Raw genomic sequence first — 261,822 nt, forward strand, 5'->3', positions numbered from 1 at the left:
CCAACCTCCAGTAAAAGGTGGGGGCATAGCAATGACCAGTTGGGGGATCTCAACTGAAAGCGCAGATCTCCTCCCTGCATTCCCAGGCCCCTAAAACACCACCTGGAAATAAATGTAGATACCTCCAGGTTGCAGTTGACTGTGTAATCTTGCATTTGCATGCGTTCATTTTCTGAACATGCATACTGCAAAGTTGAAAACCAACTCAAAGACACAATAAAAATCTTCCCAGCAAGGAAGATTCTACCAGTTTTCTCCCCCAGTCTCTGCATCGGAACACATGATACCTACTCTTATTTCTGTTCCGAAATCATTTCTTCTCACCTCCTTCTCTACTTTCCGGCTGATGTTACACAGCGGAGAGAGACTGAGACAGATTTTCATTTTTAATAACTGAAGGTTCAGGTTCCAGAGTGAGAAGGAACACAAACGTGTCACCCCCAACAGAGTTTACTTATTAAACAGGCAGGAGAGATCTACTTACAAATCTCCAAATGAGACAACTCCAAAAATCCTGCTTGAAAAAGGTAAATGATTGGACGGGGCTGCACATACATCAAAAGATTCAACAGGAGAGAAGTGTACTTTAACAAGTAAAGTAATCCTTCAGCGTGGAAGTGTCAAAATGAAATACAGTTTTTGGCATTGGCCCAGCAAAAGCTAACACTCACTCCAGAAAGGCTTATATTATATCTTTAAAAAGAAAAACGAACTCTTTATCCTGCTAGTGCTAACAGTACATTTGAGGATAGCAAGCTGAATGAAAGATACTTTAATAATTAAAAAATAAATATGTCCCCACCCAGGGTTGGACTGGCCCACAGAGGTACAGGGGAAACCACCGGTGGGCCCTACTGCCTTGGTGGCAGACCCCCTCCTCTAGGGATCAGGTTCCAGACTGTGCTGTTACTAATCTAGTACATTATCTTGCATTATCTACAGTATTTATTGTATATATTTGTCTAGAGGACCAACTCTTGCAAAATGGTTAGGCAAACCAATGTGGTGGCTGGGCATATCCCCTCTATAGACTGGCCACACCCCTAAACATGGGCCCCTACCACTGCATACCCCTGGTGGGCCCTACATGCCCCAGTCCGACACTGTCCCCACCAATACAAATTTGGAGAAGAAAATTAGAAATATTAAGATGATGGGGCAGATTTGCATAACCTTCTTAAAAGGGAAAGGGCAAGCAACCAATCATTTTCTAGCTACCATTTCTCAATTATATTCTAGATAATGATAGCTACAATTTGAGTGGTTGCTATGGGCAACAATTGCACTTTTTCTTTTTAGAAGTTATATTAAATCTACTCGGATATCTTCTTATTTTAAAGGTAGTTCAATGGTCAGTGGTTTTTGATACTCTCAGGTTATTATCTTTAAGGATGTTTGGTCCATTTTGCTAAGTTAATAAACACATTCAGCAAAGGCGGCAGAGGTTTAATGGAAAGTATTGCTTGGATCTGTGATAAAGGCCTGCTTATTTAAACAGTATACTGTGGTATATAGGCAGTGTTGGATTTTACTTAGGACCCCCAGTAAAATGTGCCACTTGCAGGGACAGCCCTAGTTGTGGCTGTGACTTCCATTGGAAGCACTCACTGTTAATCACAGCCAGACTGGCAGTCCCAGAGGGAGGTGTGCTATCCCCCTGGGACTGCCAGTCTGGACTGAGATAGCAGAGAGAGCGATTCCCATGGAATGCCACTCTCCTGATAATAAGGGAGCCATATCTGTTTTTTAGGGGCTGCAGCCAATGTAGTCAGGCCCGGTGACGGGGGGACAAAGGGGACTCTTGTGCAGGGCCCCGAGGTTTAGGGGGTCCCCAAGGACTCAAATAACAGGGCTACAGTGCTTTTTAAAGTGTATGCTCCAACTGCTCAATTTAAGTAGGAAAACAATTAACAGGTCACCTAAACCCTCCCCCCTCCTTTTACCCCATCACTTTGTGCAGTCCCTGTGGCATGTCCATGCTGTATTGCCATCGGTATGCATGTCGCAGTGCCGGCGCTTTCTGTATTTTCCTGCCCATGCCACGGAAGAGCCAGGAAGCCCAGCAGGAAAACCACCTGCCGGGCTCACTGTCACTGACAGTCTGAGTCAAAGGCTCCATTTTTTTTGAAAGATCTACTCTGCCAAGTTAAGGGGGGTTGAAGGGGCCCCAGTGATATCAGTGTGCTGGGTCCCAAGATTTCTGTTGCTGGCCCTGACCCTAACCCAGACCCTTAAACTAAGCCTAATGCCTGCAGTAAAATTCTATGTTTCTATGTATATACAAGGTGTTATGTTCAACGTACTTGGAACCCAAAAGATTGGGTGGCAATAGAAGAGTTCCGAGTACAGAAACGTGAAGCTGCGGTAGAACTGAGATATGCAGCTACCCCTATCAAAAATCCCTGACTCCGTTGCCCTTCCCTAGTGGTCGATTAACGCCTGCAAGACTATGGTTTCTTGTGCCCACGGCAGCCACGTTTGAACGGGCGAATTAGGTCCGCCCGGACTCCGATGCCCCCCGGTCTTAATAGGTGACAAGACATTAACCGAGACAGAGAGAACTAGGGGGAAACTAACTAAGACAGACACGACAATGAAGGAGAAGACTACAGAAAATAAATAACTAGTTTATGTGCGGCGCGGCCTCCAAGAAAAATAGAAAACCAAAGTAACGCTGCCCAAGTATATAGCCGAATATGTACCCATCGTAGTACGGCAAGGGCAACAGTTGCAGAACCTCTGCAGAAAACACAATGACACGAGAATAAGGAGAATACGGCTACAGCCGTAAGGTGCGGCAGAGCCACTACTCACGACACTGGGAAAGGTGCACGCAGGAAACAACCGGGACCCCAAGGCTCAAGATTCAGGATCACTCGGCTGGAAGGCAGGAATAGATCCCCAGTACCAGACTCAGGAAAAACAGGACACAGGATGCTGGAACGTACAGGCTGAAAGCAGGAGTTTATAAAGTCCCACTCCGCCAAGTAAAGGGGGATTGTGGTGGCCCCAGAGATATCAGTGTACTGGGCCAAAAGATTTCTGTTGCTGGCCCTGACCCTAACCCAGACCCCTAAACTAACCCTAATGCCTTAACCCTAAAGGTTATGACGAGGTGATGACCTCAGAATGCTGAAGCAGGAATATACTGTTTTGTCATTTGAGCTGCAGTACTGTGATGTATGAAGGTGGTCACACATCATCCAAACCTGATATATATACACTATCTTTTTAAAACCCCTCTCTGACAAGTCATAGGGGGTTGTACGGGCCCCAGAGATATCGGTATACCAGACCCCAAGACTTCTGTTGCCGGCCCTTGGATGTAGTCTCTTGAAACCAGTCTGTTTGCAAATTAAGGCCCGGATTTATCAAGCCTTGGAGAGTGATACCAACCAACCAGCTCCTAACTGTCATTTTCTCATTTTTTGAGTTTAGGAGGGGCCGGGGAAGCCTAGTAAGCCCCTCTGCACACACATACGTTCACATGTCACACTCATACATGTCATATACACACAGATCACACTCATACACACGACACACTCATACTCTTAAAGCATATTCAGATTAATGGCCAACATACATAAACATAAAATCCACTGATAAGCGCCGTTTGGCACCATTTAACCATCATGCACCACCACTCAGGAATGAACAGTAGTGTGAGATACACTTTCAGTTTGCGTTCCATCAGCAGTGGAGTGTACGTTCCATCGGCCATCTTTATTTTCTAATAAGGTGTGCTCAGCCACTAGGGGGAAAACAGTAACACTGATTCCACCTCCTGTTTGCGATTCAGCTGTGAGTCCAAGCATTCCTGCATTACAGATCCTGCCTAGCCGATAGAGGACAAACAGTACCTTAAAATTAGGCTTCTGTTTATGGTTCTGCGGCAAATGCATGTTTGAGATCGGGTTGAGATCGGTGATTAGAGATCGGTGATTAGAGCCACCTGGATTGAAGCAAGTTTAATGCCTTCTCCTTGCGTTCCACTCATATAGTAGATGCGTTCCAACTACATACATAATAGCGTATCTAACTACTACAATAGTTACATCTTCTGTTACAATTTCAGTATACCCAATTCTGCCATTACAGTCCACATTTTAAGCATATCCATGCTTGAGACAAGTGAATTAATATGTACATCAGTAACTTTTATCTAACCATCTGACTCAAGTATGGATATCTTTAAAACCTGGATTGTAATGGCGGACTTTGGGGGACTCTGCCTGAGTACACTATAACTCATAGAGATGAAGTTACAGATGTTTTGTTATTCACAGACACAAAATTGTGAAGTAACAACATGCATATGTTAATTTGCCATTTGGAGACATAGCAGGCGAAGCGGGAAAAAACTGGCGAGTATTTGTGCCGCTGCTCTGTTGCTTAGTTTAGTCAGCCTTTGTTCTATGTTGATGAACAATATTGTGAGTTGTAAGGTGGTCAAAACTGACTGGAAATTACTGGAAATTAATGTTTATTGAGGTTAATAATTCTGTAGGAACAAAAAAAGGCCCAAATTATGTGATTTTAATGGTTTTTATAAAAAATAAAAATTTGTCATTTTGAGGGTTGAATTTATTTGTTGAAACTAGCTTAAGAGACGAATAATGAAAATAAAATATATTTACTCATTTATGGCATCAAACATGCTCCATCTGTTATGAAACAAACATTTGCTGGGTTAGAATAAAAAAAAAAAGTAATAATAGAGATGTGCACCGGACATTTTTCGGGTTTTGTGTTTTGGTTTTGGATTTGGTTCCGTGGCCGTGTTTGGATTCGGACGCGTTTTGGCAAAACCTCCCTGAAATTTTTTTGTCGGATTCAGGTGTGTTTTGGATTCGGGTGTTTTTTTCAAAACCCCCTCAAAAACAGCTTAAATCTACGAACTTGTGGGTCATTTTGATCCCATAGTATTATTAACCTCAATAACCATAATGTCCACTCATGTCCAGTCTATTCTGAACACCTCACAATATTATTTTTAGTCCTACAATTTGCACCGAGGTCGCTGGATGACTAAGCTAAGCGACCCAAGTGGCCGGCACAAACACCTGGCCCATCTAGGAGTGGCACTGCAGTGTCAGACAGGATGGCACTTAAAAATGGCATTTCATCGTCTCGGCCATGACTAGTGGCAGCAGCTTCAGCACGAGGTGGAAGTGGATCTTGATCTTTTCCTATTTTACATTCCACATTTTTGTTCTCCATTTTTGTTAATGTGTGGAATTATATGCCAGTAATATATCCAGGGGTTAAAGTGGGGGGGAACGAGGTGGAACTGAGTTCCACCACCTGTAATGGTAGGGGGAACTAGTTCCACCATCTCCATTGCCCTGCACAGTAATTCCAACAGAAAAGCCAGCCCCATCATCTGCGTTAATCGATGATACAGGCGGCACTAAAGTTGCTGATGAGCTGCAGCCACCTACTCCTTCCTCAGGTCCTGCTGCCTCCATGGTCCTCCTCCATAAGTTCCACCACCTCACCAGGACCACTTTAAGCCCTGAATATATCAATAGCAATGGCCTACTGTACCGTACTGCTATATATATATATATATATATATATATATATTGTGACAAGAACACTGGGATAGTGTTTGAGGGCAGGTATATTTGTCCCAGGTTCTTGTCTTACATGTTTTAGAAAATGTTAACTTCTAGGAAAAATGCTTTTTGTTTTGTCTGAACCTTTTCAGTTTGCTGTAAAAGCTGGGAAAAGGCTCTGAGAGAGAGATAAGGCGAGTTCTAGACATTGGGCCCAGTTCGGGTCTTTGGCCTCACAGAGGGCTAATCAGGGTTTCAGCTGTGTAAGAGTGATATAGTGCTTCTAACCTGATTAGTATGGGCAGACTGCCTGGGAAGGCTGCAGGATCTGTGTGTGAGAGACACGCTTTCTGATGCAAGTAAGCTATACAGTATGTACTGAAGAACTCTGTGTTTTGTTTAGTGACAGTTAGGAACATCTTATGTTTAGTTAGTGCCGGACAGGCAAGGTATTTTTATTTTGGGGTTTGTTTTATTTTCTGTTTCAATAAAACTGGCCGGGGTCAGTTGTACCAGAAACTGGACTTGTGTTGTTCCTCAGCTGCTGCGGGCTGCCATATTCCCCAGGAAAAGGCACCTTGCACCCCTACAGTGTTACAACTTGGTGGAGAATGCGAGCAGGCCGTTCTGCGCATAAGTGAAAGCAGCAGCTTTGTGAGGCCTGCAGAAAACGGTGGTTTATGCAGATACAGCCCAGTGTGAAGTTACTGAGACTCACCCCTGAGGGTTTGATATATGTCCTGGGTGAAAGCAGCTGCAAAGCCGCCTGAAAAATCTGTTGACATGGAGGATCTGCTTAAAGCCTTGCTGCAAGCTACAGCGGCTCAGCAGGAGGCCAACCGACAGCAGCAGGTGGCAATGGAGGAAAATTGGAGACTACAGCAGGTGGCAATGGAGGAAAATAAGAGACAACAGCAGGCAGTTGTTGATGAACTTTACAGGCAACAGCGTCAGGATAGAGAGGCCTTAGCAGAAGTGGTGCAGAGACTTGCAGCTCGGGTTGGAGATGTGGCCGTCAGTGCTCCAACCAGCTCTAGTTCTATACGAGCCAGTCACTTCCTGCAGAAAATGACAGAGGCTGATGATGTGGAGGCCTATCTGACCACGTTTGAAAGGACTGCCGAGCGTGAGAACTGGCCGAAAGCACAGTGGGCCAGTCTGCTGGCACCTTTCCTGTCAGGTGAGCCCCAAAAAGCTTACTTTGATTTAAGCCCTGCTGAGGCTCGGGACTATGATAAACTAAAGACTGAGATCCTGACCCGCCTGGGAGTCACGCTGTCAGTACGAGCACAACGGGTGCACCGTTGGCTGTACGCCATGGAGAAGCCTCCGCGCTCCCAGATGCACGACCTTATTCAGCTAACAAAAAAATGGCTACAGCCAGAGACATTAACTGGTTCCCAGATGGTGGAAAGAGTCGTCATGGACCGCTACTTGAGATCTTTGCCCATGGTCCTGCGCAAGTGGGTGAGCCATGGAAACCCGGGTACTGCTGACCAATTAGTGGACATGGTAGAGAGGTATTTGGCAGCAGAGGAACTACTGATGACCACCCAGCAACCCATAGATCCTCGACAGCGCCCTTCAGTAAAGACTGGTAAGACTGTTCCGTGGGAAAACGTTGCTGGGCGGTTAAGAGAACGCAAGGCTGGAGAGACTGTAAACACTGGCCCTGGAAACAGGCCAATGGGGCTAGAACGGTCTATGCTGCCCAAATGGGTTGATAATCGTGTGGTTAAATGTTTTAGGTGTGGTATGCCAGGTCATGTTATTGCCAATTGCCCAGTCACGCAAGAACCCATGCAATGTGATGCTGCCTTTGAATGTCGCAGAATGTCTTTCTTTGCTAGGTTAGCCTGTACTGTGGTACCTTCACCTGAGCTGGAAAAACAAATGTGTGATGTGTTCTTAGAAGGTAACCGGGTAGAGGCCTTGCTAGATTCAGGAAGTTTAGTTACCCTCGTGAAAGCTGGGTTAGTGAACCCCTTAAAGGTCCAGCAAATACCTATTGGGGTAACTTGCATACATGGGGATACCCAACATTATGCCACTGCTGAGGTGAATATAGAAACTTGTTGTGGGTCAGCAATGGTTAAAGTGGGACTGGTCCCTACCTTGGTGCATGAGGCCATAATAGGGAGGGATTTTCCTCATTTTTGGAAACTGTGGGAATCACGGTTATCAACAGATGTGAGAAGTAAAAAGCCAGTTGATAATACCGGTGATTTTATGGATGTACGTGGGTCTTCGGAACTTTCTGGCCCTTTGCCTTTTGCTAGTTTGGCTGGGGAAGTGACAGATGGGGAGTCCAGTGAGGACCCTCTTGCCGGGAACAGAGACATAGTAGTTAGAACTGAAAGCGTGCCTGACCTGGAGGTAAAGAAGGATCTGTTTGCGTCTGAACAGTTAAAGGATCCTACCTTAATAAAGGCTAGAGAGAATGTTAAGATTGTTAATGGGGAACCTGTGGTACCAGGTGACAGGGTTACGTATCCCCACATGGCCATCTGTAATGAGCTCTTGTACCACATTGTCAAAAGGGGTGAGGATGTGGTGGAACAGCTGGTAGTTCCCTGCCTTATCGGAGAACGGTACTAGATTTAGCTCATAGTCACGTTACCGCAGGACATTTAGGGGCAGAAAAAACCACTGAAAGAGTTTTACAAAGGTTCTTTTGGCCAGGGGTTTATAAAGAAGTGTCTGAATATTGTTCTTCCTGTCCTGAATGCCAGTATCATGCCCCTAGACCCCATTTCAGGAGCCCACTAGTTCCCATGCCTATTATAGAGGTCCCGTTTGACAGAATAGCCATGGATCTCGTGGGGCCCTTGTTAAAGTCTGCTCGGGGCCATCAGTATATCCTGGTAATTATGGACTATGCCACTCGATATCCTGAGGCTGTCCCTTTACGCACTATCACAACCAAGGCGATAGCTAGGGAGCTGGTGCAGGTATTTAGTAGAGTGGGAATACCAAAAGAAATTTTGACTGACCAAGGTACTCCATTTATGTCAAGGATCATGAAAGAATTGTGCAAGTTATTTAAGGTCACTCACCTCAGGACGTCCATCTACCATCCCCAAACTGACGGGTTGGTGGAAAGGTTTAATAAAACATTAAAAAGTATGTTAAAAAAGGTTGTTGAGAGAGATGGGAAAAACTGGGATTGTTTGTTGCCCTACTTGTTAATGGCCATCAGAGAAGTTCCTCAGTCCTCTACGGGGTTTTCTCCATTTGATTTGTTGTATGGTAGACACCCCAGAGGGCTGTTGGATGTTGCCAAAGAGACGTGGGAAGGACAGCCCACTCCTTATAGAAGCGTTATTGAGCATGTAACACAAATGCAGGATAGGATTGCAGCCGTGGTACCTGTTGTCAGAGAGCACATGGAACAGGCCCAAAGTGCTCAACAGAGGGTCTATAACCGGAGTGCCAAGATACGGGAATTTGCTCCTGGAGATAGAGTTCTTGTTTTGGTACCCACTGTGGAAAGCAAATTCCTAGCTAAATGGCAGGGTCCATTTGAGATTAGGGAAAAAATGAATGAGGTTAATTACAAAGTATACCAGCCGGGAAAGAGAAAACCCGAACAGATCTACCATGTTAACTTAATCAAACCCTGGAAAGATAGGTTGTCTCTGTCAGCGGAGCCTTGCCCTTCGGTGTCTTCACCCCGGTTGCTTCCCGCAGTGAAGGTGTCAGAGACATTATCAGCTGATCAGAACAATCAGGTTAAAGAATTTCTCATCCAAAATAGGAAGGTATTTTCAGAGCTGCCTGGCCGAACGACCATAATAAAACATGACATTGTCACAGAACCAGGGGTCAGGGTTCATTTAAAGCCATATAGGATTCCTGAAGCTCAGCGAGAAGCTATTTCTAAGGAAGTTAAAACCATGTTAGAACTTGGAGTCATAGAGGAGTCTAACAGTGAGTGGTCCAGTCCCATAGTGCTCATCCCGAAGCCCGACGGTAGCATACGCTTCTGTAATGACTTTCGTAAGTTAAATGAGGTGTCCAAGTTTGACGCATACCCCATGCCCCGTGTGGATGAGCTTGTAGAAAGGCTGGGAACATCCAGGTTTCTCACCACATTGGACCTGACCAAAGGTTACTGGCAAATACCTTTATCTGATAGCGCCAAAGAAAAAACAGCCTTTTCGGTTCCGGAGGGGCTGTACCAGTATAAGATGTTACCCTTTGGGTTGCATGGGGCTCCAGCAACCTTTCAACGGGCGATGGATAAAATTTTGAGGCCCCATAGAAAATATGCAGCTGCCTATTTGGATGATGTGGTAATTCACAGTACAGACTGGGGGTCACATTTGGTTAAAGTACAAGCAGTACTGGACTCAATCAGAGAGGCAGGGTTAACTGCTAACCCAAAGAAGTGCTGCCTCGCAATGGAGGAGGTCAAATACTTGGGCTTCACCATAGGCAGAGGTCTGATTAGGCCCCAATTGAATAAAGTTGATGCTATTCAAAACTGGCCTCGTCCAGTGAATAAAAAACAGGTAAGGGCTTTTTTGGGAATTGCTGGGTACTATAGACGGTTTATTCCTAATTTTGCGACCACAGCGGTGCCGTTGTCAGACCTTACCAAAGGGAAGCAGTCAAATGTGGTGAAATGGAACCCTGATGCAGAAAAGGCGTTCCAAGCATTAAAAGTGGCTTTGTGTTCACAACCGGTGTTGATAACACCAGATTTTTCAAAAGAATTTGTGGTACAGACAGATGCCTCAGAGGTAGGGATAGGTGCTGTGCTGTCCCAAACCAGAGATGGGGACGAACACCCTATCATTTATTTGAGTAGGAAACTCAATGAGCATGAAAAAAGGTATGCCATTGTGGAAAAGGAGGCTTTGGCCATTAAGTGGGCACTAGATACCTTGAGATATTACCTCTTGGGTAGACAATTCAGACTAGTGACAGACCATGCCCCTTTAAAATGGATGTATGTAAATAGAGGCAAGAATGCTCGTGTAACTAGATGGTTTCTAGCGTTGCAGGACTTTAAGTTTACTGTCGAACATAGACCGGGAACACAATTGGCCAACGCAGATGCATTGTCTCGCATCTTCTGTTTGGGGGCTACAAGTGTTCCGGCCCCTAGGTCGAAACAGGGGAGGGGGATATGTGACAAGAACACTGGGATAGTGTTTGAGGGCAGGTATATTTGTCCCAGGTTCTTGTCTTACATGTTTTAGAAAATGTTAACTTCTAGGAAAAATGCTTTTTGTTTTGTCTGAACCTTTTCAGTTTGCTGTAAAAGCTGGGAAAAGGCTCTGAGAGAGAGATAAGGCGAGTTCTAGACATTGGGCCCAGTTCGGGTCTTTGGCCTCACAGAGGGCTAATCAGGGTTTCAGCTGTGTAAGAGTGATATAGTGCTTCTAACCTGATTAGTATGGGCAGACTGCCTGGGAAGGCTGCAGGATCTGTGTGTGAGAGACACGCTTTCTGATGCAAGTAAGCTATACAGTATGTACTGAAGAACTCTGTGTTTTGTTTAGTGACAGTTAGGAACATCTTATGTTTAGTTAGTGCCGGACAGGCAAGGTATTTTTATTTTGGGGTTTGTTTTATTTTCTGTTTCAATAAAACTGGCCGGGGTCAGTTGTACCAGAAACTGGACTTGTGTTGTTCCTCAGCTGCTGCGGGCTGCCATATTCCCCAGGAAAAGGCACCTTGCACCCCTACAGTGTTACAACATATATATATATATATATATATATACTGGTGGTCAGCAAAATTCTGCACTGTCCTCCTACTATATACTGCGCACAACTACAATGCAGCACAGATATGGATAGTATACTTGACGACACAGAGGTAGAGCAATGGACTACTGTACCGTACTGCTATATATATATACTGGTGGTCAGCAAAATTCTGTACTGTCCTCCTACTATATACTGCGCACAACTACAATGCAGCACAGATATGGATAGTATACTTGACGACACAGAGGTAGAGCAATGGACTACTGTACCGTACTGCTATATATATACTGTTGGTCAGCAAAATTCTGCACTGTCCTTCTACTATATACTGCGCACAACTACAATGCAGCACAGATATGGATAGTATACTTGACGACACAGAGGTAGAGCAATGGACTACTGTACCATACTGCTATATATATACTGGTGGTCAGCAAAATTCTGCACTGTCCTCCTACTATATACTGCGCACAACTACAATGCAGCACAGATATGGAGCGTTTTCAGGCAGAGAACGTAGATATTTGCAGCACACTGAGCACAGATATTTGCAGCACACAGAACACAGAAACTGAGAGAACGCAGCCACGTCCTCTCGCTATCATCTCCAATGGACGAGTGAAAATGGCGGTGATGCGCGGCTCTTTATATGCAATACGAATCTCGCGAGAATACGACAGCAGGATGATGACGTTTGGGCGTGTTCGTGTTAACTGAGCAAGGCGGGGAGATCTGAGGCTGCCTCGGAACCGTGTAAAATAGGTGAAGTTCGGGGGGGTTCGGATCTCGAGGAACCGAAACCGCTCATCTCTAATAATAATTGACCTTGCAAAGCTGATGCAGTGTCCACCAATGACGTCACGTGTCCACCTCCGGAGTGGCAGATTTAGCAGTGAGAGATGTAGATGAGGATTAGTGGACAGGGAGGACTGCGGCCATCCACAAAGCTTTTTGATCTCTGCAAACACATAAAGTGCTTGAAGACCTTTTGCGTCTTCCTGACGTTCATTATATATAAAAGTCCTTTTTAAAGATACTTCCACTAATGTAAATATACAACCATTGAAATGTACAATAGTGAAACATAATAAAAAATACAGTCCTAACATCTCATTCTCATGATTTATTTTATTTATACCAAAGTAAACAGTATGTTAAAGAAAAGTATAAAATTAGTGAAAGGGGATTGGGAGGGGGGGGGGGGGGGTCATTCCAGTGGGGTTGCACTTGAGACCATTGGTGCAAAAGTGCAGATTTTTGGTACTTTGCGGATGCGAAAGTGTGATGGGGTCCTGCTGCATAGGACGCAGGATAACATCAGACTGTCATTAAGGGGGCAGCAACTGGTTCCGTTTGGAAAAACAGAGGCGTGTCGCTGGCATTTAGGGGGTAGGAAGAGGGCAGGAATCTCCGTCATAGGATGGAGATTTCCTGGCCTCTGCGACGGGTGGCTTGTGCAGCACCACAGGCGCCGTAAGCCGCTTGATGGTGGGAGGTTTAATCCAAATGCTGCGTCCTAGGACACAGGTCGGACTTCAGCAGTAATAGCACCTGAATGACCCCCCATATGTCTTTCCAGACCTATAAAGGTAGGTGCTAATATCTATTTATCGGGCAGTTGTAAAAACCAGACTGTGTATGCAGAGCCGGCCCTAACCAATATGATGCCTTAGGCAAGATTTTGGCTGGTGCCCCCTAGCATCACCGCTGGTTTCGCCTCTGACCTTGCACCTCTTTCCCAGCACCATCACCCCTCACCTATAGCAGTCATTATTTTGGTATTTGTACCCCCAATATTTTAAATAGGAACAGTTCGCACATTTGGCACACAACCCAAAAAGGGGTGTGTTTTTGCTGGCAAGGGGCATGGCCACACAATAGTACCCCCAATTCCAATTACGCCACACAGTACTGCAATTTTATTCACATTTGATCATACGATAGTGTTCATAATTTATAATAAATCACACAGTAGTATCACTTTACCTTATAAACGTTACTCCTCACAGTAGAGCCCCTTATTCACATTACATCACACTGAATTGCTCCTTATTCACATTACACCACACCATATTGCTATTTATTCACATTAGACCACACAGTAGTGACCTTTCTATACGCAATGCCACATAGTAGAGCACCTTATACACATAATGCCATGCCACACATTAGTAATGCATTTATACACATAATTCCACACAGTAATGCCCCTTACACATTATGACCTTTATTAATGCCCTTTTACACATAATGTCCCTTACACATATGCTGCACATTATTAATGCCCTTATACACATAATAACACACATAGTGCCCCCTACACATTTGGTGCACATTAGTAGTGCCCCTATACACATAATGACACACATACAGTAGTACCCTGTTACACATATGCCGCACATTATTAATGCCCTTATACACATAATGACACACATAGTGCCCCTTACACATATGTTGCACATTATTAATACATTTTTACATGACACACATAATGCTCCTTACACATATTCCGAACACTACTGCACAACCAACCCACTCACATGCACACAGCACTCACACTGCCATGAACACTGTGACCTCTGCTTGGATACAGATGTGTCCTCATAAATCTTGCCTCAATGCTAACATCGGGCACCTTTTTTTTTAATGAAAATGCATCTTATTTGCATTGCTATGTGGCTAGGATGCACAAGCAGCTTCTGCTGATTAAAATGATATGCAGCATGCCTATATACTGTGTGAGACTGTGGCTGTATCTGCATACAAAATGCTACACACAGAATATAGGCATGCTGCATATCATTTTAATCAGCAGAAGCTGCTGCTGCCCCTAGGCATACCAAATGCCCTAGGCAATTGCCTAGTTTGCCTATGCCTATGGCCGGCTCTGTGTGTATGTCGCCTTTCTACAGCTTGGACAAAAAGTCACCTTTGTGCAAAATGAAAACACAAATGTCAAGTGTGCTTCATATTTGTATTATATTACCCTCTAGTGTTGGAGGAAATAACTACAGCCACATTTAAGCGCACAATAAAGGGTATCCGTTTGGCAGGTCAACCCTACTTAAGTCAACAGTCACTAGGTTGACAATGACATGGCCGACATGGACAAATGGTCGACACATGAAAATGTCGACATAGCTTTTTTTTTTTTTTTACAGATTTTTAACTTTTCCATACTTTACCATCCACGTGGACTACGATTGGGAATAGTAACCTGCCCGCATGCAAGGGGACGCGGTACACTAATTGGGGTTCCTGGTCATGTTACGAAAAAAAATACACAAAAAAAACCAGTTTAAAAATCCACGTCTGCCTTTTCATGTGTCGGCCTGTCTCGTGTCGACCATTTTCACGTGTCGAATATGTGTCCATGTCGACCATGTCAATGTCGACCAATAGTGGTCGACCTAATGGCTATCGACCTTCACATGGTCGACTATTCATACCAGAACCACAATAAAGTACCATACATCATTATAACAGCAATTCATCGTGTTCTTTTTCTCACTGTTTCCAGACTGGGGATTACTATTTTATTTACTCATTATTTAGTTGGGAGCAAAGCAAAAATAGACAGTAACCACCTGGACAAACCATCAGGCACTGCAAGGGGTGCAAATAGTTAAATTTTTCTCATGCAGCCTACAGGTGCAGGACAGCTTTATTTTTACACTACAATTCTGATTTGCGTTGCGGAATAAAAATGTGGAGAGAAGGGAGTGGTCCAGGCGCTGTCAATGAATGTTCTTCCAGTAATGTGCTGAAATAACAGAAAATATGTGGATGTGCAACGTACAGTAGATGTCCTTAACCTGAGGAAGCAGACGTTGGTTCTGTGACTTGTCGCTGCTACAGTTTCTTACTGGTATTACCTACCCATTAATTTCTAGGAGATACTTTCTTTGTTTTCAATTGTTTTTCTTTTTTTTCTTTGTATCTACTGTATTTGTTTTTTGTGTTTTTTTTTTACATTGCCATATATCAATAAATTAGCTTTGTGGAATTTTGCATTTTGGCATTGGATCTTTTTGGCCTATTGGGTCCCTCTACACATAATACCAATGGACATACTAACATAGCAACATAGTTATTGAGGTTGAAAAGAGGCAAAATGCCCATCGGGTTCAACCTGTATTCTGTATTAAGCCAAGTTCATTACAATTTTCCCTGTTGAAATAATGTTTTATGTCTAGTTAACCACTGTAAATCATGTTCCTTCCAGATTATCAATGTCCATATTTTAAATGCTATAACCTTGGATATCTTTTTCAGTCAGAAATTTATCCAATCCATTTTTAAATGCATATACAGAGTCTGCCATTACCACCTTCTCTGGCAGGGAATTCCAAATCCTTATTACCCTTACAGTGAAGAACCCTTTCCTACGTTGTGTATGGAATTTTCTCTCCTCTAACCTCAGCGAGTGACCTCGTGTCCTATACAGAGTTCTTTTAATAAACAATTCCTCTGATAATTCTTTGTAATGTCCCTTTACATATTTGAAGATATTAATAACATCTCCTCTTAGACGCCTCTTTTCCAGTGTATACATATTCAACCGAGTAAGCCTTTTCTCGTACTCCAGTCTATCTAGCCCTTTAATCATTTTAGTAGCACGTCTTTGAACCCTTTCGAGTTCACAGATATCTTTTTTATAATGTGGTGCCCAAAATTGAACACATTATTCCAGGTACGGACGTACCAATGATTTGTACAGCGGCAGGGTTACACTCTCGTCCCTTGTCTCAATTCCCCGTTTTATGCACCCTAGCACCTTACTTTCCTTCTTTGCTGCACTTTGACATTGTATACGGTTATTAAGCCTATTATCAATGAGTACCCCCAAATCTTTTTCCAATACTGTTACCCCTAGATTTTCCCTATTTAATATGTAGGTTGCAAATTTGTTTTTAGTCCCGAAATGCATAACTTTGCATTTTTCTATATTGAACCTCATTCTCCATTTAGACGCCCAGATTTCAAGTTTAGATAAGTAATTCTGTAGAGACTCCACATCCATTTCCAAATTAATTACCCTACACAGCTTAGTATCATCTGCAAAGATTGACACTGTGCTTTCCAGGCCTATTTCTAGGTCATTGATAAATATGTTGAACAGTAGTGGCCCGAGTACGGACCCTTGTGGTATTCTGCTGACTACTGGTGCCCAGCTGGAGGACATCCCATTGACCACTACTCGCTGTACCCTGTTATCCAGCCAGTTACTTATCCATGTACAAATAGTTTTTCCTAGGCCAAGCTCCTTTACTTTGATGATAAGTCTCCTGTGAGGCACTGTATCGAAGGCTTTTGCAAAATCTAAGTAGACCACATCCACTGCTTTTCCCTGGTCAAGATTGTCGGTCACTTCCTCATAGAAGCTAACTAAGTAACTTTGACATGATCTGTCTCTCACAAATCCATGCTGGTTCTTGCTAATAATCTTAGTGGTATGCAGATGCTCCTGTATGCTATCCCTTAAAATTCCATCCAATATTTTCCCCACTATAGATGTCAAACTAACTGGTCTGTAGTTACCTGGATGATTTTTAGATCCCTTTTTAAATAATGGCACTACCTTGGCTATACGCCAATCCATCTGTACCATTCCTGATCTAATTGAACTTTTGAAAATCAAGTATAGGGGTCCTGCTTGTTGTGACCTAAGCTGCATAAGAACCCTCGGGTGAAATCCATCTGGGCCAGGTGATTTATTAATCTTAATTTTGCTTAGTCTTTCCCGGACTATCACTTCACTTAAACACGTATCTAGCCATGAATCATTGCTGTCACTATCGTTATGCACTACTCCCACCGTCGGTTCTTCTCTGGTGAACACAAATTAAAAAAATTTGTTCAGTATTACCGCTTTTGTTTCGTCATCATTTATCAATACTCGAAATTCATCTTTTATTGGACCTGCGTTCTTCTTTTTTATCCTTTTACTGTTTATGTATTTAAAAAAACTTTTTATAATTGGTTTTGCTCTCCATAGTGATTTGCTTTTTGTTATTAATTTTAGCTGCTCTTATTGCTTTTTTGTGTCTTTTATTGCATTCCTTGTAGTACTGGAATGACTCCTCCTTTCCATTAGATTTAAATGCTTTGAAAGCATGCTTCTTTTTGTCCATTTTTTCCTAGACTTTCTTATTAAGCCACATCGGTTTGAGTTTGGTACTTCTGCGTTTGCTGCCCATGGGAACGAATTTGTGAATATTGCTGTATCTAGCAACCCCAAGCATCCCACATTTCCGTATTTTTCTTGCCATGAAACAAAACTTCCCAGTCAATGTCATTTAGTGCACTTCTCAGCATACTGAAGTTAGCCTTTCTAAAGTTAAATGTTTTGGTTGATCCCTTATAGCTATGTTTCTTGAAACTGATGTCGAACATGATCATATAGTGATCACTGTTACCCAAAGTCTCCCGAACTTTAGTGTTTGATATAATGTCCACATTATTAGTAATTACTAGATCCAGAGTAGTTTTCCCTCTAGTTGGGTCCTCGACTAGTTGAGACAAGTAGTGATCCTTTAAGAAATTTAAGAACCTGTTGCCCCTAGCCTTAACACATGAATCGTTACTCCAGTTTATATCGGATAATTAAAATCCCCAATTACTATGATGTCCCCGAATCCCGCATGTCACGATCCGGGTATCTGGACGCCATTTCTTACCTATCAGATGCCTTCTAAGGCTGGCTCAGCGCTCCAGGACCGGATCCCATCTGTCATCCTGATGTGCACATTCCCGCATCCTCTCCTGTCTCTCTGGACGCAGTCACAGTAACGCCTTATACATCTGGCATGGCGTCTCCCGCGGCCTCCGCCGCCGTCCCTGAGCTTCTGCATTCAGAGTGGCGATTACGTCAGCCGCGGCCTCCGCTGTGTCCGCGTGGTCGGATGTGCATCTGTCAGCCTGACGTCTCCTGTCTCCGGTGGCCGGCGCCGCCATTACTGTTTTCCAGACCACATGGATTACAATCCAAACTTCCCTCCAAGTGTCTGCATGGGCGCAGCCATCTTGGATTCTGTCAGATGATCTTTCCTACCAATCCGTTGTCAGTATTATTAATTTGCATAATTGCCTAGCCAATGCCTTCCTTGCTGCAGGTATAAATAGGTTGTGCCTGAGCAAGGAAGGCGTCAGTGCTTTGGTTGTCAAACCTAGTTCCAGTTTGTCTCTTTACTGTGATTGTCTTCCAGGTTCCAGCTCCTGTCTCCAGACTTCTGCTATAGAGACCAGCACCAGCATTCCATCTGCGGTGTAGCCTGACTCTCCGATCCATTCTGGACTCGCCTGTTTCCAGCTACAACATCACCTGCTTCCAGCTCAGCTTCAAGCAGTGTACAGCTTCTCTTAAAGGGCCGGTGTCCTTTCTGCAGTTTACCACTCTCCACCGGTATTATTATTTCTCCGCTCTCAAATTCTACATTTCATCTATATTGCATCGCTCTCAAGCTTTATTTATTATTTAACTGCTTCCAGCCAGTATCCACTCCGTGCCAACACCTGTCTGGTTCTAACCAGTACCTACAGCAGTCCAGCTTTCCCTGGAACACCAGCTGGTACGACCCTGGGCTTTCCTCATTGCTACAGTTGAGCCTGGTAAGGACTTTCCAACTTGCAGATAATAAGAACTGTCTCATACCACCAGAGCTCTGTGGCCCCTGCCACCCTGTAGTACCCAGGAACTGTATTATTATTTCTCTGCTGATTTTTATGTTACTTTTTACTGCTACTGTGATGCATGGAGTTTGTCATAAATAAATATCATTGACTTTTACTCAAGTTGTCGTGGTCACGCCTTTGGGCGGTTTCTCTTCATGTTACTTACATGTCCAGGGGTCTGATACAACCTCCCAGGTTCCGGTACATCTCAGCCCCTACAACTGAGGCTGCCTTCCGTCAGCTCAGGCCCTCAGTTGTGACAGTAAGCACTGACCTAATGAATCCAGCCGGAGACCAGGATCAAGCGGCCAGGCCGATGCAAGAACTGGCAGCCCGACTAGAACATCAGGAGGCTGCACAGGGCCACATCATCCGCTGTCTCCAGGATCTCTCTATTCGGCTGGATGGGATTCAGACAACTCTCCGTGGATCAGGCGCATCTGGGGCGTCAACCACAGTGACTCCAACTATAACCCCACCCACCTTACCCGTTTCTGCTCCACGTCTTCATCTTCCAACGCCAGCAAAATTTGACGGATCTCCAAGATTCTGCAGGGGATTTCTCAACCAGTGTGAGATTCAGTTTGAGCTACAACCTGGCAATTTTCCCAGTGACCGTACAAAAATTGCCTACATCATCTAACTTCTCAATGGCTCAGCCCTTGACTGGGCATCACCGTTATGGGAGAGGTCCGACACCCTGCTATCTTCTTACACTGCATTCGTGTCAACATTCAGGCGCATCTTCGACGAGCCAGGCCGGGTAACTTCAGCTTCGTCTGAGATTCTCCGTTTACGCCAGGGATCACATACTGTAGGACAATATCTTATACAGTTCCAGATCCTGGCATCTGAACTGGCATGGAACGACGAGGCCCTGTATGCTGCATTCTGGCATGGCTTATCTGAGCGTATTAAAGATGAGTTAGCTACCAGAGACTTACCCTCCAAGTTAGATGAGCTAATCTCACTTTGTACAAAAGTTGACTTACGTTTCAGAGAGAGAGCAACTGAGCGTGGAAGATCATCTGCTCCAAAATCTTCTGCTCCTCCTCCTCGCCAACTGTCACCAACTAAAGATGAACCCATGCAAATTGGCCGTTCCCGTTTAACTCCTGCTGAGCGCCGAAGACGTCTCTCTGAGTCTCTCTGTCTGTATTGTGCAGCTCCGTCTCACACTATTAATGCCTGTCCCAAACGTCCGGGAAAACTCCAAATCCTAGCTCGCCAAGGAGAGGGCCGGCTAGGAGTAATGATCTCCTCTCCATCTCCTCAAGATTGTAATCTCCCAGTCTCGCTTCAAGTTGCTCAACGTTATCAGAACGTCATTGCCCTCCTGGATTCCGGAGCAGCTGGGAACTTTATTACCGAAGCCTATGTTAAACGGTGGTCCCTACCCACCGAGAGACTTCCTTCCTCCTTTTCCTTAACTGCCGTGGATGGCAGTAAAATTTTTGATACAGTTATTGCTCTAAGGACTCTACCAGTTCGTCTGAGAGTGGGAGTTCTTCATTCCGAACTTATTTCACTTTTAGTGATTCCAAGAGCCACACATCCTGTGGTCCTGGGCCTTCCATGGCTCCGTCTTCACAATCCTACAATTGATTGGACGACTACGCAAATTCTGGCATGGGGTCCCTCCTGTGCTGAGACATGTTTGTTTAAAGTGTTGCCTGTCTGTTCTTCCTCCCCCAGGTCGTCTGATGTTCCACCTCCTCCATATCAAGATTTCACGGATGTGTTCAGTAAAGCTTCTGCTGATATCCTTCCTCCTCATAGAAAATGGGACTGCCCGATTGATCTCGTTCCAGGGAAGGTTCCACCTCGAGGCCGAACTTATCCGTTGTCTCTGCCTGAGACGCATTCTATGGAGGAATACATTAAAGAGAACCTAGCAAAGGGGTTCATTCGACCTTCTTCTTCTCCAGCCGGCGCAGGCTTCTTTTTTGTAAAAAAGAAAGATGGTGGTCTGCGGCCGTGCATCGACTACAGAGGTTTGAACGACATTACCATCAAGAACCGCTATCCTTTACCCCTGATTACTGAGCTCTTTGACAGAGTTAGCGGAGCTACCATCTTTACAAAGCTGGACCTGAGAGGTGCATACAATCTCATCCGGATCCGTGAGGGTGACGAGTGGAAGACCGCATTTAACACCCGTGACGGACATTATGAGTACCTCGTCATGCCCTTCGGATTGAGCAATGCTCCAGCTGTCTTCCAGCATTTCGTCAATGAGATTTTCAGAGACATTCTATACCGTCATGTCGTGGTCTATCTAGATGATATCCTCATTTTTGCCAACGATTTAGAGGAACATCGTTTTTGGGTAAAGGAGGTTCTGTCCCGTCTCCGTGTCAATCATCTCTATTGCAAATTAGAGAAATGCGTCTTTGAAGTCAAGTCCATTCCGTTTCTAGGGTACATTGTGTCCGGTTCCGGACTAGAGATGGATCCTGAGAAACTACAAGCAATCCAGAATTGGCCGGTACCCTTAACCCTCAAAGGGGTCCAGAGGTTCTTAGGGTTCACCAATTATTACCGAAAGTTTATACGAGACTTTTCCACCATTGTTGCCCCCTTTTACTGCTTTCACCAAGAAGGGTGCTAACCCGTCCAAGTGGTCTGAAGAAGCCATGCAAGCTTTTCATCTTTTAAAACAGAGGTTCATCTCTGCGCCTGTCCTGAAACAGCCTGACATCGACTCTCCTTTCATCCTAGAGGTGGATGCCTCCTCCGTTGGAGTAGGAGCAGTGTTATCTCAGAGGGCTAAAGATGGCCATTTACATCCTTGCAGTTTCTTCTCACGGAAGTTCTCCCCAGCGGAGCGCAACTATGCCATTGGCGACCAGGAGTTGCTAGCCATCAAGCTCGCTCTAGAGGAGTGGAGATATCTGTTGGAGGGAGCTTCTCATTCAATCACCATCCTTACAGACCACAAGAACCTTCTATATCTGAAAGGCGCACAATGTCTCAACCCTCGTCAGGCCAGATGGGCACTTTTCTTTTCCAGGTTCGACTTTAAACTCCAGTTCTGTCCGGGCTCTCAGAATCGCAAGGCCGATGCCCTTTCCCGCTCATGGGAGCAAGAAAATGAGTCAGAGTCTTCAGACAAGCATCCTATTATAAATCCGTTGGCATTCTCCACGGTAGGGATGGACTCTACGCCCCCATCAGGGAAAAGTTTTGTGAAGCCGACACTAAGGAAGAAGCTCATGCATTGGGCCCATGCTTCCCGCTTTGCCGGACATACAGGTATCCAAAAAACCCTGGAGTTTATCTCTAGGTCCTATTGGTGGCCAACTCTGAAAAAGGACGTTTTGGAGTTTATTGCATCTTGCCCAAAGTGTGCTCAACATAAAGTATCCCGCCAGTCGCCTGCGGGGCAACTGGTTCCACTATCTGTTCCCCGTCGACCATGGACCCATTTGTCGATGGATTTTATTACAGATTTGCCCATGTGCAACAAGTTTAATACCATCTGGGTGGTAGTTGACCGGTTCACCAAGATGGCACACTTCATTCCTCTCACCGGTCTTCCGTCAGCTTCCAAGTTGGCTCAAATATTCATACAAGAGATCTTCCGACTCCACGGTCTTCCTGAAGAAATCATCTCAGATCGAGGAGTTCAATTCACAGCCAAATTCTGGCGAAGTTTATGTCAAGTCCTCCAAGTCAAGCTAAAGTTTTCCACGGCTTACCATCCTCAGACCAATAGTCAAACTGAGAGGGTGAATGAGGACTTGGAGGCCTTCCTCCGCATCTATATGTCCTCCTCTCAAGATGACTGGGTTCAATTACTTCCCTGGGCCGAGTTCTGTCATAACAACCAGTATCATTCTTCATCTTCTTCAACACCATTCTTCACCAACTTTGGATTCCACCCTAAAGTCCCTGAGTTCCAACCGCTTCCAGCAACTTCTGTTCCCGCAGTGGATATCACCTTGCATCAGTTTGCCAATATCTGGAAGAGCGTACGATCAGCTCTGCTCAAGGCATCGTTCAGGTACAAGAAGTTTGCGGATAAGAAGCGTCGAGCAGTTCCTGCTCTCAAGGTGAGTGATCGGGTATGGTTATCCACGAAGAATTTGAGGTTAAGAGTTCCCAGTATGAAGTTTGCACCTCGCTACATCGGTCCTTTTAAAATTGATCAAGTCATCAATCCTGTTGCTTACAGACTCCAGTTGCCTCCCTTCTTAAAAATACCCAGGACATTCCATGTTTCCCTGTTGAAACCGCTAATCTTGAATCGGTTTCATTCCTCACTTCCTCCAACTCCGAAAGTCCAAACTCAACGAGGCGTTGAGTATGAAGTAGCCAAGATCCTGGACTCACGTCACCGTTACGGTCAACTTCAGTATCTTATTGACTGGAAGGGTTATGGCCCTGAGGAACGTTCTTGGACCAATGCTTCTGATGTCCATGCTCCTGCCTTGGTCCGGAGATTCCATTCCAAGTTTCCTCAAAAGCCAAAGAAGTGTCCTGGGGCCACTCCTAAAGGGGGGGGTGCTGTCACGATCCGGGTATCTGGACGCCATTTCTTACCTATCAGATGCCTTCTAAGGCTGGCTCAGCGCTCCAGGACCGGATCCCATCTGTCATCCTGATGTGCACATTCCCGCATCCTCTCCTGTCTCTCTGGACGCAGTCACAGTAACGCCTTATACATCTGGCATGGCGTCTCCCGCGGCCTCCGCCGCCGTCCCTGAGCTTCTGCATTCAGAGTGGCGATTACGTCAGCCGCGGCCTCCGCTGTGTCCGCGTGGTCGGATGTGCATCTGTCAGCCTGACGTCTCCTGTCTCCGGTGGCCGGCGCCGCCATTACTGTTTTCCAGACCACATGGATTACAATCCAAACTTCCCTCCAAGTGTCTGCATGGGCGCAGCCATCTTGGATTCTGTCAGCTGATCTTTCCTACCAATCCGTTGTCAGTATTATTAATTTGCATAATTGCCTAGCCAATGCCTTCCTTGCTGCAGGTATAAATAGGTTGTGCCTGAGCAAGGAAGGCGTCAGTGCTTTGGTTGTCAAACCTAGTTCCAGTTTGTCTCTTTACTGTGATTGTCTTCCAGGTTCCAGCTCCTGTCTCCAGACTTCTGCTATAGAGACCAGCACCAGCATTCAATCTGCGGTGTAACCTGACTCTCCGATCCATTCTGGACTCACCTGTTTCCAGCTACAACATCACCTGCTTCCAGCTCAGCTTCCAGCAGTGTACAGCTTCTCTTAAAGGGCCGGTGTCCTTTCTGCAGTTTACCACTCTCCACCGGTATTATTATTTCTCCGCTCTCAAATTCTACATTTCATCTATATTGCATCGCTCTCAAGCTTTATTTATTATTTAACTGGTTCCAGCCAGTATCCACTCCGTGCCAACACCTGTCTGGTTCTAACCAGTACCTACAGCAGTCCAGCTTTCCCTGGAACACCAGCTGGTACGACCCTGGGCTTTCCTCATTGCTACAGTTGAGCCTGGTAAGGACTTTCCAACTTGCAGATAATAAGAACTGTCTCATACCACCAGAGCTCTGTGGCCCCTGCCACCCTGTAGTACCCAGGAACTGTATTATTATTTCTCTGCTGATTTTTATGTTACTTTTTACTGCTACTGTGATGCATGGAGTTTGTCATAAATAAATATCATTGACTTTTACTCAAGTTGTCGTGGTCACGCCTTCGGGCGGTTTCTCTTCATGTTACTTACATGTCCAGGGGTCTGATACAACCTCCCAGGTTCCGGTACATCTCAGCCCCTACAACTGAGGCTGCCTTCCGTCAGCTCAGGCCCTCAGTTGTGACACCGCAGCCTTTTCAATTTGCTGTAAGAGTTGTTCTTCCTTATGTATGCTAATATCCGGCTGTTTGTAGCACGTGCCTATGACTAGTTTTTTTGCATCAATACCGCCACTTGATATTTCTACCCATATTGACTCCACATTATCTCCAGTCCCCTCTTAAATAACCTCCTTTAAGTATGGTTTAAGAGATGGCTTAACATAAAGACATACACCTCCTCCTCTTTTGTTAGCCCTGTCTCTCCTGAAATGAGAATACCCCTCCAAGTTTGCAACCCAGTCGTGAGAGTCGTCCCACCATCGTTCCGTAATACCTATAATATCATACTGAGCCTTTGATACTATCAATTCCAATTCCCCAATTTTACCTGCTAGGCTTCTTGCGTTCGCAAGCATACATTTTAGCTTAGTGTTTCCCTTGTCTGTTTTTTTAAGGGTATCCTATCATTGTTTACAAGTGCCTCCCAAGAGTTACTCTTACTGACAGTTCTTCTCCTCCCTCCCTCTTTACCCCATTATTCTTACTATTCTCCTTGAAAAAGCTGCTAGTTGACAGCAGCGAAACGCGTCAGTTGCACGGGGACCCAAGCCAGGAACTTACTGCTGAAAGACCGAACCACCCCCATCCAAAGCCAGATCACTATTTGCCTACGGAGGACTCAAATAGCAAGCTGAACCGATGACATCTTTCCACCATAATGCATGAGGAGCTCACCATTTATAACTCTGGAGCATCATAACCTCTAACAGTAATTTGCTAATACATCGGACATTGCTTATCTCCTAAATCTGCTGGTACTGGACACTATCATTGGGGGACTACTTAGGCACGGACTTTCCATTCTTCAACCCTCTTCAATTCCTGACAACTTGGGTAACCCTATTAACGCATAGTTCATCAAACTGTATGCTTTTTAATTTTATCATGTTGCATGTATATGGTGTAATCACCACACTATTTTAGATTAATACTCTTTATTAAAAATTGTTATTATTACATTTAGATCATTGTTGTTATATTTTTAAAATCCAGCGCAGCCTCTACTTTTGTTTTTTGTTTATCTTTGTGGGGGTGACTTCCCCGTTTTTGAGGCCGCAGCTTGTTGGAGCATCACATACTTAAGGCGCCTGAGTACCCAGGGTAACCTAGTTTCACGTATGCTAATATCCGGCTGTTTGTAGCACGTGCCTATAACTAGTTTTTTTGCATCAATACCGCCACTTGATATTTCTACCCATATTGACTCCACATTATCTCCAGTCCCCTCGTAAATAACCTCCTTTAAGTATGGTTTAAGAGATGGCTTAACATAAAGACATACACCTCATCCTCTTTTGTTAGCCCTGTCTCTCCTGAAATGAGAATACCCCTCCAAGTTTGCAACCCAGTCGTGAGAGTCGTCCCACCATCGTTCCGTAATACCTATAATATCATACTGAGCCTTTGATGCTATCAATTCCAATTCCCCAATTTTACCTGCTAGGCTTCTTGCGTTCACAAGCATACATTTTAGCTTAGTGTTTCCCTTGTCTGTTTTTTTAAGGGTATCCTATCATTGTTTACAAGTTCCTCCCAAGAGTAACTCTTACTGACAGTTCTTCTCCTCCCTCCCTTTACCCCCATCATTCTTACTATTCTCCTTGATCAACTCATTTAGTCCTTCTAAATTCTCCGCCCCAACATAAGTATTTTCCCTTATGCTACTTACATCATTTGCTATATGCTGTAATGAAGACCCACAATTGTTGTTAGTTAAAGGTTTTGGCAATACCTTTGGTAATACTCTTTTTAGTACCCATGTAAGTACTCTTGCCAGCTGCTCTTTCCCTCCCCCCTTCTCCACCCCCATTTAGTTCACTACCACCATCCTTACTATTCTCACTGCATGACCCGTAGTTTCTAACTAAACCCCCCCCTAGGCTCCTAGTTTAGAAGCTCCTCCAACCTTCTAACCATCCTGCCCCCCAGCACAGCAGCCCCCTCCTCATTCAGGTGCAATCCATCGTGACAAAAAAGATGGCGCCTGACTGAGAAGTCCGCCCAGTGTTCCAGGAACACAAACCCCTCCTTCCTACACTAGTCTCTAAGCCACACATTTACCTCCCTGATCTCCCTCTGCCTCCCTGGGCTAGCGCGTGGCAAAGTTAGTATTTCAGAGAATATTACCTTAGATGTCCTTTCCTTAAGTTTCTGGCCTAAGTCCCTATAATCTTTACTAAGGACATCCCACCTACCACTAACTTTGTCGTTGGTGCCAGCGCGCACCAAGACCGCCGGGTCATTCCCAGCCCCTCCCAACAATCTATCTACTTGGTCCACGATGTGCCGTACCAGAGCACCTAGGAGACAACAGGCCGTATGGCGATCATGATCCCGGTAGCAGATTGCCCTATCTGTCTTCCTAATGATAGAGTCCCTTACCACCACAATCTGCCTGGGTACCTCTCTCACTTTCATCCCATCTGTGCTGGAGGGACCACTCCTCCAGTTGCTAGAGGGAACAGTCTCCTCCGGCTCCGTCATTTCCTCACTATCATCCACCGAATCTTCATCCAATCAGGCGAATTTGTTCAGGTTTGACAATTCAGAGATGTCGTGCCGCCCCCTCTTTTTCTTCCTTCTAACAGTGACCCAGCTAGCTACCTGATTATCCTCGTCTACCGGTGTCCCCCTGCTGCAACTCCTCCACCGTTCTATCTAAACTTTGCTTGAGATTGTGAATACCCCTCAGATGCGTAACGGTTTGCTCTAGATCAGTTACCTGGGCTTCCACAGCAACCATTCGCACACATCTCGGCAGATGTATTCACACTGGGTCGGCTGCTCCAGGTGTGCATACCTCTTGCACAACACGCACTGAGTGAGATTCTCAATCAGGGCTCCCGCCATTGCTTGACAACTCAACTCCCTATTACCTTCCGAAGAACAATGCAAAACAATACAAACTATGCAAAACAATACAAACTATGCAAAACAATACAAACTATGCAATACGATATTGACTATGACCTAGCTGTGAACAGAATCAATATTCACTACACAACAGAATAGCTAATTCAATCACATACACAATGAAGTAGGTAATCAATACTTATCTGATTGGGGCCTCTCCTGCGTCACGAGTACTCCTCCTTGCAGTTGCGCCAGCTCTCTGCACCTCCTTTTTACTTGCTGCCGTGCACCCGGCTTCCGGCACCTACTTTGTCCACAGTTTGCAGTCCCTTCTCACGCAGGCTGTGGCTGCAGCAGCAGCAGCACATTCTCACTCACCCAGCAGCAGCAGCCCTCACACACTTTCTCTCCCCCAGCAGCGCACACACACTCACCCAGCAGCAGCAGCCCTCACACACTCTCTCCCCCAGAAGCGCATACACACTCACCCAGCAGCAGCAGCAGCCCTCACACCCTTTCTCTCCCCCAGCAGCGCACACACACTCACCCAGCAGCAGCCCTCACACCCTTTCTCTCCCCCAGCAGCGCACACACACTCACCCAGCAGCAGCAGCCCTCACACACTTTCTCTCCCCCAGCAGCGCACACACACTCACCCAGCAGCAGCAGCCCTCACACACTTTCTTTCCCCCAGCAGCGCACACACACTCACCCAGCAGCAGCAGCAGCCCTCACACCCTTTCTCTCCACCAGCAGCGCACACACACTCACCCAGCAGCAGCCCTCACACACTTTCTCTCCCCCAGCAGCGCACACACACTCACCCAGCAGCAGCAGCCCTCACACACTTTCTCTCCCCCAGCAGCGCACACACACTCACCCAGCAGCAGCAGCCCTCACACACTTTCTCTCCCCCAGCAGCGCACACACACTCACCCAGCAGCAGCAGCAGCCCTCACACCCTTTCTCTCCCCCAGCAGCGCACACACACTCACCCAGCAGCAGCAGCAGCCCTCACACCCTTTCTCTCCCCCAGCAGCGCACACACACTCACCCAGCAGCAGCAGCCCTCACACACTTTCTTTCCCCCAGCAGCGCACACACACTCACCCAGCAGCAGCAGCCCTCACACACTTTCTTTCCCCCAGCAGCGCACACACACTCACCCAGCAGCAGCAGCCCTCACACCCTTTCTCTCCACCAGCAGCGCACACACACTCACCCAGCAGCAGCCCTCACACACTTTCTCTCCCCCAGCAGCGCACACACACTCACCCAGCAGCAGCAGCCCTCACACACTTTCTCTCCCCCAGCAGCGCACACACACTCACCCAGCAGCAGCAGCCCTCACACCCTTTCTCTCCTCCAGCAGCGCACACACACTCACCCAGCAGCAGCAGCCCTCACACCCTTTCTCTCCACCAGCAGCGCACACACACTCACCTAGCAGCAGCCCTCACACACTTTCTCTCCCCCAGCAGCGCACACACACTCACCCAGCAGCAGCAGCCCTCACACACTTTCTCTCCCCCAGCAGCGCACACACACTCACCCAGCAGCAGCAGCCCTCACACACTTTCTCTCCCCCAGCAGCGCACACACACTCACCCAGCAGCAGCAGCCCTCACACCCTTTCTCTCCCCCAGCAGCGCACACACACTCACCCAGCAGCAGCCCTCACACACTTTCTCTCCCCCAGCAGCGCACACACACTCACCCAGCAGCAGCAGCCCTCACACACTTTCTCTCCCCCAGCAGCGCACACACACTCACCCAGCAGCAGCAGCAGCCCTCACACCCTTTCTCTCCCCCAGCAGCGCACACACACTCACCCAGCAGCAGCAGCCCTCACACACTTTCTCTCCCCCAGCAGCGCACACACACTCACCCAGCAGCAGCCCTCACACCCTTTCTCTCCCCCAGCAGCGCACACACACTCACCCAGCAGCAGCAGCCCTCACACACTTTCTTTCCCCCAGCAGCGCACACACACTCACCCAGCAGCAGCAGCCCTCACACACTTTCTTTCCCCCAGCAGCGCACACACACTCACCCAGCAGCAGCAGCCCTCACACACTTTCTCTCCACCAGCAGCGCACACACACTCACCCAGCAGCAGCCCTCACACACTTTCTCTCCTCCAGCAGCGCACACACACTCACCCAGCAGCAGCCCTCACACACTTTCTTTCCCCCAGCAGCGCACACACACTCACCCAGCAGCAGCAGCCCTCACACCCTTTCTCTCCACCAGCAGCGCACACACACTCACCCAGCAGCAGCCCTCACACACTTTCTCTCCCCCAGCAGCGCACACACACTCACCCAGCAGCAGCAGCCCTCACACACTTTCTCTCCCCCAGCAGCGCACACACACTCACCCAGCAGCAGCAGCCCTCACACACTTTCTCTCCCCCAGCAGCGCACACACACTCACCCAGCAGCAGCAGCCCTCACACACTTTCTCTCCTCCAGCAGCGCACACACACTCACCCAGCAGCAGCAGCCCTCACACACTTTCTCTCCCCCAGCAGCGCACACACACTCACCCAGCAGCAGCCCTCACACCCTTTCTCTCCCCCAGCAGCGCACACACACTCACCCAGCAGCAGCAGCAGCCCTCACACACTTTCTTTCCCCCAGCAGCGCACACACACTCACCCAGCAGCAGCAGCCCTCACACACTTTCTCTCCCCCAGCAGCGCACACACACTCACCCAGCAGCAGCAGCCCTCACACACTTTCTCTCCCCCAGCAGCGCACACACACTCACCCAGCAGCAGCAGCAGCCCTCACACACTTTCTTTCCCCCAGCAGCGCACACACACTCACCCAGCAGCAGCAGCCCTCACACACTTTCTCTCCCCCAGCAGCGCACACACACTCACCCAGCAGCAGCAGCCCTCACACACTTTCTCTCCCCCAGCAGCGCACACACACTCACCCAGCAGCAGCAGCAGCCCTCACACCCTTTCTCTCCCCCAGCAGCGCACACACACTCACCCAGCAGCAGCAGCAGCCCTCCCACACTTTCTCTCCCCCAGCAGCGCACACACACTCACCCAGCAGCAGCAGCCCTCACACACTTTCTCTCCCCCAGCAGCGCACACACACTCACCCAGCAGCAGCAGCCCTCACACACTTTCTTTCCCCCAGCAGCGCACACACACTCACCCAGCAGCAGCAGCCCTCACACACTTTCTTTCCCCCAGCAGCGCACACACACTCACCCAGCAGCAGCAGCCCTCACACCCTTTCTCTCCACCAGCAGCGCACACACACTCACCCAGCAGCAGCCCTCACACACTTTCTCTCCCCCAGCAGCGCACACACACTCACCCAGCAGCAGCAGCCCTCACACACTTTCTCTCCCCCAGCAGCGCACACACACTCACCCAGCAGCAGCAGCCCTCACACCCTTTCTCTCCTCCAGCAGCGCACACACACTCACCCAGCAGCAGCAGCCCTCACACCCTTTCTCTCCACCAGCAGCGCACACACACTCACCTAGCAGCAGCCCTCACACACTTTCTCTCCCCCAGCAGCGCACACACACTCACCCAGCAGCAGCAGCCCTCACACACTTTCTCTCCCCCAGCAGCGCACACACACTCACCCAGCAGCAGCAGCCCTCACACACTTTCTCTCCCCCAGCAGCGCACACACACTCACCCAGCAGCAGCCCTCACACCCTTTCTCTCCCCCAGCAGCGCACACACACTCACCCAGCAGCAGCAGCCCTCACACACTTTCTCTCCCCCAGCAGCGCACACACACTCACCCAGCAGCAGCAGCAGCCCTCACACCCTTTCTCTCCCCCAGCAGCGCACACACACTCACCCAGCAGCAGCAGCCCTCACACACTTTCTCTCCCCCAGCAGCGCACACACACTCACCCAGCAGCAGCCCTCACACCCTTTCTCTCCCCCAGCAGCGCACACACACTCACCCAGCAGCAGCAGCCCTCACACACTTTCTTTCCCCCAGCAGCGCACACACACTCACCCAGCAGCAGCAGCCCTCACACACTTTCTTTCCCCCAGCAGCGCACACACACTCACCCAGCAGCAGCAGCCCTCACACACTTTCTCTCCACCAGCAGCGCACACACACTCACCCAGCAGCAGCCCTCACACACTTTCTCTCCTCCAGCAGCGCACACACACTCACCCAGCAGCAGCCCTCACACACTTTCTTTCCCCCAGCAGCGCACACACACTCACCCAGCAGCAGCAGCCCTCACACACTTTCTCTCCCCCAGCATACTCTCTCTCTCTCCCAGCAGGCAGAGGTGTTCACAGGTCCCCGCAGAAAATGTGTGCGCATGTGCAGAACGGGCCCTGCGCATGCACCCGCGCCCGCATCCTTTTAGTAAATTTTGCCTATAGCGATCCAACCTGAATCAGGTCCAATGCTGGAAGAATGAGTTAGAAGGATTTAAAACACTCCTTGATCAAAGACATCTCCGGAACCACTTCCTTCTCTCCATATACTACTCCTGAGGGGGCCCTGTGTAAAGGCTCCTGCTGTTCCTGGCTGCATATCTTTGTCCTCCCCCCCTTCCCCCTCGCAGCCTAATCCTAATCCACTGGGGCCGTAGCCTAACCCTAACCCTTCCCCCGCAGCCTAAACCTAACTTAATGCACCCAACCCCTCTCACGGCTTACCTCTCTGGCAGAGCGGTGGATGCTCATTCGGGATCCCGGTGGTCGAGATTCCGGCACCAGGTTGGTGACTGTCGGTATTCTGACTGCAGGGATCCCGACCACTGGGGTTCTGACCGGATTTCCCCTGTATGGCTTCCCCACCTGAGCACGGGGCACAGTGAGTGCAGTGTTGCACAGGGAATTCTGAGGACGCTCCGTTTGGCTGCACAGAATGCAGTGTGCCAGCTTTAGCATTCACACGACACACTGGCAGTGCTGTAGCAGTGATCTTGGCTGCAGGTGCCATTCTAGGTACCCTACTATCCAAAAGAAAGTGCCATATAAAGCACATAATAATAATAATAATAATAATAATAATAATAATAATAATAATAATACTATTTAATGCCAATCTTCTTCCCCCACCCCAGAGTGAAAGGTTTGCTTCTACAATCAATTAGTCTACTAGGGATTGGGTGAATGTAACAAAGTCAGTGCCTCTTTGTTGTATTTAGGACTGCTGTGGTTTTCAGCTAATGTGTAAATGAGAAAGCTATACTCTTCCAATTGGTCATGGCTGAGTGTGTACACTGATGATCCATTACATCAGGGCTTTCTACCATGACATTAAATTTTCATCCCTCTTGAGTTCTATTGTTCTACTCAAGCCACTGCTGACCAGAAAGATGGAAATTGTGTACAGGAGAGGAAACAGACAAGGCTTATGGTTAGTGTTTCTCTGCTTGACACTCCTCTTGTAAGCTGCCAATCACAAACCAGAATTAAACTTTTATCTTGGTGGCTTGAGAGGCTGGCTGGGGCACAAGTATTTTATGAGCTTAAGGACAAAGTCACAAAAGAACAATGTTTTGTATACTTGTATTTGTTCTACTTACATAGGGTAGATGTGCTTATTGTAGACTTGCTGGCAAATTGGACCTGTCAACTCAATGTTGATTAAACAATCTTTCCTAAAACCATGTCATTTTGGACGTTGGAGAATTGAAGAGCAACAATTAAATAATTCCCTGGTTATTGCCGGGTCGACCCAGCGACTGGGTGTGAATGGGTCCTGAAAAATAACTCGGGTCCAGTGACCCAGGAATCCAATCGGTGTTGCACCTGGGCAACAGGGCAGTGTAGACGGGAGACCCAGGTCATAGGACCTGGCTCCCGTTTGCAGCATATGGAAAGCTGGATCCCCGGAACTTGGAGATGATGTCAGAACAGTTAACACTGCACCCGACCCGTGTGTTGTTTAACAGGGCCAACCTAGGAATAACCCGGGTTGGAGTCGCTATGTAAACAGAGTCTGTCCTGGGTAAGAAAAAACATTTAGCTATCCCTAATGCACACTGAGTGAAAAATAACACTACATAATAATCAGATAATACAGATCTTGGTTGCATATATCTGCAGATATAGGGGTATATTTACTAAAATTCGTATTTTCCCGTCTGAGGTCAAAGTTCAATCACGAATGACATCGAAAGTGTAAAGTTGCAACTTTTTGAATTTATTACGACTAATTTACTAAGCTGTCGTATTCTGCATTTTCGTATTTACCGTTGTCGATGTCATTCGTTTTTTTTTGCAGTGTTTTACGTGAGTGACTTGTAAAACACTGCCGACTTTAATACAATGAATCTCGGCCGGATCTGAGAGATCCGTGCTGGGCTTCATTGTGCACCTTTTTTAAAATAGAAATCAGTGTTAAAATCCCCAAAAAAATTGCGTGGGGTCCCCCCTCCTAAGCAAAACCAGCCTCGGGCTCTTTGAGCCGGTCCTGGTTGAAAAAATATGGGGGAAAAAATGATAGGGGTTCCCCCATATTTGAGCAACCAGCACCGGGCTCTGCGCCTGGTCCTGGTTCCAAAAATACGGGGGGAAAAAGCGTAGGGGTCCCCCGTATTTTTGAAACCAGCACCGGGCTCCACTAGCCAGATACATAATGCCACAGCCGGGGGACACTTTTATCTAGGTCCCTGCGGCCCTGGCATTACATAACCAACTAGTCACCCCTGGCCGGGGTACCCTGGAGGAGTGGGGACCCCTTCAATCAAGGGGTCCCCCCCCTCCAGCCACCCAAGGGCCAGGGGTGAAGCCCGAGGCTGTCCCCCCCATCCAAGGGCTGCGGATGGGAGGCTGATAGCCTTTTTGACAAAAAATGAATATTGTTTTTAGTAGCAGTACTACAAGTCCCAGCAAGCCTCCCCCGCAAGCTGGTACTTGGAGAACCACAAGTACCAGCATGCGGTGGAAAACCGGGCCCGCTGGTACCTGTAGTACTACTACTAAAAAAATACCCCAATAAAAACAGAAGACACACACCTTGAAAGTAAAACTTTAATACATACATCCACACCTCCATATACACATACTTACCTATGTTCACACGAGGGTCGGTCCTCTTCTCCATGTAAAATCCATGGTGTACCTGTTGAAAAAATTATACTCACATAATCCAGTGTAGATGGCTCCTCTTCTTTCCGATTTGTAATCCTGGTACTTTGCAAAATAACAAAACGAACACCCGACCTCGCACTGAAAGGGGACCCATGTTTTCACATGGGACCCCTTTCCCCGAATGCCAGGAACCCCCCCTAACTTTTGTCTAAGAGGGTTCCATCAGCCAATCAGGGAACGCCACGTTGTGGCACCCTCCTGATTGGCTGTGTGCTCCTGTAGTGTTTGACAGGCAGCACCCGGCAGTGTTACAATGTAGCGCCTATGCGCTACATTGTAACCAATGGTGGGAACTTTGTGGTCAGCGGTTGACCGAAAGTAACCTCACCGCTAACCACAAAGTTCTCACCATTGGTTACAATGAAGCGCATAGGCGCTACATTGTAACACTGCCGGGTGCTGCCTGTCATACAGTACAGGAGCACACAGCCAATCAGGAGGGTGCCACAACGTGGCGTTCCCTGATTGGCTGATGGAACCCTCTTAGACAAAAGTTAGGGGGGGTTCCTAGCATTCGGGTAAAGGGGTCCCATGTGAAAACATGGGTCCCCTTTCAGTGCGAGGTCGGGTGTCCGTTTTGTTATTTTGCAAAGTACCAGGATTACAAATGGATTAAAAGAGGAGCCATCTACACTGGATTTTGTGAGTATAATTTTTTCAACAGGTACACCATGGATTCTACATGGAGAAGAGGACCGACCCTCGTGTGAACATAGGTAAGTATGTGTATATGGAGGTGTGGATGTATGCATTAAAGTTTTACTTTCAAGGTGTGTGTGTCCTGTTTTTATTGGGGTATTTTTTTAGTAGTAGTACTACAGGTACCAGCGGGCCCGGTTTTCCACCGCATGCTGGTACTTGTGGTTCTCCAAGTACCAGCTTGCGGGGAGGCTTGCTGGGACTTGTAGTACTGCTACTAAAAACAATATTCATTTTTTGTCAAAAAGGCTATCAGCCTCCCATCCGCTGCCCTTGGATGGGGGGGACAGCCTCGGGCTTCACCCCTGGTCCTTGGGTGGCTGGAGGAGGGGGACCCCTTGATTGAAGGGGTCCCCACTCCTCCAGGGTACCCCGGCCAGGGGTGACTAGTTGGTTATGTAATGCCAGGGCCGCAGGGACCTAGATAAAAGTGTCCCCCGGCTGTGGCATTATGTATCTGGCTAGTGGAGCCCGGTGCTGGTTTCAAAAATACGGGGGACCCCTACGCTTTTTGTCCCCCGTATTTTTGGAACCAGGACAAGGCGCAGAGCCCGGTGCTGGTTGTTTAAATATGGGGGAACCCCTATCATTTTTTTCCCCATATTTTGTCAACCAGGGCCGGCTCAAAGAGCCCGAGGCTGGTTTTGCTTAGGAGGGGGGACCCCACGCATTTTTTTTTTTTAAATAACACTTTCCCACTGAAAAAAATGCACGGATCTCATGGATCCGTGCATGACTATCCGAACACGGTAAAAAAAAGCAGGTCTGGTTTTTTTTAGCACTTTTTCACGATTTGTATTTCAGCACGGCAGTGTTTAGCTATTGTCGGCAGTGTTTGTGATTTGCACTTTTTAGTAAATTACCGATTTCTACCAAATTGCAGGCGTATTTGACCGATGGTGTATTGATTCGTAATTTTTTCCTAGGACTTCCAAAATAATACGAATGCCCTCTTCACTGCCGTGATTTGAGTTTAGTAAATTCCCGAGATGACACTTTGAAGAAAAAACATCATCTCAGTCAAAATCGGGACCTTAGTAAATATACCCCATAGGGTTAAGCCCCCAGGCCGAACGGCAAGGCGTCTCTGTCACTGGGGGTCCCTAACACTAGGTATAGATCCGGGGTGCGGGGCCCCATCATGTCGGCACAGGCTGGCCACCCCAGGACAGCACACAGGTGAAAATTAGTAGGGGTTAATAAGAAGCACATAAGTGCTATGTAAGTGAGAAGTGTGATTCAAATAATACAAATCATATACAATGTGATAGGGAAAAACATAAGTGTTAATAAAGTTTTAGGGTGTGCCAACCTGAAGCAGTCCAGCCACACCAGCACAGGGGGTACCGCACCCCAAACCCACCCTATAAATAATTACAAATATGTCAGGGTCTAATAGCCCAGTGAAAGGCTACATGATAATGGCTGCTACAGCATCTGAGAGCCAGCTTACCTGGAGACACCCCTAGCTTCTCCAATGGCACTCTGGAGTCAGCAATCCCTTCTAATGCTGACCCATCCATGCCTCTCTAACTACAATGCACATTTATTGTCAAGCTGCTCAATCAGATTGTGATGTCACTCAGGTGCTAAAAGGGAAGGGTATTTTTCACTCAGTGTGCATTAGGGATAGCAAAATTTATTTTCTTACTCAGAATTACCCCTCCCTTTTAGCACCTGAGTGACATCACAATCTAATTGAGCAGCTTACCAATAAATGTGCATTAGAGTCTGTCCTGGGTCTGACCCAGGTTGGAACCATGTTCAAAAACCCAGGTTGGACCTGTGATTTGGGTGTGAAAGGAATACTATGTACTTTCAATCTCTGTGTTAGAGAAATCTATTCCTTAGCATGAAAGTTATAATGGGTATTGATGTTCCACGACCTGTGTCATTGATGACTGGAATAATAATGAGATCTCAAGTCTTTGTGGTCTTCTGTGCTAAAAATTAAAGAAATAGTAATATAGTTGCTATTCCAACTCTATTTTTTGTCAAATGTTATATGATAAAGGCTGTTGCATATAGCGTTGCTACTCGTAATGTTTAATAATTAGATACAGACAATGGGTATAATTTATGTTCTAAGCTAAAATCTGTGTATGCTTAATTGTAAGCAGTTGTGTCTATTCATCCTATAGGTGTACAAGGTTCAGTATGATTTCTTGGTGAACCAGAAGCCAGCAGCAGAATACCGACGCCTGCATCCCAATAGTTGAAATCCCGGGGGAGGTTAGACTGTTTTCCCCTCTTCTCTACCCCTAACCCTCTCTTCCTGCAGCCTAACCCTAACCTCCCCCCTTAGTGCCTAACTCTAACCTCTCCCTGTTGGTTCCTAAACTTAACCCCACTGACCTGGAGCCTAAACCTTCCCCCTTAGTGCCTAAACCTAACCTCCACCTGGTGGTGCCTACCCCCCCTTCCTTTCCGCAGCATAACCCTAAGATCACCCCCCCCCCACCCCCCCCCACCCCTTCCCACAACCCTTACTGTAGAGAGGGGAGAGTTACAGTGAGTAGGGGGTGAGACAGTATCCCAGCAAGCAGACCCATGCCCATGTGTGCCTCTGCAGGCATTCAGCTCAGCGCACATCACTGATTTGCGGGGACAGGCCTTGAAAGTGAAAGGGATATTGTGCGGGGACAGGCCTGGCGGGTGGCGGGGTGAGTGTGTGGGGACAGGTCTGGTAAGTGATAGGGAGAGTGTGCATGGAACAGGCCTGGTAGGTGACAGGGAGAGTGTGCGGGGACAGGCCTTGTGGGTAACAGGTTGAGTGAGCAGGGTGAGGACTGGTAGCTGACAGGGAGAGTGTGCGGGGACAGGCCTTGTGGGTAACAGGTTGAGTGTGCAGGGTGAGGACTGGTAGGGGACAAGGTGAGGTGTGGTAGAGCACAAGGTTAGTGCGCAGGATCTTGCCTGGTAGGCGACAGGATGAGTGTGTTGGGACAGGTCTGGTAGGTGACAGGGTGAGTGCGGGGACAGGACTGGTAGGTGACATGGTGAGTGTGATATTATTATTATTATTATTATCATCCTTTATTTATATGGAGCCACATGGGATCCCCAGCGCCCAATTACAGAGTAAACAAATAAGCAAAACATGGAGACTGTGCCTTACAATTCAATACAATACAAGACAAGTACAGGGTATATAAACATAGCTGGGTCAGTAAGCAGCACTGAAATAAGGAGACCATGGGTGCCGAGGGGAAGATGGCGCCGGAGCGGCTTGAGCGGAAGGGGCAGCAGGCGGCCCGTGGGCCAGCTGCGGGAAGGAGAAGGGCGAGCAGGTATGCCCGTCCTCTCTTTCACACCTGGGGCACCTGGTCAGCCAGTCAGGGGCTGGGGGAGCCGGCCGGATAGGAGGGAGTTTAAATAGGAGCTGGGGGAGAGGCAGGAGTCTGAGTAGGGAGAGTAGCTCTGCACATGTTCACACAGCAGCGCTGCTATTAACAAAGGAACGCAACTGTAAGGCAGCATGGAGGACGCAGCAGGGAGGGCAGTTAGGAGGAGAAGCATAGCTCACAGGTTCCGTGAGGAGGCTGGGGACATTGCAGGCAGCCAGGTCAGCTCTGCATAGAAGGACAGGGAATGGCAGCAGAAGCATGGGGCTAGCTATGAAGCGGGAGCTCCCACTGGCTGCAGGAAAGCAGCAGGATGGCTGCAGGAACAGAAGAGGAAGAAAGGCAGCTCCAATTTTGCAGCTGGGGCTGCTAAGAAGAAGAGGCGGCCAGCAGCAGCGCCCAGCAAGGAACAACTACACAGGTTGAGTGACCTGCCTGCCATCAATGAGGATATCCCCGCGGCAACAGAATCGGATGGCTCCGACTCCGGGGAGAAGGGGCGGAAGGCACGCGAGAAAGGCCAGACCCCCGGCAACCCCATCTCACTCACCACTCAACTTCAAACCCCAGCCCTCACACGGGAGAAAGGCAATGCAGGGTACGAGAGGGGCCCATCGCCAGACGACCGGGACTCTTGGGTGCACCAGGCTTCTACCCACCTGTTTAGGGAATTGTCGCAGCTTCTGGCATTTGTGCAGCTAAGCAGGGGGCGGCAAAGTTCCGTACGTCGGGACAGCATGGAGAGACATTACAGGGAACAAGCGAGCAGGGAGTCATCCTATAGTCGGCAGTTCCTGCATTACTGCTCGCCACCCCCCAGCACCCGACATCAGAACGTCCATCACTCTACAGCACGTTGGCATCACCCACTAGAAGTGCCGGCCGCATCACCGCCAACGGTCTATGTCACACAATGGCAGGGCTGCTAAGGGTGCAGCTGAAGCAGGCAAGAGGAAAAGCAAGAACAGCGTTATCAGCCCCCAGGAGGAGATCATTGATCCTCACACCGCAGCAGCCATCACGGCACCCCAGTGAGACAGTGCACCGGTGCTGCAACGCACAAGGAGTTTCGCCATGATGCGGCAGAGTTCATCACGCCAGCCAGAGCGCACCGGGCAAGAGGCGCCGAACCTCAGCGAGGACAGAGCGTCACAGGCTAAGCTCCGGCCAGCAATGCCCCAGCAGTCAACACAGTCCAAGTGACTACCAGGGACACACCCAAGGCAGCGTCCTGCGCAATGCCCAGCGCAGAAGATCCAGCAGCAGCAACCAGTCCCAGCGTAGCTGGAGAGAACTCTTCGCAGCTTGTACAATGTCAATGTGACCACAGATATCCCACAAAATGTTAGCAATGTTATGGTTACGTTTACGGGGGTGGTTGGCAATAGCAAGGCCACAAGGCAGAGTATGGAGCAGGGAGATAGCTCAGCAGACTCAGACGGGGACGAATCGTGTAGCGTGTTGAGGGAACAGCTAAAGATGACTAGAGCTAATTGTAAGAAAAATAAAGGTCGTACCCCTGGGACAGACAGTTAGGGAGCAAATGGGACAGGTACAGCAGGACATGGCAGGAAAGTTTATGCAGAGAGAAATCTCAGTGGGTAGCAATATCGGTTCAGTGGCAGGCCACCTGCCAAAGCAAACCAGAAAAGAGATTGAGAAAGGGGCTTTAGTAGATATATGCTCATTGACAGATAAAGAGCTGAGGGACAAGGAAAGGGCAAAGCCAAAATGGGGTGTACAGTCGGATAGCTACAAGACAATCAAGAACTGACTAAGCGGAATGTTCACCTACTCCGGCTGTTACATGGAGGCGTATCCGGAGGTAGCCAGGGCCGGCAAGAGAAATCTTGGGGCCCGGTACACCAATTTCTCCGGGGCCCACCACCCTGCCTTGACTCCCCCCCCCCCTTATAAAGCACAAAGTGGCTGTAAAAAAATTATATATATATATATATATATATATATATATATACACATACATATATATACACACACATATACTGTATATATATATATATATATATATATATATATATATAAAATATACAGTATATATATATTATAATTTATACATATATATATATATGGTCCTTGTACGGGCGGCATATACACAGATGCAGATCTGAGGGGAGGGCATCGGGGTAAGGTGAACGTAAGTCCGGAGTGCCAGGTACATTTTTTGCATATATATATATATATATATATATATATATATATATATATATATACACACACACACACACACACACACACACACACATAGAACTCACCATACACACATTTATATAGAAAAATATGGCAGTACCTTGCCATAGTATACAGTATGACAGGCTGTGAGGGTGCCATCCAGGCATGTAGGTAGCAGGGTTGGACAGAGGTAGTGCTGCGGGCAGCTGCTATAAGAAGCCCTGACTCACACAGTCAGTGTAGCCTGTGTTTGCTGCTCTGCTGCCCAGCTCTTCAGCGGCAACAGATCGTCAGACAGGGACGGGGCGGCAGAGAGGCATGCTGCAAGCATAATGAAGGCAACAAAGCGGAGACCAACCGGACCAAGCAAGTGATGGGGCCCCCCTGAAGCTCGGGGCCCGGGAGGGATGTCCCCTTTGACCCCCCCCCTGTCGCCGGGCCTGGAGGTAGCAATGAGCATGTTAAAGTATTCAGATTTTATATACTGTGTACAAGGAACACGGGGGATCAGTGCGATTGAGATAGGACGAGTGGTTCAGAACGAAGGTGAGGGTGGTAAACCCATTGACTTCGGAATTAGGGATTTGGATGCTTGGCTCAAGGCACAGGCTAGCGGTTTGGAGATTTTGGCTGGTGCCCCCTAGCACCGCCGCTAATTCTGCAAGAGATGCCTGGCATGAGTCAGCTGGCAGCTCTGCTAACGTCAAGCGCCTTTTGTTTATGAAAATGCATCTTATTTGCTTTACTATGCGGCTAGGATACAAAAGCAGCTTCTGCTGATTAAAATTATATTCAGCATGCCTATATACTGTGTGAAAATGCGGCTGTATCTGTGTACGAAATGCAACATTACAGTGATTTCCAGGAATACACACAGAATATAGGCATGCCGCATATCGGCCCTCATTCCGAGTTGTTCGCTCGCAAGGCGATTTTAGCAGTATTGCACACGCTAAGCCGCCGCCTACTGGGAGTGAATCTTAGCTTCTTAAAATTGCGAACGAAAGATTCGCAATATTGCGATTACACATCTCGTAGCAGTTTCAGAGTAGCTTCAGGCTTACTCGGCATCTGCGATCAGTTCAGTGCTTATCGTTCCTGGTTTGACGTCACAAACACACCCAGCGTTCGCCCAGACACTCCTCCGTTTCTCCAGCCACTCCCGCGTTTTTTCCGGAAACGGTAGCGTTTTTTCCCACACGCCCATAAAACGGCCTGTTTCCGCCCAGTAACACCCATTTCCTGTCAATCACACTACGATCGCCTGAGCGAAGAAAAAGCGGTGAGTAAAAATCCAAACTTCATAGCAAATTTACTTGGCGCAGTCGCAGTGCGGACATTGCGCATGCGCACTAAGCGGAAAAACGCTGCGATGCGAAGAAATTTTCCGAGCGAACGACTCGGAATGACCTCCATCATTTTAATCAGCAGCTGCTGGTGCCCCTAAGCATACCAAATGCCCTAGGCAATTGCCTAGTTTGCCTATGCCTAAGGCCGGCTCTGAGTCCTATGTTGTCTTCTTGGGCGCTGCGGATCCCTTGTGGCTCCATATATATAAACGTTATTAATAATAATAATAATAATAATAATAACACAGGTCAGCGATGAAAAAGCTTTTTTTTACAAATTTATGTGATACTTATGGATTTTTGGCTTCTGAACACGAAAATTACTCCCAATTTTGCATATCACATCACGTTTTTCTACAAAACGGGCATTTATGAATGTAATTTTTTTCTTCATATTCATTGAAGTAATAAATGTATTCTGCCTACATTTATTATAAAACATTGGCCCTCATTCCGAGTTGATCGCTAGCTGCTGTTGTTCGCAGCGCAGCGATCAGGCTAAAAATCTGCATTTCTGCGCATGCGTATGCGGCTCAATACGCACCGCGTACTTTCACAAAAGCCGATGCAGTTTTACACAAGCTCTAGCGACGCTTTTCTGTCGCACTGCTGGCTGCAGAGTGATTGACTGGAAGTGGGTGTTTCTGGGAGGTAACTGACCGTTTTCGGGGAGTGTGTGGAAAAACGCAGGCGTGTCAGATAAAAACGCAGGAATGGCTGGGGAAATGTAGGCGTGGCTGGCCGAACGCTGGGCGTGTTCGTGACGTCAAAACAGGAACTAAATAGTCTGAAGTGATCGCTAGCTAGGAGTAAGTCTCGAGCTACTCAGAAACGGCACCATCTTTTTTAGTAGCAGCACTGCGATCCTTTTGTTCGCACGTCTGCTAAGCTAAGATACACTCCCAGAGGGAGGCGGCATAGCGTTTGCACGGCTGCAAAAAACTGCTAGCGAGCGATCAACTCGGAATGACCACCAAAGTACAGTATGCAGATATAAACCAAACAGCAGATTCTCCAATGGGCAGGAGATAGAATTTTTTGGAATGTATTGTGTAGATATTTTTTTGTTATCGGATTAAATTGTTATGTTTAGCTTATTTTAACAGGTGGAAGTACCCCGTGAATCTGTCTGAGGTGCACATAGCAAAGAGTCTACAGTGATATAAATACTTGCTGGCAGCCGACCATATCCAGGGGCTTCTCAATGGCAGGATAAGGTGACACTGCCTGTAATTAGCACTGTCTCCTATGACCAGTTGACATTAATAAATGAAAGGGACAGAGAAATCAGTCCCTAGAGCTTCGCCACCTGAAGGGCATCCATGCATAGCAAGGGGAATAACGTTAGCCTGATGATGCAGGAACAAATGTGCAATTAATTAAACAAATGTCCAATTAGGAAAGGTAATGGTGCAACTGTCTCAGGGCTGGGAAACAGATCAGGATCCAGTGATGGGCAGGGATAATGCTACACACAGGGCATGACTGACAAGTGCTGACATATAAGTATCAGACTTAAGTAACCCTTGCTCTGCCTCTTTAATGTAACTTATTGTAAAATCATTGTCATTGTTACTTAAAGATATAAAGGGATTATATACATGATCCAAATGTTTCATATTCCTTCCATACTGAGTATACTGAGTATGACTCTCCTAATTTTAAATTAACACACCACCTACCCAAACTAGGAGAACAATGGTGGTCCCAAGATTGGTGCTCCAGGGTCTAGAACAGAGGTTCTCAAACTCGGTCCTCGGGGGCCCACACAGTGCATGTTTTGCAGGTAACCCAGCAGGTGTACAGGTGTATTAATTACTCACTGACACATTTTAAAAGGTCCACAGGTGGAGCTAATTATTTCACTTGTGATTCTGTGAGGAGACCTGCAAAACATGCACTGTGTGGGGTCCTGAGGACCGAGTTTGAGAACCTCTGGTCTAGAAGAACCCTTCTTCACTATTCCTATTATGCCTTTTGCCTCCTGTTTAACTGGTGCAACAAAGGGCCTTGCAAATAACAGTGTGTTGTAACACTCTTTTCTGTCAGTACATTGGTTAGAAGCACTACACTTTGGAATTGGATTTTCTTGGATCGTCGATGCTGGGGCATTAGCTCATACTTGCCTACCTGACCCTCTCCATGAGGGAGAAAATGCTCTGTTCCTGGACTTTCCTGGTAATGTATGATTGCCATCACCTGTGCTGAGTTAGTTAATTGATAATAAAGGTGTTTCACCACAGGTGATGGCAATCATACATTACCAGGAAAGTCCAGGAACAGAGCGTTTTCTCCCTCATGGAGAGGGTCAGGTAGGCAAGTATGCATTAGCTGTTATAGCAACGGCAGGTGAGATCTCCAGACCTTGAAGTCTCTGATGGCTGAAGAATGACATTATTGCTTAAGGTGGCCAGACCTGGTAAATAAACCATACAAATAGAACTATTAGAGGTAGCTGCAATAATAAGAAAGAGAATTTTACAAATAATCTATCATGGCATGGGTCAACAGAATGATTGTCTTATATTGCAGAAAATTAGATTTATGGTAAGACTTACCATTGTTAAATCTCTTTCTGTGAGGTACACTGGGTTCCACAGGGAATAACATCGGGGTGTAGAGTTGGATCTTGATCCAAGGCACCAACAGGCTAAAGCTTTGACTGTTTCCAGGATGCACTGCACCGCCTCCTCTATATCCCCACCTCCAGGCACTGGAGCTCAGTTTTGTTAAACAGTCCAATGCAGTAGCAGGTAAAAGACGACAGTAGTTAGTAGCCACAGACAACCACATTCTCATGACAGGAGACGGTACCAGAGAACCCCAAAGAAGCTAAGTGCGTCAGAGTGTGCCCCCTTTGGAATCCAGTGTACCTTGCAGAAAGAGATTTAACAATGGTAAGTCTTACCATAAATCTCGTTTTCTGCTGCGGGGTACACTGGGCTCCACAGGGAATGACATTGGGGATGTCCTAAAGCAGTTCCTTATGGGAGGGGACGCACCGCAGTGGGCACAAGAACCCGGCGTCCAAAGGAAGCATCCTGGGAGGCGGAAGTATCGAAGGCATAAAACCTTATGAACGTGTTCACTGAGGACCACGTAGCCGCCTTGCACAATTGTTCAAGGGTCGCACCACGGCGGGCCGCCCAAGAAGGTCCAACCGACCAAGTAGAATGGGCCTTTATGGTAGCAGGAGCTGGAAGGCCAGCCTGTAGATAAGCATGTGCAATCACCATTCTAATCCATCTGGCTAGGGTCTGCTTGTGAGCAGGCAGCCACGTTTCTGAAAACCAAACAGAACAAAGAGAGAATCCGACTTCCTAATGGAGGCAGTTCTCTTCACGTAGATACGGAGAGCCCGTACTACATCCAAAGACCGCTCTTTGGAAGACAATTCAGGAGAGGCAAAGGCTGGAACCACAATCTTCTGATTAAGGTGGAAAGAAGACACCACCTTAGGTAAATACCCGGGACGTGTTCTAAGAACCGCCCGATCACGGTGAAAATCAGATATGGTGACCTACAATATAAGGCACCCAAATCCGACACCCGTCTAGTAGAGTCAATAGCCAGCAGACACAACACCTTAAGAGAAAGCCACTTAAGGTTTGCCGATTCAAGGGGCTCAAACAGAGACTCTTGCATCACCTCTAGAACCACCAAGTCTCAAGGAACCACAGGCTGGACATAAGGAGGTTGAATCCGCAACACCTCCCTGAGTGAACGTATGAACATCAGGTAAAGTTGCAATTTTCCTCTGGAACCAAACTGTCAAGGCAGAAATATGAACCTTGATGGAGGCCAGACGAAGGCCCAAGTCCAGGCCTGTTGCAGAAAGGCCAAAAGTTTGGCCGTACTAATCTTGTAAGTGTCATGATTGTTAGATGCGCACCAAGCAAAGTAAGAATTCCAGACCCTATGGTAAATCCGAGCAGAAGCCGGTTTCCGGGCTCTCAACATAGTTTGAATGACCGCCTCAGAAAATCCTTTGGCCCTTAAGACGGAAGCTTCAAGAGCCACACTGTCAAAGCCAACTGGGCTAAATCCTGATATACACAGGGGCCCTGAATGAGGAGATCTGGGCGCTGCGGAAGTAGAAGGGGACGCTCTATCGAGAGACCCTGAAGGTCTGAAAACCAATGCCATCTGGGCCACGCGGGAACGATCAGAAGTAGGATTCCTCCTTCTTGCTTGAATTTCCTTATTACTCTGGGCAGGAGTGACACCAGAGGGAACACGTATGGCAGCTGAAAGTTCCATGGAATTTCTAGTGCATCCACGAATGCTGCAAGAGGATCCCTTGTCCTTGCTCCGAAGACCGGAACCTTGTGATTGTGTCGAGACGCCATCAGGTCCACATCTGGAAGGCCACACCTGTCCACAAGGAGTTGAAACCCTTCTGGGTGGAGGCTCCCCTCTCCGGCATGTACGCCCTGATGACTGAGAAAGTCCGCTTCCCAGCTTAGGACCCCCGGAATGAATACTGCCGATATGGCTGGCAGATGGCGTTCCGCCCACTGAAGAATCCTTGATACTTTCCTCATTGCCATGCGGCTTCGAGTGCTGCCTTGATGATTGATGTACGCCGACCGTGGTGGCGTTGTCCGACTGTACTTGAACAGGTCTGTTCTGTATTAAATGCTGGGCCAAGTTCAGAGCATTGAACACCGCCCGCTCCGGAACGTTTATCGGGAGGAGAGACTCCTCCTTGGTCCACCGACCCTGAAGGGAGTGTTGCTCCAACACCGCGTCCCAACCTCCCAGACTGGCATCCGTTGTCAGAAGGACCCAGTTGGAGATCCAGAAGGGATGACCCCTGCTCAATCGTTGGTCCTGAAGCCACCAGCTCAGTGACAGATGGACCTACGGAGACAAGGAGATCATTTGATACCTGATCCGGTGAGGCAGGCCGTCCCACTTGGCAAGAATCAGCTTCTGCAGAGGGCGGGAGTGGAATTGAGCGTACTCCACCATGTCGAAAGCCGACACCATGTGACCTAGCACTTGCATTGCTGAATGTATCGACACTTGCGGACAAGATAGGAAGCAACACCATGCAATGTGGGATCAGCCCCAGTACCGTTGCTCTTTGTAGCTGACATAATCAAAAGCTCAACGCAAGGCAACACAGTACAATGGGGGTAATTCCAAGTTGATTGCAGCAGGAATTTTGTTAGCAGTTGGGCAAAACCATGGCCCTCATTCCGAGTTGTTCGCTCGCAAGCTGCTTTTAGCAGCTTTGCACACGCTAAGCCGCCGCCTACTGGGAGTGAATCTTAGCTTCTTAAAATTGCGAACAAAAGATTCTCAAAATTGCAATTACACACCTCTCAGCAGTTTCTGAGTAGCTCCAGACTTACTCGGCATCTGCGATCAGTTCAGTGCTTGTCGTTCCTGGTTTGACGTCACAAACACACCCAGCGTTCGCCCAGACACTACTCCATTTCTCCAGCCACTCCCGCGTTTTTCCCAGAAACGGTAGCGTTTTTTCCCACACTCCCATAAAACGGCCAGTTTCCGCCCAGAAACACCCACTTCCTGTCAATCACATTACGATCGCCTGAACGAAGAAAAAGCCGTGAGTAAAATACCTAACTGCATAGCAAATTTACTTGGCGCAGTCGCAGTGCTAACATTGCGCATGCGCACTAAGCGGAAAATCGCTGCGATGCGAAAAAATTTAATGAGCGAACAACTCGGAATGACCACCCATGTGCACTTCAGGGGAGGCAGATATAACATTTGCAGAGAGAGTTAGATTTGGGTGGGTTATTTTATTTCTGTGCAGGGTAAATACTGGCTGCTTTATGTTTACACTGCAAATTAGATTGCAGATTGAACACACCCCACCCAAATCTAACTCTCTCTGCACATATTATATCTGCCTCCCCTGCAGTGCACATGGTTTTGCCCAGTTGCTATCAAAATTCCTGCTGCGATCAACTTGGAATTACCCCCATGGTTTTGCCCAACTGCTAAAAAATTTCCTGCTGCAATCAACTTGGAATTACCCCCAAAGTTCCTGCTGCGATCAACTCAGAATTACCACCATGGTTTTGCCCAACTGCTAACAAAATTCCTGCTGCGATCAACTTGGAATTACCCCCAATATCAGCAGCACAATACCTGACAAGTACCCCCTATGCAGTGTATATCAGCATAAACAGAGAATTCTAAAGGTACATGGTGACTAGAAATCACAGAGAAAAATACACACCGAGTATATCCTGTGAACTACCTATATTAATGATAAACCTGACGCACTTAGCCCCCTCAGGTTATAAAATATAGGGATAGCAATCTGAGTGAGATACACAAAATAGAGGTCACACAGCACCTATATGCACACACACAGAGTCACGGTTTGTACAATGCAGAAATTATATCATGCAATAAAACTGCACTGGACTAGCAATACATAGTAGTACTAAGTATAGCCCTGGGCCGTAACTAGGGCGGGGAGGGCTAAGGGGGCATGAGCCCCGGGTGCAGGATTTGAGTGGGTGCCAAGGAGTTACAGAGGAGCAGGTTGTTGTTTTTATTACCAGCAGAGCTGTGCTGCTCCCGTGAACCAGCAGATGGCTCCCGGGGTAGTGTCTCTGACCCTCCTGTCTGCCCACAGCTGGCTCCAACACTGGGGGTCATTCTGACCTGATCACATGCTGCAGTTTATCGCAGCGGTGTGATCGAGTCAGAACTGCGCCTGACGGCCGAAGGGCGCTACAAACGCCTCTGCCTGATTGGAACGGCAGCGTTTGCCCGCCGTTTCCTGGGCGCGGTCTGGCCAAAGCAGGCGTGGCCGGACCGAACGGGAAGTGGGCCGCAGTGGCTGCGTGACATCACACGCAGCTGCTGCAAGCCGGGGAGCGATGAGTAGCTCCCGGCCAGCACGCTAAAGCTGCGTGGGCAGGAGCTACTCTTGAAGTGCAAAGGTATCGCTGCTGTGCAATGCCCTTGGACATCTGTGTGTGTGTGTGTGGGGGGGGGCGGCACTGACATGCGGGACGGGATAGGTGGGCGTCCCCCCACATGTCAATGTGAATGATCCTAGCTGTGCTAAATTTAGCACAGCTAGGATCATCTCGGAATGACCCCCACTGTTCGGGTGAGTTCCAGTACCTGGGATCTCTCTTTTACCAGCTACTGTCTTAAACTCTCTTCTTTGCCATTCAGTGCTGCGACTAGCGTGCAGTGCACCGTACAAGCTATAGAGGTGAGCTGTTGGTGTTGTGTTTTTAAGCAGGCTATGATCCCGGCTGCCTGCCCAGCACGAACCGATAACAAGCTGCCGCCTGCACACTATAGTGTACACAATATAGTGTAGTGATGTAGTTCAGCGTGTAGGTGTGAGGTGGGCGGCTGGCCCAGCACCAACCGATAACAAGCTGCCGCCTACACACTATAGTGTACACACTATAGTGTAGTAATGTAGTTCAGCGTGTAGGTGTGAGGCGGGCGGCAGACTGCGGGACAGCAACAGGGCCTGAATGTGGAGGAACTGGAATCCGAAAGGATCCGGGTTCCTCCAATCAGCGCCCTAGGATTTGAACTGGGCGCCGGTCGCGAGCCAATCACGGCTCGTGGCTTGGCGTCAAATGGGGAGCCGCCACGACGGGCCAATCCGTGCTCATTGAGGCAGACCAATGAGAGTCCGCCGCATCATTGCTCCGCCACCTCCCAGTGTCTTATATCAGGCGCTGGGCGGTGGCGGAGTTCAGTTGCGCGCCGGAGCCGGAGCAGAGAAGAGCTCCAGAAGATGTCGGAAGAAGACCTGCAGCGGCAGAAGGTGCGGTGGCGGAGAAGAAGGAAGAACCGGCGGAGAGAAGAGAAGATAGAAGAGGCGGAACAAGGAAGACAGAAGAGGCGGAGCCCGGAGTCCAGCGGCAGAGGACGGCCGGAGAGTGCTGCAGAGTGAGGGATACAAAAGAGCTGACGAAGCTCCCCTCTGCAGCCTCTCCCAGCGATCCGGGTAAGAGGCTTTGGGCCTGTACCACCCTTCTTTAATCATCCTCCCTAGACCACCGGGACTGTCAGGCATTAGGCCTGTGGCCACAAGCAGGCACTAGGCCTGAACAGCAGTTAGGAGGTGAGGGCCGCCGCATCCCCCAGTAGTCTTGGCAGTAGGCCAAGACTACTGTCCCCTTGGTAAGGCAAGCATTAGGCCTGTGGCCACCAGCAGGCACTAGGCCTGAACAGTAGCTAGGAGAAAAGGGCCATCATAAGTGTTCGTGATCTTGGCGTTAGGCCAAGGTTACTGCCCCCTCTGTAGGCAGGCGCTAGGCCTGACCCACCATTCAGGCATTAGGCCTGTGCCATAGATAGGACCAAAAAGTTGTATAAATAATCTTGGTATTAGGCCAAGATTATATCTCCACCGGTAGGCAGGCACTAGGCCTGTGGGCGTTGGCGGGCATTTGGGCCCGGGCGCAAGTTAGTCGCACATAGTGAGATCTGCGGTTGGAATCCTTGCACTAGGCCAGGATTTCACTCCCATTGTTAGAGGTGCACCAGGACTGGGCTCAGTCCAGGGTAGGGATGGAACTTCTTCACTAGGGCATAGTAGCATCCACGCAGTTTGGAACGCAGAGTGCAGGACCCTTCCGGTTCGGTTCCAGTAGCGGGTGGGCTGTGCGGTAGCTTGCCTGGACCGTGGTTGATTGGGTGTGTGGGGCTGGCTGGCCTGCACGTTCCGTACTCCATTCGGGATACTAGAGGTTGTGAAGAGCCGTTCCCGCCTCAACGTACCTCACCATCCCGTATTACTGTAGTTGACGGCTGTTCACTACAGGCTGCCCAATACACGTGTGCGCCTGGGGAAGAAGTACAGGCATCTGTTGGTCAGTCCGTCGTACCGGACCTGTCAACACCAGTGTAACGGTAACTCATTGTTATTTCATTACTGCGTTTTCTTGAGTGTGTTTTGTTTTGCTAGCTGAGGACATTTATAGCTGTTCTTTCTCATCAGTTTTGTTCAAAGGTTCATAGCAGTGTAGGCCAGTTTAGTTGTTTAGCCTATCTGTTAGTTGGTAGGAAGGCTGCTGTTCATCTCTCCTCAGGAGCAGCGATCCTCGTACGGAAAGTTGACAAGTGTGACAACGTGAGTATTCTCCTCTGTGTGTTGTCTTGTTCCGTGTTTGGCGCCGATTCGCGAGTCTTCACTAGGCCTAGTGAAGCTCGTTTCACCTGGTGCGCAAGTGCCAAATAGGTGATAGTTGGGTGGCTGAGGCCTTAGGGCCAGTGATGACATTCACCTAATCGGTGAAAGTCGCGGCCACCGCTGTGTATCCTGTCCCTCCTCCTCTTGGGGAAGAGTTGATCCTCTGTGTGATCAGTGCTTCTTTTCCCCCCAGCATCTGACATCGGACTGGATCTTCGTGTCCTGGTTACTGGAGTACTTCCTGGTCCGAAGAGGTTCCGTGGGTAGAAAGTGAAGGAGACTTGCGGTAAGAAGCGAATCACACCTGCACGGCAGCAGGCATAACACCGCAGTTCGCATTCTTACATTGGGGATGTAGTATAGTGATGTAGTTCAGCGTGTAGGGGATGTAGTATAGTGATGTAGTGCAGTGGATATGGGAATGTAGTATAATGATGAAGTGCAGTTATATAGTGCAATGTATGGGGACATACAGGATGGCATGTAGTGGAACATGCTGCTGGGGGGGGGGGGGGGGGCATGTGACGCTTACGGCATTTGGGGCACATAGGGCTATATTGTCCAATAGTGTTTTCTTTTTTTTTCTTAAAATTTTTTGATAATATGATTATTTTAGTCTGACAGTGTTTGCAAATTATCGCCTTGCCCCGGGTGACGAAAATCCTAGTTTCGGCCTGTATAGCTAAACACTTAATAGATATAACAATGCACAGTAAAGACTGGATGTATATCACAGGGTACTTGTACTATATAACACTGACTAAAAGCACTTTTTCTTAACTAACACTGTCAGCAGACATGTAGAATACTTAAGTGTCCTGTAAAATGCACAGCGCTGACATGCAGGCGGCTTTACAGAGGAGGATTTGCCCAAACAGTCCCAGGATCAGCTCAGCTTGTCCTAATGGCGCCCAAACGCTGACAGGGAGTGAGGGAGAGAGATATGCAGCTCCAGGGCGGGAACATTTACTCTAAATGGCGCCCTGGGGCTGGGGGAGAGGCTACAGGTGAAAGCCTTATCCCCCTGCTGGACTTCACCACCAGGTACTGTGGGCTTAAATGAACGGTTTTATGAGACAAAACTGACCTGTGCCCATGCCCTCGTGGTCTAGTGGGGTCCCTGTATTGCCAAAGTATCCACGCCAGCGCGAGTGGCCCGCCTCCCATCGGGCGCGTGGGATCGTGATTTACAGCGGGTCCCGCCGGGGGGACCCATTTACCTCCTCCCTGAGTGCGGCCATGCGATCCAGGAGAGCAGCGGTCGTGTGTGTGTCTAATAGGAAGAAAACCGGAGGCTCCGCTGTAGGTACCCGGCAACCAGGGAGGTGATGGAGCTGCAGCAGGAGATGTCTGACTGACATCCAGCACTTACAGTGCCTCTGCTGCAGCCCTTGAAGTCTTCACTTTTCCTTTAAAAAGCGTTTTCCTAGGGCTGCTGGAGCAGCCCCCCTGTTGTATGCCTGCTTACTGCATGGCACCAAGTACAAAAACTGTGCTCCTGTGCACGGAGGCGGGGTTATAGAGGAGGCGGCGCTGTGCATTCTGGGAAGAAGGTCAAAGCTTTGAGCCTGTTGGTGCCTCGGATCAAGATCCTACTCTACACCCCAATGTCATTCCCTGTGGAGCCCAGTGTACCCCGCAGCAGAAAGACCCATTGGGTTTCTGCACCAGAAAATAGTATTTTAATTACCTACCTGTAAATACTTTTCTCGTAGTCCGTAGAGGATGGTGGAGTCCATATTAGTACCATGGGTATAGACGCATCCCTTGGGAGCCATTGGCACTTTAAGAGTTTAATAGTGTGGGCTAGTTCCTCCCTCTATGCCCCTCCTACCAGACTCAGTCTAGAAACTGTGCCCGAGGAGACGAACATACTTCGAGAGAAGGAAATACACAGATAGTGGTGAGATTCACACCAGCTCACACAGAACAAGGCAAATCAAGCTAATCAGCTTGAACAAGTCAGCAACAGCTGAACAACAGTACTTAACTAAGTAACAATGCAGTACCTAACCAATTAACAAGGCAGTACCGAACCAAACAACTGCAGGATAACAAAGTACTGGGCGGGCGCCCAGCATCCTCTACTGACTACAAGAAAAGGATTTACCGGTAGGTTATTAAAATCCTATTTTCTCTTACGTCCTAGAAGATGCTGGGGTCTATATTAGTAACATGGGGATGTACCAAAGCTCCCAGTACGGGAGGGAGAGCGCGAAGGCTCCTGCAGAACCGATTGACCAAACTTTGGGTTCTCAGAGGCCAAAGTATCGAACTTATAGAACTTAGCAAACGTGTTTGACCCTGACCAAGTAGCCACTCGGCAAAGCTGTAAAGCTGAGACACCCCGGGCAGCCACCCAGGAAGAACCCACCTTACGAGTAGAATGGGCCTTAACAGATTTTGGACACAGCAAGCCTGCCGTAGAATAAGCCTGCTGAATAGTAAACCTGATTCAGCGAGAAATCGTCTGCTTAGAAGCAGTATACTCAACCTTGTTGAGATCATAAAGGACAAACAATACCGACTTCCTGTGACGCACAGTCCTCTTCACATATATCTTCAAAGCCCTCACAACATCCAAGGACTTAGAGGGAATTGAGGAGTCAGTAGCTACTGGCACCACAATAGGTTGGTTGATATGAAAAGCTGACACAACCTTTGGAAGAAAATGGTGACGCGTCCTGAGCTCAGCTCTATCCTCATGAAAAATGAAGTAGGGGCTTTTACAGGACAAAGCCCCCAATTCTGACACACGTCTAGCAGATGCTAACGCCAACAAAGTGACAGCCTTCCAAGTGTGAAACTTGACCTCCACCTCCTGTAAAGGCTCGAACCAATCCGATTGCAGGAACTGCAACACCACGTTAAGATCCCAAGGTGCAGTAGGAGGCACAAAGGGAGGCTGGATGTGCAGAACCCCTTTCAAGAAAGTCTGAACCTCAGGGAGGGCAGCCAATTGTTTCTGGAAAAAAATGGATAAACCGAAATTTGGACCTTTATGGATCCCAAACGCAGGCCCACATCCACACCTGCTTTCAGAAAGAGTATAAACGTCCAAATTTAAACTCCACCTTAGGAAACTTCTTGCATTCACCAAGACACATACATTTTCCAAATCCAATTGTAATGTTTAGACGTTACTCCCTTCCTAGCCTGTATCAGAGTAGGAATACCTTTGTTCGGAATGCCCTTCCGAGCTAAGATCTGGTGCTCAACCTCCATGCCGTCAAACATAGCCACGGTAAGTCTTGATAAGCGAATGGCCCTTGTTGCAGAAGGTCCTCTCGCAGAGGAAGAGGCCTCGGGTCCTCCAGCAGTAACTCCAGAAGATCCACATACCAAGCTCTTCTTGGCCAGTCCAGAGCGATGAGGATCGCCTGAACTCTTGCTTTCTTTATGAGTTTTAGAATTCTTGGGATGAGTGGCAGTGGAGGAAACACATACACTGACTTGAACACCCACGAAGTTACCAGAGCGTCCACTGCCGCTGCCTGTGGATCCCGCAACCTGGAACGGTACCTCTGAAGCTACTTGTTGAGGCGGGAGGCCATCATGTGTATTTGAGGTACACCCCAAAGATTTGTTACCTCCATGAACACCTCTGGATGGAAGCCTGTGGATCCCGCAACCTGGAACGGTACCTCTGAAGCTACTTGTTGAGGCGGGAGGCCATCATGTCTATTTGAGGTACACCCCAAAGATTTGTTACCTCCATGAACACCTCTGGATGGAAGCCCCACACTCCCTGATGGAGATTGTGTCTGCTGAGGAAGTCTGCTTCCCAGTTGTCCACTCTCGGAATGAAGATTGCTGACAGCGCCACCGCGTGCTTTTCTACCCAAAGCAGGATCCTTGTTACCTCCGACATCGCCACCCTGCTCTTCATTCCGCCCTGTCGGTTTATGTAAGCCACTGTCGTTACATTGTCCGACTGCACCTGAATGGCCCGATCTTGTAGAAGATGCGCCGCTTGTAGAAGACCGTTGTACACGGCCCTTAGTTCCGGAACATTTATTGGAAGAATGGATTCCAGACTTGACCACCTTCCCTGGAAGGTTTCCCCTTGGGTGACAGCGCCCCAACCTCTGAAACTTGCATCCGTGGTTAGAAGGATCCAGTTCTGAATCCCGAACCTGCGGCCCTCGAGAAGGTGAGGCATTTGTATCCACCACAGGAGCGAAATCCTGGTTTTCGGCGACAGCCGTATTCTCTGATGCATGTGTAGGTGAGATCCCGAACACTTGTCCAGGAGGTCCTGTTGGAAGGGCCGAGAATGAAATCTTCCATACTGCAGAGCCTCGTAGGAGGCAACCATCTTCCACAGAAGGCGAATGCACTGATGAATCGATACCCGGGCAGGCTTCAAGGCAATCCCGGTCCATTGTCTGTATCACCAATGCCTTCTCCATCGGGAGAAACACCCTCTGCACTTCCGTGTCGAGGATTACCCCCAGGAAAGACAATCTCCTTGTCGGCTCCAAATGTGACTTTGGAAGATTCAGGATCCAGTCGAGTCGTGATAGCAATGGACTGATACAATCTCTCCGTGGATGACGCCTTTATCAGCAGATCGTCTAGATATGGAATAATGTTCACTCCCCGTCTGCGGAGTAGCACCATCATCTCTGCCATCACCTTGGTGAACACCCTCGGTGCTGTGGAGAGGCCGAATGGCAATGCCTGGAACTGATAATGACAGTCCAGCAGTGCAAATCTTAGATAAGCCTGATGAGGCGGCCAGATTGGAATGTGGAGGTACGCATTCTTCATATCCATGGATACCAGGAATTCCCCCTCCTTCAGACCTGAGATCACTGCTCTCAGAGACTCCATTTGAACTTGAATTCCCTCAAATATGGGTTTAGCGACTTCAGGTTCAAAATTGGTCTGACCGATCCATCCGGCTTTGGTACCACAAATAGGTTTGAATAGTAACCCTTGCTTTCCAAATGAGGTGGAACCGGAACAATGACATTTGCCCTTTCCAAGTTTTTAATGGCTTCCTGTAGGATAGCCCTTTCTGTCAGCAAAGCTGGTAAGCCTGATTTGAAGAATCTGTGAGGTGGGAGCTCTTGAAATTACAGCCTGTACCCCTGGGACACTATATCCTGTACCCACGGATTCAGGCCAGATGATACCCAGATGTGACTGAAAAGTCTGAGTCTCACTCCCACCTGCCCGCTCTCCAGGTTGAGAGGTCCACTGTCATGCTGAGGATTTTGCGGAAGCAGAGCCAGGCTTCTGTTCCTGAGAACCTGCACGTGCAGGTCTTCTGGATTTTCCCCGCCCACCTCTGAAGAAAGTGGTAGGGGTTTTGGATTTCTTAACCTTAGTGGTCCGAAAGGACTGCATTGTAGATAAAGAAAAAGATTTATTCGGTGTCTGAGTGGCTGAAGGAAGAAAGGTTGACTTACCCGCGGTTGCCGTGGAGTTCCACGCATCCAAAGCTTCCCCAAATAGAGCCTGACCTGTGAAGGGTAGGTTCTCCACAATTCTCTTGGATTCCGCGTCTGCAGACCATTGGTGTATCCAGAATCCTCTGCTTGCGGAGACCGCCATGGAAGACGTCCTTGCAGTCAGACGACCCAGGTACTTCATGGCCTCCACCATAAAACCAACCGAATCCTGTATGTGACGTAAAAACATTTCAATGTCACTTCTATCCATAGAATCTAAGTCATTTAGTAATGTGCCTGACCACTTTACTATGGCTTTAGTAATCCATGCACAGGCAATAGTGGGCCTTAACACCACGCCTGAAGCAGTGTATATGGATGTGAGCGTAGTCTCGATCTTGCGGTCTGCCGCTTCTTTCAATGCGGTAGACCCAGGGACTGGTGAAACCAACTTTTTAGACAGTCTAGATACAGAAGCACCTACTATAGGTGGGTTTTCCCACTTTTTCCTATCCTCCTTAGGAAAGGGACAAGCCACAAGAACCCTCTTTGAGATCTGGAATTTCTTCTCCGGGTTTTCCCAGGATTTTTTTAATAATGCGTTTAACTCCTTAGACGCCGGGAAAGTCAGGGAGGCTTTCTTATTGTCTGTAAAGTAAGCCTCCTCGACCTACTCAGGTGTTTTGACAGTAAAGTGCAACACATGGCCTCAATCATGAGCTGCACCCCGTTAAAGGGATCCCTCACCCCTCCCCCCCCCCGCATATCCCCATCACCATCTCCCATATCAGAGTCGGTATCCATGTCGACTTGCATAACTTGGGCAAGAGCACGCTTCTTTCAGCATATACCAGGGGAGTTTGAGGAGGCTGTGGGAACAGAACCAGACAAAGGCCCTCATTCCGAGTTGATCGCTCGTTGGCTAGTTTTAGCAGCTGTGCAAATGCTCTGCCACCGCCCACTGGGGAGTGTATTTTAGCTTAGCAGAAGTGAGAACGCACGTGCAGCCGAGCTCTGCAAAAACAGTTTGTGCAGTTTCTGAGTAGCTCTGAACCTACTCAGCGCTTGCGATCACTTCAGCCTATTCGTGTCCGGATTTGACGTCATACACCCGCCCAGCAAACGCCCAGCCATGCCTGAGTTTTTTCAGACACGCCTGCGTTTTTGCAAACACTCCCTGAAAACGGTCAGTGAACACCCAGAAACGCCCCCTTCCTGTCAATCTTCTTGCGCCCGTCAGTGCGACTGAAAACTTTGTTAGAACCTGTCACAACCACAACGGGCTTTGTACCCGTATGTCGCACGTGCGCATTGCGGGGCATACGCATGTGCAGAAATGCCGATTTTTAGCCTGATCGCTGCAAACAACTGCAGCTTGCGATCAACTCGGAATGACCCCCAAAACCTCTTCAGATTTTTTTCAAAACCTGCGTTTCAGTCTCATTATGAGCTATCCTAGATGAAATCTGGGATATCATCCCCTTAAGTGAATCCACCCACAACGGTTCGGATTCAGAAGGCTGAGACATGACATTACATTCCTGAGACAATAGAATGGATTCCTCTGGGGAAGATACATACTCTGCAGCACAAGACACGGTGGGGTCATTCCAAGTTGTTCGCTCGCTAGTAGTTTTTAGCAGCCGTGCAAACGCTATGCCGCCGCCCACTGGGGAGTGTATTTTAGCTTAGCAGAAGTGTGAACGCATGTGCGGCCGAGCTCTGCAAAAACAGTTTGTGCAGTTTCTCTGAACCTACTCAGCGCTTGCGATCACTTCAGCCTATTCGTGTCCATGTTTGACGTCATACACCCGCCCAGCGAACGCCCAGCCACGCCTGTGTTTTTTCGGCCACACCTGCAATTTTGCAAACACTCCCTGAGAACAGGTCAGTTGACACCCAGTAACGCCCCCTTCCTGTCAATCTTCTAGCGGCCGCCAGTGCAAAGACAAACTTCGCTAGAACCTGAGCACAACCACACAGGGCTTTGTACACGTACGTTGCGCGTGCGCATTGTGGGGCATACGCATGCGCAGAAATGACGTTTTTTTACCTGATCGCTACGCTGCAAAAATCGTCAGCAAGCGATCAACTCGGAATGACCCCCAGAGTCCTTGGACATGGTAATGTGAGAAATATACACACACACACACACACACACACACACGAAAATGTCAGACACAGTCGCCTCCATGTTCCTTTAAAAGAGACACAGATAATGGAGCTAGCACCCACACAGCGCCCCAGTAGGCCGTTACATCATAAAAGCCTGGTGCTGACTGTGCAACCTTAATAAGCTACACAGTGCCAAAATAGTGACCAACGCTCTCTCCCCCTCTTCTATAACCCCCTGGTACCGCACAGGATAGCTGGAATTATGTGGAGGGTCAGCGCTTCCTGTCAGTGTCTCTGTGTGTGAATCTGCAGGGAGAAAATGGTGCTGGTGAGCTGCTGGATCCGCTCTGAGGAGAAGCTCCGCCCCCTGTAATAACGTGTCTTCCCACACTTTGAAAGATTATACTGGCCTGAGGAATTTCATAGCTGGCAGCAGACAAAGTCCCTGATAGCCCAAGTAACCAGTGTGTAGGGTTTTGCGCTGGCCCAGTGCGCCCTTCACAGCGCCGCACCGTCTGCCTCTGAGTCCTCCAGAGTGCAGCGGCAGCGATCCCACCCTGAAACCACCATACACCCCGGTTCCCCGCTGGTCGGGTTGCCGGCAGTCTACTCACCACCGACGTCTTCTGGCTATGTTAGGGGGTGACAGCATGCTGAGCGGTCGCCTCGGGGGCTTGCGATCATCACCCTCAGGAGCTCAGTGTCCTGTCAGCGGAGATAGTGGCCATTAACCTCAGAGGGTTGGATACTACTCTCCCCCCTAAGTCCCACGAAGCAGGGAGGCTGTAGCCAGCAGCCTCCCTGTGTCTAACTCTTATTAAAAATAATAAAACTAAAGAAACTCTTATGGAGCTCCCCTAGCTGTGACCGGCTCCACCGTGCACATTTTCTAAACTGGGTCGGGTAGGAGGTACATAGAGGGAGGAGCCAGCACACACTATTAAACCATTCTTGCCTACCTGACCCTCTCCATGAGGGAGAAAATGCTCTGTTCCTGGACTTTCCTGGTAATGTATGATTGCCATCACCTGTGGTGTCCTAGTTAATTGATAAGAAAGGTGTTTCACCACAGGTGATGGCAATCATACATTACCAGGAAAGTCCAGTAACAGAGCATTTTCTCCCTCATGGAGGGGGTCAGGTAGGCAAGTATGTATTAAACTCTTAAAGTGCCCATGGCTCCCAAGGGACCCGTCTATACGTATGGTACTAATACGGACCCCAGCATCCTCTAGGACGTAAGAGAAACAGGGTCGAATAATAGCGTCTGCCATGCTGGGACTGAGGTACCGGCACAACCACTCCAGTTTAATCGCACACCCCTCCCCCAGACTGCCCAGTAAAGACAGCTGCGTTGGGAGGTTGCTGGGCAATGCGAGGGGATGCGGCAGACAGCGTCCGACAGGGAGTGTTTTATTTCCAGAAAGAATAAATCCTGCGAGTCCAGATGTGCCATAAATGCGACATTATAGCTGTACTTACTTTCACAGCAAGGGGACTCAGCGCTAATTGAATTGATCCCTAGCAGTCCACATTTTAAGGATAGCCATGCTTGCGCGGTTGGGAAACACTTTTGGAACGTGGGACCGCTGGGCAATCAGTTTCGCTATCCACGTGGACATCTAATGGGAATAGTAACCCGGGCGAGTGAAGCGGAGCGAGCCACCGCGCCCAAAGCAATCCAGCAAGTGTACACTTGCTAATGTTCTGAATAGTGTAATGGTGCTCTGAAATGAAGCAGTTTAGTTATGCTAACCCGCCGGGCTCTCACGTTCTGAACTTGAACCAACACTTTCTTTTTATTTTTTTACCAAGCTTTATTAACATATCGTCTGTTAAAATCAAGATGCACAGATTTTGTACCGTCAATAATCTGTGCAGCGCGATTTTAACAGACGATATGTTAATAAAGCTTGGTAAAAAAAGAAAAAGAAAAAGAAAGCTAAAACTACATCTCTCGTGAGCCTTCCGGCCCCTGGTCATGTGATATGTGTGAGCGAATGGGTGCCAGGCTGAGGCAGATAGGCTAGCGGCATTGGGCACTGGGTGCACACGTGACAGGACACGCAGTGGACCAATCGGGAGACCGCGGTTTTAGTTTGAACACGGTTCTTCTGTGTGGTATCCCGGGACTCGGGAGTCGGTGACCGCCGGGAGCAGGTAAGAGTAGGCTATGCTGGCTAAGCTCATCACACTCGCAGGGTGGGGAAGCTGGGTCAGTGCAGTGGGCAGATCATGTGGCAGCAGTTGCAGATCCATGGCGCTGCCCGTCACCGCGTTGGTACACCCAGTGGCTGTAGAGGGGTTGCTGATACCTGTAGTTCCGAAACAGCTGGTAAAACAGGGGGTGCCTCACTGCTGCTGTTCGCCCACTGTCAGGGTGCGGGGAGGAGGCTGTCACTGGCCTGGCGTATGGCAGGAGGCATTTACCATCTCATACAGTAGCTGTTAGTGCAGGTGACTGCTGTACACTCAGCTCCTGAGGAGTCAACCTATGAAAATATTAATTAAAATAAAATGTTCGTCCCTTGTAGATAAAAACCTGTCTCCCTTCTGTTCTGTCATCAACATGTCTGCACGGTGATCCCATTTCCCCTTCGCTTTAAGGACCTGGTCGTTACTGTGAGTGAGGGCAGAAGTGCGGTGATGCCCTTTGATCACTGTTATTTTTCCCCAGATCTTGTGTGTCCCTTTCCCTGTTATTTAACCTCTAACAGTACAAGCTTGGGCCTTCGCAGGCTCGCTCCACGCTTCGGGCATGGTGGCCCGAGCCTCCGCTCACCAATACATGATGAAGTTGCCCAGAGGTGATCTAGTCGCTACTTGACGCACTGCCCCTCCCACAGCTAGGGTGACAGCACAGACACTAGCCAGAGAGCACCTCATGTGAACAGGTTAGGTAAGTATAGTCACAGGGTTCTGAATGAAACAGCAGGTGGGGAAGGGGATAGAACAGTGGACAGAGCTAAGGATGGGGGATCGGTATGATATACCAACGGTCAGGATGCCGGCTATCAGTATACCGCCAACGGTATACTGGCCAGCAGCAGGGCGAGCACAGAGTCCCCTTGTAGGCTTGCTGTGCTCGCCACATGTTCTATTCCCACTCCATGGGTGTTATGGACACCCACAAGTGGAAATAGCCCCTGTTAGCTGGGATTCCGGCGTCTGTATCCTGACTACCTGCAAATTAAAGGCCCTTACACACGGCCATTTTGAGCTGAAAGCCACTCACTTTTGGTGTTTTGTGCTCAAAACCGCCCAGTGTGGATGCCTCGGCGATGAGCAGTGATCACTGATGCGCACACCCACTTCATCGATGGTATTACCAGCAGATGGACGTCTTTCCATAGTGTCCTGCTATGGAAAGCCGTTCACCCCTCTACTGACATTGCTGGGCAGTGGGAAAATCGCGTTGTGCGTGTGCACTAAGCATTTTCAGCTCGGCGATGTCCGTGATCATTGTTTTTATATATTGTTGTTATATGTCCTTAGCTAACTCGCTACTTCACTACCCTGTCACTATAGGGTAACAGCAGACGGGGTGACATCTGAGAATTGTTATTTCTGCACATGTTTTTATTTTTTCTGTTATACAATTTACCTTGTTGTTGTTGTTATCCTTTATTTATATGGTGCCACAAGGGTTCCGCAGCGCCCAATTACAGAGTACATAAACAAATAAACAGGAAAACAGCAGCTTACAGTTGATGACAGTATAGGACAAGCACAGGGTAAATGAACAGAGTTACATCAGCAGATGACACTGGAATAATTATCAGGTGACAGAAGACTGCTGGATTTGGTGCAGATGAATATTATTAAAGTAAGAAAAGGATAAGCACATGAGGGAAGAGGGTCCTGCTCGTGAGAGCTTACATTCTAAAGGGGAAACCTACTGCAGTTTGTTCATTATCCTGATTTATCCACTGCCACAGAAGTGTCCTCATACGCCTAGCGGTATTTTTTCTTGTACCATATGCCGTGAGATGCCTGGTACGAGTCCCATGCGGTACACTACTGCAATTGTTAATCCCTTATTTCTGTCTGTGTCCAGCAGGTAGTCAGTAAGCCATGGCAGAGGCTGCAGATGAATGGGAACTGAGCAAGGAAAATGTCCAGCCTCTCCGGCAAGGAAGGGATATGTCTACTCTTCAGGAGGTCCTCTCCCAACAAGAAAGCACAATTCACAATGCTGTACAGCAAAAGAAGCAGTAAGTGTGACACTGATGTGACTGGCTGAGTCAGCCTGTTATTTTATTTATATAGTTCTCACTCCAATAAAACTAATGGGCCCTACACACAGCGCGATCCGCCACTGAGCTGCCCGATGACGGATACGGCCGGCGGTCGACCCGGTGACGGGGGGGGGGGGGAGTTTCTTCACTCCCCCCTCCCCTCCCTGTCACCCGGCTCCATAGCAGTGCAGGCAAATATGGACGAGATCGTCCATATTGGCCTGCATGCACAAGCGACGGGGCACCAGCAATGAAAGAGCGCGGGGCTGCACATCGCTGGTGCTGCCACACTGAAAGATATGAACGAGATCGTTAATATCTTTCAGTATTATCGCACAGTGTGTAGGGCCCATTAAGGCTGACCATTGTGTGTTGGTTAGGCTGCAAGTGGTGCTTAAACCTGACACGCGTGAGCTTGCGTCGATGCAGTGACACGTTTACAGCATTGCTGGCATTTGGGGATAAGTCAGAAGGGTGCCATTGCATGGTGGCAGCATTATGAATGTAGCCTTTGCATGGTTTACCCGCCAATGGGTTGTTAGTGTGAATGTGGAGTGGGCATCTGAAGTTTTCTCCTTCCTGATGTCAGCCATAAGCATGTGATGGTGGTGACCATCGTAGTCCTGACATGGAATAGAGAGAGCCTCTTTATCGGTTTGGGAACATTGTTGCTTGCCCACTATTAGTTTCCAATGATCATCCCTACTGCAGTTTGTTCATGATCCTGATTTATCTACTGCCACAGAAGTATCCTCATACGCCTAGCGGTTTTTTGTTTTCTTGTACCATATGCCGCGACATGCCTGGCACGACTCCCATGCTGTGCACTACTGCAATTTTGTGTCTTGGTTCCCAATTAGCTTATTATGTAATTTAAAAAATGTTTCTCTTATGTCCCAGAGGATGCTGGGGTCCACATTAGTACCATGGGGTATAGACAAGTCCACCAGGAGCCATTGGCACTTTAAGAGTTTGAGAGTGTGGGCTGGCTCCTCCCTCTATGCCCCTCCTACCAGACTCAGTTTAAAAAATGTGCCTAGAGGAGCCGGTCACGCTGAAGGAAGCTCCTGAAGAGTTTTCTGCATTTATTTTCTATGTTTGTTATGTTCAGGCAGGGCTAGTTGGCACCTGCCTCATGGGACTTAGGGGGGAAACGGCCCAACCTCTTGAAGGGTTAATGGTCCCGTTCCCCGCTGACAGGACACTGAGCTCCTGAGGGAATTATTCTCAAGCCCCAGCACGGCGAGCGTACAGTCCCGCAGCATGCCACCACCCCTAACAGAACCAGAAGAATGAAGACTGGTGAGTACTGAGCCTGCGTCCCAGCTAGTGGGGTGCTGGCCATTATGGCTGCATGGGGGTATGGAGATGTACGGTTTCAACACGGGGCGGAATGCGTCTCCAGACACAGTACACAACTGCGTCCCCGTACACAGTACTCGTACTGGCACAACAGCCTTAAAACGTTTTTTTTCTATTTTAAGCACCAGATTCCTCAACCAGTATAAAAAATAAAAAAAAAGCTGGAAGACTGCGTGCCATTAAAGGGTCGGGGCTTCACTATGAGAGGATCCAGCAGCTCACCAGTGCCATTTTTCCTCTGCAGTGGACACAGATACAGATGCTGAGAGGACAGGGATGCGCAGCTCCTACAGTGTGACTCCGGATTACCTCAGTGGTACCAGGGGGTCCTAGCAAGGGGGGAGCGACTACAGGTATTAGTGTACCAAGTCCCCTATCGGGGTACTTAGTCTGCAACCCGGCTAAGCTTGGCATTAGCGATAAGGGCGCAGTGGGTGCTGGCTCCAAACGACTGTGTGTCCCTGAAAGGCTCTATGTGGGTTAATTGTGCTTAACCTTTCGTGTGTGTGTGTGCTGTCACATTTGTCAGGCAAAGAGTGTCTCTTGTACCGTAGAGTGTTCCTCTTCACCTGGGGGCTCACTACTGGGTACTCAGGGTTCACAGACTAGCGGGGCTGAACCGGTATGGGTTAATTCTCTTAAGGGCATGATCTCTACTCTTTCTACAAAATTGTCCCGCATTGAGAAATAGATGCAATACTTAAAACAGACTGCGGATGAGTTTATGAACAGAGACTCCATCCCCAAAACAACGTCTCAATACCCTCCCATTTGTCCGCAAAAATGATCTCTGGCCCAAATCCTGCAGTCTGACAGGTCAGACATGGGGGAGGTGGACTCAGAGGGGGTGGGGATGCAGCTCTGTCACAAGGAGTAGAGGCTCTTATAAAGGCTATCAGAAATGTTCTGCATATTCCTGATAAGGTGTCAGAGGAGTGTGGGAAATCTTATTTTAATGTAAAGAAGAAGTCCTCAGTTACTTTTCCTGTGTCAAAAGAATTGAATACCCTGTTTGAAGAACCATGGGTTAATTTTCATAAGAAGTTTCAGATCCCTACAAAGTTGCTCTCATCTTTTCCTTTTCCTCTGCAGGATAGCAAAAAATGGGAAAATCCACTGATAGTGGACGCATCAGTCTCTAGGCTGTCACGTAAAATTGTATTGCCTGTTGCTGGTGCAGCCTTCCTGAAAGACACGGCTGATCATAAAATTGAGACTACATTCAAATCATTGTACACAGCTGCTGGGGTGGCCCAAAGACCCACTATTGCATGTGCGTGGATCACTAAAGCCATTGCTAAATGGTCAGGTAACCTAATTGAGGGGTTAGATTCCTTATCTATGGGGGATGTTGTCTTACTCCTGCAGCATATACTGGACTCTGCAAACTTTATGGTGGAAACCAGAAAGGAAATAGGCGTTCTTAACGCATGCACCACTGCTATGGCAGTGTCGGCACGTATGGGCTTGTGACTACACCAGTGGACTGCTGACGCAAACTCCAGGAAATGCGTGGAAGGCCTACCGTTTATAGGAGAGGCCTTTTTTGGAGATGAATTAGACAAATGGATCTCCACAGCTACTGCGGGTAAGTCTACGTATATTCCTTCCGCATCCCCCCTACCAAGAAGACTTATTCAGCTTCTAAGTTACAGTCCTATCGGACGGCCAAGTTCAAGGGCAAATCCAGAGGTGCTTCTACGTCCTCCAGCGGCGCAAGAGCTAAACCACACAAACCAGCAACAGGCGGTGCTCGGGAACAGAGCTCAGGCACGGCTTTCTCAATGACTTCTGCATGACGGGGGACTGCAATACCTGGAAGGCTGTCAGGTGGGAGCCCGACTACAATTCTTCAGTCAGATCTGGTCAATTTCATGCCAGGATCCCTAGATCTTATTTCCCAGGGATACAGACTGGCGTTCCAAAAGCTCCCACCTCACAGATTCTTCAAATCAGGCTTGCCAGTTTCACAAGAGGCAAATATAACTTTACAGCATGCAATCCAAAAACTGGTACAGACTCGGGTCATTGTTCCAGTTCCACCTCATCTACTAAGCAAGGGGTACTATTCTAATTTGTTTGTAGTACCGAAGCCGGACGGTTCGGTATGACCAATTCTGAACCCTTACGTTTTTGAACCCGTACTTCCGGGTTTTCAAATTCAAGATGGAGTCTCTGAGAGTGGTGATCTCCGGTCTGGAGGAGGGGTAATTCCTGGTGTCTCTTGATATCAGGGATGTGTACTTTCATATTCTTATCTGGCATCTCTCATCAGGCTTATTTCAGGTTTGCACTGCAGGACTGTCACTACCAGTTCCAGGCCCTGCCATTTGGTCTCTCCGCGGCACCGAGGGTGTTCACCAAGGTGATGGCAGACACAATGTTTCTGCTCCAAAAGCAGGGAGTGAACATAATTCCATACCTGGATGATCTCCTGATAAAAGCGCCGTCCAGGGAAAGGTTGCTGGACAGCATTACTCTCTCAACCAAACTCCTCCAGAATCACGGGTAGATTCTGAACCTTCCGAAATCTCACCTAAAGCCAACACGGAGGCTCCCATTCCTGGGAATGATACTGGACACTGAGTCGCAAAAAGTGTTCCTTCCGTTGGAAAAGGCATTGGTAATCTATTCAATGGTTTGGGATGTCTTGAAACCAACCTGGGTGTTGGTACATCTGTGCATTCGCCTTCTAGGTAAAATGGTGGTCTCTTACGAGGCACTTCAATACGGAAGGTTTCTTGCAAGACCCTTCCAGCTCGATCTGTTAGGTAAATAGTCCGGATTGCATCTTCACATGCACCAGAGGATCCGTCTGTTGCCAAAGGTCAGGATCTCCCTTCTGTGGTGACTACAGTCTTCTCACCTCGTCTCAGGATAGAGATTCGGAATTCAGAACTGGATTCTGTTAACCACAGACTCAAGCCTCAGAGGTTGGGGAGCAGTCACTCAATGGGTGCAGTTTCAGGGAAGATGGTCAAGTCAGGAAGTCATCCTTCCAATCAATATTCTGGAACTCGGCCATATACAATGCCCTTCTGCAGGCCTCGCATCTTCTTCAAGATCGGGCTATTCTGGTCCAGTCGGACTATGTGATGGCAGTAACGTACATAAACCGACAGGGCGGAACAAAAAGCAGAGCAGCGATGTCAGAGTTGTCAAGAATTCTCCTCTGGGCAGAAAGAAACGCTGTGGCGTTGTCAGCGATCTTCATTCTGGGAGTAGACAACTGGGAAGACGACTTCCTCAGCAGACACGACCTGCACCCAGGGGAGTGGGGCCTTCACCCGGAAGTGTTCAGGTGCTTGACGAGTCAATGGGGATACCCACAGATCGACATGATGGCCTCTTGTCTCAACAAGAATCTCAGGCGGTATTGTTCCAGGTCGAAAGACCCACAGGTGGTGGCGATAGACGCCCTGACAACTCCATGGGTCTATCAGATGGTGTACGTGTTTCCTCCACTTCCTCTGATCCCAAGAATTCTAAAACAAATAAAAAGGTAAAAGATTCAAGCAATACTCATTGCTCTGGACTGGCCAAGAAAGGCTTGGAGATGCTCCTCGAAGATCCGTGGCCTCTACCTCTTTGCGAGGATCTTCTGCAACAGGGCCCATTCGTCTATCGGGACTTGCTACGTTTGACGGCATGGAAGTTGAACGACTGATTGTAGCCAGGAGAGGGATCCCTAACAAGGTTATTCCGACTAAGGTCCGAGTCTGAAAGGGGGTAACATCTAAACATTACCACCGTATTTGAAAGGTGTGAGAGCAGAACATTTTCTGGGGTGGAATTTCATCTGGGACGTTTTCTGCAGGCAGGCGTGGATGGTTGGCTCCATAAAAGTCCAGATTTCGGCCTTGTCCATTTTCTTTCAGAAACAATTGGCTTTTCTCCCTAAGGTCCAGACATTTTTGAAAGGTGTTCTACACATCCAACCTCCCTTTGTGCCTCCTACGGCACCTTGGGATATCAAAGTGGTGCTGCAGTTCCTCCAGTAGGACTGGTTTGAGCATTTACAGGAGGTGGATGTAAAAGATCTTACGTGGAAGACAGTCACACTGTTGGCCTTTGCTTCAGTAAGACGTGTTGGAGCTGGGGGCTTTGTCTCACAAAAGTCTCTATTTAATTTTCCATGGGGACAGAGCTGAACTCAGAACTCATCAGCAATTTCTTCCTAAAGTGATGCCCACATCAACCAACCTTTTGTGGTTCAGGTTGTCACCGACACCTCTGCTACTTCAGTCTTTGGATGTTGTAAGGGCTTTGAAAGTGTATGTGAACAGAACAGCTCGTCACAGAAAGACTGACTCGCTGTTTGTTCTTTATGATCCCAATAAGATTGGGTGTCCTGCTTCAAAGCAGACAATTTCACGCTGCATCAGACTTACTATCCAGCATGCTTATTCCACAGCAAGTTTGCAGTGTCTAAAATCTGTACAGGCCCACTCTACTAGGTCGGTGGGTTCTTCCTGGGCGACTGCCCGGGGTGTTTCGGCTTTACAGCTCTGCCGAGCAGCTACGTGGTCTGGTTCGAACACGTTTTCTAAGTTCTACAAGTTCGATACTTTGGCCTCTGAGGACCTTCCGTTTGGTCAATTAGTTCTGCAGGAACCTCGGCACTCTCCCACCTGGTTTGGGAGCTTTGGCACATTCCCATAGTACTAAATAGACCCCAGTATCCTCTAGGACGTAAGAGAAAATAGGATTTGAATTACCTACCGGTAAATCCTCCTATTGTAGTCCATAGAGGATACTGGGCGCCCGCCCAGTGCTTTGTTCTTCCTGCACTGTTACTTGGTTAAGTAATTTTGGATCAGCCATTGCTGTTCCTGTTTCAAGTTTGGTTAGCTTGGCTTTCCGTGTGTGTGTATTTGGAATCTCACCACTATCCTTATCTATCCTTTTCTCGAAGTATGTTCGTCTCCTCGGGCACAGTTTCCTAGACTGAGTGTGGTAGGAGAGGCATAGAGGGAGGAGCCAGCCCACACTATCAAATTCTGAAAGTGCCCATGGCTCCTAGTGGACCCGTCTATACCCCATGGTACTACAAACGGATTTACCGGTAGGTATTTTAAAATCCTATATTTTATTTATTTATTTTTTTAATTTAATTTTTTCTTCCATTCCCAATAGGTCCTTTGAGTTGGAACTTCGTTTTTACACTGGAGACGATCCCTTGGATGTGTGGGACAGGTATGGGGATTGGATTTAGAAAGTAAAATCTTTTTTGTTCTCTTACAGATAGTACTAAATGGTTTTTAACTCTTTTCAGAGAGGAATACAACTAACTGTTGCAAACAATTTTTAATTTCTGTTTTTAAGTTGTTGACGTTTCAGCAGTTGCACTTCATTACATGTGTCATCGCGCTCTCTCGGTTTGAATTTGGTCTGCCAGGTATCAAAATGAAACATCAGCGTGACCGTAGGATCACAAGATCCTAAGTGTTTTAGTCGCATTAATGCCATTTTAAACTTGATTCCTAAACTTCACTACTTTCTAAGGATGGTTACAAGTGTGTTTAAACAATCAACTGTAACCATCTAGGTATTAAGGATATCCATATTGAGCACAGGTATGATTTAATTTAGTACCTCAGTCAACTTGATTTAACCATCTGGACTCGTACATTGTCATCCTTTAATACCTGGACTGTAATGGTGGAGTTTGGGGAAACTGCATTGGTGCTTAACATCAATGACATTGAGCACTTAATGGTTTGCACCCATTGATGGACATCTCTGCTGTTGGTAACTGCAGCTGTCAGACCTTAGTTTTTTGCACCAAGGAGGGGAAAATACATTGCTCCTCTAAGCCATTTTTTGAGACCCATCGGATCTCCGATATCGGTGCCAAAACTTCGATGGTTAACCACCAATGGCCTTCCCTATCCTCTTCTGGCATGCTTAGTAATCATGACAAAAATGATGCTCCTCAAAAAAATCTAAGTTAATAGTATTTATCGGATCAATCTATAACATTCTCTGTTTGGAAGATGGTAAGGAATACATCTACCAAACAGGTATAATTAGTAATCATGATTTAGAAAGAGGGGGGAAAAAAAGATTCGGATCACATTTTAAAACAAACCTGCTGAAAATCCTGACTGCAAATGACCACGATCAGTACAAGTTTGAGAACATTGGCTGGATCCTATTGTGTCTCCCAGCTTCTGTATGAGAAGATAGAAGTGTAGCGGAGTCTAGCATAGTGCTGAAGTGAAGGAAGGATGCACATAGTTAAACTTTAAGTTAGACTTCATGAGAAAAGAGATCTTTGTTTTTCTATACTAGGTATATAAAATGGGCGGAACAGGCTTTCCCCCAGGGTGGTAAAGAGAGCAATCTGTCCCCACTGCTGGAGAGGGCTGTCAAGATATTTCACCAGGAGCAGCGATATTATGGAGATTTTCGTTACCTTAACATCTGCCTCAAATTTGTAAGTATGAGATGCTGGAAAATGTATTTCTTGTTTTTTTTCCCCCCCCTCTCTAATAAAGCTTTAGTGGGGGCAAATTTTCCAAAAGAAAAATTTTTATTTTACAAATTGCATTGATGGCTTTTTTTCTTATGTCCTAGGGGATACTGGGAATCCATTTAGTACCATGGGGTATAGACTGGTCCACTTGGAGCCATGGGCACTATAGAAGTTTGATTACATGTGCTGGTTACCCTGTCTATGCCCCTCCTACCAGACTCGGTTTAGAAAATGTGCCAGACAGAACAGGTCACATCTCTGGAAGCTCCTGAAGAGCTTTCTGCGTTTATTTTATCTGTTAGTTATTGTCAGGCAGGACTGGATGGCACCAGCCTGCCTGCTGGAGGTAGGGAGGGGTGTGGTGGAATACCCCACCCCACTAAGGGTTAATGGTCCTGTTCACCGATGACGGTACGCCAGTTCCTGGGGGAACTATTCACAAGCCCCACCACGGCGAGCGTACATTCCTGCAGCACGCTGCCACCCCTAACGGAGACAGAAGTGGTGAGTACTAAGCCGGCATCCCGTTAGTGGGTCACGTGCCATTATGGTGGCATAAGGGTACGGAGATGCACGGCTTCTAACGGGGTGGACTGTGTCTCCATACTTAGTACACAGTATGTGTACACAGTACCCAGACTGGCATTGCAGCTTAAAAGGATGCTTACTCCATTTTATGCACTTAGAAACACAGTGCCAGTATGAAGAAGAACGGGAAGACCGTGCGCCATTGAAGGGCCGGAGCTTCACTATGAGCAGATCCAGCAACTCACAGGCGCCATTTTACCCTACAGCAGGGATGCGCAGCTGCTCCAGAGATCCTCCAGATTAACTCAGTGGTAGCAGGGGGGAACTTTATACTTGTGTACTAAGTCCCTAACCTAGGTACTTAGTCTGTGACCCGGCTAAGCTTGGCTTTAGCGATAAGGGCGCTGTGTGCTGGTTTTTTAACCTCTCTCGGGAAGGGCTCCTTGTGGGTTAATTGTGCTTTAACCTTTTTCTGTGTGTGCTGTTACTACTGCAGTATGTCAGGCAAAGAGCGTGTATCGTGCAAGGCACAGTGTTCCCCTTCTCCAGAGGGTTCACTAGTGTGTACTCAGTGTAGTATCCCATCTCGGGCTAGTGGCACGGAGCTAGCATGGCTGAACTCCATTCAGGGGATGATTTCCACCTTCTCTACTAAATTATCTTGTAATGAGAAAGAGACGTAATACTTAAAACAGTCTGTGACTGAGTTTATGCAAAAGGACTCGGTACTCAGACCAGCGTCTCAGTCCCCTACCATTTGTCCGCAAAAACGTACTTTGACCCATATTCTGTATTCTGACTGATAATGAGTGGTCAGAAATGGAGGAAGATGAGGTTGACCTAGAGGTAGGGGAGGGTACTCTGTCGCGAGTTGTTGCGGCTCTCATAGATTCTATAAGGGAAGTCCTAAATATTCCTGATAAGGTGACAGAGGTGTGTGAGGAATCTTTCTTTAATGTGAAGAAAAAATCCTCAGCCACTTCTCCTGTGTCAAAGGAACTAAATACCCTGTTTGAAGAATTGTGGGTTAATCCAGATAAGAAATGTCAAATTCCTAGGCGGTTATTATCATCTTTTCTGCAGCAGGGTACACTGGGGTTCCACAGGGAATAACATCGGGCTGTAGAATTGGGTCTTGATCCGAGGCACAAACAGGCTAAAAGCTTTGACTATTCCCAAGATGCACAGTGCCGCCTCCTCTATAACCCCGCCTTTGTACACAAGAGCTCAGTTTGTAAGTTTTTTGTTTAGAAGAAAGGGCCGCAGCACAGGCACTTAAAAGTGCTATATGTCAGTCTGACATATCGTGCTGCGGCTCCCTCACCTCCCCCCCCCCCCCCCCCAGTGGCGCTGTATACTCCCGCGCCCTGGTTTCCGGGTACTTACAGCGGAGGGATATGGTTTCTCTTCAGGCACACACTTAATGGCCGCCGCTCCCCAGGATCGTGTGGCCTCATTACAGGGAGGAGGTAAGAGGGTCCACCAGGTGGGACCTGCTGAAAATATCAATCCTCTGCGGTCTCTAGGAGACGGGCCGCGTGCGCTCGCGCGGACGCTGTGGCCGTACAGGGACCCCACTAGACCACCAGAGCAAGGGGCACAGGTCAGATTACCTCAGAATCCAGTTTAATAGGCCCCCTAGTACCCAGTGGTGAAGTCCAGCAAAGGGATAAGGCTCTGACCTGTAGCCCCTCCCCCAGGCGCCATTTACTGCAAATGTTCCCGCCCTGGAGCTGCATCTCTGTCTCCCTCACTCCCTGTCAGCGTTTGGGCGCCATTACACACATGCTGAGCTGATTCTGGGACTGCTGGGCAATGTCTCCTCTGTAAAGCCACCTGCATCATCAGCGCTGTGCATTTACAGGACACAAGTATTCTGCATGTCATTTAGACAGTGTTAGTTAAGAACAAGTGCATTACTACAGGGATAGTTAGTACAAGTACCCTGTGATATATATCCAGTCTTTACTGCGCATTGTTCTATCTATCTATCTATCCTAGTTTGTACTTGGTATTGCTAGTCCAGTGCAGTTTTATTGCTGGTAATTTTCTGCATTGTATATGTGACTGTGTGCCAATAGCTGCTGTGTGATCTCTATTTCGTGTATCCCACACATATTACTATCCCTATATTCTGTACCCTGAGGGGGCTAAGTGCGCTAGGGTCCTCATAAATATAGTGTTTCACAGGATATACTACTTTGGTATTTTTCTCTGTTTTACAGTCACCACATACCTCTTAAATCCTCTGTTTGTTCTCTGCTTTGCAGTCACACTATACAGGTTTTTTTTGTCAGGTACTTTGTCTGCTTATATTGTACTGTTACACCCTAAGATCACGCTTACATATATTGTCTGCCAAACAGGGTGGTCGGTCTATGGCTGATCTTGCACCATGCAGTGCTGATGCCACGGATTACTCGGAGGAAAACATAGCATCTGAGGGTTCAGGTACTGGGGGTTCTATACCCCCTGGTCAGTCTGCAGCAACGGAGGCAAATCAAGACCTACCTTGGGCTGCTTTCTCTAATTTACTGACTACACTAGTAACTAGACTTGCGCCCCCTATGGAACCTCCTCTGCCATTACAGCCACATATTGTCCCTGCAGTTAATCCACCATGGGCAGATACTCTGACATCTCAGTTACAGCAATTAAATCAGTCTCTGGCTAAGCAAAATCCTGAGTCTCGCACCTCTAATACAAAGGGGTCATATAAGCGGGCCATTACTTCCTCACAATCCACACATGTTTCGATACTTCATCCGATGAAGATGGCGCTTACACTGACCCTTCAGACACTGATGCAGATGCTTCTGATAGGGAATCTCCTGATGTTCTTGACCACTTAAAGGCTATCAGGCTGATTCTTCAAATTGATGATGACTAAGAACCTCCAACTACCTCTAAGAAACCAGATAAGTTTAAACGTCAGAAGGTTACTAAATTAGTTTTACCTCATTCTGACCACTTGGTTGACATTCGTCAGGAATCCTGGGAAAATCCAGGAAAGAAATTTGCTCTCTCTAAAAAGATGCTAGCCTGTTATCCCCTCGCTGCAGAGTTAAGTAAAAATTGGGAAACCACCGCCGGTGGATTCGCAAGTCGAACATCTGGTGGTGCCTTCTGCTCTGCCTGTCACTACCGTATCCTCGTTAAAGGAACCGACGGATAAGCGTGTGAAGGGTTGCTTGAAGTACATTTACACTCTTGCTGGAGCTGTACATAGGCCTACTATTGCGGCCTCTTGGGCTGCTAAGGCTATAGAGGCCTGGGTTCAGGAAGTTGAAGCGGAACTACCGTCGGATTTTCCTGGTGAAGCTAGACAGTCTTTCATACATTATTACAGCCTCTCATTATAATCAGGAGGAGGCATCTGATGCAGGTATCCTGGCGGCTAAAGCATCTACTACGTATATTCTGGTTAGCCGGGTCCTCTGGTTGCGGTCCTGGTCCATAGATATGGACTTTAAAAAGACCTTGGAGGTGATTCTTTTTTGTGAAGATCTCAACAAGATTGTTGCTGACTTAGCTTCAACTAAGTCTGCATGTCTGCCTAGTACTTTTCCTCCGGCTCCTGAGTACTTCGTTTCGTTCCCTTCGACCTCCAGTTAAAGCAAAGAGTCAGGCGTAACCGAAACAGGCTTGCACTTCCAAAACCTCTAAGCCCAAACCTAAACGTGCCTGGGCTGCCCGTCCGGCCTGCTTCCAAAACAGACAAGCCTGCTGCATGACTAGACGGGGCTACCCCTGGGGTATCTTAGGGGGGGAAGCCGACTTCTACGGTTTGCACAGGCTTGGTTACAGATCACTTCGGACCCCTGGGTAAGGGAAGTCGTCATAGATACGCTATTTCTTTCAAGAAACGTCCCCCTCGCCAGTTTTGTTCAACAAACATCCTTTTGGATCCGATAAAAGCAAAAACTCTCTCCATTTGGTGGTGCAATCTCTCCTGGATACAGGAGTGATGGTACCGGTGCGCCTGCTTTAGAGAGGCAGGGTGTATTATTCCACGCTGTTCCTAGTCCCGAAACTGAATGGGTCCTCTTTGCCTATTCTCAACCACAAGTCTTTGAACAAACATGTGAAAGTTTCCAAATTCTGTATGGAAACGCTTTTCTCTATTGTTCTGGCTTTGGAGCCCAAGACTATATGGTATCCCTGGACATGCAGGATGCTTACCTGCATATTCCTATTGCAGTGTCTCATCAGCATTACCTGCGGTTTGCTATTGGCAGCCTACATTTTCAGTTTCATGCCTTACCTTTCGGTCGGACTACGGCTCCAAGAATTTTCACCAAGGTCATGACGGCTGTACTGTGCTGTCAGGGTATCAGGATCCTGCCATATCTGGACGACTGGTTGATCCTGGCGAACTCTCCAGAGGTTCTCCTCTGTCATCTGGAACTGACGGTTCAATTTCTGCAAGCCCACTGGTGGCTCATCAACTGGAAGAAATCTTTACTGGTCCCTGCTCAGAGCATGGTGCAACTGGGAGCACTATTGGACACCCACAATCGGCGATTGTTTTTGTCTCCGGGAAAAAATCCTGAAACTTCAGGACAGGATAAGATGCTTCTTGTGTCGCCCACGTCTGTCGATGCACTCGGCGATGCAAGTACTAGGCCTCATGGTGTCGACATGGTAGAGTACGCTCAATTTCATTCCCGCCCCCTGCAGAGGTTGATACTCTCCAAGTGGGACGGCCTGCCTCACCGGATCAGGATCCACATAATCTCCTTGACTCTGGAAGTCCGCTTGTCGCTGTGCTGGTGGCTACAGGACCAGCAACTGAGCAGGGGTTGTCCCTTCTGGATCTCCAACTGGGTCCTTCTGACGATGGATGTCGGGCTGGGGTGCGGTGTTGGAGCAGCACTCTCTTCAGGGTTGGTGGACCAGGGCGGAATCTCTCCTCCTGATAAACATTCTGGAATTGCGGGCAGTGTTCAATGCGTTGACACTAGCCCTGCTTCTAGTACAGAACAGGCCTTTTCAAGTACAGTCAGACAACGCCACCACGGTGGCGTACATAAATCATCAAGGCGGCACTCGAAGCCGCATGGCAATGAAGGAGGTATCAAAAATCCTTTGTTGGGCGGAACGCCATCTGCCAGCCATATCGGCAGTGTTCATTCCGGGAGTCCTCAACTGGGAAGCGGACTTCCTCAGTCGTCTGGACGTACACATCGGAGAGTGGAGTCTTCATCCGGAAGTCTTTCAACTCCTAGTGGACAAGTGGGGCCTACCAGATGTAGACCTGATGGCATCTCTGCACAATCACAAGGTTTCCGGTCTTCGGAGCAAGTACAAGGGATCCTCAAGCAGCGTTCGTGGACGCAATGACAATTCCATGGAACTTTCGGCTGCCATACGTGTTCCCTCCAGTTTCACTCCTGCCCAGGGTACTACGGAAGTTCAAGCAAGAAGGAGGAATACTACTTCTAATAGCTCAAGCGTGGCCCAGACTGCATTGGTTCTCAGACCTATGCTAATTATTCCTTTATGACTTCTATTTTAAGACTAAGGGGGACATGTACTAAGCAGTGATAAGAGCGTAGAAGCGAGCCAGTCAAGTGCCCAAGTCAACCAATCAGCACTGAAGTAACGTGTATAATTTTGCATTCTATAAAATTATACAGAGCTGATTGGTTGATAGGGCAAACTTCTCCACTGGCTCGCTTCTCCGCTCTTATCACTGCTTAGTAAGGGATACTGGGGTCTTAGTACGATGGGGTCCTGAGGAGCCAGTGCATTTTTAATTTCTTCAACTGGGTGTGCTGGCTCCTCCCCTGTATGCCCCCTCCCACAGCCAGTTTAGAACAAAAGTGCACTCAGGAGAGGATACACACTCTGGAGCTCCAGAGGAATATTTCTTCAGTTTATTTTAAACGGTATGCTGTTTGAGCATAAGGGATGCTGGGTGCCCTCCTCAGTGCATTGACTTTTCTGCGGGTTTTTTTCTTATTTGAAGGTTTCCCTGTTCAGCTGTTGCTGTTTTGTTACTATCCGTTGCTGGTCGGTTTATTTTGTGGTGTGTGAATCTCAGCACTCCTTGTTAGGTTCCTTCTCTCAAGTATGTCCATTCTTCACAGTTTTACCTAGACTGGCTGTAGGAGGGGGCCTAGAGGGGAGGAACCAGCACACCCAGTTGAAGAAGTTTAAAGTTCACCAGCTCCTTTGGATCCCATCTATACCCTGTTGTACTAAGACCCCAGTATCCCTTATGGACTACGAGAAAAGGATTTACCGGTATGTAATTAAAATCCTATCTATTTTTTTTTGTTCATGGCTAATCATGTTTTTTTGTTCTTATTCTGCCAGGCAAATTTCTGCACCGAGCCCATAGATTTGTACAGCTACTTGCACAGCCAAGGGATCGGTATCCTACATGCTTTGCTCTACGTCACCTGGGCAGAAGAGCTTGAAGCCCGGGGCAATTACAAGAAAGCAGACTCAATTTTTCAGGAGGGCATAAATTGCAGAGCTGAACCCCTGGAGAAACTGGAGGCCCATCACAAGTAAGAGGTCCAAAAACCGCTATTGAGCCTTTTGTAGTAGCCAGTTGGCAATGCGGATTGCTGTGCTGGACCATGATAAATGTTCTACTTTTTTACCTAAAGCAAGTGAAAGGGAATATTGGTTATTATGCATGGGTTTACTTTAAAATTAGTTTTTTTTTTTTTTTTTTCTTCTACAGTAGTTATGACAATGTAGTGCATTAGCTGTTCTTTCTAATCTTTTCTCTGCATATTTGCCTTTAAATAATGACCGTTCTGTATAACTGTCTATTCCGATAGAATACACAAAGCAACTGGTGTTTTTTAGGGATGTATGTGATGGTATGTATTCAATATCCAGACAGCATACCAGCGCCGGAATTCCGACACCTATTCTCCCACTTGGAGAGCAACAACACCCCTGGAGGGAGATAAATAGCACAGCACTCCACCGTGCCCGCAGCGTGGCGAGTGCAACAAGCCCCGCAGCATTCCGGCATCCCGCGTTCTGGATTCTGGCCGCCGGGATGATGGGTGCCGGTATATCGATACTAACTAGCTGGTGATAACGAAGATCTTCTATTTAAGCTTATCAAAGCAATAAATCTTTTCCTTTTTGTTCAAATTAACAATAAAATATCACCAGGACAGATGAGTAAGTCTGCTTCCCGGTTATACAAGTCCCAGGATTGAGGTTCCAACCACTGAGTGTATATTTTAATATATAGAATCCAAAGAGTTTAAACCTAGGCAAGTGCTGATACTACTTTCAGTGTATTGAATTTATTTTCAAGTACACATTTTTTAGTTATCCTTTTCAGGTGTGTATTGTGCAGCTTATACTCCTTCTACATCCTATAGCCAAGAGTACCTTGTCTACCCTAGAATAACACAATGTTAATAGTGCCTCGTCATCTTAGCTCCTCAGTATAATGCTTTGCACCTTCTTTTGCAGGCAGTTCCAGGCTCGGGTCTCCCGTCGGGTGTTACAAGGAATCACAGAGGATGCAGACAATGGGGACTCTAACCTACCTGAACCACAACGCAGTTCATTGGTGGATTTAAAAGCAAGAGGGAAGAATAAAGCAAGAGCTCCAGTCAGCCGCGTAGGAGATGCTGTAAGATGTAGGTCCAGCTGTTGGCATTAATGGAAGGTTGAATTCAGTTTCTGTACATAAAGCATCTGACGTAGGCAATACAGATTATTCTTTGTGGTTTTAACATTTTAATAAGCTGTTAAAAGCCACAAGGGAGGTGGCCAATTGCTTTAAAAAAAATACTTTAAACATAGTGTCCAGCCTATGGAATATACTCGCTCATTTGAGTGCATTGTTCTCCGTAGTTCTGCAGAATTAGGTTTCAGTATTTCTCACTTACTGATCCCTGGAGATGGAAAGATAGTTCTGCAAGAAATTTGTTGCTGTTCTAGTTCTGGAGCATTAAAGATGGCTCATCCTCAAGGATCTCAATATACGGGTTGCTGATGAGCTCTCACTCCTTTGCCAAGACCTTCTGTGAAGAATTAATTCTCTGGGCTTAGCACAATTAATTCCTTCTGCCACACATAAAAGTGCGGACACTCTTGATCTGGTCTTTCCCGATTGAATTAGAAGTCTCTGACCTAAAAATAAACAGTCACGTGGTCAGAGCACCACTCAATTTTATTCTCCGTTGCAATCCCTCAAATTAGATCTTTCCTTCTTTGTCCACTAGGGGGCACATGAGTGCGAACGCTCTATATAGGGCTGGCTGGTAGCAGGTAGGCACCTAAAGTACCCAGCAGGCCTTGCCTCCCAGTCCCCTATATCCTGCCGCCAGGCCCTTCTTTTGGTGCGGCAAGGAGCAGGCACCTGTCGTTTTTTCTCTGTCCTCCATCTGGGGGACGCTGCGCCGTTACTTGTGGGTTAGAGGTGTGTGGTAGTGGAGATTGGCACAGAACTATCAAAAGCTGACTCCTCCCCCCTCTAACCCCTCCCATCTCCTTCCTGCTCAGCCCTGATCAGTTTTAGTTTTGTGCCTGTGGAGTACAGACACAGTTTTGATTTCTCTTTAGGAATTTTTTTTTTTTTTTTATTATTTCTTCTTTCACAAATACCTAGTCCCTGTTTACAGGTGACGGGTATAACAGTGGAAGGGGTTAGTATCCCATTCCAGACTGCTGCAGGGAGGCCACTATACCTTCGGTCACTGGGGCCTTCAGAGAGAGAAAGAGAGAAGACAGCAGCATCAGGTACTGGACAGCCACAATCTGTCATTGACAGTATTGGGCTGTCCCTATTTCCTATTATTAATGTCCCTATTTCCTGTTATTAATGGTGAATTTATTGGGACTACCAAACTCCTCCTCCCCTCCCTCCCCCCCCCCCGAGCGCGCGATCACCCACAGACAGCACGGAGGCTGATCTGGGGTGAAATGTGAGGTGGAGGACTGTGTTAGGTCCGGGAGGGTGTTATTCACTCCCTGGACCGTTACTTGGCTGCCGTGACAACCGCTCTGTGTAGCGGCGCACGGGAGCCGAACTTCCGGTTTTTGACGAGATGAGAATGACGTCAGGCGGGCAGAGCCGTCTTCCCGCTCAGCTCTGCCCGCGCGCGCGCACGGCTGGTCACGGCGCCATCTTCTCTGCCTGCACACAGGGGACGCTGTGCTACGGAGGAGGATTACATACACAGGGGGATAAAAACCGCAAGTATAAAAGGGGGGGAGGGGGATCACAGTGTCTCCTCTAGTCTGGTGGCTAGAGCAGCATATTAACAAAGAGCAAGTCTAGTGGGTTGAATCTCAGATATTTTTTAACACAACTTGGGGGACATAGTTCACCAGAGTAAAGATGACCAGCAAGCCAGAGAAACCTACTAAGGGAAAAACAACCTCAGTGGTTTATTTCTCATGTTCACAATGTGGCACAAAGCTGGCTAAGGGGAGTGCTGACGCAGGGACCCTCTGTACATCATGCTCTGGTGCACCAGCGGCAGATCAGCAGGGCAGATCCACAGATCAGTCAATGCCCCCTTGGGTCAAGGCCATGGTGGACGCAATTTCAGATTTGCGTCAGTCAAGGTCGGAAGCAGCTTTGGCCCAGACTCAGGTGGAACCGCTGTGGGCCCAGAATATGGGAAAATGTCTCACTGATTTGACTCAGTCTGTAAATAAATTTGTAAGTTCGGCCAGTAGTTCGGCGGCTTCTAAGCGAACGCAGCCGTTACCCGCTATTGCATTTCCAGGAGAGGAGTTGGATACTCTGACATCTCCATTGGAAGAAGGGGAGGTAGATCCTGAAGGGGACGAAAATTCGGCTTGGGAAGATGAGGATTTATCTACTAATTCAGGTGTTAGGCTACTAATAGAAGCCATTCGTCAGACCCTTAATATTCAGGATGAGGCAGTAGCCGAGACTTCTTCCTCTTTCTTTAAACGACAGAAGAGACAGGTTACTGCGTTCCCTTCTTACTCGCACTTTGCGGATATTTTAAAAGAACCCTGGCTAAAACCGGATTCCCGTTTCCAGGCGCCTAAAAAGTTAAAGTTTCTATATCCTTTTACAGAAGAGGATACAACAATTTGGGAAACCGCCCCAAAGGTAGACGCCCCTATTTCGCATTTAGCAAAAGCTACGGTTATTCCGTCAGTACAGTCTGCGACTTTAAAAGACTCTACCGATAGGAAGATAGAAGCATTACTAAAATCTATGTTTTCCTTATCAGGTGTTTCTCTCCGTCCAGTTCTGGCGAGTGCCTGGGTGCTTAAAGCCGTTGATGAGTGGCTTGCACAGGTTGTATCTGGGATGCAGTCAGACGATCCGTCGGAGGCCATTCAATTAGCAGAACAGATTTCTGAGGCCCTTACTTACGTGGGTGAAGCATTATTGGATTCGGTGGCGCTACAGTCCCGTGTTTCTGCCTTAACAGTATCCGCAAGACGATCTCTTTGGCTTAGGGTTTGGAATGCTGATTCGGACTCAAAGCAGACCTTGACGGCAGTCCCTTTTGAAGGCGAATTTCTTTTTGGATCAGAGTTAAAGAAAATTATTTCAGATACTACGGGGGGAAAGAGCCCTTTCCTTCCGTCTGCTCCAAACAAACCAAAGCCTACAAGATTTCGGTCCTTTCGTACGCAGGGCAGAGGTAATTTCCAGTCCTTTCGACCCTTCTCCAGATTTCCACGAAGGGGATCATTCAGAGGTAGAGGAGCTCAGGCTACTCGCAGACCGTCCAGTAAGCCTGCCGACAAGCCTGAGGCATGACGCTTCGGGCCCTCTGGAGGGATCAATACAGGTTGGGGCTCGTTTACTTCACTTCAGGGAAGTGTGGCTCCTATCGAAACCGGATCGGTGGGTAATAGGGGTCATTTCCAGAGGATATATGTTGGATTTCGAAGAAGCAGTCCCAGCCCGACTAATTGTGACGCCTCTCCCAGACGACCCCTCCAGACGTCAGGCTCTCCTTCAGGCAACAGCAAAACTATTACAAAATGGAGTAATCCTTCCGGTCCCAGCTCCTCAGAGAGGTCGGGGCTTTTACTCGGGTCTTTTTCTCGTAGACAAGCCGGACGGTTCGTTTCGACCCATTCTAAATCTAAAAGCCCTCAATCCGTACCTTTCATCCCAGAAATTCAGGATGGAATCCATTCGCTCCATTATCGCAGCCATGGAGCCAGGGGAATATTTGGCTTCAATAGATATAAAGGACGCATACCTACATGTTCCAATTTGGACAGGACATCAATCACTTCTGAGATTTGCAGTAGGTCCGTGGCATTTTCAGTTTCGGGCCCTTCCCTTTGGTCTTTCTACGGCTCCCCGGGTGTTTACGAAGGTCCTGGGTCATGTCGTCGCAGTTCTCCGTTGCAAAGGGGTCAACATCACTCCATACTTGGACGACCTGTTGATCAAGGCCCCGTCACCGGAGATTCTCACTCAGAACCTGCGTCTAACGATAGAGACTCTACAGTCTTTCGGGTGGATAATCAATTTTCCAAAGTCATCTCTACTCCCGTCACAGAAAATGGTTTTTCTGGGTCTTCTATTCGACACCAACAGCCAGAAGGTGTTTCTTCCTACAGACAAGATTCAGGACTTACAAGCCAGAATCAGAACCTTGTTAAAATTGCCGGCAGTATCAGTCCTCAGATGCATGCAGGTACTGGGCAAGATGGTAGCCTCATTCGAGGCAGTTCCATACGCCAGATTCCACGCCCGACCTCTTCAAGCTCAGATTCTCCACTGTTGGACTCGGACGGATTCGCGCCTCGAACTGCAGTTGATACGCTTGTCGATAAGAACTCGTCAGTCGCTCTACTGGTGGCTTCACAGTCACAATCTGAGGAAGGGTGCGCCGTTCACGGTCTGGTCTTGGATGATGGTAACCACGGACGCAAGCCTCAGCGGTTGGGGAGCAGTGTTCCAGACTCATCATTTACAGGGGCGCTGGAGCAATCAAGAGTCAAAACTACAAATCAACATTCTGGAATTGAGAGCGATCCGGTATGCTCTCATTCGGATTCAGACCATGGTGCAGGGCCATCCAGTTCGGGTGCAATCCGACAATGCCACGGCAGTGGCTTACATCAACAAACAGGGAGGAACTCGCAGCTGGTCCGCAATGAGAGAGGTTGCTCAGATTCTCACGTGGGCGGAGCGTTGGATTCCCGTGATTTCAGCCATTCACATTCCGGGAGTCGAAAACTGGGAAGCAGACTTTTTGAGTCGTCACACGATTCATCCGGGAGAGTGGGAACTTCACCAGGAAGTGTTTCTTTCTCTAGTGGATCGCTGGGGAGTGCCAGAATTAGACCTGATGGCGTCACGGCTCAACAAAAAACTTCCGGTTTACGGATCAAGAACTCAGGATCCTCAAGCATTTCTGATCGATGCACTAACAGCTCCGTGGCAATTTCAGCTGGGTTACGTGTTCCCACCAATTCCACTGCTCCCACGTCTACTCCAACGCATTCGGCGAGAAGGCCTTGCAATAATTCTGGTGGCTCCGGATTGGCCACGCCGACAGTGGTACACTCTTCTAAACAGCATGGTCGTCGGAGACCCCTTTCGCCTCCCTCTGCGACCAGATCTTCTGCTTCAGGGACCTTGTCGCCACCCAGATTTAAATCGGCTGGCTTTGACGGCTTGGTTCTTGAATCCAACATTCTGAAGGCAAAGGGCCTTTCTCGTGCGGTTGTTCAGACAATGATTCGGGCTAGAAAGCCGGTGACTTCTGGCATTTACCATAGAGTATGGCGTATTTACATTGCTTGGTGCGAGAAAAGGAACTTGACTCCGCATTTGTTTAGACTTCCTCGCCTGCTCTCCTTTCTCCAGGAGGGTCTTGACAAGGGTTTAAAACTTTCTTCCCTGAAGGGTCAGGTTTCGGCCTTGTCGGTCCTTTTTCAAAAGAAATTAGCAATCATTCCAGAGGTTCAAACATTCCTGCAGGGAGTACTTCGAATTCAACCACCTTTTGTTCCTCCGATTCCTCCCTGGGATTTAAACTTGGTACTTAAGGCTCTTCAAAAGTCTCCATTTGAACCTCTAGAATCTGTGGAACTACGTTATCTAACACAAAAAGTTGTTTTTCTGTTGGCAATTGCCTCAGCTAGACGAGTGTCTGAGTTGGCGGCTCTTTCTTGCAGGCCACCCTTGTTAGTGTTTCATGAAAATCGGGTGGTGCTGCGGACAAAGCCTTCATTTCTTCCAAAGGTTGTTTCAGCATTCCATTTAAATCAGGACATCGTTCTTCCAGCTTTTAATCCGTCATCTTCTCAGGGGGAGGATTCCCATTTGGCTCTCTTGGATGTTGTTCGGGCCTTACGTATTTATTTGTCTCGCACGGAGGCTTTCCGTCGTACGGATTCCTTGCTGGTATTGATTGATGCTCCCAAACGAGGTTGGCCTGCCTCTAAGAACACTGTGGCCCGTTGGATAACTTCGGCCATCAGACAGGCTTACGTGTCCTCAAGCGTTTCGGTTCCTGACTCAATTAAGGCTCATTCGACTAGAGCAGTTGGAGCGTCTTGGGCTGTTCGCGGTGGTGCATCTGTTGAGCAACTATGCAGGGCGGCGACCTGGTCGTCAGTCCATACGTTCACAAAGTTTTACCGGTTTCATACTTTTAGTTTGGAGACTGCCTCTGTTGGGCGTCGTATTTTACAGACGGCTATGCCGTCAACGTCTCCCTCCTCTCATTAGCTTGCTTTGGGAAATCCCACAAGTAACGGCGCAGCGTCCCCCAGATGGAGGACAGAGAAATGGGGATTTTTGTTTACTTACCGTAAAATCTCTTTCTCTGAGTCCATCTGGGGGACGCTGCGATCCCTCCCATAGTTTGTCTGGTTTAATTGGTTAATTTTTTATTCTGGTCTATCTCCTTTGGCTTGGCTAAACGTTAACTGATCAGGGCTGAGCAGGAAGGAGATGGGAGGGGTTAGAGGGGGGAGGAGTCAGCTTTTGATAGTTCTGTGCCAATCTCCACTACCACACACCTCTAACCCACAAGTAACGGCGCAGCGTCCCCCAGATGGACTCAGAGAAAGAGATTTTACGGTAAGTAAACAAAAATCCCCATTTTTTCTTTTTTTTCTAGTGAGCTTTCTGCTGCGGGGTACACTGGTCTCCACAAGGATTAAAATCGGGGTGTAGAGTAGGATCTTGAACCGAGGCACCAACAGGCTCAAAGCTTTGACTATTCCTAAGATGCACAGCGCCGCCACCTCTATAACCCCGCCTCTGTGCACAGGAGCTCAGTTAGTACGTTGGTGCAATGCAGTAAGCAGGCAGTCAACAGGGGGGGCTGCCTTTTGCAGCCCATTTGATAGCTTTTTTGAAGAAAAAGAGAATACTTTTACAGACTTCAAGGGCTGCAGCGTGTAAAGTCACATAGCCTCTCTTTGCTGCAGCTTCATCACCGCCAGTGGCGCTGCATACTCCCGCGCCCTGGTTGCTGGGTCACTGCAGCGGAGGTGACAGTGTCTTTCCAGCGTCGGTCACACACACGCCACTGTCCTCCTGGATCGTGTGGCCGCAGGTACGGGGGAGGTAAGGGTTCTCTCTGGCTGCTCTGTAACGCGATCCGGCGCGGCCGTGGGAGGCGGGCTGCGCTGGCTTGGACACTATTATTGGGTAGCCGCTTCACTAGCCACCAGGAAAGTTGGGCACAGGTGTGGGGGTTTTTACTCTATAAAAGCCCCGTTTTCAGAGCCCGCAACGCCCGGTGAGGATGCCAGCAGGGGGAGAAGTCCTAACCTGTAGCCCCTCCCCCATCCCCAGAGTGCCATTTCTGTGATTGTTCCCGCCCTGGAGCTGCATATCTCTCCTTCGCTCCCTGTCAGCAGCCATCCCAAACGGAGCTCAGCTGTTCCTGGGACTGTTGGGGCAAATCCTCCTCTGTAAAGCCGCCTGATCACCAGCGCTGTGCATTTTACGGGACACTTAAGTATTCTACCTGTCACTGGGACAGTGTTAGTTAAGAGAGAGTGCATACATTCAGGGTTGTGTGGTACAAACGCCCTGTGATATACATCCAGTATCTACTGTGCTTTGTTATATCTATTGTTGACACATATAGCTTTAAGGAGTATTACTTTGTATTGCTAGTCCAGTGCAGTTTTATGGTGCATAATTTATGCATGGTACGCTTGTGACTATATATGTGTGTGTGCATGTAGCTGCTGCGTGGTTGCCTTATTGGGTATTTCACTCAGCATGCTGTTCCAATTTTCTATAACCTGTGGTGGCTAAGTGTATCAGGTTTTCTGCATAATATAGGATTTTTTTCACAAGATATACTTGCTGTGCATTTTTACTTGTGATTTATAGTCGCCCTATGTATCTCTTGGATTCCCGGTAATTGTGCTGCCACAGTCGCACTTCACGGCAAGTTCTTGCTAGGTATATCGCTTGTACGAATTGTACCAGGTTGCCCAATATTGTGCTTACTCTTATGTCAGCTACAAGAGGTAACGGAGCTGGGGCTTCTCCCACACTGCGTGGGGTAGATGCTGCAGACATCTTGGAGGAAAATTTGGCAGCAGAGAGTTCAGGATTAGGTTGTTCCTTACCTCCCAGTAGCACCGGGAGCAACATTACCCACCTTGGGCTACCTTTTCCACGCTATTAAACTATTTATTGTAAATAAATTGGTGCCCCCTGTGGGGACCACCTGTGCCATTGCAGCAGTTTGTGGCCCCTGCTATTAAATCTCCTCCCTGTTGCAGCATTTGAACCGGTTGCTGACTAAATCGAAGTGTCATTCTCGCCCGCCTAAGACTAAGTCGTCTTCTAAATGGTCCATTACCTACTCCCAATCCACTGTTATCCCGGACACGTCCTCTGAGGAGGATGGTGCGTATACTGATCCCTCAGACACTGACTCAGATGTTTCTGATGGGGAAGGCAAGTTATTGGTGGATGTTCCTGATCTGATTGAATCAATTAGGCTCATTCTTCAGGTGTCTGATGATCCTGAGGCTGTCTCTAAAAAGCCGGATAGGTTCATACGTAAGAAGGTGGTTAAACGAATTTTACCTCATTCTGATTACCTGGTTGACATACGTCAGGAATCCGGGGAAAATCCGGGGACAAAATTCACACCTAATAAGAGATTGTTGGCTCTCTATCCTCTCTGCAAGATATGTAAGAATTGGGAAACTTCTCCGCCTGTAGATTTTCATGTGGACGCATGGTAGTTTCCTCTGCTCTGCCAGTAACTACCGTCGCCTCTCTGAAGGAACCGATGGATAGACGTGTGGAGGGTTGTTTGAAAGCAATTTACACCCCAACAGGGGCTGTGCATAGGCCAACCATTGCAGCAACATGGGCTGCTGAAGCTGTTGAGGCGTGGGCTCAGGAGCTTGAGGCGGAGCTGCCTTCCAACGCATGCTCGACAATGTCTCTTATATTACCACGGCTTCTCTGTGCCTTAAGAAGGCGGCCTCCTATGCCGGGGTGCTGGCTGCGAAGGCTGCTACTATGTCCGTATTAGCCAGACGTATCCTTTGGTTGAGATCGCGGTCGGTGGATATGAATTCCAAGAAAACCATGGAGGTGCTTCCTTTCAAGGGAGACATTCTCTTTGGGGAAGACCTCAATAAGATTGTGGCTGATCTGGCTACTGCTAAAACAGCTTGCCTACCTAGTACGGCTCCTTCCGCACAGAAGTCTAAAAGTACTTTCTCTATCGTCCTAGTGGATGCTGGGGTTCCTGAAAGGACCATGGGGAATAGCGGCTCCGCAGGAGACAGGGCACAAAAAGTAAAGCTTTTTCAGATCAGGTGGTGTGCACTGGCTCCTCCCCCTATGACCCTCCTCCAGACTCCAGTTAGATTTTTGTGCCCGGCCGAGAAGGGTGCAATCTAGGTGGCTCTCCTAAAGAGCTGCTTAGAAAAAGTTTAGCTAGGTTTTTTATTTTACAGTGATTCCTGCTGGCAACAGGATCACTGCAGCGAGGGACTGAGGGGAGAAGGAGTCAACTCACCTGCGTGCAGGATGGATTGGCTACTGGACATCAAGCTCCAGAGGGACGATCACAGGTACAGCCTGGATGGTCACCGGAGCCGCGCCGCCGGCCCCCTTGCAGATGCTGAAGTCAGAAGAGGTCCAGAATCGGCGGCTGAAGACTCCTGCAGTCTTCTAAAGGTAGCGCACAGCACTGCAGCTGTGCGCCATTTTCCTCTCAGCACACTTCACACGGCAGTCACTGAGGGTGCAGGGCGCTGGGAGGGGGGCGCCCTGGGAGGCAAATGAATACCTATAAAGGCTAAAAATACCTCACATATAGCCCCTAGAGGCTATATGGAGATATTTAACCCCTGCCTGATTTTTCTAAATAGCGGGAGACGAGCCCGCCAGAAAAGGGGCGGGGCCTATCTCCTCAGCACACGGCGCCATTTCCTCTCACAGCTCCGCTGGTCAGGACGGCTCCCAAGTCTCTCCCCTGCACTGCACTACAGAAACAGGGTAAAACAGAGAGGGGGGGGCAAATTTATGGCGATATTTTGATATAACAAAGCAGCTATAAGGGAGCACTTATTATAAGGCTATCCCTGATATATATATAGCGCTTTTGGTGTGTGCTGGCAAACTCTCCCTCTGTCTCCCCAAAGGGCTAGTGGGTCCTGTCTTCGTTAGGAGCATTCCCTGTGTGTCTGCTGTGTGTCGGTACGTGTGTGTCGACATGTATGAGGACGATATTGGTGTGGAGGCGGAGCAATTGCCAAATATGAGGATGTCACCCCCTAGGGAGTCGACATCAGAATGGATGCCTTTATTTATGGAACTACGGGATAGTGTCAACACGCTAAAGCAGTCGTTTGACGACATGAGGCGGCCGGACAATCAATTAGTGCCTGTCCAGGCGACTCAAACACCGTCAGGGGCTGTGAAACGCCCTTTGCCTCAGTCGGTCGACACAGACCCAGACGCAGGCACTGACTCCAGTGGTGACGGTGACGATTCAACCGTATTTTCCAGTAGGGCCACACGTTACATGATTTTGGCAATGAAGGAGGCGTTACATTTAGCTGATACTACAGGTACCACTAAACAGGGTATTATGTGGGGTATGAAAAAACTACCTATAGTTTTTCCTGAATCAGAAGAATTAAATGACGTGTGTAATGAAGCGTGGGTTGCCCCTGATAAAAAGCTGATAATTTCAAAGAAATTATTGGCATTATACCCTTTCCCGCCAGAGGTTAGGGAGCGCTGGGAAACACCTCCTAGGGTGGACAAGGCGCTAACACGCTTATCTAAACAAGTGGCGTTACCCTCTCCTGAGACGGCCGCACTTAAAGATCCATCAGATAGGAGGATGGAAAATATCCAAAAAAGTATATACACACATGCAGGTGTTATACTACGACCAGCTGTAGCGACTGCCTGGATGGGCAGTGCTGGGGCAGTTTGGTCAGAGTCCCTGATTGAAAATATTGATACCCTGGACAGGGACAATATTTTACTGTCGTTAGAACAAATAAAGGATGCATTTCTTTATATGCGTGATGCACAGAGGGATATCTGCACACTGGCATCACGGGTAAGTGCTATGTCCATTTCGGCCAGAAGAGCTTTATGGACGCGACAGTGGACAGGCGATGCGGATTCAAAACGGCATATGGAAGTTTTGCCGTATAAAGGGGAGGAGTTATTTGGAGTCGGTCTATCAGATTTGGTGGCCACGGCTACAGCCGGGAAATCCACCTTTCTACCTCAAGTCACTCCCCAACAGAAAAAGGCACCGACTTTTCAACCGCAGCCCTTTCGTTCCTTTAAAAATAAGAGAGCAAAGGGCTATTCATATCTGCCACGAGGCAGAGGTCGAGGGAAGAGACAGCAACACGCAGCTCCTTCCCAGGAACAGAAGCCCTCCCCGGCTTCTACAAAAGCCTCAGCATGACGCTGGGGCTTCTCAAGCGGACTCGGGGACGGTGGGCGGTCGTCTCAAAAATTACAGCGCGCAGTGGGCTCACTCGCAGGTAGATCCCTGGATCCTGCAGATAATATCTCAAGGGTACAGGTTGGAATTAGAGACAGATCCACCTCGCCGTTTCCTGAAGTCTGCTTTACCAACGTCCCCCTCCGAAAGGGAGACGGTTTTGGAAGCCATTCACAAGCTGTATTCTCAGCAGGTGATAGTCAAGGTACCTCTTCTACAACAAGGGAAGGGGTATTATTCCACTCTTTTTGTGGTACCGAAGCCGGATGGCTCGGTAAGGCCTATTCTAAATCTGAAGTCCTTGAACCTGTACATAAAGAAGTTCAAGATGGAGTCACTCAGAGCAGTGATAGCGAACCTGGAAGAGGGGGACTTTATGGTATCCTTGGACATCAAGGATGCGTATCTCCACGTTCCAATTTACCCCTCACACCAGGGGTACCTCAGGTTCGTTGTACAAAACTGTCACTATCAGTTTCAGACGCTGCCGTTCGGATTGTCCACGGCACCTCGGATCTTTACAAAGGTAATGGCCGAGATGATGATTCTTCTTCGAAGAAAAGGCATATTAATTATCCCATACTTGGACGATCTCCTAATAAGGGCGAGGTCCAGAGAACAGCTAGAGATGGGATTAGCACTGTCTCAAGAAGTGCTAAAACAGCACGGGTGGATTCTGAATATTCCAAAATCCCAGTTAATGCCGACAACTCGTCTGCTGTTCCTAGGGATGATTCTGGACACGGTTCAGAAAAAGGTTTTTCTCCCGGAGGAAAAAGCCAAGGAGTTATCCGACCTTGTCAGGAACCTCCTAAAACCAGGAAAGGTGTCTGTACATCAATGCACAAGAGTCCTGGGAAAAATGGTGGCTTCTTACGAAGCAATTCCATTCGGCAGATTCCACGCAAGAATTTTCCAAAGGGATCTGTGGGACAAATGGTCAGGGTCGCATCTTCAGATGCACCTACGGATAACCCTGTCTCCAAGGACAAGGGTGTCTCTTCTGTGGTGGTTGCAGAGTCCTCATCTATTGGAGGGCCGCAGATTCGGCATACAGGATTGGATCCTGGTGACCACGGACGCCAGCCTGAGAGGCTGGGGAGCAGTCACACAAGGAAGAAACTTCCAGGGAGTATGGACGAGCCTGGAAACGTCTCTTCACATAAACATTCTGGAACTAAGAGCAATATACAATGCTCTAAGCCAGGCAGAACCTCTGCTTCAGGGAAAACCGGTGTTGATCCAGTCGGACAACATCACGGCAGTCGCCCATGTGAACAGACAGGGCGGCACAAGAAGCAGGAGTGCAATGGCAGAAGCTGCAAGGATTCTTCGCTGGGCAGAGAATCATGTGATAGCACTGTCAGCAGTGTTCATCCCGGGAGTGGACAACTGGGAAGCAGACTTCCTCAGCAGACACGATCTTCACCCGGGAGAGTGGGGACTTCATCCAGAAGTCTTCCACATGCTGGTAACCCGTTGGGAAAGACCAATGGTGGACATGATGGCGTCTCGCCTCAACAAAAAACTGGACAGGTATTGCGCCAGGTCAAGAGATCCGCAGGCAATAGCTGTGGACGCGCTGGTAACGCCTTGGGTGTACCAGTCGGTGTATGTGTTTCCTCCTCTGCCTCTCATACCAAAAGTATTGAGAATTATACGGCAAAGAGGCGTAAGAACGATACTAGTGGTTCCGGATTGGCCAAGAAGGACTTGGTACCCGGAACTTCAAGAGATGATCACGGAAGATCCGTGGCCTCTACCTCTGAGGGACTTGCTTCAGCAGGGTCCCTGTCTGTTTCAAGACTTACCGCGGCTGCGTTTGACGGCATGGCGGTTGAACGCCGGATCCTAAAGGAAAAAGGCATGCCGGAAGAAGTCATTCCTACTTTGATTAAAGCAAGGAAGGAAGTAACCGTGCAACATTATCACCGAATTTGGCGAAAATATGTTGCGTGGTGCGAAGATCGGAGTGCTCCGACGGAGGAATTTCAACTGGGTCGATTCCTACATTTCCTGCAATCAGGATTGTCTATGGGTCTCAAATTGGGATCTATTAAGGTTCAAATTTCGGCCCTGTCGATTTTCTTTCAAAAAGAATTGGCTTCAGTCCCTGAAGTCCAGACCTTTGTTAAGGGAGTGCTGCATATACAGCCTCCTGTGGTGCCTCCAGTGGCACCGTGGGATCTCAATGTGGTTTTGGACTTTCTAAAATCTCATTGGTTTGAACCACTAAATAAGGTGGATTTGAAATATCTCACTTGGAAAGTGACCATGCTTCTAGCCCTGGCTTCTGCCAGGAGAGTATCAGAATTGGCAGCTTTGTCTTACAAAAGCCCATATCTGATTTTCCATTCGGACAGGGCAGAACTGCGGACTCGTCCGCATTTTCTCCCTAAGGTGGTGTCAGCATTTCATCTGAACCAGCCTATTGTAGTGCCTGCGGCTACAAGTGACTTGGAGGACTCCAAGTTACTGGACGTTGTCAGAGCATTAAAAATATATATTGCAAGGACAGCTGGAGTCAGAAAATCTGACTCGTTGTTTATATTGTATGCACCCAACAAGATGGGTGCTCCTGCGTCTAAGCAGACGATTGCTCGTTGGATCTGTAGCACAATCCAACTTGCACATTCTGTGGCAGGCCTGCCACAGCCTAAATCTGTAAAGGCCCACTCCACAAGGAAGGTGGGCTCATCTTGGGCGGCTGCCCGAGGGGTCTCGGCTTTACAACTTTGCCGAGCAGCTACGTGGTCAGGGGAGAACACGTTTGTAAAATTTTACAAATTTGATACTCTGGCTAAGGAGGACCTGGAGTTCTCTCATTCGGTGCTGCAGAGTCATCCGCACTCTCCCGCCCGTTTGGGAGCTTTGGTATAATCCCCATGGTCCTTTCAGGAACCCCAGCATCCACTAGGACGATAGAGAAAATAAGATTTTACTTACCGATAAATCTATTTCTCGGAGTCCGTAGTGGATGCTGGGCGCCCATCCCAAGTGCGGATTATCTGCATAAATTGTACATAGTTATTGTTAACTAATTCGGGTTATTGTTGAAGGAAGCCATCTTTCAGAGGCTCCGCTGTTATCATACTGTTAACTGGGTTTAGATCACAGGTTGTACGGTGTGATTGGTGTGGCTGGTATGAGTCTTACCCGGGATTCAAAATCCTCCCTTATTGTGTACGCTCGTCCGGGCACAGTACCTAACTGGAGTCTGGAGGAGGGTCATAGGGGGAGGAGCCAGTGCACACCACCTGATCTGAAAAAGCTTTACTTTTTGTGCCCTGTCTCCTGCGGAGCCGCTATTCCCCATGGTCCTTTCAGGAACCCCAGCATCCACTACGGACTCCGAGAAATAGATTTATCGGTAAGTAAAATCTTATTTTTACCTCGGCCTTTTCGTCCTCCAGGTAAAGCAAAAGGCCAGGCGTACCCAAAGCAAGCTCGTGCCTCCAGACCTGCCAAGCCCAGACCGAAACGAGCCTGTGCTGCCCGTCATCCTGCTTCCAAAACTGACAAGCCTGCCGCATGAAGGGGCGGCCTCCCTCTGAGGGATCCCAGGGTCGGGGGCCAACTTCTAGGTTTTGCCCAGGAATGGTTGAAGACCACTTCCGATGCCTGGATAAGGGAAGTAGTCACTCTGGGTTACGCCGTACCCTTCAGGAATCGTCCCCCTCACCGATTTTGCCTGACCGACATCCCTTCGGATCAGGTGAAGGCAAAAACCCCTCATTCGGTGCTACAGTCCCTTCTGACCACAGGAGTGGTAGTACAGGTGCCTCTGGCTCAATGAGGCAAGAGGTACTATTCACCGCTGTGTCTAGTACTGAAACCAAACTGGTCCTCACGGCCCATTCTCAATCTGAAGTCCTTGAACAAGCATGGAAACTCTGCGCTCTGTCGTTCTGGCCTTGGAACCTGGAGACTTTATGGTCTCCCTGGATATACAGGATGCTTACCTGCATATTCCTATTGCAGTGTCTCATCAGCAGTACCTGAGGTTTGCGGTGGGCATCCTTTTATTACCAATTTCGGGCTTTACCCTTTGGTTTGACAGCGGTTCCCCGAGTTTTCACCAGAGTAATGGTGGTCATGACTGCTATGCTCCGCCGTCAAGGGGTCAGGATCCTGACGTACTTGGACGCTTTGTTGATCCTGGCAAATTCCCCAGAACTTCTCCTGTGTCATCTCAATCTTACGGTCCAGTGCATGAAAGCCCACGGGTGGCTGATCAATTGGAAGAAATCCTCCCTGGTTCCTGCTCGGAGCATCTTACATCTGGGAGCGTTATTGGACACTCATTACCAACGGTGGTTCTTGTCTCAGGAGACAGTCCTGAAGCTTCAGGACAGGATTTGATGCTTCCTATCTCGTCCGCAAGTGTCGATACATTCGACAATGCAAGTACTAGCTCTCATGGTGTCAGCTTTCGACATGGTGGAGTATGCTCAATTCCAATTTCGCCCTCTCAGAGATTAATTCTAACCAAGTGGTACGGCCTGCCTCACCGGATCAGATCTCACATGATCTCCTTGTCTCCGGAGGTTCGCTGTCACTGAGCTGGTGGCTTCAGGACAAACGTTAGAGCAGGGGCTGTCCCTTCTGGATATCCAACTGGGTCCTTCTGACAACGGATGCCAGCCTGAGAGGTTGGGGCGCAGTGTTTGAATAACACTCTCTCTTCAGGTTCGGTGGACCAAGGAAGAGTCTCTACTCCCAATTTAAATATTCTGGAATTGCGGGCTGTGTTCAATGCATTGGCAATGGCCCAGCATCTAGTACAGAACAGGCCTGTTCAAGTACAATCTGACAATGCCACCACGCTGGCTTACATAAATAATCAAGACTGCACTGAGGGAAGTATCACTGATTCTTCAGTGGGCAGAACGCCATCTGCCGGCCATATCCGCAGTGTTCATTCCGGGGGTCCTAAATTGGGAAGCGGACTTTCTCAGTCGTCTGGACGTACACGCCGGAGAATGGTGCCTCCATCCAGAGGTGTTTCAACTTCTCGTGGACAAGTGGTGTCCTCCAGATGTGGACCTGATGGCGTCTCGACACAATCACAAGGTTCCGGTCTTCTGAGCAAGGACAAGGGATCCTCCAGCAGCGTTCGTGGATGCTCTTTCAATTCCATGGAACTTTCGGCTGCCGTACGTGTTCCCTCCGGTGTCACTCCTGCCCAGTGTAATACGGAAGTTAAAGCAAGAAGGAGGAAACCTACTTCTGATCGCTCCGAGGTGGCCCAGACCACACTGGTTCTCCATTCTTCAGGGCCTCTCGCTACATCGTCCCCTTCTACTTCCACAACAACCAGACCTCCTTGTGTTTACCAGGATTTGGCCCGTCTGGCTTTGACGGCATGGCTCTTCAACTATGTTGAAGGCCCGTAAGCCGGCTTCTGCTCTGATTTACCATAGGGTCTGGAATGCTTACTTTACTTGGTGTGCGTCTCATAATCATGACGTTTTCAAGCTTAGCATGGCCAAGCTTTTAGCCTTCCTGCAACAGGGCCTGGACTTCGGCCTGCGTCTGGCCTCCCTCAAGGTTCACATTTCTGCCTTGTCGGTTTGGTTTCAGAGAAAGATTGCTACCCTTCCTGATGTTCACACATTCACTCAAGCATGTGTCGCACACTCCGTAGCTGCCAACACTTGTGCTCTCTTTCTCACATTTAGAAAAAACGCGTAGCAAATTTTTGTGGTCTTGGTTGGTGCTTTAGACGCCATGTTAGTGGTATACGTACACACACAGTAGTCCTGTCACCCTATTAGAATAGATTGAGACAGACTAGGGATTTTTGGCTAGCAATGAAACAGAGAGGTGCCCAGCTGATTAATATAAAACACCAAAATGAGAGAGAAAAAGAAAAAATTTTGTTAATAAAAAATTATTTATTTTGTATCAGCCAAAGGTTTACAAACCCCAAACCACCAACTGTTATCTTGTCTCAGGATTGCCTTTGTTGAAGACACCATTGCTCCCCACCGCATGACCTGTTATCAGCGTCCTTTGGGAGATATAGTTCTATCTGTGTACATCAGAGAGAATCAGGGTGCTCCTAATATGGTGGCTCCACCCCTCTCCCTTATCTCACTGCCCCAGCTGTTTTGCGTGCTCTAAGATGGCCGCCACTGAAATTTTCGAATCTCCTCGCTGCCTGTACTATTTTGGCAGCGGGGCCGCCTCTCACCGCTGGTGTCCGGAGTTCCCCTCCGGCTCCATTACTATGATTCTGCGCTCTGCTGCGCCCTGTTCTCTGCCATCTAACCAGTCCTGCTCAGAGTCCTTCCTTTGCAGCCTGGCTTGCACACTGGAATTTGAGTATGTCCTGCCGTGAGAGAGACCAGCGTCTCCGGTGTTTGTTTTACCACTAGTGCCCATGCTGTAAGAACCGCTGCGTTTGGCTGCCTCTGCCTGGCTGGTTATCACTGCACACCTACACTCTGCGGGGCTAGGAGGGTGATGTTAAAGCGCAACGGAATAGGCTGCGCTATATAAGAAACTGTAAATAAATTAAAATAAAATGTTATATACCACCACTACTCAGTTTCTATTACAGCTCCTGATTCTCTTAGTGAGCAGCAATCCCTTCCACCAGGATCTGTGCTTCACTAGTACCACAAAGAGTACTCTTAGTGCCACCGGCTCCCTCCTTTCTAGTGAGGTGGGATTAGGCCACTGAATTCTTTATTTAAGGAGCCAGAGCTCCTAGATGTGCTTCTTTCCTCTGCAGCACAATTTTTCAAACTGGAGGGGTGTGAAGGCGGAGGAGCCAGCTGTGCACTTTTTATATTATTATTATTATTATTATTATTATTATTATTTACATTGTGCTACCTCCAGTTTCCATTCTTCACACGCCAGCTGTCTAACTCTCCAGTGTCCCCTAGTGGATGACCGAGAGAGACAATTGAAGAAAGAATTACCTTGTAGAGGAAAAAATAAAACTAATAAAGCAGAGTCAAGAATATCAATCAACAAATATCCGTAAGACATCAGTTCCTCACAAATTAGATCATGCAAGCAAACAGTAGGCCAACTCGGCTTTTCCGTGCAGTGGAGATGCTCTGCAAGCCAGCATGCCTGCACCCTGATGAAACCCTCTCCCAGGCAAGATGCAGTGAGATTGCAGATAAAGTATCCACCATCTGGGCTGGAATCTGCTTAGGGACATCAAAGGAGCGCCAAACTGCCGAGCCTGCCAATATAAGCCACCTGTATTCATGGACCAGCTTTTAACCCAATGGATGTAAAAGACATTGCTGAAATTGCCCGAAATGTATTTGCAAAAATAGTTCAATGCACTTTGCAGACAGGCATTTTTCCTGAATCTCTAAAAGTTAGACCTTTTCTTAGAAAACCTACATTTTATACCGACTCCATGACTGACTACAGACCAGGTATTAAACCTTCCTTTTTTAGTGAAGGTTATTGAGTGGTTGCAACTCAACTGGAAACGCACCTAATAACCTATGCTAATTATGATCCATACCAATCTGTATTCAAGAGAAGACCTGGCATTGAAACAGTCCTGTTATGGGTGCTCAGTGATCTTCTGATGGCTATAGACAGAGGTGACTGTTCAGTCTTAATCACACTGGAACCCTCTGCAGCATTTGATACAGTGGACCATGGGATTCTGATTGAGCTGCTGAAAAATGTCTGTGGACTGGATACAAGGTCCTTATCTGGCTCAAATAATTTCTCACCGGCAGGTTAGTTTCATATGGAGTATACTCATCGTTACCAGTGCCACTGCCATGTGGTGTTCCGTGAGATTCTATACTATCCCCCCCCATGCTTTTTGCAGTATACATGCTACCCCTGAGTGAAATAATCAGGTGCCATGACCTGGTCTACCACTGCTATGCAGATGATGCACTGTACATGTCATTTGGTCCGGATACGGAGAACCCCATAACAACCCTAAATTGATGCTTAGCTGAGCTCCAGGAGTGGATGAGTGCATGTTGGCTGTGACTGAATCCTGATGGCAGAGGTCTTTATGATGGGACCTCAACATCAAAGGACAAGACTGCAGCATAGCCAACCAACTAAACTTACACTTGGGTGTTCAGAATTACAAAACACTGGTCATGTACGGAATCTTGGTGGTCTCATTGATGGTGGCTTGACTCTTAAACATCCGGTATCAACCACAATCCAATCCTCATTCTTTCATCTGAGGAACATATCCAGACTCAAGCACTTTATTCCCTCTGAAGATCTGTCAGAAGTCATACATGTATTTGTATCATCTCGATTAGTCTACTGCAATGCCCTCTTTCTTGGTCTTCCAGAAGAATTTCACCGCTTGCAGCTGGTACAAAATGCAACTGCCAGGCTGTCCCGTTCCAACCACTTAACACCTGTTCTCTACTGCCTCCACTTTCTGCCTGTAAGATGAAGAATTGCCTTAAAGATTTGCTTACTGACTTTTAAAACCATACATGACCCTGGCCCTAGGTACCTGAAGCAGCTTCGGATTCAATAATGCCTTGTTCAGTTACTGCGATCTGTAGATGAAGGACTTTTAGCAGTACCTAGAATCTCCCATGATGCATCTGGGGGTCGAACTTTTAGCCTTGCGGCTTTGACTCTGTGAAACTCCCTTCCCCACACAGTTTGAGAGGCCCCCCACTCTAGAATCCTTCAAAAACATACTCAAGACTTTCCTGTTTACTCAAGTATTCCCTTAATATCCCTTTAGTACCTCCATGCTCTCTGTATTTTATGAAAAGCTTTTGTGTTCTTGATTGTTTCTGTACTGTTATGTTCATTCTATCTGAGCACCTTGAGTCCTAATGCAGAGAGAGCGCTATATAAATAAAATTATTTTCCTTTATTCAGAGTGCACACAGATCACGTAATTCATGATATGAACAACTAAATAACTTCTTTTGTGTAACTTTTGGTTTCCTAGCTCGTAGCCAAGGACTAAGTGCCCCAATTGCTCTTCAACAACAAATTCCAAGCCGTTCTCAGATTCGGGTGCTTGATGAGAATGCAGAAGTTCCAGTCTTGGGAAGCACCACACTCGGGACCCAGCCCTGGCCAGCGCTACCACCGGCACAGGCTAAGGAAAATGAGCAGAGAGCAGGAACCTGGAACTCGGGGCGGGTAAGAATAAAATAGCTGTTGCATGAAGGCTGACATCGGAGTTGGCTAGGATTTAGTTGGAGGTCTCTCTGGTTTTGCCTTACCACTTTTCAGTGAGAAAATAAATCAGGTTTTTTCTGTCAGCCACTAGGGGACACTGGCACAACTTCAAGACCATGGGGTGATGGTGGCTTATAGGGAGCTGGCACTTTAAATAATCTAAAGTGAAACAGGATCCTCTCCCTCTATTCCCCATCATCCCTCAGTTTTGAAGTTGTGCCGATAGAACCGGTCACTGTGGACTGAGCTCCTGCTCAGTTACTTTTATTTTTATTTGAATATCTAGGGATTTATCCCTTTTGGCTTCTGGAACCCTTCGCCACTTATATGAGAGAAGTGGGGTCTGGGTAATACACCAGCAGCGTTCAGCTGCAATAGGAACATCACTTATCAGAAAAGTGCTGTCCCAAAGAAGTGGAGTAACAGAACAGCCGCAGCTGCAATAGGACTCTTATTAGAGAAGTGCTGTTCCTCCTGAATACATCCTGAGGCATTCTGGTATGGTGAGTGAGATCCCTACTGGGAGCACAGCGGCACCTGCGTCCAGCGCAGCCGCGCCTTCCCCTCCCCTCCTCTGTCCGCGTTTGTTCTTTTCTACACTGCCGCGCTGACAGTACACAGCGCGGCAGCGGGGGGATTAGACTGCGGGCGAGCGTCTTCCTCTCCCGCTATGTGTTCTGGCTGGTACGCGGGGCGGTCTCCCTGAACTGCCGCGCTGATAGTTCGCAGCGTGAGAGGGGGAATTGTGTTGGACGTGTATAACAGCGCCGACGCTCGCCCCTCCCCTCTACACTTCTGTGCTGCTGCGCTGACAGAGTATAGCAGTGGTTGTAAACAGCGCTGCATAAAGCAAAGGTTTATTGGAATTTTAAGCAAACTCAAGATGGCGCTTGGGGATTGGTGCCTCTGCATAGTAGGGGGCGGAGTTGGTGGAGTTTAACCTGTCAATCAAGAGTGCTTTTTCTCAGCGGGTCACTGTGCCTTGGCTGTCACAATCACAGCATGCCGCACACCCCTAACACTAGCCTGAAGGTGACTTCTGTGATGAGTACAAGCTGCGGGCCCCGCTAGGGGGGTACTCTGGTTCAAAGTGCAGCTGAACGTGGGCGTGGCATACGGGACCCTCCTGGGGGGAACCATGTAGACTGGCTCAAGATGGCTTAAACTAGCACTGGTGCAATGTTTTTAAGCATGATTGGAGACATTGCCAGTGCAAAAAATGCTGTAGCTTCGGCGCCATTTGGGGGGGTGGGGGGATGCCAGAGCTACCTCAGAGCGGGACATGAGGCATTTTGGCGCCTTCCTCTCCTTACTGCAGCAGCAATCAGCACACACAGCTCTTCCTGACTCCCAAAGTCACGCTGGAAAATTGGTACAGGGTGTAGCAAGGGGCGAGAGCTGCTACTGTACACAATTTGGGTCCTCTACAGGACAGAATTTACTAGTGTTTCGCTGTAATATAATTAGCTGACAGCCTCACTGGGGCTGTACAGCTGGGGGGGTGCTTGTGTCTCTCCTCTCACATACAGTAAGGGCAGGTTTGATCATTATTACTGTCTATGTATGTCATTGTGATTACTGTAAACATGGGTAAACACAAACTCAACTCGATGAAGGGGTTATACCGTTGTGGGAAAATGTACATATAGAAGGCACCCAGCGGGCGCTGCTCGGTCTGTGGTGTAGTGTGCTTGTTCCTTTCTGCTCTCACTCCACTCCATTCAGGGTCAACTGGGATACGTGTGCATAGCTCACTAATACTACACTCTGTTATATTACTAACTCTGTTTTTCTGCTCAGCATGTCTGCAAATAAGTCTGTGTGTACTTTTATGCAAGGCTAGGTTTACACCTTCCTCACAGGGAACACTCATGTTGTACCCAATGCTTCCTTCACAAGCTAGTAATGTGCAGGAACCTGAGTGTATGGAATGATTTAAAACTATGGTTTCCAGTATTAATTCAGAGTTAGCTATGGCTAAGCAAGAAAGACAAGCCCTGAAACAAACTATGGACACGTTTATGGTTGCTGCTGCAGACCACACACAGGATCTTCAGCCCCCCCTGTTGGTCTCTCACAAACGCACTCTCCCTCAATTATTACAATCTGATTCTGAACTACCAGAGGTTGACAGGTGTCGAGGCCCTCATTTATGCCATTAGAGGGGTGCTCAACATCCCTGATGAGGATGAACAGGCAGAGGAATTGTATTTTAATGTGAAACCAAAGTCCTCTGCAACCTTCCCGGATTCTAAAGAATTAGATTCCCTGGCCAAGGCAGCATGAATACATCCTTACAAAAAAATGTATTATCCCCAAACGGGTGTTTAATTCTTTCCCTTTATTTATAGAGGATAAGAAAGTCTGGGAAACTCCACTGGCAGTAGATACGTCTGTGTACAGGCTGTCACGTAAGATTGCTTTACCTGTTCCTGGGGCGGTTTCCCTTAAAGACCCAGCTGATCGCAAAATTGAAGCTACGCTTAAATCAATTTATACTGCAGCAGGTGTAACCCAAGGCCCTACCATAGTATGTGGCTGGATTTCTAGAGCCATGGTAGAATGGTCTGATGACATTTTGAAAGGTTTACTTGCACTACTTCAAGAAGATGGTTACATTACTACTACACATCCAAGATGCTGCAAACTTTGAGTGAGGCCGTTAAGGAACTTTGTATCATTAATGGCCATACCACTGCTATGGCAGTATCAGCTCATAGAGCTCTTGCTACGTCAATGGTCAGCAGATGCTGATTCCAAAAACGGGGTTGAAAACCTTCCTTTTACAGGTGATGCCTTGTTTGGGGTAGTACTAAACGTGGATATCTCAGGCAACTGCAGGTAAGTCTACATATCTGCTGTCTGCCCCGCTACCTGCCAGGCGTCCCTATCCTGAACCTTCCTGCAGTCCTTTCGGGTGATTCAGAGGCAAAGCAAGAGGTGCCTCCAGTGCTGCTAGAGGAACTTGTGGCGAGTCCCATAAACCAGCATCTGCTGTACCTGCGGACCAGGCCTCAGGATCATTTTCCACAAAGCCCTCCGCGTGACTGTTGGCCCCAGCATCAAGGCGACTTTCAAGTAGGTGCTCGCCTTCAACACTTTGCCCACATATGGGCAGAGTCCTGCCCGGGATCCTTGGGTGAGGGACCTCGTATCTCAAGGATACCGGCTGGAATTCCAGGAACTCCCTCCTCTGAGATTCTTTAGGTCAGACTTACCAGCTTCACAGGAAGCCAGAGTTTCCTTACATCAAGCAGTGCAAAAGCTGTTTTCTACATGAGTTACTGTCCCAGTTCCTCCTCAACTGCACACAAAGGGATTTTACTCAAGTCTCTTTGTGGTTCCGAAGCTGGATGGCTCGGTAAGACCGATCTTGAACCTCAAATCCCTGAACCCGTATCCTCAGGTGTTCAAATTCAAGATGGAATCTGGAATAGGGTGAGTTTCTGGTGTCCCTGGATCAGGTTCACTCATCAGGTTCCTCAGGTTTGCGATTCTGGACCAGCATTTCCAGTTTCAGGCCTTACCCTTTGGTGTCTCTCCACAGCCCCAAGGGTGTTCACAAAGGTCATGGCGGCAATGATATGATGCTACAACTGTGGATGAAGGGTGTCCAAATAATTCCGTACCTGGACAATCTCCTCATAAAGGCGATATCCAGGGGACAACTACTGCACAATATCGATTTGACTACGGTGTGCTAACGGATCATGGATGGATACTCATGTTCCAGAAGTTTCACTTGGATCTGTCTCTGAGAATTCAGTTTCGGGGGAGGATCCTGGATACGGTGTCTCGGATGGTTTACCTTCCTATGAACAAGGCTTTGACTGTTCAGTCTATGGCAGGCTCTTTCAACCAGTGTGCCGTGGCCATTTGCAAGGTGTGCCGTGGATCCAGAGCAGCTTCCTGCACCTTCAGAGTGAACTGTTGGCGCGGGCTCTTCTTTGATGATCAGTCATGCTCTGGCCGTGACCTATGCCTTGATGACGCGGCAGTGTGATATCATAGGTCACGGCCGCAGCGTCTCACCACCCAGCCAGCCCACCCGCCTGTATACACATCTTCCAGTTCCCACTTGCATCCACAGCTTTCCTTGCCCACCCACATCCTCACTTGCCTGACCGCCCACTGCTCTGTATTCGCAGCACTCCACTATGAACAATCCCCGCCACTGAGGGACAGGGAGGACAGCTAATCGGTAGGGGCTAATATTTGTTATGATATTTCTCCTGTGGGGAGCAATAGGATTTATGTGGGGAACAGTGTGAATAATTCATGTGGGGAGCAATAGGATTTATATGTGGAGAAATGTGATTGATTTATGTAGGGAGCAACATGATTTGTGTGGGGAATAATGTGATTGTTTTTCCTGTGTAGGCCAATGTATGTGTGGATTCTTTGGCCAATGTGTGTTTTTTTTTTTTTTTTTAGTTTTTTTTTCTGTGGGGAACTGATGGTGTGCCTTGGCAATTTTAAAATATTGTTCGGTGTGCCGCAAGTAAAAAAAGGTTGAACATCACTGGTCTATGGTCTGGTCGGTGCTGAAACCTCGCAAGGTCTCTTCACCTTTGCATCCGCTTGTTGGCCAATATGGTGGCCTCCTACGATGCAATACAGAATGGCAAGTTCCATGCATGACCGTTTCAACTGGATTTGTTGGACAAATGGTCTGGATCTAACCTACACATGCATCAGCATATCGCCCTATCACCGAAAGCACGGATCTCCCTGCTATATTGGCTACAAGTTCCCCATCTGGTGGAGGGTCGGAGTTTCAACACCCAGTCATGTATGTTGTTGACAACGGATGCCCGCCTCCGGGGTTGGGGGGCTATGGCTCAGGGAGCGCATTTCCAGGGGACTTGGTCCTTTTCAGGGATCTCCTCTTCTAATCAACATCCTAGAACTCGGGGCTATTTACAGTGCTCTGATACAGGCCTCATACCTTCTTCAGAATCAGGCCATCAGGTGCAGTTGGACAACGCCACGGCAGAACCGTACATCAACTGACAGGGAGGAACCCGAAACAGGGCCGCAATGCGAGAGGTGTCAAGAATACTCCTCTGGGCGGAAGCCAATGCAAGGGCCATCTCAGCCGTTTACATTCCAGGTGTGGACAACTGGGAAGTGGACTTCCTAATCAGGCACAGCCTCCACCCTCATGTGTTTCAACAACTTGTTCACTGATGGGGTTGTCCACAGATAGACCTGATAGCTTCTCGTCTCAACAAGAAGCTCCGTCGTTACTGTTCCAGAACGAGGGACCCACAAGCGGTGGTGGTGGACGCTCTGACGACGCCGTGGACTTACCAGTTTATCTGTTTCCTCCAATTCCTCTAATACCAAGAGTTCTCAAAAGACTCAAAAAGAAAAGGGTTCAGGCAATTCTCATTGCCCCAGATTGGCCTCGACCTGCCAGGTATGTGTAATTCCTGACCCTGTCCTTGGAGGAACCCTAGCCTCTGCCGCTTCTCAGTGACTTTCTTCAGCAAGGACCGTTAGTCTATCAAGACTTACAGTGGCTACGTTTGACGGCCTGGAAGTTGAGAGGGAGATTTTTAACCAGGAAGGGTCTTCCATCCAAGGTGGTTTCCACTATGGTTCAGGCCTGTAGGCTGGTTACTTCCAAACATTACCACCGTATTTGGCAGAAATGTTTCTTGGTGTGAGGGTTTAAATTGTTCTCCTGTGGAATTTCGTCTGAGCCGGTTTCTACTGTTCCTGCAAGCAGGAGTGGACAATCTGCTTCCAGAAACAACTGGCGGTACTTCCTGAAGTAGACTTTTCTTAAGGGGGTGTTGCACATTCAGCCACCCATTGTTCCTCCCACGATCTCGATGTGGTGTTGACCTTTCTCCAATGGGAATGGTTTGAACCTTTGCATAGGTTGACGGGGACGGGGAAGACAGTTATGTTACTGGCCTTGGTTTCGGCTCGGCGAGTGTCGGAATTGGGTGCCTTGTCCTGCAAGAACCCATACTTGTTGTTTCATGAAGATAGGGTGGAGCTCAGAACTCTCCCTCAATTTTCGCAGAAAGTGGTATCTGTGTTTCATGTAAATCAGCCATTCGTGGTTCCTGTCTTATCCAACACTTCAGTTACTCCAAAGTCCCTGGATGTTGTGAGGGCTTTGAGGATTTACATCAAAAGGACTGCTTGTCACAGGAAGTCTGACTCTCTCTTTTCATCCTTTTTTATGATGCAAAGAAAATTGGTCGTCCTGCCTCCAAGCAGCCCATTGCCCATTTGGTTTAAATTAAATATCCAACCAGCCTATACTTCGGCTGCTCTGCCACTACAGGAGTTCTGTTCAGGCCCACTCCACAAGGTCAGTGGGTTCTTCCTGGGCGGCTGCCCGGGGCGTTTCTTCCGTAGAGTTGTGCCGTGCAGCAACTTGGTCTGGGGTGAACACCTTTTTAAGTTTTACAGGTTTGACACCTTGGCCAAAGATGACCTTCATTTCGGTACGGCAGTTTTGCAGGGGTATCAGCACTCTGCCACCCGTTCTGGGAGCTTTGGGACATCCCCATGGTAATATACTGTTCCCCAGTATTCACTAGGACGTAAGAGAAAATAGGAATTTAATACCTACATTTCTTTTCTCGTAATCCATAGTTGATACTAGGCGACCGCCTCAATGCTTCATTTTCCTGCTTACCTGGTTGTAAGTGTTATGGTTGGGTTTGCTGTTGCTTTCCCTATTCCATGTGTGTCTAGCTTTGCTATCCTTCTATAGTTAGCGTTGCTTCCTCATGGTTAGCTCTGCTATATTATTGTGTGTTTGTTTGTTACCTCCCCGATTTGTTATATCCTTCTCTCAAAGTATGTCAGTCTCCTAGAGCACAGTTTCCTAGACTGAGTCTACTAGGAGGGGCATAGGGGGGAGGAGCCAGCACACACTATTCATTTTATAAAGTGCCAGGCTCCAGTGGACTTGATCTATACCCCATGGTAATATACTATTGCCCAGTATCCACTGCGAACTACGAGAAAAGGAATTACCAATGGGTATCAAATTCCTATTTTCTAAATGCTTTCCTGGGACGATAATTTTTATTTTCTGCTTTCTGCACACACCATTGTTCATTGAAATAAGAGTTTTTTATACTTTATTCCGCTATGTTTATTTTAGAAGTATACGTAAAGTCTATTACAAATTGTAATAGATCTTTAAAGTGTTTTCTGTTTTTGTTTTATAAGGTGTTTATTTTTTCTTCATTATTTTTTATTTTTCCCCAGCCACCTCGCAGCAGTCAGATGTCTAGTAATGAGCCTCCTTCAAGCTGTCCCAGCTTCACTCCCTATGTGGATGAATCGGCAGAGCATCAAACCGTGTAAGAATCTTCCAATCATTGCTTAGATTAGTGGTTGTCATGCTTATTCTCTAGCATGCTATCTGGGGCACACTGGTATACAGCGCGCTGTTCGTGGAGCAGACTCATAGGCTGTGTGCTTACCCTCTACATACACAATGCAGACGGCTTCAGTTTAGGATTGTGCCTTCGTATAGGGCTCTGATCGACTTTTGTTGACATGTAAAAGTCTATTCTCTTCTGTCACCTCACGGATTTCCTGGGCGGAGGATTAGCAGAAGCCAGATCGGTGTTAACAAGTCTGTATTTAAGGTCTTCCTATCACCTCTAAAGAGGTTCTGGGTATGTGGGAGACTGTGCCTTGTGTGAATCCCCGAATTGCTTGGCTAACCAAGGATATCCCTATTTTCTACAGGATGTCCCTAAAAGATTGCTCTAATAGGAAGTATGGTGGGATTGTTAAATCATATAGCATCCATGCAGCATATTTATTTGCCTGTTTTTTCCTACCTTAGATGAAAAGGATTTTTTTAGTATCTATAATTCGCTGTTTTCTCCCCTTATGAGTCCCATCATAGTATATTTGTAATTGTCTAGATGCTGATTCTGCACTGATTGGTGTGCTAACATTGTGCACAGCTTACATTGCGGCTTTGTTTGCATAGAAACAAGTTGAATGTACAGCACATTTAATACTCTGCAAAGTTCTACAATATCATATTTTGCTGAAAGCTTCCTCTATAATGTGATACCAAATGCCACTGTACAGTTTTTACCATGCTGGCTAAGAACAGGGAGATGAGAATGGTCTCCTGAGTCGGGTAACAGTGGTGGGGAGGTATGTGCTCCATTTATTGAGCAACACTGAGTTTAGCAGGGTTCCCCCCCCAGCTGATAACTGTTTTAGAATTGACACTCGGCGGACTGAAAGACGTTGCCTGCGCCAATACTGTGGATGTTTTGTTTTTCCTGAATAAAGTCCTTTATCTCAGAGTAGACATACTGTACATGTACTATGTGAAGGTGTACTGAAATGCAGCTCCTAAGTACATTTCTGCATTGCTTTGTTTTTAGAACGCCGTGCAAAATTAACCCTTCAGTGACCAGTGTACTTAGTTCTCGCAAGCAATGTAAGGAAGAGGATCCTTTGCAACGGCTGCAGAGCAGTGCGCAGGGGAAAGAGGAGATGGTCATGTACTGCAAAGACAAAGTCTTTGCTGGCATGGAGGAGTTCTCTTTTGAGGAAATCCGGGCAGAGATTTACATGGTAAAGATCCGCAAGAAAAGAGAAGGTACGTTTTCCACACCTGCCAGCCTATATATACACGTAAACCTCTTCTACTAGCTACCTGTGTGCTGTCAGGAATACAGCCAATGACAGTAGGCACTGTGCATCAGAACAATGCACATTGCATATAAAACATCTGTCCAGCGTAATACAGTGGTGGCATTTCTCTAACCCTGAGTTTGCGTTTGGATTGTAAGAGACCTAAACGGCCATGTTGCAGTTATAGCAGTAATATAAGCTCCACAGTGGCTTCATTCCTGAGTTCATTGTATAAGAAGCAGGTGCAGAGCTGGTCAGCAGCCAAATTACTTGTTATCTGTGTGACTGTGTATAGTGCTAGAAGGGTGGTCTTCAGTATGCCGGCGGTCGGGCTCCCGGCGACCAGCATACCGGCGCCGGGAGCCCGACCGCCGGCATACCGACACTTATTCTCCCTCGAGGGAGAATAAAATAGTGTAGCGCGCCACCGTGCCCGTAGCGTGGCGAGCGCAGCGAGCCCGCAAGGGGCTCATTTGTGCTCGCCACACTGTCGGTAAGCCGGCGGCCGGCCTCCCGGCGCCGGTATGCTGGTCGCCGGGAGGCCGGCCGCCGGCAGATCGTAGTGAACCCGTGCTAGAATATCATTTTCTCATTTGATGAAGGTTCATGTGGGTTGATAGGGAAGCAGTTATCTTCCTGACGAACGGGATACCGGCGGTCGATATACCGACGCCGGGGTCCCGAGGGAGGATACAATCCCGGCGTCAAAATACCAACGCCAAACAGTGGGACGTACTGCCGTAGAGGGAGGGGGGGGGGGGGGGGGGGGCGGTTAGGGTGCATGCACAGGAAGGTTAGGCACCCACAAGAGAGGGTTAGGGTAGGGAAAAGGTAAGGGTTAGGGGGCTAAATGGGGAGCTGTTGGGATTCTGATGGATGAGATGTCGCTGTCTGTATACTGACCGCCGGCATCCCGTCCATCGGTAAATCATACTCATACAGTTGAAATGCGGCTATTCTGTGAAAGTAATGACTGGTTGCACAACAGTCTGAAAGCTCTTCTGTCTTATATTATGCAGAAGATCTCCAAGCTAGCGCTCTTCGTAGCCAGGAGATGGAGAGACAAATTGAGGAAATGGAGAAGCAACTAAAATCATGTGCCAGAAGCCAGGACAGAGTCACTGAGGAGGTAGGGTTATCAATCCATTTCTGTGTACTAGATGCAGCATTATCCGTAATAGAACACTACACATGAACTCCTGATTGCCCCTATTTTCACTAAGTGTTCAGGAGCCAATGTTTGGCTTAATATGGCCTAATAGTCAGCCCAGTAAGAATGACCTGGTGTAGTGTATCTACGCTTAGCATTCCACACACTATTAACATAGGGCAAACATAAACCATAGAATGTTCAAGGGTATAATGTTTGTGTGTGTTTTTTATTCACTCAATTTCCTGATGAGAAAGAAAAACCTGTGCTCTGAATTTAAAACACAATTCCTCTCTAACGCCCGATACAGTGCAGCAGCTAGGTTGGTGCTGCTGCCCTCAAACCATGTACATAAATATAATACAAGGACAAACCAGTCCAGTGAGTCTTTGTTGGAAATGTATTCTGCACAAATATGGATCTGAGGTACATTCAGGAGAGTGTTTGTGTGATGGATCGGTCTACATGTGTAAATACTGTTACATAATATCCTCCATCACATTCTACTACTACTCAGTATAGCTCTTTTGCCACTATGCGGGTCCTTCTCTGTGTGATGTCAGGATAATAAACTAGAATGAGGAAATCCCATGTTTGCCAGAAACAGAAGGGCCAGATGTTATTCATGAGAGTTTTGGGGGTCTCCTGTGCCTTGAAACAATGTCAAGTGCAGTTTGATTAGACCCAGCACTTGCTCTCACACCAGAGTTTTGACATTTGCAGCCTTTTTCTAAGTGATCTGACTAAATGCTGAAGCAAGTGATGAATGAGCACTATCAATAGTGTACATATGTAAGCGCTATAAAGCTTTGGTTAAGACCTTTTAAACTCTTGCTTGTGCACATAAAATGTATTATAAAATTATTTCAATCTAAATATATACCCTATCTAATAATTGGTATATACCACTTGTGTAATATTTACCGCCCTTGAGTGAAAGGTAGGGAGAGCAGGATGTACTGTGCTTGGGCAGTCTTATGCTGATGTTGCCGAGGAATTTGTAGCTGACCCTGGGCTTGCCTTACCTTGTCCTCCTGTCATATAATACTGGTAGTGTCTCCTCTTGTTGCTGCTGCCGGGACTTCAAGTGGTTCTGCTGGCAGAATGCAGGCAGCCAATTATGACATTTCTCCTTTGCACTGATGTGCTTCCGTCGGGGCACCAACACGCTTCAAACCACGGTGGTTACTTTCAGTGATGTCCGTGTTTACTACCTGAGTTCTATTTATATCTAAAAGAACCTGTAAATGTTGAAGGCCTTAATTTCCTCATTCTGGCATATTCTGACATTGAGTGAAGGAGACATATGATCTTTTTTTTCCTGTCAGCCACTAGGGGACACTGGCACTAAGTTGAGATTCGCAATATCATTCCCAAGGGTACAGGCCAGATAATTCGGGGGTATTGATTGTGGCTTACAGGGCGCTGGCACTTTAAATAATCCAAAAGTGAAACGTGCTCCTCCCCCTCTAACCCCCATCATCCCTCAGTTAAGAATGAGCCGGGAACAAGATAACAGAACTAAACGAGGGAAAAGAGCATATAACAATTAAACACAATTAAACAATGAAGGCAAGAGAACAGCGCTGGACGGGTGGCCAGTGTCCCTCATGGTTTCCGAAAAAGGGATTTATCGGAAAGTACCAAAATCCTCCTTTTTCTGTCAGCCACTAGGGGACACTGGCACTAAGTTAAGATGCTGGGGACGTCCCAAAGTTTCCCCCCTGGGCGGGAGAGCGCTTAGGAACTTGCAAAACCAGGCGGCCAATCTGTGAAGTATGTAGCTGCAAAAGTATCAAACTTTTAAAACTTATCAAATGTATGAATACTAGACCAAATGGCTGCCCTGCAGCGTTGAGACGTGGTAGCCCCTAACTAGTAGCCCACAATGCCCACACAGAATGTGTACAGTGAGCAGCAATTGATAACAGTGGAGGTCTAGATTTGTTAAGACAGGCTTGACGAGTTGTCAACCGAATACAGCAGCCCAGCAGACCACCCACGACGAGTGACATCCTAAGCACGCATAAAGCATCAGATTTCCATAAAGCCACTGTCCGATCCACGTAGATCATCAAAGCCCGCATTACATCCAGAGTAGAGGGTGTTCCAGAATCGTCCTGCATGGACGGAACCACAATAGGTTGGTTGATGAGAAAAAAGCGGACACACCCTTTGAAAGAACGAGGCATGTGACCGCAACTCTGCCCTATCAGGATGGAAATTTAAATATGGAGGCTTACAAGAGAAAATCAATTCAGATACTGGTAGTAAAACAGCCTTCCAATCAAGATATTTAAGGTCTGCGTCTTCCAAAGGATCAAAATAGTTGGTCTGGAGTAAGTAGAGTCCCAGATTTAAATCCCAAAGAGCTGTGGGCGGTACAAACTGAGGCTGTACACGCAGTACCCCTTGTAAGAATATCTTTACATCTGGCAAGAGCAGTAGACGTTCTTGGAAGAAAATAGATAAAAACTGTTTTCCCTAATGCACACCGAGTGAATAGTATTACTATATAATAATAGTCAGATGATACGGAGATCTTAGTTGCGTATATCTGCAGATATAGGGTTAAGCCCCCAGGCCGATCGACAAGGCTTCTCCGTCACTGGGGGTCCCTAATACTAGGTATGGGCCTCGGGTGCTTCAGGTCGGCACACCCTATCACTTTGTATATATTATTTTAATCACACCACTTACATAGCACTTCTGTGCTTCTTATTAACCCCTATTAATTCCCACCTGTGTGCTGACCTGGGGTGGCCGACCTGTGCCGACATTGTGGGGTCCTGCACCCCAGGCCCATATCTAGTATTAGGGACCCCCAGTGACGGAGAAGCCTTGTCGATCGGCCTGGGGGCTTAACCCTATATCTGCAGATATACGCAACTAAGATCTCCGTATTATCTGACTATTATTATATAGTAATACTATTCACTCGGTGTGCATTAGGGAACACAGTTTTTTTCCTACACAGAATTACCTCTCCCCTTTTAGCACCTGAGTGACATTACAATCTGATTGAGCAGCTTTCCACTTTGTGTATTGTATATAGAGAGGCATAAATGGGTCAGCATTAGGAGGGATTGCCGACACCAGAAGTGCCATAGGGGAAGCCAGGGGTATCCCCAGGTAAGCTGGTTCTCAGATGCTGTAGGTGCCATTACCATGTGGCCTTACACTGGGAATTTTACCCAGATATATTTGGAATTATTTATGGGGTGGATGTGGGGTGCGGTGGCCCCTGTGTCGGTATGGTTGGGCTGCTTCAGGTCGGCACACCCTAACACTTTATTAACACTTATTATTTTTCCTATCACTTTGTATATATTATTTTAATCACACCACTTACATAGCACTTCTGTGCTTCTTATTAACCCCTATTAATTTATCAAAGCTGCAGTGCCTTGCAGTGAAACGCGTTAGGAGGAGGCTACTTGGGTCAACTATCACGCTATTTTGACTGCTGTATCACATCCGGACCAAACACTGGACTTTACCATCTGCAGTTTATTTGAGACAACTATTTCCTGATTAAGGAGCACCATCTACCCTATCTTCACAAGAGGACACCGCGCTAAATGAGGATCCCGAATCTGGCTGATTTTGAGCAAAAACATCAGTGACGTTCTCAAAGGGACTACACCTCTAGCGGTTGTGGGTAAAGTGCTTTGGTGTGACTGCGCTGTCAGTCTGTCTCCATCTGCTAAATTTCCAGGTTTTCCAAATCAGGAACGGATGTTAATGTGCTAGGCAGTCATTATTTCTATCAGACCCATATGTATTGTTTTTAATTGTTTGAATATGTGTGTGGATTTGTATCCACTTTTATATAAAGGCCGATAATTCATTTTTTATTAAATTGCAAAATTAATTTATCACTCAATCCTTCTTATTAATTGTTAACAACATTTCAATTAGCGCTGCTATTTTTTTCTTGTATTTTTTCTTGTATTTTTTTGAGTATATGGCTGGGGTGTAACTACCCCCAAATGTTATAGCAGCAGCATTAGAAACACAGCACCTGAAAGCGCCCGATCCTCCATTTATTTGGTAAAATTTCTTCTAGATAATGCAGATACCTGAACTTTTAGGGACTCCATGCGAAGTCCAGAGTCAAAACCAGCCTGAAGAAACCGCAAAAGATGTGATAAACGAAAGGAGTCTGATGGTGTGAGCGGAACGGTTTACCAAGAGACATAAGACCACCAAATGCGATGATGATGAGACGCAGTAACTGGTTTACGCGCACTCATCGTCGTGGGGATCATGGCCTCTGGAATCCCTTTTATGTTTTAAGATGTCTGCCTCAATAGCCATTCCGTTAAACGTGGTTGTGGGAAGTCTGGGTTCATGAAGGGATCTTGCTGTAGCAGATCCGGATGCAGAGGAAGATGCCACAGCTCATCCGCCAGAAGAGCGTGCAGGTCCGAAAACCAAACCTTCGAGGCCAATCGAGTGCTACCAGAATCACCTTGGTTCATTCCCGTTTGATTCTCTGGAGTATCCGCGACAACAAAGTAAACAGAGAAAAATGTACTCTAGGTCGTACGGGCAAGGCCAGAGCGTCCACCACTTCTTGAGGATCTCGTGTCCTGGACATGTAACTAGTAAGCCGAAGATTGGGGTAAATTTACTAAGGTGGGAGTTTTTTTTAGAACTGGTGATGTTGCCCATAGCAACCAATCAGATTCTACTTAACATTTGCCTAGCTGCTTCTAGAAGATAATAGATACAATCTGATTGGTTGCTATGGGCAACATCACCAGTTCTAAAAATCTCCCACCTTAGTAAATTTACCCCATTAAGTCTGGACGCCATGAGATTCACTTTCGGACAACTCCAACGTTCTATCAGAGCTTCGACCATTTCTGGGTGAAGAGTCCATTCTCTTTGAAGGATCTCTTGATTACTGAGAGAGTGTTTCCCAATTGTCCACTCCTGGAATGAATACTGCAGAGAGAATCGCTGTGTGGCGGTCTGTCCACTGAAGAATGCGCGTAACCTCCCACATTGCCATGCGACTGCGAGTTCCACCTTGTTTGTTGATGTATACTACAGCCATTGCGTTGTCTGACTGAACCTTATATCGCCTTGAAGTGAAGAATGTGGGCGGCCTGCAGTAGAGCGTTGTAGATCGCCCTTAGTTCCAAATGCTGAAGGTGGAGATGTGACCCAGACCATTGACTGACACCAGTCGTTGTTTGAGTACTGCCTGGACCAGCCGTGAAAGTGAGAATTCAACACCGCCGTGCCCTAATCTGAGAAGATCGGATGGTGCTTTGAGTAGAAGGTCGTCTAGGTACGGTGTATACTCAGAGCTTTGTCCTGTGGTAAAAAGACTGTCCAGAATCATCCGAGAACTGGATACAATTTTTTTTTTTTTTTTTTTATCAGGTATCTTCACGTTTCACAGTGAACATTAGGTTCAGATTAAACCAGTCTCCCAAATTCAGGCAAAAAATGTTTCTCTATCATCCATAAGGGATACTGGGGACACTTAGTACGATGGGTATAGATGGGGTCCAAAGGAGCCAGTACTCTTAACATTTCTCTAACGTCCTAAGTGGATGCTGGGACTCCGTAAGGATCATGGGGAATAGCGGCTCCGCAGGAGACTGGGCACAACTAAAGAAAGCTTTAGGACTACCTGGTGTGCACTGGCTCCTCCCTCTATGACCCTCCTCCAGACCTCAGTTAGAATTTTGTGCCCGGCTGAGCTGGATGCACACTAGGGGCTCTCCTGAGCTCTTAGAAAGAAAGTATATTTCAGGTTTTTTATTTTCAGTGAGATCTGCTGGCAACAGACTCACTGCTACGAGGGACTAAGGGGAGAAGAAGCGAACCTACCTGCTTGCAGCTAGCTTGGGCTTCTTAGGCTACTGGACACCATTAGCTCCAGAGGGATCAAACACCGGCCCAGCCTCGGTCATCCGGTCCCGGAGCCGCGCCGCCGTCCCCCTTACAGAGCCAGAAGCAAGAAGACGTTCCTGGAAAGCGGCGGCAGAAGACTTCGGTCTTCATCAAGGTAGCGCACAGCACTGCAGCTGTGCGCCATTGCTCCTCATGCACACCTCACACTGCGGTCACTGATGGGTGCAGGGCGCTTGGGGGGGCACCCTGGGCAGCAATATAGTATACCTTGCTGGCACAAAAAACACATAATATAGTCATAGAGACTATATATGTGAAAAATACCCCTGCCAGATATACATAAAAAAGCGGGAGAAGTCTGCCGGAAAAGGGGCGGGGCTATCTCCCTCAGCACACTGGCGCCATTTTCCCTCACAGCTCCGCTGGAAGGATCGCTCCCAGGCTCTCCCCTGCAGTTTCCATACTACACAGGGTAAAAAAGAGAGGGGGGCACTAAATTTAGGCGCAGTATTACATATATAAGCAGCTATTGGGAAAAATCACTCAGTTATAGTGTTAATCCCTGTGTTATATAGCGCTCTGGTGTGTGCTGTCATACTCTGTCTCCCCAAAGGGCTTTTGTGGGGTCCTGTCCTCAGTCAGAGCATTCCCTGTGTGTGTGCTGTGTGTGTGCTGTGTGTGTGCGGTGTGTCGGTACGGCTGTGTCGACATGTTTGATGAGGAGGCTTATGTGGAGGCGGAGCAGGTGCCGATAAATGTGATGTCACCCCCTGCGGGGCCGACACCTGAATGGATGGTAATGTGGAAAGAATTACGTGATAGTGTCGACTCCTTACATAAAAGGTTTGACGACATAACAGATGTGGGATAGCCGGCTTCTCAGCTCGTGCCTGCCCAGGCGTCTCAAAAGCCATCAGAGGCTCAAAAACGCCCGCTACCTCAGATGGCAGACACAGATGACGACACGGATACTGAATCCAGTGTCGACGACTATGAGACTACTGTACATTCCAATAGAGCCACCCGTTATATGATTGCGGCAATGAAAAATGTCTTGCACATTTCTGATATTACCCCAGGTTCCACAAAAAAGGGTATAATGTTTTGGGAGAAAAAACTACCAGTGGTTTTTCCCCCATCTGATGAATTAAATGAAGTATGTGAAGAAGCGTGGGCTTCCCCCGATAAGAAACTGGTAATTTCTAAAAAGTTACTAATGGCGTACCATTTCCCGCCAGAGGACATGTTATGCTGGGAGATTAGGGTGGATAAAGCGCTCACACGGCTTTCAAAAAAGGTGGCACTCCCGTCTCCGGACACGGCCGCCCTCAAGGAACCTGCTGATAGGAAGCAGGAGGGCTATCCTGAAGTCTGTTTATACACACTCAGGCATTATATTGAGATCAGCTATTGCTTCAGCATGGATGTGCAGTGCTGCAGCTGCGTGGTCAGATTCCCTGTCAGATAATATTGATACCTTAGACAGGGACACCATATTGCTAACCATAGAGCATATGAAAGACGCTGTCTTATACATGAGAGATGGACAGAGGGATATTTGCCGGCTGGCATCTAGAATAAATGCAATGTCCATTTCTTCCAGGAGGGGTTTATGGACTCGGCAGTGGACAGGAGATGCAGATTCTAAAAGGCACATGGAAGTTTTGCCTTACAAGGGTGAGGAGTTGTTTGGGGATGGTCTCTCTGACCTAGTTTCAGCGTTTTTACCCCATGTTCCCTCACAGCCAAAGAAAGCACCGTATTATCAAGTACAGTCCTTTCGGCCCCAGAAAGGAAAGCGGGTTAGAGGCGCGTCCTTTCTGCCCAGAGGCAGAGCTAGAGGGAAAAAGCTGCAAAATACAGCCAATTCCCAGGAACAAAAGTCCTCCCCCGCTTCCTCTAAGTCCACAGCATGACGCTGGGGCTCCACTGGCGGAGCCAGGTGCGGTGGGGGCCCGTCTCAAGTACTTCAGCGATCAGTGGGCTTGCTCAGGGGTGGATCCCTGGATTCTACAAGTGGTATCTCAGGGATACAAGCTGGAATTCGAGACGTCTCCCCCTCGCCGTTTCCTCAAATCTGCCTTGCCAATGACTCCCTTGGACAGGGAGGCAGTGCTGGAGGCAATTCACAAGCTGTATTCGCAGCAGGTGATAGTCAAGGTACCCCTCCATCAACAAGGAAGGGGTTACTATTCCACAATGTTTGTGGTACTGAAACCGGACGGTTCGGTGAGACCCGTTTTAAATTTGAAATCCTTGAACACGTGTATATATAAAAAGATGCAAGTTCAAGACTGAATCGCTCAGGGTGGTTATTTCAAGCCTGGAGGAAGGGGATTACATGGTATCACTGGACATCAAGGATGCTTACCTGCATGTCCCCATTTCCCTCCTCACCAGGAGTACCTCAGATTTGTGGTACAGGAATGTCATTACCAATTCCAGACGTTGCCGTTTGGTCTGTCCACTTCACCAAAGGTATTTACCAAGGTAATGGCCGAAATGATGATGATACTCCTTCAAAAAAAGGGAGTTATAATTATCCCGTACTTGGACGATCTCCTTATAAAGGCGAGGTCCAGGGAACAGTTGTTGATTGGAGTAGCACTAGCTCGGGAAGTGCTACAACAGCACGGCTGGATCCTGAATATTCTAAAGTCGCAGCTGGTTCCTGCAACGCGTCTAATGTTCCTGGGGATGGTTCTGGACACAGAACAGAAAAAGGTGTTTCGCCCGGAGGAGAAGGCCAAGGAGTTGTCATCGCTAGTCAGAGACCTCCTAAAACCAAAACAGGTGTCGGTGCACCACTGCACGCGAGTCCTGGGAAAAATGGTAGCTTCTTACGAAGCAATTCCATTCAGAAGGTTCCATGTAAGGATCTTTCAGTGGGATCTGTTGGACAAGTGGTCCGGATCGCATCTTCAGATGCATCGGATGATAACCCTGTCTGCAAGGACCAGGGTGTGTCTACTTTGGTGGCTGCAGAGTGCTCATCTTCGGGAGGGCCGTAGATTCGGCATACAGGACTGGGTCCTGGTGACCACGGATGCCAGCCTTCGAGGCTGGAGGGCAGTCACACAGGGAAGACATTTCCAAGGACTATGGTCAAGCCAGGAGATGTCCCTACGCAAAAATATTCTGGAACTAAGGGCCATTTACAATGCCCTAAGTCAGGCAAGGCCTCTGCTTCAAAGCCAGCCGGTGCTGATCCAGTCAGACAACATCACGGCGGTCGCCCATGTAAACCGACAGGGCGGCACGAGAAGCAGGGTGGCGATGGCAGAAGCCACAAGGATTCTCCGATGGGCGGAAAATCACGTGTTCGCACTGTCATCAGTGTTCATTCCGGGAGTGGACAACTGGGAAGCAGACTTCCTCAGCAGGCACGACCTCCACCCGGGAGAGTGGGGACTTCACCCAGAAGTCTTCCGGCTAATTACAAACCGGTGGGAAAGGCCACAGGTGGACATGATGGCGTCCCGCCTCAACAAAAAGCTAGAAAACTATTGCGCCAGGTCAAGGGACCCTCGGGCGATGGCGGTGGACGCTCTAGTGACACCGTGGGTGTACCAGTCGGTTTATGTGTTCCCTCCTCTTCCTCTCATACCCAAGGTGCTGAGGATAAGATGGAGAAGAGTAAGAACTATACTCATTGTTCCGGATTGGCCAAGAAGAGCTTGGTACCCAGAACTTCAAGAGATGGTCTCAGAGGACCCATGGCATCTACCGCTCAGACAAGACCTGCTGCAGCAGGGGCCCTGTCTGTTCCAAGACTTACCGCGGCTGCATTTGCCGGCATGGCGGTTGAACACCGGATCCTAAAGGAAAAGGGCATTCCGGGGGAAGTCATTCCTACGCTGATCAAAGCCAGGAAGGATGTGACCGCAAAACATTATCACCGCATATGGCGAAAATATGTTGCGTGGTGTGAGGCCAGAAAGGCCCCACCGGAGGAATTTCAGCTGGTTGGATTCCTGCACTTCCTACAGTCAGGGGCTGACTATGGGCCTCAAATTGGGTTCCATTAAGGTCCAGATTTCGGCTCTGTAGATTTTCTTCCAAAGAGAACTGGCTTCACTGCCTGAAGTTCAGACTTTTGTTAAAGGAGTGCTGCATATTCAGCCCCCTTTTGTGCCTCCAGTGGCACCTTGGGATCTCAACGTGGTGTTGGATTTCCTAAAGTCGCATTGGTTTGAGCCACTTAAAACCGTGGAGCTAAAGTATCTCGCGTGGAAACTGGTCATGCTGTTGGCCTTGGCCAGGCGTGTGTCAGAATTGGCGGCTTTGTCATGTAAAAGCCCTTATCTGATTTTCCATATGGATAGGGCGGAATTGAGGACTCGTTCCCAATTCCTGCCTAAGGTGGTATCAGCTTTTCATTTGAACCAACCTATTGTGGTGCCTGCGGCTACTAGGGACTTGGAGGATTCCAAGTTGCTGGACGTAGTCAGGCCCCTGAAAATTTATGTTTTTCAGGAAAACTGACTTGCTATTTATCCTGTATGCACCCAACAAGCTGGGTGCTCCTGTTTCTAAGCAGACTATTGCTCGCTGGATCTGTAGCACGATTCAGCTTGCACATTCTGTGGCTGGACTGCCACATCCTAGATCAGTGAAAGCCCATTCCACGAGGAAGGTGGGTTCTTCTTGGGCAGCTGCCCGAGGGGTCTCGGCTTTGCAACTTTGCTGAGCAGCTACTTGTTCGGGGTCAAACACATTTGCAAGATTCTACAAGTTTGACACCCTGGCTGAGGAGGACCTAGAGTTCGCTCATTCTGTGCTGCAGAGTCATCCGCACTCTCCCGCCCGTTTGGGAGCTTTGGTATAATCCCTTACGGAGTCCCAGCATCCACTTAGGACGTTAGAGAAAATAAGATTTTACTCACCGGTAAATCTATTTCTCGTAGTCCGTAGTGGATGCTGGGCGCCCATCCCAAGTGCGGATTGTCTGCAATACATGTATATAGTAATTGTATTAACTAAAGGGTTATTGTTGAGAGCCATCTGTTGAGAGGCTCAGTTGTATTTCATACTGTTAACTGGGTATAATATCACGAGTTGTACGGTGTGATTGGTGTGGCTGGTATGAGTCTTACCCGGGATTCCAAATCCTTTCCTTATTGTGTCAGCTCTTCCGGGCACAGTATCCTAACTGAGGTCTGGAGGAGGGTCATAGAGGGAGGAGCCAGTGCACACCAGGTAGTCCTAAAGCTTTCTTTAGTTGTGCCCAGTCTCCTGCGGAGCCGCTATTCCCCATGGTCCTTACGGAGTCCCAGCATCCACTACGGACTACGAGAAATAGATTTACCGGTGAGTAAAATCTTATTTTTCTTCCCACATGGTGTGCTGGCTCCTCCCCTCTATGCCCTCCGCTACAGCCCAGTTTAGAAAAATGTGCCCTCAGGAGAGGATATACACTTTTGAGCTCCAGAGAGTTAGTCTTCAGTTTATTTTAATGTTTGTTATTTTCAGGTAAGCTGTTGGGCAACCGCTTACCTGCACCGAGGGGCACTGGGGTGAGACCGACGCTGGCCTCCTATAGCTGCTGAGTCTGATGCCGCTTGTTGGACAATGGTCCTGAGGGTTAGTGTACAGGCATTGCGCGCTCGAGCACACACCCGCAACGTGCTGCACACCCCCAGTACAGAGCCTGAAGGTCGTCAGTGGTAAGTGACAGCTGGGGACACCGCTTGTGGGGGTTCCTGGTATATTGTGCGGCGCAATCGTGAGGCGGGCATACGGACTCCCTTTGGGGTGATCCCATAGCCCCGCCCCCCCGCGTAGCCTGGCCAGTGATAGTAAAATGGGTGTCAGTACCTTCATTTTACACTGTCTGGGGACATTTGCCAGTATAAATATATATGTACATCTCCAGTGCCATTACGGGGGGAGGAGCTTTCTCAGAACATGACCAGCGGCTTCCTGGCGCCATCTCCTGCACTCACAGCGTTGCTGCAGGATTGCCAGCTCCTCCACGTGATGCTCCACGACCAGACACTGGTACAGGGGTGTAGTTAAGGGGCAGAGCCTGCTGGTGGGACCCTTGTGTTAGGCTCCTCACACATCACGCACTATACACTAAATTGCCTTATCCTAGCAGTACAGTTGTTGGTATAAGGCTGTGTGCTGGTTCCTCCTCTTTGGGTCTGCCCACACATACTGGGCTGGGCAGGCTTGCTTGTACTGTGTGTGTCTGTGTATGTGTGTGTGAATGTAAATGTCCTCTGTCAGCATGGTGAAAAGAGCTGTGTATGCGGTTTGTCACACCAAGTTTTCCCACTCCCCTGCATATTCTCTGATGTGTGAAAAATGCAGTCAGCCCTCACAAACTAGTGGGGCTTCTGGGGGTGAATTGCAGGAGCCTCCTTGGCTCAGTTCAATTAAAACTATGATGGCTGACATGTCAAACGAATTATCTACTACCAGTCAAGAAAGACAGCCATTAGAACAGTCTCTCTGGCTGCTCTGACAAAAAAGACATGGCAGATGTGTCGCTCCTCTCCCTAATCCTTTACCCCCAAAAAAGGGGGGTTACCTGATATCCTCTCAGAATCCGCGGAGGAGGTACCAGAGGTGGAGGTGGGAGAGGAGCTGGAATCAAATACTGAGTTAGATGATTCCTTTACTGCACAGGGGGTAGAATCACTTATAATTGCAATAAGAGATGCCTTAAATATTCCTGGTAATGTATCTGATGTGCAGCAATCTTTTTTTCTCTGCGCAGAAAAAGGTACAGGTCACATTTCCAGACTCTAAGGAACTGGATGCCCTTTTCGTAGAGCCATGGGTCTCTCCTGAGAAAAAATTCCATGTGTCAAAAAAATTGATGGCCACCTTTACATTTGCTCAGGAAGGGCGTAAAGTGTGGGAAAAACACCCCCTTCCACGGCAGTGGACGCCTCGGTGTCCTGCCGGTCAAAAAAAAAAAAAAAAAAAGTTAGTTCTGCCGGTTCCAGGGGCTACAGCTTTAAAGGAACCTGCAGATAGATTTTAAAGTTGCTTCTATTTATGTTTCAGCAGGGGCATCCCAAAGGCCTGTTATTGCAGGATGTTGGGTGACGCATGCCGTACACTCTTGGGCTGGTAAGATTCAGGAGGGCCTCACAGGGAATAAGTCCCTGGCTGACTTGATCATGCTGGTTCAACATATTCAGGATTCTGCCCGCTTCCTCTGTGATACCATCAAAGGAATCTGTGTTATTAATGCCCGTACCTCTACCATGGTGGTCTCTGCTCAGAGCGTTGTGGTTACGCCAGCGGGTGGCGGACGCTGAGTCTAAAAAGTGTGTAAGCCTTATCCTTCACAGATGATTGGCTGTTTTGGGGAGAATTGGATACCTGGATTTCGAAGGTGACCGCTGGAAAGTCCATGTACCTCTCCTCCGCTGCTCCGCCAGCTAGGCGCTCTTACAGTGGACCTTTTCTGCAGTCTTTTTCGCACTTTAAGGGTAAAGCCAGAGGTGCCTCAAATGCTGCACGAGGATCCAGAGGTAAGTCACGTAAACCTGCTGCCACAGGATCTGTGGACCAGAGCGTCTGCTCTGGCTCCTCAAATACCTCAGCATGACTGTCCCTCTGCTCCATAGGGACCTCAGGGTGGGAGCTCGTCTGAGATTAATCAGCTCCATTTGGAACAGCTCCTGCCAGGATGTCTGGGTAAAAGATCTGATTTCCCAGGGCTACAAATGGAGTTCGAGAGTTCTCCGCTTCAAAGGTTTTTCAAATCTGGTTTACCGGCTTCAGAAACAATGTGCCTCACACTACAGAAGGCTATTCAAAAGTTAATCCAGACCCAGGTCATTGTTCCTGTGCCACTTCAGCAACAAGGCGAAAGATACTATTCCAGCATTTTTGTGGTACCAAAACCGGACGATTCAGTGAGGCCCATTTTGAACCTCATATAGTTAAACCCATATCTGCGTCTTTTCTGGTTCAAAATTGAGTCTGAGAGCTGTGATCTCAGGTCTGGAGGAGGGGGGAGTTCTTGGTCTCTTTGGACATAAAGGACGCCTACCTCCATGTTCCAATATGGCCACCTCATCAGGCATTCCTCAGGTTTGCTCTGATGGAGGATCACTATCCATTCCAAGTTCTGCCCTCCGTCTTTTCCACAGCCCCAAGGATTTTTACCAAGGTCATGGCAGAGATGTTACAACTCTGGATTCAGGGGGTGAACATTGTCCCCTACCTGGACGATCTGCTTATAAAAGCAAGGTCAAAGGAACTTCTGCTGGACAGCATTTGCTACACAACATCCCTGTTTTCACGCCACAATTTGATTCTGAACTTTCGGAAATCACACCTGGAGCCAACCCAATGCCTCCAGTTCCTGGATATGATCCTGGACATGGTGGCACAAAAAGTCTTCCTTCCTGCAGACAAGGTAAAGGTGCTTCAGGAGTTGGGTGCAAATATGTATAGAGACCCTGTTTGCTTGTAGAACTGCTCCAACCATCTGTTGGGAAAGATGGTGGCCTCCTTCAAGGCCATTCCATTTGGCAGATTCCATGCAAGGACTTTCCAACTGGACCTTCTGAAGAAGTGGTCAGGATCGCATCTGCAGATGCACCAGGTCATACGTCTGTCACCACAGGCCAGGATTTCTCTTCTGTGGTGGTTGTGGCCCTTCAACCTATTGGCAGGGAGGAGCTTCGGGAACCAGGATTGGATTGTCGTGACCACGGACGCCAGCCTTCGGGGCTGGGGTGCTGTTACCCAAGGGGAACAGTTCCAGGGCACGTGGTCGAGACTCTATTCCTGCCTTCCGATAAACATACTGGAACTCAGAGCGATTATACAATGCTCTGCTACAGGGGGCTCATCTGCTCCAAGGTCAAGCCATTCAAGTTCAGTCAGACAATGCCACGGCACTGGCATACGTCAATTGCGAAGGAGAAACAAAGAGCAGGGCCTGCATGCGGGAGGTATCAAAGATACTCCTTTGAGTCAAAAGGAAAAGGCCATTTTAATTCCCGGAGTGGACAACTGGGAGGCGGACTATGTCATCGCGACCTCCACCCAGGAGGGTGGGGTCTCTATCCACAGGTGATCCAGATAACAGATCTGTGGGGATGTCCGAAGAGCAATCTGATGGCCTCTCGACTCAACAAGCTTCTGTGCTATTGTTTCAGAATGAGGGACCCTTTGGCAGCTGAAGTGGATGCAATCACAACATCGTGGGCTTACCAACTAGTGTACGATTTCCTTATTCCATTTCTCCCCAGGATTCTAAAAAGAATAGGAAGAGAGGGAGTACAGGCAACTCTCATTGCCCTTAACTAGCCTCGAAGGGTTTGGTACGCGGATCTTGTGGCTGTGGCAATAGAAGACCCCTGGGCCCTTCCACTACAGGAGAACCTTCTTTTGCAAGGGCCGCTTGTCTACCCGGACTTACGGTGGGTTCGTTTTACGGCATGGCGGTTGAGCGGAACATTCTAGCTAAGAAGGGTTTTCCGGATAAAGTCATTACCACTATGGTTCAATCCAGGAAGGCTGTCGCGTCTAAACCTTACCAACAATTCTGGAAACTATACATCTCCTTGTTTAAGAACCTGGGGTGTCCGGCTGTGGATTTCAACCTGGGGCACTTTCTGTGCTTCTTACAGGCTTGTGTGGATATGGGCCTTCAGTTGGTCTCCATAAAGGTTCAGATCTCTGCCTTGTCCATCTTCTTCCAGAAGAAATTGGCTGCTTTACTGGAGGTACAGACGTTCGTGCAGGGTGTCCTTCACATTCAGCCTGCCTTTGTGTCGCCCACAGCTCCTTTGGGATCTCAACGTGTTTCTGAAATTTCTACAGTCCTCTTGGTTTGAACCTCTGATGTCCGGTGGAGGACTAGTACCTCACCTCACGTGAAAGACTTTTATTGCCTTGGCTTCCGCTAGGCGTGTTTCATAACTGGGTGCTTTGTCCTGTAAGAGTCCCTACCTGTTCTTTCATGTGGACAGTGCAGTGTTCAGGACACGTCAGTAGTTCCTGACAAAGGTGGTCTCTGCGTTCCACCTGAATCAGCCTATCGTGGTTCTAGGGACTTTGGCCACTTCCTCTCTTCCTGAGTTCTTGGATGTGGTGCGAGTCCTGAAGATTTACGTCAAGAGGAGTTCTGCTGTCCGGAAATTGGATGCCCTCTTTGTGGTGTATGATGCTCACAAAAAGAGTCATCCTGCTTCAAAGCAGTCTATTGCCCGTTAGATTAGTCTTACTATTCAACAGGCCTACGCTTCGGCGGCCTTGCCTGTTCCTAGGTTTGTCAAGGCCCACTCTACCAGGTCTGTGGGTTCTTCCTGGGTGGCTGCCCGTGGTGTCTCGGCATTGCAACTGTGCCGGGCTGCTATCTGCTCAGGGACAAACACGGTTGTCAAGTTCTACAGGTTTGATACCCTGGCTATGGAGGATGTCCAGTTTGGACATACGGTGTTGCAGGCGTCTCAGCATGTTCCCACCCGTTCTGGGAGCTTTGGTACGTCTCCATTGTAAGTGTCCCCAGTATCCCTTATGGATGATAGAGAAAAGAGTACTTTCTCTGACGTCCTAGTGGATGCTGGGGACTCCGTAAGGACCATGGGGGATAGCGGCTCCGCAGGAGACTGGGCACAAAAGTAAAAGCTTTAGGACTAGCTGGTGTGCACTGGCTCCTCCCCCTATGACCCTCCTCCAAGCCTCCGTTAGATTTTTGTGCCCGAACGAGAAGGGTGCAGACTAGGTGGCTCTCCTGAGCTGCTTAGAGTAAAAGTTTTAAATAGGTTTTTTATTTTCAGTGAGTCCTGCTGGCAACAGGCTCACTGCATCGAGGGACTAAGGGGAGAAGAAGCGAACTCACCTGCGTGCAGAGTGGATTGGGCTTCTTGGCTACTGGACATTAGCTCCAGAGGGACGATCACAGGCCCAGCCATGGATGGGTCCCGGAGCCGCGCCGCCGGCCCCCTTACAGAGCCAGAAGAGTGAAGAGGTCCGGAAAATCGGCGGCAGAAGACGTCCTGTCTTCTATAAGGTAGCGCACAGCACCGCAGCTGTGCGCCATTGCTCTCAGTACACTTCACACTCCGGTCACTGAGGGTGCAGGGCGCTGGGGGGGGGCGCCCTGAGACGCAATGAAAATACTTTTAATGGCTAAAAATACATCACATATAGCTCCTGGGCTATATGGATGTATTTAACCCCTGCCAGTTTTTCCACAAAAAAGCGGGAGAAAGGCCGCCGAGAAGGGGGCGGAGCCTATCTCCTCAGCACACAAGCGCCATTTTCCCTCACAGCTCCGTTGGAGGGAAGCTCCCTGGCTCTCCCCTGCAGTCACTACACTACAGAAAGGGTTAAAAAAGAGAGGGGGGCACTAATTAGGCACAGTATTAAAAATACAGCAGCTATAAGGGGAAAAACAGTTATATAAGGTTATCCCTATATATATATATATATATATATATATATATATATATATATATATATATATATATATATATATATATATATATATATATATAATATAATATAGCGCTCTGGTGTGTGCTGGCAAACTCTCCCTCTGTCTCCCCAAAGGGCTAGTGGGGTCCTGTCCTCTATCAGAGCATTCCCTGTGTGTGTGCTGTGTGTCGGTACGTTTGTGTGGACATGTATGAGGAGAAAAATGATGTGGAGACCGAGCAGATTGTCTGTAATAGTGATGTCACCCCCTAGGGGGTCGACACCTGAGTGGGTGAACTGTTGAAAATTACGTGACGGTGTCAGCTCTGTATAAAAGACAGTTGATGACATGAGACAGCCGGCTACTCAGCTTGTGCCTGTCCAGACGTCTCATGGGCCGTCAGGGGCTCTAAAGCGCCCGTTACCTCAGATGGCAGATACAGACGCCGACACGGATACTGACTCCTGTGTCGACGGTGAAGAGACAAACGTGATTTCCAGTAGGGCCACACGTTACATGATTGAGGCAATTAAAAATGTTTTACACATTTCTGATAATATGAGTACCACCAAAAAAGGGGTATTATGTTCGGTGAGGAAAAACTACCTGTAGTTTTCCTGAATCTGAGAAATTAAATGAGGTGTGTGATGATGCGTGGGTTTCCCCCGATGACCATTGATAAATTCTAAAAAGTTATTGGCAGTATATCCTTTCCCGCCAGAGGTTGGGGTGCGTTGGGAAACACCCTCTAGGGGGGGGGATAAGGCGCTCACACGCTTGTAAAAACAAGGGCTCTACCCTCTCCTGAGATGGCCGCCCTTAAGGATCCTGCTGATAGAAAGCAGGAGGGTATCCTAAAATGTATTTACACACATACTGGTGTTATACTGCGACCAGCAATCGCCTCAGCCTGGATGTGCTGGGTTGGCGTGGTCGGATTCCCTGACTGAAAATATTGATACCCTAGATAGGGACAGTATATTATTGCCTATAGAGCATTTAAAAGATGCATTTCTATATATGCATGATGCACAGCGGAATATTTGCCGACTGGCATCAAGTATAAGTGCGTTGTCCATTTCTGCCAGTAGAGGGTTATGGACACGACAGTGGTCAGGTGATGCGGATTCCAAAACGGCATTTGGAAGTATTGCCTTATAAAGGGGAGGAGTCATTTGGGGTCTGTCTTTCAGACCTGGTGGCCACGGCAACAGCTGGGAAATCCACGTTTGTACCCCAGGTCGCCTCTCAAAATAGGAAGACGCCGTACTATCAGGCGCAGTCCTTCGTTGGCAAGCGGGCAAAGGGTTCCTCATTTCTGCCCCGTGACAGAAGGAGAGGAAAAAGGCTGCAGAAATCAGCCAGTTCCCAGGAACAGAAGCCCTCGCACGCCTCTGCCAAGCCCTCAGTATGACGCTAGGGCTCTACAAGCTCAGGCACAGTGGGGGCCCGTCTCAATGTATTTCAGCGCGCAGTGGGCTCACTCGCAAGTAGACCCCTGGATCCTTCAGATGATATCTCAGGGGTACAAATTGGAATTCGAGACGTCTCCCCCTTGCCAATTCCTAAAGTCGGCTTTACCAACGTCTCCCTCTGACAGGGAGGCAGTTTTGGAAGCCATTCACAAGCTGTATTCCCAGCAGGTGATAATCAAGGTACCCCTCCTGCAACAGGGAAGGGGGTATTATTCCACACTGTGTGGTACCGAAGCCGGACGGCTCGGTGAGACCGATTCTACATCTAAAATCTTGAACACTTACATACGGAGGTTCAAATTCAAGATTGAGTCACTCAGAGCAGTGATTGCGAACCTGGAAGAAAGGGACGACATGATGTCTCGTGACATCAAGGATGCTTACCTTCCTGTCCCAAATTACCCTTCTCACCAAGGGTACCTCAGGTTTGTGGTACAGAACTGTCACTATCCGTTTCAGACGCTGCCGTAGGGATGGTCCACGGCACCCCGGGTCTTTACCAAGGTAATGGCCGAAATGATGATACTCCTTCAAAGGAAGGGAATATTAGTTATCCCGTGCTTGGACGATCCCCTGATAAGGGTATGATCCAGGGAACAGTTGGAGGTCGGTGCAGCACTATCTCAGGTAGTGTTGCGGCAGCACGTTTGGATTCTCAATATTCCAAAATCGCAGCTGATTCCGACGACTCGTATTCTGTTCCTAGGGATGATCCTGGACACAGTCCAGAAAAAGGTGTTTCTCCTGGAGGAGAAAGTCAAGGAGTTATCCGAGCTAGTCGGGAACCTCTTATAACCGAGCCAAGTCTCAGTACATCAATGAAAGGGTTCGGGGAAAAATGGTGGCTTCCTATGAAGCGATCCCATTCAGCAGTTCCACGCAAGAACTTTCCAGTGGGACCTGCTGGAAAAATGATCCGGGTCGCATCTTCAGATGCATCAGCGGATAACCCTGTCACCAAGGACAAGGGTGTCCCTCCTGTGGTGGTTGCAGAGTGCTCATCTTCTAGAGGGCCGCAGATTCGGCATTTAGGACTGGGTCCTGGTGACCACGGATGCCAGCCTGCGAGGCTGGGGAGCAGTCACACAGGGAAGGAATTTCCAGGGCTTATGGTCAAGCCTGGAGACATCACTTCACATAAATATCCTGAAGCTAAGGGCCATTTACAATGCTCTAAGCTTAGCAAGACCTCTGCTTCAAGGTCAGCCGGGGTTGATCCAGTCGGACAACATCACGGCAGTCACCCATGTAAACAGACAGGGTGACACAAGAAGCAGGAGGGCAATGGCAGAAGCTGCAAGGATTCTTCGCTGGGCGGAAAATCATGTGATAGCACTGTCAGCAGTAGTCATTCCGGGAGTGGACAACTGGGAAGCAGACTTCCTCAGCAGACACGACCTCCACCCGGGAGAGTGGGGACTTCAACCAGAAGTCTTCCAAATGATTATAAACCGTTGGGAAAAATTCGGCAGGTATTGCGCCAGGTCAAGGGACCCTTAGGCAATAGCTGTAGACGCTCTGGTAACACCATGGGTGTACCGGTCAGTGTATGTGTTCCCTCCTCTGCCTCTCATACCCAAGGTACTGAGAATTATAAGAAGGAGAGGAGTAAGCACTATATTCGTGGCTCCGGATTGGCCAAGAAGGACTTGGTAACCGGAACTTCAAGAGATGCTCACGGAGGATCCGTGGCCTCTACCTCTAAGAAGGGACCTGCTCCAGCAAGGACCCTGTCTGTTCCAAGACTTACCGCGGCTGCGTTTGACGGCATGGCGGTTGAACACCGGATCCTGAGGGAAAAAGGCATTCCGGGGGAAGTCATCCCTATCCTGATCAAAGCCAGGAAGGATGTAACCGCAAAACATTATCACCGCATTTGGCGAAAATATATGTTGCGTGGTGCGAGGCCAGTAAGGCCCGACGGAGGAATTTCAACTGGATTGATTCCTACATTTCCTGCAAGCAGGAGTGTCTATGGACCTGAAATTTGGGTCCATTAAGTTTCAAATTTCGGCCCTGTCGATTTTCTTCCAGAAAAAACTAGCTTCAGTTTCTGAAGTTCAGACGTTTGTAAAAGGGGTACTGCATATACAGCCTCCTTTTGTGCCTCCAGTGGCACCTTGGGATCTCAATGTAGTTTTGGGGTTCCAAAAAGTCACATTGGTTTGAACCATTTAAATCTGTGGAGTTAAAATATCTCACATGGAAAGTGGTCATGCTGTTGGCCCGGGCCTGGGCCAGGCGCGTGTCAGAATTGGCGGCTTTATCCTGTAAAAGCCCTTATCTGATTTTCCATTCGGACAGGGCGGAATTGAGGACTCGTCCTCAGTTTCTCCCTAAGGTGGTTTCAGCGTTTCACTTGAACCAACCTATTGTGGTGCCTGCGGCTACTAGGGACTTGGAGGACTCCAAGTTGCTAGACGTTGTCAGGGCCCTGAAAATATATGTTTCCAGGACGGCTGGAGTCAGAAAATCTGACTCGCTGTTTATCCTGTATGCACCCAACAAGCTGGGTGCTCCTGCTTCTAAGCAGACTATTGCTCGTTGGATTTGTAGTAAAATTCAGCTTGCACATTCTGTGGTAGGCCTGCCACAGCCAAAAATCTGTAAATGCCCACTCCACAAGGAAGGTGGGCTCATCTTGGGCGGCTGCCCGAGGGGTCTCGGCTTTACAACTTTGCCGAGCAGCTACTTGGTCAGGAGCAAATACGTTTGTAAAATTCTACAAATTTGATAACCTGGCTGAGGAGGACCTGGAGTTCTCTCATTTGGTGCTGCAGAGTCATCCGCACTCTCCCGCCCGTTTGGGAGCTTTGGTATAATCCCCATGGTCCTTACGGAGTCCCCAGCATCCACTAGGACGTCAGAGAAAATAAGAATTTACTTACCGATAATTCTATTTCTCGTAGTCCGTAGTGGATGCTGGGCGCCCATCCCAAGTGCGGATTGTCTGCAATACTGGTACATAGTTATTGTTACCAAAAATCGTGTTATTGCTGTAGTGAGCCATCTTTTCTAAAGGCTCCTCTGTTATCATGCTGTTAACTGGGTTTAGATCACAAGTTATACGGTGTGATTGGTGTGGCTGGTATGAGTCTTACCCGGGATTCAAAATCCTTCCTTATTGTGTACGCTCGTCCGGGCACAGTATCCTAACTGAGGCTTGGAGGAGGGTCATAGGGGGAGGAGCCAGTGCACACCAGCTAGTCCTAAAGCTTTTACTTTTGTGCCCAGTCTCCTGCGGAGCCGCTATCCCCCATGGTCCTTACGGAGTCCCCAGCATCCACTACGGACTACAAGAAATAGAATTATCGGTAAGTAAATTCTTATTTTAATTACCTACCGGTAAATCCTATTCTTGTAGTCCATAAGGGATACTAGGCACCCGCTTCTGTGCTTCACCTTTCCTGCAAGTTATTATTTTGTTGTGAAGTGATCAGCTATTGCTGTTTTCTTGTTTCACTAGCGGTTGCTAGTTTTTGTTGCTGTGTGTTTCGTTCATCTCACCACTCGTGTATTGTCAGGTTTCCTCCTCTCAAGTATGTCCTTCTCATTCGGGCACAGTTTTCCTAGACTGAGCTGTGTGGGAGGGCATAGGGGAGGAGCCAGAATACCCTGTTGAAGAAATTTAAAGTGCACCGGCTCCTTTGGACCCCATCTATACCTCATTGCAATAGGTGTCCACAGAATCCCTTATGGACTTTGAGAAAAGGATTTACCGGTAGGTAATTAAAATCCTTTTTTATTAAGTTTCTTATATAGCGCAGCATATTTTGTTGCGCTTTACGATGAGAACGACAGTAATAGAAAAAAACTGGGTAAAAACAGACAGACGTAGGAAGGCCCTCCTAGCAAGCTTACAATCTATAGGGAATTAGGCATTGATACACAAGGATAGATGCTACCTATTGCATAATGGTCCACCAGATTGCTAGGTTCTTAATGGGTTGTATGATATGATCACCCAGCAATGTTGGCCAACGGTCAGGAGGGTGTGAGAGTAAAAGACAATCTATGTGATGTGTACTGTACAGAGAGGGTGTAATTAGATAGGGAAGCACTGAAGATTTATGTGGGTAGGTCTGGAATTTGATAGGCTTGTCTGAAGAGGTGAGTTTTCAGGGAACGTTTAAAGGTTTGGAGACTAGAGGTGAGTCTTATTGTGCATGGAAGGGCATTCCACAGAGTGTGTGCAGCCCGGATAAAGTCCTGTAATTTTGAGTGTGAACAAGTAATGCGTGTGGATGAGAAACGCAGATCTTGAGTGGGGGTGTCGGTTAGGGAGATATTTTGAGATGAATGAAGAGATGTTGGTGCCGTTTAGTTAATAGCCTTGTATGTAAGTAAAAGTATTTTATATTTAATATGTTAGAATACTGGTAACCAATGGAGGGACTGACAGAGCGGATCTGCAGACGATGAACGTCTAGCGAGGAAGATTAGCCTCGCAGCTGCATTCAAAATGGATTGTAGCGATGAGAGCATATGTTTGGGAAGACCGGTCAGGAGACTATTGCAATAATCAATGCAGGGAGATAATGAGAGCATGTATCAGAGGTTTTGCCCTGTCCTGTGTAAGATATGATCGTATTTTGGATATGTTTCTTAGATGTACGTAACATGATTTTGAGACAGATTGGGCAGGATTCAATTATTTTCACCCATTTTCACACCCATTCTGTTTCTGCTCTCAGGGACGTTGTATCATGATTTCAGCTCGCTACCCCTGGAGTAGTGTGGCACCCAACCCTTTATACAGCTAAACCTGATTACTATGGGTGCAATATGCGCGATAACGGACATCATTTTAGAAAGGAAATTGGGCGTGATATGTCATTTGAATCTCACCCATTGAGTGTGGGTAACAAAGGACAGATCAGAGTCAAGGATGGCACCTAGGCAGCGAGCTTGTGGAGTAGGGATGATTGCTGAGTTATCAACAGTGATATCAGGTTGGTAACTACTATTGGCCGGTGGAAATATAATTATATATGTGGATCCTTTTCTCTTTTATTAAGGGGATATCAAGACCACACATCACAAAAATACTGCTCTGAATCAACCTCCAAATCCACGTTTGTGGCAAATATTTGAACATTCCCAATGATCTGGTTTTTCAATGTTATACTTTATATGAATGTGTTTTATAAAGCTTAGTTTAACTTGTTTCTGTACTTTCCGCAATCTGCTGTCCTCTTAATTTGAAATGTTGTAGTGCAGAATCAGAGATGGCAAGTCTTTCTATTATATGGCTACTAGACTTCATAGGCGTTTTATGGTTTTGATTCCACTTTAACATCAATTCTTTATTTTCTAATCAGAAGTCCACGATAGATCCAAGCTCACTTTGTTTTATAAATGACATTGCAATGTGGTCTGACCTTGCTATATAATGGAATAGTGCCCCAGTTTGAATCTGGACCCATTGCTGGGTATTACCTCTAGTACCTGTCATATCCTACACGTTTCCTGTGTCTTCAGAAAGCGTAATGCGCATCATCTCCCCTCCACAGCCTGCACGCACAGAGTCCTGTGGAGGACATGGCGAAGCAGAACCCGGACCAAAGGTGGCCACTGCTTTATCTCCTCATGGTGCGGAAACTGGGGAATCTCTGAGACATGTGTTTGCTCCCACATTACCAAGGCAGGTTCAATATAAATATGATGTGATTCACTGTACTTCTATAATTATATATGGGTTACATTATGTAGCAGCCATTGTACAGCTTCATAACCTTTCTTATGTAATGCACTGGAGCTAAGGTTAGTGTGTCTTGTAGACGTTCCCTAACTACAATCATGAATGCAAATGTAACCCCATGTGTAATTTAAACCTATTTGCCCCAGTACTGGTGGGAGAGGTGTCGTTTCTCTGCAGCACTATATATATATTTTTATGTATTTTGGTATGACACAGTTGTGATTTTGTCGAAGTTTAATATATTGTATTCTATTTAAAGCAGTGACACACCGACCAAAGCTCAACCCCCGTTTGACACTATGGGTGAGTAAGAAGTGATGTGTGGAAAATCTAATTTCTTCTGCAGCTCTTTATACTTCCCCAGTCTTTTCTATGTGACTCTGCTTCAGTTGAAGAACTTTTAGTATACATTGGCTAATTGAAGTGACTCCTCCTATGCAACTACAGCCTCCTAAAAGCTCATCTGTGCTTAGATGATGATTTTCCTCAGAGTTCTAACTTCCTAGGCTAATTTGGGAATTTAAACTGCAAGCTATATATGTTTCCTCACTGTAGGCAGTCCTAATGAGCTCTGCTTTCTATATCGGATTGTTATTGTAGAGCAGGGGTAGGCAACATCCAGCTGCCGTGGATCTACATATCCCAGCTGGTCCTACCACAGTTTTGCAGTTAGGGCATGCTGGGATGTCTAGTTCCACAGCTGTTGGATTTCCGGCTACTGCCTAACTCTGTTGTAGAGAGTAGTTTTGTTAGCTGGAGTTTGCACTCTGACAGCGGCCAGGGTTACAGCTGTAGCGTGTGTTGATGGAATACTGGAAGAACACTGCCCTTATAGGCAACAGTAGATGCTGAATAAAACAGAAGATTGTGGTGTGAGGTGAACCAATGCTGCTTTATTTATACCCCTTTCACTCCTCCACCTCTGAACACGGGTTTTTGGCACATGAACGCGCATAACCCGTGTTCTTGTGCGGCGTGAAAGGTGCCAGGGCTGAAATACCGTGTCCAGTGACCCGGTATTTCAACCCTGCTCGTGAGCGAGGTTGAACTCGTGTTCAACACGGCTCTCTGTGTGGTGTGAACGGGAGCTGGGTCGATGCAACCCGTTTCCCGTTCACGGGAGGCGCTTGGAAATCATGTGATCTCCGAGCGCTGCGTCACCGCTGACGTCGGCAACCCGCCAATATGCCGGACTGCTGACTGCAGTGTGAAAGGTGCCTGAGGCGGGTCGCGCCCTGGGAGCTCCTGTGTCAGGCTTCCGGGTGCGACCCGCCTCAGGCGGTGTAATGGGTATTGGGTAACTGTTATAGAGCAGAGTATATTGAAATTGCAGATCCCAGTCCTAGGGAGAGTTATTAATTCATCATGGATAGATTGTCTGTGACATGCCGTATATCGGTTGGCTGTGCTGAATGTGGTGAGACCATAGGGATCCTGGATAGGAGGTAGAGGGGATGTATGAAGTGACGTGGACAGTGATGGCATACACAGACATTGAAGTGAGTGAATACACTACTGTGAAGTTCCTCAGGCAGAAGAGGATACAGAGGAAGTAAAATAGGTGGATTTTGGCAGAGCGGATATTGTCATGTGACTGCTACATGAAAGAGACCGACATTGAGAGGTCACAAGGTGCTGGCTTTGAAGAATTCTACCCTTTCTTTTCTGTTTATCCTAATGTAATGCTATTATGTGTTATCTTTCTCTGACGTCCTAGTGGATGCTGGGGACTCCGTAAGGACCATGGGGAATAGACGGGCTCCGCAGGAGACTGGGCACTCTAAAGAAAGATTTAGGACTACCTGGTGTACACTGGCTCCTCCCCCTATGACCCTCATCCAAGCCTCGGTTAGATTTCTGTGCCCGGCCGAGCTGGATGCACACTAGGGGCTCTCCTGAGCTCCTAGGAAGAAAGTATAGTTTAGGTTTTTTATTTTACAGTGAGACCTGCTGGCAACAGGCTCACTGCACCGAGGGGACTAAGGGGAGAAGAAGCGAACCTACCTAACTGGTGGTAGCTTGGGCTTCTTAGGCTACTGGACACCATTAGCTCCAGAGGGATCGCACACAGGACCCGACCTCGTCGTCCGTTCCCGGAGCCGCGCCGCCGTCCCCCTTACAGAGCCAGAAGCAAGAAGGTCTGGAAAATCGGCGGCTGAAGACTTCTGTCTTCTCCAAGGTAGCGCACAGCACTGCAGCTGTGCGCCATTGCTCCTCATGCACACCACACACTGCGGTCACTGATGGGTGCAGGGCGCTGGGGAGGGGCGCCCTGAGCAGCAATATTAACACCTTGGCTGGCAAACGGACACCATATATAGCCCCAGGGGCTATATAGGTGTATATTAACCCCTGCCAGAACTATTAAAAAATAGTGTGAGAGAGCCAGCTGAAAAAGGGGCGGAGCCATCTCCCTCAGCACACTGGCGCCATTTTCCCTCACAGCTCCACTGGAAGGATCGCTCCCTGACTCTCCCCTGCAGTCCTGCACTACAGAAAGGGTAAAAAAGAGAGGGGGGGGAAAAATTAGGTGCAGTATAATATATAATATATATATATGCAGCTATAAGGGGAAAACACTCTTTATAGGTGATATCCCTGTGGTATATAGCGCTCTGGTGTGTGCTGGCATACTCTCCCTCTGTCTCCCCAAAGGGCTTTGTGGGGTCCTGTCCTCTGTAAGAGCATTCCCTGTGTGTCTGCTGTGTGTCTGTACTGCTGTGTCGACATGTATGATGAGGAAAATGATGTGGAGGCGGAGCAAATGCCTGTGAATGTGATGTCACCCCCTGCGGGGTCGACACCTGTGTGGATAGACTTGTGGAAGGAATTACGTGACAGTGTCAACTCCTTACACAAAAGGTTTGACGACATAGGACAGCCGGCTACTCAGCTTGTGCCTGTTCCAGCGTCTCAAATGTCATCAGGGGCTTTAAAACGCCCGCTACCTCAGGTGACAGACACAGATGTCTACACGGATACCGACTCCAGTGTCAACGACGATGAGACTAGTGTACCCTCCAATAGGTCCACCCGTTACATGATTGAGGCAATGAAAAATGTTTTACACATTTCTGATAATACTCCAGGTACCACAAAAAAGGGTATTATGTTTGGTGAGAAAAACTACCTGTAGTTGAGGGGTGTGAGGAAGCGTGGACTTCCCCCGATAAGAAATTGATAATTTCTAAACGGTTATTTCTAGCGTACCCTTTCCCGCCAGAGGATAGGTCACGTTGGGAAACACCCCCTAGGGTAGATAAGGAGCTGACACGCTTATCAAAAAAGGTGGCACTACCGTCTCCGGATACGGCCACCCTAAAGGAACCTGCTGACAGGAAGCAGGAAAATACCCTTAAAGCTATCTACACACACACGGGCATTATATTGCGACCTGCGATTGCATCAGCTTGGATGTGCTGTGCTGCTGCTGCGTGGTCAGGTTCCCTGTCGGATAATATTGATACCATGGATAGGGACAATATTTTGCTGACGATTGAGCATATTAAAGACGCCGTCTTATACATGCGTGATGCACAGAGGGATATTTGCCGGCTGGCATCAAAAATAAGCGCTATGTCCATTGCCGCCAGAAGGGGGTTAAGGACTCGGCAATGGTCTGGCGATGCCGACTCGAAACGGCACATGGAAGTTTTGCCCTATAAGGGGGTGGAACTGTTTGGGGAGGGTCTTTCGGTCCTCGTGTCCACAGCTACTGCTGGGAAATCGACCTTTTTGCCACAGCCTACCCCACAGCAAAAGAAAGCACCGTATTATCAGGTACAGTCCTTTCGGCCCCAGAAAAGCAAGAGGGCTAGAGGCTCATCCTTTCTGCCGAGAGGCAAAGGTAGAGGGAAAAAGCTGCAGCACACAGCTAGTTCCCAAGAGCAGAAGTCCTCCCCCGCGTCCAGTAAGTCCACAGCATGACGCTGGGGCTGCTCAGGCGGACCCGGGTACGGTGGGGGCCCGTCTCAGAAATTTCAGCGCTCAGTGTGCTCTCTCACAAGTGGATCCCTGGGTTTTTCAAGTAGTATCTCAGGGGTACAGGCTGGAATTCGAGACGTCTCCCCTGCCGTTTCCTAAAATCTGCCTTACCGGCAACTCCCTCTGCCAGGGAGGCGGTGTTGGTGGCTATTCAAAAACTGTATTCACAGCAAGTGATTGTCAAGGTACCCCTCCTTCAGCAAGGGAAGGGTTACTATTCCACAATGTTTGTGGTACCGAAACCGATCTTAAATTTAAAATCCTTGAACACTTATATCAAAAGGTTCAAGTTCAAGATGGATTCGCTCAGGGCGGTTATTGCGAGCCTGGACGAGGGGGATTACATGGTCTCCCTGGACATAAAGGATGCGTACCTGCATGTCCCCATTTACCCTCCTCACCAGGAGTACCTCAGGTTTGTGGTACAGGACTGTCACTATCAGTTCCAGACGCTGCCGTTTGGGTTGTCCACGGCACCGAGGGTCTTTACCAAGGTAATGGCCGAAATGATGATGCTCCTTCGCAAGAAGGGAGTTTTAATTATCGCGAACTTGGACGATTTCCTGATAAAGGCGAGGTCCAAGGAACAGTTGGTAGTGGGGGTAGCACTTTCTCGGGAAGTGCTACAACAGCACGGCTGGTTTCTCAATATTTCAAAGTCACAGCTGGTCCCGACGACACGTCTTCTGTTCCTGGGAATGATTCTGGACACAGACCAGAAAATAGTGTTTCTTCCAGTGGAAAAAGCAGAGGAGTTGTCATCTCTAGTCAGAGACATCCTAAAACCGGGACAGGTGTCGGTACATCAATGCACACGAGTCCTGGGAAAAATGGTAGCTTCGTACGAAGCAATTCCATTCGGAAGGTTCCACGCAAGGACTTTCCAGTGGGACCTGTTGTACAAATGGTTCGGGTTCCAACTCCAGATGCAACAGCGGATAACCCTGTCGGCAAGAACCAGGGTGTCGCTGCTGTGGTGGCTGCACAGAGGGCTCATCTACTAGAGGGCCGCAGATTCGGAATACAGGACTGGGTCCTGGTGACCACGGATGCCAGCCTTCGGGGCTGGGGTGCAGTCACACAGGAAAGAAATTTCCAAGGACTGTGGTCAAATCAGGAGATTTCGCTTCACATAAATATTCTGGAGCTAAGGGCCATTTACAATGCCCTAAGCCAGTGGTTCCCAAACTTTGGTGAGTCACGGCACCCTGGAGTATCAGATTTTTTTTTCACGGCACCCCTAGGCCACAAGTTTCTTATTGAGAAATGTAAAAAAAAATATTAGATTAAGTAAATTATGTTTATATGTCATCCTTAGGGTCAGTTATGTGGTGAGGGACAAGATTAGCTTCTGTTTGGCCACATATTTTATGATTGGCAGCCACCAGCACTGGTTTTGCCTATTACATTGACAATAAATAGTTTGAATTGGTCCTTGACCACCAACCTGAGGCACCCCTGCAAGTGTCCCACGGCACCCCAGGGTGCCACGGCACACAGTTTGGGAACCACTGCCCTAAGCCAAGCAAGACCCCTGCTTCAGAACCGGCCGGTGCTGATCCAATCAGACAACATCACGGCGGTCGCCCATGTAAACAGACAGGGCGGCACAAGAAGCAGGAGGGCAATGGCAGAAGCCACAAGGATTCTCCTATGGGCAGAGAATCATGTGTTAGCACTGACAGCAGTGTTCATTCCGGGAGTGGACAACTGGGAAGCAGACTTCCTCAGCAGGCACGACCTCCACCCGGGAGAATGGGGACTTCATCCAGAAGTCTTCCAAATGCTGGTAACCCGTTGGGAAAGACCACAGGTGGACATGATGGCATCCCGACTCAACAAAAAGCTAAAAAGATATTGCGCCAAGTCAAGGGACCCTCAGGCGATCACGGTGGACGCTCTCGTGACACCGTGGGTGTACCAGTCGGTTTATGTGTTTCCTCCTCTGCCTCTCATACCCAAGGTACTGAGAATAAGAAAGCGAGGAGTGAAAACTATACTCGTGGTTCCGGATTGGCCAAGAAGAGCTTGGTATCCGGAACTTCAAGAGATGCTTGCAGAGGGGGGCGTGGCTTGACACAGCATGGTGTAGGCAGCTTCCTGCCAGAGCTCCTGCTAATATCCTGATCTATCTCCTGTTTCTCTGGTGTTCTGTGGCTGAAAATTTCTTCAGGAGTGCAGTACTCCCCTCTGCTCCTGCAGTGTGAATTTTGGGATCCTCGGTGCCAAGAGTCCGAACTTACTGGCTGGTGAAGTCTGTGACTGGATCCTGAGACAGACTCTGCTCTCAGTGTGGCTGGTGCTCCTGCTGCAGCTCTGCCCTCACTCAGCTGCTGGGGCCAGTGTGCTCTGCAGAGGTTTTGGTGGCAGCATCCTGTGGATTTCTGTGCCCTGTCTCCAGCTTTGTCATAATGTGCAAAATCTACCACAACTCTGTAGCTGGTGAGCAGGATGGCTTTGCTTCTATGTCCTTTTATCCTGATTCGGTGCAGCAGCTCTCAGGGACCCTTAGTGAGACTTTATCTGCACCACTTACTATTACACTACAGCAGGTGCTTACCGCTGTGGGTTCTTCCGAGCAACGAATTACTAATAGACTGGAGGAGCTGAGGGATGACCTTACGCATATTCACCGTGAACTACGGCTGGTGATGGTGCGTGTGGATCCTCCAGCGGTCTCTGTTTCTTTAGTGGTGATTCCATGGTCCCGCGTGAAGATTCAATCTGCAGTCACACAGAGTCACTTATCTGATGAAGAGGGAGAATGGCGACGTAACATCCTCCAGTTTGCTGGCAGTCCGCGAGAGGGAATGGCTTTCCACTCTAATATTTATTTGGAACAGTGGTTCGGTGTAACCCGTGGATGGAGGTTTTTGTCCCTAATCCGGTTTTCTTCAGCTGCCACTTGTCCCTATACGTTTATTTTGACACAGATGTGTGCGACGGCTGATGGCACAGTTTATCCTTCTGCCCACTCTCGAGGGACTGTCATTTGGCTGGATTACTTTGTTCCAGGGTGGACTCATCCTCCGGACTGATTTTGCTCAACTTGGGACTGGGAACCATTTCACTGGCTGCTGAGACCCTTACTGTGCTCTGTTCTGTATACTGATTCTCGTTAGCTACTGCGTAATTTCATATTGTTTGTATGTCCTTTCATAGTTCCAGTTGTGTTATACTGCTATTCTTGCGCTCAGTCTAGATATTTGCATACAACTAATTATTTTCCAGGAGAATTCTGCTGTAATGTTTAAGGCCATTTATTTAGTGTTATTGTCACTTATATAATTATTTGTCTGTTTTCCGGCTCAGTGCATCTAAATCTACCGTATGTGCATTTTCACTATTTTGCAGGAGCAACTTCCCATATATAGGTTGTGGTCATTTATTTTAATGCCGCAGCCACTTATCTTTATAATTATGTCTGTTCTTTAGACTCAGTTATCTTGGTATTTGCATTATACTTTACTATTCTATGGGTATAACCTGCTCTATTTAGTTTATGGTCTTTTATTTAATTGCCCCTTTCATTTACAGTATATTGTGTGCTTATCCTGTAGCTACAGTTTTGTTGTTCTGCTATCCTCGTGCTCATTATAGCTAAATATTTGCGTGTAACACTTACTTTCCGAGAGAATCCTGTTCTAACTGGTGAATGGCCCTTAATATAGTGTTACATCAGTATTATGTCTGTTTTCCAGCTCCTTGTATCTAAGAACGTGTGCACTTTTGACCATTTTGTCAGAGAAGCTTGACATACTTAGTCTGTAGTCGCTTGTTTTAGTTCCACAGCCATTTATATATATATTCTGTCTTTAAGCTCAGCTAACTCCGTATTTGCATACTACTATACTATTCTGTGGGTGTAACCTGCTCCACTTAGTTTATGACCATTTATTTTAGCTGCCCCTGTCAATTATACGGTATACTTATCCTGTGTTATGGGGTTGGGGGGTGGGGGGATGTTAGGCCTTTAGGTGTAGTGTAGTTAGGGATGGGGTTCTTATGGGGATCCAGGTATGCCTAGGTTGGGGTTAGGTTATACAGGGTGGGGGGTTCTTGGGAGGTTTGCTTTAGGTGTCTTTATTTTATTTTGTGTATTTGTTTTGTTTGTAGGTTAGGGTATATGGGGTGTGGGGGAATGTGAGGCTTTTTGTTTTGATATTCTGATGGATGTGAGTTATTTATATTTTCATTTATGGTATGTCACCTGTGCCCCATTATAAATCTGGTTCTCTCATGTGTACACCCGAATGGCGCCTTCGGGTGGCGATTAAGTTATCAGTGTTTGATTTGGGGTATTCTGTATGCCATTGTTTTTACTATATCCTGCTATTGTTCCATTTCTCATGTCCGATGGCTTGGTGGCTAATCTTTATTTTGTAATTTATACACTGTTTATGCCCTCCTGTATTATTCCTCATGTTTGCCTTACAATTCATATGCCTCTTTAATGTCTGGGTGTAACTTTTGAAATTTCCAATAAAAATTACACAATAAAAAAAAAAAAGAGATGCTTGCAGAGGACCCTTTGCCTCTGCCACTCAGACAAGACCTGCTGCAGCAGGGACCCTGTCTGTTCCAAGACTTACCGCGGCTACGTTTGACGGCATGGCGGTTGAACACCGGATCCTGAAGGAAAAAGGCATTCCGGAGGAAGTCATCCCTACCCTGATCAAAGCCAGGAAGGATGTCACTGCAAAACATTATCACCGCATTTGGTGGAAATATGTTGCTTGGTGTGAGGCCAGGAAGGCCCCAACGGAGGAATTTCAACTGGGTCGATTCCTGCATTTCCTGCAAGCAGGGGTGACGTTAGGCCTCAAGTTGGGGTCCATTAAGGTCCAGATTTCGGCTCTGTCGATTTTCTTCCAGAAAGAACTGGCTTCACTGCCTGAAGTTCAGACATTTGTTATGGGAGTTCTGCATATTCAGCCTCCTTTTGTGCCCCCAGTGGCACCTTGGGATCTCAATGTGCTTTTGGAGTTCCTGAAATCACATTGGTTTGAGCCACTTAAGACTGTGGATTTGAAATACCTCACGTGGAAAGTGGTTATGCTGTTGGCTCTGGCTTCGGCCAGGCGTGTGTCAGAATTGGCGGCTTTGTCCTGTAAAAGCCCTTATCTGATTTTCCATATGGATAGGGCAGAATTGAGGACTCGTCCTCAGTTTCTCCCGAAGGTGGTATCAGCGTTTCACTTGAACCAACCTATTGTGGTGCCTGCGGCTACTAGGGACTTGGAGGATTCCAAGTTACTGGACGTAGTCTGGGCCCTGAAAAAGGACGGCTGGAGTCAGGAAAACTGACTCGCTGTTTATTCTATATGCACCCAACAAGCTGGGTGCACCTGCTTCTAAGCAAACTATCGCGCGCTGGATTTGTAGCACTATTCAGCTGGCGCATTCTGCGGTGGGACTACCGCAGCCTAAATCTGTAAAAGCTCATTCCACAAGGAAGGTGGGCTCATCTTGGGCGGCTGCCCGAGGGGTCTCGGCTTTACAACTTTGCCGAGCTGCTACTTGGTCAGGGGCAAACACGTTTGCAAAATTCTACAAATTTGATACCCTGGCTGAGGAGGACCTGGAGTTCTCTCATTCGGTGCTGCAGAGTCATCCGCACTCTCCCGCCGTTTGGGAGCTTTGGTATAATCCCCATGGTCCTTACGGAGTCCCCAGCATCCACTAGGACGTCAGAGAAAATAAGAATTTACTCACCGGTAATTCTATTTCTCGTAGTCCGTAGTGGATGCTGGGCGCCCATCCCAAGTGCGGATTGTCTGCAATACTTGTAAATAGTTATTGTTGCACAAATCGGGTTGTTGTTGCGAGCCATCTCTTCAGAGGCACCATTGTTGTCATACTGTTAACCGGGGTTCCTATCACGAGTTATATGGTGTGATTGGTGTGGCTGGTATGAGTCTTACCCGGGATTCAAAATCCTTCCTTATTGTGTCAGCTCTTCCGGGCACAGTGTCCTAACTGAGTCTTGGAGGAGGGTCATAGGGGGAGGAGCTAGTGCACACCAGGTAGTCCTAAATCTTTCTTTAGAGTGCCCAGTCTCCTGCGGAGCCCGTCTATTCCCCATGGTCCTTACGGAGTCCCCAGCATCCACTACGGACTACGAGAAATAGAATTACCGGTGAGTAAATTCTTATTTTTTAGCACCCTTATTTTCACTGGGCTTTAGAACTGTGCTGCTTTAATGTAATAGTCAGTTTGGTTCAATATCGGGTAAAGATTTCTCAGTGTTCTCTCCCTTCTATTCAGCGCTCTCCTCTGATGTGCCTTTTACCATATTTGATGAGGCGTGTTCAACACAGCTCAGCAAGTAAGTTTTCTTAACAAATGTCCTTGCTGTAAAGTCTGAAAGCCCATATTGCGTATTGCAATTGGCTGAGGGATAGTGCGATATAAGACATACGTAGCTAAAGGGAGTCACAGGATTGGATAAAGGTGACTCGTATCGTACCCTGTGTAGGCCAGGAACACCTAGCCATTCTCTGTAACTAATGTAATGTGCTTTCATTCCTGTAGTATCCATAAGGGATATTGGGGAATCTAATACGATGGGGTATAGACGGGACTTTAAATTTCTTCAACTGGGTGTGCTGGCTCCTCCCCTCTCTGCCCCCTCCCTTTAGAAAAAATTGCCCTCAGAAGAGGATGCGCATCTCTGCAGCTCCAGAGAGTTTTCTTCAATTTCTTTTTTCTGTTTATTTTTTGTATGCTATTTGGGCAACAGTGTACCTACAGCGTGGGAGTTGGGAAGGAAGGGGGATGGGGGAAAGGGTCATCGGCCTTACGAGGTGCAGAGCTGCTTCCCCGCTGCAGGACCACCTTGAGGGTTTGTTGTTCAGAGGGGCACTGCACCTTGGCTGTTGAAGTCGCAAATCGCTGCACACCCCGAACGCTGCCTGAAGGTGTCATCGGTGGGGAGTACACACTAGGGGCCCCGCTAGGGGGGTCCCCCGGTTCAAAGTGCGGCTGACCACAGACGCAGTGTATGGTACCATCCCGGGGGGGTCCCGCTAAGATCCCCCGTGTAGACTGGCACAAAAATGCTTTGACTGCCACTTGTTGTGATGTTTTTAAGCTATATGGAGACTTTGCCAGTATAATATATCAGTGTAACTCCGGCCACATTGGAGGGGGCGGAGCTACATCAGAGCGGGACCTTAGGCGTTTTGGCACCTTCCTCTGCTTACTGCAGCCATTCTCAGAACACACAGCGCTTCCTGATTCCTCAACCACGCTGGATATTTGGTACAGTGTGTAGCAAAGGTGGGTCATTCCACATCAAATACACACCGCCATTTTCATGACCATCACCGATTTAAATAAAATTTGCTGTGCTTGTAAGGTCTGACGAGAAACTAAGTTACACCAAATTTCAACATCATAGGTTGGATGTTTTTGGAGGTGGAGCCATCTAAAAATGAACAAAATATGCAATTTTACTGCCGCGGGGGTCTTTTAGTTTGCCTGTAACTTTAGTTCTAATTAAGACAGAGAGATGAAATTAGTGTCATTTTGAAGCTTATGACTAGATCTTTTCACTTCAATTTTAATTTAGTAAAGTAGTACTAAAAAAAAAGTTTAACCTTTGACCATGACCTTTGACCTCCATTGTTTAAAATAGAGTTGTTGTTTTTTAAATTTTTATTTTATTTTTATTTATTTTTTGAAAGCATGAACAAACCTGTTATATATATATTAAGGATAGATTGCTGTTTTTCAAAACTTTAGAATGCACTGTCTGCAAGTGAGAATTTTGTATAATTTAGCTGCCTGCTTGTCAGTAAATTTTATTGTTATCGCTTTATCCCATGGGAGTCCCAAATTAAATGAAATATGGGAGAACTCATAAAAAAAAATAAAAAAAATCCCTATTTTAAAAAATTGAGGTCAAATGTTGTTAAACTATTTTTAGTACAGGTTGAGTATCCCTTATCCAAAATGCTTGGGACCAGAGGTATTTTGGATATCGGGTTTTTCCGCATTTTGGAATAATAGCATGCCATAATGAGATATCATGGTGATGGGACCTAAATCTAAGCACAGAATGCATTTATGTTTCATATACACCTTATACAGACAGCCTGAAGGTCATTTTAGCCAATATTTTTTATAACTTTGTACATTAAACAAAGTGTGTGTACATTCACATAATTCATTTATGTTTCATATACACCTTATACACACAGCTTGAAGGTCATTTAATACAATATTTTTAATAACTTTGTGTATTAAACAAAGTTTGTGTACATTGAGTCATCAAAAAACAAAGGTTTCACTATCTCACACTCACTCAAAAAAGTCCGTATTTCGGAATATTCCGTATTTCGGAATATTTGGATATGGGATACTCAACCTGTACTACCTTTCTAAATTAAAATTGAAGTGAAAAGATCTAGTCATAAGCTTCAAAATGACACAAATTTCATCTGTCTTAATTAGAAAGTTACAGGCAAACGAAAAGACCCCCGTGGCAGTAAATTTGCATATTTTGGTCATTTTTAGATGGCACCACCTCCAAAAATATCCAACCTATGATGTTGAAATTTGTTGTAGATTAGTGTCGTCCCTTCCCCCCCTCCCCTCATCCTACTGGTACACCAAATTTTATAAAAAATCGGAGAGGGTCAGTAACATTTTTATGTTTTTTTTATTTTATTTATTTTTTCATTTTATTTGATATGAAATGACCCAGGGGGAGAGCCGCTTGTGTACACTATCTGGGTCTTTAGAGCAGGAATTGTTAGTGTTTACTGTAATATAGTGAGCTGACAGCATCACTGGGGCTAAGGGTGTACTGGTGTCCTCTCTCTGTGTCTCCTCTCACATACAGTAGGGCAGGCTTGCAATAGAACGGTCTGTGTGTGTGTGTGTGTATGTTATTGTGCTTACTGTGAACCTGGGTAAAAACAAGCTGTGCAGTGTATGCCACACCAGATTCTCTCCATTATCTACTGATTGTTTCCTGTGAACAATGCAGCCAATCTTCACTAATCAGTGAAGGAAAAAAACTGTGTTCCCTAATGCACACCGAGTGAATAGTATTACTATATAATAATAGATAATACGGAGATCTTAGTTGCGTATATCTGCAGATATAGGGTTAAGCCCCCAGGCCGATCGACAAGGCTTCTCCGTCACTGGGGGTCCCTAATACTAGGTATGGGCCTGGGGTGCAGGACCCCACAATGTCGGCACAGGTCGGCCACTCCAGGTCAGCACACAGGTGAGAATTAATAGGGGTTAATAAGAAGCACAGAAGTGCTATGTAAGTGGTGTGATTAAAATAATATATACAAAGTGATAAGAAAAATAATAATAAGTGTTAATAAAGTGTTAGGGTGTGCCGACCTGAAGCAGCCCAACCATACCGACACAGGGGCCACCGCACCCCACACCCACCCCATAAATAATTCCAAATATATCTGGGTAAAATTCCCAGTGTAAGGCCACATGGTAATGGCACCTACAGCATCTGAGAGCCAGCTTACCTGGGGATACCCCTGGCTTCCCCTATGGCACTACTGGTGTCAGCAATCCCTCCTAATGCTGACCCATTTATGCCTCTCTATATACAATACACAAAGTGGAAAGCTGCTCAATCAGATTGTATTTTTCTTATCACTTTGTATATATTATTTTAATCACACCACTTACATAGCACTTCTGTGCTTCTTATTAACCCCTATTAATTCTCACCTGTGTGCTGACCTGGGGTGGCCGACCTGTGCCGACATTGTGTGGTCCTGCACCCCAGGCCCATACCTAGTATTAGGGACCCCCAGTGACGGAGAAGCCTTGTTGATCGGCCTGGGGGCTTAACCCTATATCTGCAGATATACGCAACTAAGATCTCCGTATTATCTGACTATTATTATATAGTAATACTATTCACTCGGTGTGCATTAGGGAACACAGTTTTTTTCCTACACAGAATTACCCCTCCCCTTTTAGCACCTGAGTGACATTACAATCTGAGCAGCTTTCCACTTTGTGTATTGTCTAATCAGTGAAGGGGCTGGTGAAGAGGGTCCAGAGCCCCACTGGCTAGGTTCTCTTAAAACTATGATGTCAGATATGTCATCCCAGCTCACTGCTAACGTACAGAAAACTCGGCTACTACAACAAGCTGTTGCAGATGCAGCACGGCCCCCCCTCTCTCAGGCAGGTCCACAGAAGCGTGGGTTACCTGCTCTACTCTCTGATACGGATGGGGATGACTTTGATCCCGTTAATGGGGATTCCGATTCCGCTCAGGGTATTGAACCCCTAATTCTGGCTAGATGGGACGTGTTAAAGCTCCCTCTAGAGGACGCTGTGTCACAGCAGTCGTTTTTCTTTATACAAAACAAGCCCAGTGTCCCTTTCCCTGACTCTACCGAAGGGTTTCCCAACCACGGTCCTCAAGGAACACCAACAGTGCAGGTTTTAGTGATATCCAGGCTTTCAGCACAGATGGTTAAATCAAAATAACTGAGCTACTAATTAAGTCACCTGTGCTGAAGCCTGGATACCACTAAAACCTGCACTGTTGGTGTGCATTGAGGACCGTGGTTGGGAATGCCTGCTCTACAGAGTTAGATGATCTATTCAAGCTGGCCTGAAAAAATCCAGACAAAAAATTCCAAGTGTCCAAAAAATGTTTGCGCACTTCCCCATTTGCTCATGAAGGTAGAATTTTTTGGGAGGAACCCCCTGAGGTTGACGTATCAGTCTCTCGCCTGTCCTGCTTCTTTACCATCAAGGATTATGGCAGCAGGTGTATCACGAAGACCGGTTATTGCGGGTTGCTGGATGACCCATGCCATTCATTTTGGGACACTCAGGACACTACACGCAGAATCCAACCGTAGCGTGAAATCCCTCCCCTTTTCTGGGGAATGGCTCTTTGGGGTTGAATTGGATACCCGGATTTCCAAAGTTACTGCTGGGAAATCCACGTTTCTCCTCTCTGGGGCCCCGCCAGCGAGACGCTCCTACTCGGGGCCATCTGTCCAGTTCTTTCTTTCAAGGTCAGAGGTGCCTCCAATGTGACTAGAGGCACGAGATGCAAGTCCAGAGAGCCTGCAAGCACCAGCTCTCAGGACCAGAACACCACTTTTGCTTCCGCTAAGCTCTCAGCGTGACGGTGCCCACCCACCTTGAGAGGATCTCGAATTGGGAGCTCGACTGCGTCATTTCAGCTGCGTCTGGGAGACTTCCTGCCAGGATACCTGGGTTAGAAATCTCGTTTCTCAGGGCTACAAGCTGGAGTTCGACAGTACTCCTCCCCAACAATTTTTCAAATCGAGCTTACCAGCAAGGATATGCAAGTTATGTTGCAACAGGCCATTCAAAAGTTGGTCCAGTCTCACGTCATTGTTCCATTACCAATACCGCAACACGTTTTACTCCAACCTATTTGTGGTGCCAAAACCGGACAGTTTAATAAGACCCATTTGAATCTAAAATCCTTGAATCCTTATTTGAAGGTGTTCAAAATGGAATCCCTGCGAGCAGTGATTGCTGGCCAGGAAGATCAGGATTTCATGGTCTCCTTGGATATCAAGGACTCCTGCTAACCATATTTCGATTTGGCCACCTCATCAGGCGTACCTGCGGTTTGCCGTGCTGGACACTCACTCCCAATTCTAGGCACTGCCCTCCGGCCTTTCTACAGCCCTGAGGGTATTCCTACCAGAGGACAAGCGAGAACACTTCAGGAGATGGTCTGCATGGTACTCGAGAGTCCATCCATCTTTGCATAAGATTGTTGCGAAAGATGGTCGCTGCATACGAGGTGATCCAGTATGGGGAGGTACCATACCAGAACATTTCAGTTAGATCTCCTGAGCAAGTGGTCCGGGTCACATCTACAGATGCACCGGATGACTCAGGCCAGGATTTCCCTCCTGTGATGGCTACAGTCCTTCAATCTCCTGGAAGGCGGGAGTTTTGGTATTCAGGATTGGACCGTCCTCATGACTGATGCGCGAGTCTAAGAGGATGGGGAGCTGTCACTCAATGGGCGCAGCTCCAGGTCATGTGGTCAACCCACAAAAGCCTCCTTCTGCCCACCATTCTGGAACTTCGAGTGATCTACAATGCTCCGCTTCAGGCCTCTCCTCTGCTCAGGTATCACGCGATCCAGGTACAGTGGACAACGCCACGGTGGTGGCATACATCAATCGACAAGGAAGGACATAAAGCAGAGCCTGCATGCGAGAGGTGTCAAAAATACTCTTCTGGGCAGAAAGAAATGTAAGAGCCATGTCGGCAATCTTCATTCTGGGTGTGGACAACTGGGAAGCGGACTTCCTGAATTGTCACAATCTCCATCCGGGGGAGTGGGGTCTTCACCAGCAGGTATTCCAGCAGGTCATCCACCGGTGGGGCTTCCCGCAGATAAACATGACGGCTTCTCGTCTCAACAAGAAACTTCCCTGGTATTGCTCGCGAACCAGGGACCCTCGGGCAAGGGCAGTGGATGCACTTGGCGTGTCCTTGGCCTTACCGGCTGGTCTACCTGTTCCCTCCGATTCCATTGCTTCCAAGGGTGCTAATGCGAATCAGGAGTCAGAGTCCAGGCAATTCTGATTCTTCTGGACATGTCCGTCGAAGACCCTTGGCCTCTTCCACTAAGAAGCGATCTTCAACAAGGACCGTTCGTCTACCCAAACTTACAGCGACTTAGTTTGACAGCATGGAGGTTGAGCGGGCCATCCTAGCTGACAAGGGCCTTTCCAAAAAGGTTATTGCTACCATGGTTCAGGCAAGAAAATCGGCGACGTCAAAACACTATCATATCTGGTGGAGATATGTCTCTTGATGCAGGGAGCTCACGTATCCGCCTGCTGAGTTTCACTTGGGACGTTTCTTACGTTTCCTGCAGGCTGGTGTGGGTAAAGGCTTACGTCTGAGTTCCAATAAGGTCCAGATTTCAGCCCTCTCCATTTTCTTCCAGAAGAAATTGGCAGTGTTGCCAGAAGTTCAGACATTCTTGCAAGGGGTTCTCCACATCCAACCTCCTTTTGTGCCGCCAATGGCACTTTGAGATCTGAATGTAGTGTTGGATTTTCTATGGTGCTCCTGGTTTGAACCTCTGACAGTAGAAGACAAGTACCTCACGTAGAAAACTGATGTTACTGGCCCTGGCTTCTGCTCGACGTGTCTCTAAATTGGGAGCTTTGGCGTGTAAAAGTCCATACTAGGTCTTACAAGGACAGAGCTGAGCTCCGGACTAGGCAGCGGTTCCTGCCGAAAGTTGTCTCTGCGTTTCACTTTAAACAGCCCATTGTGACTCTGTCTGGTTCTGGCGATTCTGCTCCTCCGGAGGCAGTGTATGCTGTACGAGCCTTGAAGACCTATGTCGAGAGTGGCTTGGATCAGACTGATTCTTTGTTCGTGCTCTATGATGCACAGAAAAAGGGTTGTCGTGCTTCAAAGCAGTCCATTGCTCGTTGGCTTAGGCTTACTATCTAACAGGGCTATGTGTCGGTAGCCTTACCTGTTCCTAAGTCTCTGAAGGCCAACTCTACGAGATCAGTGGGTTCATCCTGGAGTCTGCCCGTGGAGTCTCGGCCTTACAACTTCGCCGAGCTGCTACCTGGTCGGGGAAGAACACTTTCTTATGAACTTCTACAAGTTTGATACCCTGGCCAAAGAGGATACCCAGTTTGGGCAGTCGGTGCTCCAGCAGTCTGAGCACGTTCTGGAAGCTTTGGGATGTCCCCATCGTACTAGATTCCCTAATATCCCTTATGGATGCTAGAGAAAATAGGATTTCAATTACCTACCGGTAAATCCTTTTCTCGTAGTCCATAAGGGATAATGGGCGCCCGCCTAAGTGCGTTGACTTTTCTGCAGATACCTGTTCAACGGTTGTTACCAGCCGTTGCTGGTTGTTATGTTTGTTGTGTGCTGGTATGTAAATCTCTCCACTCTGTTATCATATTTCCTTCTCTTGTATATGTCCTTTCTCCTTCGGGCACATTTTTACCTATAACGACCTGTGGGAGGGGGCAAAGAGGGGAGTAGCTAGCACACCCTGTTGAAGAAATGTAAAGTGCACTGGCTCCTTTGGACCCCCTCTATACCCCATCATACTAGTTTTCCCCAATATCCCTTATGGACTACGAGAAAAGAATTTACTGGTAGGTAATTAAAATTCTATTTTCCCATCCCTCATTGGGAAGGGCACATGTACTGGACCAGCACAACCAGATCACAGTGGAAGATTGTAGGTAAAACCTGCCGATAAGTAGTGGGGTAAATTAGAAGCCTGCACTGCTTAAGTGACCCTACTGTATTCTGTTCTTACTAGTAACCAATCTATTATTGTCTTTTATAGGGACTCTCCGAGCAAGATGCCGCCTCCCAAACGCCACCCCCTGACAGCTGTTTCAAAAGCGCTTGTTAAAGAGGAAGCACAACTCACCGTATGTGTTTTATGTTTGATTTTAGAGATTACTAGGCAGCAAAATTCATGGTTAACTAACTGGTCATTATAAGACAGATAAGAAGGATTATCTGGGTACTGAGGATTGGCATTGTCAAAAATGTTACTGAGCAAACGTGCGTGGTACAGCGCTACACCAGTGGTGTGCGCCAAATTGGATATTCGTATTCTGCAGTTGTACTTCTGTAGATGTGTTCAGAATATTGATATCCAGCTTGGCACACACGACTGGGGCAGTGCTGTGCCACCCACCATTGTTTGATTTTATATTTCTCTAACATCCATAAGGGATATTGGGGAATTAGTAAGATGGGGTATAGATGGGGTCCAAAGGAGCCAGTGCACTTTAAATTTCTTCAACTGGGTGTGCTGGCTCCTCCCCTCTATACCCCCTCCCACAGGCAGTTTAGAAAAAGTGCCCCCAGGAGAGGATGCACATCTCTGAGCTCCAGAGTTTTCTTCAGTTTCTTTTAAAACTTTATTATTTTCGGTATGCTGTTTGGGTAACCTCATATCTGCACCGTGGGAGTTAGGGGCGGGACGGTTACCGGTCTCTTCAGGCGTCAGAACAGCTTCGCTGCTGCACGACCACTGTCCTGAGAGGTTGTTGTATAGCGGGGCACTGCGCATTAGCGGTCACAATCGCAGCACGCTGTACACCCCTAACATTGCCTGAAGTTGACAAGAGTGGTGAGTACAAACCGGGAGCCCCGCTAGGGGTGTCCCCTGGTTTCTTGGTGCAGCAAAATGCAGGGGCGGTATACGGGAACCTCCCAGGTGGGACCAGCTATAGCCCCCCTGTGTATACTGGCAGCGGTAGTGGAAACTAACACTTCTCTGATGTTTTTTTAAACTTTTTATGGAGACTTGACCAGTATCAAGATCTGTGAAGCTCTGGTGCCATTACAGGGGGCGGGGCTTCCTCAGAGCGGAACCAGCTGCATTTTGGCGCCTTCCTCTGCTTGCAGCAGCAGGCACACACAGCTCCTCCAGACACTCAGGATATGCAGGAAAACTGGTACAGGGGTGTAGCAAAGGAGGAGAGCAGCTATTATATACGATGTGGGTCTTGAAAAGGACAAAAACTCTGGTGTTACACCGTGATAACACCTGAGTTTAAGCTGTTTAGCTTGGGTGTGCTGTTCCCATCTCTCTGCCTCCCTCTCACATACAGTAAGGGCAGGCTTGCTATTATATTACTTGTGTGTGTGTGTGTGTGTGTGTGTGTGTGTGTGTGTATATACAGTAAGTATTTACTGTAAACATGGTAAAACACCAACCTCTACATCTGGTTCCATATCATGTGAACAATGCAGCCAGTCCTCACAACTCAGTGAGGGGGTGGGGTCAAGAGCCTTCCTGGCTAGGGGCCGTAAAATCCAAGATGTCAGATGTGTCATCTCAGCTCACTGCTAGTACTCCAAAAACTCAACAACTACAGCAGGCTGTTGCAGACCCAGCTGCCAGGGAAGATGTTCAACAGCCCCCCCCCCCCCCCCCCCCCTCTCGTTAGATCAGAGCCACAAAAACGTGGGCTACCTGCTTTAATCTCATCCTCTGATGAGGGGATACAGGAGGAGGGCGGAGTACTTGGATATCTTGTTGCTTGGAATTCCCCTTCTGCACAGGAGGTCGAGATGTGTTAAACTTCCCTCTAGAGGATGCTGCAGCACAGCAGCCACTTTTCTTAACACAGAACAAACTTAGTGTCACTTTCCCTGATTATGCAGAGATGGATGACCTGTTTAAGTTGGCCTGGATAAATCCAGATAAGAAATACCAAGTGACAAAACTGTTTTTGCACGCTTTCCCATTTGCTCCTGAAGGCAGGAAACTCTGGGAAGAAGCCCCAGCTGTAGACATCAGTCCCTCTGCTATCTAAAAAAGCGGTACTGACAGTTCAGGGCTGCTTTACCATAAAAGACCCTGGAGATAGACTTTAGTGTAGTCTCTATTTCTCTGACGTCCTAGTGGATGCTGGGACTCCGTCAGGACCATGGGGAATAGCGGCTCCGCAGGAGACAGGGCACAAAAGTAAAAGCTTTAGGATCAGGTGGTGTGCACTAGCTCCTCCCCCTATGACCCTCCTCCAAGCCTCAGTTAGATTTTTGTGCCCGGCCGAGAAGGGTGCAATCTAGGTGGCTCTCCTAAAGAGCTGCTTAGAGTAAAAGTTTTATTAGGTTTTTTATTTTCAGTGAGTCCTGCTGGCAACAGGCTCACTGCAACGAGGGACTTAGGGGAGAAGAAGTGAACTCACCTGCGTGCAGGATGGATTGGCTTCTTAGGCTACTGGACACTAGCTCCAGAGGGACGATCACAGGTACAGCCTGGATGGGTCACCGGAGCCGCGCCGCCGACCCCCTTGCAGATGCTGAAGAGAGAAGAGGTCCAGAAATCGGCGGCTGAAGACTTCTCAGTCTTCATGAGGTAGCGCACAGCACTGCAGCTGTGCGCCATTGCTCTCAGCACACTTCACACCAACGGTCACTGAGGGTGCAGGGCGCTGGGGGGGGGCGCCCTGGGCAGCAATGAAAGTACCTATACTGGCTAAAAATACATCACATATAGCCTCTGGGGCTATATGGATGTATTTAACCCCTGCCAGGTTGTCAGAAAAACGGGAGAAGAAGCCCGCCGAAAAGGGGGCGGGGCCTATTCTCCTCAGCACACAGCGCCATTTTCCCTCACAGAACTGCTGGTGGGAAGGCTCCCAGGCTCTCCCCTGCACTGCACTACAGAAACAGGGTTAAAACAGAGAGGGGGGGCACTTATTTGGCGATATGATTATATATTAAGATGCTATAAGGGAAAACACTTATATAAAGGTTGTCCCTGTATAATTATAGCGTTTTGGTGTGTGCTGGCAAACTCTCCCTATGTCTCCCCAAAGGGCTAGTGGGGTCCTGTCCTCTATCAGAGCATTCCCTGTGTGTGTGCTGTGTGTCGGTACGTGTGTGTCGACATGTATGAGGACGATGTGGTGAGGAGGCGGAGCAATTGCCTGTAATGGTGATGTCACTCTCTAGGGAGTCGACACCGGAAGGGATGGCTTATTTAAGGAATTACGTGATAATGTCAACACGCTGCAAGGTCGGTTGACGACATGAGACGGCCGGCAAACAAAATAGTACCTGTCCAGGCGTCTCAAACACCGTCAGGGGCTTTAAAACGCCCATTTACCTCAGTCGGTCGACACAGACACTGACTTCAGTGTCGACGGTGAAGAAACAAACGTATTTTTCTTTAGGGCCACACGTTACATGTAAAGGGCAATGAAGGAGGTGTTACATATTTCTGATACTACAAGTACCACAAAAAAGGGTATTATGTGGGGTGTGAAAAAACTACCTGTAGTTTTTCCTGAATCAGATAAATTAAATGAAGTGTGTGATGATGCGTGGGTTTCCCCCGATAGAAAATTATTGGCGGTATACCCTTTCCCGCCAGAAGTTAGGGCGCGTTGGGAAACACCCCTTAGGGTGGATAAGGCGCTCACACGCTTATCAAAACAAGTGGCGTTACCGTCTCCAGATACGGCCGCCCTCAAGGAGCCAGCTGATAGGAGGCTGGAAAATATCCTAAAAAGTATATACACACATACTGGTGTTATACTGCGACCAGCGATCGCCTCAGCCTGGATGTGCAGCGCTGGGGTGGCTTGGTCGGATTCCCTGACTGAAAATATTGATACCCTTGACAGGGACAGTATTTTATTGACTATAGAGCATTTAAAGGATGCATTTCTATATATGCGAGATGCACAGAGGGATATTTGCACTCTGGCATCAAGAGTAAGTGCGATGTCCATATCTGCCAGAAGATGTTTATGGACACGACAGTGGTCAGGTGATGCAGATTCCAAACGGCACATGGAAGTATTGCCGTATAAAGGAGAAAAAGACACCGTCTTTTCAGCCTCAGTCCTTTCGTCCCCATAAGGGCAAGCGGGCAAAAGGCCAGTCATATCTGCCCAGGGATAGAGGAAAGGGAAGAAGACTGCAGCAGGCAGCCCATTCCCGGGAACAGAAGCCCTCTACCGCTTCTGCCAAGTCCTCAGCATGACGCTGGGGCCGTACAAGCGGACTCAGGTGCGGTGGGGGGTCGTCTCAAGAGTTTCAGCACGCAGTGGGCTCACTCGCAAGTGGACCCCTGGATCCTACAAGTAGTATCCCAGGGGTACAGATTGGAAATTCGAGACGTCTCCCCCTCGCAGGTTCCTGAAGTCTGCTTTACCAACGTCTCCCTCCGACAGGGAGGCAGTATTGGAAACAATTCACAAGCTGTATTCCCAGCAGGTGATAATCAAAGTACCCCTCCTACAACAAGGAAAGGGGTATTATTCCACACTATATTGTGGTACTGAAGCCAGACGGCTCGGTGAGACCTATTCTAAATCTGAAATATTTGAACACTTACATACAAAGGTTCAAATCAAGATGGAGTCACTCAGAGCAGTGATAGCGAACCAGGAAGAAGGGGACTATATGGTGTCCCGGGACATCAGGGATGCTTACCTCCATGTCCCAATTTGCCCTTCTCACCAAGGGTACCTCAGGTTCGTGGTACAGAACTGTCACTATCAGTTTCAGACGCTGCCGGTTGGATTGTCCACCGCACCCCGGGTCCTTACCAAGGTAATGGCCGAAATGATGGTTCTTCTTCAAAGAAAATGGACGATCTCCTGATAAGGGAAAGGTCCAGAGAACAGTTGGAGGTCGGAGTAGCACTATCTCAAGTAGTTCTACGACAGCACGGGTGGATTCTAAATATTCCAAAACCGCAGCTGTTTCCGACGACACGTCTGCTGTTCCTAGGGATGATTCTGGACACAGTCCAGAAAAGGGTGTTTCTCCCGGAGAAGAAAGCCAGGGAGTTATCCGAGCTAGTCAGGAACCTCCTAAAACCAGGAAAAGTGTCAATGCATCATTGCACAAGGGTCCTGGGAAAAATGGTGGCTTCTTACGAAGCGATTCCATTCGGCAGATTTCACGCAAGAACTTTTCAGTGGGATCTGCTGGAAAAATGGTCCGGATCGCATCTTCAGATGCATCAGCGGATAACCCTGTCTCCAAGGACAAGGGTGTTTCTTCTGCGGTGGCTGCAGAGTGCTCATCTACTAAAGGGCCGCAGATTCGGCATTCAGGACTGGGTCCTGGTGACCACGGATGACAGCCTGAGAGGCTGGGGAGCAGTCACACAGGGAAAAAATTTCCAGGGAGTGTGATCAAGTCTGGAGACTTCTCTCCACATAAATATACTGGAGCTAAGGGCAATTTACAATACTCTAAGCTTAGCAAGACCTCTGCTTCAAGGTCAGCCGGTATTGATCCAGTGGGACAACATCACGGCAGTCGCCCACGTAAACAGACAGGGCGGCACAAGAAGCAGGAGGGCAATGGCAGAAACTGCAAGGATTCTTCGCTGGGCGGAAAATCATGTGATAGCACTGTCAGCAGTGTTCATTCCGGGAGTGGAAAACTGGGAAGCAGACTTCCTCAGCAGGCACGACCTCCACCCGGGAGAGTGGGGATTTCATCGGGAAGTCTTCCACATGAGTGTGAACCGTTGGGAAAGACCAAAGGTGGACATGATGGCGTCCCGCCTGAACAAAAAACTGGACAGGTATTGCACCAGGTCAAGAGACCCTCAGGCAATAGCTGTGGACGTTCTGGTAACACCGTTGGGTGTACCAGTCGGTGTATGTGTTCCCTCCTCTGCTTCTCATACCCAAGGTACTGAGAATTATAAGACGTAGAGGAGTAAGAACTATACTCGTGGCTCCGGATTGGCCAAGAAGGACTTGGTACCTGGAACTTCAAGAAATGCTCACAGAGGACTCAGGGCCTCTGCCGCTAAGAAGGGACTTGCTTCAGCAAGTACCATGTCTGTTCCAAGACTTACCGCGGCTGCGTTTGACGGCATGGCGGTGGAACGCCGGATCCTAAGGGAAAAAGGCATTCTGGAAGAGGTCATTCCTACCCTGGTCAAAGCCAGGAAGGAGGTGACCGCACAACATTATCACCAAATGTGGCGAAAATATGTTGCGTGGTGTGAGGCCAGGAAGGCCCCCGAAGAAATTTCAACTCGGTCGATTCCTGCATTTCCTGCAAACAGGAGTGTCTATGGGCCTCAAATTAGGGTCCATTAAGGTTCAAATTTCGGCCCTGTCAATTTTCTTCCAGAAAGAATTGGCTTCAGTTCCTGAAGTCCAGAAGTTTGTCAAGGGAGTACTGCATATACAACCCCCTTTTGTGCCTCCAGTGGCACTGTGGGATCTCAACGTAGTTCTGGGATTCCTCAAATCACATTTTAAACCGCTCAAATCTGTGGATTTGAAATATCTCACATGAAAAGTGACCATGCTGTTGGCCCTGGCCTCGGCCAGGCGAGTGTCAGAATTGGCGGCTTTGTCTCACAAAAGCCCATATCTGATTGTCCATTCGGACAGGGCAGAGCTGCGGACTCGTCCCCAGTTTCTCCCTAAGGTGGTGTCAGCGTTTCACCTGAACCAGCTTATTGTGGTACCTGCGGCTACTAGGGACTTGGAGCACTCCAAGTTGCTAGATGTTGTCAGGGCCCTGAAAATATATGTTTCCAGGACGGCTGGAGTCGGGAAAACTGACTTGCTGTTATCCTGTATGCACCCAACAAACTGGGTGCTCTTGCTTCTAAGCAGACGATTGTTAGTTGGATGTGTAGTACAATTCAGCTTGCACATTCTGTGGCAAGCCTGCCACAGCCAAAATATGTAAATGCCCATTCCACAAGGAAGGTGGGCTCATCTTGGGCGGCTGCCCGAGGGGTCTCTGCTTTACAACTTTGCCGAGCTGCTACTTGGTCAGGGGCAAACACGTTTGCAAAATTCTACAAATTTGATACCCTGGCTGAGGAGGACCTGGAGTTCTCTCATTCGGTGCTGCAGAGTCATCCGCACTCTCCCGCCCGTTTGGGAGCTTTGGTATAATCCCCATGGTCCTGACGGAGTCCCAGCATCCACTAGGACGTCAGAGAAAATAAGAATTTACTTACCGATAATTCTATTTCTCGTAATCCGTAGTGGATGCTGGGCGCCCATCCCAAGTGCGGATTGTCTGCAATACTTGTACATAGTTATTGTTACAAAAATCGGGTTATTATTGTTGTGAGCCATCTTTTCAGTGGCTCTGCGGTTATCATGCTGTTAACTGGGTTCAGATCACAGGTTGTACAGTGTGATTGGTGTGGCTGGTATGAGTCTTACCCGGGATTCAAAATCCTTCCTTATTGTGTACGCTCGTCCGGGCACAGTATCCTAACTGAGGCTTGGAGGAGGGTCATAGGGGGAGGAGCTAGTGCACACCACCTGATCCTAAAGCTTTTACTTTTGTGCCCTGTCTCCTGCGGAGCCGCTATTCCCCATGGTCCTGACGGAGTCCCAGCATCCACTACGGACTACGAGAAATAAATTTATCGGTAAGTAAATTCTTATTTTTTATATCTACACAGCGGCTGGTATATCACAAAGACCAGTCATAGCGGGTTGCTGGATGACTCGTGCCAATCATATGTGGGCTACTCAAATTCAAGAGGGCCTCTCCAGGAATATGTCCCTGGTCACTATGGTGACTCTCCTAAAACACATTCAAGACACTGCACGTATCCTGTGTCACTCTCTCAAGGAGATAGGCAATAATAATGCTAGGACCACTGCTATGGCAGTGTCGGTGCGCAGAGCTTTGTGGTTGCATCAGTGGATAGCGGACGCAGAGTCCAAGCGCAGTGTAGAGTCTCTTCCTTTTTCAGGGGATTGACTCTTCTTGGTTGAATTAGATACATGGATTTCTAAAGTTACTGCTGGGAGATCCACGTTTCTCCCCTCTGGGGCCGCAAGGGCTAGACGTTCCTACCTGGGGCCGTCTGCCCAGTCCTTTCGGTATAACAGATTTCGATCCAGGGCCAGAGGTGTCTCCAATGCGGCTAGAGGCACCAGAGGTAAGACAAGAAAACCAGCAACCGCAGGGTCTCAGGAACAGAGAGCACCAGTTCAGCTTACACTAAGGCCTCAGCATGACACTGCACACCCACCCCGAGGGGATCTCAAGGTGGGAGCTCGGTTGCATCACTTCAGCCGCATCTGGGAAAGCTCCTACCAGAATACCTGGGTAAAAGACTTCATTTCTCGAGGCTACAAGCTGGAGTTCGACGGTGCTCCTCCCCAATGATTTTTCAGGTCAAGCTTACCAGCTTTGGAGGATGCACAAGTTGCGGTGCAACAGGCCATCCTAAAGTTGTCCCAGTCCGAAGTCATTGTACCAGTGCCACTACAACAACAATGAAAAGGTTACTACTCCAACCTGTTCGTGGTACTGAAACCAGACGGTTCTGCAAGGCCCATTCTGAATCTAAAATCCTTGAACCCTTACCTAAAGGTTTTAAAGTTCAAGATGGAATCCTTGCGAGCAGTGATTGCAGGCCTGGAAGAACAGCAGTTCATGGTCTCGTTGGATATAAAGGACGCCTATCTCCATATCCCGATTTGGCAGCCTCACCAGGCTTACCTACAGTTTGCCCTGTGGAACGATCCCTACCAGTTCCAGGCAATTCCGTTCGGCCTGTTCACAGCTCCGAGGGTTTTCACGAAGGTGATGGCGGAGATGTTCCAACTCCAGGTCCAGGGGGTAAATATTGTTCCTTATTTGGACGATCTCTTGATAAAAGTGAGATCCAGGGAGCTTTTATTGCTCCATATTGACCACTCTATTCGTCTTCTGTCACACCATGGGTGGCTCCTGTTCCTGGGAATGTTACTGGATACTGTGGCTCAGAAAGTGTTCCTCCCAGAGGACAAAGCGAGAACACTCCCGGAGATGGTCCGAATGGTTCTACGGCCTACTTGAATATCCATCCATCTTTGCATAAGATTTTTGGGGAAAATGGTAGCCTCATACGAGGCGATCCAGTGCGGAAGGTTCCATACCAGAACATTTCAGCTGGATCTTCTGCGCAAGTGGTCCGGCTCACATCCTCAGATACATCAGATAATACGGCTGCCACCTCATGCCAGGATTTCCTTCCTGTGATGGCTACAATCCGCAAACCTACTGGAAGTTCGAAGTTTCGGGATTCAGGATTGGATCCTCCTCACGACAATTGCGAGTCTGAGAGGATGGGGAGCTTTCTCCCAAGGGGCTCAGTTCCAGGGCAGGTGGTCAGCCCACAAAGCCTTATTTCCAGTCAACATTCTGGAACTTCGGGTGATCTACAGTCCTCTGCTCACGGATCACGCGATCCAGGTTTAGTCAGATAACGCCACGGCGGTGGCTTACATAGATCGATAAGGAGGGACAAAAAGTAGGGCCTGCATGCAAGAAGTGTCAAGGATACTCCTCTGGGCAGAAAGAAATGCAAGAGCAATGCCCACAGTCTTCATACCGGAAGTGTACAACTGGGAAGCGGACTTCCTGAGTCGTCATTATCTCCACCCGGGAGAGTGGGGGCTTCACAGTCAGGTGTTTCAGCAGATCGACCGGTGGGGCTGCCCACAAATAGACATGATGGCTTCTTGACTCAACAAGAAGCTTCACTGGTATTGCTTATGAACCATGGAGGGCAGTAGATGCACTGACGTGAACCGTGGTCTTATTGGCTGGTCTACCTGTTTCGTCCAATTCCATTGATCCCAAGGGTGCTAAAGCGATTCAGGAATCAGAGTCTAGGCAATTCTGATTGGCCCCGGAATGGCCTCGGAGGGAGTGGTACGCGGATCTTCTTCTGGGCATGTCTGTCAAAGAACCTTGGCCTCTGCCAATGAGAAGAGATCTTCAACAAGGCACGTTTGTCTACCCGGACTAACCCATAACCCCTCCCCCCGTGAAGTCCCAGATAGAACCTTGGTTCAGCAGAAACTAGACATGTGCTACCTCCTCTCTGCCAATGCTGCTTTGTGTTTAGGGAGGTTGCTGATGTAGAGCAGTGATGGAGGGGGGAGGAGGGGGGGGGGGGGGGGGGGGAGTGATTTTAAATACTGGTTGAATCAATAGTAGTGAGCTCATGGGGGGCATTACTGATAAATGTTGAATGGTGGTTGTAATGATTAAACTGAAGTAATATACTTAGTTCACTTGTACCTTTTCAATAAGATTTGAACTCTGATGAGTACCTTTTTTTGTTTAAGTTGATAATAGGAACTACATAAAGCATGTTATTGCTAATGTTCTAGTGTAATGCTTCTTTGAAGGACACACTGGGTGACCTTGAACCCCTAAATGAAGATGCAATCGTGTCTGGCTCAGACCGAAACAGGACTTTGTTTGCCGACCCAGAAGACACCTGCGACTTTGTGAGAGCCGCACAACTGGCATCCACGCCTTTCCACAAGACCAGGGATGAGGCAGAACAAAGCGAAACACCTGGCCTGAAGAGAGTTCCACTTAGAGAGAAAGCACCCCTGTGCGATGAGTCCTACAGACAAGTTGTTTGTCCCAAGAAGCTGAGGTATGAGTTTCAGTGAGTATTTATGCTGTGTTATAAAATTGGTCCCGCCTCTAAATTAGGTCATTACGCGTGGTGACCTAATTAGTGCTGTTGCACGGACACGTCAATCTCAATGTGTGCACACAACGCAGATCAGGAGCGGGCAGGAGTAGCGGGGAGCTTCTATGGGCTGATGTGTCCTAACAGATGCTGGGTCCATTTATTTACTTGGCTATTATAAAATGTTGATTTTAACAGAATCATGTTTTAGGTATGCAGTTCTTTGTAATATGAGCTTTTTCGAAGTTGATAGTAAAATAAACTTGTTCTCTATGCAGTATATTGAGCTTGTGTAAAAGTATGACTATTGATCTTTTTAACAGCCCAATTTTAGAAGCAAGTCAAGAAGACACTCGCTCCTCAGTCTCTTCCGCATCCTCGATCTCTACTGGTTCCACTAGCTTTGCTGCCAAGACTCAGTTAGTCCACGAGAAACTTGACCTAATGTCCCAGATTTCCGGAGTATATGAGCAAACTTTGGGTAAGTGTTCTCCACTTTGGAATTCGAGTAGTGGGCCTAATTCAGAGCTGATCGCTGCTACAACAGGTATCGCACTCTGAAGACCTTTACGCAGTGCACACGAGCAGCCAGTGGGATGTGAAACAATGATTGATGGGCAGAGACGGCCGTGGGGCGGGAGGGGACATGCCAGCGGCGTTAGAACGCCATTGATGGGGCGTGGGCCAGACAACGCAGGCGCGTCCGGGGCGGGCTGCAGCGACTGTGGGACGTCACACGCAGCTGCTTTATCCCAGAACGCGTCGGGTAGCCGCCTGCCAGTGCAGCTAGGGAGCTACTTGGCTGGTGCGAAAGCATTGCCGCTGTGCAATGCTCTCGTACCCGTTTGGCAGGGGGGGGGGGGCATGGCCTGACGTGTGGGCGAACCCTCCACCCGCATGTCAGAGAAACTGACTGTAGATGTGGTAAATTTAGCACATCTGCAGTCAGGTCTGAATTACCCCCAGTGTCGCACTGTGCACTGACCCAGTTTTTAAAGAACTATTAATGGTTTATAATTGTATCATACGCAAGAATCATTTAAATGACTCTTTGGTCGTCTTTTTCTAGAATAAAAATATATGCTTCATATTTTGAAACCTATTGCTTAATGCCTGAGTAATTTGTTAAGCCTCATTGGCACTGTTCTATTTCAGTACTTGAACCAAATTTGCCTAATGTGCAACAACCTTGCTTGTATTATGGGAATTTCTAAGAAATAATGTTTATGGACCAATACTCTCTGTCCTTCCATCTGTCCACAAAGTGACCCCGCCCCCCTTCCCCTTCTAGACTCTAGGATATTTATGTATCTCAAGAAGCCGGCATGATCCCATTTCGGTATATGTGAAGTTGACTCTGGCAAATACCTAAATTACTTTTGCCAGAAGTATGCTCAGTACCATATGATCACAAGAGGATTTCCCTAAAGAGAGGGGAGAAATAAGCCTAGAAATAATTATATTTCTCTAGCATTCACTAGGGGACACTGAAGGCTAGAGACACTTGGGGATAGATGGGCTTTCTATCAGGAGCTGGCACTTTAAATTTATTGAAAGAGTATGCAGACTTCTCCCCCATCAGCCCCAGTTTTTTTTTTTTTTTTTTAAATTTGCCGAAGGAGCCGGTCACACTTCTAGTGCTCCAGCACTACACTTAGACAAAGAGAGACCCTAGGGAGGCCCTTCGCCACCTCTGCAAAGGTGGGGTCCGGGTCCTCGAACAGCCTGACACACATCAGGAGAGGTCTGTCAGCACTTCCAGAAAAGTGTCTGCCAGCATCTTATCCGCACGCCACGCGCCTGGGGTCTCCCGCTTCAGGTAAGAGCGTGGCTCCTCCGCTGCACCCCTCCCCTATCTGCGCTGCTCGACCGGCCTATCCGCCGGGAAGGAGGAGGAGGAGGACTCCATAGCAGTTATCTTGATCTAATAGTGCTGTGACGGAGCCGCGGGAGGCGGCAAACAGATGCCACGGTTACATGATAGCCGCAGTAGTGTCACGCTGTGAGAGCGCTTCACAGGGAAGGGGTAAGACTAACAGCGCCTAGCGCTGATTGGCTGCTGCGGCTGGAAAACAGCCTGGCATAGCTACAGCAGGGTACCCAGCCACACACTTAGGCGCTGAGCGGGTACATGGCGGCGGGAATGGGACGGACCTTATTTGCTAAGCTCAGCAAGCACGTTGTGATATCCCTCGGTTTGTTTTTCAGTGAGACAACTTGCAGATTCCTGAGCAGCCCTGATAATTCTTCATCTCACTGGAGGCTGAAGGGGCAAGGCACAGATTAGGGAGTTATTTACCCACTACAGGGAACATACAGCATTTAGCAACTTAGAGATAGAGCTTCTAACTTAGAGTGTGCTCTTTACTCCTGCTCTATCTAGCTCCCCCTAATCCCTTAAAGTGTTTGTGAGCTTGTATAGTTGTCCTTGTGCCTGGACCACAATGTTAGGGAGGAATACAGTGCCAACGGCTTCACAGAAGGTCTTTGTATGCATCAAATGTGACAAGAAGTTGCCGCAGGCCTCTGACGGGTCAACCGTTTGTTCTGCATGTACAAAGGATGAGGTAGTCCAGGCGACTACTTTTTTGGAAGGTTCAGATTCCCCTTGGGCCTCTACCTTAGCGCAGGTTATGTCAGATCTCCAATCCGAACTGGTTGCTTCTCGCAGAGATAGTCAGCCAGGTCTGGTGATCCCTCTTTTGCCGGCGTGGGCAACGGGTCTGACCAGATCCGTAGAAGGTTTAGTTAAACGGATGGATTCATCCATCAGACAGGCTCCAATACTGGAGCTTCCCAGGAAATAGAGGACAAGTCCGGCAATCCTTCAGTCAGATGAGTCTGACGAAGAGAGAAGGGACAGAAGAGGAAGAAGGTGAACTTGACGACGTATCCGATACGGAGGATACCACGTCACGGGATGACATCCAAGATTTAATGGCCCTTATAAAGGCTGTTCGCCAGGTGTTGAACATTTTAGACACAGCGCTTCTGGAATCCCCGAATTCTTCCCTATTTGGTAATAAACACAAATCCTCCAAAACACCCTTATAAAAGATTCCAGGTACCTAAACGTTTCCTGGCCTCGTATCCCTTTCCACCTACTATGACGGAGAAGTGGGAACAACCTCCTCCGGTGGACTCATCACTCTCACGCTTGTCCAAGAAGACTGCTTTACCGGTTCCAGGGGGCAACAGCTGTGAAGGACCCCTCGGACAGTAAGATGGAAATGACATTGAAATCTATCTATACAGCCGCTGGTGCCTTACTTCAACCAGCATTGGTCGGGTCTTGGGTAAATAAGGCAGTGGAACATTGGGCTTCCCAATTGATTTCTAATTTGGAAGCTGGTGCTCCAATTGATGACTACTTTGGAGAAGCCCCAAAAGATACTGGTCGAGTGGGGTCATGGTCTTCAGCCTCCGCTGTAGCGGCTCGTCAGGCCCTGTGGCTGCGCTCTTGGCAGGCTGACGCAGAATCTGAGAGTATTCTGGTCTTTCTTTTCGTTCCTCTCTGGCCTCTGCTTTCTTTCAGCCTAGATCCAGAACTTCGACAGGTCAACCCAGGACTAGGAGAGGCCGAGGTCGCCAACAAACTACCTCTCGTCGCCAAGAGCCCAAGCCTACTGATAAAACAGTGGCATGACTATCTCCCTTCCCACCTGGGATCTCCCATGGTGGGTGAACATCTCTGAAATTTTCAGGAGGCGTGGGTGCGCACTTCCAGGGGTTACAAAATAGACTTTGCAGTTTCACCTCCACCACGGTTCTTTACCACCGGACTTCCAGCTTCAGAGGACAAACAGATGGCTCTTCAAGGAACGATTCAGTCTCTTTTGGACTCTGCAGTGCTAATGCTGGTCCCAGGCCCTCAACGAACTAAGGGTTACTACTCAAACCTATTTGTAGTTCCGAAGACGGATAGCTCTGTAAGACCCATCCTAACTTTAAAGTCTTTGAATCAATATCTCGCGTATTACCGATTCAAGATGGAGTCATGTTATCCCTGGACATAAAGGATGCGTTCCTGCACATTCCAATTTGGGAGCCACATCAGGAATTCTTGAGATTCGCAATTCTACAAGATCATTATCAGTTCAGAGCACTTCCTTTCGGTCTGTTTTCGGCTCCCAGAGTGTTTACCAAAGTCATGGCAGTCATGATAGCACACCTTCGCTCTCTGGGGGTGACGATTGTACCGTACCTGGACGACCTTTTGCTCAAAGCGTCATCAGCAGAGAGACTTCGGGAGCATGCTCTAGTCACTCATGAAGTCCTCTTGTGACACGGTTGGATCCTCAATTTCAGAAAATCCAATATCTTGCCATCCCAGCGCATCCAGTTTCTGGGTCTGATCATGGACACGAAACTACAGGACAAGGCTCAGGGTATCCGGCTCATGGTTCAGATGGTCCTCAAGCCAAAGAAGGTGTCATTACACCTTTGTATTCGTCTCTTAGGAAAGATGGTTGCAGCCTACGAGATGTTACAATTCAGGCGATTTCATTCTCTACCCTTTCAGTTGGACCTCTTAACTCCGTGGTCGGGGTCGCATCTACATCTGCAGGGAATGGTGCAGCTAGCCCCGTGTACCAGAGTATCTCTCCTCTGGTGGCTTCATCTGAACAACCTCAGGCCGGCGAAGAGATTCAGCTTATGGGATTGGATCTTGGTAACTACCAACCCAAGTCTCAGAGGCTGAGAAGCTATGGTACTGGAGTATCGCTTCCAAGGAAAATGGTCGGGACAAGAACAGTTACTGCCCATAAATGTCCTGGAACTGAGAGCGATCTTCAATACGCTTAGTGAAGCCGTTCCCCTTCAGTCAAGAGCGGTGAGCGTGCAATCGTACAATGCGACCGCAATCGCTTATATTAAGTTCCAGGGCGGGACGTGGCTCGAATTCTGAGGTGGGCCACACTTCACGAGGTAATATCTGCAGTTTTCATTTCAGGAGTGGAGAACTGGGAAGCGGATTATCTCCGTTGTCAGGACCTTCACCCGGGAGAGTGAGCTCTCCACCCTCAAGTATTTCAGCAGCTTGTTCGGCGATGGGGTCTCCCACAGGTAGATCTCATGGCTTCCCCGTTGAATCAGTCCTGTCCAGGACTCTGGATCCCAGAGCAGAAGCCGTCGACGCTCTCACGGCTCCTTGGCCGTATTGTCTGGCTTACCTCTTTCCTCCGTTCCCACTTCTACCTCGAGTACTCAAACATATCAAGAGGGAGTCAACATGGGTCATTCTAGTGGCCCCGAATTGGCCTCTGAGAGCTTAGTACTCGGACCTCATTCAGCTCCTCGCAGACGACCTGTGGCTGTTGCTTCTTCGTCCTGACTTGTTACAGCAAGGGGCGCTACGTCACCAAGATTTGACGCGGCTGTGTTTAACGGAGTGGCTCTTGAAGCCTCTATATTAAGAAATAAAGGTATTCCTCCTTCTGTCATCCCTGCCATGCTCCAGGCTCGTAAGCCTGTCATGGCGGCCCATTATTACTGCATATGGCGAGCCTATATGTCGTGGTGCTCGGATAGGGGTTGTAACACCCGGGCTTTCAAATTGTCCCGTCTCTTGCTGTTTTTACAAACAGGCTTGAAGGGTGGCCTTCGCCTCGGATTGCTTAAGGTACAGGTGTCCGCATTGACGTCTTTGGTTTTTTTCCCAGCGCAAATTGGCCATCTTGCCGGAAGCGCAGACTTTTTTGCATGGTGTGTTGCTGGTGCAACTGCCATTTATTCCTCCTACTGCTCCGTGGGACCTCAATTTGGTTCTTAACTTCTCACAGTTTTTGAACCATTAGAGGATGTAGATTTAAAATTCCTTACTTGGAAAACTGTTCTCCTTTTGGCCTTAGCGTCAGCTCGAAGAGTTTCTGATTTGAGTGCCTTATCGTTTTAAGACGCCTTATCTCATCTTTCACGAGTCTCGGGCAGAACTTCGGACGCACTCAGGATTCCTGCCAAAGGTGGTTTCAGCATTTCACATTAGCCTGCCAATTGTGGTCCCTACCATGAAAGTCTCAGGGGAACCATTGTCTCTGGATGTAGTATGGGCGCTTAAGAGATGTCGCTCGGACGGCACCCATGCGAAAATCAGATGCCTTGTTTATGCTATATGATGCGGTCAAGCGAGGTTGGCCTGCCTTCAAGAAGACTTTAGCAAGATGGCTTAAGTTGGCCATTCAACAGGCCTACTTGAATTCTGTCCGCCAGCCTCCGGCGGTTATTTTGGCACACTCCATTCGGTCTGTGGATCCGTCATGGGCGGCAAGCCGCGGTGCTTCTCTGTCTCAGCTTTGCCGTGCGGCTGCCTGATCTACGGCTCATACTTTTTGTTCAGTTGTATAAGTTTAATACACTCGCCGCCTCCGCTTAACGGTTTGGGCTGCTTGTTTTGCAGATTCCTCAGTGCTCTCCCGCCCACAGGGACAGCTTTGGGACATCCCCAGTGTCTTTAGCCTCTAGTGTTCCCTAGTGAATGCTAGAGAAAATGGAATTTTGGTACTTACCGATAAATCCCTTTCTCGAAATCCATAGGGGACACTGGACGCCCACTCAGCACTATTTTCCTGCCTGTGTTGTGGTTCAGGTTCACGGATTGTTTTGTTGTTGTTGTGTTCTCTATTATGTCTCCTTGCTGCTCAGTTATTAAAACTGGGGCTGATGGAGGATAGAGGAGGAGGAGTCTGCATACTCTCAATAAATTTAAAGGGCCAGCTCTTGATAGCCATCCTGTCTCTCCCCAGTGTCTTTAGCCTCAGGTGTCCTCTATGGATTTCAAGAAGGGATTATTGGTAAGTAACAAAATCCCATTTTTACACTGATCTGTATTTCTTCTATTCCTCTGTTTCAGAAGAGACCTCTGTAGTGCTAGGAAGCAGAGAACTACGCAGGAACTTGTTGGAGCCCATGCATGATCTTCTGGCATCAGAGGAAATCCATCATGAGGCTAGGCAGGTTCCCCTTATAAAGAATCAAGAAACGGTGCTGCTCGGTAAGCGACAGAAAAGCAACAACTGACTTTACAAGTGTTAAGTGTTGTAGTACTGTTATGATCTGCAAGGAACATTAAATGGTGATAAAACAACATACACATAGGTAGTACCTAATGTACAAGTTACTTTAAAAAAAAAAAAAAAAAAGGCTACTAGCAACATTTGCAATATAAGAACCAGTAAAATAAGACCACCAACATACATGGTTACAGTATGTTCTCCCACAAACACTTGCAGAGCACTTTATAAACATTTGGGGGAGAGAAGAGAGACAGGTATTTTTATTATAAGTTCGGTAATGTGCTTCAAATAACAGGGAAAAAGCTTGACCGTAACTCCCTGGTGTACAGTAAGTTAGAAGCATGCATGAGAAATTTCCTTTTTTGTTATACAAATCTTGATTGGCATTGTTGTTGCTATTTAGTTTATAGTTGCGTTACGTCATTGGCCACTGTCTCACAGGCCTCCCTGTTCGTGGGCTGGCTTAGAAATCACGTAGACATCAGAAATCAAATCTTCTGATAGCCTACATTTTCATTAATGTCTTCATTTTTCTTCTACTTAGCCGATACTGGACCATGGGGCTGTAGAGTCTGAATTAGAACTTTGCAGCCTATATCCTTATTTCTCTTACGTCCTAGAGGATACTGGTGAACTGTACTTTAGCACCATGGTGTACAGATCGGGTCCACTGGAGCCTGGCACTTTAAAAACCTTTAGTGTGTATATGAGTGTGCTGGCTCCTTCCCTCTATGCCCCTCCTACCTGCTTCGTGAGACTTAGAGTGGGGACCGAACCCCTGAGGGTTAATGGTTCGTAATCCCAGCTGCCAGGACACGAGCTCCTGCGTTGCTGTTTCACACACCACACTCTGTGTGCCACCATTTAACAGATGGCGAAGAGACGCAGATGTGGTGAGTGTTAACACAGGGGTCCTGGTCAGCGGGTGCCCCGGTGCGGTTGGCTGCATGCCACGAGCTGCGGTGCCCGCCGCAGACTACACTGGTTCAGCGGGCATTATGCTCCACAGTGCTCACTTAATTAATACTGACGAGCCAAACGATTTTAGACCAATTGCCCTTACGTCATTAATTATGAAGTCATTCGAAAAACTGGTTATTAGACATTTAAAGGGCTTTATACCAGCTACCCTTGATCAGTTTCAATTTGCATATAGGGCAAATAGATCTACTGACAACGCAGCCTTTACCTTATTTCATCATGTGCTTACTCATCTAGAAAACAGGGATTCTTCAGTAATAATTTTATTCGTAGATTATAGTTCGGCTTTTAAGACCGTGATTCCTACTTCTTTAATTACTAAATTGACTCAACTAGGTGTGGATAGTTTTGTCTGCAGATCTTGATCTTTTTAACCAATAGGCCTCAGGCAGTTAGGGTCAATAACAAAGTCACAAATGAGGTAATGATTAGTACAGGAGTGCCACAGGGATGTGTGTTGAGTCCATTTCTTTATTCCTTGTTTACCTATGACTGTGTCTCTATTTCGAACACGGTGCATATACTTAAATTTGCAGATGATATTGCTATCGTAGGCCTCATTAGTGGAAATAATGACTCTGAATTTATATCCGAAGTATGTAGGCTGGAGAAATGGAGTCAAGATAATCATCTGATTCTTAACGTTACAAAGACAAAATAGATGATCTTAGATTTTAGGATTTTTACATCTTTTAAATTTTTGGGTATGATCATATCTAATGACTTGTCATGGTACTATCATATTGACAATGTCATAAGAGAGCCCAACAACGGTTATATTTTCTTAGAAAAATGCGTTTATCAGGAATATCTGAGCCAATTTTAGTTAATTTTTATTCTTGTATTATTGAAAGCGTGCTTACATATGGTATTTCTGTCTGGTATGGAAACTGTAAGGTAGCAGAGCGTGAATCGCTTGACAGAATTGTTAAAACTGCCGGAAGAATAGTTGGTTTATCATTGCCAAATATCCAATTCATTTATGAAAAAGAGGCTCCTTAAGAAGGCCAGGAGTATATTGAATGACGTAACCCACCCCAATTACGGGGTATTTACACTGCTTCCTTCTAATTTACGTTATAGATCTTTGTTGTGTAAGACCAGTCGGTTGAGGCACAGTTTTTTTCCCTAGGTCAATTAATATACTTAATGGTTTAGGGGGTAGATAGGAGCGTAGTACCTGCTTATGTGTCTATCTGCGTTCCTACGGCTTTTATAAATATCTTAAAAATATTTTATGGTGCCGTTTGGGATACCTACCACATGGAGTTTCTCTCTAGCGTGATTGAGAGCAAGACCGTAGCTTTCACTGAGACTTGGTCCCCATGGATGACACACTTTAAATGCCCCCCCCCCCCCCCCCCCCCCCCTCCCCGTTGACATTTGGGTTTTGATATACTTGCTTATTTGAGGTTTCACATATTAGCTGTGCTGTACCCTATTCCCTCCCCCCCTTCTCCCTCTTTCCTTCTGTCTTTCCCCTCCCCCACCCCCCTTTTTCTTTACTATGTCTATTGTATGTTGACGAAAATTTCAATAAATAGTACTTTAAAAAAAAATATATATATATATATATTATGGTGTTTTACTGGTGTTGTACTTGTGAATTCTGTCTCACTCATACGGAAATCTCATTGTTTGTTCATACGTGAATATTTAATGATAATAAATTCAATTCAATTAGGCTTTGTGTGTACTGTATATTGTTATTCGGCCAGTATAAGCAAAGTGGGACCGCACGCCATTACAGGTGCGGGGCTTCCCAGAGAGCAGGACCAGAGGCGGGAAGGCGTTATTTCCTGCTGTTACATATCATCAAGGCTGCATGCACGCTGCTCCTCCACGGACCCACGCGGTTACAAGACTCTGCACTGGTACCAGTGTGTCATAGCAGGGGGGGAGCACATCAGTGGTAGAGCCGCTGCACATCTATAAGGTGATGCACCTTTTTTCACACACTGCGCTGCTGTGTTCTATGCGCTGGTCTCCATTGCTCTGTGTCACTGCAGGGGCTCTCCTAGGGTCTGTGTGGAGTTGTGATTCAGTCGGTTTGCGCTGTACTACAGTTGTGTACAATGTCGGTTGACATGGTTATGTGTGCTGCTTGTAACGCTACCCCTTCTTCTGCGGTGTCCCTCATGTGTGAACAGTGCTCCTTATCTCCACAGGGACACAGTTCACAGGCACCTGACTGGCTAGATACTTTTAAGAGCATGATTCACAATGTGAATTTAGAATTAGCTGCAGCTAAGAAGGAGTGACAGGTGTTAAAACAGTCTATTTATTGTATGGCCAAAGCAGCAGATACCAGAAAGGCTTCTCAGCCCCCTCTGCTGGTTTCACATAAACGCTCACTGCCACAGGTGCTCCAGTCTGATTCTGGCCAGCCTGATGTGGATGATGATTTGGATGAGGACAGCTCTCTGTCCCCCAGGGTGGAGGCCCTCAGTTATGCTGTAAGAGAGGTTCTTCACATACCAGATCAGGATGCAGAACCGGATGAGGAGTTGTATTTTAATGTTAGACCCAAGACCTCAGCCACGTTTCCTGTGTCTAAGGAATTAAACTCCCTGGCCAGGGAGGCATGGGTGAACCCTGACAAGAAATGTAAAACTGCTCAGGTTTTTATCTACTTTTCCCTTCCAGCTGAGAACAGGAAGGTACCACTAATCCCAAGGGCTCTAAAAAGACTAAGAAGGGAAAGTGTGCAAGCAATTCTAATTGCCCCGGATTAGCCTTGATGGGCGTGGTACTCGGACCCTCCTATCCACTGCTCTGGAGGATCCTTGGCCTCTGCCGCTACAAAAGGATATTCTTCAACTAGGTCCGTTCGTCTATCCAGGCTTACAGCGGCTACGTTTGACGGCTTGGAAGTTGAGAGGGAGATTCTAGCAAGGAAAGGTCTTCCTTCCAGGGTAATTTCCACTATGGTCCAGGCCAGGAAGATGGTTACGTCTAAACATTATCATCGTATCTGGAAAAGTATGTTTCCTGGTGTGAAAGTAGAAAGGTTTCTTCTGTGGAATTTAGTATTGGTAGTTTTCTACTTTTCCTGCAAGCGGGAGTGGATATGGGCCTACGTTTAGGCTCCATCAAAGTGCAGATTTCGGCGCTTTCTATTTTCTTCCAGGAAACAACTTGCCATGTTGCCGAAAGTACAAACGTTCCTAAAAGGAGTTCTTCATATGCAATCACCCTTCGCACCTCCCACGGCTCTGTGGGATCTCAATGTGGTTCTGTCCTTTTTTCAGTCGGATTGGTTTGAATCCTTACATAGGGTGGAGTTGAAATTTCTTACCTGGAAGACGGTGATGTTATTAGCATTGGTGTCTGCCAGATGTGTCTCTGAATTGGGGGCCCTTTCCTGTAAGAGCCCTTGTTTGATTTTTCATGAAGACAGGGCGGAATGCAGGACCCGATCTCCATTTTTGCCAAAAGTGATATCAGCTTTTTAAGTGAATCAACCCATTGTGGTTCCGGTGTTGGCTGACGCTTCTGTTGGTCCACAGTCCTTGGAGGTGGTGAGGGCTCTGAAGATTTATGTCAAACGGACTGCTCGTCATCGAAAATCTGACTCGCTGTTTGTACTGTATGATACCACCAAGATTGGTTGTCTGGCTTCTAAGCAATCAATTGCTCATTGGCTCAGATTGACCATTCAACAGGCCTATACATCGGCGGCTCTGCCTTTGCCAACGCGTCTCTATTCAGGCCCACTCGACGAGGTCTGTGGGTCCTTTCTGGGCGGCTGCCCGGGGTGTCTCGGCCTTGCAGTTGTGCCGAGTTATTACTTGATCTGGGTCGAACACTTTTTTGTAAAGTCCTATAGGTACGACACCTTGGCCAAGGAGGACCTACAGTTTGGTAATGCGGTTTTACAGGGGTCTCAGCACTATCCCAACCGTTTGGGAGCTTTGGGACTTCCCCTATGGTACTAAAGTACAGTTCCCCAGTATCCACTAGGACGTAAGAGAAAATAGGAATTAATTCCTTTTCTAGTACGTAGTGGATACTGGGTGCCCGCCTCAGTGCTTCGATTCCTGCTTACCCGAGTAAGTGTTTGGTTGGACCGCAGTTGGCGGTCCCCTTCTGTTGTTGGGATAGCTTAGTAGTTAGGTTGGTGTTGCTATCCTCTGTTCTGGTTAGCGCCGTCCTTTTCGGTTGTGGTTGTGTGTTGGCTTAGTGCCTCACTGCTGTTGTATCGGTTTTCTTCTCTCATGGTATGTCCGTCTCCTTGGACAGTTTCCTAAACTGAGTCTGGAAGGGGGGCATAGAGGGGAGGAGCCATACACACACTAAAGGTTTTTAAAGTGCCAGGCTCCAGTGGACCCGATCAATACCCCATGGTACTAAAGTACAGTTCCTCAATATCCACTTTGGACTACGAGAAAAGGAATTACCTGTAGGTATTAAATTACTATTACCAGTGGTTACCAAACTTTTGAATCACGGCACCCTAGAGAATCCAGGGTTTTTTGGGGTTTTTTTTTCACGGCACCCCTAGGTCATACATTTCTTCATTTAATGTTTCTCTTACGTCCTAGAGGATGCTGGGGTCCACATTAGTACCATGGGGTACAGACAGGTCCACTAGGATCCATTTGCACTTTAAGAGGTTGAGAGTGTGGGCCGTCTCTTCCCTCTATGACCCTCCCACCAGACTCCGTTTAGAAAATGTGCACGGAGGAGCCGGTCACAGCTAGGGGAGCTCTACAGAGTTACTAAAGCCTCCCTGCTTTGAGGGACTAAGGGAGGGAGGAGGGGGGGGGGGGGGGAGTAGTGTCCGCCCTGCGGGGTCTGAGCCACTTTCTCCGCTGACAGGACACTGAGCTCCTGAGGGGATCGATCGTTCCCCGCCACAGGGGATCGTTCACCCCGGCAGCATGCCACCACCCCCTTACAGAGCCAGAAGATGGCGAAATATTATGGCAGCACAAGGGTAGGAGCATAGCTCTGAGGGGCTGCGCTCTGGGAAGGCTCATCGGCACACAGTGTTGGCGCTATGTTGGGCGTCCTGAGCCAGCGTCTTAATACCCTACACTGGTCACAGACTCTAACCGGAGACTGAATCCCCAGGCTAGCGTCCGAATCCTCCGTACTCAGATGCTAACAGGGGATGGAATCCCCCGCCTAGCAACGGAATCCTCAGGCTAGTATAAAGAATTTGTGCGGGAAGACACTCCATCTTCAAGGGGTGGAGCGTCTCCTCAGAGTGAACCCAGCAGCGTTCAGCGCCATTTTCCTGCCTGCAGTTCCTGTACACAGACGCTCACAGAGCTGTCCCTCCAAGCAACTCCAGCTATCCTGTGCGGTACCAGGGGGTTGTAGAAGGGGGAAGGAGGCGGTGAATTAGTTCTGTGTAACTATTACAGTACACAGTGGGCGCTGGTAAGGGGTGTCCTTCATCTAAAAAGCGCTGTGTTTGGGTTGGCTCCAAACGCTATGTCTCTCTTGCCATTCTCAGGGGGGAAACTCCTGTGGAGTGTTTGGGGTCTCCAGTTAGCTATGTCCAGGGACTCTGCGCATATGCGGCTGAGGATATGTCCTCTCAGGATGATCTCATTCCATGTAATCAGGATTGCACTGTTTTAGTGCAGATACTAGCAAGGGAGCCTGAATGGTTATCCACTATCAAATCTATGATTTCTCAGATTTCTACTAGGGTTGCACAGAATGAATCTGCATCTCTGGTTTTACAGAATTCTATGGCAGTTTGGTCTGCTTCTGTTACCTCAGGACCCCCCTCTGTAGGTTCCCACAAATGTGCTCTTGTCCAGATTATGCAAGATGACACGAATACAGACTCTGTCACGGCAGACGGTGATGGGGATGTGTTCATGGGAGGGCCACATCTCTTGCTAAAAGGGTGCAGTTGATTGAGGCGATTAGGGATGTGTTGAATATTGCTGACACAACACCTCAGCAGGTTGAAGAGGCTTACTTCACTGACAATAAGAAAGCCTTGCTACCCTGCCCTGCGTCCAAAGAATTAAATGCTATTTTTGAAAAAGCATGGGAAAACAAGGAGAAAAAATTCCAGATCCCTAGGAAGGTTCTGGTTGCTTTCCCCTTCCCTGAGGAGGATAGAAAGAAATGGGAAAACCCACCCATAGTGGACGCGTCTGTATCCAGACTCTCGAAAAAGGTGGTTTTACCGGTTCCAGGATCTACAGCCTTAAAGGAGCCGTCTGATCCCAAAATTGATACTACGCTCAAATCCATATACACGGCTTCAGGGGCGATACTATGTCCTACTATTGCCTGTGCATGGATTTCCAAAGCTATAGTAAAGTGGTCAGGCACATTACTTGAGGATTTGGATACAATGGATAAAATTGACGTTGAATTGTTTTTACGTAATATTCAGGATTCTGCAGGATTTATGGTGGAATCCATGAAAGACCTGGGTTCAATGGCTGCAGGAATTCTTCCATGTCTGTCACAGCTCGTCGAGGACTGTGGCTGCGCCAGTGGTCTGCCGACATGGAATCCAGGAGAGGTGTGGAGACCCTACCCTACGCAGGTCAGGCTTTCTTTGGAGAAGTGTTGGATGCGTGGATCTCCACAGCTACAGCGGGTAAGTCACCTTTTCTTCCCTCAGCTGCACCTGCTACGAAGAAACCTTTTTCTTCATCTGCATCACAGTCCTTTCGGGTTGCTAAACCAAGAAAGGCCAAACCGTCCAACACCACCTCTAGAGGAGGTCGACTAAAATCCAAGAAACCTGCTGCTGCAGTTTCCCATGAACAGAAACCTGCTTCAGGTACGCCAAAGTCCTCAGCATGACGGTGGACCTTGCGGCCTGGAGGTAAGGCCGGTGGGGGTGAGACTCAGACATTTCAGTCACATCTGGGTGTCGTCCGGCCTGGATCCCTGGGTACAAGATATTGTGTCACAGGTGTACCGGCTGGAATTTCAAGATCTCTCTCCTCACCAGTTCTTCAAGTCAGGCTTGCCGGCAGACAGGGCTATCCTACAGGGAGCCATCCAGAAGTTGGTGGAGGGGCAGGTTATTGTACCAGTTCCTCTCCAGATGCAAAACAAGGGTTACTATTCAAACTTTTTTGTGGTACCGAAACCGGATGGTCTCTAAGGGCAGTGATATCCGGTCTGGGGGAGGGGGAATTCCTGGTATCCCTGGATATCAAGGATGCGTACCTCCCACATTCCGATTTTGGCTGCCGCATCAAGCTCATCTCCGATTCGCACTGTTGGACTGTCATTTTCAGTTCCAGGCCTTTCCATTTGGCCTCTCCACAGCACCGAGGGTATTCTTTAAGGTGATGGCGGAAATGATGGTTCTCCTCCGCAGATAGGGGGTGAACATAATTCCATATCTGGACGATCTGCTGATAAAGGCATCATCCAAGTAGAAGCTGTTACGGTCCATAGCTCTCACGACCCAGCATCTCAGGAAACATGGTTGGATCCTGAATCTTCCAAAATCACATTTGGAACCAACCAGGAGGTTGTCCTTTCTGGGAATGATCCTCGACACGGAAGTGAGGAGGGTGTTTCTTCCAGAGGAAAAAGCGTTGGTGGTACAAACAATGGTCCGGGATGTCCTGAAGCCAGCCCGGGTGTCTGTTCATCAGTGCATTCGCCTTCTGGGGAAGATGGTGGCCTCTTACGAGGCTCTGCAGTACGGGACGTTTCATGCTCTGTCCTTCCAACTGGATCTCCTGGACCTTTGGTGGCTGCAATTACCTCAGCTTCTGGAGGGCCGCAGGTTCAGGATTCAGGACTGGATCCATCTAACCACGGATGCCAGCCTTGGGCTGGGGCGCAGTCACTCAAGGGGAAACCTTCCAAGGAAGGTGGTCAAGTCTGGAAGCCGGCCTGCCGATAAACATTCTGGAACTAAGAGCCGTCTACTACGGTCTTCTCTAAGCAGCCCATCTTCTGAGAAATCGGGCCAGTCAAGTGCTGTCGGACAATGTAAAGACAGTGGCTTACATAAACCGACAGGGCGGAACGAAGAGCAGAGGTAGGAAAGTAGTTACCATCATATTTGGAAAAAGTATGATTCTTGGTGTGAGTCCAAGCAGTTTCCTACAGTGGAGTTTCAACTGGGGCGTTTTCTCCTCTTCCTGCAAGCAGGTGTGGATAGGGGCCTGAGGTTAGGATCCATAAAGGTCCAATTTTCGGCCCTGTCCATTTTCTTCCAGAAACAGTTGGCTGCCCTCCCTGAGTTTCAGACTTTTTTGAAGGGAGTTCTGCACATCTAACCTCCCTTTGTACCGCCTACGGCACCCTGGGATCTTAACGTGGTGTTAAAGTTCCTCCAATCGGATTGGTTCGAGCCTCTACAGGAGGTTGAGGTCAAGTTTCTCACGTGGAAGGCTGTCACTTTGTTGGCCTACCTTCTGCTAGACGTGTGTCGGAGTTGGGGTCTTTGTCTTGTAAAAGTCCCTACTTTATCTTCCATGAAGATAGGGCTGAGCTCCGGATACGTCAGCAGTTTCTTCCTAAGGTTGTGTCGGCATTTCATATCAACCAACCTATTGTGGTGCCAGTGGCCACTGACTCCTCAATTGCATCAAAGTCCTTGGATGTTGTAAGTGCTCTGAAAATCTATGTGACGAGGACTGTTCCTCACAGAAAATTGGATTGTTTGACCTGTATGATCCCAAGAAAATTGGGTGTCCTGCTTCTAAGCAGACGATCTCTCACTGGATCAGGTTCACTATCCAGCATGCGTATTCTACGGCAGGATTGTCGTGTCCTACATCTGTTAAGGCCCACTATACTCGTAAGGTGGGTTCTTCCTCTGCGGCTGCCCGTGGTGTCTCGGCTTTACAGCTTTGCCATGCGGCTACTTGGTCTGGGCCCAACACGTTTGCTAAGTTTTACAAGTTCGATACTTTGGCCTCTGAGGATCAATCAGTTCTGCAGGAGCCTCCGCGCTCTCCCTCCCTAGGAGATTTGGTACATCCCCATGGTACTAATGTGAACCCCAGCATCCTCTAGGATGCAAGAGAAAATAGGATTTTAATCACCTACCAGTAAATCCTTTTCTCGTAGACCGTAGAGGATGCTGGGCACCCACCCAGTGTTTCCTGATCCTGCAGTGGTTACTTAGTTCAGTACTGCTTGGTTTTTGGTTAAGTACTGTTTTGTTACTTGGTTCAGTAATTTGCTCAGCCGTTGCTGAGTTTTCAAGCTGGTTAACTTGGTTTGCCTTGTATGTGTGAGCTGGTATGAATCTCGCTACTATTTGTGTAAAATCCTTCTCTCTAAGTTGTCAGTCTCCTCAGGCACAGTTTCTAGACTGAGTCTGGTAGGAGGAGCATAGAGGGAGGACCCACACTGTTAAACTCTTAGTGCCAATGGCTCCTAGCGGACCCGTCTATACCCCATGGTACTAATGTGAACTCCAGCATCCTCTGCGGACTACGAGAAAAAGGATTTACCGGTAGGTAATTAAAATCCTATTTTAACTCGATGGCTTCGCATGACCGCTTTGCAAACATACTTGCAGGCTGACCTGCATGTCCCACCTACAGTTACTGCCCGTTCTACTCTTTCTGTGGGACGCTCGTGGGCGGTTCCGTCTTAGCATCTCTGCTGAATAGTGAAGCTTGTGCTGGGTGGCCACATGGTCTTCCATCCACACCTTTTCTCAAGTTCTACGCCTTTGATACTTTTGCCTCTCGGGATGCTTCCATTGGGTGTCGAATTCTCCGCTCAGGAGCATCACCTCCCTTAAAGGAAACTGCTTTGGGACATCCCCAGTGTAATCCCTGTAGACCCTGAAGAATAAAACGAGAATTATGGTAGACTTTGTTAACGCTTTCTTCGAAGTCCACAGGGTCCACAGGGCACCCACCCTGACGCACTTGGCTTCTATGGGTCTTTCTAAGTGGTCACTGAGTTCCCCTCTTCTAGCGTAGGTTTGTTCTTGAGTGTACCTTTCTTCCTTCTCTATCCTACGCCTGCCTTGGGCTTGTTCACTAAACTGCCTGGGCTGGTGATGGTGTGTAGTGGAGGAGGGACCAGTGATCATGAGATCTAAGGCTTTTAACTATTTGGTGCCCAGACAAGCTCCAACCACCTACACCCCAGCATAGTCCCTGTGGACCCTATGGACTTCGAAGAAAGAGAGTTAACAAAGGTAAAAGGTTAACATACGTTAGGAGTGCTAACAATATCACTCTTTAAATTTGCTGCATAGTATAGGATCAGAATGTTAAAGGAGTCCTGTATTACGCTTGTTTTTGTATACCAATGTCTGTGTGTGGTGTGTTCTTTTTTAGATCACTTATGTGTCAGTGTCTCATTAATGGAGGGGAATGGGTGGATGAGTGTGCCGGGGTCATGTAGGAAAGTGTTCTGTGTGATAAATACACGATAAGAGAGAAGATGCTTAAACCATATCTGTTTCCTTTCTCTCCCTCAGTTACAGGTAATGACCGCATCAAATTACATTACGTTGTCCCCCAATTCACATCACCTACAAGCATCAATGCACCCTTAGTGCGAGCACCCACCCCTTTCCAACTAATAAATGCAACCTGTGATGGATGGATGTCTGCTCCCTGTACTTATCCCTGTGTTTTTTATCTGGTTACATTATTTATCTGCAGGTATTGAATCCTATCATCTGAAAAGTGAAGTTGTTCTTGGGGAGAAAAGTAGAGTGTATACGGGGATCCAGGCAGGTTTCGATGTGGACAATATGAAAAGTGTTGCGCTAAAGGTTTGTAACCGGCCATTTCTGTACAAATGTATTTATGGACATCATTAAAACTTTTTTTTTTTGCATGGTCACATTGTGTGATCATGGTCTACCTTTTGTGTTTGGTAATGAGTATTAATCACCACTGCTAATATTACTCTCTGTAACCTGTGGTCTCTGGCAGGTGGATTTACAGCCGGTGCCGTGGGATTTCTACATTACACAGCAGCTGAAACAGCGACTTGGTGAGGACTTTCAGACTGATTTTGTTAAGCCATCGAACTGCTACCTGTTTCAGGATGGATGTATTTCACTGTACAAGGATATCAGCCAGTATACTGTTCAGGTACGTGTGTACTATGTGGTCTGTCCAGATATCAGTAGGTGACAGGTAGGCTGTAAGCAAAATAGGAACATGATCTAGAACTTTAAATCCAATACTGCTTTAGTGTCAGAAATCATCTCTTTGGGACACTGGATGCCAGCGGTCAGGTGACTGAACCCGGAATCCCAGTGCCGGAACCATGACCGACTGCATCCTGATGGTAAGTATTGGGGTGAGGGTCCGGGGGTGACGATTAGGATTAAACACTATGGGGTGGCGGGGGTTAGCCATAGCTGCCACCCCCTGTGGGTAGCCATACCCCCGCTATCTTAGCCCCAGCGGGCAGGGGAGGGGTAAATTACCCCGTCCACGTTTGGAATTCTAAAGGTTGGTATGCCAAGGTCGGTCATATGACCAGCGTCATCCCGACCAACGGCATATTATATCGCACCACAACAAATAAGTATAGTTCTTCACCATAGTTTCCATGTACCAGGCATGGATAGTTCTATAATCTAACAATTTTCTTTCTGTTCTTCTCCAGGACATCCTGCAGGACAGGGAATCAGCAGTTGAAGGAGTCCTTATCCTGCTTACCTACAATTTACTGAGCCTTGTAGAGAAACTCCACACCATAGAGATAGTTCATGGAGATTTGAGGCCAGAGACTCTAATATTGGATGACAGGTCAGTACTCCTTTTGTTCTAGGCCAGTGGTTCCCAAACTTTGTGTGCCATTACTTCTTGGCGTGCCACTGTGTGTGTGTGTGGGGGGGGGGTGTACTGGGTTGGCAGTCCGTTACCAGTTCAAATTACTTATGGACTATGTAATCCAAACCTAAAATATGTGGACAAACAAGTGAATCTTGGCCCTAACTACATAACTGAACCGTAGGATGACATATAAACACAATTTACTTAATTTAATATTCTGAATTTCTCAATGACAATGTCATGGTGCTGTGATTCAAAAAAAGTTTTGGAACCGCTGTTCTAGACAATCGTATGAAATATGATTTTACTGACTGTATTACACATCACAAATCGTCACATACTGTATACGTTACAATTCATTGTAGGATGGGTAGCAATTAGAAATCCGCAACAAATGGTTTGAGAATGAAGAAATTTGTCCTAGGAGTTTTATATTTCAAGACATTCATTGACAAATTGAGGCCGGGGCTTTCCAGACATTGAACTACAGATAGGGCCACATATATATTTAAACACTTTTCTCTGACGTCCTAAGTGGATGCTGGGACTCCGTAAGGACCATGGGGAATAGCGGCTCCGCAGGAGACTGGGCACAACTAAAGAAAGCTTTAGGACTACCTGGTGTGCACTGGCTCCTCCCACTATGACCCTCCTCCAGACCTCAGTTAGAATCTTGTGCCCGGCTGAGCTGGATGCACACTAGGGGCTCTCCTGAGCTCCTAGAAAGAAAGTATAATTTTAGGTTTTTTTATTTTACAGTGAGATCTGCTGGCAACAGACTCACTGCTACGAGGGACTAAGGGGAGAAGAAGCGAACCTACCTGCTTGCAGCTAGCTTGGGCTTCTTAGGCTACTGGACACCATGAGCTCCAGAGGGATCGAACACAGGACCCGACCTCGATCATTCGGTCCCGGAGCCGCGCCGCCGTCCCCCTTACAGAGCCAGAAGCAAGAAGTTGGTCCGGAAAATCGGCGGCAGAAGACTTCGGTCTTCAACAAGGTAGCGCACAGCACTGCAGCTGTGCGCCATTGCTCCTCATGTACACCTCACACTCCGGTCACTGACGGGTGCAGGGCGCTGGGTGGGGGCGCCCTGAGCAGCAATATTAACACCTTGGCTGGCAAAAATTCACAATATATAGTCCCAGAGGCTATATATGTGAAAAATACCCCTGCCAGAATTCCAGAAAAAAGCGGGAGAAGTCCGCCGAAAAAGGGGCAGGGTTATCTCCCTCAGCACACTGGCGCCATTTTTCCCTCACAGCTCCGCTGGAAGGATCGCTCCCAGGCTCTCCCCTGCAGTTTCAGACAACAAATGGTAAAAAAGAGGGGGGGGTGGGGGGCACTAAATTTAGGCGCAGTGTGTATGTGTGTGTGTGTATATATATATATATATATATATATATATATATATATATATAATATATAATATGTATGTATGTATGTGTATATATATATATATATATATAATATAGTTTTAAGGGGAATTCACTCAGTTATAGTGTAATCCCTGTATTATGTAGCGCTCTCTGTCTCACCAAAGGGCTTTGTGGGGTGCTGTCCTCAGTCAGAGCATTCCCTGTGTGTGTGCGGTGTGTCGGTACGGCTGTGTCGACATGTTTGATGAGGAGGCTTATGTGGAGGCGGAGCAGATGCCGATAAATGTGATGTCACCCCCTGCGGGGCAGACACCTGAGTGGATGGATAGGTGGAAGGAATTACGTGAAAGTGTCAATTCTTTACATAAAAAGTTTGACGACATACCAAATATGAGACAGCCAGCTTCTCAGCTCGTGCCTGCACAGGCGTCTCAAAGGCCATCAGGGGCTCTAAAACGCCCGCTACCTCAGATGGCAGACACAGATGTCGACACGGATACTGATACCAGTGTCGACGACGATGAGACTAATGTAATTTCCAATAGGGCCACACGTTACATGATTGAGGCAATGAAAAATGTGTTGCACATTTCTGATCTTACCCCGGGTACCACAAAAAGGGGTATTATGTTTGGGGAGAAAAAACTACCAGTGGTTTTTCCCCCATCTGAGGAGTTAAATGAAGTGTGTGAAGAAGCGTGGGCTTCCCCCGATAAGAAACTGGTAATTTCTAAAAGGTTACTAATGACGTACCCTTTCCTGCCAGAGGATAGGTCACGTTGGGAAACACCCCCTAGGGTGAATAAAGCGCTCACACGCTTGTCAAAGAAGGTGGCACTCCCGTCTCCGGATACGGCCGCCCTAAAGGAACCTGCTGATAGAAAGCAGGAGGCTATCCTGAAGTCTGTATATACACACACAGGTATTAGGAAATAAATGAGAGCGCAATTGCAATTAAAAATATAGTAAATACTTTAATACATGCACAACATATATTAGACAAAAATAAAAAAAGTTATTCTAAAAAGTCAAATGAATTATTGGTGCTTGACACACTGGGTACCGCCATGGGCACTCGGTTCGCCCCAAGTTTTGCCAATCTATATATGGGCCGCTTCGAAGAAAAATATATTTGGGGCGGCCCATTTGGGGCGAACCTAGTGCTCTACGGGCGGTACATAGATGATTTATTTTTTATTTGGGATGGGGATCACTTCTCAGCTTCACAGTTCGTCACTTATCTCAATCATAACACTTTTGGGTTAAAATTTACTAGCACTATTAACGATAGTCACATCACCTTCCTGGATATTGCCCTAGAAGTAGATAAAGATAGAATTGTCACCTCCGCATACAAGAAAGAAGTGGACTCTAATAAATATTTGAATTATTCTAGTTGTCACTATAGGCCATGGTTGGATAACATACCAAAAAGTCAATACTTTAGACTAAGGAGAAACTGTTCAGAATATGAGAAATTCGAATCACAAGCTAAAGATCTTACTAATGCTCTATTAGAACAAGGATATCCTGTAAATCTACTTAGCTCTGCACTCGAAGAAGCCAGCTCTAAAGAGAGAGAAACATTGTTACTGGGAAAAACAAGTATAGATACACAAGAATCTATGATGGAAGGACTTGATCATGAATTGATCTTTGTGTCCAAGTATAATTCTTGTTCGAAAGATATTAAGAGAATTATTAAGAAGAACTATGGACTCTTAAAAACAGAGTCCTATCCACATGCTTGAAGGAAGAACCTAGAATAGTCTATAGAAAAAATCGAAGTCTGCAGAGTCTCTTAGCCCCTAGTCATTTTAAAATTGAGAAGAAATTGGATAATACTGCTATAACTTGGTTAGGCAAGATATCAAATATTAAGGGATGTTATAAATGTGGCAGGATAGGTTGCATTACCTGTAATTTTATAATTAATAAAAGTACCACATTTAATTCTACTGCACTAGGAACCATCTTTAATATTAATCATCACATTAATTGTAACTCCACATATGTTGTATATCTGATAACATGCCAATGTGGAGCACAATATGTAGGAAGAACAACTCGTTCCTTAAATACAAGATTCCTGGAACATAGGCGGAATGTCCTGAAAGGGCTATGTATACATAGCCTATCCCGCCATGTACAGACTAAACATAAGGGGAATATTAATGTATTACAGGTACAAGGAATCGAACATATTGGGAACACAACCAGAGGTGGAGATCGCTTTAACCTTCTATGTAAAAGAGAGGCTTATTGGATCTTCTCTCTAGGGTCTTTGTTCCCCGCAGGATTAAATGAGTCAGTTGAACTAAATAATCTTTAATGTCCTCTTAGCATAAGATAATCTACTGGAGAACGTGATTTATGGTTTGTCTGCCTATCTCTTAGTGTGCTTATAACTACCCTAGGGAGTTATATTAGTTACACTGACTTCAGAAAAATACTTGCTCTCTCTCTCTCTCTCTCTCTCTCTCTCTCTCTCTATCTATATATATATATATATATATATATATAATATATATATATATATATATATAATTTCTCATTTTTTGTTATTTGGATTTATCTATAGCTACAAATCGATTACTAGTATATGTGTATATAGGTACTTGTGAAGAAAACAGAACTATAATTATTGGTGAAATATATATAAAAAATTGGTAAATCGGAGGGCTGGTTCTAAAAAGCATGATCAAATCAGCTTGAAGATACTAATAAGTTAAGCTTTGATAAATGGAACTTCCCTTTCCCCCTCCCCTCTACCAATTCCCTTCGCCATTCTTATGACTATATGTACCCTTTTGTGATGATTGAAATTTTGCTTTTGTTTTTCTCCTCTCTCCTTCTCATCTATGAGTTTATATGATTACGCTCTTTAGAGAAATATGATTAGAGACAACTGATCTGATTATATATTAACAATACATAGGTATTTTTGAAAATAATATATAAGATCGCTAGAGAGAGAATATATAATTTGATTAATAAAAAAACGAATAAAGAAGGAGATAGAGGAGAGGAGAGAAAAACAAATAACAATAATAATACTAATAATAAATAAATAAATAATAATAAAAAATATATATTGGTGATACGATTTGGGTTTGGATGGGAATCGAACACAGGTCTAGTGGCATACGTGACTCCTGCATTAGTCTGCTGTGCCACTGACCTTTTTGGTATTTGTATTGGTTGTTTTCTATTAGTTGAAATCTATTCCTTGGAACATGAATTGCGGTGATGCCTTCTTATAACAAACAAAACATCAATTGTTTTTGTAAAAAAACGTTTTATATATATAAAAATATTGAAAGCCTGTGTATATATTAATAAATATTGTTGATGTTTTATGATATTATTTTTAAAAAGTGGAGTTAGAGATTAACTCTACTAATATTGAACACTTGTTTTAGACTATTAAGTACACCTGTTTGCTGTTAAATGGCCTCTGTGGATTGGCCAACTGCACAATAAATATCGGATCAGCTTGACACCTAATTATACCTTCTGAGGAAACCGCTATACGTTGACAGCGGAGAAACGCGTAAAGGCTACCCCCGTGAGGACCACATCACTGCCGGGCTCTGTCTCCACTGTTCCACTGCCAGTCTACAGCCGCGCTCCTTTCCACGTGTACCCTGAGAAACATCTCTTCAAGCTCGCCCCTAATTGTGGAGTACGGAGCACGGGCTGACAGGGACACTGTGAGCGGCGCTGCTGACAGCCACTCTTTCCTCTCTTCATACGGCATTTGGATCCAGAGAGGTGTATGCTCCTTCTCCCTCCGCTGCATCAGATAATGGGAAGTTTATTGCTATTGAACTCCAGCAGCGGTGAGCATCAGATTTATTTCTAAAAAACCATCATTCTGTGGAACTTTATTCAAACATAGTAGAAAAAGCTACCAACAATTGAGACAGTGATTGATTTACAGACAATTACCGGATCAGTTACAGGTTGTGGAACCCTCTGGGGGTGTGTCGAGCACCAATAATTCATTTGACTTTTTAGAATAACTTTTTTTATTTTTGTCTGATATATGTTGTGCATGTATTAAAGTATTTACTATATTTTTAATTGCAATTGCGCTCTCATTTATTTCCAAATATTGTCTTTAATTAGGTGATAATCCAAATCACCTGTTGGGAGCAGCAACTACAATTATTTATTTACAAGTGTTCAATTAGACTTAAGGGAAACTTGCGCCTGATAAACAAGTGTTATTGTTTATAGAGTCAAATCCCCAAAGAGAGGGGAGAGGAAAGAGAAATCAGTTATTTGTGCGGTGCACACAACCCAATATCTGCAGTGTTAAAATTAGTTCCTTTATTGTTAAATCATTAAAATCCCTATATTGTTCGCACATATAGGCAAAAATGCCACATTCAATGTTTATTATATATATATATAATTGAAATGATTTCTTCAGACTGGTATTGTCCTTAATTAAGAGTCAAGCGAAGTAATAAAAGATAGTAAGGAAGGTGAAAAGGAATGAAAGTAAGTGAATAAAGATTAAAAACAGAGCTGGTGTGTCGAGTGCATTTTGTATTGGTATTATAAGATAATCCTAATATGCGTGAACCGTACTAGTTCCTGCTATGTTATACTTAATACAAACGTTCTCACTGGGAGATCTGTGGATAATTGAATCCAATGAGATTCATTGATAAGTATACATAAATTTGTAGATAACTATAGCAGAAAATAAATGCTGTGTTTAAATAATTATTAGGGATTCCATAAGATCTTATCCTTGGGATATTGCTTATTATGCCCGCATGATTAAATTACTGAAAATAATTTATTGTGTACTTTATTATTGTACACAAATTATATATAAAGTGAGATCCAAATCTTTTATTTGACAACTGGAATTCTTACAATGCCCACATCTTGTGTTATATTAGCACAGTTGCCTAGAAAGTACTGGCAATTAGATTGTGGATCTGCTGTATAATACTATAGGTATAATGTCACAAGTTGTTAAACCACCATGTTATGTTTACCAAATGATCTGCATCTCAAAAGAGCCTAGGTATGGTCAATTAATTCAGTAATTGGGGCTAACAAGAGCACCTGTATGATAATGTAGTGCCACACTCAATATAATATACACAATGTATACGTGTTAATGTGCAGTCTGCAGTTATAAGTGGTACCTTTATTATTGAGATCTCTGTTTAGATGAATCCATATATGCATTTAGCATTAGACATATAGGATTAATAATCACTGCAGCTGCACCGCATAATTCAGAGTGTAATGACGGTTATTTCATATATGGTAACCCTATATGTTATAAATCTGAGTAAGCGTATTTAATATACCATTAAATATCCGCTCTAATGGTTCTTATTTATTACAACACGTCAGTAGGATATCAGCAAGGGAAGTTCTTAATTCCTATAGCTGCTGCCATGAAATTGGCAGTGCCGTTATTGATCTCTTATTCCTAACAGTCACATGTGATTTACAACAAGACGGGCAGTTGCAGTAGGTGCCTTTGTAATCAAATTAATGCTTTCTACTGCTAATATTACGCAGTTAACAGTATCCTTGTTAGGATCTCTATTCACATGAACCCATATGTTTATATATTAAGCATTAAGCAATACAGCTGCTCCCGCTATTGGTATCTTCACGAATACTTCGTATATAGTAACCTCATATATTATAGAGCTGAATCTGCATATTAAATATATTCACTCTGTTGGTTCCTAACTGATACAACAAGTCAGTGGGATGTCAGCAAAGGAAGTTATTAATTCCTATAGCTACTGCCATAAGATTGGCAGTGCCGTCACAGATTTCTTGTTGCTCACAATCACATATAATTTACAGCAAGACGGGCGGCTGCACCGCTCGTCTAGAACGCTGTCTAAGGCTAATTGTAGCAATACCCCTAAATACGGTGCACATATATGTTAATAGGACATTATTTCGAATATTTATACTATGCACGTCAGGCACATCAGCTCAAAGCCAATGCACATTTCGCTCATAGGCTTCCTCAGGGCACTATAGTGCCCTGAGGAAGCCTATGAGCGAAATGTGCATTGGCTTTGAGCTGATGTGCCTGATGTGCATAGTATAAATATTCGAAATAATGTCCTATTAACATATATGTGCACCGTATTTAGGGGTATTGCTACAATTAGCCTTAGACAGCGTTCTAGACGAGCGGTGCAGCCGCCCGTCTTGCTGTAAATTATATGTGATTGTGAGCAACAAGAAATCTGTGACGGCACTGCCAATCTTATGGCAGTAGCTATAGGAATTAATAACTTCCTTTGCTGACATCCCACTGACTTGTTGTATCAGTTAGGAACCAACAGAGTGAATATATTTAATATGCAGATTCAGCTCTATAATATATGAGGTTACTATATACGAAGTATTCGTGAAGATACCAATAGCGGGAGCAGCTGTATTGCTTAATGCTTAATATATAAACATATGGGTTCATGTGAATAGAGATCCTAACAAGGATACTGTTAACTGCGTAATATTAGCAGTAGAAAGCATTAATTTGATTACAAAGGCACCTACTGCAACTGCCCGTCTTGTTGTAAATCACATGTGACTGTTAGGAATAAGAGATCAATAACGGCACTGCCAATTTCATGGCAGCAGCTATAGGAATTAAGAACTTCCCTTGCTGATATCCTACTGACGTGTTGTAATAAATAAGAACCATTAGAGCGGATATTTAATGGTATATTAAATACGCTTACTCAGATTTATAACATATAGGGTTACCATATATGAAATAACCGTCATTACACTCTGAATTATGCGGTGCAGCTGCAGTGATTATTAATCCTATATGTCTAATGCTAAATGCATATATGGATTCATCTAAACAGAGATCTCAATAATAAAGGTACCACTTATAACTGCAGACTGCACATTAACACGTATACATTGTGTATATTATATTGAGTGTGGCACTACATTATCATACAGGTGCTCTTGTTAGCCCCAATTACTGAATTAATTGACCATACCTAGGCTCTTTTGAGATGCAGATCATTTGGTAAACATAACATGGTGGTTTAACAACTTGTGACATTATACCTATAGTATTATACAGCAGATCCACAATCTAATTGCCAGTACTTTCTAGGCAACTGTGCTAATATAACACAAGATGTGGGCATTGTAAGAATTCCAGTTGTCAAATAAAAGATTTGGATCTCACTTTATATATAATTTGTGTACAATAATAAAGTACACAATAAATTATTTTCAGTAATTTAATCATGCGGGCATAATAAGCAATATCCCAAGGATAAGATCTTATGGAATCCCTAATAATTATTTAAACACAGCATTTATTTTCTGCTATAGTTATCTACAAATTTATGTATACTTATCAATGAATCTCATTGGATTCAATTATCCACAGATCTCCCAGTGAGAACGTTTGTATTAAGTATAACATAGCAGGAACTAGTACGGTTCACGCATATTAGGATTATCTTATAATACCAATACAAAATGCACTCGACACACCAGCTCTGTTTTTAATCTTTATTCACTTACTTTCATTCCTTTTCACCTTCCTTACTATCTTTTATTACTTCGCTTGACTCTTAATTAAGGACAATACCAGTCTGAAGAAATCATTTCAATTATATATATATATATATAATAAACATTGAATGTGGCATTTTTGCCTATATGTGCGAACAATATAGGGATTTTAATGATTTAACAATAAAGGAACTAATTTTAACACTGCAGATATTGGGTTGTGTGCACCGCACAAATAACTGATTTCTCTTTCCTCTCCCCTCTCTTTGGGGATTTGACTCTATATCCTGACCCAAATCAGTTGGTAGCACCTATAATTACCTGGTTAATGTTCCATGACTTATTCACTTAATAGTGATAGTGGAATTATTCTATGTAAAGGTATCCCAAGTATACAAATCTCTTTGATAACTATATCTTGGTGCGGGTTACCCTCCAACTTGGAAGAGAGCTATACTCTCTCCACTGTTTGGAAAATCTGAAAGTGTTATTGTTTATTATTGTTTTTTATCAGCTATTGGATAATATTTGGGCTGCAAGTGTTGATATAAGTATGGCATCACGGCAAAAAATTGATGATAGAAATTCCAGGCGTAATGTATTGTTTGCAGATTCAATCAGTGGTGAAACAGAAACAGCTGAAATTAACCCTCTAGATATGCATCAACTTTTTAATAGACTTGAAGTCCTGTTAAAGGCTGAAACCAGACATTGGCTGGATAAAATGCTCTTGACCAATTATCTGAAAAATAAGATCATACCTAGAGGGCTAAGGATATTTAAAACATGCTCCTTTAAGGAGGATGATGAACTAATTAAGAAATGGAATGATACTCTTGATAAATGTTTACTTTCGCTGATTGAATTATTGATAACCTATAGAGAGCAGAAGGTCTCCATGATTAATCTAGAGATTGAAAAAATACAAGAGCTGCTTAAACCTTATGAGGTTAGAGTTGACTTTAGAGATTTTGACTATAGATTAAATCAGAAGATAGAGGAATATGAGCAATCAATAATTGTATCCAAAAATAAAAAATTATCCAGAGATAACCAGGACTACAATACTAATCAAGTAAGAACCTATAACAGAAAATTTAGGGATTACACTGAGGCATCTTGGAAACCTCAGGGAAATCCCCGATTCAATCAAGTATATAGAGAGAGGAAGAAGTCAGTAGGTTCCAATAGAAAAATCTACAATAAGGATTTAGGTTCAGACTACACAAATAGAACTAAAGCTAGCCCCCGTAAACCAGAAAGATCAAATACTGATAAGGACATCTCCTCTGATTATGTCCAGAGGGGAGCTAGACCAAAAAATAATCAAACTACCAAAAATGATTCACGGCCATCACATGATTTTTTAGAAAGGGATCTGTATCCGATCTGGAAGAATCGGAACAAATACAGCCCACTAAGACAGGATTCACCCAAAAGAAAAGCAGGCGATATAGAGGATCCAGAGGCGGACGTAAGGAATCAATCAAAAAGTGCAAAAAGAGATTAAGGAATCGGGGCCTATTTAATCTTTCTTCAAAAATATTAACTGAAAATGAAAAAGCCATTATTTCCAAAGGCTTAAAATTTGCACCGTCTACTGGTCCAGATCCCTTTGAGTTGTATGTAGAACTAAATAGATATACCAGAGATCTATGTAGACAACGATATTTCACTACTAAGCGACTTAGAAATCTAGATATAGAGGCCTTACCGATTCTTCTAGATAAAAATGACATGGAGGCTCTTGGCACTTTGGAGGCATTAGAATCAGAGAATACATCTCATGATATCCCTCAGCAAATTTATGATGTTAATACTAATCAAATCACTAGATTAAAGAAAAAATCCGAATTTTACCCAACACAACATAAAAAAGGGTGTATAGAGGCATTTTATTCAACAACTTTAGAAGATTTTAGGGAGCTATGCAATAGACCAGCTGCAAATAATAAGAGACGTGATAATCTACACCCAAATGAACGTAGAGCATTAATTAATCTAAAGAAGGATGATACAATTATTATTAAAGCCGCCGATAAAGGCGGCGGTACTGTGATTCAGGATAAGAACGATTATCTTTCCGAGGCCTATCGACAACTAGAGAATAAGAGATTCTATACAATCTTACCAAATGACCCAACCACTAGGTATTTGGGTAAATTTAAAATGTTTTTGGAAAAGGGTTTGGAGGAAGGGGCAATATCCAGGAATGAATATTTATATTTATTTAACCCTTACCCCGTCATCCCCACTTACTACCACTTACCGAAAATACACAAAACACTTCAGTCACCTCCTGGGCGTCCTATTATTTCGGGTATAGGGTCCCTTACCACTAATTTGTCGGCTTTTGTTGATCACCTTTTGCAAACACATGTCACATCACTTAGATCTTACATCAAAGACTCGACACAATTTTTGAATCTTATAAAAGGAGTCTCTTGGGACCCAAACTATATATTCATGACATGTGATGCAGAGTCATTATACACAAATATCCCACACAAGGAAGGTGGATTGGCACTCCAGTTCTATTTAGAACAAAATTCGAGTCTAACTGATGTAAGACGGAAATTTATATTAGATGCGGTCCAATTTATTTTATCACATAATTACTTCACGTTTAATGGTGCTTTTTATTTACAGATTATGGGTACCGCCATGGGCACTCGGTTCGCCCCAAGTTTTGCCAATCTATATATGGGCCGCTTCGAAGAAAAATATATTTGGGGCAGCCCATTTGGGGCGAACCTAGTGCTCTACGGGCGGTACATAGATGATTTATTTTTTATTTGGGATGGGGATCACTTCTCAGCTTCACAGTTCGTCACTTATCTCAATCATAACACTTTTGGGTTAAAATTTACTAGCACTATTAACGATAGTCACATCACCTTCCTGGATATTGCCCTAGAAGTAGATAAAGATAGAATTGTCACCTCCACATACAAGAAAGAAGTGGACTCTAATAAATATTTGAATTATTCTAGTTGTCACTATAGGCCATGGTTGGATAACATACCAAAAAGTCAATACTTTAGACTAAGGAGAAACTGTTCAGAATATGAGAAATTCGAATCACAAGCTAAAGATCTTACTAATGCTCTATTAGAACAAGGATATCCTGTAAATCTACTTAGCTCTGCACTCGAAGAAGCCAGCTCTAAAGAGAGAGAAACATTGTTACTGGGAAAAACAAGTATAGATACACAAGAATCTATGATGGAAGGACTTGATCATGAATTGATCTTTGTGTCCAAGTATAATTCTTGTTCGAAAGATATTAAGAGAATTATTAAGAAGAACTATGGACTCTTAAAAACAGAGTCCTATCCACATGCTTGAAGGAAGAACCTAGAATAGTCTATAGAAAAAATCGAAGTCTGCAGAGTCTCTTAGCCCCTAGTCATTTTAAAATTGAGAAGAAATTGGATAATACTGCTATAACTTGGTTAGGCAAGATATCAAATATTAAGGGATGTTATAAATGTGGCAGGATAGGTTGCATTACCTGTAATTTTATAATTAATAAAAGTACCACATTTAATTCTACTGCACTAGGAACCATCTTTAATATTAATCATCACATTAATTGTAACTCCACATATGTTGTATATCTGATAACATGCCAATGTGGAGCACAATATGTAGGAAGAACAACTCGTTCCTTAAATACAAGATTCCTGGAACATAGGCGGAATGTCCTGAAAGGGCTATGTATACATAGCCTATCCCGCCATGTACAGACTAAACATAAGGGGAATATTAATGTATTACAGGTACAAGGAATCGAACATATTGGGAACACAACCAGAGGTGGAGATCGCTTTAACCTTCTATGTAAAAGAGAGGCTTATTGGATCTTCTCTCTAGGGTCTTTGTTCCCCGCAGGATTAAATGAGTCAGTTGAACTAAATAATCTTTAATGTCCTAAGATAAGATAAGATAATAAGATAATCTAAGATAATAAGATAATAAGATAAGATAAGATAATCTACTGGAGAACGTGATTTATGGTTTGTCTGCCTATCTCTTAGTGTGCTTATAACTACCCTAGGGAGTTATATTAGTTACACTGACTTCAGAAAAATACTTGCTCGCTCTCTCTCTCTCTCTCTCTCTCTCTCTCTCTCTATATCTATATATATATATATATATATCTATATATATATATATATATATATATATATATATATATATATATATATATATATATATAATTTCTCATTTTTTGTTATTTGGATTTATCTATAGCTACAAATCGATTACTAGTATATGTGTATATAGGTACTTGTGAAGAAAACAGAACCATAATTATTGGTGAAATATATATATAAAAAATTGGTAAATCGGAGGGCTGGTTCTAAAAAGCATGATCAAATCAGCTTGAAGATACTAATAAGTTAAGCTTTGATAAATGGAACTTCCCTTTCCCCCTCCCCTCTTCCAATTCCCTTCCCCATTCTTATGACTATATGTACCCTTTTGTGATGATTGAAATTTTGCTTTTGTTTTTCTCCTCTCTCCTTCTCATCTATGAGTTTATATGATTACGCTCTTTAGAGAAATATGATTAGAGACAACTGATCTGATTATATATTAACAATACATAGGTATTTTTGAAAATAATATATAAGATCGCTAGAGAGAGAATATATAATTTGATTAATAAAAAACCGAATAAAGAAGGAGATAGAGGAGAGGAGAGAAAAACAAATAACAATAATAATACTAATAATAAATAAATAAATAATAATAAAAAATATATATTGGTGATACGATTTGGGTTTGGATGGGAATCGAACACAGGTCTAGTGGCATACGTGACTCCTGCATTAGTCTGCTGTGCCACTGACCTTTTTGGTATTTATATTGGTTGTTTTCTATTAGTTGAAATCTATTCCTTGGAACATGAATTGCGGTGATGCCTTCTTATAACAAACAAAACATCAATTGTTTTTGTAAAAAACGTTTTATATATATAAAAATATTGAAAGCCTGTGTATATATTAATAAATATTGTTGATGTTTTATGATATTATTTTTAAAAAGTGGAGTTAGAGATTAACTCTACTAATATTGAACACTTGTTTTAGACTATTAAGTACACCTGTTTGCTGTTAAATGGCCTCTGTGGATTGGCCAACTGCACAATAAATATCGGATCAGCTTGACACCTAATTATACCTTCTGAGGAAACCGCTATACGTTGACAGCGGAGAAACGCGTAAAGGCTACCCCCGTGAGGACCACAACACTGCCGGGCTCTGTCTCCACTGTTCCACTGCCAGTCTACAGCCGCGCTCCTTTCCACGTGTACCCTGAGAAACATCTCTTCAAGCTCGCCCCTAATTGTGGAGTACGGAGCACGGGCTGACAGGGACACTGTGAGCGGCGCTGCTGACAGCCACTCTTTCCTCTCTTCATACGGCATTTGGATCCAGAGAGGTGTATGCTCCTTCTCCCTCCGCTGCATCAGATAATGGGAAGTTTATTGCTATTGAACTCCAGCAGCGGTGAGCATCAGATTTATTTCTAAAAAACCATCATTCTGTGGAACTTTATTCAAACATAGTAGAAAAAGCTACCAACAATTGAGACAGTGATTGATTTACAGACAATTACCGGATCAGTTACAGGTTGTGGAACCCTCTGGGGGTGTGTCAAGCACCAATAATTCATTTGACTTTTTAGAATAACTTTTTTTATTTTTGTCTAATATATGTTGTGCATGTATTAAAGTATTTACTATATTTTTAATTGCAATTGCGCTCTCATTTATTTCCAAATATTGTCTTTAATTAGGTGATAATCCAAATCACCTGTTGGGAGCAGCAACTACAATTATTTATTTACAATCAATTAGACTTAAGGGAAACTTGCGCCTGATAAACAAGTGTTATTGTTTATTATTGTTTTTTACACACAGGTATTATACTGAGACCAGCTATTGCTTCAGCATGGATGTGCAGTGCTGCAGCTGCGTGGTCAGATTCCCTGTCGGAAAATATTGATACCCTAGACAGGGACACTATATTGCTAACCATAGTGCATATTAAAGGCGCAGTCTTATACATGAGAGATGCACAGAGGGATATTTGCCGGCTGGCATCTAAAATAAGTGCAATGTCCATTTCTGCCAGGAGTGGGTTATGGACCCGGCAGTGGACAGGGGATGCAGATTCTAAAAGGCACATGGAAGTTTTGCCTTATAAGGGTGAGGAGTTGTTCGGGGATGGTCTCTCAGACCTCGTTTCCACAGCAACAGCTGGGAAGTCAACATTTTTACCCCATGTTCCCTCACAGCCAAAGAAAGCACCGTATTATCAGGTACAGTCCTTTCGGCCCCAGAAAGGTAAGCGGGGAAAAGGCGCGTCCTTTCTGCCCAGAGGTAGGGGAAAAAAGATGCAGCATACAGCCAATTCCCAGGAGCAAAAGTCCTCCCCCGCTTCCTCCAAGTCCGCCGCATGACGGTGGGGCTCCACAGGCGGAGCCAGGTACGGTGGGGGGCGGCTCAAAAACTTCAGCAATCAGTGGGCTCGCTCACGGGTGGATCCCTGGATCCTTCAAGTAGTATCTGAGGGGTACAAGCTGGAATTCGAGACGTCTCCCCCCCCCCCCCCCCCCCCCCGCCGTTTCGTCAAATCTGCCTTGCCAACAACTCCCTCAGACAGGGAGCTTGTACTAGAGGCAATTCACAAGCTGTATTCCCAGCAGGTGATAGTCAAGGTGCCCCTCCTTCAACAAGGACGGGGTTACTATTCGACAATGTTTGTGGTACTGAAACCGGACGGTTCGGTGAGACCCATTTTAAATGTAAAATCCTTGAACACATATAAAAAAAAATTCAAGTTCAAGATGGAATCGAGGGTATTTACCAAGGTAATGGCCGAAATGATGATACTCCTTCGAAAAAAGGGAATTTGAATTATCCCGTACTTGGACGATCTCCTTATAAAGGCGAGGTCCAGGGAGCAGTTGTTGGTCGGGGTAGCACTATCTCGAGAGGTGCTACAACAGCACTGTTCCTGGGGATGGTTCTGGACACAGAACAGAAAAAAGTGTTTCTCCCGGAGGAGAAAGTCAAGGAGTCAGAGGCCTCCTGAAACCAAAAAAGGTGTCGGTGGATCACTGCACGCGAGTCCTGGGAAAAATGGTAGCTTCCTACAAAGCAATTCCATTCGGCAGGTTCCATGCAAGAACTTTTCAGTGGGACCTGTTGAACAAGTGGTCCGGTTCGCATCTTCAGATGCATCGGCTGATAACCGTCTCCAAGGACCAGGGTGTCTCTGCTGTGGTGGCTGCAGAGTGCTCATCTTCAAGAGGGCCGCAGATTCGGCATACAGGACTGGGTCCTGGTGACCACGGACGCCAGCCTTCGAGGCTGGGGGGCAGTCACACAGGGAAGAAACTTCCAGGGACTATGGTCAAACCAGGAGATTTCCCTACACATAAATATTCTGGAACTGAGGGCCATTTACAATGCCCTAAGTCAAGCAAGACCCCTGCTTCAAAACCAGCCGGTACTGAATCAGTCAGACAACATCACGCCGGTCGCCCATGTAAACCGACAGGGCGGCACAAGAAGCAGGATGGCGATGGCAGAAGCCACAAGGATTCTCCGATGGGCGGAAAATCACGTGTTAGCACTGTCAGCAGTGTTCGTTCCGGGAGTGGACAACTGGGAAGCCGACTTCCTCAGCAGGCACGATCTCCACCCGGGAGAGTGGGGACTTCATCCAGAAGTCTTCCAAATTATTGTAAATCTTTGGGAAAGGCCTCAGGTGGACATGATGGCGTCCCGCCTCAACAAAAAGCTAAAAAGATATTGCGCCAGGTCAAGGGACCCTCAGGCGATAGCTGTGGACGCTCTAGTGACACCGTGGGTGTACCAGTCGGTTTGTGTTCCCTCCTCTGCCTCTCATACCCATGGTACTGATAATAATAAGAAGGAGAGGAGTAAGAACTATACTCGTGGTTCCGGATTGGCCAAGAAGAGCTTGGTACCCAGAACTTCAAGAAATGATCTCAGAGGACCCATGGCCTCTGCCGCTCAGACAGGACCTGCTGCAGCAGGGGCCCTGTCTGTTCCAAGACTTACCGCGGCTGCGTTTGACGGCATGGCGGTTGAACACCGGATCCTGAAGGAAAAGGGCATTCTGGAGGAAGTTATTCCTACGCTGATTAAAGCCAGGAAAGATGTAACCGCAAAACATTATCACCGCATATGGCGGAAATATGTTGCTTGGTGTGAGGCCAGGAAGGCCCCCACGGAGGAATTTCAGCTAGGTCGATTTCTGCACTTCCTACAGTCAGGGGTGACTTTGGGCCTAAAATTGGGTTCCAATAAGGTTTAGATTTCAGCTCTGTCGATTTTCTTCCAGAAAGAACTGGCTTCACTGCCTGAAGTTCAGACATTTGTTAAGGGAGTGCTGCATATTCAGCCCCCTTTTGTGCCTCCAGTGGCACCTTGGGATCTCAACGTGGTATTGGGTTTCCTAAAGTCACATTGGTTTGAGCCACTTAAAACCGTGGATTTGAAATATCTCACGTGGAAAGTGGTCATGCTATTGGCCTTTGCTTCGGCCAGGCGTGTGTCAGAATTGGCGGCTTTGTCATGTAAAAGCCCTTATCTGATTCTCCATATGGATAGGGCAGAATTGAGGACTCGTCCTCAGTTTCTCCCTAAGGTGGTATCAGCTTTTTATTTGAACCAACCTATTGTGGTGCCTGCGGCTACTAGGGACTTGGAGGATTCCAAGTTACTGGACGTAGTCAGGGCCTTAAAAATTTATGTTTCCAGGACGGCTGGAGTCAGGAAAACTGACTCGCTATTTATCCTGTATGCACCCAACAAGCTGGGTGCTCCTGCTTCGAAGCAGACTATTGCTCGCTGGATATGTAGCACAATTCAGCTTGCGCATTCTGCAGCTGGACTGCCGCATCCTAAATCTGTGAAAGCCCATTCCACAAGGAAGGTGGGCTCTTCTTGGGCGGCTGCCCGAGGAGTCTCGGCTTTGGTATAATCCCCATGGTCCTTACGGAGTCCCAGCATCCACTTAGGACGTCAGAGAAAATAAGATTTTACTCACCGGTAAATCTATTTCTTGTAGTCCGTAGTGGATGCTGGGCGCCCATCCCAAGTGCGGATTGTCTGCAACACTTGTATATAGTTATTGTTAACTAAAGGGTTATTGTTGAGCCATCTATTAAGAGGCTCAGTTATATGTCACTGTTAACTGGGTATAGTATCACGAGTTATACGGTGTGGCTGGTATGAGTCTTACCCAGGATTCAAAATCCTTCCTATTGTGTCAGCTCTTCCGGGCACAGTATCCTAACTGAGGTCTGGAGGAGGGTCACAGTGGGAGGAGCCAGTGCACACCAGGTAGTCCTAAAGCTTTCTTTAGTTGTGCCCAGTCTCCTGCGGAGCCGCTATTTCCCATGGTCCTTACGGAGTCCCAGCATCCACTACGGACTACGAGAAATAGATTTACCGGTGAGTAAAATCTTATTTTTTCATAATTCTGGCTCTGTAAGCCACCACTATGGTTTTGAAACAATGAAGATGCAATTCAAGTGAAGACTTTCAGCTTTAATTGAAGGGGTTGAACAAAATTTATATATGAAATATGAAAGAATTGCAACCGTTTTTAAACGCCTATGAGGGGCACAAATGTAATTGGACATAATCATAAATAAAATGTTCATTTCTGCGGCGGGGTACATAGTGTTCCACAGGGAACATCGGTGTTATAGGTTCTGGGTCGGGAATCCAGGCATCAAATAAGAGGATCTTGGTACTTACCGATATATCCATTTCTCTGAATCCTCCAGGGGACACTGGAACAGACTTAGACATTAGGGGTGTGAAGCTTGCAACCGGAGTTGTGGCACAATCTAAAATTAGCATTGTCTGCACAGCCGGCTCCTCCCCTTCACATCCCTCCTCCCTCAGTTTGGAAAATTTGACTGAGAGAATAGGATATGATACTAGAGCACCTGGCGAGGAACCGAACCGTGCAACATATCAAACAGCGACCAAGAAATTCTTAACCGAAAAACCAACGCAGTTTGTACGAACTGTTTGAACAAGAACTGTGCAGCAGGTTGACCGCACCGAGGCGGGCGTCCAGTGCCCCCTGGAGGATTCAGAGAAATGGATTTATCGGTAAGTACCAAAATCCTCTTTTCTCTTTCATCCACCAGGGGACACTGGAACAGACTTGGACATTAGGGGACGTCCCAAAGTTAACCCCCAGGGAGGGTGTGCTGTAGTTGGCCTCTAAAACTAAACATCCGAACTTAGAATCTTCGGACGCAAGGGTATCAAACTTGTAAAAATTTTGCGAAAGTGTGGGCTGAGGACCACATTGCCGCTCTGCAAAGTTGAGCAGTGGAGACACCTCTGCCAGCCGCTCAGGAGGCACCCACACCCGTCTGACGGAATCTGTCTGCCACAGGAAACATAAGCCTGCCGAGTGGCAAGTCTAATCCATCGAGACAGAGACTGCTTAGAAGCCGTCCAACCCTTCTCTGGCCCATCATAAAGAACAAACCAATGGTCCAACTTCCTGAAGGACGACGTAACTTGTATGTACACCCGCAAAGCTCGGACAACATCCAAGGATACGTCCCCATCTGCGAAACCCTGGAAAGATGGGACCACAAGTGGCTGGTTTACATGTAAACCCCGAAACAACCTTAGGAAGGAAATCTGCTGTCGTATGGAGTTCCGTCCGATCCTCATGAAAAATCAAATAAAAAGGACTCTTACACAAGAAGACTCCCAACTCAGAAACCTGCCTAGCCGTAGCCAAGGCCAGGAATAACGTTGCCTTCCAAGAGAGATACGTCAGGTCTGTTCTCGCTAATGGATGAAAGAGTGGCTATTTCAAAAATTCCCTTCCCAAATGTCAATCCCATGGCGCACTGGGAAGACGAAAAGGGGACTGTATCCTCAGAACCCCCTGTAAAAAGGCTTAAACCTCTGGCAAGGATGCCAACCGCTGTTAAAAAAGGATGGAAAGAGTCGAAACCTGAACATTCAGGGAGCCCAGCCGCAGACCTAACTCTAAGCCGGCCTGAGGAAAAAGTAAAAGTCTGGATAAGTGGAAGGTCGTCTAATTCCAACCCCGTCCCTGATACCAATCCATGTACTACTTCCAAATTCTGTAGTAGTGCATGGCTGTGACTGGTTTCCTAGCGGCAATCATCGTAGGAATGTCCGTTGTAGGTATCCCTCTGCTTCTTAAGATCCGGGTTTCAATAGCCACGCCGTTAAACGCACCCTGTTCTGGTCCGGATGGTGAAACGGTCCCTGAGAACGCAGGCCCTCTCCCTGAGGTAACCACCAAGGATCGTCCACTAATGACCCTCGTAGGTCTGAGTACCAATTCCTGCGGGGCCAATCTGGTGCGATTAGAATTGCCCACACTCGTCTCGTTTCAACCTCTTCAGAACCCTGGGTATGAGTGGGAAAAGGTGGAAAGATGTAAACCCTCTTGTAACACCAAGGAAGTGTTAATGCGTCCACTCCTTCTGCTGCTGGATCACTTGTCCTGGACACATATCTGGGCAGCTGATGGTTTTGCCGAGACACCCTTAGGTCCACTTGAGGTAGACCACATCACCTCACCACCATATCGAAGATCTGTGGATGTAGGCACCACTCTCCCGGATGCATGTCCTGGCGACGGAGATAATCCGCTTCCCAGTTCTCCACACCTGGAATGAACACTGCCGAGAGGATGATATGTCCCCGTTCTGCCCACAACAAGATCTGTGTGGCATCCTTTAGCGCCATCTTGCTCTTTGTTCCTCCTTGCCGGCTTAAGTAAGAAGTCGTCGTGACATTGTCCGAATCTGTACGTGTTGACCTATGACTAGGTCTGCGGCTAAGAGAAGCGCATTGTACACCGCCCTCAGTTCGAGGATGTGTATGGGTAGGCTGCTCTCCAGTAACGTCCATGCCCTGAAACTGATGTTCCTCGAAAACGGCACCCCAACCTCTGAGACTGGCGTCCTTTGGCAGGATCCTCCAATCCCAACTGCCGAATCTCTTGCCTGCTGCGAGATTCCTGTGTAACGACCACCAAATTAAGGAGGTTCGTATGCGCGGCGGAAGCCTGATTCTTCGATGTAGAAGCCAGTGCGAACCTGCTCCCTGTTAGCAATGAGGTTCATCTGGAAAGGTCGGGAACGAAATCTGCCGTACTGGAGAACTTCGAACGACGCCACCATCTTCCCGAGAAGTTGCACACAGGTGTATAGAAACCGTTTTGTGTCTGTAGTACCTGAGCCACCAGCCTCTGTATGTCCTGGATCTTGCTCTCTAGTAGGACTACCCTCAATTGTACTGTGTCCAAGATGAGACCTGGAAATTGAATCCTTTAAATTGGCATTAGGTTGGATTTCTGGAAATCACAATCTACCCATGTTGAGTGAGAAAGTGAGGAGTCGTCGTCTTTGATCAACTGTTCTTGGAAAGTGGCGTAGATCAGCAAATCATCTAGATGAGGTATGATCGTGACCCCTATCATTCTCAAACTTGCGACCCTTATCACCCCGGCCCATGTAAAAATACTCTGGGCCGAAGGTAGGCCGAATGGTAAGGTCCCAACTGGCAATGATCTTTCAGCAGTACGAATCCTAAGTATGCCTGGTGATGAGTCCAACTTGAACCTGAAGGAATGCAACCTTTATGTCCAAAGACCCATGACTCCCCCAAGACTAGGCCTGCCATGACCGATCGGAGTGATTCCATTCTGAATCTGTAGGTCGCCAGAAAATTGGTTCAAAGAAAACCTTAACTTGAGTATCAGTGTGACCGTCTATGGGCACGACAAACACGATTCGAAAGAAACCCCTTTCCTCCTTGAGAGTAATAATTTTGCACGCCGCTGAGTATCGAACCCAATGGTTCACGCATTGTGGGCGGACACTGTATTTGTCAGGCCACAGGCAGCCTAAAGTATTTGTAGTGGTACTTGAACCCGGGCCTCTATGGTTGGGTGTTCAGGGAATTAGTGTGCTGTACCACACTTTCCTGTTTGTATAACGATTTCCGTATTGTTGTCAGTAAAGCCTTTGATTTTGAACGGAATGGCATCTGAGGCGTTGTCAATATCTATCTTTAAGATAGGGAGACAAAACCTGTTGATACAAAATTCATTTCTCAAGTCTCTGATCCGGTCTCCCGAGACCTTTCCAATCCTGACCCCCTACCCACCTAGGAGGTCCAAGGTGAGTTTGTGTAGAGACCTGCTTACTGGCTATCGGAATTAGTATCTCCGAGACTCCGCCAACACGAGACTAGAACCAAACCAGTTGAAAAATGGACCAGAATAACTACAACTGCCTATTGGTATATCTCTGATACCCAGTAGGCAGACTATCTGATTTCACTGCCCTTGCCTGAAAATCCTGGGACCAACCAGGAAGGCTTCCCCTCTAGGAAAATCGCCTTCCAACCCGGAAACACAAGCCTCTCTACCAAAACACAAACCTCCTAGGTCCGTGTGAGAAGGCCTGGCAACTAGAAATTGGATTGTCATGTCAATTTCAACCCACCTACGACCCTTCTTTTTCAGTGGGACTGCAATAATTAAGAATGTCCTATTGACAGACTAGGTAGGGGTAAGCCCACCCTTGTTATGGGATCCTTACCCCGTCTGTGGAATCCGAAATTCTGTCACAGAAAACCTTTGGAGATATAGCTAAGATCAGGGTGCTAACGCCCCGTATGGAAACATGAACTGGCCTCCTTCCGTTATGAGAGCCAGCCCTTTTATCCTCCCCAACCGTAGGGAGGAAGGGGTCTCATCATCGTGTCCAGCTATTTTGTTATAGCCGTGCGGATGGAGTCGTTTTAACTATGAATTCCTCCCTGTTTCGGATGGGCTCGCAGCCCATACTCAAATGTTGAAAGATATTTCAGGTTATGTTTTCCTAACCTTGACGAATCATTTTCCCTTGGTGGTGTGCCAGTTCTCAACAGTCACGCGTCCCAGGGCAGTTAACCTTAGTGCTCATTTATTTGAGCAATTAAGGTAATCCGGGCGTTCCTATTTACCTTAGATAAGCATATACATACCACTCAGCCGCATTTTCACCTATTAGAAGAGGAGGAAAAAAGGCTGTAGAATATTGGGAGCTGTGACGAGTATTTTCAAACAGCTGGAAATCGGCTTTCTTTCTAGTAAGAAAGAAATAAGTAATGAATATAAATACTCATGCAACGATCACCCACAAGACCACGAACTGTTGATACAGATAGCGTTGAAGTGGGTGACCATATCTGATGCTCCCTTCTCTGCCGGACCTGTCATCAGTGTCCGTTGGAAGCATTATGTGTATATAAATATGTAATTAAATGTACGCCAAAGGGAAACTGTAGTTACTGTGCTGGTAATAAGACATAGCGTTCTTGGTCTGTGCATTTGATGTTGAAAATGCACCCCCACAGACTACATTGCAATGTATGCCATCTTTATAATAGTCAACAGAATACTGTAGCGGATGACGGGAACACTTGTACAACTGTATTCATCTGGCTGGTTTAGAGAGAGAGAGAAAAATATAAAATAAAGTATTTTAAACAGCCTCGTTGCAACCCTCGCACATATACAACTGTGATTCAGTTGTGAGGTCGGGGTTAACACATGGAAAATTATCCTCTGCCGCAGAGTTCTAATCCACAAGCAACCAGCAGAGGGAGCGAGTATTGTATAAGGAAACCCCTCCCCCTGATCTGACTGGCCATGAAATATAGCCACACTGATGGGGGCGTATAGCATTCTGGCGCCTTTTACTATATTAAAAAATGTCCACCACTGAAAATTTAAAAAGACCTCGCTATAACCCCCTGCGCTCTCAAAAATACACAATGTGCACGCCGCCGTCACCGCCCCGTTCTCCTCTCTCCTCCTGCGCTCCGGTTCTCCTACCGTCCCGGACACAGCACCGCCGGCACGGACATACCTTTCCCCAGCCGCGCACTTCACCAACCCCCTGCGAACCTCCGCTCGATGCGTAGGAGTGGGCACGTGTGACAGGCGCGCGGCAGAGGGAGAGTGCAGCTGCGGGGAGGCACTTGGTAAAGCCGTGGAGGGATGGAAGCGGGGGACACTGCGCTGCTTTTGCCGGCTATCAGTATTAGTCAAATGGCAGCAGCGTGGAGTGGGGCTGAGAACTAGGGCTTCTGTTACCACCAGTACTCACGACAACCTCTGCGTCCTCGGTAGATGCTAGAATCAAGTGGGCTAAGGGACCTTTTCCGTCTGGGGGAGGAGTCACAACACAAGGAGGAGGAGCAAGGCCAGCGTGATAGTTCCTCTACTATCCACGCCACCAACTATTACCTTTAGTAATCAGGTGGCGAGCGGAGCGAGCCACCGAGCCCGAAGCGTGACGAGCGGAGCGAGCCCGCGAGGGTACTTTTCGGCTACCCTGTTCGCTCGTAGCTCCTCCCCTTGGTGACGTGTCTCCTCCCCTAGATAAGTCAGAAGGTCCCTTCTCCCACTCCGAAATAGAATCAACCCTGCGTCCTCCTCCAGTTGAGAGATCTAGATCCCTTTAGCTGGGATCCTTGTCTCTCTATACTGAAGACTCTTATCCTCCTTTTAGTAGGGGGACGGTGTCCTTTCGTCTGTTAGTTAAGCCTGCACCCTCCTTCCATTTAGGTGGGATTGGGCATCGTCTTTTGTCCTTTGGTAAAGCCTGCACCCTCCTTTTAGTTAGGAGGGATTGGGCGAGTCATAAATAATAAAAATAAATAAATTTGTTTTCATGGAGCAGAGCTCCCATATTGTGCTTCTTTCCTCCTAGCACAATTTTCCAAACTGAGGGAGGAGGGATGTGAAGGGGGAGGTGCCGGCTGTGCAGACAATGCTAATTTTAGATTGTGCCACACCTCCGGTTGCAAGCTTCACACCCCTAATGTCTAAGTCTGTTCCAGTGTCCCCTGGTGGATGAAAGAGAAAGCTAAAGCTTTCAGCATATCCCAAGATTCACAGCTTCCCTCCTCTATAACTCCGCTTCCAGGCACAGGCCATCAGTTTTGAGTTGGAAAGCTTTTTATTGTAAATTAACTTTTTCTGGGCTAGCAGCACTGTTAGTTGGAGTGACTTCATAGCTGCTGCTCAATCACCTCCCAGCTGGCGCAGAGACTCCCACCGGCGGAAGCCTCTCAGATGGGTACTTGCGGCAGGGGACACCCGCGGTTATCGGCACACGCTGTGGTGTGGACCCAGGACTAAGCACAAATACAATGTTCATTTTTAACAGTTTTTTGAGAAACCTTTGCAGGCAATGACTGCCTGAAGTCTGGAACCCATGGACAATATCAAATGCTGGGTGTCCTCCTTGTTATGTTTTGCCAGGTCTTTACTTCAGCTGTCTTCGGTTGTTGTTTGCTTGTGAGTCTCTGCCTTTAGTATTGTATTCAGCAAGTGAAGTGCATGCTTGAGATTGGGTTGAGATCAGGTTGCAGATTGTAATAATAAACATGAAACATTCACATTTTTGGAGTGTGTAGAAGTTCTGCTGTACAGTTATCTAATTGGTTTTGGATTTAGTTGCACATAAATGTCTTGGTGGAGCCAACTGTTCACTGTACCTTCTAACCCAGGGCTGGCCAAACTAGTCCTCGAGATCTACCAACAGTACACATTTTCTAGACCACCTAGCTGGTGCACATGTGTAGTCATTACTAATTAAGATGTGCTGCATTCATTCCTAACTGACAATTCTACAGATCTTCAGGAGGACTGGAAAACATGAACTGTTGGTAGATCTCGAGGACCGGTTAGGCCAGCCCTGTTCTAACCACTGCCTCTTCTATTTAATGAGGTGGGGTGACTGTAGCAGTAATTGCTCCCTCTCCTGTCCCTACTCTTCTCACATTGCAAGTCACGTAGCTATAGTTATTGTAGGAAGGAGGAGCAGGAGGCTTTTCACTGTGTCTATCAGCAACCAATTGCTGCAGCAAGACCACTACCAGAGTGCTTGGAAAGTTAGAGAGGCATGCTGGGAGCCAGGAGGATGAGAGCAGAGCCTAGTCTCCTCACCTTATCTTATAGGAGGGACAGCTCTGCATGACAAAAATAAGCAAGCAAACAGTGATTCTAATCTATGTTGATGCTGCTTTTTTTTTCTTTGCGCAAAGAGTTGGGTAATTCATCATTGCGGAGTTTATAAGTGCTGTACATAGCTTAATTAGCCAGAACGCTGCTAATTCAGTATTTGAGAAGCAAGAGACCTCACTTAAGGGCCCCATACACTAGACCGATAATGCCCGATTTCAGCCCAATTCGGGCATTCAGCCCGATATATTGGGTGAAATCGGGCATTTTCGGTGTGCTTTTCCCCCGATCCGATATGCGTTCCCGTGTGCATCGGATCGGATCTCCCTAGATCAGACGTATCACGAGTGCTGCACTCGTTATATGTCGAATCCCACAGTAATGGATGGGAAAGTAAAAGATACATTAAAAAAAATGTATACGATATATCTAATACTATCCTGCCAACGTGGAGGTTGGAGGAAATCTTATATGACATGATGGACCGTCATGTTGTATAAGTGTATGGGGCCCTTTAGGGGCAGATTTATAAAGCCTGGAGAAATGATAAAGTAGAAGGTGATAACGCACCAGCCAATCAGCTCCTAACTGTCATTTTTCAAACCCAGCCTGTAACTTAACAGTTGGGAGCTGATTGGCTGGCACGTTATCATCTTCCACTTTATCACTTCTCCAGGCTTAATACATCTGCCCCTAAGTGAGAATGGCCTACTGAGCAAGACTCCTGCCAATTAAATAGGATTGGAGGGGGAAGGAACTTTAAGGCATTTTCATGTTTGCGGAGTAAAGTCTTATTGCTATCTTGTATTTGTTGGGAAATGTAACATTTATTCTTCCTCAACAGATTTTTTGAACTGTCCTCTTGCACTAAGAAGAACAGTTGTTTGAAGTTGATCGACTTCTCTCACAGCATGGACCTGCGGCTCTGTCCCACACTGACAGCGAGAGATTTTCCAATAGCGCAAACTCCGCATGGGCAGCAGGTTTTGGCCAACCGAAGCTCCCCTTACCAGGTAATTGGGAAAATATTGAATCTACAGAAACTAGTGGGAAAAACATTACATTCAGATTAAACCAGTCTCTCAAATTCAGGCTAAGAGTGCAAAAAATATATTGCACACACATGTGATCGGTTACACACAATGTTATGTTTTCCAGATATGTTTGTCATTTTAAGGATCAATTCTAAAATATATATATATAGAGCACACTGTAAAATCACCTGTCTTTCCATATCCTCCATTTATTAAAGTTCTCCTCTAACGGACTGTAGGATAAGGTAATATTTTTTATTGAAGCATAAAGTGTCGCATACACAGACATTGTAAGGATTAAAGGTACAATTAACATACAGCAACAGTCACAGAAAATGATGGAAATACATGAAATATGTAGAATCATTGAGGTAATCAAGCAATAAACCAATAGTCTCTATTATTTAAAAGTCCGTTATAATAGATATTAAGATAACATATCAAAAAATGTGAGAACTGCATAAATAGTTGCCTCGCTATCTCCCCCACCCCAGCCTGGAGAAACTCGGCCAGTAGTGTGCGGTGTTCAAGGCCAAATAAGATAAGGTAATATTGTTGGATAAGGTTTCTCCATATATACTCCCCTACCAAAAGTAAAATTACCCTCTGAACGATTGGCACACAGGAGGGATTACCTTTGCGATAAAGTAGCATAAGGGATACTGATAACACGTGGAGGTTTAGAAGACCCATGAATAGAGTTTCTCTGACGTCCTAGTGGATGCTGGGGACTCCGAAAGGACCATGGGGAATAGCGGCTCCGCAGGAGACTGGGCACAAAAGTAAAAGCTTTAGGACTACCTGGTGTGCACTGGCTCCTCCCCCTATGACCCTCCTCCAAGCCTCAGTTAGATTTTTGTGCCCGAACGAGAAGGGTGCATACTAAGGAGCTCTCCTGAGCTGCTTAGAGTAAAAGTTTAAAGTAGGTTTTTTATTTTCAGTGAGACCTGCTGGCAACAGGCTCACTGCACCGAGGGACTAAGGGGAGAAGAAGCGAACTCACCTGCGTGCAGAGTGGATTGGGCTTCTTAGGCTACTGGACATTAGCTCCAGAGGGACGATCACAGGCCCAGCCATGGATGGGTCCCAGAGCCGCGCCGCCGGCCCCCTTACAGAGCCAGAAGACTGAAGAGGTCCGGAAAATCGGCGGCAGAAGACGTCCTGTCTTCAATAAGGTAGCGCACAGCACCGCAGCTGTGCGCCATTGCTCTCAGCACACTTCACACTCCGGTCACTGAGGGTGCAGGGCGCTGGGGGGGGGCGCCCTGAGACGCAATAAAAACACCTTATTTGGCAAAAAATACATCACATATAGCTCCTGGGCTATATGGATGCATTTAACCCCTGCCAATTTTTCCTTAAAAAAGCGGGAGAAAGGCCGCCGAGAAGGGGGCGGAGCCTATCTCCTCAGCACACTGGCGCCATTTTTTCCTCACCGCTCCGTTGGAGGAAGGCTCCCTGACTCTCCCCTGCAGTCCTGCACTACAGAAACAGGGTAAAACAAGAGAGGGGGGGCACTAATTTGGCAGATAAATATATACAGCAGCTATATCAGGGAAAAACACTTATATAAGGTTATCCCTATATATATATATATATATATATATAGCGCTCTGGTGTGTGCTGGCAAACTCTCCCTCTGTCTCCCCAAAGGGCTAGTGGGGTCCTGTCCTCTATCAGAGCATTCCCTGTGTGTGTGCTGGGTGTCGGTACGTTGTGTCGACATGTATGAGGAGGAAAATGGTGTGGAGGCGGAGCAATTGCCTGTGTTAGTGATGTCACCCCCTAGGGAGTCGACACCTGACTGGATGGTCTTATGGAAAGAATTACGTGATAGTTTCAGCACTTTACAAAAGACTGTTGACGACATGAGACAGCCGGCAAATCAGTTAATACCTGTACAGGCGTCTCAAACACCGTCAGTGGCTCTAAAGCGCCCGTTACCTCAGGTGGTCGACACAGACACGGACACTGACTCCAGTGTCGACGGTGAGGAAACAAACGTATTTTCCAGTAGGGCCACACGTTACATGATCACGGCAATGAAGGAGGTTTTGAACATTTCTGATACTACAAGTACCGCAAAAAAGGGTATTATGTGGGGTGTGAAAAAACTACCCGTAGTTTTTCCTGAATCAGATGAATTAAATGAGGTGTGTGATGAAGCGTGGGTTTCCCCCGATAAAAAAACTGCTAATTTCTAAAAAATTATTGGCATTATACCCTTTCCCGCCAGAGGTTAGGGCGCGTTGGGAAACACCCCCTAGGGTAGATAAGGCGCTCACACGCTTATCAAAACAAGTGGCGTTACCGTCTCCTGATACGGCCGCCCTCAAGGAACCAGCTGATAGGAAGCTGGAAAATATCCTAAAAAGTATATACACACATACTGGTATTATACTGCGACCAGCAATCGCCTCAGCCTGGATGTGCAGTGCTGGGGTGGCTTGGTCGGATTCCCTGACTGAAAATATTGATACCCTGGACAGGGACAATATATTATTGACTATAGAGCATTTCAAGGATGCATTTCTATATATGCGAGATGCACAGAGGGATATTTGCACTCTGGCATCAAGAGTAAGTGCGATGTCCATTTCTGCCAGAAGAGGGTTATGGACGCGACAGTGGTCAGGTGATGCGGATTCCAAACGGCATATGGAAGTATTGCCGTATAAAGGGGAGGAGTTATTTGGGGTCGGTCTATCGGACCTGGTGGCCACGGCAACGGCTGGGAAATCCACCTTTTTACCCCAGGTCACCTCTCAGCAGAAAAAGATACCGTCTTTTCAGGCTCAGTCCTTTCGTCCCCATAAGGGCAAGCGGGCAAAAGGCCACTCATATCTGCCCCGGGGCAGAGGAAGGGGAAAAAGACTGCAGCAGACAGCCTCTTCCCACGAACAGAAGCCCTCCCCCGCTTCTGCCAAGTCCTCAGCATGACGCTGGGGCCTTACAAGCGGACTCAGGCACGGTGGGGGCCCGTCTCAAGAATTTCAGCGCGCAGTGGGCTCACTCGCAAGTGGGCCCCTGGATCCTGCAGGTAGTATCTCAGGGGTACAAATTGGAATTCGAGACGTCTCCCCCTCGCCGGTTCCTGAAGTCTGCTTTACCAACGTCTCCCCCCGACAGGGAGGCGGTATTGGAAGCCATTCACAAGCTGTATTCCCAGCAGGTGATAATCAAGGTACCCCTGCTACAACAGGGAAAGGGGTATTATTCCACGCTGTTTGTGGTACCGAAGCCGGACGGCTCGGTGAGACCTATTTTAAATCTGAAATCCTTGAACACTTGCATAAAAAGGTTCAAGTTCAAGATGGAGTCACTCAGAGCAGTGATAGCGAACCTGGAAGAAGGGGACTATATGGTGTCTCTGGACATCAAGGATGCTTACCTCCATGTCCCAATTTGCCCTTCTCACCAAGGGTACCTCAGGTTTGTGGTACAGAACTGTCACTATCAGTTTCAGACGCTGCCGTTTGGATTGTCCACGGCACCCCGGGTCTTTACCAAGGTAATGGCCGAAATGATGATTCTTCTTCGAAGAAAAGGCGTCTTAATTATCCCTTACTTGGACGATCTCCTGATAAGGGCAAGGTCCAGAGAACAGTTAGAGGTCGGAGTAGCACTATCTCAAGTAGTACTACGACAGCACGGATGGATTCTAAATATTCCAAAATCGCAGCTGATTCCGACGACACGTCTGCTGTTCCTAGGGATGATTCTGGACACAGTACAGAAAAAGGTGTTTCTCCCGGAGGAGAAAGCCAGGGAGTTATCCGACCTAGTCAGGAACCTCCTAAGACCAGGCCAAGTGTCAGTGCATCAATGCACAAGGGTCCTGGGAAAGATGGTGGCTTCTTACGAAGCTATTCCATTCGGCAGATTCCACGCAAGAACTTTTCAGTGGGATCTGCTGGACAAATGGTCCGGATCGCATCTTCAAATGCATCAGCGGATAACCCTGTCTCCACGGACAAGGGTGTCTCTCCTGTGGTGGTTACAGAGTGCTCATCTCCTAGAGGGCCGCAGATTCGGCATTCAGGATTGGGTCCTGGTGACCACGGATGCCAGCCTGAGAGGCTGGGGAGCAGTCACACAGGGAAGAAATTTCCAGGGCTTGTGGTCAAGCATGGAAACGTCACTTCACATAAATATCCTGGAACTAAGGGCCATTTACAATGCCCTAAGTCAGGCAAGGCCTCTGCTTCAGGGTCAGCCGGTGTTGATCCAGTCGGACAACATCACGGCAGTCGCCCACGTAAACACAGGGCGGCACAAGAAGCAGGAGGGCAATGACGGAAGTTGCAAGGATTCTTCGCTGGGCGGAAAATCATGTGATAGCACTGTCAGCAGTGTTCATTCCGGGAGTGGACAACTGGGAAGCAGACTTCCTCAGCAGACACGATCTCCACCCGGGGGAGTGGGGATTTCACCCAGAAGTCTTCCACATGATTGTGAACCGTTGGGAAAAACCAAAGGTGGACATGATGGCGTCCCGCCTCAACAAAAAACTGGACAGATATTGCGCCAGGTCAAGAGACCCTCAGGCAATAGCTGTGGACGCTCTGGTAACACCGTGGGTGTACCAGTCCGTGTATGTGTTTCCTCCTCTGCCTCTCATACCAAAGGTACTGAGAATTATACGGCTACGGGGAGTAAGAACAATACTCGTGGCTCCGGATTGGCCGAGAAGGACTTGGTACCCGGAACTTCAAGAGATGCTCACGGAAGACCCGTGGCCTCTACCTCTAAGAAAGGACCTGCTCCAGCAGGGACCATGTCTGTTCCAAGACTTACCGCGGCTGCGTTTGACGGCATGGCGGTTGAACGCCGGATCCTGAAGGAAAAAGGCATTCCGGATGAAGTCATCCCTACCCTGATCAAAGCCAGGAAGGATGTAACTGTGCAACATTATCACCATATTTGGCGTAAATATGTTGCGTGGTGTGAGGCCAGGAAGGCCCCTACAGAGGAATTTCAACTGGGTCGTTTCCTGCATTTCCTGCAAACAGGACTGTCTATGGGCCTAAAATTAGGGTCCATTAAGGTTCAAATTTCGGCCCTGTCAATATTCTTCCAAAAAGAACTAGCTTCAGTTCCTGAAGTTCAGACGTTTGTCAAGGGGGTACTGCATATACAGCCTCCTTTTGTGCCTCCAGTGGCACCTTGGGATCTCAATGTAGTTTTGGGATTCCTAAAATCACATTGGTTTGAACCACTCACCACTGTGGACTTAAAATATCTCACATGGAAAGTGGTAATGCTGTTAGCCCTGGCTTCAGCCAGGCGTGTATCAGAATTGGCGGCTTTATCCTATAAAAGCCCTTACCTAATTTTTCATACGGATAGGGCAGAATTGAGGACTCGTCCTCAATTTCTTCCTAAGGTGGTTTCAGCATTTCACTTAAACCAGCCTATTGTGGTGCCTGCGGCTACTAGGGACTTGGAGGATTCCAAGTTGCTGGACGTAGTCAGGGCCCTGAAAATATGTTTCCAGGACGGCTGGAGTCAGAAAATCTGACTCGCTGTTTATTCTGTATGCACCCAACAAGCTGGGTGCTCCTGCTTCTAAGCAGACGATTGCTCGTTGGATTTGTAATACAATTCAGCTTGCACATTCTGTGGCAGGCCTGCCACAGCCAAAATCTGTAAAAGCCCATTCCACACGGAAAGTGGGCTCATCTTGGGCGGCTGCCCGAGGGGTCTCGGCTTTACAACTTTGCCGAGCAGCTACTTGGTCAGGGGCAAACACGTTTGCTAAATTCTACAAATTTGATACCCTGGCTGAGGAGGACCTGGAGTTCTCTCATTCGGTGCTGCAGAGTCATCCGCACTCTCCCGTCCGTTTGGGAGCTTTGGTATAATCCCCATGGTCCTTTCGGAGTCCCCAGCATCCACTAGGACGTCAGAGAAAATAAGAATTTACTTACCGATAATTCTATTTCTCATAGTCCGTAGTGGATGCTGGGCGCCCATCCCAAGTGCGGATTGTCTGCAATACTTGTACATAGTTATTGTTACAAAAATCGGGTTATTATTGTTGTGAGCCATCTTTTCAGAGGCTCCTCTGTTATCATGCTGTTAACTGGGTTCAAATCACAAGTTGTACGGTGTGATTGGTGTGGCTGGTATGAGTCTTACCCGGGATTCAAAATCCTTCCTTATTGTGTACGCTCGTCCGGGCACAGTATCCTAACTGAGGCTTGGAGGAGGGTCATAGGGGGAGGAGCCAGTGCACACCAGGTAGTCCTAAAGCTTTTACTTTTGTGCCCAGTCTCCTGCGGAGCCGCTATTCCCCATGGTCCTTTCGGAGTCCCCAGCATCCACTACGGACTATGAGAAATAGAATTATCGGTAAGTAAATTCTTATTTTTGCATTGGTGCTCTATGCTGTAGAATGGTCATTAGAGACTGAATATGATAAAAGGAACAAGGACTGAGAGGACACCCAAACCACTATCTTGTGACAGAGCACAGAAGCTTCCAACATGGCCCCTCTAGCTCTACCAAATAGGAAGTATAGCTCCCTTTGGGCCATTGAACCTAGCTTTGACCGTGAAACAAACTACAGGGGTTATGAACCCTAAAATGGAAGATACCATATACATTGCAAGAGCATACGAGACTGAGGGAAGAATACAGAACCGAGCAAATGCTCCAAGAGGAGTGGGAGAGGAGCGATAGCCGTGTGGCTTTAAGTCAGAAGGAATGGGTGACTGTAAATAAAGAGGAGCATAGGGAGCTAAAAGCACACAAAGTGGAGATGCCGTGAGTGCCATACGCAGTAACCGGTATAACACAGTAAGGGGACTGACTGAACAAAGCTAAACTGATGGCAGGTGATCAAACGAGACACAGAAGACAGTGGGAAGTAAGCTCAATTATGGGAAATTTTAAATACATAGCAAAATGGAAGAAAACAATAGACTTTCAAAGAAATACTGGGGGGGGGGGGGGGAAATATATATATATTCCTGAACCCTGGTCAAGGGAATGACGCTGCACCTTTGCTATCGCATGTTCAGTATAACCTAAAATTGAAGGCTAGACCTCATTGCATCCTAATACGAAGTGTGCAATTATTGAATAAACTATAATATTGATTTATTTATTTTCAATTCCAAAAATGTATTTCCTGGGAATCCTGAACAATTTAAAAAAATATATATATTTTTACTTTGTTAATGTGTGGTTCTTTTTTTTTTTTTTTTTTTTTTTTTTTTTTAATGTTTAGTAAAAGATGTTTTTATAGGTTTAACTTTTACATACAGATGTGTCCTCACACTGCGACTTTAGCCACGCCAAATAACCACTCCCGGAGCAGCAGGTCCCGGGCAACTCTTTCGCATGTTTTTCTCGCTGAAAATATGCATCTAATTTGCATATATAAGACTGGGAGCAACATATCTATTGCTAGATTACACGGATTAATCTTATGTATGACGCTTGTACATCTGTGTGCGACTGAGTCCGTGTACGAAGTGCTAGGATGCAGCGGCCATGGCGCTTCTCACGCCAATTATGTTGCGCTTCATCTGTGACTAGCTGCACAGGAATGTGGTATTAAATAAAGTTGCAGCCCAGCGTGTGTAGTACACTGAGACGCTGAGCTGCGTCTGCAATGCGAATAAGACTGTTTTGTCAGGCGTCTTGCTCAGCTTAGTGTATAGACATTAAGTGTATGAGGCCACATCTGTGATAAGATTGTATATAAGATATTGAAAGCTGTTTTATGAACTCTGCATCATTCTGCTGCCCTCAGGTGGACCTTCTTGGCATTGCAAATGTGGTGCACTTGGCAATTTTTAGAGAGAACCTGCAGATCCACAAAGAAGAGTCAATATGGAAAATCAGCAAAGAAATCCCCAGGTGACTAAGTAAATCTTTTATAGATCAAGCCAGATTTTTGTTTTTAGATCGTACTATCAACTAATAAATCATTTTAAATCTTTTTAGGTTAAGGTTGTACCTTTCTAAGCATTGCTGTGTTGGGAATAAAAATATTAATGAAGAATATCAGTTTTTCCAATATAATCATTGAAAAAATAATTTAAGTGGATCGTTCATTCACATAGATCCACACTGAGCTTTGTAAAATCTTTCTACCTGTTAATTATGCCACCTGAGTGGGAAACTTGCTGCGGATGTGCTCTCTGCCTTTGTGCAGGTTTTGCTCTCCACGCACCTGCTGGCACCTCACGTACCTGTAAGTCCGTTATATGGGAGCTGACTGGACGGCCACGTGAAATGAAGAAACCGTTTTGTTGGGTGCAAATCACTATCCTACCGTTGCAGAGATTTGTCAGATTGTCACTAAGAATGGAATGTGGTGACCTGCTTCTTCAGTGAGCTGGGAGGCCGGATGCCCAATGGAGGAGGATTATTACACTAGTGTATTTGAGCAGGCATATACCTGGTCACCTTGGTCCGCTCACTGCTCTGCCTCATCCTGCCCCCTCCTTCTGTATATAGTGTGCCTTCCTACTGTATATACTGTGTTAGGTATGGCATAGTGGATTATTATATAGATTTTGCTCAGGGCTAAGGAAGAAGATTTGGCCACTCATCCCTCCATGGTGGCTACTGTATATAAAAAATCTTGTATAGGGTACTCTGTGTATTATGGGGTATTTTCAATAAGTGCCGTCTTGTCGGAAAGATGGCAGATTTAGGTCGGAAGGGTTTCCGACCTATTCAATGCCGGGACATTTTTTCCGACTTGTCGGATACCACGTGGATTGTCGGATTAGCCGTGGATCCATGTGTTCCATGGCCAAATCCGACAGGTTTTGGTCCCAGTCCCGACAATGTCAATCCGACTTTTTTTTAAAGTCTGATTGACAATGTCGGAGCCGGGGAGATGAGACAGGGGACGGGACAGTGGGATGGAGCGACGCGGACGGGTGAGGAGACGAACGGGGACGGAGCGGTGTGCATGGGTGAGGAGACGATCAGGGATGGAGCGGCATGGATGGGTGAGGAGACGAGCGGGGATGGAGCGGCATGGATGGGTGAGGAGACGAGCGGGGACGGAGTGGCACGGACTGGTGAGGAGACGAGCGAAGCTGGAGCGGCATGGATGGGTGAGGAGACGAGCAGGGATGGAGGGGCGTGGACAGGTGAGGAAACGAGCGGGGACGGAGCAGCGTGGATGGGTGAAGAGCGGCTGTCGGGACCAGCCAAATTAGACAGTCGAATTTGACCAGCTAATTGAATACTGACCTGTCTGATCCTTTCCGTCTGGTATTGAATACACCCCCATGTGTTAAAACAACAATAGAAGTTTTGGAATGACCTTCATCTCCTCTCTATAAAGGGACAGTGACTGGCAGAGGCACCCTTACTTTGAAAAGTAGACACCAGTTTAAAGGAAATTTAATATCTAAAGCAAATTGATATTTGACTGTAATACAGATAAAGCAGTGTTCTCACCAGAAAATTTAACCACCTGGGTGGCATCAAGAAGTTGCCGGGTAGGGGCTTTCACAATAATAAAATTATTAAATTAGCTATCAGATACTGGCCCAAACTTGTTGGCACAATTGTTTTTTAAACCGCTTTTCAGAATACTGACTGCCCCCACAAACAGCTCTCAGATATTTACACAGCAGAGCTCTTTGCTCCCACGTGCTGGCTAAATTGTTTTTTAAATAGATTTTCAGAATACTAATTGCCCCCACAAAGAGCTCTCTGATACTAAAACAAGGCTTTGCCCCCACTTGCTCCACAAAGTTCTTTTTACAGCTCCTGACCCAAGACGCAGTGTTATACAGAACAGAGTCTCTGAGAGTGGACGCTGGACGACCACTCTCTTCAATATGCTCAGTCATCTGTTCCCGGCCAGACGGCGCACCTCTTCCTTTTACGCAGTGGGAGGGATCTCTGCCCTCCATCAACATCACACTGTGCACGTCCCCGGATGCCGGATGGAGTGCGCTGACTGTGACTGAAGCCGATGTCACATCTGGAGCTCCGTCCAGCATCCTTCTCCACCAGAAACATGTTAATGTTGGAGAGGGTGCCAGGCGAACGTCGGGGGACGCACACATTACTGGGGCTGCCAGGTGATCCAGCACACAGTAGCGGTAGGAGCTGCCGGGTGACAAGGTGACACTTGCCGGGCGGACCGCACGTAATTTAAAGCGAAGGGAAAACACTGAATTATCAATATCGGATCTATAAATGGTTTACCCAATCTTTCTTCTCTATTCTAGATTATCGCGTGGAGACTTTTGGAACAAGTTCTTTACAAAAATCCTAAACACAGACTGTGCATCCACAGCATGCGTGCTGAGGGAGCTCCGAGACGAGATTAAACAGTGGTTTGCAAGATGAAGCCCTGCCGTTATTTCATCCAGCAGGACGCCTGGCCTAACCCTGTGTGAGAACTACCACCGCCCTTCATCAGGGCAGAAGAGAAAAGTTACACTGTGTCAGTCTGTCTATCATGGAGAGGAGATCTCACTGGACTTTGTCTTTATATATGTAGAGTAGATCTATTTACTTTATCCATATCTATTTGCATTAAATGTTTTTGGGTATTTTGCTAATTTTTGTTTTTATTATTTGCATTTACCCTTGCCTGTGTCACTGATTGAGTGATGGGGGTTTATATTGTCAGCTAGGACATATTGCGTTGGTTCGTCTTTCCTCAACCCACGGTGCAGAGAGGTATTTACCAAGCTGCAGAGGGAATTCTGAAAACTGCATTTTAGCTTGAGACATCACGTGCAACTTTCTCATGCAAACATTAGCACCATGTGAATGATGGGTGCTGTGTAGACATTGAGGCTGGAGCCTCCTGCTCCACAGCACTAGTTATGGCACTGCACTAATCTACATCCATCTAAAGGACAAACTAATATTTACCTTTCATGTGATCTACATTCCTGTCCAGATGAGAGCCTCATGATACTATTTCATTCTGGTGGTCTTCCTACCTCTATGGAAAGATGGCCACTGAAAAGCTGCTGGAAAGAGTACCTGTATGCCTACAGTGTTTGACCAGGAGTGTGTGTTTTGTTCAGCACCGGAGTTTGAGGGAACGCCAAGGAGAGTGGAAGCTCAGAACCTTTACACTCAAAACAAATGTCCTCTGTCATACAGAACATAATAAATATTATGGTGCAGTTGGCCACTATTCCGTAATTGGGACATTACAAGGAACATACATTTCCAAGGATAAATCTTTAAATCTGCCATTATCCTTGAAAATTAGGGTCCGTTCGCAACTAAGAAAATGGAAGGCTGTAGAAGTCTGATATTTAGTTGATGTGTTTGTAATCGCTGAGGATGCTAAAAAGGCTTTACAGTTGACCATAGCATCTGGACGTATTGGTGATGAATTTTTCCATTTATAACAACTGACTTGATGGCATATTGGTATTTGTAGCTTGTTGTTTATAGACTGCCTGACTACCATCTGAATCTACTTATGTACATACATTTGATATGTAGCATGTACGTTGCACAGTATTACTTGGTGTTCTTTCGATCAACCGATAGGCATCTTGTACACTTCAGCTGGTTGTATATAGCACAGGGATCTGGTTACCATAAACAGGTAGTAGCCCACGCTAATCGATCTCCAAAATCAATGGCTGGCCAGGGCTTTCTAGGTCAAGGGCCGCGTAAAAATAGTATATATTTGCCGCACGGTCTTATTTTACTTATTCTCAATACTAACAATACTGATCATGATAAGGAAGTAGCTCTGCTTCTAGAAGTATTTGAAATAATGAATTGCTATATGTAGCATAGCTGTAAACGAAATGCATATATTCACCAAATGCATTTGTTTATTACTTTGAGTGCAAGATATTTAATTGGGTGCTGTAGGATTGCACCGTATGTGGCTTTTTGTTTGTGGCCATATGCCTTTTTACATATAGTAAGAACCTACCATCTGCAGATTGTGATGCAGTTTATTTAAATAGATATTAATGCTATACTATATTATCAAATAGTAATGGAAGAGTTCTGATTGGCAGGTAGGTGTATGCCTACAGCCTTTTCCATGGGCAGATGTAGCATGAAGTAAAACTAGTCTGTATATACTGGACCCCTCCTGGCCCTATTGCTAGCTGAGGTGGAGAGTGTTACCAACCCCTATACCTGTGATTTCAGGGAGCATTGGTTTTAGTGATGAAAAGTATTCCATGGAGAAGTTTTATACATAGGTGCTGTGGTTCTCAAATGGTCTTCAGGACCCCAGACAGTTCATTTTCCAGCTCACCTAGCAGGTGCACAGGAGTATTCATTTTAAAAGTTCCACAGGTGGAATGAATTATTGAACTTGTGATTCTCTGAGGATACATGGAAAACATGAACTGTTTGGGGCCCTGAGGAACGAGTTTGAGAACCTATACATAAGAGTAAGGGGGATGTGTAGGCTAATGGTAAAGAAGAGTCCAAACATTCAGCACCAGTTCATAAAACAAGTGTAATGTTGCTCATTGGGGTGATACAAGTGCCATATTGAGGAGTGTTGCTTGTTCCTGATTAGGGGCATATATGGAGGCAATTCTTAAAAGAAACTAATAACATTACTCCCTCATCGAGGGTTGCAGCTTCACGAGAGTCATCTAGAAAACCGCATGGCTACTCCCTTAGGTGCATTACTGCAGTATACTGTACATAAGGAAAGTAATAATTGCCAATCTACGACTGGTTTTTATTTGTTGGCAGATTAAAGATCCTAATCATCCATGTGACAGGTCTGAGTGTCCCTACAGTAAGCCATAGTGAATCAAACCTGTGGGGGCAGTAAGTAGTGCACCAGAAGAATCTGACCTAGTGGGCGGGATTCAAATCTTCTGTCCACCCTCCTGCTTCCATTGCGCCCGCTGGCCGTATTCAAATGTTGCTGCCGATGGTCGCGATATCAGCATTTTAGCTCACCCCCCCCCCCCCCCCCCAGGGGATGGTGAGCTGAAATGTGCGAAAAGTGACCCGTTTGGTCGCCCAAACGGGACTTTTCACGATCGCGCCCATGTTTTTAATCGAGTTTAGCTGCTTTACGCGGCTAAACCCGTCTCTTATGGGTGCGATCAGCGCGATAACGGGGGTCATTAGAATATCGCCCCGCAATCTCCCGTCAGTATAGACGGGAGATCAGGGGCAATAAAATATTTGAATCCCGCCCACTGTATGTACAATGTCTGTAAAAAAACACCTGTTACTGAGGATGGGGAGGAGAATAACAGGGAAAGGGCTACAAAATAAAGACCCTACGAGTAAAATATAATGGGCGGGATTCAAATGTTTTATTGCCCCTGATCTCCCGTCTAAAGTGACGGGAGATCGCGGGGCGATATTCTAATGACCCCTGTTATCGCGCTGATAGCGCCCATAAGAGACTGGTTTAGCCGCGTAAAACAGCTAAACCTGACTAAAAACATGGGCGCGTCCGTGAAAAGTCCTGTTTGGGCGTCCAAACGGGTCACTTTTCGCACATTTCAGCTCGCCACCCCTGGGGGTAGTGAGCTGAAATGCTGATATCGCACCCGTTGGCAGCAACATTTGAATACTGCCAGCGGGCGCGATGGGAGGGGGGGGGGGGGGTGACAGAAGATTTGAATCCCGCCCAGTCAGTGGAGGGAAAAAGTAAGATGTCCTTAGCCACATGGGAGGGACATGCTGTGTGAAGGATTCCGTCCTTAACTTTTATAATAATGTAGTGACCAGACAGCATCACAGGGGCATCTAATTGTAGACTACATGGTCACAGGAGGTTAGTCAAAAAGAATCTGCATATCCATCATTAAGGAGATCATGGCCACATCGACCTCACAAGGGGACGGCTGCCTTGTGTCCCACAGGCTGCAATGGTTGACAGTCTTGCCTCTCATAGCTCCAAAAGGCAGCCCCATATAGCTAGGAGTCCGGTACAGGTAATAGTGGCTAAAAAGACACCAGGAGTGGGAGCTCATTAATGGTTTGCCTGTCTCTCTTACCATATAAACTACACAATTGCTGTATCTGTAATGGGTGCAAGGTGTGTGATGCACACAGGCCTCTGGGTCCCAGGGGGCTTCCGACTATAAAACGATACTTACCCAGAGTCTCTTAAAACGTCCCTGAACCACCGCACCCAATTCAAAGTATTTTGACTGTCGCATTCAATAAAATTATTAATTGTGAATATTCCAAAAATTGCATACATCTTGAATGAAAATAGGCTCCCCTGTCGGCCTATATAAAGACCAGAAGGAATATAGAAAGAAAATCCAGTGTAGTATTCATTATACAAGGGGACTGATTCAGAGCTGGATGATTTTACACTGTTGAGCGATTATTTGCTACTGCACAGATGCAAAAAGTCTTGAAAACACTTTTTCTGCAAGTGCCAACCTAAACCAGACCTGAGCCAGGGCGGCTCTCCCGGTATGAGCTGTCCTTTGCAATAGAAGAACTTCCGGGTTTAGGAGCTGGGCGTCCTTCTGTGCATGTGTCGAATGAAGCACGCGCTGCAGGGGATGCTGGGAGGGATCCTATTGGATCTGTCTCGGGGAATCATGGAAGAAAGACCATAGACTTTTATGGGAAATGCCATCTAAAGATGGCATTGGCCACTGCATTGAAGCCCCAGAATGTATCGCACTCCAGAGCTTCGAGTATATGTGGTAAGTGGCCAAATCTCCAAAAACAGCATTTTTTTATTTTTTAAGTGTGGCCGCATTTTTAGCATTGCTGCATTCTGCCCGTGGTGTCTATTGGAGAAAAGACAGTCACGCAGTAATAATAATAAGAATTTACTCACCGGTAATTCTATTTCTCGTAGTCCGTAGTGGATGCTGGGAACTCCGTAAGGACCATGGGGAATAGCGGGCTCCGAAGGAGGCTGGGCACTCTAGAAAGATCTTAGACTACCTGGTGTGCACTGGCTCCTCCCACCATGACCCTCCTCCAAGCCTCAGTTAGGTACTGTGCCCGGACGAGCGTACACAATAAGGAAGGATATTGAATCCCGGGTAAGACTCATACCAGCCACACCAATCACACCGTACAACTCGTGATATGAAACACAGTTAACAGTATGAAACAATAGAGCCTCTCAACAGATGGCTCAACAATAACCCGATTTAGTTAACAATAACTATGTACAAGTAATGCAGATAAACCGCACTTGGGATGGGCGCCCAGCATCCACTACGGACTACGAGAAATAGAATTACCGGTGAGTAAATTCTTATTTTCTCTAACGTCCTAGTGGATGCTGGGAACTCCGTAAGGACCATGGGGATTATACCAAAGCTCCCAAACGGGCGGGAGAGTGCGGATGACTCTGCAGCACCGAATGAGAGAACTCCAGGTCCTCCTCAGCCAGGGTATCAAATTTGTAGAATTTTGCAAACGTGTTTGCCCCTGACCAAGTAGCTGCTCGGCAAAGTTGTAAAGCCGAGACCCCTCGGGCAGCCGCCCAAGATGAGCCCACCTTCCTTGTGGAATGGGCATTGACAGATTTTGGCTGTGGCAGGCCTGCCACAGTATGTGCAAGCTGAATTGTACTACAAATCCAACGAGCAATAGTCTGCTTAGAAGCAGGAGCACCCAGCTTGTTGGGTGCATATAGGATAAACAGCGAGTCAGATTTTCTGACTCCAGCCGTCCTGGAAACATATATTTTCAGGGCCCTGACAACGTCTAGCAACTTGGAGTCCTCCAAATCCTTAGTAGCCGCAGGCACCACAATAGGCTGGTTCAGGTGAAACGCTGACACCACCTTAGGGAGAAACTGGGGACGAGTCCTCAATTCTGCCCTATCCATATGGAAAATCAAATAAGGGCTTTTACAAGACAAAGCCGCCAATTTTGATACTCGCCTGGCAGAAGCCAAGGTAAATAACATAACCACCTTCCATGTGAGATATTTCAGATCCATGGTTTTTAGTGGTTCAAACCAAAGTGATTTTAAGAAAACTCAACACCACGTTGAGATCCCAAGGTGCCACAGGAGGCACAAACGGGGGCTGACTATGCAGCACTTCTTTTATAAATGTCTGAACTTCAGGTACTGAAGCTAGTTCTTTTTTTTTGAAAGAAAATCGACAGAGCCGAGATCTGTACCTTAATGGAACCCAATTTAAGGCCCATAGTCACTCCTGCTTGCAGGAAATGCAGAAATCGACCTAGTTGAAATTCCTCTGTTGGGGCCCTTTCGGCCTCACACCATGCAACATATTTTCGCCATATGCGGTGATAATGAGTTGCTGTAACCTCTTTCCTGGCTTTAGTAAGCGTAGGAATTACTTCCTCCGGAATACCCTTTTCCTTCAGGATCCGGCGTTCAACCGCCATGCCGTCAAACGCAGCCGCGGTAAGTCTTGGAACAGACAGGGCCCCTGCTGCCGCAGGTCCTGACTGAGTGGCAGAGGCCATTGGTCCTCTGATATAAATTCTTGAAGTTCTGGGTACCAAGCTCTTCTTGGCCATCCACGAGTATCGTTCTTACTCCTCGCCTTCTTATTATTCTCAGTACCTTTGGTATGAGAGGCAGAGGGGAGAACACCTAAACCGACTGGTACACCCACGGTGTTACCAGAGCGTCCATAGCTATCGCCTGAGGGTCCCTTGACCTGGAGCAATATCTTTTATAGCTTTTTGTTAAGGCGGGACGCCATCATGTCCACCTGTGGCCTTTCCCAATGGTGTACAATCCTATTGGAAGACTTCTGGAGGAAGTCCCCATTCTCCCGGGTGGAGGTCGTGTCTGTTGAGAAGATCTGCTTCCCAGTTGTCCACTCCGGGAATGAACACTGCTGACAGTGCTAACACATGATTTTCCGCCTATCGGAGAATCCTTGTGGCTTCTGCCATCGCCATCCTGCTTTTTGTGCCGCCCTGTTGATTACATGGGCGACTGCCGTGATGTTGTCTGATTGGATCAGTACCGGCTGGTTTTGAAGCAGAGGCCTTGCTGGCCTCAGGGCATTGTAAATGGCCCTCAGATCCAGAATATTTATGTGTAGGGAAATAACCTGACTTGACCAAAGTCCCTGGAAGTTTCTTCCCTATGTGACTGCCCCCCAGCCTCAAAGGCTGGAATCCATGGTCACTAGGACCTAGTCCTGTATGCCGAACCTGCGGCCCTCTTGAAGATGGGCACTCTGCAGCCACCACAGTAGAGATACCCTGGTCCTTGGAGACAGGGTTATCAGCCTATGCATCGGAAGATGCGATCCGGACCACTTGTCCAACAGGTCCCTCTGAAAAGTTCTTGTATGGAACCTGCCTAATGGGATTGCTTCGTAAGAAGCTACCATTTTTCCCAGGACTCGCGTGCAATGATGCACCGCTACCTATTTTGGTTTCAGGAGGTCTCTGACTAGAGATGACAACTCCTTGGCTTTCTCCTCCGGGAGAAACACTATTTCTGGTTTATGTCCTGAACCATCCCCAGGAACAGTAGACGTGTCATAGGAACCAGCTGTGACTTTGGACTGTTTAGAATCCACCTATGCTGTTGTAGCACTTTCCAAAATAGTGCTACCCCGACTACCAACTGCTCCTTGGACCTCGCCCTTATAACGAGATTGTCCAATTACGGGATAATTACAACTCCCTTTTTTTGAAGGAGTATCATCATTTCGGCCATTACCTTGATAAAACACCCTCGGTGCCATGTACAGTCCAAACGGCAGTGTCTGGACTTGGTAATGGTAATCCTGTACCACAAATCTGAGGTACTCCTGGCGAGGATGGTAAATGGGGACATGCAGGTAAGCATCCTTGATGTCCCGGGATACCATGTAATCCCCCTCGTCCAGGCTTGCAATAACCGCCCTGAGCGATTCCATCTTGAACTTGAATTTTTTTATGTTCAAGGATTTTAAATATAAAATGGGTCACACCGAACCATGCGGTTTCGGTACCCCAACCCGTGTGGAATAGTAACCCCGTCCTTGTTGAAGTAGGGGCACCTTGAGTATTACCTGCTGGGAATACCGCTTATTAATTGCCTCTAGCACAGCCTCCCTGCCTGAGGTAGTTGTCAGCAAGGCATATTTTAGGAAACGGCTGGGGGGAGACATCTCTAATTCCAGCTTGTACCCCTGAAATACTACTTGGAAGAAACAGGGATCCACCTGTGAGCGAGCCCACTAATTGCTGAAATTTTTGAGGCGGCCCCCCACCGTATCTGGCTACACCTGTGGAGCACCCGCGTCATGGTGTGTACTCACAGGAGGCGGGGGAAGAATCTTGATTCTGGGAACAGGCTGACTGGTGCAGCTTTTTCCCTCTACCCTTGTCTCTGTACAGAAAGGAAGCGCCATTTGACCCGCATGCTTTTCTGAAGCCGAAAGGACTGTACCTTTTTCTGTGAGGAAACCTGAGGTAAAATTATTTCTTCCCAGCAGTTGCTGTGGATACGAGGTCCCAGAGACCATCCCCAAATAATTCCTCACTCTTATAAGGCTCTCTATGCGCTTTTTAAGTCAGCATCACCTGTCCAGTGACAGGTCTCTAATACCCTCCTGACAGAATGGACATTACATTTATTTTGGATGCCAGCCGGCAAAATATCCCTCTGTGCATCCCCCATATATAAGACAACGTCTTTAATATGTTTTTATGTTTGCCAACTATTATCCCTGTTTGACAGGGTCACCAACCACGCTGCAGCAGCACTATCTGCAGGTCTCAGTCTAGTACCTGAGTGTGTAAATACAGACTTCAGGATAGCCTCCTGTTTTTTTTATCAACAGGTACCTATTAAAGTGGCCGTATCCTAAGACGGCAGTGCCACCTTTTTTGACAAACGTGTGAGCGCCTTATCCACCCTAGGGGATATCTCCCAGCGTAACTTATCCTCCTGGCGGGAAAGGGTACGCCATCAGTAACTTTTTATAAATTACCAGTTTCTTAACGGGGGAACCCACGCTTTTCACACACTTCATTTATTCATCTGATGGGGGAACAAAACACTGCCTGTTTTTTCTCCCCAAACCTAAAACCCATTTATAGAGGTTAAAGTCAGAAATGTCTAACACATTTTTTATTGCCGGGATCAAGTCACGGATTGGATTGTGTATATGTCTCCACCTTGTCGACACTGGAGTCAGACTCCGTGTCGACATCTGTGTCTGCCATCTGAGAGAGCGGGCGTTTTTGAGCCCCTGATGGCCTTTGAGACGCCTGGGCAGGCGCGGGCTGCGAAGCCGGCTGTCCCACAGCTGTTACGTCATCCACCCTTTTATGTAAGGAGTTGACACTGTCGGTTAATACCTTTTACCTCTCTATCCACTCTGGTGTCGGCCCCACAGGGGGCGACATCACATATATCGGCCTCTGTTCCGTCACCATATAAGCCTCCTCATTCAACATGTCGACACAGCCGTACCGACACACCGCAGACACACAGGGAATGCTCTAAACGAGGACAGGACCCACAAAAGCCCTTTGGGGGGACAGAGTGAGAGTATGCCAGCACACACCAGAGCGCTATATACTGCAGGGACTAACTGAGTTATGTCCCCTATAGCTTTATATCTATATATATATAATGTATACTGCGCCTAAATTTAGTGCCCCCTCTCTCTTTTTTTAACCCTTGTAGACTGCAGGGGAGAGCCAGGGAGCTTCCCTCCAACGGAGCTGTGAGGGAAAATGGCGCCAGTGTGCTGAGGAGATAGGCTCCGCCCCTTTTTCGCGGCCTATTCTCCCGTTTTTTATGGACTTCTGGCAGGGGTATTTACCTCATATATAGCCCCTGGGGCTATATATTGAGGTATTTTTGCCAGCCAAGGTGTTTTTATTGCTGCCTCAGGGCGCCCCCCCCCCAGCGCCCTGCACCCTCAGTGACCGGAGTATGAAGTGTGTGAGAGGAGCAATGGCGCACAGCTGCAGTGCTGTGCGCTACCTTGGTGAAGACTGAGTCTTCATGCCGCCGATTTTCCGGACCATCTTCTTGCTTCTGGCTCTGTAAGGGGGACGGCGGCGCGGCTCCGGGACCGAACATCAAGGCTGGGCCTGCGGTCGATCCCTCTGGAGCTAATGGTGTCCAGTAGCCTAAGAAGCCCAATCCGGCTGCAAGCAGGCGAGTTCGCTTCTTCTCCCCTTAGTCCCTCGCTGCAGTGAGCCTGTTGCCAGCAGGTCTCACTGAAAAGAACAAATTCTAAGACTATAACTTTCTAAGAGCTCAGGAGAGCCCCTAGTGTGCATCCAACCTCGGCCGGGCACGAAATCTAACTGAGGCTTGGAGGAGGGTCATGGTGGGAGGAGCCAGTGCACACCAGGTAGTCTAAGATCTTTCTAGAGTGCCCAGCCTCCTTCGGAGCCCGCTATTCCCCATGGTCCTTACGGAGTTCCCAGCATCCACTAGGACGTTAGAGAAAATGGATTGATTAGTAATACAGTTAAAATGAGGACAGTAAAGGAGTCTTTCTGGTGTGATCCCCGAGTAGGAAGTGGTGGAGGGTGGGTTCCTGTGGAATTCTGGTGCTGGCTGGGAAATGGAGGGGAAGTAAATGTAGGAGGGAAAGAAGGACTGGTTGTTGAGAGTTAGTGGGATTTTGGAGGCTCCTTAATATACCTTGTTCAGCTGGTCTGGACGTATGTCCCCCAGGTGGCTACTGTGCAGCTGCGAGACCTACAGTACCTCCTGTGGAGGGATCCCCTCTCAAATGGACTAGACTGCGTCCCGCAGTGCAGGTTACTGGCACCAGTGGGTTAGCGCAGTCTTCCCCTGATGCCACATATGTGCCAAGGATTGAGAGATGGTGGTGCCTCCTGTGGCACGGACAGCCCTGTGCTGTGGGATTGGCTGCAGGCATGCCCGCGCTGAGCGTTAGTTTGCAGGGGTATTAGAAGTCCTGGTTTGGCGTTCTTACACAGCCCTTCATGTCGTGTATCTGTCACATACTGTATATTGTAATGTACAATCTTCAGGCACAATGTCCTAGTGGGGTGAGTCCTATATACAATATGTATATGTGTAGAGCCCTAAATTATTACAGCTTGATTCAGGGTAAACACCAGTTACAGTACCTACCCCTCTTATACTATTTCAAACTTGAATGATGCATTTTAGTTTAATTTGCTGCATTAGGAAGAGTCTTTATAAAGGTTTTTACTGTAATGCTGCTTCATTTGTATAATACAGTTGTAGAAGTGGACGAACATATAACTTGGCATTGTTAGTCATTATTGATATCTTTCTTCCCCTATAATAAAACACTAACAAATTGGTTGCTATGGCTACAGTACTCGTCTGTCATATTAGTCACACATCCAGTGAAATTAGAGAAGTTGCGGTCTGTTACAGCTACCTTTTGTCACTCGTTTTGATGAGTCATTTAATATGTCGGCTATCAGGATCTCTGCGCTCAGTATAACGGCGCCGGAATCCAGACAGCTGGCATACCGACAACTATTCTCCCTCTTGGGGTGTCCACAACACCCCTGGAGGGAGAATAAATAGCGTGGGCGCACCACCATGCCCGCAGTGTGGCGAGCCCGCAAGAGGCTTTATTGCGCTTGCTCCGCTGCTGTGATCCCAACCATCGGTATAACGTAGTACACCCATTTTGATACACAGCCACTACCATGTTTTGTTTTGGCTAGAGGCAGTGGTCTTGTGGGGTTACTTTGGAGGACTCAATACAAACACTTTTTTTTAAATTAAATACCCAATTTTTAGGCTGGGTACACACTTGACAATATCTTCCAGTGTGTACACACTATATTGATAATGATGTGCCCTCCTGCGGGTTGTTAACAAAGTCCAATATCTTTAGTTCCAGTCTTGAAATCTAAAGATATTGGACAAGACTGCATGCGCCTGGATGTGGGTGCATGCTGTCACTGACTAGACCGATGATTAAAAGATTAAGGAACTTATGGGCAAGAAAAGGCGAGCATTTAAAAAATACAAATCTGACGGGGAAGCAGAGTCATTTCAGCACTATAAGGAATGTAACAAAATTTGCAAAAAGGAAATAAGAGCGGCTAAAGTAGAAACTGAAAAACTAGTAGCAAAGGAAAGCAAAGCGAATCCCAAAAAAATCTTTAAATACATTAATAGCAAGATATTAAAGAAGGAGAGTATAGGCCCTTTAAAAGACAAGTTGGGAGTCTTAAGCAAAAATTATAATGACATAGCGGACACACTAAATGAGTTTTTTTCAACAGTATTCACTAGAGAGGACCCAATTCAGGGACTGACACACAATCTCAATAATGAGAATATCCCACTGATAGGTACTTATTTAAGCAAGGAAGTAGTCTGTGACCGATTAAAACATTTAAAGATTAATAAATCACCAGGGCACGATGGTATTCACCCAAGGGTTCTAATGGAGCTTCACTCTGAACTGGCAAAACCGCTATCTTTGATCTTTAAGGATTCAGTTATATCAGGTATGGTTCCCAAACACTGGCGTATAGCGGAAGGAGTGCCTATATTCAAAAAGGGAAGTAAAGCTGAACCAGGTAATTATAGACCAGTTAGTCTTACATCTATAGTGGGGAAAGTATTGGAAGGTATTCTAAGAGATAGTATTCAGAAGTTCCTTGAAGTCAATAATGTCATTAAAAGGAATCAACATGGGTTTATGAAGGACAGATCCTGTCAAACCAACTTACTTGGCTTTTATGAAACAGTAAGCGCAAACCTAGATCAGGGTAAAGACGTGTATGTAATCTTTTTAGACTTTGCCAAAGCGTTCGATACTGTACCACACATGAGACTTATCTACAAGCTACAAGAATCAGGGCTAGGAAGCACAATATGCACTTGGGTCAAAAACTGGTTAGATAATAGGGAGCAGCGCGTTGTGGTTAATGGATCTTTTTCAACTTGGACTGAAGTGCTAAGTGGTGTGCAGCAAGGCTCAGTATTAGGACCGCTATTGTTCAATATTTTCATTAACGACCTAACAGAAGGTCTAGAGAGCATGGTGTCAATTTTTGCAGATGATACCAAATTGTGTAAGGCTATAAATACAGAGGAGGATGCCGAGTCTCTTCAGAACGACTTAGTTAAATTAGAAGCATGGGCAGCCAAATGGAGAATGCGCTTCAACACAGACAAGTGTAAGGTAATGCACTGTGGTAACGAGAACAAAAATTACACCTACCTACTAAGTGGGGTAAAATAAGGGGATTCTGTACTGGAAAAGGATTTAGGTGTCCGCATAGATAGCAAGCTAAGCAGTAGTACCCAAAGTAGGACTGCAGCAAAGAAGGCTAATAAGATATTAGCATGCATAAAACGGGGTATTGATGCTAGGGACGAGAGTATTATACTCCCGTTATATAAATCACTAGTGAGGCCACACCTTGAATACTGTGTACAATTCTGGGCACCGTACTACAAAAAGGATATCCTGGAGCTAGAAAAGGTACAGAGGAGGGCGACCAAACTAAGGGCATGGAGACGATGGAATACAAGGAAAGGCTTGAAAGACTATGCATGTTTACATTGGAAAAGCGGAGACTAAGAGGGGATATGATCAACATCTACAAATATATAAGGGGACAATACACAGAGCTTGCGCGGGACCTGTTTTTGGTTAGATCAACACAGAGGACTCGTGGACACTCGCTCAGTTTAGAGGAGAGGAGATTCCGCACAATACGGCGTAAAGGCTTTTTCACGGTAAGGATAATACGTGTTTGGAATTCCCTGCCTGAGGGAGTTGTAATGGCGGAATCTGTCAACACCTTTAAGAATGGGTTAGATAAATTCCTAATGGATAAGGATATCCAGGGGTATGGTGCATAGTCATGCATTATAGTTACTATAAATAGGGATAAAATGCAACGGCTGACAGCAGCATCAGTCAGAAGTTTTAGTCAAATCCTCATGCATAGGAGACCACAAATAGGTTGAACTCGATGGACAATTGTCTTTTTTCAACCTCAGATACTATGTTACTATGATGATTGTATCATTCATTGTGTGTGTGTCTGATATCGTTACACTTGACAATGTCGTCCAGTGTGTACCCAGCCTTCGTTCTAGAAATAGGAAGAAATCAGTGTAAGTATTTCAAATATCATTGTGTAACTCACTGTATGTTTCAGCCTAGTAGTATGGCTCTTGCAGGGGACATGGGTGAGTGGGTAAACTTGCAGTTAGGGAAAGCGCCGACAGATGCTGTATATACACTGCTGTAGTCATGAGTGTATGTGACTGTGTTTTACACCCCCGCTTTCCTGGGTACACCCCTGTCGCAGCCAGCTCTTTCTCTCGGTAATCAATCAATGATGCAGGGAGGAGGTGCTGAGATGTAAGTGAAGACAGAGATGAGAAAGCAGTGTGCTGTAACTGGGGTGAGGGCCCAGGCCCCATAGCAGCTGTGGCTACTATAGCTATGCCCTTGGCAGTGGTAAGAATTCTTTCTTCTTCGGGATTCACAGGGCTCTACAAGGAGAACATAGGGGTTGTAGGTGGTGGATGAGAATCCAGGCACCAGACAGTGAAGCTTTCTGGCATCCCAGAATGCTCGCTCCTCTTCCCTATAACCTCGCCTCCATGCTCAGGCAGGCCAGTTTTTTATTGGTACCAGCTGGAAGCTGGGATGCACCTTTACATGGAGCTGCTATAGCAGCTCTATGCTTTCAATTTCAAAAGTTTTTTGTTTTTTCCCCTCTGAGCTTGTCAGCGCTGTAAGTCTGCAGACTTCAGCGCTACAGCTCCATCACCCCCACTGGCGCTGAAACTCCCCCACGACCAAGATGGCATCCACTCACTGTGCGGACCCCAGTGGCTGGCATATGAGGTCAGGTAAGAGGGACCCATCTTAAAGAACCTATCATTAACTTGGTTGCTCCACAGCAATCGCCTAGACAGGGGTTGTCCCCTCTGGATTCTGAATTGGGTGCTTCTCACTACAGATGCCAGCCTTCGCGGTTGGGGAGCTGTAACCGAGCAACGCTGCTTTCGAGGGAGATGGATCCTGGCAGAGTCTCAGTTACCAATCAATGTACTGGAACAGAGCAGTATACAAAGCATTGACACTGGGAAGCCGCATTCTCCAGGGTAGGCCTGTGCAAATTCAGTCCGACAATGCCACAACAGTGGCATATATCAATCACCAAGGCGGGACTCGCAGCAAAAGGGCAATGCAAGAGGTAGCCAATATACTAAAGTGGGCCAAACGTCCTCTTCCAGTCATATCAGCACTGTTCTTACCAGGCCGCCTCAACTGGGAAGCAGACTTCCTCAGTCGCCAGGATGTGCACATGGGTGAATGGGCTCTCCACCCAGAAGCATTCCATCTCCTAGTGGACAGGTGGTGCCAGCCAGACCTGGATCTGATGGCATCATGTCACAACCATAAGGTCCCAGTATAGGGATCCCGGTCATGGGATCTGCAAGCAGCATTCGTGGATGCTCTAGCAGTACAATGGACCTTTCATCTACCATACATATTTCCCCTAATATCCCTTCTGCCAATAGTAATAAGGAAATTCAAACAAGGAGGAAACTTCATTCTGATATCCTCAGTGTGGCCCAGACAGGACTGGTTCTCCAACCTAAAGAGCCTTTCAGTAGGGCAACTTCTCCAGCAACAGGACCTTCTGTTTCAAGGGCCATGTCTACATCTGGACCTGAACCATATGTTTTTGATGGTGTGGCTCTTGAATCATCCATTTTAAGTACAAAAGGATTGTCAAGCTCTGTAATTCAAATGATGCTTAAAGCATGCAAGCCTGCTTCAGCATGTATATATACATATGGCATACCTATTTCACATGGTGTACTTCTAAGCCCTACAACAAAACTATATTTAAAGTAGCAATATTACTGACTTTTCTTTAAAGAGGACTGAATCTAGGTTTACACCTTGCTTCTCTGAAAGTACACTTCTGCCCTATCAGTATGGTTTCAGAGAAAAATTGCTACACTACTGGATATACATAGTTTTTTTTCAAGGGGTCATACGTATACAACCTTCATATGTACCCCCGGTAGCTCTCTCTGAAGTATTGAAGGCATTTCAAGAGCCCCCTTTTGAACCCTTACAGTTCAGTGGACTTCAAATGGTTGATGGCCAAGACAATGTTTTTGCTGGCTATTGCTTCTGCCAGGAGGGTATCAGACTTATGAGCTCTCTCCTGTCATCCACCTTTCGTGATCTGTCATCATGACAGGGTTGTTCTACGGACTAGGCCTGTGTACCTTCCTGAAGTGGTCTCGAGGTTTCACCTTAATCAGGAAATTATAGTCCCAGCATTTGTCTCACCAGATCTTTCAGCAAAAGAACGGTCTTTGGATGTAGTACGTGCCCTACGTATCTAAGTAGACTGAACCAGTTGTATCAGAAGATCTGACTCTCTATTCATACTTTATAGATTTCACAAGTGTGGCTGGCCAGCTAACAAACAGACGCTGGCCAGATGGATTAGTTTGGTTATTGCACAAGCATACAATCAAGCTGATTTGATGGTTGCAACGTCAATTTCTGACTATTCTACTAGATTTGTAGGTCTCTCATGGACCGCATGTCGTGGGGCTTCTCCCATGCATTTATGTAAGGCCGCTATGTGGTCTTCCATTCACACATTTCTAAAATTCTACTCATTTCCCAGGATGCTTCCTCTGGACGCAGGATTCTGTTATCCTCCCAGGCCCGTCCCCTCCCTTAAAAATACTGATTTAGGGCATCTCTGATGTTCTCCCTGTAGAGCCCTATGAATCCCGAAGAAGAAAACGAGTTATGATAAACTTGCCTTTTGTTAACTCTTTCTTCGAGGTTCATAGGGTCCACAGGGTGGCCACCCTGATGCACCTTCCCTCTCTAGGTTTTTGTGGCATTAGTCACTGGTTCCTTTCTCCTGTCTGCGAGAATGTGTCATCCACCACCTACAACCCCTGATGTTCTCCCTGTGAACCCTATAAACCTCGAAGAAAGAGTTAACAGAGGTAAGTCTACCACAACTCTTGTTTTTTTTCTCTGAGATGCAGGAATATGAATCTCTGGGACATGGGCTCCGATAAGAAGAGCCCATTGTGACGATCAGAAAAAGTACTTCTACCTACGGACCCCCATACAACTACTGTGCATGCACAGATTTCCATCTGCACCAGCGCAATGCATAAAAAAGCGAGATGCATGGCAGGACTTAATAAGGGTCACCCTAAAAGGGATTGCATAAGTATTAGCTGCAAACTAAGGGCAGCAGGACAAGACAGACACAAGTCATAACAAAAGATATGCAAAAGAGCACCATAAGGGCAGATAAAGAGTGATGCCACCCAGAAATAAACACATGTAAGCTCATGTAGAGTTGGGCATACGTGTGATTTACGCGTGGGGCACACATTTGTGTACTGCACATGTACACCACAAAAAAAGTATGCCTATGAACATGATTTTGGTGCATCCTAGATTTACTGCTCACTATGCACAGACAGAGCAGGGGAGGGAAGAGCCAGACAAGTGTAGGTTGATTACAGGTATAGCAAATTCACTTATCATTATGGCTCAGGAAGATGGGGACTCATAAGGAGACACACCTGTGAGAGGTACTTCTCTTGTGGGTGTTGGAACGCTGGTGCTACAATTATTAATTATTAAAATACCGGCACCATAATCCCGACAGCTGGCATCCCGTCCATAAGTATAGCCGCAGGGTTAGGTTTAGGCTGTGGTGGAGGTGTAGGTAAGGGTTAGGCTGCAGGGTGGGGGGAGAACACTACACCCTCACACCTGTCGTGTCTACCAACATCGGGGCTTATGGTCATTAGATCGACCACTATTGGTCAACATGCACTAGCTCAACATGAGTTTTTCACCTTTTAAAAAAAAAAAAAAGTTTTTTTAACTTTTTCATACTTTACGAGCCACGTGTACTACAATTGGGAACGGTAACCTGTGCCGAGTGCAGCGGTAGCGGAGCGCGGCACCTTGCCCGAAGCATGGCGAGCCATGCGAGGGGACACGGTGCACTAATTGGGGTTCCCTGTCACTTTACGAAGAACGACACCAAAAAAACTAAAACAAAAAAAAACCTCATGTCAACCTTTTTCCGTGTCGACCTAATGACCATGTCAACCTAGTCACCCTGTCGACCTAATGACCGTCGACCTAAATCTTGTCTACCTAATGACCCATTCCCCAACATCGGTATCCCGGCGTCGGTATTATGACCATCGGGATCGCGAGCGCTGGCATTTCATACTGGACCCAATGAGTGGTGTCACAAATATATTGTTATGACGGCTCAGGCATCTGTATGTATTAATTGCCAATTCCATTTTGATTTTTAAAGGTGTAAACAAGTTGTTTCTATTTAATTTGATTGGTATCATGTATTAATGTTTGTATTTAATTACATGCAAAGTTTGCATTTATTTATGACACTCCACACATTTTTCTCTAATGTGTACATTAAACGTCTTTATTATATTGTTAGTAAATAGGGTAGTAACATTGTCTAGTCACATCTCTGTGCTATACGATCGTGCTACATACAAACTTGTTACTCCTCATGTAAGTGCCCAAACGGGTCACATTTTGCAAATTTGAGCGCGCCAGCATGGAGGACTGCAAGCTAAAATGCGTCTCCATGCGGCTCAGCGCTCCCGAACGAAGCAACAATTTATATGCTCCATTGGGTGCCAACTAGTGGCCCCCAGGGGAAGAATCAATTGAATTCCCCCCAAAATGTCTAGTAATTAAACTACTTGATGTTATTTATGGCATATACTGAGCAACTACTCATAACTTAAAGACAAAAAGGGTCCATTGAGAACGTAGAAAAGTTCACACAGAGCCGGGCATAGGCAAACTAGGCAATTGCCTAGGGCATCTGGTATGCCATGGGGCACAAGCAGCTTCTGCTGATTAAAATGATATGCGACATGCCTATATTCTGTGTGTAGCATTTCGTATGCAGATACAGCCACAGTCGCACACAGTATATGGGCACGCCGCATATCATTTTAATCAGCAGAAGCTGCTTGTGAATCCTAGCCCAATAGCAATGCAAATAAGATACATTTTCATAAAAAAATAGGCACCCGACATTAGCAGAGCTGCCAGTTGACACACGCCAGGAACTATATGTGTCATTATGTGTATAAGGGGATTAATAATGTGTAACATATGTGTTAGGGGCACTATGTGTGTCATTATGTGTATAAGGGCATTAACAATGTACAGCATATGTGTAAGGGAAAATATGTGTATAAGGGCATTAATAAGGGATGGCATAACGTGTAAGATGCATTATGTTTATAAGGACATTAATGATGTGTGTCATATGTGTAAGGTAGAGATGAGCGCCTGAAATTTTTCGGGTTTTGGTTTTGGGTTCGGTTCCGCGGCCGTGTTTTGGGTTCGAACGCGTTTTGGCAAAACCTCACCGAATTTTTTTTGTCGGATTCGGGTGTGTTTTGGATTCGGGTGTTTTTTTCAAAAAACACTAAAAAACAGCTTAAATCATAGAATTTGGGGGTCATTTTGATCCCAAAGTATTATTAACCTCAAAAACCATAATTTACACTCATTTTCAGTCTATTCTGAATACCTCACACCTCACAATATTATTTTTAGTCCTAAAATTTGCACCGAGGTCGCTGTGTGAGTAAGATAAGCGACCCTAGTGGCCGACACAAACACCGGGCCCATCTAGGAGTGGCACTGCAGTGTCATGCAGGATGTCCCTTCCAAAAAACCCTCCCCAAACAGCACATGACGCAAAGAAAAAAAGAGGCGCAATGAGGTAGCTGTGTGAGTAAGATTAGCGACCCTAGTGGCCGACACAAACACCGGGCCCATCTAGGAGTGGCACTGCAGTGTCACGCAGGATGGCCCTTCCAAAAAACCCTCCCCAAACAGCACATGACGCAAAGAAAAAAAGAGGCGCAATGAGGTAGCTGTGTGAGTAAGATTAGCGACCCTAGTGGCCGACACAAACACCGGGCCCATCTAGGAGTGGCACTGCAGTGTCACGCAGGATGTCCCTTCCAAAAAACCCTCCCCAAACAGCACATGACGCAAAGAAAAAAAGAGGCGCAATGAGGTAGCTGTGTGAGTAAGATTAGCGACCCTAGTGGCCGACACAAACACCGGGCCCATCTAGGAGTGGCACTGCAGTGTCACGCAGGATGTCCCTTCCAAAAAACCCTCCCCAATCAGCACATGATGCAAAGAAAAAGAAAAGAAAAAAGAGGTGCAAGATGGAATTGTCCTTGGGCCCTCCCACCCACCCTTATGTTGTATAAACAAAACAGGACATGCACACTTTAACCAACCCATCATTTCAGTGACAGGGTCTGCCACACGACTGTGACTGATATGACGGGTTGGTTTGGACCCCCCCAAAAAAAGAAGCAATTAATCTCTCCTTGCACAAACTGGCTCTACAGAGGCAAGATGTCCACCTCATCTTCACCCTCCGATATATCACCGTGTACATCCCCCTCCTCACAGATTATCAATTCGTCCCCACTGGAATCCACCATCTCAGCTCCCTGTGTACTTTGTGGAGGCAATTGCTGCTGGTCAATGTCTCCGCGGAGGAATTGATTATAATTCATTTTAATGAACATCATCTTCTCCACATTTTCTGGATGTAACCTCGTACGCCGATTGCTGACAAGGTGAGCGGCGGCACTAAACACTCTTTCGGAGTACACACTTGTGGGAGGGCAACTTAGGTAGAATAAAGCCAGTTTGTGCAAGGGCCTCCAAATTGCCTCTTTTTCCTGCCAGTATAAGTACGGACTGTGTGACGTGCCTACTTGGATGCGGTCACTCATATAATCCTCCACCATTCTATCAATGTTGAGAGAATCATATGCAGTGACAGTAGACGACATGTCCGTAATCGTTGTCAGGTCCTTCAGTCCGGACCAGATGTCAGCATCAGCAGTCGCTCCAGACTGCCCTGCATCACCGCCAGCGGGTGGGCTCGGAATTCTGAGCCTTTTCCTCGCACCCCCAGTTGCGGGAGAATGTGAAGGAGGAGATGTTGACAGGTTGCGTTCCGCTTGACTTGACAATTTTGTCACCAGCAGGTCTTTCAACCCCAGCAGACCTGTGTCTGCCGGAAAGAGAGATCCAAGGTAGGCTTTAAATCTAGGATCGAGCACGGTGGCCAAAATGTAGTGCTCTGATTTCAACAGATTGACCACCCGTGAATCCTTGTTAAGCGAATTAAGGGCTGCATCCACAAGTCCCACATGCCTAGCGGAATCGCTCCCTTTTAGCTCCTTCTTCAATGCCTCCAGCTTCTTCTGCAAAAGCCTGATGAGGGGAATGACCTGACTCAGGCTGGCAGTGTCTGAACTGACTTCACGTGTGGCAAGTTCAAAGGGCATCAGAACCTTGCACAACGTTGAAATCATTCTCCACTGCACTTGAGACAGGTGCATTCCACCTCCTATATCGTGCTCAATTGTATAGGCTTGAATGGCCTTTTGCTGCTCCTCCAACCTCTGAAGCATATAGAGGGTTGAATTCCACCTCGTTACCACTTCTTGCTTCAGATGATGGCAGGGCAGGTTCAGTAGTTTTTGGTGGTGCTCCAGTCTTCTGTACGTGGTGCCTGTACGCCGAAAGTGTCCCGCAATTTTTCTGGCCACCGACAGCATCTCTTGCACGCCCCTGTCGTTTTTTAAAAAATTCTGCACCACCAAATTCAAGGTATGTGCAAAACATGGGACGTGCTGGAATTTGCCCATATTTAATGCACACACAATATTGCTGGCGTTGTCCGATGCCACAAATCCACAGGAGAGTCCAATTGGGGTAAGCCATTCCGCGATGATCTTCCTCAGTTGCCGTAAGAGGTTTTCAGCTGTGTGCGTATTCTGGAAAGCGGTGATACAAAGCGTAGCCTGCCTAGGAAAGAGTTGGCGTTTGCGAGATGCTGCTACTGGTGCCGCCGCTGCTGTTCTTGCGGCGGGAGTCCATACATCTACCCAGTGGGCTGTCACAGTCATATAGTCCTGACCCTGCCCTGCTCCACTTGTCCACATGTCCGTGGTTAAGTGGACATTGGGTACAACTGCATTTTTTAGGACACTGGTGAGTCTTTTTCTGACGTCCGTGTACATTCTCGGTATCGCCTGCCTAGAGAAGTGGAACCTAGATGGTATTTGGTAACGGGGGCACACTGCCTCAATAAATTGTCTAGTTCCCTGTGAACTAACGGCGGATACCGGACGCACGTCTGACACCAACATAGTTGTCAAGGACTCAGTTATCCGCTTTGCAGTAGGATGACTGCTGTGATATTTCATCTTCCTCGCAAAGGACTGTTGAACAGTCAATTGCTTACTGGAAGTAGTACAAGTGGGCTTACGACTTCCCCTCTGGGATGACCATCGACTCCCAGCGGCAACAACAGCAGCGCCAGCAGCAGTAGGCGTTACACGCAAGGATGCATCGGAGGAATCCCAGGCAGGAGAGGACTCGTCAGAATTGCCAGTGACATGGCCTGCAGGACTATTGGCATTCCTGGGGAAGGAGGAAATTGACACTGAGGGAGTTGGTGGGGTGGTTTGCGTGAGCTTGGTTACAAGAGGAAGGGATTTACTGGTCAGTGGACTGCTTCCGCTGTCACCCAAAGTTTTTGAACTTGTCACTGACTTATTATGAATGCGCTGCAGGTGACGTATAAGGGAGGATGTTCCGAGGTGGTTAACGTCCTTACCCCTACTTATTACAGCTTGACAAAGGGAACACACGGCTTGACACCTGTTGTCCGCATTTCTGGTGAAATACCTCCACACCGAAGAGCTGATTTTTTTGGTATTTTCACCTGGCATGTCAACGGCCATATTCCTCCCACGGACAACAGGTGTCTCCCCGGGTGCCTGACTTAAACAAACCACCTCACCATCAGAATCCTCCTGGTCAATTTCCTCCCCAGCGCCAGCAACACCCATATCCTCCTCATCCTGGTGTACTTCAACACTGACATCTTCAATCTGACTATCAGGAACTGGACTGCGGGTGCTCCTTCCAGCACTTGCAGGGGGCGTGCAAATGGTGGAAGGCGCATGCTCTTCACGTCCAGTGTTGGGAAGGTCAGGCATCGCAACCGACACAATTGGACTCTCCTTGTGGATTTGGGATTTCGAAGAATGCACAGTTCTTTGCTGTGCTGCTTTTGCCAGCTTGAGTCTTTTCATTTTTCTAGCGAGAGGCTGAGTGCTTCCATCCTCATGTGAAGCTGAACCACTAGCCATGAACATAGGCCAGGGCCTCAGCCGTTCCTTGCCACTCCGTGTGGTAAATGGCATATTGGCAAGTTTACGCTTCTCCTCCGACAATTTTATTTTAGGTTTTGGAGTCCTTTTTTTACTGATATTTGGTGTTTTGGATTTGACATGCTCTGTACTATGACATTGGGCATCGGCCTTGGCAGACGACGTTGCTGGCATTTCATCGTCTCGGCCATGACTAGTGGCAGCAGCTTCAGCACGAGGTGGAAGTGGATCTTGATCTTTCCCTAATTTTGGAACCTCAACATTTTTGTTCTCCATATTTTAATAGGCACAACTAAAAGGCACCTCAGGTAAACAATGGAGATGGATGGATTGGATACTAGTATACAATTATGGACGGGCTGCCGAGTGCCGACACAGAGGTAGCCACAGCCGTGAACTACCGCACTGTACTGTGTCTGCTGCTAATATATAGACTGGTTGATAAAGAGATAGTATACTCGTAACTAGTATGTATGTATAAAGAAAGAAAAAAAAACCACGGTTAGGTGGTATATACAATTATGGACGGGCTGCCGAGTGCCGACACAGAGGTAGCCACAGCCGTGAACTACCGCACTGTACTGTGTCTGCTGCTAATATATAGACTGGTTGATAAAGAGATAGTATACTCGTAACTAGTATGTATGTATAAAGAAAGAAAAAAAAACCACGGTTAGGTGGTATATACAATTATGGACGGGCTGCCGAGTGCCAACACAGAGGTAGCCACAGCCGTGAACTACCGCACTGTACTGTGTCTGCTGCTAATATATAGACTGGTTGATAAAGAGATAGTATACTCGTAACTAGTATGTATGTATAAAGAAAGAAAAAAAAACCACGGTTAGGTGGTATATACAATTATGGACGGGCTGCCGAGTGCCGACACAGAGGTAGCCACAGCCGTGAACTACCGCACTGTACTGTGTCTGCTGCTAATATAGACTGGTTGATAAAGAGATAGTATACTCGTAACTAGTATGTATGTATAAAGAAAGAAAAAAAAACCACGGTTAGGTGGTATATACAATTATGGACGGGCTGCCGAGTGCCGACACAGAGGTAGCCACAGCCGTGAACTACCGCACTGTACTGTGTCTGCTGCTAATATAGACTGGTTGATAAAGAGATAGTATACTACTAATATTATATATACTGGTGGTCAGGTCACTGGTCACTAGTCACACTGGCAGTGGCACTCCTGCAGCAAAAGTGTGCACTGTTTAATTTTAATATAATATTATGTACTCCTGGCTCCTGCTATAACCTATAACTGGCACTGCAGTAGTGCTCCCCAGTCTCCCCCACAATTATAAGCTGTGTGAGCTGAGCAGTCAGACAGATATATAATATATATAGATGATGCAGCACACTGGCCTGAGCCTGAGCAGTGCACACAGATATGGTATGTGACTGACTGAGTCACTGTGTGTATCGCTTTTTTCAGGCAGAGAACGGATATATTAAATAAACTGCACTGTGTGTCTGGTGGTCACTCACTATATAATATATTATGTACTCCTGGCTCCTGCTATAACCTATAACTGGCACTGCAGTAGTGCTCCCCAGTCTCCCCCACAATTATAAGCTGTGTGAGCTGAGCAGTCAGACAGATATATATAATATTATATATAGATAATAGATGATGCAGCACACTGGCCTGAGCCTGAGCAGTGCACACAGATATGGTATGTGACTGAGTCACTGTGTGCTGTGTATCGCTTTTTTCAGGCAGAGAACGGATTATAAAGTAAACTGCACTGTCCTCACTAGTAAACTCTCTCCACTCAGTCTCTACACTTCTACAGTAACAGTATTCCTCCTAGTCAGCTCCAGTAAATCTCTCTCAGTCTCTTATAATCTAAATGGAGAGGACGCCAGCCACGTCCTCTCCCTATCAATCTCAATGCACGTGTGAAAATGGCGGCGACGCGCGGCTCCTTATATAGAATCCGAGTCTCGCGATAGAATCCGAGCCTCGCGAGAATCCGACAGCGTCATGATGACGTTCGGGCGCGCTCGGGTTAACCGAGCAAGGCGGGAAGATCCGAGTCGCTCGGACCCGTGAAAAAAAACATGAAGTTCTGGCGGGTTCGGATTCAGAGAAACCGAACCCGCTCATCTCTAGTGTAAGGGGCATTACTGTGTGGTATTATGTGTATAAATGCATTACCAATGTGTGGCATTATGTGTATAAGGTGCTCTACTGTGTGGCGTAACGTATAGAAAGGGCACTAATGTGAATAAAGAGCAATATGGTGTGGTGTAATGAGAATAAAGAGCAATATGATGTGGTGTAATGTGAATTAGGAGCAATTCAGTGTGATGTTATGTGAATGAGGGGCACTACTGTGAGAAGTTACATATATAAGGTAAAGTGTTACTACTGTGTGATGTAATGTGAATAAGGGACACTATCGCATGATAAATTGTGAATAAAGTTGCACTACTGTGAGGCATAAATTGAATTGGGGGTACTATTGTGTGGCCGTGCCCCTTGCCAGCAAAAACACATACCTTTTTGGGCTGTGCGCAGAATGTGCACACTGTTCTTATATAAATTACAGGGGATAGGAAAACAAAAAAAACAGGACTGCTTTGGGTGGGGGGTGATGGTGCTGGAAAGGAGTGCAGGGTCAGAGGCGGAACTAGCGGTGGTGCTAGGGGGCACCAGCCAAAATCTTGCCTAGGGCATCATATTGGTTATGGCCGGCTCTGAGTTCACACATAAAGCACAAATGAACTTCTGTGACATTAATCGTCTGTAGTTGCACAAATGCAGAGTTTTTTACTGGGACACATATATTTGGTGGCATCCTTGGGGATGTAAAGTGTAGCATTTTCTGAGAGGAGGAGTAGGGTGGATTATCATGTTCTCGGCTAGGAGAAAGGTTTTGTCACATCCATGCATCTGTGCTACACGTACCTGCAAAATTCAGAGAGTGTTTATTAGGAACATGAAAAAAATTATATATATGTATATAGTGGCCAATTTATCCAGCACACACTCCAGTACGGCGGACTCATCAAGGTGCTGGAAACATTTCCTTAGATAGTTAGTTAGATTCATTGGCGTTTCTATAATGGGTGCAATGGGCCCACACCACACACACTGCACTCATGTTTTACTGCTGACCTGTCCAGAGTCCCTCGTTGGTCACTGCAGCCGCTGCATAAATCACAGCCAAAATGGCTGCTGCGCAAGTGCAGTAGTGAAATTAGTCTCCAGAACATGGCGAGCACCATGTTTCAGGAGACCTGCACATGTGCAGTAGACTCTGGCACAAAGCCAGAGCCGCTGGCTGTAGACGACCCGGATTCCGACGCGGATTCACCCCGCTGCAGAAGGTAAATAATTATAGACTAATTAAGCTAATTGGGAACTTCCAATTGCTTAATTAGTCCTGGGGGCGTTAACGATTTTAGGAAAAATCAGACTTGCTCTGGGTGTATGTGAAAAAAGAGGCGATGATTTCTATATATATAACCCTGTGGCTGCAGGAAAAAGCCAGAGCCTTTGCTCTATCGTGTGTACGCGCGATCTTCCCAAATGACACTGTGAAGATGTCACTACAAAGGAAAATGAATCTGCTAGCTGGTGCAAGTTAATATATGGTGCTGAGGTGGGCCCTTGGGCATTAATCTGCTAAATTAGATGGGGATCCCTCTCCCCACTTAAAAACCCCTTTACAGGGCCGTCTGCTAGATTACTCGGCTACTTATACAAAGTTTCAGCCTACTCTTTTTCCCCAATACCCACTTTACTTTATTAAGAATAAAAGTACCTTACCACCTTCTGGCTGACAATGCTGTAATCCAGGTGCTTGCCTCTACTTTAGATTTGCAAAGGATTGATTGCTGGAGGCATTAGGGACATTAGTGTTAGCGTAGTACCCTGGAACTGCAAGGGCTTGCAAGCACAAAGCAACTGTGGCACTACAGGTGCCAGCATGACTGTGTAATAAGAGTAAAAGGGTTGCTGGAGCTGCATAGAACTGAGCCAGCAGCCTGCAAAAAGCAAAGGCAGGGCTCACCAATTTGCAGCTCAGGGCGGGAAATCCCAGATGGAATGTCTCCCTGGGAATAAAAGGTTACAAAAGGTTGTCATGCAGCAGCAGCAGCATGGTCTTTGCAGCCCAGAAGCCTGGAGTATTAGCTAGCAGAAGCACGTGTGTTAGCGGAGAGAAGCGTGGTGTGTGAGCTGGAAAGATGTAGTCTCAGTGAGGGCTCCTCACATGTTTATGTGGGGAGAGCAGCCAGACACAGCAAGGCACCTGGCAGGGGAAGAGACCGCAGTGTGAGAGCAGCAGTACGAGAGCAGCAGTACTCAGAATCCAGTGAAAGGGTGATGCCAAGAGAAGAGTGTGTTACAGGTGTGAGTCTCAGGAGAAGCTGTATCTGGGTGAGTGGTCGGAAGCCACGTGGCATGATTAGAAAACCCCCATGGACAAGAGTCCTCGCTATGGAAGAGAGAGAGAGACGGTAACCTGGTATGTGAAGCACTACTGGTCACAGAATGCCCTGGTACGTACTGCTGTTCGCCATATTCATGCCGCTGCAATTAAGTGATGTACTAGAGGAGGTGCCCTGATGTGTGATCGAATGTAACTATTAAGCTTTGAGCTGGAGGAGAGTGTTCAGAAGTTATCCCTGTTATATCCCTGCTTTATGTTAAATAAACTTTATGCTGTTTTATGAGATGGCCTGGCGCCCAATTCTTTATGCACTGCACCGACACCTGTAGTCCACTCCCACAATGCAACTGTAATTAAACACCTGATTATTCAGGGAACCCTCTGGTATCTGTGCCTGAACCCATGACCAGCCGGGGCAGAGTAAGTGTGATGCACTATACACAGTGACTAGTACCAGCGGGGTTTAACATTAGCATAGGTGCTTATACAGACACCACTATTCAAACTCAAAAAGCTGTTTAAATCTCTCTGGCAAAAATGCTGAAAATCAAAAACAACCACTTAGTAAATATACCCCTATACCCCCTATTGAGGTTAATGTAATTGAGACCAGTGCATCAGCCACTGGAATATAATATTATGTTGTAACCGCCAACTGCTGACATCACAAAGGCCTTATTGTTCGAATACCCAGCAGTTACTGCTGACATCAAAAAAGCCCTATTGCTGGTCTACACAGCAGTAACTGTTGACATCACAAATGCTCTATTGCTGGTCTACACAGCAGTAACTATTGACATCACAAATGCTCTATTGCTGGGCATCACAAATCCTCACAAATACCCTATCGCTAGGGTTGCCAGATCATCCCTTTAATGCTGGAGACCTGTGATTTACACAGGTTTTGTGGCTGATTAAAACCAGGTGGAATGCAGGCTTGAATTTAATCAGCCACAGAACCTGTATTATTCATAGGTCTCAAGGGATGAGGTGGCAACCCTACCTATCGCTGTGCTACCTAGCAGTACCTACTAACATCACAACAGCCCTATTTCTGGGCCACCCAGTAGTACCTGCTGAGATCACATGGCCCTATAGCTGGGCTTCCAATCAGTAACTGCTAACATCACAAAGATTCTATTGCTAGACTATCTACACGTAATGTTGACATTACAAAGGCGGTCTTGGTGAACTACCTAGAAGTAACTTCTGACATCACAAAGGCAGTATTGCTTGACTACCTAAGAATATCTGATGACTTCACAAAGGTACTACTGCTGCATTACATAAAAGTAACTCCTGACATCATCATGCCAAATTTCTGGGCTACCTAGCAGTAACTGCTGACATCACAAATGCCCTATTGCTGTGTTACCCAACAGTAAATGCTGACATCAGAAAGGCAGTATTGCTAGGCTACCCAAGAGTAACTGATGACATCATAAAGGTACTACTACTGCGCAACACAGCAGCAACTGCTGACATCATCACACTGAATTTCTGGGCTACCCAGCAGAAACCGCTGACATCACAAAGGTCCTATTGCTGGGCTACCCAGTAGCAAATGCTGTCATCACAATGGCAATATTGGTGGGCTTCCAAGCAGTAACTGCTGACATCACAAGGCCCTATTTCTCGGCCACCCAGCAGAACCTGTCATCTTAACAAATGGGCCCACTGGGAACCTGCCCAGGGACCCATGATTCTAGCGGCCTTTGAGCAGGGACAGGCCATACCCGGGAGCATCTGACCCCCGGCTGCTGCCTCCATAGCTTATTGGAAGGCAGACAGAAGATGCTGCCCGGCCACTCTGATTGTAAGTTACAAACAATCAGGGCAGACATGCAGCCTTCTCTACCTCTCTTCCAGCCTGCTACTGGACAGGCAGAATGGTGGATGGTTGGAGCTATCCACCAGAGTGCTGGCAAACATTCACTGTATGTAGTCATATGGAGAGATGGCATGGGAGCCCCGGAGGCATCGGCGTTTCTATAATGGGTGCAGTGTGTGCGGTGCACACGGCCCCTAGGTCCGGGGGGCCCACACCACACACACTGCACCCATATAGTATACTTACCCACCGGAGTCCCGGGGGGTAGGCCCTGCAGTGCTCGCACAAATCACTTGGAAAAGTTCCAAGTGAGTTACTCATGTGCATTGGAGATGTCTCTGGGAATGAGGCGTGGATGCCATATTCTCAGAGGCATGCGCATGTGCAGTAGATTCTGGCTTTATGCAAAAGTCTACTGCTGCCGGAGAGGAGGGGGCCCGCGACGGACGCTGAACGCAGGTCCCCTCATCTCTTGAAACACCCCTGCCCGGAGATGTTTATTTATTCCCGTGGATAGCTGAGTAGAGGCCCAAGTGCATTTATTTGCCCTGGGCCTACAATGCTGTTTAGATGGCCATGCACCAGAGACCAGTAGATTGGTGATTAGATTTCAGCATGTGTATTGGCTTCCACTGAGGAGCTTGTTATATGGACACTGGTGCATCTTTGTCTAGCAAAAGGTCATGCACTGTATTTAATCTCCCTCCAGTTCCAAACTGTGATGTATTCCTTTAGGCTCAGATTTGCTAGATGTGTTGATAGAAGTCGTGGGGAGCATTTTTTGGACCATAGATGTTAAGAAGAGTATACCCCATATTGTAAGGATTCCCACATACATGATACTCTGCAGTATTAGCTCAGTCTGCACTTTGGCATGTAATCGTCCGTACACCCTCCTACTACACCAGGTTTATTTTTTGTTTAATTAAGGAGTATTATAAACGGCAATTATTGTATTTTTTCAACTTTATATTTGTTATTTTTTAACCCACTGCTTCCCAAACATTTTTGAATCACAGCACTGTAGAGTAAATAATTGCAATGGAGAAATTCAGAAAAAAAAAACGAAATTGGCCCTACTCCATATTTATTGCGGAGATATGGCCTATAATGATCGGTATATTAAGCACCATAATCTTATCTCCATGAAAATATTAATGGCACGTCAATGGCGTAAGCCTATTCTCCCCACAATAGAGGCAATTGAAAACGTAGTGCATTCCCATTACCAGTTTGAAACTGCTGGGGCGGCTTATTATTCCTCTGCATCCTGTTCTCACCTTTGTTGGTTTTCATGGAGCAATTACAGTTATCTTAAGAGATCAAAGGTCCCTACTGTACTTCTTGAATTGCTGACACTGTGTATACTGTCGACTTAGTCTGATTATTTCTACTTATTTTGTACTTTCCACTCATCTGTTGTTCTTGGGAGTCACCCAAGTTACATATGTACATATGTAACTCAGTCTGTTGATGTACCCTGATATGACCCATAGGGCGGGATTCAAATCTTTTATCGCCCCCGATCTCCCGTCTAAAGTGACGGGAGATCGCGGGGTGAAATTCTAATGACCCCTGTTTTTGCAATGATCGCGCCCATAAGAGCCGGGTTTAGCCGTGTAAAGCTGATATCGCGACCATCGGCAGTAACACTGCCGGTGGGCGCGATGGGGGCGGGAGGGGGCAGAAAAGATTTGAATCCCGCCCATAATGTTGTATTCTGTTTTGTTTTTTATAATGTGTTCCATTGTTTCCGCCTTTCCCCCTCCCTTCTTTCTTCTGTACCCCTCCCCCGTAATTATTTTTTGTTTCTGCAAAATTTCAATGAAAATCAATATTGAAAAAAGAAAAGAAAAGAAAAAAAAAAAGAAATTAAATGAAATAAGTTGGCTTATATGTCTTCCTTATGGTTAGTTATATGGTGAAGGACAGGATTCACTTCTGTTTGTCCATATGTTTTATGATTGGAAGCCACAAGCACTGGTTTGGCTTATGAATTTGAATTGGTCCTGGACCTTCAGCTTAGGGCACCCTGCAAGTGCCCTGAGGACCCCAAGGTACTGCAACACCCAGTATGGAAACCACTACTTTACCCACTTAAAAACGCTCAAATTGTTCAAATTGTTGTGTTTTTTTAATGATTGAATTAAGTTAAGAACATCTATTTAAAACTTAACCAACACAATTTTTTTTTTTTAAATATCTGCAGTTCAGTATCGAGAATATTTTCCATAAAATGTATTTTTCCTCTTATCGCCAGTTTATTGCTGGAATGTCCGCTTCGGCTTCTTGTCTTTGCTGTCAATCCCCAATGGCAGATTCATATCATTATTTCTGGAACTGCCTTCTCCTTCGGGTATTCTGGCTGCAAGTAAGAAAGTATGCCCTGGAACATTTGGTGACCTATGTTCCTTTTACTGATGTCTAGGCGATGTTTGGAATCTTGCCGGAAGGTCAGCGAGTAGCAAGAGGTTGCAAGAAGCTTTTGTTAATTATAAGTGCTGCGGCCTGTAAGGCAATCTTGCAGACTTGGATTGATGCAACACCCCCTATGTTGAAGCTATTTCAAGACAAACTTTTTCATGATTTTAACATGGATTGGATTGAACCACACTGGAAAAAGAAGCGCGTTTTTCTAAGTGTTTTGAGAGCTATATCATAACCTTGAGTCCTAATTTCCAGCATAGAGTTTGTGAGTCTTTATAACAAACTCAGTGGTACAGTGTACAAGACATATCAGGTGACCCTCCTATACATTGTGACTCCTGACTTCCTTGTTGTGATTGTCCTTTTCGGTTCCATTGCTGGCTACTTGGACCCACCTCTTCTCTCCTACCTGTTTGCTCCTACCTTCGCTCCTACCTGTTTCAAACCTCCCAACTGTCACGATTTTCGTGGGACACTCCCATTTTTTTTGGGCTGTCCCACCCACGGGCCTTAATATCCCGCGGTGGGGGGGACGGACGACAACAGTTGGGAGGCTCCTGTCAGTAACAGCTGGGAATAGACGCTGTGGGCATGCGCACCGCATCTATTCACAGGACACAGAGGGACTGGGGGCATGCCAGCAGCCCACAGAGCGCTGGCATGCCCCCTTAGTGACAGGAAACAGGGGTGCGGCTCACGATGGCAGCACACTTCTAAGCCACGCCCCATTTCAGCCGACTTTGCCGGGGATTCCCTCTGTACCATCTGTGGATTTTGGGAGGTATGCTGTTTGCTCTGGGGCATAATAACTAACGAGTAACTGCAGGGGAAGCCCAGTTTGGCTTGGTCACATCTGACACCAGGCAAGTGGTTAAATACTGGATAAAGTTGCGCTAAGGGTTTTGTAAAGGAGCAGACTAAACAGCAAATATCCATTATCATATCATTGCAGACATAGGCACAGCAGTCCGTGTCACACTAGGCAGTCAGCACAGTCTTCTGAGTACTAACATGTCTGTACTCATGATAAATCATACTTACCGACTTTTTGGCTGGTCTCTCCGGGAGAGAGCAGCCAGGTGGGTTCGGCAGGCGGGCGGGCTGCGATGTGCGTGCAGAGGGGGGCGGGCCGGAGGTTGACCGTGGGTGTGGTGGGTCGGGGGTGTGACTACAGGGGATCGTGATGTGTAAGCGCCGCCCCCGCTGTATAATGCCGCTATTATGGCATTATACAGCAGGGGGCGTGGTTATGATGACGCGATTCAACAAGAAACACGTCATCGCCTGCCCGGACCGCCCACTTTACTCTCTAAGTGGGTGGCCGGGCTGGGGGGGACCCCTGTAATCGGGAGACTTGCCTGCTCTTCCGGGGGGCCGGGAGGGTCACACGATTTTCGGGAGCCTCCCGGCCATTCCGGGAGAGTAGGCAAGTCTGTGATAAATATGGGTGTGGTTCATCAAATCGACAGTATCTAGGTCGACAATGTTTAGGTCGACCACTATAGGTCGGCAGTCACTAGGTCAACATGGATGGAATGTCGACAGGGTTTCTAGGTCGACATGTGCTAGATCGACAGGTCTAAAGGTCAACATGAGGTGTGTTTTTTTTTTATTGGTGTTGTTTTCTCCGTAGAGTGACCGGTATCCCAAGTTAGTGCACCGCGTCCCCTCGCATGGCTCGCTTCGCTCGGCACAGATTACCGTTCCAATCGCAGTCCACGTGGATCGTTAAGTATGAAAAAATTCAAAAGAAAAAAATTTTGAAAAACTCATGTCGACCTTTAGACCTGTCGACCTAGCACATGTCAACCTAGAAACCCTGTCGACCTGCCATCCATGTCGACCTAGTGACTGTTGACCTATAGTGGTCGACCTAAACATTGTCGACCTAGATACTGTCGATCTTCAGACCGGATCCCATAAATATATAAGCTCGCTAAGCATAAAACTTCTGTAGCATCACTAGGACTACATCTGATGTGTCAGCGTCTGCTGAGTGGAGGAAAATGAAAACAGGCTGTATTCAGAAAGGCTTTCTACAGCGTGCACAGCAGGGAATGGTGTATCACACCAAAAATCTATCAAGTTCTTAATAAAACAATAATGGCAGTATAGAGGTTGTCAGACGTGGGAAAAGATGCCGGCACTTTGTTAGTGCTAAGGCGTGAAAACTTTACACCTTTTACCTTGGTATATAATGCAACTAAATGAGTTACCATGGTAACAATTACAAAATGCTTCACGGCATTAGCTGGACACAAATGTTAACCTTTGCCTTGCTGGTAATACTGGGATGTTTTTCTGGGTACTTGGGCCTAATTCAGGTCACTATGGTACTAGTGGCACTATGCAGTGATAAGAACGGAGAAGTGAGACAGTGGAGAAATGTCACCATCAACCAATCAGCAGCTCTGTATCATTTTATAGTATGAAAATTATAGATAGACTTCAGTGCTGATTGGTTGCCATGGGCACTTCTCCACTGACTCACTTCTCCACTCTTATCACTGCTTAGTAAATGTACCCCAAAGTACCAATGCTCGGTACGTTGCACAGGTGCCGGACCCGTACTGCACAGGTGCATACTTCCCAACTTTCCTGTTTATGAAAGAGGGACACATTCGAGGCTTCGCCGCGTGGTTTATGAAAAGGGGGTGTGGCTTCATGGGAGGACCCGCGATCGCGAGCCATGCCCTCATTTTTGTCAGTGAGGGGGCATGCCCAGCGCTCCGTGAGCTGCTGGCATGTCCCCTCTCCTCCTGTCTCCACTGAATAGACGCTGTGCGCATGCGCACAGCGTCTATTCACCGCTGCTCTGCTGCTGCTTAGCAGAGCAGCGAGTGCAGGAGCCTCCCAACTGCCCCACCCCCCACTGCGGGACACTGCGGCCCACGGGTGGGACAGCATGACAGTCACCAAAAAACAGGACTGTCCCACGAAATCGGGACAGTTGGGAGGTATGCAGGTGCAGTACAGGTCCTGCGTCGATGGACACACTACGGCTGCAGACATCAATAGATTGCCAGTCTGTAGCCATTTGGGGGTGGGGAGAGGGCGTTGACAGCAGACGTTTCCCAACTTGAAGATGATTTCCATCTCTTTGGACCACTGAAGAAGCAGCTTGGTGGAAGGCAATTGCAAACCGACAGTGAAGTTCAGCAAACCGTCATAGCTTCAGGTGCTTGACACTGATTTCTTCTTTACTAGGATAGATGCCTTGGTGTATCATTGGAATAAATGCTTAGACAAATACGTGAGAAAATAATCTGTACCATATAGATAGAATAGGTGTATTAACATCTAGCGCTGAATATATTGAGCAGCTTGCTTTCAAATATAATTTTGAAGGTTTAGAGTCAATAGCAAGCGCTAATTATGGTGGTGTTCCTGTGTAGTGAGAAAACATGCAAATAAATAGATATTGCAGTAAATGCACTTTGCATAAAAACAATCAGGTTTGCAGCTCTTTTTAGAACTTATGGTAGGAATAGTGCAGTTTGGCAATGCACAAAGTTCAGAGTACATTGGTGGCACAGTGTGAGGCAGCGGCCACGGCACTCAGCGATGATGTCACTGGCTGTACGGAGTGTGACGAGGGGTGTCCAAATGCCGAACTAGCAGTCTGCTATGATCAGGTCTGAATTACCCCCAGTGAGCGATGGGGAGTGTCAGGTGAGAGGAATGGGGTACTGTACAGGGACGTGGAGTCAGGGGAGTCTGTGTCATAAGTATCTCCTTTATATTGATTTAATCATTTTTACTGTTAAAATGGGTTTGGGAGGCACCGATAGTGGTGCCTTCCGTTGTCAATGGGAAAGGGGCCATAGTGTGTGGCAGGGCCATGCTGCGGGCAGTAAAAGCCCATTGAAAATATAATGGAAAGCGGCACCTACTAAAGTGCCTCCTTGATACAGAGACGTGCTTTCAACCCATGAAAGCATGCCCCTGTCAGTGAGGCCAGATGTGATTGGCCAGCGGATCAGTCACTGGATCCGATGTCATCACTGTGTGGGTGTAGGCGAATGTAGCGGGGATGCGGCGGAGGTGATGGCATAAGTGGCAGGCATGGATCCGAAATCCCTGCATTCCATTCTGCAGAGTTTGGCAGCGGAGTGGTACCATTTAAAAAAATGGCGCCTCAGAGTCATTTTATAAATTCAAGATGGCCGCCGTGAACCAATCACAGCCTTGGCTATGAAAAGAGCTGAAAGGCCGCCGCCCCCCAGATGAAAACGCCGGAAGCTCTGGGAAGGCGGCGGCCATGAAAAAGAGCTTAAAGGCTGCCGTCCTCCAGGTGAAGACCCTGTATAATAAAACTTTTTTTTTAAACGTGTACAGACAGCGATGAGAGGGAGTGTCAGTAGAGAAAAATGGGGTACAGTAAGGGTAGTGACAGATAAAGAGACAGTCCAGTGAGTGATGACAGGGAGTGCCAGGAGAGAGAAATGGGGTACCATAAGGGTAGTGACAGATAAAGAGACAGTGAGTGACGAGAGGGAGTGCCAGGAGAGAGAAAATAAAAATTTTCTCACCGGAAAATCTATTTCTCGTAGTCCGTAGTGGATGCTGGGGACTCCGTAAGGACCATGTGGAATAGACGGGCTCCGCAGGAGACTGGGAACTCTAAAGAAAGATTCAGTACTATCTGGTGTGCACTGGCCCCTCCCTCTATGCCCCTCCTCCAGACCTCAGTTAGGGAAACTGTGCCCGGAAGAGCTGACATTACTAGGAAAGGATTTGGAATCCAGGGTAAGACTCATACCAGCCACATCAATCACACCGTATAACTTGTGATAACATACCCAGTCAACAGTATGAACAACAACAGAGCATCAGACAAACCTGATGCAACCACAACATAACCCTTATTTAAGCAATAACTATATACACGTATTGCAGAGAGTCCGCACTTGGGACGGGCGCCCAGCATCCACTACGGACTACGAGAAATAGATTTACCGGTGAGTAAAATCTTATTTTCTCTAACGTCCTAGTGGATGCTGGGGACTCCGTAAGGACCATGGGGATTATACCAAAGCTCCCGAACAGGCGGGAGAGTGCGGATGACTCTGCAGCCCCGAATGAGCAAACACAAGGTCCTCCTCAGCCAGAGTATCAAACTTGTAGAACTTTGCACAAGTGTTTGAACCTGACCAAGTAGCTGCTCGGCAAAGCTGTAATGCCGAGACCCCTCGGGCAGCCGCCCAAGAAGAGCCCACCTTCCTTGTGGAATGGGCTTTTACTGATTTTGAAGATGGCAAGCCAGCCGCAGAATGAGCCTGCTGAATCTTGTTACTGATCCAGCGAGCAATAGTCTGCTTTGAAGCAGGAGCACCCAGCTTGATGGATGCATACAGGATAAACAGCGAGTCAGTTTTCCTGACTCTAGCCGTTCTGGCTACATAAACCTTCAAAGCCCTGACTACACCTAGTAACTTGGAATCCTCCAAGTCACGAGTAGCCGCAGGCACCACAATAGGTTGGTTCACATAAAAAGATGACACCACCTTTGGCAGAAATTGCGGACGAGTCCGTAATTCTGCCCTGTCCATATGGAAAACCAGATAGGGGCTTTTACATGACAAAGCCGCCAATTTTTTACCACTTTCCACGTGAGATATTTTAACTCCACGGTCTTAAGCGGCTCAAACCAGTGAGATTTCAGGAAACTCAACACCGTGTTAAGATCCCAAGGTGCCATTGGTGGCACAAAAAAGGGGCTGAATATGCAGCACTCCCTTTACAAACGTCTGAACTTCAGGTAGAGAAGCTAGTTTTTGTATGAAAGAAAATGGATAGGGCCAAAATCTGGACCTTAATGGACCCCAATTCTAGGCCCAAAGTCACTCCCGACTGTAGGAAGTGAAGGAAACGGCCCAGCTGGAATTCCTCTGTAGAGGCATTCCTGGCCTCACACCCAGTAACATATTTTTGCCGTATACGGTGATAATGTTTAGTCGTCGCGTCCTTCCTAGCCCTTAGCGTAGGAATGACCTCATCCGGAATCCCTCTTTTCTACTAGGATCCGGCGTCCAACCGCCATGCCGTCAAACGCAACTGCGGTAAGTCTTGGAACATACAAGGTCCCTGCTGCAACAGATCCTGCCCTAGAGGCAGAGGCCATGGGTCCTCTGTGAGCATTTCTTGCAGCTCTGGATTCCAAGTCCTTCTTGGCCAATCCGGAACAATGAGTATTGTTCTCACTCCTCTTTTCCTTATGATTCTCAGCACCTTGGGTAAGAGAGGAAAAGGAGGAAACACATAAACTGACTGGAACATCCACGGTGTCACCAGTGCATCTACAGCTATCGCCTGAGAGTCTCTTGACCTGGCGCAATACCTCTGTAGCTTTTTGTTGAGGCGGGATGCCATCATGTCCCCCTGTGGCAGTTCCCACCAACCTACAATCTGCACTTAGACTTCTTGATGAAGTCCCCACTCTCCCGGGTGAAGGTCGTGCCTGCTGAGGAAGTCTGCTTCCAGTAGTCCACTCCCGGAATGAACACTGCTGACAGTGCGCTTACGTGATTCTCCGCCCAGCGAAGAATTCTGGTGGCTTCTACCATCGCCACCCTGCTCCTTGTGCCGCCTTGGCGGTTTACAGGAGCCACTGCGGTGATATTGTCTGACTGAATCAGAACCGGTTGGTCGCGAAGCAGAGTCTCCGCTTGACTTAGGGCGTTGTATATGGCCCTTAGTTCCAGGATAATGATGTGAAGGCAAGTCTCCTGCCTTGACCACAGCCCTTGGAAATTTCTTCCCTGTGTGGCTGCCCCTTACCCTCGGAGGCTTGCATCCGTGGTCACCAGGACTAATTCCTGAATGCCGAATCTGCGACCTTCCAGAAGGTGAGCACTCTGCAGCCACCACAGGAGAGACACCCTGGCTCTGGGGGATAGGGTGATTAACCGATGCATCTGAAGATGTGATCCGGACCATTTGTCCAGTAAGTCCCATTGGAAGGTTCTCGTATGGAACCTGCCGAAGGGAATGGCCTCGTATGATGCCACCATCCTACCCAGGACTCGAGTGCAGTGATGCACTGACACCTGTTTTGGTTTTAATAGATTCCTGACCAGTGTCACGAGCTCCTGAGCTCTCTCTATCGGGAGATAAACCCTTTTCTGGTCTGTGTCTAGGATCATGCCTAGGAGAGGCAGATGAGCTGTAAGAACCAACTGCGACTTTGGAGTATATAGAATCCAGCCGTGTTGCCGTTACACTTCCAGAGAAAGTGATACGCTGTTCAGCAACTGCTCTCTTGATCTCGCTTTTATGAGGAGATCGTCCAAGAACGTGATAATAGTGACACCTTGCTTCCGCAGGAGCACCATCATTTCCGCCATTACCTTGGTGAATATTCTCGAGGCCGTGGAGAGACAAAACGGCAATGTCTGAAATTGGTAATGACAATCCCGTACCGCAATTCTGAGGTATGCCTGATGAGGTGGATAAATGGGGACATGAAGGTATGCATCCTTTATGTCCCGAGTCACCATAAAATTTCCCCCTTTCAGGCTTGCAATGACCGCTCTTAGCGATTCCATCTTGAACTTGAACCTATTCAGGTATATGTTCAGGGATTTTAAATTCAATATGGGTCCGACCGAACCGTCAGGTTTCGGGACTACAACATGGTCGAATAATAACCCCCACTTTGTTGAAGGAGGGGAACCTTGACCACCACCTGTTGAAGATACAATTTGTGAATTGCAGTTAACACTGTTTCCCTCTCGTGGGGGGAAGCCGGCAGGGCCGTCGGTGAGGGGGCATCTTCTCAAAGTCAAGCTTGTATCCCTGAGACACAAAATCTATTGCCCAGGGATCTAACAGGGAGTGAACCCACTTGTGGCTGAACTTACGAAGGCGTTCCCCCACTGGGCCTAGCTCCGCCTGTGGAGTCCCAGTGACATGCAGTGGATTTTTGCAGAGGCCGGGGAGGCCTTCTTTTCCTGGGAACTAGCTGTGTTGTTCAGCTTCTTTCCTCTGCCCCCGCCTCTGGCAAGAAAGGACGCACCTCGGACTTTCTTGTTTCTTTATTTGAAAGGCTGCATTTGATAATGTCGTGGTTTCCTAGGCTGTGCAGGAATATAAGGCAAAATATCAGAATTATTTACACCCGTTGTTTTCAAAGTAAAGTTACTTCTGGTATAGTGGACATTGGACAAGTATAGTATATATAGGTAGCTATAGACAAACTCAGTGACAAGACTTAGATAATGTTAAAGAATACTTAAGATACACCAGTGGCAGTGCCATAGTATCCCATACACACCCAGCACGTGATGTCGTATAAGAGGAGCCTGGGAGCAGGAATATGGGTGCCAGCAACACTCCAGGTAAGCTGTTAGGTGCCATTGTAACTGCACCGTCCCATGTACTTGCCCCCTGGGCAGAAGAACCCACCGCTCATTTCTCTTCTTCACGGCCCTGCTGAAGACTGATTCAGTAACAGAGGATCACGTGCAATTCATTATTATTTTGTGATCCAGTTGTAAACCCAATTACCTATATGTTATGCTAGAAATGTATTCAATTGCAGACACACTCACTCATATCATACTAACATACATACAAAGGTGAGCTCAGAGAGGTCAGAACCCTCCTGTGGAGCAGAAGGGCCCTCATATATCTAATTTCCCTATCAAAATACAAATATAATCTGCCCCTGTAATGTGTGACAGTAGGGTTATAACTCCAGAAATAAGGAAATACATCTTCTGTAGGTTTCTGTGCAAATAACAAACACAAAAGGACAGATACAGTATGAATTTATGTCCACTTTTAGAGCATATCTTGCTTGTGTTTTCCCTGCAGATGACCCTGAGAAAAGCATACACAAGAACAGGCAATGCAGAATTGTATGCATTTCAATAGCATCTACACTTACCACTGAGGAGGTGTGGCTGGCAATCTCACATAGGCAGTAGTACAGTGAGCGTGTGACTGCCGGAGCTGGCCCTACAGTAAGTATAATTCTCCTGATTCCAGCCATATCTTTTACACCAAGTGATAATGATGACTAGTAGCCAGACCAAGGGAACTATAGGAGGCAGGCGCACCACAAGATAAATATAACTCTGCATTAGAGATGAGCAGGTTCTGATCTAAGAGATTCGAACACCCCCCCCCCCCCCCCCCCCAAACTTAACGATCCGAGCCGGGAACTGAGTTCGGCTCCAGACTTCCTGCCAGACTCGGATCACAGAACGAGGCAAAATGTCATGATCCCACTGTCGGATTCTCGTGGGTTTTGGATTCCGTATAATGAGCCGCACATCGCCATTTTCACTCTGGACTTGGAGAGTGAGGGAGACAGACCACTGCCTCCCTCTGTGGGTGGTGGCGTCGGGTGGGGTCAGTGTGTGCTCTCTAGGGGTGCTGTCCTGTCACTGTGGTGTCCCTGTGCTGTTAGGGGTGCTGTCCTGGTTGTCACTGGTGTTTCATGTGCAGTTAGGGGTGCTGCAGCTGTACATGGGTGTCACTGTGCTGTACAGGGGCATTCTCCTCCTGTATGCTGTGAAAATAAATGTACACTGGCCGTGTCTTGTATGCTGTAAAAATTCAGGGGTGCAGTGAAAATAAATGTACACTGGCCCTGTCTTGTATGCTGTAAAAATTCAGGGGTGCAGTGAAAATAAATGTACACTGGCCCTGTCTTGTATGTTGTAAAAATTCAGGAGTGCAGTGAAAATATATGTACACTGGCCCTGTCTTTTATACTGTAAAATTACAGTGGTGTTGTTTATATACAAGGGTGCTGGCCCTGTCATGTATGCTGTAAAAATACAGGGGTGCTGTTGTTAAAATAAAAGTACTCTGGCCCTGTCTTGTATACTGTAAAATGACAGGGGTGTTGTGCAAATACAGGGGTGCTGGCCCTGTCCTGTATGCTGTAAAATTACAGGGGTGGTGTTGTTCAAAGAAAAGTACACTGGTCCTGTCCTGTATGCTGTAAAAATACAGGGGTGCTGTTGTTAAAATAAAAGTACACTGGCCCAAATACAGAGGTGATGTTGTTAAAATAAAATTACACTGGCCCTGTCCTGTATACTGTAAAATGACAGGGGTGTTGTGCAAATACAGGGGTGCAGACCCTGTCCTGTATGCTGTAAAAATACAGGGGTGCTGTTGTTAAAATAAAAGTACACTGGCCCAAATACAGAGGTGATGTTGTTAAAATAAAATTACACTGGCCCTGTCCTGTATACTGTAAAATGACAGGGGTGTTGAGCAAATACAGGGGTGCAGACCCTGTCCTGTATGCTGTAAAAATACAGGGGTGCTGTTGTTAAAATAAAAGTACACCGGCCCTGTCCGGTATGCTGTA

At 47.0% G+C, this 261,822-nt stretch overlaps 1 protein-coding gene across 5 annotated transcripts; it reads left to right on the forward strand.

Moving 5' to 3' along the window:
- The first annotated feature begins 51,671 nt into the window (after nucleotides 1-51,671).
- Nucleotides 51,672-220,197, forward strand: BUB1B (BUB1 mitotic checkpoint serine/threonine kinase B). Of its 5 annotated transcripts, none has more exons than XM_063947509.1 (23): nucleotides 51,672-51,777; nucleotides 63,066-63,219; nucleotides 69,742-69,801; nucleotides 70,900-71,044; nucleotides 77,933-78,129; nucleotides 79,064-79,233; nucleotides 99,464-99,660; nucleotides 106,942-107,036; nucleotides 108,090-108,307; nucleotides 109,362-109,471; nucleotides 133,753-133,883; nucleotides 134,200-134,243; nucleotides 144,192-144,252; nucleotides 152,269-152,356; nucleotides 162,593-162,861; nucleotides 163,212-163,369; nucleotides 169,739-169,879; nucleotides 181,469-181,581; nucleotides 181,745-181,906; nucleotides 182,430-182,572; nucleotides 209,458-209,626; nucleotides 217,410-217,516; nucleotides 219,862-220,197. In XM_063947509.1, the coding sequence occupies exons 2-23, from the start codon at nucleotides 63,080-63,082 to the stop codon at nucleotides 219,980-219,982; spliced, it is 3,039 nt and encodes a 1,012-aa protein (XP_063803579.1). In that variant the 5' UTR covers nucleotides 51,672-51,777; nucleotides 63,066-63,079; the 3' UTR covers nucleotides 219,983-220,197. The 5 variants fall into 5 exon arrangements, with proteins under 5 accessions (XP_063803579.1, XP_063803577.1, XP_063803580.1 ...); XM_063947507.1 differs by lacking the exon at nucleotides 51,672-51,777 and adding an exon at nucleotides 60,998-61,165 and having other exon boundaries at nucleotides 63,063-63,219; XM_063947510.1 differs by lacking the exon at nucleotides 51,672-51,777 and adding an exon at nucleotides 60,998-61,165 and having other exon boundaries at nucleotides 63,063-63,219; nucleotides 134,203-134,243.
- Nucleotides 220,198-261,822: the final 41,625 nt, after the last annotated feature.

Source organism: Pseudophryne corroboree, chromosome 12 (assembly GCF_028390025.1).
Source record: "Pseudophryne corroboree isolate aPseCor3 chromosome 12, aPseCor3.hap2, whole genome shotgun sequence".
NCBI classification, from domain to species: domain Eukaryota; kingdom Metazoa; phylum Chordata; class Amphibia; order Anura; family Myobatrachidae; genus Pseudophryne; species Pseudophryne corroboree.

Bases quoted from the DNA above. Each gene is read 5' to 3' on its own strand.
- BUB1B (XM_063947509.1), top strand. From the start codon at position 63,080: ATGGCAGAGGCTGCAGATGAATGGGAACTGAGCAAGGAAAATGTCCAG. The intron at 144,253-152,268 runs GTAAGTTTTCTT...TGTCTTTTATAG, and splicing joins TGTTCAACACAGCTCAGCAA to GGACTCTCCGAGCAAGATGC. The intron at 162,862-163,211 runs GTGAGTATTTAT...TCTTTTTAACAG, and splicing joins AAGCTGAGGTATGAGTTTCA to CCCAATTTTAGAAGCAAGTC.